Below are 277,014 nucleotides of genomic sequence, written 5' to 3' on the forward strand. Positions count from 1 at the left end.
AAAAAAAAAACCTAACATATTTATAGACCTTCATGCAGATCTTTTCATAACCCAAAAAACTGAAATAGAGGAACTTATTTAAATATCTTAATAGGTAATGTTGATATAAAAACAATATAGAAAAATATGGAAATCTTTGTATTACTAAAGCTTTGAATATAATCATTTCAGTTTTAAAATACTATTTTACTTAAGTTTACTTATTATAACTATTGCCATTACAGATGCTAGAAAATGATGCTCAGAAAAAGTTAATATTTTGGTCAAGGGTACCCAGCTACATAATATTAAAGCCGGGTTTAAAATATGCCTCTTTCCTCTGACTATAGGTCTGAAAAAAATTCTTCCATTTAAAAACGTAGCAATAGATAATTGTAGATGGTTGAAACATAAGAAATTAGTGTTTAGCATTACACATTATAATTTAATTATGTTCAGCCTTTATTTTCTTAGTAATTACGTCTTCTTAACTTTTGGACTTGTAATAAAAATTCAGAGTTATTACAATGAAAGAAATAGATTTTTGAGGAGAAAGCTGTCCAGGCAGAGGAAATAGCAAGTGCAAAGTCCTTGAACTGAGAGTGTGCTTAGGCAGGTTGGAAAGGACCCAGACATCAGGGAGGTTCCGGCAGAGTGAGGGAGGAGGAGGGTAGATCAGGTGAATGACACAGCAGGGCCAAGGCAGGAAGGACCTCACGAACCACTGCAAGGATTTGACTTTTATTCTAACTGATACGAAGCAGAAAAATATTAGGGGGGAGAACCTAGACAGTTCCATTTACTGGGATGGGAGAAGCAGGTTGGCAGGTTCAGGAGGTGAAGGGTGAGCAGACACCAGTAGTTCTGCTTTGAACATATTAAGGTTAAAAAAAAAAAGTGTATTAAACACACAAGTGGAAATATCTAGAAGACAATTGGATATACAGATCTGTTTGAATTTAGTGGAGGGGAGGAGGGGTTGAGTTTACTGATGTAAATTTGGACCCTCAGCACATAGATATGCAAAGGCATGGTCTTGGGTGAGATTATTAGAGGATGTCCCAGTAGGAGAAGTGGAACCTCTAGAGGAGATATATATATATATATATATATATATATATATATATATATCCATATATATATATATGGATTTGTTATAGGAATTTAATCTGATGCATTTGTGGAAGCTGTTCATAAGTCTCTTTAAAGTGGTTGCCCTTGTGTCTGATGCTGGGCTTTGAAGTACGCAGGGCAGGCAGTGAGAAGAGAAGAGGATGCAGACTGGGAGAGGAATTACAGGCTGGAACCCAGAAGAATGAACTGGACCCCAGTAAGGAAAGACTGAAACCCCAGCCAGCAGTTGTTGCCTCTGACCTTGATGCCATGGGCATCCAGCTTAGTCACGGAGTTAAATGCAGGCACCAGGAGATAGGCAAGCTGAAGGAGTTTCCTGGGAAAGTGGAAGAGTTGCAGATACAAATATAGGAAAATATGTATGTTACACAATGACTGCTCTTCCCTTCCACCCTCCAGGTCTCCCAAGAGTTTCCCATTTGGCTCAGCCTAAATGGAAATAGGCAAGGGAGGGAATTCTGGGAAAGGCAGCTCAGCTTGGCCAAGTTGACATATTGCAGATCCACCAGTGGGGGTGGGTATAGGTAGAGAAGAGATGAGGTTGTAGGTTTGAATACTGTGACACTCAAAACGTTAGAGTTCAGGAATCTGAAGGTTTCTAGGAAGTATCCTTAAATGCAGAGGGCATGTCCCTCTTCACTATTCTGAATTATTTTTGGCTACAAAGAGGATGTGATGCCTGGAACTTGGATTGTGAGATAGAGGCCACCTGTTAAGGATAAATAAGCGTCAAGATAGAAAATGCTCATGTTAGTTATTCGTTATTTGGTTTCTTGTTCTGCCATACCAGCCCTGGACCTACCCCTGGACTGTGTTTACAAGAGGGAGAAGTAAAATTTGTCGCATTTAAACCACTGTTGTTTTGTGTTTTCCACCACCTGCAACCAAACCTAATTCAAACTGATACAGTGCATTCAAGAGAAAATGAGAGGCCAACACATGAAGACAGACTATAGACAAGATTTTGGAGGAATTTAACCATAAATTGGATCTTAAAAATGGGTCTCTAGTTGGAGGATTAGTGAGGGTGGGGGAGAGTTTTTCTTCCACCAGGGAAAGATTTTTTTTTTTAAATATGGGAAGAGTTACTCTATTTTCTGTACGATTTGGGATTATCTAATAAAGAGATATTATTTATCCTATAGAAAAGGATTAAATTGGTGCAAGGAACTGTGAACTGAAAAATAGGAACAACAGAAAATTCTAGGGGAAACATTTAAGTTGTCTGCTCATTCAGAGTTGGGGAAATTATATTTGAATTATTCTCTTACCATATAGAGGTTAATATTGTTATAGTTAAAAACTATAGGAAATAGCATTCTGGGAGTTCAAGCAAATTAGCATAATTTTTAATCAGGCAATCAAGAAAAAATGGGTGATATGCCATGTTTTTAGCACTGTAAAGCTTACTTGATTGAAAATAATTGGTAAAGTAGTCTTTTTATTTTAAAACGTACATCGGTCAGGAAATCTTTCATTTGATTTTCACCTTTATTTGCAACACACATTGTTGTTTCTTGTATTTTAGTCCTGGAAAAAGCTTATCAACCTTATTGTAAGAATATGATGTACCAATTAGCTTTTCATGCTTAGCTATTAAATTTCAATCAAAGTGTACAATTTTTATTGAAATTCAACTTCTATACCTTTCTTACAATAATAAGTGATCCATCTTCAGATCATTAAGCAATTTATTAAATGTCTTCTGCAATTAATTTCAGAACTCTATGCACACACACCAGTTTATCCTTGAAAACACGCTAATTTCTTAGTCTTGTCTAATACAAAGTGAAATTCTAGCTTGAAATATTCTTTTTGTTTAGATCTCTGGGGAAAAGACATGGTTTTATTTGGTTATATTGTTTTGGCAAGCAAATAGAGTGAGACTGGGATTTAGCTGCTGTCCATATTTTTGTATTATTTATTACCTATTATAAACATAGGATTATATAAAGATATATTTCCATGCAATGATATCATTGTCCCATTGTGATAGTAATATTAGAGATGCTTTAGGTATTAGAAACAATAGTCATAAAATCAGGGATAATTACATTAAGAGTTTTCCGAACTATTACATTTTCAGCTGAGTTTGCTGAATTTTAATCAGCATGTTTTCACAAGAGATATTTTCCTGTTTATTGCCTTTGTTTCTGTCACAAGTGTGGTCATCTTTTCAAAATTCTAAGCCTCTTGTTAAGAAATAGTTTCTAAACAGAAGTCTTAGTGTTTTTAAATTAAATGTTTTATCAAGGACATTTAAATTATTTTTCCTGACCTCTCAAGACCCATTGTATCAGTCATTAAAAATGGCTATGTTCAGAATATAAAGTGTCACATGATCATTGGATAAAGCACGTTCTTTATTTTGTGTTAGGAAACAAAGCGTGAGCATGAATAGGCTTGAAATGTGGTTTCGTTTACAATTCAAAGCATGTAGTACCAGTCTTGGCCTCCAAATGGTGCTAGTGTTATGTACAGGGACAGAACAAGCCAGAACTACCTGGTAATGCAAAATAACCACTCGTACTGCCCATCAAAAACCATCCCAATAATGAAACAACAGATTCAAATAAAAAGGCACTGTACCTGAAACCCTGCCTTATTTAAAATCTGGCTCATTCAAAGTAATAATTTTGCCAAATCACTTGTGGAAATTATAGTAAAGCTAAAGAAAAGATGACCTGAAATAATGAGTTTAGATTTCTTGTTTCATCTTTGGGATCTCACCAGTGGGTTCAGCATCACGTTCTTTTTTCTATGTATTGTTTTCTCTCTTCTATAGATGGTTATGTGGAATGCTGTTAAGGAAAGGAAGTCCTTCGGGGAAAAGAGGCTTCATAGGACTCCTGCCAGGTTTTTCTTTAGTCATTGTGATTCCTTTGAAGTCTAAAATTCACTATCATAGCCAAAATGTGATTTATTTTAAATATTCTGATTTTTTCTGTCAGATCCTTCACAACTTTAAAGTTGGTGTTTGTTTCCATTTATTGTAATGTAAAACAGGTACATTCATTGAGTTGATGGCAGCTTTATGTGATATATAAAGTTTTATATCCATCTGCCAACTGTATGACAGTGGACGATACTATAAAATATTACGAAGCACTTGGCCTTTTTGCTTAGTTTCTTGCCAGCTGACTAATGGAGAGTTGCACTGGCTTTATCTAAATCCTTCTTTTTTATTCTTTCATAATGGGATACAATTGTTTTCTTCATCTTATGCTTAGATATTGGCCATTCATCCTCTGTAGAGTCAAAGTGAACAATTGAAAAAAGGATCCAAATAATTAACAGGAAGAAACTACTTTTCTCTTTCTACGTCGCTTAAGCCATATGGGTGCCTTCCACATATCACAAGCTCAGATACTTATTGAGTAACTTACTCCATGTCACCTGGTTTGGGTCTGGCTTGAGCAGCGGTAGTTAAACAACAAGGGAGATCATAGAGAAGATCAAAGAGGACTCAAGACTTGACATCAAGAAAAGTTGAAAAAATATTACATTGAAGTATCACTTTCCTTCCTTCCTTTCTTCCTTCCTTCCTTCCTTCAGTCCTTCCTTCCTTCCTTTGTCTTTAAAGTCAGTAATCCAGAAACAGATCTTGAAAAAATTAGATCACTTCTTGCCAGGAAGACAGAAAATATAGGTAGTCTTAAATTCTAGAAGGAGGTTCAAGAAGCCAGTGGATGGATAACTTCTTTACTGCCATTTATGGCACTTATTATTGGTCTCATCCTGAGTCCATTTCTTAAGTGGACTGAATATAAAATGTTTTCTTTTGTTTAGGTGCATTAGTGGTAACATTTGAAAATATTTGAATCTTTTGGACAAAATAATATAAACATCAGTAACTATTTGTAAGTGATTTATTACCCTTCAATCCTTTCTTGGCAACTTATTCTCCAGCAGCCGTAACTAGAAGTACGTGTGTTTGTGCGTGTGTGTGCGTGCGCATATGTATGCATGTATATATATTTCCGCAAATAACTATTATTACCTGACAGTTTTTCTTAAAATATCTATTTCTTATATAAGTACTGCACTTTGCAATATAGAATAAAGATTATTCATAGAAAAAAACTGTTTGCCTCAATTCCCTTAGACTTTGGCTCCTAAGTAATTTTGCCTACTGTGTTTAGCTCCAGTGTCATGCCTAATTACCAAGCTAAGAAGATCCTAACCACACCTAACAGCTCACAAAGGCCAGTATCTGGTCAACTAAACAAATACTAGACTCCGTGCAGCTGGACACTCTAACCTGAGACGGAATGAACAGGGCGTGCACTGCCACCTGACCCAGCCTCGGACGGAGGGTTTTATCTGGTGAGTTTGATCTCCACCGTAGGGGCTGGTTGTCAGCTGAAGCACCAACTGCCTTGAAAGGTTTTTTATTTTAAAACTATATATGCTTCCTTATTAACGTTTATTAAAGATAGGTTCCTGTTACTGTGATAATTGGAAGAGTCATTATGAAGCCATAGCTAAATAATATTCTCCAAGGTGACAGGTGTGATGGCTGGAACACAATGTCTGGGCCTTGGTGTAAGATGGCAGTTCCATGGCTTAGCAGTATTTCACCTCAGGCAAGTTTCTGAACATCTGTGTCCCAGACTCTTCTTACGTGTAAACAGCAATAAATGGGGTTTCTATTGCATGGGGCTGTTGTCTGGGTTGAACTGGATTGTGTGTGAATGTGCCTTGCACAGTGCCTAGTATATAGAAAACAACAAATTAACATTTTTATTATTACTATTATAGTAATCATTATTTTGACTCTAATTGGAATTGATTTGAAGTACAGTGCTAGGTGTTAAGGATTCTAATCTCATAACATGATTGTTACCATCAGTTCTACCAATAAGTCATAAATACATGTTAAAACAGGCATATAAATCAATAAATTACAATGCATTAGGGAAGTTTCTGTTACATTTTTCTGAGACAACTAGTTGGATCTCTACCTTTTAAAGGAATTCTCTGTAACCCATAAGAAGGGTATTTAGGGAAACCTCTCAGGACCTACAAATTAAAGGATTTCTAGAGTTAATGACACACATAATAATTTCATTTTGCCATTTAAAGAGCATAAGAAATAACACTGCTCTTGGATGAAAATCAATTAAAGCTGATACCTGCTTCAGAATGCTTCTGCTTTTCTTTATTATCAAGGACCCAAATGAAAATTAGGAAAAACCTAGTGTAAGACACTAATAACTCAAAATTCTATAAAATGTACATTTTGCTCAAATTCTGTCTTTTTTTTTTAATAATAGCTGGTCAAAATGGAAAAATGAAAGGCCAGTTTATTGAATTATTAGCTATCTAAATTATGACATCAGAATGGCATCAGCCAAACTGCTTTCAGGCCGGTGACTGGACTGGATCCTGGCCGGTACCAACTGCTGGGGTGCCATTCTCTGAACTACTCTCCAACACATACAGATGAGGAATAATGTAGTTGTTTCTTTTCCCTCATCCTCTTGATCACTGACTATGGGAAATAGTGAATCCAGACTTGCTTCCTCACAGATCTGTGTGTCATCTGAATGGCCTGATGACTGGTAAACACATCCACAGTCTTGGTCGTAAAACCCATCAGAAGTGGTGGCAGCAGCAGCAGCAATAGCTGGTCCTGTTGGGGGGGCATTTGAGATGCTGCAGATGGCAGGGCTGGCAGGAGCGGAAGAAGGGTTGGTGAGCCTGAGATGCATGCTTGCTGTAAACAAAATCTATCTTTAGTTCTAGAAGAGGATCATCATCATCATTGCTGTTGTGATACGCTGGTTATCAGTGGTTTTAATCCTAGTGTTCTTGAGATGCCATGCTATTTGCTCACCTATAAACACTGTTTATGACATCGGTTTTGTGTGCAGTGTTCAACTGGGAAAGCTGAGGGCATATCCCATCTCATTCTAAAAGTGACATAGGGAATCTCACTACCTTTTACTTATCCCTCAACTATGCACTTCTCTCTGTGTCTGTATTAGTAACTTCTGCGGAAATAAGCTTCAGAGGCAGGTAGGAAGGAATACAATGTCAGTGACTTACTGATGCTGTATGATTTCCCCAAGAGCCCGTTTCCCAAAGCACAGTAAGTGAAGTGTGTGCATTTAGTTAGTAGAGACCATGTCTGCTGTGGTAACAAACAAACCAAATGGCTTAACATAACATGTTTAGTTCCTGCTTACATAAAGTTCACCGTGGGTCTAGGTAACCTTCCAGGGCCACTGTCCTCAGTGAGGCCATTCAGTAATCCAAGACGCTTCAATCTCATACGCTTCGCCATTTCAGTTTTGTTGCAGAAAGGACTTGAGAGAGAATTGCTGAGGATGCACATCTCTTCTGCTCACATCTGTTTGGTCATAAATTGTCGAATGGCCTAACATAACTGCCAAGGGGCTGGGAAGTACAGGCCCCCATATTTATCTCCCATCTTCCTGGGTAGGAAGGAAAGAAAGGATGGAAATTCCCAAGGGCATTAGTAAGCACTGTGTGCCGTAGTATGTGAGATAATTTTAAGTGGTACGAAGAGAAACTTTTACAATTTTTGCTTGTCTTCAACATGTATTTGAAAAACACAAGTAGCACATTGTCCCCATGAGGTTTGGCTTCATTTTATATAAATCTAAACTTTAATTGTAGATACTACGCTATTATGATAAAAATGGTGAAAGTGACAAAGATGTCTAATGTTTTAATAACACTGACCTAAAAGAACTCCTATAAAACTCAAACTTTGGTACTTACAACTGTAGGCACACTGGGAGTACAAGCTGGGGGCACTAGAATTTGCTCTATTCAGCAGAGACCCTGGATAATTGAGGATCAGATCGCCGTGGACCACGTGCTGGGAAGGATTGTTTCAGAGGCCAGTTGCTCTTCTGCTGTTAAAACTGGGGAGCCAGGCACAGAACCCACCATGGGGCAGCCCGGAACGCCTGATGAGTACTCAGTTCCCCATGTTTTTCTCACTGCCATGTTGTGACCCTAACTACAAAGGGTGAGTGTTTTGGAATAAGACATTTAAGCTGCCAGGCAGTACCTCCAGAAAGAACTGCCATCTACCTTCTCACTGGCTTTCCATGTTGTTCAAACTGGTAGTCTCACTCCTCTCAGATAAAATATAGTAATAGCAACAGTTACTATTGCTAGACTCAAAGCTCTTCCATTTACTAAAGCTCTTCATTCACTGTTGGTGGTAAAGTCAGTTTTGTTATTTAAAAAAATTTTCCATTTCCATGTTTTCCAAGGGTGCCTAGAAATCTCTCCCAAGGAGGGTGACTTTGCAGTCTTGATTTGTCTATATTTGTCTATAATATTTTCGCTTTGTATGTGATTATTAATAGAAGACTCTTTTACTTTTAAAAATGTCTTGTTTGGATGATAAATTATGTGGTGATTCTGCTCTTGAGAATTCTTCTTCGTTCTATTTTATGATGTGAATGACTGATTTGGTCCCAAAGACTTTTCATTCCGTTGCTAGTGGCTAGGGCCACACGGGGGTAGCTGAGACTACGATTCGTTCCGAATGTTTAGTATTTTTAATAGTCATTTTGGGGGGCCATCATCTCTATGTTCTGTACAGAGTAGAGAGACAGGTAGAAGACGTATGGAGGCGTCAGAGGGAATAAGCAGTGACGTTGATGGCTGAGGGATAAACCAAAGCACATGCTTGAGGAACCCAAAGGAGCTCATTATTCTAGCATGTTCTTCAAAATGCCCTAACCGAATCTGAAGGATGGCATGTGAAACTGAAGATGAAATTTGATATGTAGCTGTATGTGTATAACTAGCATTCATAACATCTGTTACCCCATCAACGTTTAACGGTGTGAATTCCGTATCATAATGAAATGGTTGTAATGTCTTACATTGCCTCAGTTCCGTAATAGGGTTAGGACAGACACTGTACAGTCTTCAGTGGAATTTCAGTTGCATGAGTGTCACCATGTATTTGCAGTAAAAGTTATATGCATCACATTGACTTGTCCTGGAATCCTACCCTTAGATAACACATTTAAAAGCTGCTATTTGCTTTCTAGTTATTTCTATTCTGGGAGAAAGTAAAAGAGGATTCCAAAGGTACATTATAGCACACTGAGAACAACTTTTTTGTCTGTAGCTCATCAGAATGGCTTTTAAAATATGCAAGCACCTTCAGAGACCACCCCAGGTTAAAAGTATCTAAACATTTCGTGTTGCTTTACTGTTAAATAATGTTTGGAGTTTGTTATCTTTTGTAGACCATGAAAATCTAATTATTTATAATATCCAGTGGCATTTACATTTTGCTAAATATACTCTGCTTGCAATAGAAAATATCATGCTTAGGAAAACAGGGAGAGAATGCCTGGCTCTATATTTGCTTACGTGTAATGCAAAATATCAGGGTAAACTGTGTTATCTTTTTGTTATAACTACATGATTTTAAAAACATAATTCTCAAGAAGTGTCCTTAATCATTACCATGTAAAATGCAGAATGAGAAAAAGTTATAGTTGAAATCCTTTGTTTACTATTTAATTTTGAACTAGCAAATCAAATACCCATTCAAGTTTATTGGTATCTTAAAATAATACCATTCATTTACACGCCAACAGCTACAGAGTGTTTGGTTTCGTTTTTTTGAGATTGATTGAAAGTAGATTGTAAAGTTGACCTATTGTGTTAAGCTTACTTACACAAACACGGTGTCTCGGAAAATAAACTCGGAAAGTGCAGAGCAGTTGAATCCCAAGGTGTTTTACATCCTGAGCTTTCTAATATCCGCTTTACTGGGAGCTGTCCCGGAGAGAATCTCAACTTTACCGTAGTTAACCTTATGGAGGAGAAAATCACCTCAAAAGTTAATTATTCCCAAATTTGAGGTGGAATTTATGACTTACTTATAAAAAAAAGAATTTGCTTGTAACTGATTTGAAGAATTTGCCTTCACAAAACAATTTGTTAGTTTTACATTTTTTCAAGCTCCAGAAACACTTTCCTTACAGAAGTTGAAAATGGCATTTCCACGATGTAATCAATAGAAAAAGCCATAAATGTGAGAAAAAATACAGCTTCAGTGGAAACCCTGAAAAAAATCAATTTGGGTACCTGATGGTGACACACAGATTGTTTAAAGTGAACCTGTATTTATTCAAGGGTTAATCTTGATGAGTGAGCATTTAAAAGCCCTTCCTGACACTCCATCCTCTTCTGCTATATATTCTTAAGTAATCAACCTATTGTATATCATGCTCCCTCCTGCTTCCCCCCTTTCCCATCAAAACTCGGACTTTTCTCCTGTCGCTGAGTGACACGGGGCCAGGAATACTGGGAGGGCGGGCGGGTGGGACCAGGGCACGTGGACCAGCAACACTTCCTAGAAACAGCAAGTACGCTCAACCCTGTCTGAACTTTCGCTGTAAACACAGCTCGGCTCGCTGACAGAGCGGCATCCCTGCTGGGTGGCTCCTGCAACTCCTGGAGGGAATGGCACTTCTTGTTTTTAATTAGCAAGGTGAAAGGTGAATTAAAACTAGCTATTCGGCAAGTCAGTACAAGAGGCTGACTTCTGAGGGGCTTCCGCGAGCCAGGAGAGAAGAGCTGTACGGGTGGAAGGCAGTGCGTGTGCTCGGGTTTTGGGTGTTTGGTTTTTTGTTTTTTTTTTCTTCCCCTGAATGAACCGCTTGCAGAAGTGACTACAAAAATACAGGTTCTTCCTGAATCTACCGGCATAGTTACTGAAGAGAGCTCTAGACAGGACATGGCTCAGAAGACTCACTCCTTGGAATGTCCCCTTGCTCCCGGCTTATAAACAACTGTCCTGGGGAAAAGCAGGTTTTACAGATCCAGATACAGCCTGACAAATGGCACTTTGGAACTGTGCTTTCTGATGACAGCGCCTTCGATTTCTGACAAAGCCTCTCGCATGCTGCCCCTGGAGGGGAGTCCGAAGTAAAACTCACCCCGCCTGGACGTGAGGATCGCAGTGCAGCATGGCATCGGCGGGGCACCTTGTCACCTGGCTCCTGTGGGGCTGCGTACTGGAGCTCTGGACAGGGGGTCACACAGCCGAGACCCCGCACCCCCGGTTACGCCTGTCACATAAAGGTAGGTCACCTTTTCAGATCCTTTTGTTAAAAAAAAATGAGAAAAGAATGAAAGTCCTTTAACCTAGATCTTTAGTCTTTACAGACCCTTAAAACGTACCTGAAAAAAAATTATTGCAACACTAACCTGAGGTTCTAAGTACCTCTAGTGGATAGGTCATACTTAGCACAGCTGAAAATAGTGTAAAATCACAGGCCAACTTAGAGATGTTATTTTTGTCTTGTAAATATTAGGTTTTGTTAATGAGAAGTTCACTCACTAGCAGACACCACAGAAGGGGGTAGGAAGCAGGTTGTAAAGAGCCTTAAAGGGCTGAATCCGCCAACTTAGCAGCGGTTATTTAAATTCCAATTTATGCACTACAAGAAGCAAGGATGTTGGGGAAGGGCTGGAGAAATAGAGGTGCAACTGGTTTTTTGTTTTGTGTTGTCCACAATGGAGAGGGGAGGGGGAGAAAAAAATTCCTGAGAAGCAAAATGATTGCTTACCCATGATAACAAAGTCATCACCGTGTAATTAAAATGACTAACACCTGATATAAATTAGCTTTCTACTTAAATTGATAATTACAGATGTGTGATATGTGTGGCAAAAACATATTCAGAGTTGATTAGCACTCCTTGTGAACTGATTTAGATTGATTAAAGTATTAGACATTATTCACCAGCATCTATTCTTTTTAATGTAAATGCATATTGCTTAACTGAAGATCATGTCTATCAAGAGATTGCTGAAATATTTTATTCTGCAACTGTGTCTTGTAAAGCAGCATTTAGTCATAAATAAATGATCAAAAGATGGCTTTTGCATCAGGACCAGTGAAAGCTGGTCAGAAATAGGTTTGATGACTCTTCCTGTAAACAGACAAACAACAAACAAAATCCACACTCTGAGAAAGTGACTTTGCTGACTTAAAAGTAATTTGGAATAAATTTTCAGGAAAGAAGTATTTAGTATCACTAACCATTGAGGCAGATGACAGATGCAATAATGAGAATTACGTAAGAACTATTTTTCAATTGTGTAAGTGTGTCAATCATCCCCCGCTAATAGAAGTCTGTATTTTTACAATATGGGTATAATATTGACCAGAATGAGAAACTAAAAAGGAGACCTCAATTTTATATGACACAATTTTTTTGTCTTTTTATTGGACAGTCATCAGCTGATTTGACTATAGAAATGTCTCATTTTTAGAACAGCTAACATTTATGGATATTTTCATAGTTTAAATAGATTTCATATAATAATCCCCAGTCAACAACATACATTTAAAAAACACATTCATATAAAAAACACATTGACACTTAATTTTTAAAGTATTTAAAATATAGTACCTAGCATTAGCCCAAGTCCTTTGACTTGGGAAGATGTACCCTGGTATGCTTCAGAATGCATATTTCTAAGAAATTAAGATCAAATACATCAAAATGTAAACATTTGATGTGATGGAATATGGGCATATAAGGATGTCAGGAAAAAAAAACATGATGATGGACTGTTTTCCTTATGCAGATGAGTGGATAAGCTGACACGTTGACAAGCTACCATTCTGCCTGGTATCAACATTTTATACCTCATTATTAGGGTAATTGCTTTTTGATAGCTCAATATTGGTATGTTTCCAAAGATGCCTTATTTTAATATGTCATTAGAGTGCTTATAATTTGGTCAGAGCAGACCAGAACTCTCATGCATAATATTGTCATCAGCCTAATCTTCACCACATTGCTCTTAATCAAAGGAATAACTGTAACTGATTTTATGAGTTGTGTTAGATGGTGTGGGAGGACCACTGCTAGTATCTATGTGTATACTATATACTAGACTGAAAAATTCCACAAGATTTCCCTTTGGCTTTTCTTAACCTTTTGATTTAATAGTACTTGCTGAAAATGTACAATAGTATGCTTTGATACAAAGGCAGTGTAACACATGAACAGAAAGAGACTCACAGACATAGAAAACAAACTTATGGTTACCAGGGCTGGGGGAAGGGGGTGAGAAGAGATAAATCGGGAGCCCGAGATGTGTAGATACTACTATATATAAAATAGATAAACAACAAGGTCCTACTGTATAGCACAGGAAACTATATTCAGTATCTTGTAGTAATTTATAATGAAAAAGAATATGAAAAGGAATATATGTATGTATATGGATAACTGTAACATTATGCTGTACACCAGAAATTGACACATTGTTAACTGACTATACTTCAATTAAAAAAAAAGTCAAAGACGTTGTACAGTTACCTGAAAATAGAATGTCCCCACTTGTGCAGTTTAGTTAGCAGAGTCAGCTGAGATGCAACCTGAAGCAGCAAAGGCTTCCTGCACCGCAGGTGGCTCAGTGAGCGGGAAGCACAGGACTGTCAGAGCAGGAGTATTCAGCCCCATCAACACAATATGAACAGCACATTTACCTCTCCACACTGGGGAATCCGTGGACATTTCAGTGGTGTCCAAAAACTGGGGGTAGGATATTTGAGAGTATAATCTGTTGCTATCTTAAATGATATCTCAAATGGAGCAATTTTAGTAATGGGTGGATTAGGTGATTAATATTATAAATCAGTACATGGTCCTTAAAAATAAGAGACATGAGATATAAATAAGCTAGCACCTCTGCACTGCTGCCTGACCCCCTGGCATAGAAATCCTGTAGAATCCCTGGAGGTGGCCAACTGGATTAATCCAAGGATTCATTTCATAGCAGTGGTCTATGCCATATGGGAGGATAAGCATTTTTCTTACATTTTCCATTATCAAGATGGCGCTGGAGACCACAAGCCTCGGGTCTCTTCCTGAAGAGGAGGAGAAAGTTTCAGTGTCATGTATAAAAATTGAGTTGAATTATATAAAAATACGTCCAGAAAAAAAAAAATGCCCAAGTGTTGCCCTTTTTCTCTCTCCTCCACCCTTCTCCATCTCTGGAAGCAGTGTGTTCTTAAACAGAGCTTGAGAGGAGGAGACCATTGGGACCAGGAGGGAGAAAAGGCCAAGAGGGAGAGAGACAAGGTGGAAAGCTGGTTTCAGATGAGGAGTGTCTTCTCGCCTATCCCACCATGGAATAGTACTGAATTCTTCCTTCTTACTGAATATCCACTCCACTCCAGTATTGGACAGATATGCTAACTTAAGGCAAGCCTAGTAGATACAAAGATTAAATATTTACTCTTGTTGAGGCAATGCATTAATCTTTTAATGTATTTTATAGGTACAAGATAAACTAGGTTAACAAATCAAAATATACACAGAGAAAACATGGCAAGATTCTGTCCTGCACCATAAGAATTTTCAGTCAAGACTTGAGTAGAGATTAACTGTATCAGGCAAGAATTTAAAAGTTTATGAATCATTAAGAATATATAGCCAACTTTATAGCCAATACCCTAAAGAAGGCAATTTTGGTATAATTAACACAAATTTATAATATTCTACCCCAAAGATTTCTTTGCAAAATAGCTAGGATCCTCATGACAGAAATGAAGGAAAGAGAGAACGGGGGGAGAGGGGCTGTGGTGGATTCAGCCACCTCCCTCTGTTGATATCTGTTACGTCCTCATCTTTCACCATCCTGCATTCATGAGGTTACAGGGAAGGCAAAAATTAGCCTTCTTGATAATGGGCCTCGAAAAAACAAATGAGTAGAGCCCATGTCAAAGAAGAAATCCCAATGCACGTGGAAAGCCCCAGAAATTCAACGAAGGGAGCTTGGCAGGTAGGGTAGGTGTTCAAAGACCCAGTGAGGAGCTTCCGAATTGCAGAAGCCAAGGAGAAGGGCTGCTTCTAAGCAGAAGATGTTGTCCCAGGATGTTTGGTGAAGAGAGAGAGCTAAATAAATGCACGAATATGGCGGAAGGTCATTGCTAAAATATGTCGACATTGTAAATATAGATTTGAGCACTGAATACTTATCCATACATACAGAACATGGGCTAGAGAGTGTTAATTAGTCTGTCTGTATTTGAATATTATAAGCAATTAAATGCAGATTTGTCATAGTTCAGAGAGCTCAGAATTTGAAGTCAGAGGTCTCTGCTCCAGCTCTAGTCCTTCCGCACATCCATATGGTAATTATCTGTGCCTCAGTTTCCTTAATTTGAAAATAAGGATAATGATGGTGCTCTCCCTGTGTATCTCACTGGGTTTTTGAGAGAATCAAATGAAACAATAATACTGTGAAAGCGCTTTATAACCTAAAAATATTACTAGTAATGTTTCCTGAAGACTGACGGGAAATAAGGAGGTTGGAAGGAAACATGTCCTAAAGAGAAGAAACTCTTGGAAACTGCTTGAGTTTGGGTATCAGTAAGTGCTAGGATAATGCTAGTATAGACGACGGAAAAGCTTGGTCTTGATTAGCATAAAATACATGGTTTATCCTGACTGCATTCGCTCTAAATCCCGTCTTTCATACCTTTGACCTCTGGGTATAATAATTTAGAAGATGATTACATCACCTATGCGTTTTCCAAAATTCATGGCCAGTATTTTTCGCTAAAAACATGTGCATGCCTCCGTGTACTACATATATGCACTTCACACAGCACAGTTCAGAATAGAGTTCTGGAAGAGCACAGTGAGAAGTAAGAGTTTTGAATAATTAGCTCAGAGGCTGCGGTATTTACTTTATATCCAGAGCAAATTTTGAAAAGGCGGGGACTGAGCCAGTTTTTCCTGACGCAGCTCCTAGCTGTGGTTCCTCAGCAAGTAACGAGGTATTATCAACAGTGACGTTAGTCACACATCCCTGTTTGTTAATAAATAAAAACTGGTCATAAGGCATGATTCATAAAACAAGTAGTTCAGTAGGACCTGGGAGTAACCTGTGATGCCCACATCTCCATGAGGGGGAGTCAGTGAGAATGAAGTGGTGGATTTATTAAGAAACCATCGGTATTTAAAAAAAAAAAAAAAAAAAAAAAGAAAGCCACTGGGTAAGATAAAAGGAATTACAATATGTTTTGTTGAGTTTGGTTTACACAGAATATACTTCCTGTAGAGGAAGTCTGTGTAAGGATTTTCAATAGCACTGTTAGTATTTTTATATCTGTTACATACAAATACTGCCTGTTCATCACAGAAATGTGTCTGGATGCACTAAACCCCTGAATCGTTCTGTGAATTATTCAGTTCTTACCTGGATGTTGGGTGTAAGTGAGAAAACAGTTATCTTTAGTATAGAAATAGGGTGAGGGAAGGTCAGAGTGAGGAAAGGCAGTAAACGAACTGGACCAATTTTGGACCAAAATATAATTTAGTCATGTAAAATCATTTTTATAAAGTGGTGTGAGGACTGCATTCTATCCATAGCATAGAACCCATCCCTATTCTTGACTGAAGAAATATGTGCAGCAGTCATGTTGTCACAGTGGAATATCCTTTCAAAAATGCATGTTGCTGTATTATCAGTTTGCTGTCCATGTCAGATCTGTTATTTAGCTTGAGACTGTTTCACAGAGGGGTCCTCTCTTTATGTCTGGGGTGAGATCGCTTGGTGACCTCAGTTCTATAACCACATAATTAAAAGCACAAAACATCAAATTGGTCGTTGCTGGTGACTGTTGTTAATAACCTGCTGAGACCGTGTTCTTCCATCTAGGATATCTGCTGGCATCACCCTTGGGAGTTTTTAGTGGGAGAGTGTGCCACGATTGGCTCCTTTATCTTTGTGTGTGAGACTCTTCTGTGGTTTAGTAGAGGAAGTTAGTCTGCAGGAATCCAGGGTTGGTGCTTTGCATGCGTGCGTGCACCTTCATCCACAGCCACTGCAGTGTTAAGTGGTCTTGTAAGTTCGGCCTCAGAGAATTTAAAACGAAACAAAACTGAAATTACACCACTGACAACATTTCCCAAAAGTTGCAGAGTGAAGATGTTAGTTATTTTCTTGGTTTCAGTAGACAGGGCCAAATGTTGCTAGTAGTCTTCAGCACAGCATCTGATATTTTGGAATATTATACAAATTGTACAAAGGATGATGATTATTTTAATAAAGAATCTTTCACAGTATGGTTTTAAATAACATTTGAAGCGCAAGAGAAACTATTGATGCCAGCAGTTATTTCGTGGACTTAAGCAAGCATTATTCTTTGTAGTCATGACAAGGATGATAATGATAAGGCTGGATACTTTATAGGCTGGATTTTCTGGACTATGAATGAAAAGGGTATGTTAATACCACGTTTGAACCATGGGTTATAGTCTCTGATATTGAGAAAACATTTTCTGTCAAAGAATGTGGAGGTTTCCAAGAATAGAAACGTTTCTGTAATTGATAACTTGACTTCACATGGCCCTGGTGGTGGCCAAGGCCATTGATGACTCAAGAACTTTCCAACCTGCCTTAGGTCTAATGCTTAGTTCAGGACAGTCCCAGCATAAGGCCTGATGGCCCTGGTAATCTTGACCCTACAACGAGTGTGGAAAAGGAAACAAGAAATTCATGACTGTTTGATTTCTGGGGCTTAGAAACGTATTTCTGCTTCTATCCCTGGTAACTAAGCCTTCTGCTCAAGGACTTAGCTCATAGTCCTGGCACAGGACACACAGAAGAGAAGTTTGGGCCCAGCTATTACAAAACATTCTCATGTTCTAATGGCATTGGCCTGAAAACTCTAGATTTGAGGTGAGGCATATCTAATTTGAATCTTGCTCCTGTATGATATGAACAAATTACTTGTCTTTTCTGTATGAATTTTCTCATCTTTAAAATGGGGGTAGTAGGTAACTTGCAGCACCCTGAAAGAATTACATGAGGTAATGTGAATGAGTGTGGCAAATGCTTTACCTTTAGGAAGCTTTTCAATAATTACTCAGTGAGTCAGAAGAGTTTGAGGGAGAATCAGCCTACTGTGGTTCCCTTTTTTATTCTAAAAGCAATCATGAGTTAATGATTCACAATATAAGACAAGGGAAGATCTTTAATCATCAGTTTTTGTTTTTTTAACTAGAAAGCAAATATTTTTTAAGATGAAATCCAGCTCTTACTGGAGTAGATGACCTGAAGGAACAAGGGATATTAGTGTCTCTCGTGTTTGTAAGTTACCATTTTGTTGCTGATTTCAGGAGAGTTGGAACTTTATCTCATGGCACCTTGGAGACAACAGACCAAAGCTACAAAATAAGCAAAAGTGACTAACAAAAAAGTGTACACCCAGCTTTGTAAGGCACAATAGAACACATATAACTAACACCAGATCACACTGTCGAAAGTTAAACCAAACAGCGTCCTATAAGCAGCTGTCAGCCCCATGTGCATTGTTGGCTTTGAAAGTGGAAGAAAGCTTATCATTCTACCTTCCCCTGAGCAAACAGGTAAGAGGTCTGCTGCAGGGCAGGGTTCTTCACACATGGTAGGTGTTCGGTAAATGCTCACTGAGTGGCTGAATGAGGAAAACAAGATGATTTAGCGCGGTGTGTTTTTGAAAGAAGTGTCTGATGCAGGGATGGGGTGAGGAGTACCAAGGAAACTGAGGAATCCTGAACAACTGTTTATGGCTCCTTTGGTAAAACATATAGGAGGAGAAAGGGTGAGGGCTTTCTCTGCCTGTTCCCCTTCCTCGTCTCAGCACCTCATTCTAGCCAGGCATCTGGGCCTCCACGCACCCTCCCAGTGCATCAGCCATATTCTCTCATCTATCAACAGGGTTCTTTTTTTTTTTTTTTTAGATCGATTCTGAAAGTTTATTTCTAGATCCCATAGAAAATTAATGGCATTTGCAGAGTTTTGTTTGGTTTTGTTTTTGAGACATAACAGAAAATCCATTCCTGGAGGACTTTTGGTTTTTTAACTGCTTTTTGATGCTCTGGTCATTCCTGGATGATCATCACAACCCCTTCCTTTTCTTCCCGCATCACTTCAGGCTTTGACTTCTCCTCTGTGTTGTTGTCATCAACCCCCATGCCTCCCTCTCCCCCCCATTTCTTTTCCAGATAGTTATTTTGATTTTTCCCTACCTTCAGCCAGAAGTGGAATGAAAACATTTTTGGTGAGTGATATCTATTTATTGATCCTCAGTGGACCTGAATATTTATTTTGTTGACTAATTCCATGAATAGAAAACATGAGTTTTGAATTGAAAAAGAAAAGTGTAATTAGCTCATCAGGCACTCAAAATGTGTTAAAATTTGTGACTTAGGAAAGAATGAAGTATTAAGTAAGGAGCTAGTCACCTGGACAACGTGTACTCTTTGTCTAGCCTGTTTTTCCAGTGAGAAGCTGGTGTTCATGGCGCCATGGGACCATGGCACTTGGAAGGGAGAGTCAGGGTCCTGAGCAGGGCAGGACAGTGCCTGCCAACTTGTCCATCCTGTGGCCAAAGTTGAGTTAAGTGCAAGAATATTATTCATGGAAACCTGTCTATTTCTATGTAGTTTTGGCTCATTTTCTCTGAGTTTTGGGTTTTAACTCACTGAAACCAGAATTAAAAGTGGGTTTTATTTACAGGAGAGAACAGAGGAGTGGCATTTCTAAGGGTAAGCCTCAGTGGTAATCTTAGGTTCCTGGACTAATTCCAGTACCAGAAAAGAACAGCAGCAACGAAAATGAGAATTAAAAAGGGAGAAATAGAGGTCAGCTGGGGACACTGCACCTTCTCTCCTGACCAGTTCCCTCCCAAGCAGTGAGGGGCCCTGAGGAGGGCCTGAAATTCAGAGCTCAGGACACACTGTGGAGCCATAGCTGAAGAGGAGGTGTGCTAACAGCTCTGCACATAGCTGTTCTCTCCTGATTGCTTTTTTCCTAACCCCGAGTTGAAAAGTTTATTGTGGACCCTGCGATTTCTGAGATCCTTTCCAATTCTGGAAATGTAGGACTCTTTTCTTCTCCTTACCAGACCTCCCAGTGCGTCTAGCTCCTCCAAAACACTTTGAACACCTTATGAGGAGGCAGCATGTTCTAGTGGAAAGGTATGTATGGATTCACAATTTTAAACGCCTGGAGTTGAATCTACAGCTTATCCTATTTGAAGTTGTATTATTCTTGCCAAAGCATTGAACTTCTGAGGCTTACTTTCCTCATAAGTAAACAGGGACTCATTTCCATCTCATGTGATTGCTGTAGAAAATTGAAATGTGGGATTTTTTCTTTTTTTTTTCTTTTTTTTTTTTTTTTTTTTGGTGAGACCCTTGTAGACAGAATAAAATGACTTAATCAGATCATTCCTAAAGCCTGTAATTAAAGGCTAGGTGTCTAGTATCTCCTGAATAAAAACAAAACAAAACTTTTTGTTCTCGGCTTCTGTGTTACGGTCCAAATGACAAAAGGATAAAGGCTTATTTTTTTAAGAAGTAGAGCTGCCGCTAAATAATTAACCTGCAGGAGGCTTAGTTGAATTTCATTGCAGAAGAGATGATGTTTCTTATGATTTTTTTTCTACTCTTCTTCCAAAGTGGGGGCAGAAAAGAGACAGAAGTTGGGATTAAACCAGTGGCGTACTAAGTGTCTGGGACTGACAACACCAGCATCCCCTGTGGGCTGCTGAATCAGGCTTACTGAGTCCGTATTTCTGGGGCTCAGGAATCTCTTAACAAGCCCTCCAGGTGATTCTTAATGTGCACTTGAGCATGAAGAACACTGGGCCAAGTGTGTGGGATGATGCTACAAAAAGCCTCACTTTCCTATGATCTTTTTCATTTTTCCCCCTTCAGGTTCATCACTCAGGTTAAGGGTGTAATTTATTCAGATTTCCAAATGACAGCCTTGGGCTTGATTCATATACTTAAATTCATAAATACCTAACAAGTATACCATTCTCCTCCTATTGTTTTTTCTATTAGGAAAGATATATATGTATAATATATATAGTTATTGATAATAATTGAACATACACGGTAAATCTGTTTTTATGATTGTTCATGGCATAAGTTGTGACACATGGTGCTGTCTTTGAGTTCAGATAAGAACACATCAAACATTGGTCGACTGTGGAAAAGTATTTTGTAAGATTCCAACCATCCTTTATCTCTCAATGGAAAGTTTTCTCGGACTTATGAACTTAGGTGCACTCATTCCTGATTTTCCCTTTAGGGACTCAGAAGCTTCTGTGTCATTTTAAGTAATATTTATTCATCCAGTCATTCACTTGCTCCATGACTATCTGTTGAGCTTCAGTGTGTTAGATATGGAGCATCATGCTAGGGATTTTAGAATAAAAAACACTTCCCTAAATGGAATAGGTGATATCCTGGGTGGCTTCCTGAAACAGAGAAGAATATTAGGTAAAAATAAGGAAATCTGAATAAAGCATGAGTTTTAGTTAACAATAATGTATCAATATTGGTTCATTAACTTGGACAAATGTACCATACTAAGGTAAACTGTTAATAATCGGGGAAACTGGGAACTCTCTATGCTAGCTTCACAACTTTTCCATAAATCTAAAACTATTCCAAAATAAGAAGTTTATTAAAATACACACACACACACACACACACACACACACACACAGTGCCTCTACCCAAACTCTTTCTCCAAGAAGCTTAAGGTCTTGTAAAAAGAGACAGGTCATGATAAAGCAGGATATTTTTTACATACTGAAGGTTAATACAAAGTGCTAAGGAAGCATGGAGTTGGGGATGAAAAGCCGAGCTCAGCCTTGGAGGTGAATAGGAGGGGAGCCTGGGTGAGAAGTGATCAGGAAATTGTCTTTGTGCCTTAGGCTGTCTTGCCATCATTCTGGCCATCCTCCCACCACCATCCCCACTGCATGTCACGCACTGCATCCTCCCAGCAGCAGTTCCCCTTGGATATCTAATTAACTGACTTCCTCTGTGTTCATAGCTTTACTGCCGGTAATATCACAAATGCTCTTTACTCGTGTTAAGTTAAATTGCCCTCATTTCCATAGGACTTTAAGAAATTCTTATTTTCTTTATATGACTTATAGTGAATACACATTCAGAGGTAGATTTTGAAAGTTTTGAAGGCAAGTATATTGCATTTTGTTATTTGAATCCTTAGAATCTAATAAACTTAAGGTATTTAATAAATGTATTTTACCTACTGCATCTGATGGGTAGAATTTAGTTATGTCTATTTACATCAGTAAAACCAACCTTACTTTGTCTGATGCCACATATAAGTGGATTCCTAAAAAAGATAGCAGATTGTGAAATGTTGGAGTTTGGGGAGGTATTTGCAAGTCAGGAAAAAGTTGAAAATACTTCTCTTCTGTCCTTGCTCCAAAATGTTAGGCCCTAGTTTGGCTTCAGGTCTTCTGTTACAAAAGCTCTGGAGAGATCCAGAACAGCTTCAGAATTATTGAGAAAGTATCTATATTTTATTGAAAGGTAGTGTGAGGCTTTGGCAGAGGGTGGTTTGAGTTCATTTGGACCATTACATGATCGGTGTCACATTTCCATCACATTTTCTTCTTTTTGTGCCAGTCGTGATCTTCCGGTGTCCACCGTAGCATCTCATTATCTCTAGAGTGGTGAATGATGAAAAAGGAGATGACGAACACGTAAATTCGGAGACAAAGCAGAAAGCAAAGGCAGGACTCTGAATGCATAATAACTTATCCTGCACCTTTTGTTTTTAAGGAATGCCCTAAATGACCAAAAGCAAGATTCTTTTTTTATATCAGTTTAACCCTGTGCCAGGGTTATTTTATGAATAATTTGAGTATGGTGCTTTTGTTTTGTGGATTTATTATTTTAAAATCATAGCTGTAGGTAATAATATAGCAAGAAGAGTAATCAGTGGTTCCACTTTTATAATTACAGCTAGTTTACGCAAGATATTTTCAATTTATTTTCCAACCCATGTTAATTGAGAAGGAACCAGTGAAAAATGTGTATCTTGCTGAGATTGTATTATATATAATCCTTATACAAACTGACAGTATATTTTGAAGTGTAACCTTAAGTTATTTTTCTTTTTAGCACCATACCAGTTAGTCAAATTTAATACACCTAATATGAAAGAGGAAATTAAAGAGTAAAGTTAATTCAAGAGAAGGCACACATTTGTCACTGCCCCTTCCTACTCTAAGGAGTAAATAAAAATGAAAATTGGAAGTGCTTGATTATTTAACTTTTAGAAACTAAAGTCAAGGTGTCTTAAAAAATGTATAAAAAATAGGATCATTTCAGTCATTCTGAGAAAGGCAAAAATAATGTATTTTTTAAAGAAAATATTGGGGAAGGTAATGGAAAATAAAAATTGAAATAGCTCAATCATTACCGATGAAATGGATATAGCTTATTTTTCTTCATCAGAAGCAAAAAAGAAAAGGAAAGGAAACAAGAAAGAAATTTCAAGTTTGACAATATCACAGTGCAAACAATGTTACACATTTTTCTGGTCCGATGAATGATATCTGACAGATAATTTATGATTGCTTAGAATGGATACTAGAATACTGAGCTTGCTGGCAGTTTAAGGGTCTGCATAAACTGGAGTTAACCATATGGTGCATTCTTAGAATAGTACTACCACCCGTGTTTAAAATTTAACTAAAAAAGAAAAAATATTTTTTCACAGTCAAATGTTACCATTTTAGTTGTTAGTGTACTCAGTTATCCATATAATTACACCTTGTCATTAATAAAGGAGCACAAAGTAGTTCCTTTTTATTTGTCCAGAATGGAAGAAAGGAAAAGTGGTTATAAGACTGTGAAATACTGGAATGAATATTATAGGCCACCCAAAAATATCAGTTTTATTACTCAGTTGTCACAGTTATGAGAAGTTAATACGTTTAAACTTCAGCACATTAATATGTTTTGGCTTCCTAGTAATTCCCTAAAGCAAAATTCTCTTGTAATAATATTTAGATAACCATAAGCAGAAGAAAAATACTAGAGTTAAGTCAATTATACTTATAATTAAAAGACTACATTTGTATCTTTGTCGTTATAATTCTCAGAAATAAGACAAAAATTATGTACTGGGCACTGCTTTTGACAGATTTTTTTGCCAAATGTTTTTTACTTTCTCCAAAATGTGTATGCCCAAACTGAAGCCTGATGTATTTTAGGACTGTAGAAGAATTTTTCGTATTTGGAGAAAAAAAGGAAAGTCTCTAAGACATAAAATGAATAAAATTGGACGAGAATAAAAATGAAACATAAAATTAGGAAATTGATACCAATGAGAAAGTCTACACACAAGTCAAGCAGCAATCGCTCAGAAACACATTAGCTGCCTTTTATAATATGGATCTCGGAGATGTAAATAAACAGAATACTAGGATTTCATTCTATGCAGTGATGTTTTGGAATTTATGATTATGTTTACTAGGCATTTACATTTCTTGATGAATGAATTATATGACAGCAAGTTTTTTCAGACTGGAAATGCCATTGGCCGTTTTTAGTCTGCTAATTTAGACCCACTACGTTGTTAGAACAAACCCCTTGATATTGCACATCCAGAATACTGGTAATATGAGAAAATGCATACCAAATTTGTCATTGGATAATTTTGCTTTTGGTGGAATAAAACTCTGGCCAGCAAAGACACTCCTGTAGGGAGCGCTGTCCCAGTGAGTGGTTGGCGGGAGAATGCAGTTCGGTTGCTGCCAGAACTGCTGCGTTTCACTTTGGAGGTTCCCCCAGCCAGGCTCCTGGGGTCCCTTCAGACCCCTAGCCACTGAAGTTTCCCTTTGTCTTCACTGACTATTTTTTTCCTCTGAACAAATAGGCCCAGCTGCTCCTGCAGCCGGTTGCCTGCACTCCCCCATCCGCTCTCACTGAGGATGGCAGCCAGAGTAAAGAATAACAGCTGGGATTGGCTTACTTTGGCATCTAAATTTTGGGGTGGGTCCGTTCCTCACTTGATTATTTCATTTCATTTCCTAATCTTTCCTTCTGCTGAACTTTTCAAAAAATCGGTGAATGATGTTTTTCCAAAATGTTTTCCTCATCTGGCTCTGACTCCTTCCTACCTGGCCGCTCAAAATAGTTCATTTTGCACATGTCCCATACCCCACCTCCCCCAGCTTTTCAGCACTGTTTGGAAAACAAATGCAGCATAAACACATTGATGAATGTGATCTTGGACAGGTTACTTAACCTTTCTCTGACTTAAAGAGGCGGATGATAAATAGCCCCTATGTTGTTGATTGTCATGGATAAGGATTAAATGAATGAATATTTGAATACATTTGTAATAGTGCTTGGGACATAGTAAATGATGAGTGATAGAAAGTCAAAGTGGGGGTGGGAGGAGAGCAGAGGAGAACACGTGAAAGCAAGAGGAAGGGGAGAGAGAAAATGAAGGAAGGAGAGAAGAAAAGGAGGAGGGAGGGAGGGAAGGGTGGGAGGAATCACTGCTGGAATGTGGCAAAACCAATAACTGCACTTACGCAGTTAAGACCAGTGTTACGCACTTAGCGTTTTATATATCTTATTCCACCACCCCCACTCCCACAAAATCAGTACTTAGAGAAAGACTGGAGTTTGGGAAAGCTTCTGGAATTTTACCCAAAGCACAGAATTTTATTGAAGGTGAGAACTGTAGTGACCTAATCATGTCCATGGTATCTACCCAGGTGGTCAGACACATTTTTAATTTTGATTTTGTACAGTTCTCATGGAAAGAGAAATCACTACCTGCCAAGGAGGTCCATTCCATTTTTTAATGTTCCGATTAGGAGAAAGGGTTTGTAAACATAATCTTGAATCTGACTTACTCTGTCTTTCTCTCTTTAGTCTTCGTTCTTTCCCCTAATGCCATAAGGTCATAAGTCACAACAGACTTCCAAATGTTTAAAGATACTTATCATGCTTTTTTGTGATGGGTGAATAGTCCTCATGCCATGGTTATCCTGACTGAGATCAGTTTCTGATTAGGCTCCTCTTTGCTAAGCTCCCCCCTTAATATGGAGCACCACCATCAGTACTCAGGAGATGCCTGCCTTGTTGCACAGAGTAGTGGCACTGCTAACTGGTCACTTTTATTTATTAAAGCCACCTGAGTTGACAGCAGCTTATTTGGCAAATATGCCAACCTATTGGTTTATGTTGAGATTGCTGTCAGTTTTTCTAAAGATTTTCCATATTGACTCTAAGTCAGCACTCTCCTTTATTTCACATGTGTGGTTTATTTGCTGAAGTTAAGGAAAACCCTCTCCTACTCTCTCTAGTGTAGAATGTGGATCCTAAGCAAAGTAAGAGCATGTGGTGCCCTGAAAAAGGACGTGAGATATTCCTAAATTCAAAGACTATTTCTGCTCTTTGTGTTCTTGCTTAATTTTCTAACGGCAGTTCCACATTTATTGTCTTTCGGAAACTAGCTAGTTAGGAGTGATAAAACTTGCATTCGTTGTGGAAGTTCTTTTAAAGTATTTTGAAATTTTAAAATTTACATTTGATGGGCTCTTTCTAAAATGTCAGTGTTTGGAACCACTGTGACACACATTTAAGACAATTTTTCAATTAGAATATTTAAAATACATGTTTTTGGCTTTTGGGGAAGATGTAGACCGATAAATGTCATTGCTGATTTTTTTTATAAATGTCATAAAATAATTTATATAATTATAGTAAATGCAAGGTTCATTTGACTTTCTTTAATATGAAAAAATAAAACACAGTCTTTCTTCGTAGCTAAAATAAATAGGAGAGCTTTAAATGTCTTCACAATTTTTATTTAAAAAGAATCTGGAATGGTCACCACAACAGAACGGCAGAATTAAAATACCATCATAGCTGTGATTGCTTAATTTTGTAACTTTAATTTGCTGTCATTTTGTAGATTTGCCAGTCTCTCTGGGTATTTGTAGAAAGTCCTGGGATTTAAAAAACAAGACATACGATTTTTCAGAATAATTTTTTATTAACTCCTTCTAAGTCAAATAGTAAGTGCTAGAAAAATAATTCTGCAGAAGACTTTGTGTTAAAAAATATGTATCATTAAAATTAAATTTTGAAAAACCTTTTTTTTGGCCAAACTATTGTAGCTCTGTTCTGTTCTTGTTATTGGATTAACTTTATCAAATGCTCTTTTCTGTCATTATTTTATTAGTGCATTATCTACTTACACTTTTTGGAACTTTGAATGAGAGGAAGAGTGACTCTAAGAATTGTGTTGAGTCAGGTGGTCATCAAGCCCAAAGAACACTGCATATTCATTGTTTATTAAATCAGTTTATGTCTGTCTGATCCCCCTAATGTCTTTATGGTCCATCTGCTTTATTGCACTAGCCTCCTGGCTGGTATCTTTCTGTCAATCCAATCCACTCTTCATACTACAAGCAGAGTGATCATTAAAAATGCAAACCTTACTCATTTCAATTCCCCCAAATAAATTTTTCATGGAAGAATAGGCATGGCTTTTTAGAGAAAATGCACACCTCTTGGCATGGTGCACTAGGCTTTTCATGGTATCAACCCTGTCTACTTTTCCCCCATTTGTTATGCATCTTTTTTGAGTTCTATTCTCCCGTGATACTGAGCTCCATGACATTCTGGACACCTGTCAAGCTTTTTCTTGCCTCTGAACCTTTGCTCACTGCTTCTTCTTCCTAGATTGCCTTTTCCCTTTGTCTCCACCCTCCCTTCCTATGCTGCTTACTGTTGATGTCTGCTCATTATTATGCTCAATTTAGACATGATATCCCTTTGCCAGTCTTCCCTTAACCTCCACAGCACTCCATGTATATTGCAATTGCCTATTTATCTATTAAATTCACTCGGATAAATTCATTAAGAATAGAGACAGTATTTTAATCATGACTATATCACAAACACATATTACAATATCTAGTAAAGAGTAAGGACTTAGTACATAGACGAATGTATTGTGTTATGGTCAACTTGTCTTTTTTGCGTGCCCATTGTATACACAAAACATGGGAAAGCTATACTTCAATGGCACAAAAGAATCGTTTTCTACCATAGGAGAGCCATAAATAGCCTGTTCACAGATAACTCCAAATTTATTCACAAACATGGTATCCATAAACGTACCATCTTTAGGTTGATGTATTTTTTTGTCATTGTGGAAGAGTCCTTTGTAAGCGCTTCTCTACTATGTATAAATTCCGGGTCAGCATCTTTCTTTGGTAAGATCTAGTGCATGAAGCAACCTTTTAAAAAGCCCATCAAACAGTGATTTACAATTTCCTCTTTCATAAAGTCTCTTAGTTACCAATCTATCCAAATTATGAATTCTAGTAAAGGAAATGGAAGCTCTGTAGACTCTGTGACATGGTTCTGGAAAAACATTTGGTGGGGTTAGTCTCCTCCCTTTAATCTCCACAGGGCATTTATTAGCTCTCACATGGGAAATGAAAACTGGTCATTCTCAAAGGAGGATTAGATGTAAATACCACTGCAAGATGAGGATTATATAGGAACATAAAAATATAAAAACATTTCAGTGATTAAAAAGGAATTTGTTGGCTACAAAAATATTTTAAAATATGCTGAAATAAATTATGCTCTGTATTTTCTATTTAAAATGATTGTTCTTGACATATACTTTAGAATTTTAACCAAACTAATTTTTAAAATGAAGACTGTAAAGAGTATGAATTGGAATTTTTGAAGAACGTTTCTTGACAGAGGTGAGATCACAGATCTCATCTGGGCTTTGAAGGACAGGTAGGACTTCAGTAAAGAAAGAACAAGGGGAAGGGCCTTTCAGGCTAGTGTAAAGGCAAGGATGATGTGGAAGTTGCAGTGGATTTTTAGGAGAAAGCTGAACTTTTGAAAAGGAGCAGGGAATACCATTGAATGAGAAGACAGGGCCAGTTTACTAGATACGTTCTTTCTCTTAGAAAATATTGAAGTGTGACAAATTGTGATTTTTATAAAATAAAAATTCAAACATAGTTTCTTTTCCTATTCTGGCAAAATGTAGCATTTCACAACTAGTTATATGCAACACGAGATGTGTGGTATTTCCATTTGATCTAGAATATACTTCTACAAAAAATTAGGTAATGCAAAAAACAGATTTTTTCTTATGTAAGAGAGGTCATAACATGAATGACAATTGCCCTAGCAACTTACATCCAGTTGTGTAATAATTCAGATACTTCTATAATGTTCATCACTGTTACTGCCATAGTTTGAAATGTTTTTGCAGTATGTATACTCCAACTTGCCAAAAGTTTAAGAAAATAGACTCACACATAATTAACCAGAGTTTTTTTCCCCAACTGAACATAATAACTGAATGAAACCACAGAAAACATAGATTTGGAAAGGACCCCACCAGGCTATTTAGTTCATGGTTCAATTTTTTTCAAGGGCATACATTTAACCTACTGCAACACAAGTACTTACTGAGGACTTTTTTCCCCCTTTTCTTAATCAGTTAATCCATTTTACTAACTTCAGGCAGGATTGTTTAAAACCTTTCCTGATGAAAAAAATTCCATTTAATAAATAAAGCCCTCTGGAGAGAAAGAGATTCCACAGCAAGTTCTTAGTACTGAGAAAGGCTCAGCGTTAGAAAGCTCACTGAAAACACATTCTTTATTCTATCCAAGGTTAACTCCTCCGTGCTTCTGCCATTTACGACCATTTTCGCTAGTGTTGTGTAGTTCACTTACAGTAGAATTGTTTTATAATTTCTCTACTCTGCCTTTCTTTAGGTGGGAGGGTGTGGGGATATGTGTACAAACCTCTCTCCCCAAGTGATAAAAACAATGATGGAGATAGATAAAGTGTGATGTTTTTAAGTTCTTCTTTTTTATGACCTTAGAAGTTTCATGTCATTTTTACCTGTAAATCACCTTTCCTTAAAAACAAGAAATATCCCTGCCAGCTTGTAGGGGCCCCACGTTCCCTTGTGCCTGACCACATCATTGTAAAGCCCAGCTGAGACTTTTTTTTTCTCTGAGCCATAGTTCAGTCTCTTTTATTTACCCTGAAATTTTCTTGTTGTCACTGTTTTATTCTGTCTCCAGATCCCTCAGTGCCGTACTATCTGCTAAGTAGGGGCGGGGGGTCTAAAAACAACCTTATAGGAATTAACATGCTTTCCATAATGTAAACTTTATGAACAGTATAGCCACATTTTAGAACTGTTTGGTCACATCATATCTCAAGGGGAGCGACAGTAGTAATTTCAGCTTGCTTGTGGAGATTTATATAAGGTCTATGGGTGTCACAGAAACCCTTAGAACCCTGCCGGACACAGAGGAAGTGCTCACTTGATATTAGCTACTGTTATTAGCTATGATGAAGATGGTGATGGTGGTGATATTGTCTAAATGGGTCAGAGCAGGAGTTGTATTTTATTCATTTTTCACCTTATGCAGGAAATAGAGTGCTTTATTCTATTTACAAATATATTCAATACATATATTTGTACATGTATACGCTAAGTATACATTGGTTAAGCCAAATAAAATCCTCTACTTAAGAATAATAGGAAGTTACTTAAACATTTAAGTTGTCGTGAAGAATCATTTGAACTGTATTAATCTTTCAGCTCTTTATTTTGCATATGATTGGCTTGCACATCCCTACCTTCCCTTGGAAGTTAGCGTGGGTTTCTGACTTGCTTTGGCCAATTAAATGAAGTCAGAACTGCCAAATGCCACTTCTGTGGAAAAACTGTCAGAAACCAAGACCAAGAGTGTGATTTGTCACATTTCCCTTTCTGGCCTCAACAGCCTCAGATGCACTTGCCAAAATGGAGTCCCTGTTCCCCTGGATCCCAGCGTTATTTGCTAAGTGGGGTCCCACTTGAAGACTTGCCTCGGATACGTAACCTGAGCTAGAAATAAACGTCTGTTGTTTGAAGCCACTGAGATTTCTGGGGTTGTTTTTTCATTGCAGCATAACCTGTCCTCTCTTGACTGACAATTGGCAACACGTTTATTTGGGAAGAAAACAATTTTGCTCCTAGACATGACTAAGCAAACTGTTTTCTCCACACACAAATAAATTATGTTCAGGTGTCACTCCACGTAATTGACTGTGCTACGCCAGCTTTCTCTACACTACATGTAGTAGAGATTCTTCCCTTACAAGGAAGAAACGCAGCATCTGTTGTATCTGAACAGGAAAACAGCTCCTGGCTGGCTGTCCACAGTGCTGAATCGGGAATAAAATCTGGCTGGCTGTTTACCTCCTGGATTTGAGCACTTTGGAGGAATGTGAGGAGCTAGACTAACCTATATTATTGTATCTTATAGTCCTTTTTCTGTCATCGAATGCATTAGAGAGTATAGAGTGAAGTGACAACTTGTGACAGATATGATTGTTAAATAATCACTTGGGACTTCCCAGGGCAAACACAGCAACTCCTCTGCAAGAAAGACTGATGGGTGGGGAAAATAACCCTCACTTCCGTCCTTCTACCCCGTAGACTTAGTAATTTTCTGAGAAATTCAACCATATTTCTGGAATTCCTTTTTCCCAGCTTTTGCATGAGTATTGTTTTATAATTTAAGTGCTTTAAAAAATACTACATCCTTAGAAGTCTTTTTTGTTGCATTTTTTCAGTAAATGATTACAAAGAAAGTTGCATTTCATATCCTTTAATGGGAATGAGTAGGAAACTAAGATGAAATATGTAGTTTTAGACAACTGAGAGAGATATATGAAATAATATTATTTTTCATTTGTTTACACCGTCCTCAAGAGTACTGGTTTTGAGTTTATTCTTAATTTTTTACACTAGTTTTACTAGCTTGGTGTTAACGAAAAATTATGAAAAAAGTTGACATATGAATTGTAGAATACAGAAGACTATTAAATGCAGAAAAATACAAATAATCTTCATTCAAAAGGTTTGTTAATCATATTAATTTGGATTATTTTTAGGCCTGAATTCTTGTTCTCATATTAGAGTAAGTCTGTTTCTCTATGTAGATGGTAAATAGAGCTCCTTGTTAGTTCAATTTTAGATGCAATGAGTAAAGAAAGAGTACTTTCTGAAAACAGTAGTCATTTCATATTGTTTTGTGGCTTACAGTTCTCCATTAAAAATAGCATGATATTGTTAGGTCTATTTTAAGCACTCATACAGTCTGATTCACAAAGGAGAACTGACAGTTCCTTCCCATGTTTTATTTCTGTCCTTGCTGGACTGTATTCTGCATGTCATTTTCATTGATGGGAGGATGGTGAGAAGGGCAGGATGGGTTAACTGGATTCTCTGGGAGACACTGAAGCCCACAAGTTTCTATTGGTTTCAGGTTTTAGAATAGTTATGAAGTTAGGATGCTGCTTCCAATAGAAATACAAATAACTATTTTTAAGTATTTACTGTGTCTTCAATAACTTAGATGCATCATCTCAAATCCTCCAAATACCTTTATATCATTATTCATATTTTATGAATATGCTAAAAGACGCTCAATTATTTAAATATTTTGCCCAAGTGAAGCCATGTAGGTAGCAAATTACAGAACTCGATTCAAATCCAGTGTCTGTCTGTACTTTTTGAATAAAACAAGCTGAATTATGAGCATGGGTTCTGGAAGATTATTTCCGCTTAGTGTATCAGTCTTTTCCAATGGTATGTAGATTAGTCGTCAGTATATTTTTCTACATGAAATACTAGCTTTTATAATTCTTAAGTTTTAAGGATGGAGAGATCTTGTTTGGGAGTTACTAAAGAATTTGTTCCCCAGAGTAAGAGTATACCTGTCCCAGAAATAGACGTTTGTGTGTTTTACCTCATCCCTAATGACACTGGACACTCTGTTCTTTAAAAACCCAGGGTTAAAATTAGGCAAGGAAGGCTTAAACTGGACAAACATACAATTATCAAAATATACTCTTAGAATTAGGAAAGCAGTGGGGGTTGGGCAGGTATTTTGTTTTCTTAGTTTTCTCATCAAATTAAAAAAAAAGTCAGATGGTGGCCATGTGACATTGGGTGTTTTGCTACCTAAATCTCAGTCCTTCATCTGTAAAATGTACTCACCTCCTCCATAGGATTGCTCTTTGGGTTAATTTGAATATTATATTTAAAGCTTAAATCACAATGCCTGTCATAGTAAGACCTTAAAATTGTATTTACTGAGAACATGAGAACATACAGTTAAAAGGAACTGTATTATTGTGCTTTAGCTCTGAAAAAAAAATATATATATCATTTTTGAAAATATGTTTCATTTATTTTTTCACAAATTAAGTCGGAGGCTAAAGACAGGACCGAGGCCAGGTGTGTGGCACCAAGACACCTGTTGAAGAAGGTACTTCTCAGATACCTTGTCTTCCAACCCAGCCCTCTGACATATCCGATTTTTTTTTATCAAGTGCAATCATTTCAACAACATGGCCACTCAGAGCCACTTCATTTATTCAAAAACTCTTCCTCGAGGATCTGTGCTTGACTGCTTCAAGGGTCTCCCTGCGGGTCATGGCTGTTCTGAGGTTACAGAAGGACAGTCTAACTGCCTCCAGGCTAACCCGTTCCAGCTGCCAATTCTTCAAAAAGCCCAGTGCCTCCAGGACCCAGGAGCACTCATGAAGTCTGGGTGGGTTTGCTCTAGGATTTTTTCCCATGAAACTAAAATAGAGCTCCTTCTTCTTCCTCCTCTTTTTCCCAAGGGCTGAACTGGCCCATTCATACTTCTCTTTGTCTAGGATATAAATTATATTCTCCTTCTTAGGAAACTGTAGTCCACGAAGCAAATGAAATACACATGGAAGGCTTAATCCATGTACTTCCAGCTCAGAGTACTGGCCTGAGCTAGACGTATAATAATACTTCCACGTAAAAAGTTGAATGATGTTCTGCATAAAAACCAGTAAAGCAGGTTAAGGAGGATAGAGTGTGTTAGGGGTTCTGTTTCTATAGAAAACAGTGATCAAGAGTATCTCTGATGAGGTGATATTTCAGTAGAGAACTAAAACATCTATGGGAACCTGGGAGGAAAACATTGTGGACAGAGACTGCCAAGTGCCAAGGCATTGGAGTGTCCTTTGTCCATTCTGACAGTGAACTGAATGGGGAGAAGGAGTGAGAGATGAAATCAGTGAGGTGGATGGGGAGCTGATATGTGGGTCTTGTCTGCCATGCTGACAGGTTGGATGTGGGCTGTGTGGATAGGAAACCATTAGAGAGTTTTGAGTTACAGATGACTTGCTCTGACTTTCAGATTGAAGAGATCACTGACTGCTAGATAAGCAGATGATAGACGGTACAGGCAAGGTGTGAAACAGGGAAACCAATCTGGGGGCTGTTGTAGTAGTTCAGGTAGGAGGATTTGGTAGCTTGGAGGTGAGTGGTATTGATGGAGGCAGAGAGAAAGATATTATGGATATTAACAGTAGATCTAACAGATTTTGCTGATGGATTCTTACGGAAGTAAGAGGAAGAGAGGAGCCAAAAATGATTCCTGGGGTTTTGTTCTGAGCAACTGGAATCGTGGAGTTGCTACTTCCTCATGGAGAAGGTTGCTGGAGGAGCAAGTGTGGGTGTGCAGAGGAGTTGTGTGGTAGCTGGATGGGGACCTGAGGTCACGGACAGTGATGGTTAAAGGTGGGTGATACACAGTACGCTTGCTGGGTGATGGAATGATCTGGTGAGAGGGAACAACTGATGATGCAAAAGAAGGAATGAAGTGCTTGAACAGGTGAGAGATGGGATGTATTAAAGCAGAGCAGAGGCCAGACTGTGATAGGAACGCAGAGGGACAGCGTGAATGAACAGGAGTCCTGATGCAGGTGCTTAGTAGGGTTGATGGTGGTGGGAGAACTTGGGATTTCTCTTCTTACGACTTCTAGTTTCTCAATATATATACAACAAGGTCCGCCACTGTGAGAGAGGAAGGAGGAAAGAGGTCTGTGTTACTTTGCTGGGGCTGCCATAACAAAATATCGCAGACTGGGTGGCTAAAACAAATGAAATTCTTTTTCTCACAATCCTGGAGACTAGAATTCCAGGATCACGGTGTCAGCAGGTAAGGCTTCTTCTAAAGCTTCTCTCCTTGGCTTGTAGATAATCATCTTTGCCCTGTGTCTTTACATGGTCTTCTTTCTGTGTCAGTCTGTGCCCTAACCTCCTCTTCTTTTAAGGACACCAGTCATATTAATTTAGGGCCCATCCTAATTACTTCATTTTAACTTTATTACCTCTTTAAAGACTCTGTCTCCAAATTCACTCATATTCTAAGTTTCTGGGGATTAGAATTGTAACATATAAATTTGGAGGACACGATTTAGCCTATAAAAAAGATGTTTGAAGTTTGAGGTAAGTATGATATAATTCTCGAGAACAGGCTAGGGACATTTAGGATTTGTATGGCCGCATATCAGTTAATACTGTAAACCTGTTCAGTTAAAACTACATCGTTTGTAATATCCATAAGATTAAAACAATCAAGGAATAATTTAAGTTGAAAGTTTTAATAACTCGATTCATGCCAATGAATTTAATAAATATTTTCTGTACATATACTCTGTGTTTAGCCATATAGAAGGTAAAATAGCAAATAATAGTAGCTCTAGATTTCTTCACTATGCATAGTCATGTTTTGGTATTTTTGTCAAGTGATTTACATTTATTATTTCATGAAATATGCCCACAATGGGTTAAGATTATAAACCTAGAAAAGAGGGATAGATTGATAGAGTGAGCTCTCTACATTTTCCATCCTGTTACCTTCAGAATAAAATCCAGCCTCTGCTAGTGTCTAACACAGTCTTACATTTGCTATGAGGAGTCTGTGTGTGTTCTTTGCTTTAGGTATTTAATAACTTAATATATATATTTTTCAAAATTTATAGTTTGTTTTTAAATCAAAATTTAATATTTTCCATAATATCTTGATTTTATTTTACCGTGCAATCTAGCATTTTTAAAATTATTTATACCAATAGAGGGAAGTCTCCTTGTCTTTTTAAAAAACCTATTGTCCATAATCGCTCAATATGTGATACTTAATTTTCTCATGGTAATGTTTAAAATACAACAGAAAATAAAGAAAACATATAGCACATTACTTAAGTAGGAGACTAACATACATGGTTTCAGCATACTTTTTTGTATTATTGGTGGAGCATTTTCTGAACTTCATGGTTATGCTATGTGATCAAATATACAGGAGTGGTTAAATATTATTCAAACTGCTTTTCTTTAAGAGAGGTAAAATGTATGCATAGGAATAAAAGATATACAGCACAATGTTTAAATTATCTCTCTCAGTACATAGTCATTTGTCAGACATTTCTCTATACTTCTCAATACTTAGAAATGTGTCAGGTGGCTTTACTTTCACTTCTTGGCAGTTGCCCCTTGAATCCTTAAAGTGAATAAAATTTTAGGCTGCAAGTTGTACCACAGTGTACTTTTCTTTCACTTTGCTCTCTCAAACAATGAGACTTGGGATTTTACCAACTCTAAATGCTTATATATGCTCATAACCATTTGGACTGCATCCCATTTGAAAACCAGATGAATACTATGAATTCCGTAGTAAAATTAAAAACTACACGTACATTCAAAACGTTGCATCCACATTCAAGCAGTTCATGGATTCCCATAAGACAGCCCATGAATATCCATGCACTTCAGATTATGGTACTACTAGACCAACAATAATAGCCTGCTTACACCAATTAGGGCTTCTCTTGATGGAATATAATATATAACAGGAGCAGGGTGAGTATTTAGGATAAACTAAAGCATGACAAAAGCAAAACACAAAATTATACATGTACTGTGATTACAATGATATAAAATAGAACTGCTCTGGACAAAAATTTTAAAACTTCATATGAAACAAAAGTCAGTTTTGTAAAGGTTGTAGGATTTGAAGTAGTTTTTTTCATCTTTTTAAAAATTCCTTTGAAAGCTAAATTGTTTTATATTAAACATAATATTGTAACATGAGAAACCCAGGAAAGAGAAAACTTATCATCTAGACAAATGCTAAATCCCTTACATGCTCATTGCACATCATTCTTGCTCTCGTCCTTTTTCTTCTCTTGACTGAAGCTAACATATTCTGTAAAAAAAATTCAGTCTGGTTATACTACTTCTCCAATTAAAACTCCCCAGTGGCTTCTGACTGAGGTCGCCAAGTCTCCTTTTCACAAGATGGCCTGTGCCCATTTCCCCACCGTATTTCCACCGTGACCTCAGGAGCCTTTCCCAGAAAAGCCTACTCCCCCTTGCCTCTCACCTCTACACGTGACTTTGCACATTCATCCTCCGGTCCTCCTGCTCTCCTCTCCTAAATCTTACTCATCCTTTAGATTTCAGCTCTAACTTTACTGCTTCAGGAAAGGTCCCATTGATCCTCCAGCCTGAGAACAGTAAGTACTGTGTTATTCACACACTCAGCGTTCTGATTTTTATTTCACGGATTTTTTGGTGTGAAATGAATGGCTAATAAACCCAGAAGCCAGTTCATATTTTTATAAAATATTAAAAATATTAGAGTTTTTTTAAAATACAGATAATACTGAGAGTGAAGCACTGCCATTGTCTGACTAATTTAATCAGCACAGGCAGCCCGCTCCCTTCAGCTTAACATGTGAAAGGCAAGGCCTCTCCAAGACAGTAAGGTAATGAAATGCCGAAGGGAGAAAATGAGCTCAAAGGAGGGGAGAGGATATTTTATAACACTTATGTAGCTTATTTCTCTTGAGATCTAGGCTAATAACGTGACCCCCCAAACAGCCAGCAGTTTCCGTACAGAGAAAAAGAAAGTCAATTAGGTTAAGAAACATTTGAGTTAAACACATCATTTGTTGTCATGTGGACCCAACAACTAACTGATTGAATCTGTACATTTTTCAAGTTCTGTTCGAGGTTCGAGAGGAAAGACCACTTAGCTCAGTGAGAACAAATCTCACCATCATCTCTGTGGTTGGAATAGCATTTAGAGGTTCCAGCTTCCTGAACTACTTCCAGTTGGACCAACCAGAAGTTGTTGGTACAGTGTGACATAGCATCATTCCTCTGGACTTAACATTTAAGAAACGGGGGCGAGGAGCAGGTTATAGCTCAGTGGGAGAGCGCGTGCTTGCATGCGTGAGGTCCTGGGTTCAATCCCCAGTATCTCTATTAAAATAAATTAATTAATAAACCTAATTACTTACCCACCTGACCCCGCCAAAAAAAAAAAAAAGGTAATGTATATCACATCCTGCATTACGCTTCAAATAGCCTGAATACAACACAGAAATTGTGAAATTCTACTATTAGCTTTAGCTTCAAATATTTCTTAGAAGTTTTACTTTAGTAGATCCTATTCTGTTATCTAATATTGGTCACAATCAAATATGCAAATGGGAAGATGTATATATTTATTTAAAACAATAATATCTAGTCTGACATTGATAATCTCATGTGATTACCCAGAAAATGGTTGAGCTGCTAAAATATTAAGGCTAACAAATCATCAATTCAGTCAGTGGCTTTTTGTAGATCACCCTGACAGGAGGAACCATTAAACATTCTGTTCTCTTCATTTTGTAAATCAAGACTTTCAAAGGTGTTGCAGGTTGAGATGAGTCCAAGGCAGTGATCTGAAGTTTCCATTTTCTTACCAGGTAGAGTTACCTGAAGCTGCTGATTCTTGACTGGATATATCTAATGATTGCTGTTCACCAAAGGGCAATTAGGATCTGGGTCTCAAAGTGTTTAAGAGCATATTTGAGATGTCAACACTTTTATTATTTGTTTCAGTTGTTCTTAATTTTAAAATGTTTTCTTTTTACATATTTAAGAGTTTGTATAATGAAAGACTTCTATGCATATCTAAATAGTAAGAAAAAAAAATAACTTAGGTTTAAAACTCCAAAATTGCCTTACTTCTACTTGGATTCCATCTAAAAGCCCTAACAGCCAGGTACTTTTTCACAAATTGTAGGCAGCCTGATCCAGATTCTACTCATAGGACTTAACTGGAGCAAAATAATCTGAAGAGAGATTTCCCTTCCTTTCTATACATTTATTGCTTATTAAGCAAATTTTGCTTCACCTTCAAGGGCAAGGGATGAAATTCTTCTGTTCTCCTTTAACCTATTTGTTTTGCAAATGCAGAGGTACACTCTGTTCTAACAGGTAAAGAAGCAGCGCTGTATCAGAAGTTAGAACAGATTCGCTTTCCAGAAATGTGATTATATTCAGGTTCCTTAGGTGAACCATGCAGTTAGGGATACAAATCTTCCCTCTTTGATACCTGAAGAAATTTCTAACAGTGGATGATTTGGTGAGATAATACCTATTAACTTCCTATTTAGTTTCTTAGCCCCTAAATTTTCTTACAGCTTTTAAAAAACACATATGCAAGAGGAGGAGCCAAATCCAAAGGAAAAAAGAAAATGCAAGTGTTTATATAAATACTTGCTATAAGCAGTGTTGTGTTGTAGTAGACAGCTCCAAAGATTAAAGGGCTAGGTTTTTAGACAATATTTTAGATGAATGCAAAGTTCTACAGCAAACAAAAAAATAATGTGGCTTAAAGCATTAAAATACATTTACTTTTGTGAGAAAATCATTGAACTTTTGGTCTTTTTCTTTACACTTTAAAATAAAACTGTACCCATCTCAGTGCTGGTGTTAGAATTAATTTGTTAGACAACTAAACTTAAACTAACACAAGGGGCAGAGTATCCTCTGATGTTCTCAATAAAACGTCTAGAGCAGCATCTAGTTTTATTCTGGAAAGGTGTGCCATTTTTTCTGAGTAGTTATAAGTTGTTTAAAAATTATTAGATTTTTTTGTCATAAGAATATGAAACTTTCTCTTCTCACTTCCTCTACCTGGTAGTAACTTGAAAATGTTCCTGTTCACAGTATAAAGTAAAAAAGGATCTGTCACAAAGTTTTTTTTCTTTTTCACTCTTTTTTTCTCTTTTATGTTTCACTTGCCTTGTACAGCCAGCAAGAACTGAAAATAACCCCAAACTCAGAATAACATATAAACTTCAGGGACTTTGAGGGGAATGAGAGCTAATGATGTACACATTCATGCTTTGCTTGTAAATGCTTTATTATCCCCAGAAGTAGGGAACTTTGCCCATTGGGTTAGTATATTTCATGGAGAACTATAGCGTTGGGTTGGAAGCTTATTCAAGAGATATTATACAACTGAACTATTTTTTTGAACAAGTACCTATGAAGAAAACTATGAAATGACGCACTTTTGGTGGGCTAAATGTCAATGTCATTTAACAAATATTTATTGAGGACCTGCTGTATGCAACTTATGTTACTCAGATGAGTCAAGTGTACTTTTATCCATTAAGAGAACTATAATATAGGGAATAATAAGATGTGGACAAAACGTACCACAGGGACATTAGAAACCAAAGGTTGGGGAGAGTCGTAAAAGGAAAAAATGAAACTACTATTTCAGAGTGCTCACATGGAGTCTTCTTTGATTCTAGTGTTTTAGTTGGCTCCTGGATTTTATGCATCTCCCAAAAAAGATATTATTAGTGGTGGCATATTTCAAATTATGTTATGAGATTAGACTCTATATTAAACTTAAGCTCTCATCTAGGGGAAAATAGTGTTCTAAGTGTCAGATGCTTTAGACCCCTAAAGGTGAGACAAGGGTATTTTGGGGGCGAGTGGAGCCATGGAGAAGGGCACACTCATTTAAAATTTTTTGAACTCCTACTACATGAAAATAATTTTTAGATATAGCATCAAGTAAGATTTTAGGAGGGCAATGGTTGTTCATAGGTGGATAGTGAATTTGTGATATGTGACCACCTCAAAACTACACAGAATATGGGCTTGTTTTTTCGTATTTTTTACTTTATCACATTGGTATTATTGATTTTATTGTGTCTCCCCATGATTAGGCAGGGATAGAAACAAAAAGTACATTGCTCCTACCTTGAAACAGAATTAGAGACAAAATTCCCGTCCACTCCATTCCCAGCATCACCCAGAGCATACGGCAGTCCTCTCCACTATTCAGAGTTAAAAAAAATATTTTCTTCCCTCCTCCTCCTTTCCTCAGCCCTGCTCCTCTTCCGCCTCACAGTAGTGCTAGTAATACTACTAATATACCAATAAGCATAGCTGTCATTTATTGAACTCTTACTGTATAGCAAGAATTTTGCTTAAACAGTAATTACATTATCATTTATCTTCACAACTCTGCTTTGAGGTATGTTTTATGTCAGGTTTTTTTTTTTTCCCAAGTCAAAGAAAATAACTTATACTAAACAGACAGAGCAGATTTATTATAAGAGATGGTTCATGAACCAAAGCACCACAATGTAACCAAAATTCAAGAAAGAAAAAGAGATCAGGACCTGACAATGTTAGCAACTCAGGAAGGAGATCTCTCAGACTCTTATATTTGCTTTTATCAGTATATTTTTGGCTTGGTTTTCTCTGCTTCTAAGTGCACATGACAAGAGAAAGGTGGTCACTCCACAGCTTCAGCAGACTAGACACCATTAAAGGCTGTCTCTCAAGCCCAAGTGCAAATTGTCAGGAAAGGAAATTCGACTAATGAGAGGCTGGGTCAGGTATCCAAGACTGATCCAGAGAAATTTAGCTGGAGAGCCGAGTACACTGAGAATATACACGGGGGAAGAGTGCTCAGAAAGGGGTCTTGTGTGCATTTTCCAGTGTAAGGAGGGATCAAAGAGGGTGAAGTATTTAACCCACATTCATGCAGTAAATAAATGGCAAAATGGGACTTCAAAACACAAATTTTGTTTGAGTTAAAGCCCAAGTGGCATTTATTGAATTGCATTGACTTTTGTATTAGTTTCCTATTGTTACTGTAACAAATGATTATAAACTTAGTGTCTTTAAACAACACAAATTTATTATCTTACAGTTCTGGAGGTCAGGGGTCTTCATTGAGTCAGAAGGGCTACATTCCTTCTCCAGGCCCTAGGAAGAGTCCATTTTCTTGCCTTTTATAGCTTCTAGAGGCCACCTACATTCCTTGCCCTGTGGCCTCTTCCTTGAATCATTCCAACCTCTGCTTTCATCACCACACCTCTTTCTCTCGCTCTGATCCTCCTGCTTCCTTGTCTAAGGACCCTTGCAATTGCATTGGATCCACCTGGATAATCCAGGTTTATCTCCCATCTCAAAAACCTTAACTTCCTATAACCCTGAAGTCCCCTTTGCCGCATAAGGTAACATTGTCACAAATTCCAGGGATTAGGGTGTGAGCATCTTTGGAAGACCGTCATTCAGCCTACTACAACTCTCTAGAGTCTGGTTCATTCCTACTTAGAACTGCTGTTGGAATTTATCTTTTAATCTTTTTACAACCTCCCTTTCCACCTATTTCTAGTTATCCCTATTTCTCTAAGAGTATGACTCCGCTTAATTAAAATAGAAAAGAAAAGAAAAAAATACTATTTTTCTTTGTTTCACCTTCATATGGCTTGAGATTCTGCCACAGTTCTGATAATGAATATTTCTCGGTCTTGGTAATTCCTAGACTAATGTAATTTCTGATGTAATCTGTCTATTTCTTGAGAAGCACTTTGAAGAAAAGTTTTAATTTTGACAGGCAGACATGGAAGCAAAAGGAACTTTTGATGGAAGGATGAGAGAGGGAAAGTGAATTGGGAGCCATATTCTGAAAGCCTTCAAATTAATCAGTAGTGTACTTATGCAATATGATGCAAAAAAGGATTATTATCTCAAAGTGAAGTTTTCTACAAATACATTACTTTTAATATGTGTTTATTGTGTGGGAAAATATCCATTTTTTAAAAGCTTACTATTCTTTACATACCCTGACCTTTAAAATTCCAAGAAGGTCTTTCAGAAACAATTGTACTATTTATTATTTAGAAACATACACACGTGCGTGCGCACACACACACAGCCACCAACACGTTAGCAGGAACTCGTGCAATGCTGGCTGTAAAACAGGATTGGAACCCTGTCGACATACACCTTTGAACAAGGGTTTGTTTATTCTGCTTGTCTCATTATGTAGTTCTAATCATTTTTTAATAAATGAAAGGTTTTCTGAGCATCTGAACATGGAAATTGCTCTGTACATGAACTGTTAGGTAGTAAGTACCCAATGGGCCATATATACACTCACTTCTATTGTACATCTTGGGTGGAACTATTCATATTTATGTAACAAAAATCAACTTAATTTTACAGTCATTAAAGAACAACTATGAAAGTATTTAAAAGCTATAAATCAACCTTGGAGCAAAAGTGGTTGCTTTAAATTTAAGCTCAAAGTATAAATGAACTATTTTGGCACTCATTAGATTAAAATGACTAAATTGCTTCTCTCTTGCGTCTCATAGTCACATAGGAAGTTTTGTACTTTTCCTTAACCACAAAATACTTTACCCTCTAGAAGGAAAAAAATCATAATCCCATAGCTTTTTAATGAAAGGGACATTGTATTATGTGTAACTTAATGTTTCCTCTAGATTTACTATTTTAGAAAGGGCTAGAAGTGGAAAATATTAGACGCTAGCAACTTACAATGACATCATTCTGTATTTAATTAAAATGTGTCTTAATACTTCACTCAGGCTTTTAGAACCATAGAGCGTTATCTAATTTTATTTTTTGCTCTTAAAAACTGGAGTTCTTAGAATTTCCATATTTGACATTATTCTCTGAAGTATGATGAAAAATGAATCCAAATATTTAAGCAAATTTATCTCAGAACTGTTTTGCCTACAAAAATTTTCCTGGTGACTGTGTTATAAAGAAAAACTTTCATAATATTTACTGCTCATTCATTTATCTAACTCATGTTAAGTGCCACATATTTAGAGATACAGTCTTATAGAAACATGAAGCCTTAAAGAGAGAAAACTACGCAACATATAGATTTTGTTCTAAGTGTTAAGTGTGTGGCATTTCATGGGATAAATGCTGGTAAGTGTAGAGATGCTATTGAAGGAAGGAGGGCTGTCATGACAGGTTTCCTGGAGGTAAATTTTGTTGTCCTTAAGCCTTAGGAGCCTTGTTGATTCTGAGTATTTGGTTTTTTTAAGAGCAGGTTGGAATTCTCCCAGCTTAAGCTCTGCAAATGCCCAGAGCAGCAAACTGCAGGCATTATTAATGCAGCATATTTCCAAAGGGAGGACTCCAGTCTGTGTAATAGCATCAATGCACCATTGATTTTTATATACAGACACTGACTTAGTTATCTATATGGCAAGCCAAGGCGGGGTGAATAAAACCCAAGATCAATTTATAAAATCCACTAGTATTCAATACTTTGTATTATTTGGTTATTTCAATGCTTTCCCTCACTAACTCATTTACTGAAGTTGACCAACAGAATAAAATGGCATAATTTATCATGATGTCATTCTTATAGTCTTTTAAAGGATCTCCAAAACAATTACATTTTGATATTTTGAAAACTTGAAGTATACAGAAAGGTACTGGAGAAATGCTACATCCAGGATCTCACTGCATTTAAGTTTGTTTTGGCACAGTCCTTGTGCCATCTGGACAGTCCACCCTACACCTGCCAGTACAGGTGGATTTAGCTCACCTCTGCTCTAGCATTCTCGGTTTCATGGGAACCAACTACTGTAAATCTCCATAGTTGAGAGAGAATATAGTACATCCTTTTGGAAACCATAATTGATATATTTATATGAGGCTTTATAATAACAGTGCAGAGATAGTTGCAATATCTTTCAAATATTTCTTTCTCTCAATTTCCAGAAATAACACCACTGGAAGAAGCTGGCCATTCTGTTAATCTGAATTATTTCTAATTCCTTATCTCTTATATCTATTCTTTTGTACCTGTATGTATATTTTTCCCATTAGGATAATTAAGTTTTTCTTTATATCAAAGTGTTAAATATTAGTTTTATAGGAACAGCAAGGGATAGTTGTGAGGTATTTGAATTGAGTTTGATGTTAGATGTCAACAGCTTGATACTATACTCTCTGCAGAGTGAATCTTCCATAAATTCATATTATGTTGCCACAACAATAACCAAGAAAGTATAGTTGTGCTGTGTTGTCTTATGTATGTTTAACCTACGTTTGGACAAAGTTGAATATAGTCCATGAAAATGCAGCATCAGTTACTGATTGGAAATGGGCAAGAGACTTAGAAAGCTTGCTAAACTAAAACAATGTGTATGAAAGTCTTCATAGGACACTTTCTAATAGGTAGGACAGCCCACGGAACCCACAACTGAGTGAAAACTGGTAATAAAAGAACTTGTGTTGAGCAAAACACAGTTAAGATAGTAAACTGAGTGGATATAAAGAACTGAGTGCTAAGACAACGTATTGATCTAAAATATTCTTACCAGAGAGTCCATAGAGATGGAGGATTACGGAGTGAATATCACTGAAGGTTCTTCTCGGCACTAACACATTTCTCTTAACAAAAATAACTACCATAAAGCGGTGTCAAGTTTTTTGACATGAGGCCTGAGTCCTCCAATGACCAGAGACTTTCACGATCAAGGCTTTGGCTGGGCTTAGCGCGTGATTTCAGGTGTTTTATTTTGGTTCTTGCCTAGTCTGGCACACTGGCATAAGGCTTTGTAAATCACAGTGTTGCGTCAGAAGAGATACTTACGCAGATGTGTCCCTTGCCAGGACTGTAAAGTATATGGGTGCCATCCATAAAGTAGATGGTTGTGCTGATGGTTCTATCAGCTGAGTATTAATGTTTTCCTAGAAGTGTCAGGCAATCATCTGTCCAGTTGGTGTAGATTAATCAACTCATAGATTTATTGAGAATAGTGTGGCTGTGGTGTTGAGGGCTAAATGGGCAAGCTGGGATTGGGGTTAACCACCGACAGAACTGTCAGGGAAGGAGGTCTCTAAAGTCCTGCCTTAGGAAGTTACTGTTTTCAATTAGATCACTTGTCCCCACTGATACTTTTTCTCTGTGCGTAGGAAAATTTTAGGGAGCAGTCAAAAGATTCACATAAGTTCATATAAATATAGGAAGGCCCAAGATCCAAGATGCCATTGTGAGATCAGAGGGCATAAGGAGGGCATAGGAAAGAGACTGGGACACCATAAGAAGAGGTCCCATGTTGGGTCAGATCATGAATGAGAATGGGAGTCTGGGCACCTAGAGGCTGGTGAACAACATCTCCTGCTCAGGGATTGGAAAAGCAAGTGAAGGAAGCAGGCTGGAAAGTAAAGATTAATTTTATTTTCATGAATTTTTTAGATAGGTAAATAGATATAGAAGTAAATTATTTTATGTTTAGTTATGTACTTATTTTATAATCTACAACAGTGTGTATGAATGTTAATATACATACGTATATCTCCCATCTTTATCCACTGAAAGAACCTAGAAACAATGACACTCAGCAGCAACGATCATTTCCAGTATAGAGCATTCTCCATTAAAAGGAGCCAGAGTTCTTTGGAGAAGTGGTTGGACTGGAGCACAGAAAATCCAAGATGAGCCTGGAGCATGAATGCACTATAAAAAATTAAAAAAAGAAAGAAAGAAAGAGAAGAGAAGAGATGAGAAGAGGAAACAAAAGGGAGGGGGAGGGAGGGAGAGAGGGACAGATGGAGAGAGAGAGAGAGGAAGGAAGGAAAGAAGGAAGGAAGGAAGGAAGAAAGGGTGAGAGATAAAGGGGAAAAAAAGGAAGGAAAGGTGTCTAAAGGGTACAGGAACCAACCTGGGGGAGCTCACTATGGCCACGGCTGGAACAATTTGAGCAACAGATGAATTATAACAGTACTGGATTATAACCAAGAGAGTAAAATACTTACCTGTGAGTTCACACTAACATAAATCGATAACTAAATAAAAATTGAATGGGAGAAGGGACAACTCTTTCTTATAGAAGAATTCCAATTAAAAGTGTAGAAGAATTCCAATTAAAAGTGTAGAAGAAATGAGGGAAGCAGAAAATCACCATTAGAACACCATAGTAATCATGGCTGCAGGTAGGACCAATAATGGATGCTAAAATTAGTGGACAAAAGCTTAAGGAGAAACAAGATATTTGTATACTCACAAACTATCCCTTCCACAAATCTAACAATTACAAAAAATATATATATAGTAACTTTACAGTGGAGAAACCTGACAGATGTCACCTAAACCAAATGATTAGGGTTAACATCACCAGACTTACCAGATCATGACCTTCTGTTGTGCTGCACTGAGATGCGATGCTTCTCTGTGCGATTCTTCCTAACAATGCATAACCTTAATCTGGTTTTGAGAAAATACCAGACAAAACCAAACTGAGTGATGTTGTGCAAAATAACTGACTAGTACGCATTAAGTGTGTCAAGGTCATGAAAGACAAGGGAAAAATGAACCTATGCAGCAGAATAGAAGAGACCTAAGAAGACAGAACAAGTAAATGCAATCTGAGATCCTGGATTGGATGCTGAGGCAGAATAATGACATTAGTGGAAAAGACTGACGAAATCTGAATAAATTCTGTAGTTAATAGCATTGTTCCAATGTTAATTTCTTAGTTTTGATCATTGTATCACAGTCAGATATTGCACAAGGGAAAATCAAGTGAAAGGTGTATGAGAACTCTCTGTGCTGTTTTTGCAACTTTTCTGTAAATCCAAAATTATCTCAAAATCAAGTAAAAAGAGATAGAAGACTCTTCAGGAAAATAGGAATCATTTTATATGTCACAGAAATGAGAAAAACTGCTGTTGAAGCACATTGCTATTAGGATACTTTTGGTTGCAAGCAACAGAGAAACCAACCTAATTGTCTTAAATCATTGCTTATTTAACTGAAGAAATCTTTCAAGTAGGGGGCACGCAATCAAAATTGTGTTCCATCAAGACTGTGGCATCTTTTACCTTGGATGCCCTTTAGCTTCGCTTTGCTTCCCATGCCACTCTCTCCTCACCCCATCCGTGAGATAGTCGCAGGAGTTGTAGTATTATCACTAGTGGCCAGAATGAGAGGTCTGCCAGTTGAAGTGACTGTCTTTAAAAGAGCAGGGGACTGTCTTTCCAAGATGGTCCTGGGAAACTTCATTCCCCAAAGATCTAACTGGAATAAATTGGGTTAGATGCTCATTCGTAAGCCAATTGAAAGTGCAAAGGGAATCATTTAGACTGTCATAGGCCTGGTTTCTAAAAGCAATCGCTGGCCAGGGGATTTCAACTACAATGCCCACCCTGGAGCTGAGGACGCTGAGCGTGGAGCTGTTTTAAGTAGATGGACTAAAATCAGGTTCTTAGGAAGAGGAAGTGATTGGGAAGGACTGAAACAGTCCAATGTAACATTTTTTCAAACTAAAAATTGTACACATGATCTGATACTAATAAATAAATATTCTAATATGGAGACAAAAGAAAGAACATCTGAAATTCACACCCTTCTAGAAAAATTGGGAAGGTTTGCACTCATCCTGTCTACAGCAGTGCTATAATTATTTCAGCAATCTGTTGAGACCCAGTAGGTTAACTTATTAGTCCTTTAAATTCCATCACTGATTAGTCTGATCCGTTTCCACTTGTTTCAATCAGCATCCTTGGAAATGGTTCCTTTGTTTACATACATTTGGTGCATTTCCCATCCCTAATTTGATCACCTGCACCTGGAAAAACTGATCATTTCATTTGAAGATTCAGGTGCCCTCATCAAGGGACAAAGAATTGTGTAAGCTTCCTGGTGGCTGAACAAATTTAAATGGTTCTCACGTAAGCGCCTCACCTCATATACACAATGTCACATGGAAAGCAAAACAAAAGAGTGCCTTTTGACAGAGAGGGTAAAAATATTCCATGCTCTCTAGGGAGAAACAATTTTTAATTGGAATAAGCTGGCAGACTTCTCTGTATTGGCACCAATCACTTTATGGAAAAATCTCAGCTGCTAATGGTAGTAGTGAATGTATTGTATAGACAGGACACAACTCACTTGTGTACCTCCAAACACAGACATAACAAATGTGAAATAAAATATCTTTCACTTACATTTTTGCATTCAAATGTAGTTTTAAAAATTATTATCTACAAGTAATTGAAGTATAGTTTTGCATATGCCATCAATGGAAACTAACTTCCTTTTATGCACTACATGTTTTGTTATATATTGCTATGGTGCATTTAAAAAGATTTGAAAATAGATGGATAAATCGCTCTTGTGCTGAGGATCAATTAGATCCACATCTGTAGACCTGAAATCTTCTTTGTCAATAGACCCAAGTGTCTTACTGCTTTCGGGCTTTCTCAACGTGGATACACCTCGATGGCTCAAACTCAGTATGTTCAAAACGGAATTCATTGTAATACAGCCTGAGCCTGTTCTTGTCCCTGCAGCTCTGCTTTCACTATCCTGGTAGTGACCTCAGTCTGTGACTCCCACTGTCATCTCTGACTCCTCCTAGCTGCTTTTCAGCCTCCCCATTGCAGCTAATAAGTGCTCTTGATTTTATATCTAAGTGTTCTTTTCATCTGTGCTTTCCTTTCCATTCCCACAAGGACCATCTTGTTACAAAAGACTACATATTTTCTATCTGGTCCAAAATTCTCTCCCTGTCCTGGCAGCCCCCTCCCCCAACACACACACACACACACACACACACACACACACACTCTCACAACTTTCAGAGATAACTGCTACTACACAGATTTGATTTTATGATCTTGTCAGTTCCTGCTTCAAAATATTTGATGGCTAGCTAGTAACTAAAATTTAATACAAAGCTCTCCATAATCTGGCCAATAACTACCTTAGCAGTCTACTTATGTGAATACATTTTAGGTCTCAGCTTAATTGACTATATCCATGTCCTCCTCTTTAAAAACCCTTGCTTCTCTCATCCTCCAAGACACTGTTCTTTCCTCTTTCTCTTCACTCCCTGTCTTAGGGCTGCTCTATCAGAGTGCCGTAGACAAGGTGGCTTATAAACAGCAGCACAACTATTTTCAACAGTTCTGGAGGCTGGAAGTCCAAGATCAGGGTGCTAGCATGGTGGGGTTCTCGTGAGGTCCTCTTCAGTGTTGCAGACTGCCAAATTCTCTTGTATCCTCACGTGGCTTCAAGAGGGCAAGAGAGTTCTCTGGGGTCTGTATTGTAAAGGCGCTAATACCATTCAAGAGGGCTCCACCCTCATGACCTAACTACCTCCCAAAGGCCCACCTCCTAATACCACTACATTGGGCGTTAGGATTTCGACATTCAAATTTAGAAGGGACACACACATTCAGTCCATTGCACTCCCTAATCAGGCTTTTTTTTTTTTTTTTTTTTTTTGGCTGTTTCATACACTTCCTTTATTTTAGCTAGCACCTCTATGGCAATTATTCCCCAGTTTAGTACCTTCAGCTGAGATACTTCCCTGAATCCCAAACTTACATATCAACTGTCTACTACTTAATATAGCCTCCGGGACACCAAACTGAATCTAGCACTTCCCTGTCCCCATTCCCCGTGTCTGTCTGTGTTCGATCATCAATTATTGATCATTCCACTTAAGTATCACAGTGATAGAACAGTTACAGGCCTTTTCACTTAATATGGATAATGGCCATCAGTCAGGGTGAGACAGGAAAAAATAATGTAAATTTGGATCTGTTATTTTTAAATGATATGAACCAGAGAAAATGCTAAAAATATAGAATAGACTCAAAAGTACTTTAAAACCTACAAATAATTAATGCTTTGTAAATAGCAAGCAAAGTATTACCCCCAACATACCCATTAGCCTAACCCTGAGTATATATTCATTCATTTTAATCTAGCTTCTATCCACATTTAGCACAAAGCATAAATTTGATATTGTATAGTAATCCTCATTTACAGCAACTCAATAATTTAAAGTCCTAATTTCATCCCTTTACATGTAAATGATACTGTAAAAATAAAAGTGTTACCGTATGTAGTATTACTGAAGTTTATGGCAAAGTCAGTTTTCACCATTGTCTCTATAAAGTCTTGTTAAAAATATGCATTAACATATTAACACCAGGCTCTGTGAATATACAGATACCTATAAATATTTTTATTCTCACAATTAGAACAAAACAGTTATTATAGTAATAAGGCAGAGTTGTGGTCATATTTTTTGTTTGTTTTAGCAAATGGATTTAGTGTTACAACTGGATCAAAAATATTTGACTTAGAATTACACAGAATTAATTAGTGGGCATCAACAAAAAATAAAATTATTACCTGATCCTGTCCCATGCTATGTGACAGTTGTCTTATCAAGGAGGACTCTACTTCTGGTTTCTTAGGTAAATGATATAAATGTTCTGAACTCATAGGATCACTGTGAAAAGAAAATAAAAAAAACTTTAAAATTCAAAACAATAACACATTTTGTAATTTCTGAAAAAGTTTTAAATGTTTATTTTAGTTCAAATCATATGAAATTGCCAACATCTCACCATTTTGCCTACAAAAATGGTGGTTTTGTAAAAAGGTTGATTTGTATGGTTTGTTCCCATCCCATTAAATCTATTCAGACTACTTAACTTCTATGTTTAAAAACTGTACATTAAATGGAAATGTTGAAAGGATATTTGAATTCAACTTTACCAAATAGGAGCTTAAATTATTTTTGTTAAAATTGTATTGTATATGATGAATCTAATACATATTTTTATATTTTACTTTTTCTTCAAACTCAGTGTTCAGAACACCAGGCACACTCCTAAGCAATGTGCAGACTATAATAATTTAATAGGAAGAAAATCACCACATTATAAAAATAAGCAATTATAACTTGCTACTGACAGCAGGTCCCATGATATCCTGTAATCCAATAAAGATTTGCACACATACAAAAACATTTTAAAATAAACAGTTCTGGTGGTGTGTTTACATTTTGCTTATCTAAATTATGTCAATATTATTTCTACTGGCAGTAAAACTAAACATTTGTTTATCTTGTCTTTTGAGAATTACTCTTTTTTTTTGCAAATAACTCTAAGATGAAGTTATAACATGTAGATGACATATGGGAATAAATTGACAGAAAATTAATTACTGCCTCAGCAAGAACTGGTGGCTTAAATTCTCATTTCACTAACCAAAATGATTCCTATTTCATTTTGACTAATGCCTGTAAAACATATTTTTCTTGATGTTTGCACCAATTAAGATGCTTTAAATTTCAAGTAACAGAGAAACACAACGAACTTTATGTTACCAATAAGAAGGCAATTATTTCACAATGCTAGGAAGATAGCCGTTCTGTGAGGATATCAAAAATCCTGTCCATCATTTCATGTGCTGATTTTGCTGTGTTAACTTCTGTCCTTAGACCATGTCCTTTCAGAGCCCCAGCATGTCATGGAAGCATCATGGTAGACAGCAGAATCCAGAAAAAAAAGATAACTGTCCCTTTCTATGCAGCATTTTTATGAGCAAGAAAAACCCTTCCTTGTCCCTAGTTTTCAGTGGACAAAAGTACATCAAACGCCTCTGACAAAATCAGTCATTGGCTAGGAAAAGAGAATTACCTAATCGGTTTAGACTAATTAATATCCCACTTTTTAGCTCTTCTCTGCACACATGGCAATGGTGACTGTGAACACTCAGACAAAATAGGAGCTCTGCCAGCAAGAAAGAGTACAGTACTAGGGGGAGGGTGTAGCTCAGTGGTAGAGTGTGTGCTTAGCATGCACCAAGTCCTGAGTTTAATCCCCAGTACCTCCATTAAAAATAAATAAACTAATTACTCCCCATAATAAAACAAATTAAAAAAATTTTTAAGAGTACAGTACCTTTGGTTAGTCAATCTAATGTTTCTAGTAGTCATCAAACATGTTTATGCAGTAGACCTTGCTATGAATCTACTCATCCTTATTTAGGAGAAGAAAACTTATGTAAAATGTTGTAAACAAATCTGGGTATTTAGTCCCTCTGTCTAAACATCTCTTTGATCCAGGAAAATATCTAGAATGAGTCTGTATAGTCAATACCTCTTTCTAAACATCTATTTGATGTAGAAAATTGTCCAGAATAATACACAGCAAACCTTGAGTAACTCTAGGGACCTGAATAAATAATCATCTTAGGTGGGAAATAAACTCACTCTAAAGAAACAAGAGAAGGATGTAAATCAAATACGAAATTTGTTAAAAGTCTGAGGAAAGGAATAGTGTTAACAGTAACAGAAAAGCCTGTCAATTAGATTACCTCCTGGACTAGCTATAACACTAATGGAGTAAAATTACAATTAACTTCAGAGAATGATAGCTGGTGGAGTCAGTGACGTTCCCTGAGAGCTGAGGATGCACTTGATTCTGACCTGAGGATGGAACTGAACATGGGAGCGAAGAGGATTGCCACCCTTTTTCCCAACTCCTGCACTTCCGTTGAGTGAACTGCATAAGATGAGAAGTGAGGGAGGTATCATGTTTGCAAGGTCCCAAGGATGTCACCACAGAGACGGGAGCTTGTCAGCCTCTGCGGGAGCATCTGAGGAGCAGGATGCTATAGTTGTAAGATCCCCCAGGAGCTTCAGGAAGTAGCCGTGGGGATCTGGGGATGGGATTTCCAGAGATTACACTAGTGGGGTTGTGGCTAAGATTTCATGTTTCTTTGCTTTTTATCATCATGACCTCTGTTCTCTTTTCATGCTAATATGATCGAAGGCAAATGTGGACTATAATTTAGAACATTCAGAAACAAGATTAAGTCATTTAAGACCATTAAGACAGACGAAAAGGGATCTCATACCTTTAAACACTAAGCTATTAGCAAATGCATCTGTAATATTGTGTGACTTTTGTCATTTCCTTCACTAGCTTGGAATACTAAGAGGTAACATTGAATTAATATTCATATTAATTACTAGAGACTCTTCACATTAGGTGAGCATCCCCATTGCTCTCAGCATCGCCGCCCGGAGACAGAAATACCTGCCTGCTTTTAAACAGAAATTTTTTAATGTCCCATCTGCCCAGGCATTTCACTACAGAAGAGGTTTTCACAATTCTTATTTTTTTTTAATATACAGCTTTTCAGCTTCTTTAAGTATACGAGAATGAATTATTATATCCAGCATAAAAACTGAGAGACTTTTAATATTAAAATTAAGCTAGGAAAGGGCAACTAGTATAAATATTGTCAGTTTTACACCGATCAAATGTAATCAACTTATATATATATATATGAAAATCAAATTAATCTAGTAACAACAGAAGTATAAAAGGTTATGAAAATATAGAAGTTACTGCTTAGAGCAGCACTTAAATATTTTAATTACATAAATAATTCTCAAATACCTGTTTGGGTTAAAAAAATCATACAGCACAGAAGCATATTTTGCAACCCGTTTTATCTCCACTCCTTTTATATTATCAGTATCTTCAAAAATTTGGGGGTGTATTCTCAAACATTTTTCTACATAATCTCATGTATTTACAATATGCTATTTATGATCATGTATATATACATATATATTTACGAGACATACATGCATTAGTGTGTGTATATATATATATATATATGTTTTTTAGCTGTTTCCTATATAAATGGGCTCATATCATACACTAATGGAATACTTGGAAACTTGATTTTTAATTGACAGTATATCTGAGATTCTTCCCATATCAGCACATCTAGAGCTACCTTATTCTTTGAAAGGGCTGCTGTACATTTTGAATGGGATTGCTTCTTACCATTAAAAAAAAAAACACTTTATTGGTAAACGTGTTATGATTTTTCAAATATGAAATTTAAGTGATTGAAGAATAATTTGAAAAAATAGATATAATTTGACAAAAAGTATTTAACATGCTGTATAAGAATGAATAAAATTGAATGAAACAACTTGAATAAACAAAAAAGAAAGAATAGAGATAGAAGGTCTTGGAGAGAGAAATGCAAATATATTCTATGATGGTTCAAGAAGCCTTAAAATAAATAGCAGGATGAGTTGTGTCAGTTGGAAGTAATGATTTCTTAAAATATTTCAACATGAAAGAAAGAAGGCACATGATGAAAACTAAACTGTAGGGAAGTGACTCTCTGAGAGAGTGCAGGATAGATGTAACTGGAGAGAAATGGAAACTTGATGAAAATATACCAATGTGGAACAGGTATGATTAATTAACAAAGGGTTAATTGTTTCCCAAAGACTATTAAATACCAACACTTTACCCCAATAGATAACAAGCACATAGCTAAATTTCTGACCTAACCCAGATTTATTCCTATGAGAAATATTAAATGGAAGGTGGAATTCAAAATATTATTTGGAAAATGGAACTAATAGTATATCCGATGTATTTTTAGATCAGATGCCCCAAATATCTGATTACAATATATTACAAAGACATCGCAAGATATTACAAACATCTGATTGCAAATATCTACAAGAATGAGTAATCAACATGATTCATAATATATTATGTCTATATTTCCTGTAAACCTCAATGCCATGATATTGGTATATAAAATAACCTTTGAAACTTAGACTCAGCAAGGTATGCATTGATAAAAAATGTTTTCACAATACTCTAAGTAAGATTAGAGCTAACACTGGACACTTACTATATTTCATGAATTTAGTAAATTCAAAGTAAGATGCAGTATTAACTCATTTAATCCTCAAACAACTCTGACTTAGTTACTGTTACCTGCATTTTAGAGAAAACTGAGATGTGAAAGTTAAGTAACTTACTAAAGACACCCAACTTCTTAGTGGTGGAGACAACATTTGAATCCAGGAAATCTGGTGCTAGGGCTTATAAACGTAACCTCTGCTTACCATTGCCTCACACAGCAGTTAATCCAAGCTATTTTTAACAACCACAGCAAAGTTCACTTTTAATGGAAAGCAGTCACTCTTCAAAGGCACAACTTTAAAAACTGATTTGATGACTTTCAAGTGGAATACTTTCATCCATGTAACTATTTCTGTGCTTTTCAAATACTAAACAGGCAATTACGGTCCATATGCCATATAAAAGGAGCCGCTGTGCCAGATCCACCACACCCTGTTCTAACCTAATAATTTGTTTGTATCCCCCATACTATTCATATATATACATAGTGGATAAACTGAAAATAAAGCTTGCTTTAATTTTCAAGAAGCACTGCCTGATACTCCACAATGTATTTCTTACAAGCCCCACTTAAATTCTGTTAACTTTACAGAGGTGGGAAACATACATAATTTCTTTACAAGAAATTGCTTGACATACAATTTACTATATGTTTGTACTGTTGACATTTGCTTCATGTGATGGTATTCTGTAGAAAGTTCGTCAGTTTCTGTTGGGTAAACTTTAGAAAAGATTTAAAGAGAAACAGTGAATTTTAAGAACCTCATAACATCCAGTCTTTCTCAGATGCATATTTATTCTCACCTTTCTTTGATAGCCTTCAATGTACAAACAAACATGGCTGTTCTGATAAGGATGACCTGGAAGTCTCCTTTGCTGAAAGAAATAAGGGAACTGTATTTTCATTTGCTTTCTTTTCTCTGTCTTCATGCTCACTCTGACCCTTTAACTTGAATATAGCAATTTCAGAGCTCAAGGAAACCTGGAGTCTGTATTTATACTGTTGACTGTAGAGATTATTTCCTTTGCTGGAGGATGGTGGGTAATGACAGACTGCACAGAAGAAAACGGAAACCTGTAGATTTTTATTATAATGTTTGGAGGAAGATAAGTTTACTTAAAACAACTTCTATTATAGTCTCTTTGGCTTGCTCTTGGTCTTCAAAGATAGGATCTTACTGATTAAAATAGCATGCCAAATCTCCTTGGCTGCTTTAAAGTCATATAAACCTGAAACATTATATCAATATAGCAACTAGAAAGGACCTTCAAGATTCTCCAAATCTGAGATTATTTCTCTTTTGGTGGTCCCAAACCCATTTGAGATCTGATGAAACCTATGCCTGTTCTCCTTAGAAAAAGTTCCACTGGACTGTAACTGTAACATCTGCTTGATATGCAGGGATCCAGGACTCTGCAGGTGCCCCACAAGGCCCCAGATTCACAATTTTTAATCTGGTCCAATGCCGTTGTTTGCTACTTAGATAATAAAAATGATTTGACAAGATTAAGATGATGACACGGGGTATGTGTTCAACTGAGTGTGCTTTTCTGTTTGCATATGTGTGTACAATAGTGTATTTTCTTTTTGTAATATATGTTGAGTTGAGTTTAAGTAATCCAATCTGTCCTTTCATTTTCACATGACCTTCTCTTCTCTTCATGAGTCATTTGTAAGAGGACACTTGTCATTGGTCTTAAGGTCTGTCAGAATGATCTTATATGATTTGGGGAGCACCACTCAACCCAGTATCATTATCATTATTGATCATGCATTAGGTAAGTGGTGTTGTATGTGTATTTCTTTTGATCTTACCAAAATTCTGTGAAATAGGTAGAAGGGTACTTATTACAAATGAGACCCACAGAAGTTAAGTAACATTCCAGATTTCATACAGCTTAGTCCGTTAGCAGGAGAGTCCTTGCTTGGACTGTATTCTCACTGCTTAAGGCTTCATAAGGAGGGCTCAGTTAGTTACCTAGAGAAAATTAAAACAAACAAGAGTTCTTAAAGTCCTCCTGGACGTTGTGATTTAATGAAATAGAAAATATACAAACACAAATAGCTGACACACAAAATAGAGGTACATAGAGTGAAGAGAAATATATCTAAATTGTTATGGGTATTTGGAGAGAGCTGATTACCCAACCATTTATCAATTTGTGGTGTCTTAATATCCTAATATGATAAGGATGATTATAAACGTCTCATGTGGCATTCTGTCTCATTACTTTAGTACTCATATACCCAAATCTGCACTGTCTCACCTAATGGGCATCCTGTCATTCACCTATTCAACACTTATGGAGTGCCAGAAAGTTGTTATACACTTAAGATGTAATGGTTAAAAAAAAAAAAAATGTTGTCCCAGTCCCAGTGTACACGTAAGTGGCAAAGAGAGAGCAATACAAAGGCACATATATAAACTGAGTGCCCATTCTCGTGAGTGCAATGAAAGCACTGGGAGGGTCTGTTAGAGAACACTGGAGGGGATCCTGGTTCAGGTGAGATGGTCAGGGAAGACCTCTCTGTGAATGAGGCACTATCGTGGAGGTATAAGTATAGGGGAGGACTCACCTATGAGAAAAGCAAAGTAAGAGCATTGCAGACTGAATGAACAGCATATTCAAATCACCTAAACCAGAGAATGTTTCACACCTTCAAAGAACTGAAAACAGTGATTAGTCTGGGACTGTGATGTACTTTGAAATAGGCAGGGGTCAGGAGTGCAGACTTGCACTTTACCTTGTGCAGGGTAAAAAGTGAGGATTTTTCCCAGGTGTATTGGGAAAACATTGCAGGGCTTAAGCAGGGAAATGATGTAACTGAGCTCCTTTCTGGAAGATTGCTTTTGCTGTTCTATGGAGCGTGAATTAGACAGTGGCCAAGAGTGGAGGAGGAAAGACCAGTGAAGAGGCTTTGAGAACTTAAAAATTGTCTCTCAGTATTTAAAATTCTTTTAAAAGATGGCCTGTCTCTGATATTATGAAGAGCATATTGTACTTTTTTGAAAAGTTTATATGCATAGTCAACAGTGTGTATATATATACACATATACACACATGCATACATATGTAATTATCTGGTACCAATTATCCTGTACTCTGAATATTTTGTGTGTGTGTGTGTGTATATATATGGTAGCCATATTTGTTTCCTTATTACATAAAAGAGAAAATTTATCTAAAATTTTTCTTGAAGGACAGACTAGACTGCAATTCTGTCTCTCCAGCATCTGGTTATCCAAACAGAAATTAATTTATCATTGATAAATAGTGGTCCTTATTTACCTGGCCTGTACTGCTGAGTACCGTGGCTCTCACCAGCCATTAGTCCCGGAGATTTTATTTCTTTAACATGAACACGTGATAGAGGTTGACATTGTACAGAGCAGTATGCTTGCTGGTTGTCAGAACTTCATCCAACAATGGAAAAGGGAAGTATATGATCCTGTTGTCCAGATCTTCGTGTCTTTGGTTGTGAACAGTCTGAAAGTAGAGTTGCCATTTGTGTCTCAGGAGAACTCTAATGCAGTTAGTTTCCAACTCCATTTTCCTTTTGAATACAGAGCTCTGTGATTTTATTTTGTTGACTTGGGATAATAAAATTCTTTCTTCTTTATATATATGAGAAAAAATACTCGCACCTGTGATTGCAACAGAAAGCACTGTTCTCTCCATGACTCGGAAGTGAAGGATTGGTGTAGAGTCATGACGCTTCATTAGACCTGCCTTAAACACTTTGGTATTCTTAAGATGTAGAACTCTGTTTCTTCTCACAGCACATGAAGAGGAATAATGTTGGTATTTTACAGTAAATTCAATTACTTCCCACTAGTGAAAATAGTCTCAAGATTTCCTATTGCTGAGAAATTCCCCGAACCATTACCCTTGGCTGGCCTTGTAGACAAAACTTCTTGTGAATGAAATAAAAACACTCCCAATTCATCTCTACCCATACACTCTGACAGATTGCTTTAATGGCGTTGTAGTTTAATTTCTAATCCTCTGACTTCAGTAGCAGTTTAATGAGGAACTGGTCAGCTAATAGCTTTCATCAAATTCCAAATTTTAATTATCACTTACAGTGATTTAAGTTAGGTCATTTAATGTCATATTTATTTTTAGATTTAATCTATGGATGTTTGCAAAATTTCTTTTCCATGGTGCGAAACTCAATTTATTAAATTGAAAACATTAAAAAAATAGTAGTTTGAAGATTTTAGTTTTAAAAACATTCTAAAGGTTAAACAAATAAACATACCGTAAAAACCAAAATAAAACAGTATTTGTAGTTTAAAACCCAGTGGTACGATTATTCATTAAAAAAGCTCCTTCAAACAGAAAACTGATAGAATTCATTTCTCTCTTTTTGCAACATGGAAGTTTAAGTTACAAGAAAAATAATTCAAGGTATTACTATGAGCAGCACAGCAATCTGCTGCGATAGACTGTGTGCAGAACCTTTTAAAAAAACATTTGGAATCTTTAATGGTGGAATTATACACAATGGTAGGGACTTAGAAAATATGTATTGATTTTTATTTTTAAAGGCATTTGAGGAGTCAAGGACCTCAGCCGTGATGTGGCTCTTTGAAAGATGCTGAATCTTGTGAAGTTCTAAGTTTTAATTTCAGTTACCACATAAAATGACTTTAGCATTCTGGTATTACTTTTGAAAGTCTAGGCTGGTAAATCAATTTCAGGGTAGACATGTAGAAGGCTTAATTTTTGAACCTTTAAACTACTTTAAATTAATTTAACTTTGTTCTTAAAATCCAAATTCATCATCTAGGGAATCTAATAAACTATACAATAATAAAGATCCAATATTTTTATTTTTGACTTGAAATTCAACACATGCACAGGTTTAAGGATCAAGAATTAAAAAACAAATCTTGGCAACTGTATTCATTGAACAAACATTCATAGCATTTAGTGCCTCATATTTACTTGGAACAGGGATTAAAAACTAAAATATTATATAGGCTTTGCCTTCAAGGTGAAGAGGAGAGAGTTAAATAAATTGACAGTTATAGTTCAATGGCATAAATACTAGAATACAGAGGATGAAGGAAGTATAAAAAAGAAACTTACCAAATTGAAATGTTAAAGAAGGCCTCCCTCAGATAATTCATGAACTGGCTTTGATGAAAGAGTTAGAGGTGGTTATCTGAATGAGAGTTGGTAAAGTGCATTACAGACAGGTGGAAAATCAGTCAGTAAGATACAACCACAGAATGATCAAAGTCTAAATGGAGGAAGGACGAGTGAAGGTAAAGAGGAAGGAATGGACATGATCAGGTGGTAAATGAATAGAACAGGATATGATGAGAAAATGAAAATGAGGGGACTATTGAAAGGAAGGCATCTGGAATGGTTCAACTTGAGTATGATGTTAGCTAAAACGAAAGTGGTGGTACGTGTGAATTCACCTTTGACCACATTACTTATTTTGCAGTAGAAGTGATCAGTATAAAGAGGATAAATTTGAGAACAATCAAGAAATTGTGGAATTTCTTGAACAGTCAAGAAATTTGCTATTTTACAAATAGGAAATATCTTAGAATATTCTGCTTATTTGTAATTATTCCTGTTACATTTTAGGAAAAATTTTGGATAAAGGACTTAAGATGTCATCATAGTCATCCTTTTACCTAAGTCAAGATTTTTGTTGTGCTTGATTTATTTATTTATTTATTTATTTATTTATTTATTTATTTATTTATTTATTTATTTTTATGGAATTGACTCAGAACTAAATTGGTTGTTTAGGTACAGAATAGAGTGTGTGTTGGTTAAGTAAAATGGACAAAAGCAAGAATCTTTGTTATATTCCTAAGCATGACTCACTCTTTCAGTGAGTTCATTCATTGTTGTTCTTCCAAAGACAAACGTAACAAGCTGGATTTATAGACTAGTGCTAGGTACTTTTCTAGTTAGACAGTCTTAAATTGGCTGTGCTAAATGTGAATTAAGAAAATTTTTAAAAAATAGTTGTGGAGTTGAAACTTGTTCCAAGAGTTTTTACTCAAATCTACTTTATATCTATTATAAAATTAAAAATTATAGAAAATATTTTGCATTGACTCACAATTTTTATTAACCATGTTTTCTTTTTCCATATTTCTTAACATATACCAATGGTATACAAGTGATTTGTAGAAATATATGCCAGTGTAGTGGGCCAGTTATTCATAACTTGATTTACACTAATCTATGTCAAAATAAATTCCAAAGTTGTGCAACTCTAAATTCTATTTATTTGTCTATATTACAAATGATAGACTGATGCCTTTAAAGGAAATTCTTCTAAGAATGTTTTTAATTTCAAATTTAAATTTGAATTTGAAAATTGGTTGTAATTTTTAAAAAGAATATTCAAGATTGTTCTGCTAATCCAAACTGTAATTATCATACTAAAGCAATTGAAACATATGAGTAGACTATATTTACATAATTTATTATATAATACATAATTTGTACATAGCAAATAACCAATAGCTTTTAGGTTTTTCAAAAAAAAACTCTGTCCCGTAAGATTTACATATGATTAAATAACATGTCATTCAACAATGAAAAGTAAAATCTAACAGTACTTCTATACAATTCAATATATCTGCAAACAGTTAAATTATGTAATAGGATAAGTTGTATTAGCTCTTTTAGATTCTATTTGTCTTAATACAACATAGCCAAAGCTAGCTTTTCACTTATCAAATACTACAATATGAGTAGCTATTAATTGAATTTCTGAACATTTCTTATTAATTCAAATAATGGTACTGATTCCATACCTTCTGTGACTTATGATTCAAGGACTTAACAAAGCTCCCAAGTCTTAAGAGCTGATATTTGAATAAGCTGTCTTTGGTTATGTCTACATTTAATCAAATTTAGGCATAATATATTTTTATTCTGACATCATCTGCTTTTTATTATAGTGAGTCCTTCATTTCTAGATTTTTCTCTTCTTAGTTGTAACTGATTCTCCTATGAGAGGAAGTTTGTTTTGGAATAGTTATGGAAGAAAATAAATAGTCTGTAACTTCATTTTAATAATTAATGTTTCATTTGTTTTATAAATTGTAGTGAATATTTAAAGCATCGTTCTGTATTGAATCGTGCCTTTTAAGGGTCCAAACTATGGATTATATCTTTCAATAACTACAACAGTAAAAATGATAATTGGCATAGCAGTGTTAAACAATATAGCCATTAAACCATATTTAATAATAACTTAAGAAAACTTTTTGGGGGATATGTGAAACATTTTTATTATTTTATTGTAGTATTTTCTTATGAGAAAGCTGTTCTAGTCATAAAGGATACAAACACTGTTCTTTCACAAAAACTTAGAAAGGTAGAAATTATAAGGTAATATCCTTTGTCTTACATTGCCAACGTTATGAGTTAGTACGTAGATATTTTTCAAATTCTGGCAGCTATATAGATTACGCATATTCCTCAGAAACAATGTATTTTAGGTTTCTTTATTTAAAAATAAAAAAGTCTTATCAAAATTGTGGTAAAATTTTATATGGAGACATTTTTCTATTTCCTTATGGCTTGTTAAAATAGAAATGCTATAAGAGTATTCATACTTATGATACATATGAGAGAATAACAAAATATTACATTATTTTCAAACCCCTGAATTGAGATAAGCTTCTTCTAACTTTTTTATAATTAAAAAAACACTTTATACATTCTCTCACCTAGAGAAAATTTTCCTCTATTCTTGTTTTAGACTATCATCGATCACATGCTTCACCTAGAATTAAAATGGATGGATCATCTGCCAACACTTTATTCTTTGTTTCAATTTCATCCAGTTTGTGTATGTTACAGTATTATTAGGATTTAACTCACTAGGCAAAGCACTGCATAGCTATATCGCATATTCTGGTGACTTGCCCTACCTGTGAAACAAATGCACTGCTCATCAAGGGGCTCCTTGCAAGACATTAGTGACTTCCATTACTACTAGGATATGTTTCGAACACTGCATTATCCCCTAGTATTTTTTCAGCAACATCTTAAGTCTTGGCAAGTTACTGACATCCTATTGTTCAAATTCCAACTTAAAAGTAGTAGTGAGTATGGAGAATACAAACTAAAAAACAAAGGGTTATTATGCAACATAAAGTTTTTGAAACTTTCCTCAAGTTTTGGTCCCACTGGACAAAAGGAATGGTATATTCTTCAAATGTCTATTTTATTTTTTAATCTTCTTTTTTTTTTGAGTTTTATATAAAATATATTTCAACTCGCTTGTTAGAGACTAAAGGCAGAGTAATGCCCTCCTATCTATCTTTCTGTCTATCTGTCCATTTATCTAATCTGTTGTCCCTGTATGTCTATCATGTATTGATATACATGTTCATCTATAAATTGTAATATAATCATTTTAAAATTTAGATCTCTTTGATGGTTTGAATAGTGATTAGGTGTCTAATATATGTAAGTGAGGTGAATATAAAACATTGCATAAGTGAGAAAATGTTAAATCCAATTTGTAGATTTTAAAATGATCTAAAATGAACAGAGCTATCATGAAAATTATTTGGAGTTATAGCTAATGATGATGACTATTAAATATAGATAAGTCATGTTCTTTCAGCATCGTGCATTTGACATATTCACCTGGGATATTAAAAAACACACGTTTATATGGCAAGTTTACTTACAGAAAAAGGCCACTGATTAGAGACTCCTTGATAAGCTTTACCATTTCACAGTTATCTATCCTGTAACATTCTTCTCTTCTTTTTTTTAGTAACAGAACCATAATTTTTAGCTGGGCTTAATGCTGCCTATTTTAAAGCCTGTATGTACCACTTTCCTTATAATTTATATACTATTTACTCAACTTTTGCATCTGTCTGAAATTTTCCAAAAGAAGTTTGAAAATATTAACCATTAAAACTTGGTAGATAGGCTTCTAAACAGTATGCAGGTGAATTAAAGAAAAAATGACCGAGGCACCTAGCAAATAAAAATTTTTAGTTATTATTAGGATGCTGGCTATGAGAAACAAACTTTCGTTGATTATTATTTGTATAATTCACAATGAAATTTATTTTTTTACATACCCTCCACTAGATATTCCAGTTCATATTTTTTGATAATAATGTGATACCATTCACTTGAAGTTACCTTTTCTTTGTAAACTAATATAACAGCACATTACGTGAAGGCTTGAAGCTCTGCAATTGAATATCCTTACCACTCATGCACTTCACTACACAAATAAAGCTTTCTTCATAGTGCTGTACTTAAGTTGAGTTTATCTAGTTGTTTATGGGTTTGATGAAGTTATACTCTGCAGTTCATAGCATGTGTCCTTGTCCTTCCATTAAGGATTTGTAAGTTGGTATCTTCCCCTACAAATAGCAGGGAAAATGTTAAACTATCTCTCCTTTTTCAGTTATTCAGAAGGTAGAAAAAGGAGATGGTATATATCTTCGGTGTTCAGAAAGAAAGTGACCCACAGCTTATAATAACATTTAATTATCACTCAGAGCAGACTATGGCAGCTGTTCCAGATAATTATGAGCCCAAGGGCTGACATAAAAATAAAGCAAATCAAATAGTTTTATATGACATTTTTTTTTATTTTAAAACTCGAAAAGAGTAGAACGTAGGAAGATGAATAAAATATCAAGCACACTGAAAATGACTTTTGTTAAATACTTCTTAAGTTTATAGTGAAACCTAATGAAACTTGTATCCAATAGTATATGTAAGTTAAATTAGTCAATAATACTTATATTAGTAAATATTAATTAAAATGTTCTATTTTTATTTTGTTTCTAAATGATACATTATGCTTTAGATATAACCAGTCCATGAAATACAATGCTAGATCTGATCTTTGGTTTGATTCTCTCTTGTAAGCGAGTAATAATACTTCTAGCAACAACAACAAAAAGTTAAGGCACTCCATCCCTCTTGCCACTCTCCTCCAACTGGGAATGGAAAAGTAGTAGTGTACTGTGATTTTTAGTTTTTTCAGGAGGGCTATCTTTTCAGGTAAAAACAAACCTGTGATGAGTCAGACTTACTAAACAAACGCACATTTCAAAAAGAAGTGAAATAGGAAGCTGTTCTGAAGTCAACAACTGAAATGAACTACCAAGTGAAAAAATAAATAAGTTTGTCTTGTGTCTTATTTCTCAGCAAAAGCTACTGTCCCCTGTTTCTGTTTATTTTTCCACAGAACAGATAGCTTTTGCTGTGGAACAAACCACTCCAAAACTTAGTGACTTAAAACTAAGTTTTAAGTCCTGTGGTTGGAACGGGCAGTACTTCTGGTTTGTGATAGCTTGGCTGATCGCTGCTGGGCTCCCTCCAGGTTGGCTGGTCGCTGGATGATCTAGAACGGCCTCACACACATCTGGCTGTTGGCAGCTGGTCGGCCAGCAGGTTAGCGCAGACTTGTTCACCTGGTAGTTTAAGGTTTATAAGCACAGCAACAGAGAGGAAGTCTCGGGAGGCAAACGCTGTTGAAGTCTCTGCTTGTAGAGTGTTTGCTCTTGTCCCGTTGGCCGTGGAGAATCACATGGCTCAGCATAGGTTTCTGAGAGTGAGGATTGCCTAGTGCTGCAGACTGGGAAGGGAGTTACTGGGGCCATTTTGCTAGCATTCTCCCTCACTGTCTCTCTCTCTCTTTTGTAGCATTCTCCCTCACTGTCTCTCTCTCTCTTTTGAACCTCTATTTTTTTTTTTTTTTTTTTGAATTTTCAGAGTATGGCCTCTCTTTCTCATTGTGTGTGTTATGGTCTTAGGAGACTCTTTCATTTCTCCCCCATGGGCCTATCTTTTCCATTTTCTTTATTCTTTTTCTATTTTCCTAAGGGGGTGGGGATTAAATTAAGTCATATTTTATTTTCCCACTTCTGTTAAGTAAAGGTTTTTTGACTAGAAAAACCAGAATTATTTCCCATTCTGTAGCTTTGTTCTTAGACTGTAAACAGTAATGGGAACGAACTTGAGATGTCCTTGAGGCAGAACAAGGTCTGAGTGATGACAGTTCTGCACTAAGTGATGCAAGTCCCTGAGGATTTGGTTTGTGTTTCTATTTAGTAAAAACCTGGGAAGAGACATCAAGGTTAATATTTGAAGATCAAGCTGCAGTCTTAGTATTTACATATTAAAACATAGAGCATTGATCGAAGGAAAGAGAACTTGTAGCTCTAAAATTTACAATCTTATCCCATTTTTAAAGCCTTACTTAAAACTTTAAAATAGCCTTTTTTTTTTTTTTTTTTACTGGCTTTCAGGAGACAGTAATGAAGCTGATTAAAGCTATTTCTTGAATTATTTTATTACATAAAATGCTAAAGGAAACAGTATTACAAAAGATTAAAATATTTTCTGATAAAAATAAGAACTCAGGGAGAGTACAGTATCTGACATGTAATGAAGCAGTTATTTTTATCACTTCCAAAGTTTAAAAGGGTAACATTAGTGTATACATTATTTTATTTAAGATGAACTAGTTACTTCAGAAAGGTAAGGGAAGGAAGCCAAAACAATAGATGCTAAATAAGTGGAACTCCCTAATTTTGAAGATTATATTTAATTGCAAAAGTCAAAGAAAACCACAAACATGTGCTCATTATTTATGCTTAAGTCAGAATGTCTTCATCTTCTTGTTATTTTTATAACTGATCAATTTCAAAATAGTGATAGCAGCAAGCTAGATTTCCTCTCTTCATTCCCAGAATGTCAGTTTTTGCCAGAAAATCGATTTCTCCTATGACAAAATTTATTTCAAGACAAGTTAAACATTTGTGTATATGTCCATACACTGATACATGTGGTATGAATGTTAGTTATATTAAACAGGGTAGCCTATAAAAGTATGCATTTGACTAATAAGAGGATAGTTAAAAAAATGTGCTTGGATACTGAATAAAAATTGGTAGTGACATTCTTCCTCAATGTGTGTTACAGAAATCAATTCTGAACAGTCCCTACAATTTTTAAAATAATTCCAAAAATAAAATAGCTAACATTTATTGAATGCCTGTTTCATACTCAGGATGTATCCTCCCTAGTTTTCACGATATTGCCGGTATTCCTCCACAAAGGAGGGTGGCGAGAGCAAGAAGTCAACTTACCTAGTATCCAATAACTATAAAGTGCTGGAAACAAAATTAGAGTCCAAAGTTACTATGCCAAAATTTTTCTCTATCTGATAGTTTATTTCTTGATGGAGATTAGGATTGTCATAAACAAATTTTCAGGCAAGGATTTTATTTATGAAGTTGTGCTGGAAAACTAAAATAATATATAAATTTTTAGAAATGAAAGAATGAAAGAAAAAAATGAAAGAAATGAAAAAAAAGGAAAATGAATGAATGAAAGAAAAAAAAAAGATTCTTCAAAACATGCTAGAATTTTGAAAAGCTGAATACATTGGAACAAATGATCAATACTAACAACCTAGACTGGGGGATGATCATTAAGCTCTGAGGCCAGGAGATTGTCTAGGACCTGCTGGCTAAAAACAAACTCTCTACTTTTGAAGGGAGAAAAAGCCAATACCACAGTAGATCATATTAGAACTTGTGTAAGGTGATGGGTCCAAAAGTTAATATGTGTGAAGTACACTGAAACAAAAATTTTTATATTAAAAGAGTCCCAAATGTTTATTTTTTTAAATGTTAACATTTGGAGGAAAAAAACACTGCAATCATCATCAGCTTATTTCCTGAAAATTCAGGTGAGGTAACCTCTGCAAGGCATAGCTCCACATTTGCACACAATTCTGACTCTGTTTTTGGCTGGGCTGTGGTCAACAGAATCTGAAGATGTATCTCCATATGAAATAGAATGTTTAAAACATGAGAAAGGCCAAAGAAGAACCAGTCATTGATTATAAGGTTGTAAATACAGCATATGAGAAAAGGTTAGAAGAAAAGAGTAAAAACATTGGGTAAGTAAGTGTGTGTATAAATCGTGTACAACTGGAAGATGTGCTCGAAAAACTGGATGATGGTGAGATTTAAAGTGCTCAGAAAAAGGCGTTTTAAAAGAAATAATGTAGAGAAGCTATATTGCAGGGGGCAAAGTGGCAAAAGGAGTAAGTTCTTTACTGTCACTATGATAAAATGCAAGAAGAATTCCAAAGAAGTCGTAAAATTTCCACCCCTGGAAACTGAGAAAAACAGTGACAGCTGTTTGTTCTGTTTCCATATCCTGTAGCCTTTAGGCAAGGAAGCTGGAGCAGACATCCTCAGAGTCTCCTCCACAAAACCAGTATTAAAGTTTGGCTCTCAAATAATGTATTTTGGACATGATACCCAAATTGGTAAGGAATCACACAGCACATAGAATCTTCATGCATTTGCTATCTATTCCCAGGAAATATTTTGAGTTCAATAATAATCTCTAAACCTATCATTCTTTTCTTTTCTTTTTTTAATTGAAGTACCGTCCGTTGCAATGTATCAATTTCTGGTGTACAGTACAGTGTCCCAGTCATGCATATACATACATGTATTCGTTTTCATATTTTTTCACTAAAGGTTATTACATTATTTTCTTTTTTAAACATTATTTTTATTCTTTTTCACCAGGCACATAATTTTCATCTTTCTACTGCAGCATTCCTGCAGACATATATTGAATGCCATATATGAGCCAGGGACTGAGTCAGGTGCTAAAGGTACAGTAGTTAAAAAGACAATGTCCCAATTTCATGGAGCTGATGGTTAGTTGGAAGAAGGAAGATTGCATAAATGATTAATTTAACAATTGTTAAACAGCAGTAATGACTAAGGAACAAAAACATTTACTAAAAATATTTTAGTAAAAATGGGAGTGATATATTGATGGAAACAATATATGCTAACATAAGTACAATGTAGAGAACACTGACCCAGAAAGACTTGGATGTGACATTCCAGGAATGCAATTTTATGAATATATTTTTTTCTGTAATACTTGAGGCTTTTTGTTTTAAACTCCTGACAATATAATTTTCCTCCAGAATACATGTTCATCTTTAAAAATAGCTTTATTTGCAAAATATATTTTGAGAGGCTATAGAGAGCAGTGGCTTTTTAGAGAAAGTGAGAATTTCATTGCCCACTGAAAGATTTTAATTTTGTATATTTAATTTTTCCAAAATTGTCCTCTGTATAGAATCCTAGGAAGTGTGACAGCTCTCATTGGCACTGTTTTCATACATGATAGATTGAACTGGTTGAAAAATGAAGGGGGAAATGATCAATCTAGTTGAATTGTTGTCATCTTAAGTTTAAAATTGATTGATTGTACTTCTTTTTTGGTGAGTTGAATTTTAGGCACAATTCCAGACAGATACCAAATAGGAATTAACAACCTTGACCCCTGTGGGCAAGAAGAATAATGTGAAAAGTTTTATGGAGCTTAGAGACAGGAAGGCTAAGTGGGGGTGAGAGTATCATTTTAAACAGTTCTGTGTTTATATTTTTATATGACTCAAGTATTGAGGAACAATTGAACAAAGAATCCATTGAAGTTCCTAGGAAGCAGGTAGAATAAAGGTTGATGCATTTGAACTGAAAGCATAGAGCAGCGGTCCTTAGCTTTAGTTTCTGACTAAGTAGGTCTGGGTTAAGACTCTAACTTTGGCATTTCTAATAAATTCCCCGGTACTTCCACTGCCTGTGGTCTGGGCACCACACTGTGAGACCCACAGGCAGAGTCTGGTTAAGAGTAAGTAGCCTTTAGGTAAAAAGTCATCAATAACAAAAACAAAAGTAGTAACAGTAGTGGCAGAGGCAGAACAGTGGCAAAAGAAAAAGCTGGGGACAGAGCTAGGGATTTGTGTTTCATTGTCTGCTTTGTCTGCAGCTCCTTTACAGGAAAGTTATCCTTCCCACAGTCCTGCCGCCTTTAAATAATCATGTCCTATTAGAAGTGATCATCCTGACACTGTAAGCTCCATGAGGTGAAGGACTTTGCCTGTCTTGTTCATCACTGTGTGGTTTACACTGTCCCTGACTGCACATTTACTCAACCCACAGGCTGCCTAAGGACCAGATTCTGACTCTCCGGAATTGAACTGAGACACAGAGGATGCCCGTCCACAGTGGACACTGGAGCTAAGAGGGGAACTGATTCCACCCAAATCACAAAAAAGTGGAAACCATGATTAAACAGGGAAGCCAGTAGGTAGAAAGGAGAAGAGAGCTGAGAAGATACAGCCCCATCCTTGACAGCAGCTGGTCTGCTTCAGATGACTTTCCTGTGCCACTGAAATTCGTTCTATTTTGTTTCCTCTTGTTAGATTCTTAGAAAAATTTCTTATATCTATAGACTAACTCTCCCCTCTCTCCCCTTTTTTGGAAAAAGATTGGATATGTTTTTGCTTCATGCTACCAAAAAGCTCATTCTAGGACCTAAGGTGTATTTCCCTGGCATCAGCTGCAAATAATAGCCACCTTTAGGTTGCAGAAGGCAGTTTTATCAGCTGAAACCAAATTCCCTTTGCTACAGACGAATGGCTTTATCTAAGGAAGATCCTGCTTTAACTGTCACTGTCTGACAATCTCAAGGGACATTTGGGGCAGAATATGCCTTTCTAAGATAGTGTTCATGCTACAGTGGTCATTTTAAATATTCAGCTGAAAAAGAAGATTCTAGAAAGCCCACTACCTGTAGTTGTGGATGTGTATTGGGTTTCTGAACAGGTTTCTGGCAGGAGTCAGAGCCAGGTAGGAAAATATGCTGACACCCCCCTGCTCTCAACTGCATTGAGGAAATGGAGTTTATAGGCAGTGTTCGGAAATATCAGTTCCTTTTCAGTTGAAAACTCTCAGCCAAAACAGAAAAATCACAAAAACTGAAACCAAATCTAATCAAAAATCATCCTCTAAGATTTTAACTTTAACTTTTTTAATCATCCTCTAAGTTTTTAACTTTCAGTTAAGGTTAAAAAAAATTTGTGGTTTTAGGTTTTTTTTTTTAAACGTGCATTTCAAATAATTTCTTTTGAAAGAGTTTCACTTCAAGTATGCACATTCAATAACTGTCTAACATGCTGAATGTCAGACTGATGAATTATGAATACTATGCTCGGTATCCTTTGGCCTTGCATTTTTCAGACTGTGTACATAGCTGTCTGATATAAGCCATGGATGACCTACCTCCTTCCCCACCCAGGCTCCAAGTCAATAGTCAGCTTAGTGGGGATTTTGTGTGTGCTTTTCTTTCAAGAGGAGTTCTGTGACTCAAGTCTGTTTGAAAACTCAAGGCTTAGATACTAATTAGTATGCTTCCCCACTTATATAAGCTAAAATGTCCAATATTTTTAATTTATTAACTATAGAATCAGTGATGCTAATATACACCAGCAATAAGGTATCTGAAAATATCACTTTTGTTAGCATGGTGATGAAATACTTACCCCAAAGGAATAGATTATCTTCGAAAATCAGTTTGTTATTATTCAGCTACGGGTAAGATTGGCATTCAATTTCTAGAGTGAATTGAAAATGCTATCAGCTAGTTACTGTGAGAGCTCATATGGTTAAAAAAAAAAAAAAGTATCTTAATTCAGAGCATCAAGTGATTCTTTGAGGGATAGAGTGTTAAGAACAAAGCTGCCTGCCAGAGGAAAGAATATCACCAGGGAATAAGAGGCAGGGAAAATTGAAAAACAAGAAAGAGAAAATTGAAGTGTTTGCAGAAACCTGAAAACTCTACCATGAAATTATTTTAGAAACTCAACAGGGAGGTAGGCAGTCAAAATTTTAAAGGAATCAGAGGAGAACCTCGTAGGAAATACTTTATTATAAATGAAGGATAGAGGAATTATTTTTTTTTCCTTTGGCTAAACTCCTAGTTTATTTTGTGGAAGATTAAAACTCACTTAAAATGAATTGTTATTTTGGAGATCAAGGTGAGCTCTTACATCTGTCACGTTGAACAAGTATGGCTAACTCTCAGTTTATCCTCTATTTTCACACTGGCAACCTTGTACATTGTTTGGTAAATATAAATTCCTTGTTCTGTTAGTGCTTTGAGAACAGCTATATTTTCTTAGCACAATTAATGGATGCAATAAAAGGACACTAAAATTACCTTACTGTATAATATAATTTCTTTAGGATTTCTAGATTAGGAAATTATAGTAAATTAAGTCATAGCTTATTGTGTGTCTTTATTCTACTTTTTTTTTTTTTAAGTTGTGCTTTGGAAAGCAGCACTATGTAATTGACAAGATTAGTTTTCCCCAAGTCTGTATGTTTAAACCTCTGTTATACATGTCAAAAAAAATTATTTAGTGTGAAAGTTAAAAAGGTGTATTAAGAACAAAAATAATATGCTCAAAGTAATCTTCTGAAAAGTTCTTTTCTAATGTACAAATTCCACTGGTATATAGATAATACAATTTATTTAAAATATAGGGTAGTATTAAAGAATAATTTTTTAAATGTTAAAATCTCGACTCAAAAATATTAAATGAACATGTGTCAAAGATTAATTTAACTCATTATTAAAGAGGGAACTAGTAAGATGTTATAATCAGTTCAAAGGAGAGCCTAAGGATCTCACATGTATAGAAAATAAGGAATTTTGAAATGAATTTATAAATAAATGCAGACCATTTCTATCCACGAGACAATAATCAAATGCATACCATCACACACAGTACATTTGCATTTCTATGGACAAGAATCATTTGGATTATTACCAGTTTTCTACATGAAAGGCAATTAGGTGAGATAGACAGGACACCACAATTTTCTCCCTGTTTTTAAAGTATTATTTTCTGATGGTAAAAATACTTAGAATATCAAAACAAATATAGATGTAACTAAACCATTGAGACTGAGTTTCTATTAATGATTGCTTTTTATCTTGGCACAATGCTCTATCTGTCTATCTATTTATCTGTATATATTCTTATTTTATATATATGTGTATGTATAAATATATATACACATATTTTTATGTGTGTATATATGTGTGTGTGTATGTATGCATACACACACACACACACGTATATATTCTTCCAATTCTGTCAAATACTTTTAGGGAAAGGTATAATTTTACAAAGAAGGGAACTAATGCTCAAGAAGATACTCTCTTGGAAGTACCACAGCTAACAATCGTCACTATGATAATTTGGACTTTTTCTCTTGCTCTGAGTCCAAAACTGTTTTTACTCTATCAAAATTGATACAATCAAAGGTAAGCAATAACTATTGGTGCTAACTTAGGATGACTCAACACCAAAATGGGCTTTATTTATCAACTAAGCATATATCAGATTAAATTTATACTTTATTCAAAACCTGGGAGGTGAAATATTCTTAAGAATAATTATCACTTTTAACTGGTGACCTAACTGGAGTTAACAGTTCAAGAGAAGCAAAAAAGAGAGCTGAATTTGTAAGCTTATATTTAATTTCTGTTGTATTTTTCATTAAAGAAATACTGTGTATTTGTTGAAATTTTGGTTTTTGTAATGATATGACACATTATTAGTCATTCCAAATACACTGTAGATAAGAATTTTAATCTTCCATCTTTAGGGTGCTAAAATAGAAGAGTTATTATCTTATTCTATTGTGGTTTGTGATTGTATCATTGAGTCTCAACCATATTTTTATTAAAATGTATTATAATATTTAGTTAGTGCTGAAATATAACCATAATTTAAGAAACCCATCTGGAATGCATCTCTGCTAATATTAGTGGCTCTATTATTTTTTCCTACTTCATAATTTGACAACTGCACTTTTTGAAAAGTGGATAAACGTATATTTTTATAACTTTCCCTCCTCAAATGCCACATTTTACATTTTAAAGGGAAATTACCAAAGAAATGCTCTTTAAACAATCCTATATTTGTCTTGTGAAACCAAATACCAGTAGCATAGAAGACCACAAAAATTATTCAGTAAAATCTTGGTACCAGTCCCTATAAATTAAAATAATATGGAAAATGTGTTATTTGGAAACATCAAGGCTGGTATGTTTTCAGATACATTACAGTTGATCCTTGAACAACACAGTTTTGAACTGCACAGGTCCACTTATACCCGAATTTTTTTTATCTTTTTCCTGCCCAGTGAAAAATTAGGTAAGGTTCATTTTAATTTAAATGCACCTAATTGAAGAAAATATTTAAGTATAATTATAAGTTTAGTAATAAAAGCAAATTCACTTTCAAATAAAATATATTAACATAAGCTATTGATCTTTAATATATTATAATCCTTACATTTATTCAGCAATTTTTAAGCTTAGTAAACTAATTCATAAATCGAAGGTATTTTGATATGCACAGATGGTGTTCTGTGTCATTACTGTGTGCCTGCCATTGTACCTACCTAGAAATGCCTCCATTGTATGTACTGTATTAAACAAAATAGAACTGTTAAAATTGAAAATTTTTTCCATATACCCTAAATTTCTAGGTCTTTTTTTAAACATGGCTTTCTTATAAAAGGTAAGATCTATGGGAGCAGGAATCTCTGCTTATTTTGTTCATTGATGTATCATGACTCTAAAAAGTGTGCCTGGCATTTAATAAGGAGCTCAGTAAATAACACTTAAGATAGCCACTTGACCTTGATAAGATAGGTGGAATGAGGGTATCCATGACAAGTCCTTGGCAATTGGAAAAGCTCATTTCTCTCTAGATATACACCACATTATTATCAATAGTTACTTGAGGAAGAGAGAGAATATGCAGAAAGGACAAGGGGAGGGGGAAACTTTTTTTCTCTTCTTAGTTTCTGTATGTGTGGTTTTTTTAGTTTGTTTTTGTTTTTTGTTTTTTTTTTTGTTTGTTTGTTTTTAACAAGTTCACCTTACCTATATGGCTATTTCCTATCACGCCAGAAAGAGAGGAGACCAAAGTACATTTGGAGTTGCCTTTCTCATCTATTAGAAGTTAGATTGAGGACCATCACAGGTTGCGGAACAGAGGTAATGGAGTCTGTAGTTTAGAAAAAGGGATGTCAGAAAATGGTGGATGCATGGCCTCGTCCCTCTCGGGTGGGAGTTCCTTGGCAGGGTCTCCTCATTGCGGTTTTAATGTGTCCATGGATGACCAGTTTATCATGAGTGATCCATGCTACCAAACATGGTGTGAAACAAGGAAAAGCCAATTGGATTTTCTAAAGCACGGTAGGAGAAATGAGGAGATACAGGGAAAAAATGAGAAGCATCATGAGGGTACAGAAAGGAGGTACAGGTTTCTCATGTGTAACATGAGTGTGCCAGAGTGCTCTAGTATCTTTTTTAAAAAGTCTAATTTTTTACTGAAGTGTAGTCAGTTTACAATGTTAGTTTCAGGTGTACAGCAAAGCGATTCAGTTATGCATATACATATTTTTTTTCAGATTCTTTTCCATCACAGCTCACTACAAGAAATTGAATATAGAGCCCTGTGCTATACACTAGGTCCTTGTTTATCTATTTTATACATAGTAATGTATATCAATTAATCCCAAACTCCTAATCTAATATCTTTTTACATCTGTAAAAATTACATGAGTTGATTCATTCACTGATGTGCGCTGAGACATGAGCAAATCATGATGACACTGCACCTCACTTCCTTAGGTCTCATTTTACAGTGGGAAACACATTTGCCTCTAGCAGAGAAAGGAGTAGGTGAATAGTTACAGAAGTAGGTAACAGAAGTAGCCCAGAATATAGATAATTTTAGCTAATAAAACACATATTTTTATCTCTATTGGTTGGGAAAAAAAAACAGCTGTAATTTCCACCATGTACTTTGTCCTTTCAAACCCATTTAAGTGGGGGCTTGAAAAAGGAAAAAGTGACAGACTCATCCACAAACTTTTTGATGCAAAAAGTGAACTAGTATTAGATCAACTTATTCCTGTACTTTATGTCAGGACAAAGTTGTGTTTTTTTTGTTTTGTTTTTTTTTTTTTTTTGGTGAAAAGAATTTTGTGTCTACCATAAATAACAATAGGAAAAGTAGTGTTTGTGTAACGGAATTCAAGGTTGCATCTAGTCTGTAGAAAGAATGATTATTCCACTTATATTTAAATGTTGTCTCTTGCATTGGATTGTTTCTATGAGAAATCTAAGTCTCTAAAGTGTTCGTATGCTCTTTATAAAATGAGTGTTCCAAAATTATGCATTAAGAATAATACATGAAATATTTTCCTTTCTTTTACTGTAAGTGGCAGATAAATGCTCTTACTTTACTAGATTAGGATGTACTAAGTTTTGTAAACTGGATTTGTTTTAAAGTACCTGATAATTTTTTTTTCCTCTTTGGTTTTCTCAAATGTATCTACATTTCCAGAATGGTCAGCAAAATTGGCTCAGCCCTCACATATTTTAGAAGTATAAGTGAATGCACATATTTCTACTCGAGTTCTGGAGAGGTGAGGGTGTTGCCTCGTGTCAAGCAATTTGATTTCAGCTTTTCTCAGTGGATTTATCTTTCCATGTCTTGTTGATTTGACAACCTTGATTTAAGATTACCATTGAAATCTTGAAAGATATTACAACCTTTAATACCTGTGTTTACACAGAGATCAATAATCATTATTTTGTTCATAAAACATGAAAAGATCACACTATGCGTAAACATACAAGTCTGAGTTAAAGTTGTGCTATGACAAAGATTTAATTAATATCATTTCTTAATTTTTGTTAAAAATGTGATTATGAGAATGAAGTCCTGACACATTCAAGTATTTTAGAGTTGCATACTTAAGTGTGCAGGAGTGAAATATTTCTGATGTATGGAATTTTGATTCAGCAAAGAAATAATAAAAAATCAAAGAGGATAGAGAAAGCAATCCGGGCCAAATCTGGATAATCATTAGATTTAAGTGATGTGTGTGGGGATTCATAATATTACTCTCTCAGCTCATGTATGTTTGAAAATTTGCGCAATAAAAATATAAAAATCTTGACCTAAAAGATACATTCCATAGTTCTTCAAAGATGAGTCAGCAAGAGATTTCGTATTTAATTTATGGATTAGGATTGTGTAGGGGAGGAAAAAATATCTCTTTTCCTTCTACCCTTCTAGGTTCTCAGCTGGGGCTTTGTAACAAAGCACACATTCACAAGAGAAAAGCATAAAAATGTATTTAATATAAGTTTCATGTGACACGGGAGCCTTCACAAGGAAATGAAGACCCAAGGGTGTAGTTAAACCCGAGCATTTTAATGCCAGGCTTGAGAAAGAGTAGAAAGTCATGGGAAAACATGATGGGGAAAAGGGTCCTTACTGAGCATAGGAAACTTAGCAAGGCCTATTTGAATTCCTCTCAGCGTCTCTCCATCTTCAGAGACAAGGATGCTCCAATCTTATTTCGTGTGAATCTCACATAAATTATCCCTGTAAGACAGTAGGTCTCAAGTGGGGATGATTTTGCTCCCAGAGTGTATTTGGCAACCTCTAAAGGCATTTTTGATTGTTACAACTGGGAGCTTGCTGCTAGCATCTGGTGAGTAGAGACCATGGATGCTGCCAAACATTCTATGATGCAAAGACAGCCCCACACCACAAAACAATGATCTGGTCCAAAATGTCAATAGTGCCAAGCTTGGAAACCCTTCACTGGGATTACTATTGGTCATGTTTTATAAAAAATACAAAGGAAAAGAGTGCTGAGTTCTCTGGTATTCATTCATGCATGTAAATAATTTAAAATGAGTAAATTATATTATAAATGATAAACATGTGACCCTATTACTGAGTTTAAGATCTAGAACCTCCCCTGGTCTATGTCATCTGTCTGTGTACGATTTCCCTAACTCACCCTCTTGATTTCTTCTAAGACGTAATTATTATCCTGAACTTTATATTTCATTCTTATTCTTTTTAAAAACTTTATCCTTAAATAATAGTTTAATTTCACTTGGTTTCATACTTTATAAAAGCAGCATTGTGACCCATGTGGTGTTCTGTTATGTTTTTTCAAATTTCACTCGGTATTATATATTTAAGAATTTTTACTATTATTGAAAGTAGCCAAGTTCCATTCATGCTCACTGCTGCATCTTAGCATATGGTGAGTACATGCTAAATTTATATAGCCAGTCTTCTTTCGATGGGTATTTGGGCTATTTTTAGTGCGTTTTGGTGTTATGAATGGGATGTTATAAACATTATTGTATGTTTCCTGTTGGATATATACAGCAATTTTTTTAGGGTATATACTTTGAAGTAGAACTGGTAGCTTATAGGGCATGTGACTGTTTAGATAATGGCACACTTTCCCAAAGGTTATACTAATTTACAGTCCTGCCAGCATGAGTGTCTGTGTATTCTTTTTGGTTCACATATTCATTGACACTTAGTGTTATCTCATTTCTTAATTTTTTTCAACCTGATGGGTCTAAAATGATATTGAGGTCTTAATTCTTAATAAAATAAGATGTTTTTATTACTAATGATTACATATATGTATTGACTTTTGTATTTCCTCTTTGGTTAAGGCTAATCATACTTCATGCCAATTTTTCTTTGGGGATGTTTGCATTTTTCTTGTTGATTTGTAAGTTTTGTATATATTTTCCAATTCTCTTGTGCACTGTCAAGGATTAATGATCCCAGGAAATGACTGGAGTTATACTAGTCAATTCATGGGAAATGCAAGATTAAAAAAATGAACCCCCTCATGGGTAGACGATAAAAGAATGTTAAGAAAAGAAGTCCCATTTTGAGATATTTTATTTCTACCATTTAAAATAGTTTATCTTTAATCTGTCACACTGTAGTAATGGAGAGTGAGACACTGAAACTGATGACTATGCTATAATATAAAAAATGAAAAAAATCCATTAAAAGGTCATATGTTTCTTGATAAATGAATGGAATGTCAGGCAGTAACTTCTTGCTCATACTTAGAATGTATTTTTGTGTTTACTTTTTGAAGAAGATATGGCACAACTTTTAAAGAATCAACAAAAAGTAAGAGGCAAGAGCAACAATTCCATTTTCCCCTATTTGGAAAGGATAAATATAAAATGCTGAAATGAAGTATTACCTGACCATGCCTATGTATGTTTATATGCACAAGCATTCCACTGATATCATTGGGTACCACACATATGCACCCGAATTCAGAAGTTAGCCTATGGGAATTGAGTAGAATAACCATTTTAAGATAATAAAGATTTGATCAGTCTTTCAAAGCAGGAATTTCAGATAACACAAAGTATCATCTGTCTCATGCAATTGTGAATGTAGGTGTTACCACTTCTCCAAATGATTGGTGACCTCCATGTTCAATACCATATGTGTTTAATATTGAAGGGGGATTAGATAAATGAAGACAGTTGATTTTCTTGGCTCTGGATATTTCTTTAACATATTTTCTGTGATTGACTTGTGTAACCTCATGAAGTGTAAACAAAACTGTGGCCTTTACTTTGCAAAAACAATGGACTAGAGTGAATTTTCTGCAGAATAAGGGGAAGGAGTTCTGATATTCCAGTGTTAACAGTGTGGATGATCTAGCTTGTTTGGAGTAAACTAGAAAAACAGCTTGATTTTGAATATGAAAACTCCTAAATATGATTATATATCATTCATTGCTGAGGAGAAATCAGTCATGCGAGGAATGCAGAGAACAAAGTGGGGTAAGAGAATTGAATTTGACCTCACAGAGTTCATATTCTGGGGAAATTAGAAAATATTCATATTGCTGACACTGAAAGGAAAACTTAGAACTTACAAGCCTTTGTCTGGGATCTAGCAGAAGATGGAAAAAAGCGCATAAACTCCTTTTAAAATGTCATTTCGTCTTTAATGGTGATATTGGTGAAAATGTCCTATGGATACAGAATTAAAGAAAGGTGAGTTAGACAGCTGTACATACGGAGACAATAATGATTCAAAGGGAATTGATAAAATATTTAAATAAGAGCAGAACTTCTATTAATTTAATAATGGAGATGGGATAAAAATGAAACAGACACAAATGTAAAATATATCATTAAAGAACCTGTGTTAGACTGTGTGTCAAGGAAAATAGTGATAAGTGTTAAAAAGAAAATAGGAGAAGAACCATTGGATTTGATTATCAGTTAATAAGTGGTAGAAATCAGAATTCTACCCAGGTTCATCTGATAAGCTATTCCATTTACACTTATCTGTATCAGTTAGAGTATGTAACCTAGTGCTTGAATATATAGAGATAAAAAGAGTAATACTGGTTTGTTGAGGGATTAAATAAGATAACATGTTGTAATCCTTTGTAAATTAAAGAGACGTACAAATATAAACTAATACAGGATATTGATAAAAATGTTTCCATGTAACTCAAAGATTGAGTCTTCAGTAAGTGGTAGAATGTAAATTTTAATTAAAAATTTCCATCTGGTGGGGAACAAAATATATTTTAAAATGAGATATTAGTTTCTGTTTTGTTCTATTTTCACGCTTCCAAATTCCCAGAAGATAGGGAGTTCTTTTGTCCCAGGGGGCAAAGTGATGTTAGGCTGAAAGAAGAGTTTACCAGACAAAGGTTAAGCCCTCTTCCTGGCTTTTGTTTTCCCAAACCTCAAATGTTTGAGGGTTTATCCTCAGAGATAGGACCTGGTGGTGAGAAGAATCCTTAGCTTAGAAGGGGCCAGAGAGTTGGGCATCCTGGGAGTAGTGAGGACTCCTACTCTCTTCATCTTCCTGCTCCAGGGAGGTGGTCCTGCATGAGAGGAAAATGTGTGGTTTATTTCGGGAGAATGCCCTTAGAGCTCTCGGCACTAGGATTCTCAGCCTCAGTAAGAATCTTGATGCCCGACTTTGGGGAACACCAGAGGGATGACAACGTATCAAAGGACTCTGCAGCGTGGGACCACAGGCTATTTAAAGGTGATGAGTATGAATCCAAACTAGAGGATTTGCCCACTAAGTATTCTGTCTGGGTATGAGAGAGCCTACGGATCTTCTCAGGATTCTTAGGGAGGAAGGATGTCTCAGTAATGCATTAAATTGAAACTCCTCCTTCCTGTATAGTGGAGTTTCAGAGTAATGCATAATTGTATTTAGATAAATAATGAGAGTTCTTTGGGTACCTAGCTAGAGTACTGTAATATTCATAACTTCTATAAAAAGATAAAGTCTGGGGAAGGAGCAAATCATAGACCTTTATAAACTCATTTCTCACAAGCAATAAAGACATGAAGTAGAGCTCTAAGGTGGAGCAAACTTAAAGTCATTAAATGTTTTTAATTACCTGCAACATAATTACAGCATCAGTGTGGGTGTGAGAAGTGATCAAGCACATCCCAGTTCTCTGTTTCTCTAAAAGCTCTTAAACATAGGTGTGCAATGGAAAAAGGGAGGGCCTAGGGATAGACTCAGGGCATTGAAAGAAAAGTAGAGAAAGATTAACCCTGGAACAAAGGCAGGAAACGAAGGAAACTGAAGCTCTGGTTTGTGAGCCTACCTTAGACTCACTAGAGCCAGATATGGAAAGAGCTATTCCACCCAAGGTAGCAAAGTTCATCCATCCGGGTCTGGCAGCCTCTTCCAGACGGGGAAGCGCTATCAATTCCTCATTCTTGAGATTTTATTTTCTGTTGAAAGATTGACGATTACTCCAGCATCAGAGATAGTGAACTTTTTCACGTATCTGCCTCTAGTAAGCCAACTGGAGTCTGGCGGCTTGCCTTACCTGGCAGCAAAAAGGCAGTATCTACCCTCTGAAACTCTGTGGGTGGAAGAGAATTTGCCTTGGCCTGGTGTTTGCGTTAGACAAACCTACTAACCACCATTTCTAGCAGCAGCCGAGAGGTTTGGGCAAGCAGCCAGTTTTCTAAGGTTGAACATAAATCTTTAAAGGTGATTTGATAAGAACAGAATAATACCATGCTTTCTTCATTTGGACGGTGTTTATAGCAATGTGTGTCTGACCACAGCAGACCAGGCAAACCGAACTTCCAGGGGTTGCTTTCCTTAGTGAGGCTGTGAAAATGGCAGAATGAGGGATTCCATTGTGAAGAGAAAGTACACCATTCAGAGAATTGTAGTTGATGGTATTTTTGCAGAAAGTCTATGCTTTCTGCTAAAATTTTACGGACAATTTTATAAACTGGAGGAAAAATAAAGGAAGGTTATTGACCAGTGATTCTTCGTGGCACATGGGTGAACTGGTCTCGAAATGCTACACCTTGTAGGGTTCTTATGGGAGAAGACTGTTTAGTTCCATAGACTATGATTTCTGACTCTGCCTAAATGCTCATTAGTAACCTGAAATGTAACTTATTAAAGTTTGTTTGAAAGTAAATTTTATAAATCATTCATAAATAGTATTCACAAATAAAATCTGTAAGTGTCAATTTATTCATAATAATATTATAATTGTTATAAAAATAATTTATCCATAAATACAGTTGTAACATTTATTAGAGTATACTTAGGACTCTACTTCAGTATTCTAAGAAGAAAATTTGGCTCCAATTAACATTTGGTAGTTGTTCAAAACTCTTAATGTATACTCACATAGGCAGGTGATTGAAATTTTAGGAAGGACATTTTATTAGTTTATCCTCAGCCTTGTTTCGAGTTGCTTATAGTTTTCCATTGTTGCTATTCTTCTTTCATATTAAGCATTATGCTTGCTTAATTTTATTTTCAATTTATTTTGTTATGTACTTTTTAATTAAACAACTTTGAGTAAGATAAATGACCTCCATCAATAGAATTTTGACCTAGGATTTGGTCACATTTACTTCAACTAGTTTGCTTTGTATTTTCAACACGTATCTTTCGATTTTTTTTTTTTTTTGCCAAGAAACATATACACACATAATTCCAGTGTGCGTGGTATCATCACTGATGTATTCTTCATTGGCATGTTAGACTTGGTAGGATAATGAACATGAAATCTTTTCCGAGCCTTGGCGAGCAGCACTGAAAAGTTTGAGAGACACTCATGAAAAGCAATTTCTCAGTACATAATAGGATATTGATAGAAATATATTCTTGACCCTAAAGTGAAATCCAAATGAGCTCATGGAGAAAAAAGAAATGCAGCTAAGACTTTTTGTGAGTAAATTGTAACATAGGGAATGTTGGTCTTTTTGGTCTTGGTCTCTGTAGTCCTTGCCAGTTATCACCTGCTCCTGGAAACTGGAGCCTATCCCTTTGGAAGACACCTTCTACCATTGCCCACCACCACTAGCCCTCCACCTGTCCTGTGTGCACTACATCCCCCCTCCCTCACCCAAGACACACACACACACACACACACACACACACAACAATGCAGCTTTCACATAGTCCATCAAGTGCCCAGTATGCAACTAGCTAACTCATCAAATAATCCAGTAAACCTATCGTTGTTCAGGTTATAGATGCTTATAAATCTTGGTGCTTTAATGAAGCACTGTAAGTTACTGATACAGTTAATTCTATAGTTAAACATGAAGCTTTTTTCGAAAATGAAAAAATAAATTTATAAAATAGAAGTGTGCAGTTCTGCCTCACTCAGTATCCAATGTGGATACCTTATAACACTGCTGATCTTAGAAATATATTCTTAGAAATATGTGTGTGTATGTGTGTATATATATATATATATATATATATCTCCATTCTACTACTGAAAAGTGGTGTTAACATACAGTTTTCTCCTAGCATATTTGCAGTAAATGGAAGAGAGCCCGATCACACGTCCTTAACAGCTGGGAGTTCGCACTGTCCGGAACTTGCCTCAGTTTGACTCTTGCTGGCCAGTCTGTTTATTTTTCCATGTGGTCTCACTTTCTGCTATTTTTTTTTTATTTCTCTTGAACTCTTTTGACCCAGAATAATTGGAAACAAATTTTGCCAAAGCAGAATATCACTGGATATAAAACTATAAGTTTAAGAGAGTCTTGAAAGCTTTCAAGAAAAATCAGTAGGCATTTGAAGATTAGGAGAAAACTATTGTCCTAGTAAAGGGTGTGATAACATCAGTGCAGCCTGGGAGAACTAACACAACATGGGGAGGACTAGGAGCTGGGTAAAGTCATGGCCCCAGGAGTTTATCATGGCTTCAGAGGTTTTGAAGAAAAAGGAAGAAATTTGGCATCTTAGCAGACAGATAAAGTTCCAAATGGATCCTGCCCCTTACAGAGCTTATTCAGGTATGTCTCTCGTTTCTGAACATTTCTAGCACTAAATGGGGTATGCAACGTACAATCGAATCACATCTCCAAACATTCATTTCAGGAGCAACATACAACAACTAAGTTCTTTGATTTAGCGAGGTCAGCAGATCCTGAGTTTCCTTTTAATGTATTTATGATGGTAGTTCATTCATTTTTTTCAACTGAAAGCATTTATTAGCTGGTACCAAAGGTTTAAGTTTGAGATTGCTTTTATCCAGTAGCCTTATTTTTCATGTGAATTAGAAAAAAATGAAATTTTATGGGTAAACATCTTTTGTCCAGATCAGGAAACCATTCAATTGTGGTTTTTAAAACACATAACTAATCCAAGGAGCTATAAAGGAATGAGATGAAGGGTCCCACATAGATGAGATATAAATGTTATGAAATTACAGCATGAGACCCCTAATGGCTTAGTGATTAAATAAGCCATCTTCAAGGCTTAGATTCAGAGGTACTTGGAATGCCAGCTCTACCTGTGTATAGGCAGTATGTCCTTGGGGAAACTTACTAAACCCTAAGTCTGAGTTTTCCCATGAATAAAATGAAAAAAATAATTAGTATCTACCATATTGAATTTTTGTGATGGTTAAATAAAGTAATAATGCATGTAAAGCTCTTAGGACAAAGCACACAGGTAGGCACTTCGCATCTGGCACTCGTTATGTTAACTGGGACTTCTGAACACAGTGAAGCAGAAGACGTTCTCTCATCAGCGAGCCTTGCGTGAAGTTCTGCAGTCTCCTACAGATCATACCGGTGAAGAGTCATCAACTCGGGGATTAAAAATTACTATTATTTATTTTATTTTTTTAGTTCATTTTATTGTTCAGTAATTCAAATGCATACAGATCCGAAGAAAGAGGCATAGGAAAAGAACTAGAGTCCTGGGTTCAAATCTCAGCTGACCACTTACCACCCTCGTCATCTAGAATGAGATTACACCTTTAAACATAAATTTCCTCATCTGTGGAAAAAAAGGATATTACTCTCCATTATTTTATTTTTGGGATTGTTTTTAGATTTCTTTTTTTTAGTTTTTAATTTTTTATTGAGGTATAGTCAGTTTACAATGTTGTGTCAATTTCTGGTGTACAGCATAATATTCCAGTCACACGTGTACATACATATTTCTTTCCATATTCTTTTTTATTATAGCTTACTACAAGGTATTGAATATAGTTCCCTATACTATACAGAAGAAACTTGTTGTTTATCTATTTTATATGTAGTAGTTAGTATCTGCAAATCTCAAACTCCCAATTTATTCCTTCCAACCCCCTTTTCCCCCTGGTAACCATAAGTTTGTTTTCCATGTCTGTGAGTCTCTGTTTTGTAAATAATTAGTTCATTTATGTCAAGAAATAATTATTATTTATATGTGTTGCTGCTCAAATGAAGAACTAACACCACTTTCTAAACAGCGTTATTATTAGTGTGTTATACACTGGATTTATTCAAGCACTATAGTTTTCAAGTATCTGTAATTAGAGTTTTAAGTAAGAGTTGAGTAAAGAAGGAAACAATATAAAGGATTTATGGAGTCCACTTAAACATATTTTAACCAGCCTGCTAGTAAAGGTCCTTGCCTTTATCTTGTTTGTATCTTCTACCAGGCAATTGTGCAAATGCCTCTTTCCAAGATGTCTATGAGGTCTTATGAAATAATTTAATCAGTACTTAATAGAATTTTTTGTTTGTTTGTTAATGTCTATATTCAAAAAGGAACCTGCTCTCCAAAAGAGGAAAGAGAAAGCAACAATTTAAAGATGATTTTTAGGAGGAAAGTTGACATGGAAAACATAATGATTAGAAAATTGACTTAACTAAAATGTAAAGATTAAAGTAAACTGTTCCAGAAGTTTGAGACTAGAGTGGTATAAACAGCACCCTGATGCTGAGGATTTTACCTTGTGTTTCCTCTTTTCCCTGAAGCTTAGCAAAATGGGAGTGTCTACAGTTCTGAAGTCAAGGTTGTTTAGTGCATCATTTTATAGGTATGCAGGGCAAGTCCAGGGAAATAAGTGATTCATCTGCTTAGAAAAAGAGCCATGTTTAACCAATTTCCCCACTCTATCCATTGATGTCATCTTCTTGCGCCAGGAGGAATTCATTTGACTATTTTAGTTTAGATACAATAGAGCTGTCTTAGCTTGTTAATTCCCCACAAGCATTTTTACATGCATATATCACCTTCAGTTTCTACAGCCATTACATCACAGACTTCCCATTACAAAGGAGCTTGTTAAGAGGATGATATCAGTTGGAACTTTACCATACTGAGTAACCAAAAACACAAACTTGAGTTTGTATGAGTCTAGACTCATGCAGGCTCTCTCGAATCACAGAAGAAGTATTTTAGCACTTACAACCCCTGACGAATTTGCCTTTTTATCTTGCCTCAGAAACAAAAAGAAATCTATTTAGTTTTATATTATCATTGCTAACACACTTAGTATTTCAGAGAATCCATGGAAGTTAATGGCAGTATCTAAGACTGAGGATTGTGCGGGTTTTTTTTTGAGGGGGGGCTGACTTGTCCAAATCACTTTAAATTGATTTGTCTCACTTCTCCAAACTCAAAATCAGTCCATCCAAGTGCTTTATCAGTGCAAGACTATCAATTATATTAACTGCCACTTATTGAACACAGACTATGTGGAAGAAATTTATATGGTGTCTCTTATACCAGTCCTACAAGTAGGTATAATTGGGAAAAACTGAGGCCTATATTAACATAGGAAGCAAGCTCCTGAAGGTCTTAGGGCTAGTTAACTTTTTTTTTAATCATCTGTACATATATAAAGCATCTCTCATATTTGGACTTACAAGCCACAAAATGGCTACTCTTTAAAATTCTCTGTTATTTATCCAATTATAATATGAATTTATACTTTAATAACTTGATAAAAAGTTTCTGCACATTTATTGTCTACCAGTTACAGTGGCATAGAAACAGATAACTTACCACCTAAACCATGCCCTACAGGATTTGACAGTCTAGTGAGAGGGACAGGCATTTAAGTTGTTTATAAGACCAAGTAACTATAATGAAAAGGTAAGGACAAAATCTGTATCAGGAACAAAAATCCTGTGTCTTTGTCTGCTTTCCAGGGTGAATTATTATATGTTATTTCAAGTTATGCTTTCAAAAATGTCAAATTTTTCTCTAAGGATTTTATTTTGTTCATTCAACTATTCAAACATTGCAAAGTTCTATCAACTATTCTATTACATTCTATAATATATATGACTAGTTCTATTACATACAAAACAAAATGCATTATAGACATTTAATATATGTATACATATATTGGATTATATGTGTATATATTATACCAAATACATGTATATTTAAATGCATTATATACATATGTATATATATAATCTATTATATATATAACAAGATCATATAACTATAATATATACATATATATAATTAGTTTTTTATATAAAAAACAGAATGAAATTGTTTGGTGTTAAAATATTTTCAATTTAAGTTTTAAGACTTTTTAAGTATAAAACAAGAGTTAACCACAAAATATTTGATTACTCTGAATACTAAGTCAAAAATCCTCAGAGTTCTCTCTTGGTCTGTTTAATTCTGGGCAGTAAGAATTTGGCCTCACGCACGCCTGTCACTAAGTCACTGCGCAGCAGGAATTGTCTAAAGCTAAGTCCTGCTAGGATAACACTGTTTCCTTTAATATAGTACTTTTGTGGCCTCTTTCAGAGTATATTTTCCCATGCACTCCCCTTCTGAGAGCAGTCCTTGGAAGCATAAGGGGTTATGTATTCCTTCTGACTTACAGAAAGTCACCCATCATCCTGTGCAGCTTTGACCCCATTGCTGGAGATCTCACTGTGAAGGCTTATCCAGAGTCCGAGTCTTTCGATCTCTGATGTGTAGGCTTCATGACTGCTCTGAGTTTTCCTGAATTGCCTGGCAATACTGCATTGGCGGTCCAGAGTTCCCCTATCTGCTTGAAGAGGTCAAAGTTCACCCAAAATCACTCCCTTCAATTATCTCCCACTGTTTATCCTGTTGCTGTTTCGTTGCCGTCTGAGAGTGGTTCTCAGATGAGCTAACAGGGACCTCTGTTTTTGCGTCTCTTGAGCAGAGGAAAGGGATTGATAGGAAAGAATTAGGTTCACAGTGCTGACTTGGTTGAATCCAGTAGCATTTACCCTACGGAACAATATTCTCAGCATTGTAGCCTCTCACAGTCAAGCGTCAGTATCTGTTCATTAATTGAATCCATGTTTACTGATCCCTACTGTGTGTGGTGGGCACCATGCTGGATGCTGAAGGCAAAACAAGGAATGTGATAGAAATGATCCCCGCCTTCATGGTGGACAGAAACTTTAATTAAAACCTTTACATAACTTCAAAGAATTTTTGAAGAGGTGACAGGTAAGTCCTACCCCGTCCTCCTGTCAAGAAAGACAGTGTGATGTGCAAATCCACATTCTTAGGCTCTCATATTCTTCCTCCCAAAACTAATGAAGTGAAGCAAATGCCAGCAACCTCCATTCCCCAAGTAGATTGATGGGTGTCATCACCGAAGCCCTTTCCTAAGTATCTGAGCATCTGAAAACACTCAGTCATCCCTTTACTGAGATCTGGGCAGCTCATCTCCTTCCTTGAACTGTTTTCTCAAGATATAACATGAAAATGACCTCTGAGGCGTTTGGATACACATTTGTCAAATCTTTTCTTACAGAAAACAGTTAAACACCCCCCACCCCCTCCCCATGTTTTACACCATTTGGGATGTAAAAAACAAACTCATTAAGGCCTGGAGATAAAGTTAGTTTTACAACCTCCTTAAACACATTCTTTTTGTTTCAGTATAATTCTAAAGTTTTATTGTGCTTCAGATTTACCTAGGAAGGTAAAGGAAAATGAACACTCTACCCTCAGGCATCCACACACAATAGTTCTTGGCTGAGGCTAAGGAATTAACATCTTTTTAAAAATCTGTTTACATGTTACTGTAAATAGTCTGTGGATCATCTTTGAGAAATACCACTTTATGTAATATATACCGTCATTGCAGAGGTAGAGTATCTGGTAAGACATTAATGTTTATATCTACGTGTTAAAGTATTACATATTTAGAATGACATATTTAGAATGGATATATGCATTCTAGGGACATAAGGCAAAGTCTAAGGAAGAAATATTAAATATGTATTAAATATTAAATATATATTAAATATTATTAAATATATTTTGGCCACTTATGTGCTTAGAAAAGTATCTTTATAACATATATTGGGTTATTTCCAATTCAAAGACCAGCAGTACTGTTTGACATCCCCATTGATATAACACTCAAAATTAATATGGTCCACTAGATTAATGTTTAGATAAAAATTAGACTTAGTGGGCAATTTCAGATCTAAAATGATACCCATGTCCCTTTATGCAAAAAGGTGTAAGAATAATTGAACTTGTTCTGCAACATCTTTTAAGACTAAAATTAACTTTAAAAATGGAAAGAAGGTTTTTCTTGTTAAATATGACAGACTGAACATGCACATTAGCTTTCACATTTTCTCTAACAACTCATTAAATGTGGATAAAGCCAATGGAAAATTTGGTAGCTATGACAATAAGGAAAGAGTGGGGTGGGGAACATGGCAGCAATGACTTTAAGAAAACAGAATGGGAGAGGGCTTAGCTGCAATAACATTTGGAAGGCTGAAAACCACAGAGGTAAATGGTAACTGATTTAGCACACCAAGAAGGCTGGATGTTAAAGTGGAGTAAAGAAGACTGAGAGTAAAGTTAATCTGCCAGGAGCACCCCACAAGTTTGAGAATTGGCAGCACCAAAGTCTCCGAAATTCAGCTAAGGTGGAGCTGGCTAACATAGGAAGATTACTTGGAAGTGTGTTTAAGAATTTTTTTAAAAAAGAAATAATTTGATAGATAAATAACAAGGTCCTACTGTAACTATATTCATACCTTGTAATAATCTATAATGGAAAAGAATCTGAAAAAGAATACATCTGTATGTATATGTGTGTGTGTATATATATTTTTTATACATTAATATATATATAAATGAATCACTTTGCTGTACACCAGAAACTAACACAACACTGTAAATCATCTATACTTCAATTAAAAAAAAGGAGCAATTAGAACATCAGACTCTCCTTCCCTTCTCTACAACCAGATGCCTGCCACTTTGTATATCATCAAAAGAGTTAAGGTTTATTACCTGTAGAGGATAAAGCAGAGACTTTGTGACTAGGGGATACCAGGCACAGTTGAGAGGGAGGATAAATCTTCTAAAAAATCTGGTGATAAAGAGAACTTTTACTAGAGCATGTTGAAATTCTAGCTCTCTTTCCCCCGGGGCTCTCAGAACCTGGCACTAAGCTATACCTAACATAAAATGATTGAAAGAATCTTTTGTGATGAATGAGCCCAGCCTGCAGGTAAGATCCTCCACTTCCTTAGAAAGTTGCCAAACAAAACCCCCTGTGGGTCTATGGTTGAAAAAATGCCACCTACCTAGTTGGAGCTTCTAAACAACTTCTTAGAGACCCATACTTATAATAATGTGAGCAGACAGCCATGAGTCACATCAGGTAGTTGAGGAAAGGCTTTAATAAAGAAACCAAGTTAAAGAATCCGAATTACTGTTAAAAAAAAAAAAAAAAAAAAAAAAAGCAAGTTAGAGAAAACAGAGGTTATGCAGAAGCAATAAAACTAAACAAACAAAAAAAAAGAAACTGATGTCCCCAGAGATGAGAGGACTTTGTGGCAGTTACCAAACAACAAAAGTATACAATTTTTTTAATTAGAGGAGAAAAAGAGCTTTTCATGCTAACCATGTGATAGTTTTTAAAAAAATCAATAGATGAGGTAGACATAGGATTAAGGAAATCTCAGTGAAGGGAAAACATAAAGGTCAATGGAGATAAGTAGAAAACAAGAGGCGATAATGAATAAACCAATAAATATTTTCTAAAGTTGATATAGTGTAAAAGATGAAAAGACTCAAACTAAAGCACATTATCATTAAATTTCAAAGTACTGGGACCAAAAGAAGATCCCCAAAACTTGGCAGAGAAAAAGACAGTCCCATACAAAGAACAGGCGGCAGAATGGCATTGGACTTCTCATTAGTGGTACTAAACTAGAAGACAGGAAGCCAATTTTTTTCCAAGTTCCGAGGCAAAATTATTTCCAACTCTGAGTTCTGTGCCTAGCCAAATGATCACTTCAATAAAAGGGTGGAATGAAGTAATGCCTCACAAATTTTGCTTCCCTTGGACAGTCTCTCAGGAAGCTACTGAGAATGTGTTCTACCAAGTCAAGAGAGTAAACCAAGAAAGTGAAAGTCTTGGGATCCAGGAAACCAGTAATCAGCATAAGAGAGAGGGAAGGGAATTCCTAGGTAATTGTGAAGAGAGATCCCCAAATGATATTTGTGTAGCTGACCTAGAGCAGATCAAATGGCTCCAGGTGAGATGGACAGATTTATTCAAGAGGATAAAATTGATTTCAGTGTATTGAGAGGAGACTGATAACAATTGAGAAAGAGACGGCAGTGAGAAGTATGTAAAAGAAAACAAGAAGAAGATACTTAGTGCAGAAAATTATAAAATCATAATATACTATACGGTTCAGCTGTCAAAAGTATTTATATAGTTATGATAATATAATATAATAAGCAAATACTGATTTAACAAAAGTACCGTTTCAATTATTGGAAGAAAGAGAATACGATGTATGCATGTGTGTGACGTGGGTTGCTATGGGAGGATAAGAAACATGCTAATAGACATTTCTCCAAGGAAGATACACAGATGTCCAATGAGCACATGAAAAGATGCTTGACATCATCAGTCATCAGGGAAATGCAAATTAGAAGTACAATGAGATAATACCTCAAACCCACTGAGATGGCTAGAATCAAAAAGTCAGAAAACAAGTGTGGGCAAGGATGTAGGGAAATCAGAACTCTCATACACTGCTGGTGGGAATGTACAATGGTGCAGCTGCTTTGGAAAACAGCTGCCATTACCTCAAATGATTAAACATAGAGTTACCATATGACCTAGCAGTTGTACTAGGTATATGCTTGAGAGAAACTTGTACACAAATGTTTATAGTAGCATTATTCATAAGAACCAAATGGTGGAAACATCCCAGAAGTCCACCAACAGTATGTGGTTCTGGTATATCCATATAGTGGAACAAAGTACTGATACACACTACTACTTGGATGAACCTTGAAAACATGCTTAGTGAAAAAAGCCAGTCACAAAAATCGCAATATTGTGTGATTCCATTCATAAGTAAGTTCAGAATAGGGAAATTCACACAGACAAAATAGATTAGTGGTTGCTTAGGGCTGGTGGGGTGGAGTCGGGGGGCAACAAAGGACGGAGCAGGGGTAGAGAGGTGATAGCTAAAGGTTATGGGGTTTATCTTTGAGGTGATGAAAGTGTTCTGAACTTGACTGGTGATGGTTGTATTTATCTGTAGGTAGACTAAAACCCATTTGATTATACACTTTAAATGGGCGAATTTATGGCATGTGAATTATACCTCAACAAAACTTTTTAAAAGAAAAATTAAGAAGCAGGAAATTGACCCTATTATTTAGAGATTTGAAGATAAACATTAAAAAGTTACAGCATAAAAGTGATTGCCTCTACGGCAGAGTTCCTTAACCTGGGCATGACTGACATTTGGGGCCAGATTATTCTTTGTTGTGCAGAGCTGTCCTGTGCACCATGTAATGTTTAAAAGCATCACTGTCCTCGACCTGCGTGATGTCAATAACAACCCTGTCTCCCTTCCCTCATTTGTAATAACCAAAAATGTCTCTAGAAGTTGCCAAATGCCAAATGGGATGCGAGTGGGGGCTTGTTTTTCCCTAGTTACAACCCCCTGCTCTGAGGGAATGGAGTAAGGGAGAGCTGTAATGTGGAGGTACAGCTATTTTTCATAACCAATTTTGAGCAACTATTTGATTATTTAACCTGTGAACATTTATGTCTTAGTCAGTTGGCACTGCTATAAAAAGATACCACAGGCAGGAGAGATTATGCAATAGAAATGTATTCCTTTTTCACAGTTCGGGAGGCTGAGAAGTCCAAGATCAAGATTTGGTTTCTGGTGAGCATTTTCTTTCTGGCTTTCAGTTGGTTGCCTTCTCTGTGTGTCCTCTCACATGGTGAGAGGAAGGAGAGAGGTTTTCTCTCTTTCTCTTCTGTTATAAGGCCACCAATTCTACTGGGGTAAGGCCCACTCTTATTACCTCCCCAAAGCTCTATTTTCAAGTACAGTCACATCAGGAGTTAGGGTTTCAACATATAAACTTTGGGATGGACAAAATTCAATCTAAAGCAATGTATAAATCTGCATAAAATAGAAATTAAATACTGGATATTTTCACAGAAAATCTATAGTAAAATTAGCCATAAAATTTATTCCTTTACTAGGTTGCCAAGGAGGTTGCTGTCACTGGGGCTGTTATTAACAATACTTGGAATACTGTTTTGTTGCTGTTGTTGTTTTGTTTTTGGATATTTATATTCATTTGGTAATAATCTTCCCAAATTGTATTTGTGGTAGTTTTTTAAACTATCTTAGTACATCTGGTTATTAAATAACCCAGCTGGGCTGTTTTATAGGCAAGATGTTTTTAATTACTTGATTTACTTGTTTTGCTTTCCTTTAAGTAGTCTTGGACACAAATCCTTACCATATTTTTCAAGTGATTCAGAAAAGAGGATACCATATAAATTAAACATTAACATAATCGTTCCTAAAGCACTTTCGTATCAGACCTGAAATATATAGGTAATTACATTATTTTTATCAATTGTTATTCAAAGCCCTAAATAGGATATTGGTAACAGATATTAGTTTAAATTTATCTAAGATGTTATCCTAGCAAACTAAAATCATTCGATGTGATCACTTCTCTGTACGTTCAATCTTTTGAACAGAGATTCAGTTTAAAGATTTTATTTATTCAATTCGTTAAAAAAAAAATCAAATCATCTTAGTCAAAGTGATCAAAGCTTTATTTAGATTTTTAACAAATAATATTAATCTTAGTTTTACTATGTACATTCATCAACATATAAAAAAAAAAGACTAGGTACTTTTGAAAGAATTACCCCATTTATCAAGATGACATTTTGGCTGCTTCACAAAAAAAGCAGACACATCACCAGTGTATATAGAGGCAAATTCAAATCAAATCATTTCTTCCACTTGGGGATGTTTGATTAATGAGATCCTGCTTGGTTTTATTACTCTTTCTGCATTCTTCACACCTCACTTTTGACACAATCATTCTCTTTGGAAACCACTTTTATTTTCTTTATAATGCAGATTTAATCATAATTTAGGTTTGGAATTTTTTTTTCTTTTATGAGTCTTTTCATAAACCTTCTAGGGCCTTTATTTCTAAGCTATATATATTTACCCACTATACTACATGTTGTGAAGATCTCTCTATTTTTCTAACCTATGTTAATAAAACCCACCTGGCAAATAAAATAAAACATTAAAATAACTAATTGAGACCTTTTGGCTCAAGCATATTTTTCTTACCGTTCCTTTTAGAATATGAAAAGATATTTTTTAAAAAGCGGCTTTAAATTATAACATCAGAACAGTACAGCTTTAGTAATCATTTTCAAGGTCAACGACAGGTTTTTCAGGGCTGTCTTTGAAGCAAGCGTGAAAAGAATCTAAGCTGCCATTAAGAACTCTGTGGTTGCTATGATTACTTAAAGTAAAACATATTTGATAGATAGATGAATAGTGTAAATGTTTACTGTGTCAGTTTGATGAATGAATTAAGCATTACCTGCTTGGGGAAAAAAAGTAGCTTGCTTTACTGGTTTCTTGACCACCTTTAATTTAATGGGCTTGCTGCTTATTTTACGTACTGTTAGAACCACAGCAGCTTTAGGCAGGGAGTATGGTTGATCCCCAATGCCTCCTCTCCTTAGAGAACAGAGGAAAGGCACCTTTAGGTGGAGCCAGAATGCTGCCTGAATACAGTACAGAGTTACAAAATTCCCCATGAGACTCAGGCAGGAGTCTTTAATCTAAAAATAAGAAGGTTATAAATTCTAGCAGTTTCATAGTCATAGAGAAGCAAAGGCTAAGTGCACATTTAGTGGATTCACAGGGAACATCAACGACTGGAGCCTAGAAATACACCAGGAACATGACATAATTTCATCCTTGCCTAACGTGCTCTATTTTCAGAGTTTCAGAACCCAGCTGGAGACTTGATCAGAGAAGAGCATCACTCCTACACGGAAATAGTTCATTGTTGGCCCTGGGATAAAATCCAGTCCCTAGCTTAACAAGACTATTCAAGACTTGGATCCTGATTCTTTTCTAACCTCTTTGCTTCTTACCCCAGTTCTACCCCTCCTAAAGTAAAATACTGATTTTTAACAAGGGAGATAGGCAAACTTTCTGTAAATAGATAAGAAATAGCCAAGACTTTGTTAGTCACACTATCACAATGACTCAACTCTGCACTGTTGCAGGAAAGCAGCTATAGATAGTACATTAAAAAGTGGCTGCTGTATCATATGGATAGTACATGTATTGTATGGGGAACTCTATTCTGAATATCTTAAAATAACCTATAATGAAAAAGAATATGAAAAGGAATATACGTATGTATATGTATGACTGAAACATTATGCTGTACACCAGAAATTGGCACAATATTGTAAACTGACTATACTTCAACTAAAAGATAGATAGATAGATAGATAGATAGATAGATAGATAGATAGATAGATAGGGAAGTGCAGTTGCTGGCCAGTACAACTTTATTTACCGAAACAGGTGGCAGACCAGATTTGGTCCATGGGCCGTGGTTTGCCGACATTTGCTCTACATCATTTGGTTTACAGACAGTGAGTTTTACAGAGTATGAAATTAATTTTATAGGTCACAGCCAGTTCTTTATTTTTTAAAGCTTAACTCCCACAACCCTTTTTTTTTTTTTTTAATGGTTAACCCTGATCTTGATGAAGGGCTTATGGGTAGGATTTCTGAGAGCTAGCACCGACACCCGTACCCTGAACTTTACGGGTTAGCAGCGACAGGGATCAGCCATCAGCAGAGTCTGGTCACACTGGACGAGGAAGCCTCTTTCGTGAACCACTTCGGAGCCTGCGGGGCGGGCTGCTAGGTCTGCGAGGCAAGACCCCTCCTCCGCACGTGGGCACGCACGAGCACGCCGCGAAGCGCGCCGCGAAGCACGCCGGGAAGCGCGCCTTGCGCAGAAGCAGAACGGTGCCCGGAGCTCGCGTCGCCGCGACTTCGCCGCTCTGTCTGCGGCCGCTTGTTCCCCTGCGTGAGGTGTTTGCCGGATTAGCAGCGTGCCGCCGCTGCTGTGGCCGGTGTTTTTGTGTGTCCAAAGACCTGCACACACTGCAGAAGGACAGCTTGGCTGCAAGTGTAGACAGGAAATCCTCACCACCCGGCGCCACAACCAGAAAAGGCCAGGTTTGTTGTCATGTAATAGATGCTTGTTTTTATTACTATTTAGCATTGTTTGAAAAATTCTGGGTAATACAATAAAGCAAGAAACAAAAGAAATATAGTGATTGTAAATGAAAAGGTAGAACTGTCATTTACAATTAAGACCATGTTCCTCAGAAATCCTAGAGGATCACCTGAAAACCCTTTAGAACAGTGTTTCTCCAAATTGCCTACACATGGGAGTCACCTGGGAGATGCCAAAAACAAAAAAAAAACCAACAACGAGCTTGTAGGCTGAGCCTTACCTCGAAGAGATTTTGATTTTTTTGGTCCAGTCAGCGTTGTGGTTTTTTTAAATATAGGATAAAATAAATCAGAATATATCAGTGCATATTTCATATAGTAAGTATTGTTTTTTGAAACCTTGTTTTCAAATGTATATTTGACTTGAATGTGTTTAATGGCTAAGAAGGGAAGTCTATTTTTTACCTGTTGGCGTGGTTTAGAAAGTTTGACAGTTGCTATAAATTACTTAGAATTTGTGGAGGTTTAAAATGGGAGCTGCGTTGTCTTCCTATGGTATATGTTACAGAGAACAGTAGTTGAGTTGTTAATAGCACTTGGAATAAAGAGGAGAACTCCAGGGGCAAGAATCCCTTCCAGAAATGTCCTCATGCGTATCTATCAAGATGCCAGGAGAGTGAGCTCCTCTTTACAACAGTGGCATCAGGCAAGGACCGTATCCTGCTGCAGTGCGTCTACAGTTCGTTTAATTCACCACGTTTCCTCTTCCTCTTCCTTTTTAATTATTCAAATCTCAGTTAAGCTGTAGTAACAAAAGGGAAGGAGGTTTCAGATGGAGGTAACGTCCCCATAGGGTGAATTAAGCCCACCTGAGGCACAGCAGAGACCTGAAATCTCTCATTTGGAGAACTTGTCTCTGGTGAAGGATCCATATAACATTTAATTGTTCCTCGTCTCTTGCCTCACGACCTTTCTTGTTTTCTTTCCACTTGTGACTGAAACATAAAGTGAGAAAGGGAAGGTTCCCTTTTAGGTTGTAAATCCTGGGACCCTGCATGATGCCCTAAGGAAATTCAGGTAGTGGCAGAAGGTGGAGGGCAGGAAGCAGAGGAAAAGATACGGAAGGAAGTGGCTGTAGACTAGCTTGTTGATATAGTGAAGATATCTCTGTTTGAAGGATCAAGAAATCCTGGAAATTTGTAGCGGGGTGAGTGAAAAAAACATGTAAAACTAATCAATTTGTGTTCAGGATTTAGTGTTCATCTTTGTTGTTGTTGAATTATAGTTGGTTTACAATGTCTTAATTTCTGGTGTACAGCATAGTGATTCAGTTATAAATATATATATTCCTTTTCATATTCTTTTCCATTATAGGTGATTACAAGTTATTGAATATAATTCCCTGTGCTATACAGTAGGACCTTCCTATTTTATCTGTTTTATGTATAGTAGTTAGTATCTGCAAAAATCTTAAACTCCCAATTTGTCCCTCCACCCCTCCCACTCATTAAGGTTATGAAACAGAAGTTGTGCTGAGAGTTCCTTATATACAGATCACATGATACTTCATTAACAGATAAATGTAAATAGACAAAGCAGGACTGAGCCTCATATTTGTTTTATTTTATTTTTCAAACAGATAGTGATTTCACCCAAATTTTATCCAAAAACTGAAAAGGACTTCAAAGTTATATATAATCATCTGTCTCCCTTTAATTTATTTTCTTATTAAACGGAAGTATGAGAGTTAAGTCAGAAGAAGTGCAGAGAAGATACTGTTCCCAGGTTTCAAGATTCCTGGTTAGATTGTTTCCATCAAAGGAAGCTTCTTTTTCTTCATAAAGAAAAGGTTACACCTTACTATATGTTATTACGCAATTCATTCATACATTTATTCATCATTCCAGAAACTAATTACAGAATTTGTATTGTGTGCCAGTCACACTACTGAGTGCTTCTCTCTACAAGTAAAATGAGACAGGCTTGGTGTCTGCCCTCATAAAGTTCATGCTCTAGTTGGGGAGAGAATCATTCAATCACTTTGAGAATATTCAAGTTCTGGAGAGGAAAGGCGATTAAATACAGGTTTCCTAGATTCTTACATCTGTTGATGTTCATTAAATTCTAACCACCAGAATCTGAGAATAGCTTCCTAGCTCCAACTGATGCCCACAAAATAAAAAAAAAAGTCAAAGAACATAACAAGAAAAATAAAGATGTGATGAAATGCAGAAACCTCAGGTTCTAAAAAGATCCCTGATTTATTTTCTTAAATGTTGTCTTAAATTTTCACATTAAAATACGTCCTTCAGATTTCCTTAATTTGTACATGCTTTTACCCACAAGAAATAACAATAAGGAACACACAGGCTAATTTTAAAAAGTCACAGTCTATCGTGTGTTGGTTTGAGAGCCAAAAGCCAAATGTCTCATCTCCTGAGGATGCCCATCTGGAAGAGTGGAATGCAAATATTTATATTAAGTTATTTTCATAGGTACCAACCTTATGTCTTACGGTAGGTTCAGATTAATCAAAGAGAAAATAAATAATTCTTTCCCCAATAATTTTTTATGATAAAAAAGAAGAAAAGTATTTGTGAAGTAAAATATTTTGTTACTTTAAAATGTATGCATTTTCATGCTGAGTATATGTTCTACAATTGGAAAGTACATTTTAAATAAGTAAATGTCATATGAACATGAAACAAAAATACAGATTTTGAAGACATCTATATTAAGAATATTCCAATCAAGAAGCATACACATACAAAGTGACTTGTTACTTAAAATAAAGTAAGGTTTAATAATTTTCTCAAGTTGTTTGATACTGGAATAAACAAAATGATAACCTTAGACTCTTAACAGTAAGAGTTTGTGTTGTCAGGGTTTATTGTAATACCGCCTCTTAACCAGTAAATAATGTATTTTATTTTAAATCAAAAGTATCTTGTACCATGTTAATTTCTCCCACTATGATATCATGGTCATTTTTATTTAGTGCTGTTTTGAAAATTAGAAAAATAAAAGCGGTAAGAAGCATTTTAATCTCTTTGAAAGACAGAAATACCCTTTGAATAATGCCCTTTCTGTGGAAGCTGTAACCCAAACAGCTATCATTAAATTATTATATTTCTAAATATAGGATTTAGTAAATATTAAAAATATCCAAAATAAAATTTTAAAGTATTTCATAAGTCAACATGAGCATTTTCACTTACAGTGATGCAAATTGATATGTATAATTGGTGTGCTTGCATCTCTTAGATCATCTCTTGAGAATAATTAAAAGAAAACAAAATTTAGGGAGGACAACTCCTATGCCAAACACTGTACTGTAGAGTAGAGGGACCACAATGATTTAGATGTGAAAGTCAGGACCATAAAAATTAAAGTAACTAGAATAATTAGGATTAATTTTACCAGAAAATTGTACGATTGTAGTACTGCAGTGAAATACGGGGGAGCACTTTGTAAAATAAAAAGCATGAACACAAAGTGACCCTTTGCTTCTGTATATCTTTGCATAGAGTTGCATCCTGTTTATGCTTCATAAATAAATACAGGCCAATAAGTAAAGCTTATTTATATTGTGTTTCTCCATGACACTGATCCATACATTTTATTGTCATCTGTAGGGTTTCTGTCCAAATGGATATTTAACACATGGGAACTAATACTGTGGAGTATTGCAGGTTGGGTTCCCCAAGAGAGGTTAGGGAGTTTATTAGAAAGTGCTCTTTGGAGGAACCCATGTGGAAGGGAAGGGGTGAAGCCAAGAGTGGGCAGTGAGAAGGTTAAATGGAGATGCAGTCTCAGTCATAGCCTCAGCCTGAGATAGGGAGAGCCCTGAAACTGGGACGATCCTGCAGTGTTGACCCGCAGAAGTGACCACATACATCAAGCATAGGATACAGGCCACCCTGGGAAGCGGCTGGCCCTTGGGCAAGGTGACTCTCTTCCTCTCTTCAGCTGAGACATTCCCTGGAAGGGTTGATGGCTGAACTCTGTTGGTGGTACTCTCAACACTGAACAGCTGTGGAAATAAATTCCTTTCTTCCTAAAGAAGTGTGTCCCCACTGCACATCACAGTGCCCATCATCACAGCTGAAGCAGAAGGGAGGAGTGAGGTCATTTATCAGGGCATGGAGCTGAGATGCGTAAAGGAGACATCAGGCAGGAGAGGTGAGACAGTAGAGACTGAAATTCTACAGGGTGACAGATACTTGTGAAGGAATAAGTCCCATCCTTTTTTTATGAGCAGGTCATTGACTAGTGTCAGGAGCCTTGTAGTAAACAATTCACAACATTAACTCTGTATCTATGTCTATTGAAATGTAAGTTCTTTGAATAGAGACTTTCCTTTGATAATTGCATTATTCCAGGGTCTAGAAAAGTTGGCAGCACGTAGTTAGTATAGGTGAATAAAACCTGAATTCAGATCTGATTATGTGTTTATACATATTGAAAAATACCTATATTTAAGAATTTTAAGTAATCATCTTTAGGATGTAAATAAGTATATTGATCTTATTTTGAAAAATACATGAGTTTCAAGGTAACATCTTTGTCTTTTACAATTTGCTTAAAGTTTTAAAATAATGAAGCAGGATACTAAAAATACCAAAAATGGCAGTTCTTTCCAGTTATGCTATCTAATTTGAATTAATTTCTTTCTATATTTTTGTTTAAATATGTAATATGAAGAGATTGAAGATGATATATAACATTGTCTCTATAACATCTGAATAATGTTTTTCTTGATGAAATCTGGTTTCCTGTTTTGGTTTTCATTCATTTTTTAAGATGGTGAACTGATAACCAATTTAAAATGACCTCTCTTTCTTTACCTCTTGGAGTCTTCTACCTAGAATAGAACATCTGATGACTTACTGTATTTGGCAGGTATCATGTGGGCACCCCTCCTTACTGTGATACTATGGGAGACACATGTGAATGCTTATTCTGTCTGTTCAAGGAACCCATGACTAACTTAGCAGGTGACAGACACTTAAGCAGTCCAATGAATGAAGGGTCGAGGGCGGGATGTGGTCAGAGAGAAGTACCAGGTATGGTCTAGTCATAGATTAGTCAACAGGACCTGACAAGTGGGGCTAAGGTGTAGGGCATCTTTTTTTTTAACATGTTAAAAAACGTTCAGTTTTATTAACATATGTTAAGTTCACAGATAGTCTAAATAAAGCCTTTCACAGTGCACTGTATGATCCTAGATCAAAATGCAGATTATGAAAATCCAGAAGCATTCTTGCTTTTCTGATACAGTGATCTCAGAATTGTGATTTCTATGGTTTACAAATCAGAGGCTAATTATTTAGTAAACATGGATGTAGAGCATCTTTGAAAGTCCCATCCTGGCAGAAGCACATCTGATATTAAAAGTTTCTATTCTAATCCGCAGTGGTGGGAAAGCAGCCCATCTTTCTTAAGACTTTCTAAGCAATCCTTCCTTGAGTGGCTCTCAGAATAGCACCTTCAAATCACCAACCAGAAGGCGTGTCAGTTCCTAGTATTTTAAAGAAAGGGTTGGACATCAAGATAATCTCAAATTAGCAATTTTTCTCTTTTGCCCATCCAGCAGGCTGCAGTGTGGTGGTAGTGGTCCCTTTTCAGCTCAGGGTAACTCTTTTTTCTTTACAGAGCTACTCCTGAATCCATATAGTTATAGAGAGGCTGACAGTCAAGATATCTAACAGTCACTCTACTGTTCTTGATATATTGGTCCATCTCTGTACATGATACCCGTAAATACAAATTAGATTCAGAGGGTGGGCTTGAGATGCATGTCAGGATAATCAGAGTTATAACCTTTAATTCTCTGAGATGGTGGTGGAAGGGTAGTTTTCCTTGGGTTGCAAAGGATCTATGCAGTTACAGTCCATGGAACTGTTCTCTGTCATACTGAGTGGGCCTGACTCCAGGTGGAGAGAGGACAAGTGTGTGGGGGGAGAAGGGGAAAAGGAGATAGAGAATACTAATATAGAGTTCTGATTTCAATCCCTGAAGCTCTCATTCCTTTGACTTTGGGAAATACCCCAGTATCAGTCACATGAATCCTGTTTTAAAATGTGTGCTGTAATTGTGTCTCCATCACTGAGAGACTACTAATACTTCTGCTTCTGTATCTCTGCCTAACATATCTATTCCATGGATCCCAGGCACCTTGGTGGGTCTTTGTCACGTTTTGTAGCTTTTTCCTGACCCCTTTCCACTTAACAGTAAATCCTAGACCCACTAGCTAGAGTTCAGTAGTGAATGGTCTGATCATACGGAACACCTAAGCACGGTCTATTCTAGGACTAAAAACCCTTTGTGTACATAGATTACCTGCCTTCACAAAATGCACATTTTTTTGAAAGCAGGGTCTGGTTTCTTCATGAGAAATTGAATCTCTTTACCATATATGCATATATTATTTTATAAAACATATTTGCTAGTTTTCGACAGAGGCTCAGTTTCCCACCAATTATCTAGAGCATAGAAAGAAGATATTAACCCTTATATACCTTGGTTAATTGTTTTCTGAACCAGTCACCTTCAGCAGGAAAGTAAAGTCATGGGCACCCAGAAACAAATATATTGATGAAATCATCTAGAGTACAGTTCTTTATGGATAGCCGTGGCATCATCTGGAAAGAACATGCTAGGTTCTGCTGCTCTTTGTTAAAGGAGAAATAGCCTTTCTTCCCTTTGATCACAAATATGATTTTCTAGTTATTTGAAGAACTGCCTCTACTGGCAGTTATAAAATTCTTTAGTTACTATTTGAGACAGTTACATTAACATTCCAATGACCACTATGTGAATGATTTGAAATACTTCACCAAAAAGATGACCCTTAATGAGAGTAGACTAGGCACCTTGAATAGTCTTCTAATCTCAGACCTTGTCTGGAAGATTTTTGTAAGGATATAACACTGATTATCTAGAAAGTATTTACTTCCACACTTGAGTATACTTTTACATATTTAAATCCTTTATGGTTCACTAGAAAAAAATCTAAAAGACTCTGAACATAGAAAAGACTCACAAATCACTGCAATTTCATTTGAATTGTATTGTATCTTTTTATTATAATACTCTGCAAATGTGTTTGTTTAAAGATTTTTTAAAATAACTTAGTCATGTTAAATAATATTTATTTTATACTTTGCAAATGGAGTAAGTTAAAGTGTTAAAACAATTAAAGTTTTGGGTAGGAGTAGCTTTTAAAATGAGATCTTGGATTTTACTTACACAGTCTTTTTTTTCCTTAATAAATTATTGATTATTTAATATGAAAACAAATAGTGAATTGAAGTGATTATGAAGGAAGTTTAGCAATAATATTTACCTGCTCCAAACTTTCTGCCTTGATGATAATACCTTATAGTTTGTAGTTAGTGGTTTATTACTTCACCCATTTTCAAGGCTTAACCTGTGGTACGTTCCAACTAGTCTTAAACCATGTCATCAGTTCCAATAAAGCTCCTGTTCGATCCCTGATAATCTTGTAGTGCAATTCTGACTTCAGTGAAAGAGACTTATATTTAGTTTTTTCATCGTTCAAGATTCACTTTAATTTTTCAGTTCCCTGAGTTAGAAATACTAGGAGCTCCTTTGCTAAAGATTAGTTTTTGCAATGATTATTGTGTAAAGACTACTTATACTTTATTTATACTCCATAACTTCATTATGCTAACATAGATGAGAATTTTGTCTTATCAAAAAGAATATTAAGGTACATTGATGTCAAAAACTATATTTAATCATGTAATTACATAAGTTCAGTAATTAAATATAAATTAGAGGCTCATTTTCATCATATGCATAGGCAGGGGTTATAAGTTGTTTTTGCTTTAAAGGTCTCTGCCTCATCACAGCTTACTCTTTTTCTTCCTTTCTTTTTTTAACCACTCACATCTATATTTACTCAATTCCTTTAGCAGAAAACTTAGGTTCTAGACATAATTACTGTGTAAATGTTTTTACAACAGTTGCCACAAATGATACTGTTTGTACTCTGCCATCACTAATGACCAAAAGTGAAAAATAAACTCATTGAAAAGGCTGTGTAAATATTCATAAGATATCTGGTTCTGAGAAGAAAATTGTAATAAAAATGCTGTCTTAGCTCAAGAAATCATTGAAATTGTTGATCTTTGCTGCCAACTAAGATTGAAGTTCTTAAATTTCAAGGGTGAAATATTTAAACCAAAGTGCTACTATTATGTTTCTGCCACCTGTAGCTTTTCAGGTTTTAAGCACAAGTAGATTTGAACATATATTTCTGAGGCCCTTGCGCTAGGATTTAGTTACAACATTGATTCTTGGACACCTGAGGTAACTGGGCAGATGTAGGCAGAAGAAAGGACCTAAACATCGTACCCTCATGGGACCAGGGCTTAATGATGGGAGGGTTATATGAGTGCTGATTGTCTAGCTTCCTCTTCCCTAAGCCCACCTCACTCCAAGGAAAGAGCAAAGCCCGATCCTTGGAAGCAGATCATTGGAGGTTGTGTTAATTTTCTAGAGTGGCCTTAACAAAGTGAGTGGCTTTAAACAACAGAAATTACTCTCTCAGTTCTTAAGGCTAGAAATCCAAAGTCAGGGTGTTGGCAGAGCCATGCTCCCTCTGAAGGATCCAAGGAAGCATCCTTCCTTGCCCCTTCCTAGCATCTGGTGTTTGCTGGCAGTCCTTGGCCTTCCTCTGCTTGTAGCTACATCACCCCGTTCTTTGTCTCCACTGTCACATGACCTTCTTCCTTGTGTCTGTATGTCCAAATTTCTCTCCTCTTACAAGGATACTGGTCATTGCATAAGAGCCGATCCTAATCCATTTTGACCTAATCTTATCTTGATTACATCTGCAAACCCCATTTCCACATAAGGTCATATTGGAGGCTACTAGAGGTTAGGGCTTGAACATAACTTTTCGGATGTCGTAATTAATTCACAGCGGAGGTAGCCAGAGCTGATCCCCAGATAGCCATAACATGAGGCAACACAGGACTCTGCCATACTTTAACTTTGAATAGTTAATTTAAAAAATAGTTGGATAAAGATAGATAACAACATATGTGCCTATATTTTCATCTGCTCCCCAATTCTCCTAAAACCACCGTAAAAGGATTTTAAAGGCACAAGCACTGCACCAAAAAAAGGGGACAGAAAACAACAACTTCGTTTTGGAAAATGAATAGCACGTGGGTGGGTGTAATTGACTTGGCATACCGAAGAGAACCAGATCCTAAACCCACAGAAACACCAATGGAGAAATAACCTGATTTATTGCATGGAATCCCGCAAAGATTTGGGAATTGGAAACATCAAATGCCTATGAAAGTGACGGTAAGAGTGAATTCAGAACTTTGGAAATCTCTTTAATAGACATCACACCCCAAGATATCCTATCTCATTTAGCATAACCTTGCCACTTTCTCTCCTATATCTTTGTAGAGATTGACATTTTTTTCTTTGAAGTGGCTGAAACAGAGCATCTCTGCTCTGAAGCACTGGACTGAAAACAGTGGAACCAGGTAAAAGACTAAATATTAAATATTAAGACCAGCAGTGTGCTGGTATATGTTCAACAACCAGCTCTGATTTGTAGCATTTACTGATTTCCCTGGTGTAAATAACACCACCATGCCCAATTTCAGGCTATCAGCTTGATGTCCCTAGGTGTAAAGTTGGGAAGATATGCACATAGTCAGTCCTTATGATTGAGTTCTTACCAGCACCAGCCCACTACTGATTGAAAACTGCCTATCCTTCTTCTCCTAAGGCTTTAGATTGCTGGCAGCCCTCCAAGGACACAGTTAGAATGTTCGTAGAGGAATAGGACCAGTCTAAGAAACATACGCATGTTTGGCTTCCCCAGAGAAACAATCTGCCAACCCCCTCTCTGGCAAAGGTCTAGATTGGCAAGGTCTACTATGTTTTAAAGCCTCCATTCTTAAGCCCCCTCTTAAACATAAGCATACAACTCAAGACCACTGGACAGCTGAGAAGAGCTTGTAAAATAAAAAATAGAGATTAGAAAAAAAAATAAAGGAACTTGGAGGGAACAGAACCTATGTCAAGAGAAAGAAAAGATCTCTCTGATGATCAGAGAAGATACTGCGTCCATGGAACTTGATCAAGTGCTATTTTTAAAAGGGGAAGAAAATAAAACAGCTCCCTGAATTTAAAATCTGGGAAGAAGAATAAGAATCAAAAAATAAATTTTGAAAGTTGAGGAAATATCCTAGAAGTAGAGAGAAAGAAAGAGAATATGGTGGGAAAACTAAGTGAGAAACCATACAATTTGGGGCCAGCACAGAAGCTCAAAAAATAAGCATTGAGGAAAGGGAAAGAAGGAACATGCAAGAAAAGTTATCAGTAAAGTCACTGAGGAAAATTTCTTAGTACGAAAAGAAATTATTTTTGGATTGAGAGGGCGCAGTACAGTGGATGGAAACAAATTTGTACCAAAGCAGGTTGTCACAACATTTTAGAACACTGGGAGAAAGCAGAAGGCTCTTTGAGGTTCTGGAGAAAATGGATTAGATGCTTTTTCAGAGATTAGAATTGCTTTGTTCGTCATAGTTTCAACCCTAAAATCCAGGAGGCAGCAGAAAACTGCATTCACATTTCAGAGGAAAATGGTTTCCAATGTAGAATTCTGTACCTACCCAAATTTCAATTAACTTAGAAGAGTGAATACATTTTAGACATGCAAGTTCTCAAAGAGTTAACCTTGATGCACCATTTCTGAAGAAACTGAAGGTGTGCTCACCGAAACAGGAGAGTGAACCAACAAGGGTTAGATCTAGGGAGGAGATTGAAGTCAGGAAGGAGTGAAAGAAATCCCCAGCCTAAGGGAGATGGGCCATGTCACAATGAGAGTGTGCCCCAAGAGAGGACAGCCCATCCCTGAGGCTTCTGACAGAGGGTCCAAGAGAGATTTCTTCAGGGCAGTGAATGTGATGAACAACCAGATGCATCTAAAAGCATTGAAAGAGGACTTAGACAAATGGTGAAGAGTTGGGCTTTGGAGTAGTGATATGCATATAGAAAATTAAGCAGATAAAGAAATCAAAGACAGTATTAAAACCAATGATTAAAAGAAAATCAGGAAGAAAGAAATACATTCCTATTACAAATAACTTTGTCCAAAGACAAGCTGTAAAAGTCACAGTTCTGTGCTATGTACAATGACTGGATGAATTCATAAGACACACCACCTGCTTCTAGGAATGTGGCATGGCCACTGCACAGATTGTGTTCCCTGCATTCCTAGACGTGCTAACTTGGTGAGTAATGAAACAACTTAGGATTTTTTTTTTCCTTTGACTGAAGTGCTCAGAGATATCAGAAAATTTTCCACTTATGAAACTTTAGGTCCAGATTTCCTAGAGATAGTTTTGGCACTTATATTTCATTCTGCTCTGGAAGATTTGAGAATATCCTCTCCTCTAATTTACCTCAGGTGGATTCACAGAAGATTAATACATTAGAGATTTTGAAACTTTCTCTACTGATAAGACTTCTCTATTAAGGGGGAAGGAAAGCTATTCTTGCAAGTTATATAAGTCAGACCTAGCTGAGTATGAATCAGAAATGTAATTTTTCCCAAAGCTGTGTTCTTGTACAAAGGCAATTTGGTTGGTTTATATAGTTTATGAAATGTTAGATAACACTATTTTAGTTAACACCAAACATAAAATGTTTTCATAGTTCACGCATGTTTAAGTAAATATAATGTTCCTTATTTATGGGATTTTTAAATGATAGTTTAAAGAATTTTCCCCAAAAAAGAGTGTATGAATTATTTTTGACTGTTTGACTATGTTATTTATTCATTCAAAAATCAGTGACTAGTAACCTTCTAGGTCTCAGGCATGGAAATGCAAAGGCAAGCAATGTGTTTGCCCTAATAATGAAATTTTTAGTCTTCAAAGAGAAATATACATCAATATTATTCCTTGTAATTTGATAAAATGCTTTTGAAATAATAGATTTCATGTAGGGTCAGCAAAGGGAAGTAAGATGAGATGATACCATTGATGATACCATTGTTTATGGGAACACTGAAGAAGAAAAATCCAAGGAGACAGACGGATTGATCAGAGAGGGTAAAGAACATCCAAGGAAGCACCGGGGAAACCTATGTAGACAGAGTTTAAAATGGCAGAATGGCTCACTGGGACCAATCTCAAGGAGGGGTAAAAAGGATAATGAAGGAAATGCTGGCAGTAAATTTGACAAGACAGAGTTGTTTGAGTACCTTCTGGAATGGAATTTCCATGATTTGGTCAGGTTGCAACACGTTGTGATGAACTTGTCTATTCGTAGGGGGTTTGTTCCATTTTATTTTATTTTTTTTTAATTGAAGTATAGTTGATTTACAATGTTGTGTTTGGTGTATAGCCTAGTAATTAAGTTATACATTTTTTTCATACTCTTTTCCATTACAGTTTATTACAAGATATTGAATATAGTTCCCTGTGCTAAGTAGTAGGACCTTGTTGTTTATTTTATATATAATAGTGTGTCTCTGCTAATCCCAAACTTATAATTCATCCCTCCCCACTTTTCCCACCTTGGTAACCATAAGTTTGTTTTGTATGTCTGTGAGTCTGTTTCTGTTTTGTAAATAAATTCATTTGTGTCATTTTTTCAAGATTTCACATATGAGTCATATCATGTGAAACCTGTCTTTGTCTGACTTACTTCACTTAGTATGATGAATTTCCAGGTCCATCCATGTTGCTATAAATGGCATTATTTTATTCTTTTTTGTGGCTGAGTAGTATACCGTTGTGTATGTATATATACCACAACTTCTGTATTCAGTTATCTGTTGATAGGCATTTAGCTTATTTCCATGTAAAGCAATGTAAATGATTTTGCTATGAATATTGGGGTACAGTATCTTTTCAAATTCAAGTGTTCTCTGGATATATGCCCAAGAGTGGGATTAGTGGACCATACAGTAAGTCTATTTTTAGTTTTTTAAGGAATCTCCATACTGTTTGGATTTTGTTACATTTTTAAAAGTACCACCCTTCTGATTCTCCCCCACTCCCATTCACTGACCTCTTTCCTTCATTCTCTCTCCTTAACTAAAAGACAGTTCTCTCTCAGGATCATTCTTCTCTGTGAAAAGCACAAGCAGGAACTGTTCATTCACCAACTCACCAAAAGTGGAGGTAGGGAGATGGTGGTTAGGGTGCTTAGTCCTTAATACCCCTTAATAAAGGAGAGGCAGAGCCACCCTGAGCACACAGTGTGCGCACTGAACAGGAACCATGGATGCTCGTTTCCTCCGCACACTCCCTCTAGCTCTTTTTGCTGCTGTCATCAGCCAGCCTCCTCTCTGTTTCCTTGGATTCATTACTTCTTTATGCTGGGGTTGCAGTTACCCTGTGCCATTCAAGTAGTCATTTAGTAGTCTATCAAACCCTGTAGCCTGAGACTTCCCCACCATCCCAACTGAATTTCCATCAATCCTGAGAACTGTGCTTTGGAGTTCACGAAGAGTAACAGGAGTGTTAAAAAAATGTGGGAAATGAAGTGAGACTAAATGTCTCAGACAGGCTGAACAAAGTGTAAGGGAGGAAAAAATGTCCTGGGTAAGACAGTGAACCAAAGAATGAGAGATTAAGTTTAAATTGATAAAAATCACCTAGAGGGATGTCAGTATAAAAGATGGTAACATTGAACATATCCTGTTTATCCCCATTGTATCTTCTTGACAGTGTCATAGATGTTATCTCAAGTGCTATCTCAGGTAGCATTCCCCTGATGACTCTAAGATGAGTATTGGTGTGCAAGTGATGTACTAAGGAAGTACTCCCAAGGGAGACTGGTAAGGTTGGGAGATCTGGAGAAGAAAGTAGGGGAGACTATGAAGGGTAGCTTCAGCCTGATCCCACAGGGAAAATTTAAGTTATAAATTAACCCATAGAGGTCCCTGAATGAAGCAGGGGACCTAGGCATTTATATCCTTGCATCTGTCACATATTGATCAATGGCTGACTGAAGAAATCAATTCCCAGTCACTTCTGGTTCTCTGTGTTTTGGTGAAATAGCTCTAGTAGCTGAGGGCGGTGGTCTGAAGACAGTCACAAATGCCAGATGCTGGAAATAAAAGCCCACCGAGTTAGAACACACAAAAACAATAAATGGAAAAAAATGGTTAGAGGGGATCTAGGCAGAGCACTGACAAGTAATTTTGGCCAAAATCATTACTTAAGGTAGGATTGAAATTTAGGAGAAACCTGATGTATCATTTCTAAAGAATCAACCATGATGTACCTTTCTGATGTATTTGTATGATGCTTCTGAGTAGTGCATCTTTATAATGCTTCTTTAGAAACATATTTATAATACTTTGACAGAATACTTCTAATTTTTGTCTCCTTTGTGAGTGTCCTCACAGCATTACTGACTAGATAATGTGTGTTAATTTTTTTTGTAAATGTACCTCCTGTAGACTGAATTGTGTCCCCTTGTTCTGCCCCTACATCCAGAATCATACGTTGAAGCCCTAACCCCCCAATGTGACTGTATTTGGAGTAAGGAAGGAATTAAAGTTAAATGAGATCATAAGAGTGGGGCTGTCACTGTGGAAAACAGTATGGAGATTCCTCAAAAGACTAGGAATAGACTTACCATATGACCCAGGAATCCCGCTCCTGGGCATATATCCAGAAGGACCCCTACTTCAGGATGACACCTGCACCCCAATGTTCATAGCAGCACTATTTACAATAGCCAAGACATGGAAACAGCCTAAATGTCCATCAACAGATGACTGAATAAAGAAGATCTGGTAATATTTATACAATGGGATACTATTCAGCCATAAAACTGACAACATAACGCCGTTTGCAGCAACATGGATGCTCCTAGAGAATGTCATTCTAAGTGAAGTAAGCCAGAAAGAGAAAGAAAAATACCATATGAGATCACTCATACGTGGAATCTAAAAAAAAAAAAAAAAAAAAGCATAAATACAAAACAGAAATAGACTCACAGACATAGAATATAAACCTGTGGTTGCCAAGGTGGCAGGGGGTGGGAAGAGATAGACTGGGATTTCAAAATTGTAGAATAGATAGACAAGATTATACTGTATAGCACAGGGAAATATATACAAGATCTTATGGTAGCTCACAGAGAAAAAAATGTGACAATGAATATATACATGTTCATGTATAACTGAAAAATTGTGCTCTACACTGGAATTTGACACAACATTGTAAAATGATTATAAATCAATAAAAAATGTTAAAAAAAAAAAAAAAAAAGAGTGGGGCTGTGATTTGATTAGCGTCCTCATACAGAGAAACACTAGAGAGCTCACTTGCTCACTCTCTGCTATGGGTGGACCTGTTGGGAAGGTGGCTGTCTGAAAGCCAGGAAGAGGGCCCTCACCAGGAATAAGACAGCCAGCACCTTAATCTTGTACTTCTCAGCCTCTGAAACTGTGAGAAATAGACATTTGTTGTTTAAGCCACCAAATCTTTGGTATTTTGTTATAGCAGCTAGAGCAGACTAATGCAATACCAAATGTCTGTGCTCATCTTTAAACATGTTTTATTTTCTTCAGGGAAAAATAAAACAAAATTCAAGAAATGTTTCTCATTTTAACACCATCTTCTCCCTAGCTCATGAACAATAACGTAATTTCTTAGTCATGTGTAGGTAATTTTTATATATTCATTGTTATAAGCTGTGCATGATTAGATAGAATTGTGTCTAAATTTGTTCTCGACCGTTTCAGGTTGGACCTAAATATTGCCTGTATGTCTTGGTAAAAGTGTTCTTGCTGTGTTTAGAAAGTCAGAACCTGCACCTGGCAGAGACTGGTTTCCAAGACACTGCAGGAAGGACTGATTTTTTAAAAAAGTTCCTTGGCAAGAACCACTCTGTAGGTCTCTATAAAGCTTCCACTGCCATTTTGTGCTTCTATCTACAGAACCTCAAAAACCTTAAAAGATCCAGGTGCTTCCCAGAATAGGAGCAAAGTATCTATTAAACATTCTTTTTATAGGCATGTTGCAGAGGAGGGAGTGAGCCACAGCTGACATCACATTCACCCCACCACGAATGCCCCGTCTTCCTAGAGTACCCCAGAGCAGGGCAAGGCAGGTTGCTGTTGGGGACCAGCCAGCAAAACCTAGCAACACTCCAGCTTATTCTCTGGAGAGGATGTCTGTAACTGGCCAGTTGCAAGGAATTTGAACTAGCCAATTTGCTGTGATCTACAAGGCTAAGTTTGGTGTCAAGTTGTCTTTGATTGGCTATGTCTTTAAATGGACTCTGCAATAACTACTGTCCTGTCTGTCCCCTAAACCATATTTGAATTGGAAATGAGCAATTTGTGTCTTTTTCTTAAATGAAATAGAGGTTAGCAATCTAATACTGGGGAGAGAGGTGATTTTGTTCCCACAGGAGCTTTCTACCCCTTCCTACTAAGGGGCCTTGAACTTGTTCTTATATCCCTTAGACTTTGCTCAGCGTCCCTCTGAGCTGGCACCTCTCACTTCATGTCACTTAACCACTGGTGGAGTGGCAGCAATGGGAGATGTCGGAGACATTGGGTGAACTTTTGTGCTGGTGGATAAAGAGAAGGAAGTATGAGGGGAGAAATCTAGCATTGATTCTGTGGCCAGACATTTCTCTGGAAGGTCCTTTCACTGATGAAGGGGCTTGGTCCCTGAGATGGGAGCAGCTGTCTGTCTGGGCCTGTTCCTGAGATTCCCCCATCTCCTGATGAATGTAATTTTCTACTGTACTCTCTCAGGCATAACAGGAAAGAAGAGTTGTTAAGTGGCACTTGATAAATATTCAAATGAATGCAAGCTTTCTGGTGCAGAATGGTTTTGGAGCTTTTTCTGCACAGAGAGATCAGGAAATTGCCTGAACGAAGATCACAGCCTAGTAGTGCTAATGCCAGATGAATCTCAGGGCCGATTTTCTGTAAGCCTTCCTCAACTCTAGCTTGTGTGTTTATTTATCTTTTACAGATTTATGGAATGCCTACTATTCAACAGCTTTGGAGTTGATTGGCTAGTGTAGTTTTTAGGAGAGTTGGATGCTCCGACAGCTCGGCTCATGGCCCAGTTCTAAACCCTGAAAGTTTGACCTTGGGCAGATAACATCACCTCTCTGTGCTTTGGTTTCCTCTTCTATAAAATGACAATGATAAGAAAGATACATATCCTGTCGGGTGGCCGTGTGGATTAATTGTGTCTGACACATGGGAGTAGGCCTTTGGTGTAATAGCTGTTAGCATGTGTATGCCGGGTTCTATCCGTATAGAAATCAGTAAGATGATGCTTCCAAGATTCTTGGATTCCAAGATGCCAAGTTTGGTGGAGTCTAAAGAAAACTTAATGATTAAAACTCAATGTAATAAGTCTTATAACAGAAGACGTCTTCCAGAGCTCCGGCACTCCTGGGGGAGTTACTCGTCAGAGGAAGAATGGATGATGTTAGGGTTTGGAATGAGTCTTGAAGGACCATCAAGGAGACAAGAGGAGTGAGGACTGCAGCACCAACACAGAGGCATGAGAAAACGTGGTGCCTTCTAGGAATGTCACATAATTTAGCATATCTACTACTAGAGAAGGCGTGGGAAGCATGTTAGAGAATGAAGTTGAAGTAATAGAAAGGGATCAGGCCATGCTACAGAATGTCCATTTTTGTTGCAGGATATTTGTCAAGTCGGAATCTAGAAAGTTTGCTCCAGGTCTAGTGAGAAAGATACATTTGAGTTGACAGTCCTGAAGGCCATGGCAAGGTAGAAATTTATGAGAAAAAGGAACTACAGTGAGGGTTTCATTATGCTGTAAAGCAGGGAAATAGGCCCCAGTGGAAACAGTGGTTAAATCCAAGGGCTGTGAAGTAATAGGAGAAGTAGGGAGCGTGCCTGAGAAGGAGGCCTGTGCTAGTGTCTGGACTGATAGGATATCCAGGCATCACCGAGGAAAGGAAGAAATGGAGGAGGACAGGGAAGCATTGCCACTGCCATTGACTGAGATCTCCTGTTGTACCTTCATCTTCTCTTTTTATTAATGATCATAGTATTCTGCTCTTTTGCTGTTTTACATAGTCATTTAATTTTATCCTTATGATAACTCACAAGATCAGGGAGGTGCTATTATCTTCATTGTATAAGCAAGTGGCACACAATGAAGGGAAGTGATCTGCCTAAGATCAAGCAACTAGGATTAACTTAGACTTGAACTCAGGTCAGACTGAAACCAAAGGCAATTTCTATGTGGCCTTTCCAGTCTGTGAGCCTCTTTTCTGTTTATATCCTCTGACTTTTTCCCAGTCTCCAGTTTCAGCTGCTGGTAATACTTTCACTGTGGATTTCCTCGTACTTTTTCTTTTCCTCACCTATGATTTATACGTGCTCACTCATCTGCTGTCTCTTTCTGGGCTAGTGAACATATTTGACAAAACTGTAATAGTTTATTCATGTTCTCCAACTTGAGCTGAGTCCTTGTAGACAGTTATCTATATGCATCATCTCCATTCTGGGACCTGTTTCCCATCAAAAGCCCTTCAAATTGAGGTTATATTCCTCATGTACTAATTGCAAGTCCATCCTCAACTCTGAAATGACGTACTTTTCTCCTTTCATGAAGAAAATCAAGGCCATCTTGTACACCTGTTCAAACTTTAATTCCTTTTGTAAATTATCTCTGTGTCCTCTTCATAATCCCCTATGCTTTTACGTGCCCCTAATTAAAACCAGAGCTTTGAAATTTCTAAGTTCCTAGAACGTGTGATTAACTCTAGTCATTACTTTTTTCACCCAGAATCCCCAAACCCTTTTCTTCCACTGTGGTCTTCATTTACTACTACTGTATAAACACGTTCTCATTTACCTCAGATACCCCTAAAAATTTACCTGTGTCCTTTATCTTCCAAATTGCTTTTGCCTCACCTCTCCTAGTGGTTAAAAGCTGGAAAAAAAATCTCATTTTCCATTGCATAAGGGTATTTGGGGCATGTTGCTGCCCCTGAAGTTGGATTTCCAAAGGTATTTTTGTTTATATGTTGATTCTCTTTTCCTCATCCTCTACTTCCCTCTTTCCTCCCTTCTGTTTATGATAATTTTGCTACTCTAAGCTTCTATCCTTCTCCCCAACCCCTACTCCATTCTTCATGGAATAAGGCAAAGGACTATAGCTAGTCAGGAAAAATACTCTATCTCCTTAGAAGGGGGTGGAGTGATACTGATGAAGTTGGTGTATTTCACCAATAATGGTTTAGCCTTGTTACAGGTTGGAGAGGGTATAACAAAAATAGTGTTTCCTGGAGTATAGTTAACAATTAAAGCCCAAAATATGAACAGTTTTTCTTTTTGTAAGCTTTGGCGTAAATAAAGCTTGCACATTTGTCGATGTTTTAAAACAGGCTCTGGAAGTGACAGTTCTTCCTCCCTTGCTCTTCCTCTGCCTCTACAAAGCCACCTTGTTTTTTGGAGAACAGAGTGTGCAAAGGCCATGGAGCAAAGTCTTTCATGCTCTGTCTAGCATAAGGCAGCTGCAAAAACACATGATTTGGAGCATCAAGGCCATGGCTGAAGTCTTTCCTTGTCAATGCAGATGTTCAACTTAAATGCACATGCTTTTGTAGACCCTGAAAGGAGTAGGCTCGATCTGCTGGAGGAACACTGAAAACATGTGGTGTTTTTTTCATTTCAGTAGTCAGAAGAGCACACTGAGTTTAAAGTCATATTCCAGGAAATGAAACATTCTGTGGATGGGATGCAGTATTCTGACAGTAACAAATTCCCTTTATGTATACCCTATGCTATATATATATATATGTGTGTGTGTGTGTGTGTGTGTATATATGTATACACATATATATACTCAAGACATGCACATATGATATCTGTGATTGTGTATCCTCGCTTTTATTGCTAAAATTTACTATTTTAGTTTCACTGGGAAGTACTGTTAAGAATCAAACTCTCTCAAGCATGTCTGACTTGTGTGATCCAGGTAAAAACTATGTGACATTTAATTCCTTCCTATTGCTTAAACACACTATTTTGTGTCTACTGATGTGCAATATTAAAATTAGGTACTGAAAATATCAGAGTACTTTGGTTTTAATAGCTATAATAAATGTGTTTTGTCTGTTCCAAGGATTATATAATTCATAATTATTGAGTCTATGTAATACTGACTTACCATCTTTAATTAATTAAGTAAATATCTCAGCCATGTCAGAATCAAATGATAGGAAATCATCTTCATATTAAGATTTGCTAAGTATTGTTTGAATTCTAAAAGATTTCAAATTTGCATTATCTTTATTTGTAAAGTATTTTTTTCACTAAGTAATTTAGTCTTCCTATGATTTTTTTCCCCAAGTAAAATCAATGTTGAAAAAGTAGACCAAAATATCTTTAACATTTTTTGTATTTCTGTCAAACAACAGTTAAAAGTTACTATAATGGTCTAAATGCCTGTTTAGGAAGAAAATACTTTCCATTTGAAGGAGAAAATATGTTTTGTTCAGCAAAAAGAAGCTCTGTGAAGCTGAGGCCCATGACACTTTTATATATCAGTATACCCAGAAATTAGTACTATATACAAAAATACTTATGAAATTAATGAGTGAAACTAAGTTTACATGAAAGAGAATTAATTTATGGTTGATTGCAATATGTTATAAAATGTCAGTTTAATGACCTGAGAGAGTCACTAATAACTAGTGGTTTTATATAAAGACTCAGTATTTGGAAAAAGTATATCAAATCTAATTTAAAAAAAAAATGTCTGGGGGCCTTACCATTGCTGAGGGTAGCAGTCTTCTCAAGATAAGAACTATTTCTGGTAATAATTATTTCTGTAGTGAACTCTAAGGACTGAGCAGATGCATTAACAACCATGGTACAGGCAAATCGACTTCCAGAAGTATTTTGTGATGGGAGGTTGATGTCCATTAGGAATACCTCAAACTCTCCCCTCTTCTCTTCCAAGCAGTAGAGGAAGGCTGGCTGAGGAGGTTAAAGAGATCAGTATCATTTTCTGCTAGTTTCCTTGATCATTTGTACTAATATTTCAGATCATCTTTAATACAGAAGAACAGTTCCTGCCTGAGGCCCCAAGTACTTTGTAACAACATTTGCTTGGAATTCAGGACATTTCTTCTTTTCAGAAGAAAAGCCCTTTATTGAGTTTACAAAGTACTACACAAAGTAAAACACCTGCAGGGCAGGAGGTTGCCTGAGAGGCCTCTGCCCCGCTGCCCAGGGCAGTGAGAAGGAAAAGATGATGGGGGAGGAGGTCCTGGGTGGGGGTTGGCTAGTACAGATGCATTGTTCCTTACTCTCCCGTTTGACCGAAGCTGTTGCTTAGTTTAATTTAATCTCTTATTTGTCCTGGCCAGGACAAAGCACATTTCAATTAGTCAGGCTTCTGCTGGCAACAGTTGTTGCTGTTTCAAAGGGGAGGGGAGAATATTATGTGGGAAAAATAATTTTTCATTTTTACTTACCACGTGTATGCATCCATAAGAAAAAAATTACATGCCTTTAGGCAGGTGAAGTATCTAAATAAATATGACATTAAATCATTACCCAAAATCAGATTCAGTTTTTCCCTTTTCCTTTTCCTGACTTTCCAGATTATCTGAAACAGTCTTGACAATTGCTGGTGAAGGCTGTGTATTTCCATTTAATTATTCACAATTTGTTACAGAATGTCTAGTTAATAAGGACCATGTAAATCTAACTTTATTTACTTCATTAATCTTTTTTCATCTTAAGAATTAGGATAGGAATGTTTTTCCCCTGTTGCAGCTGGGTAGTTTCCAGTTAAAGAGGGAAATAGAACTGAGATTGTGCATTGATCATAATATCAGATCAGCCAGTAACATGCATGCTTTAAATATTTAAAGTCAAGTTTGGTGTGCAGTTACATTGCACAATAGATAAAAGTTTTTGTTATTTTTCTTCATCTTTAAGAAAACAAATTATAAAGGTAAATAGCAGAAATTTGTTAAAGCCTGAATTTGAATTGAACTCTTGATACATTTATACCAAAAATCTTAAAGAGATTTTGACAGCTTGATCAAATAGTACGACATTCATTTGAAGCATACATACTTGGTTAATGATACTTGAAAACCAATTTTATAAGTTCTAAAAACACAGTGTAATTATTGGTTTCCTGATAATTGGCTTGCATTTTTTAAAGAAGACCCAGTGATAGCTTTGCTGTTAATGTGAAAAGATAACTTAAACATGGTCTCATAGACTTTTAATTCTGTGGCAAGTTCACCTTCACTATAAATGAGGGAATTAAATTTTTAAGATTTTAAAATGTGTTTGTGCCATCAACATTGGACAGTCATTGTATTAATTAATTGGTTCTGAGAAATACTTTTTTTTTTTTGCTTCGTACTTAAAACATTCATGGCATCTCTGTGCTTATTCTCCTGGGAACTCTGTGCAGGGCATTTGGAAATGTTGTGGGAAGGAGTAATTATGCTGTCCAGGGAATTCGTCAAGGAACGAAGTTGTGGGAGATTAAAGGAGATGTGATGGTTGCAGGGGTCACAGCCTTGATTTTGAGCCAAGACTCACTATCACTTTTTTAATTGAGTCTGAAAACTAGAAAGCTGTGATGTGGTAGCCACCTATTACTGGAGAGGACACATCTAACTAATTGGAAATGAGTGAGCAGGGGGCTTAACTCCAAACACAAAGAACCAGAACAACCAAATATGAATAGCAGTTCATTAAAACAAATAGTCTGATAAATAGAGACTTGCGTATTATAATTGACGTGTACCCTCCCTTTGATATTTTTTAAAAAATATGAGCTCTTCACTATCCCTATTTCAGAGCCTGTAAATAGTTTAGCCTCTATTCTCACTTGAGTCTTTAAAAATACTGAGTAAAACGTTTTCCATTAGTGCTGAAGCTTTCAATTCAGACCATTTTTGTTTTTATGTATTAAATGAAGTTTAAAAAATATATTGATAGTATTAGTGCATCGTATTTATTTCTACATTACACCAAAATTAAAAAGCAGGCACAATTTGCATCATATTACCATATTCCAAGTACAGAAATAGCTTGTGTTAGGATATTTAAAACACCTTATTTACAGTTGCCTTTGTTATGGCTCCAATTCCTTTTCAGCACATTCCCTTGTATATTCAAACCTTAGATGACAAATTACTGATTTCAAATACTGTTTAAAATAAGACTAAGTTTTATCATTGCAAAGTAATTTGCAGTTATAAAGACATTTGACATATATTTTATTCCTTTTTAAGCTCAAATTTAATATTAAATACAAATAGCTTTAAAATATAATTATCTGATTTTTTTTTTTCTGGTTTCCTTTCTTTAGAACGTAGAGTATCAGAACAAACTGTAATGTCCTTTTGAATATAATGCCCATCCCTTTGCCTCATCTTACCCAGTCCTCTGTGCACACAGTAAAATGAATGCAGCTAATCCATAGCCTCTATTTCAAGAGTTCTCTAGTTTGTGAGTCCTTATAAATGGAGACTAAGATCAAAAGCTTCAGCTGTAAGTAATTTAAAAGTGTACATACAGCTTCTTCGGGGTTGCCAGCTGAGAGATCTGCTAATTATATATCCCTGTCCAAAGACTTTTTCTGTTTCTGTCCAGGAAATACTTGCTTCCTCCAAGTACACAATTTCAAGGGCACAGTGTAAGTGTGGATTTGGGAGGGCAAAAGAAATCAGCCACTTGAATGATCACTTCAGTTAAATTAACCCTGGGAATCAAAAAGGTGAAAATGTTAGTCCTAGATTTTTGGACATATTTACCATTATGCGCCCTAAGCAGTTTCTGTCATTCACCTTCCAATTATATATATCATATACATACAATTTTTTTTTTTATTTTTGGGGGGTAAACAAATTAGCAAGTTGTAACCCTTATCTCCTATGCTGGTAATACTGACATGGTATGCTTCTTTCTCAGAAAATACTCACATATTGCAACAACTAGAATCTGCAGAGTTTTTTGTTTTAATAATGCTGTTAGAGAAGAGACAGGGACCTTCCCCTTGACCCTAACCTCAGTAAATGAATGGAAGTCTCATTGGTCTAGACCCTTAGCCCTTAGAAGCATTCAGTTGCTGGTGGACAGAGACTAGGTCCTCCTAGATCTTTTTTTTTTTTTTTTTTCCAGTTTTATTAGGTAGAATTGTTACAACTTGACTGCACATATATAATATAGTGCATGTAAATACATAGATACAATATACTGCACTTTTTTTTAGTTTACATGTTTGTACTTATCATTGTTTCTAAGAATAGTTTAGAGCTTTAGCTTTTTTTTTTTAATAGACTTTATTTTTTAGAGCAGTTTCAGGTTTACAGCAGAATTGAACAGAAAATACAGAGTTCCCACATAGCCCTCCCACCCACACATATATACTCCCCTACCCTCAACATCCCTCATCAGTGTGGCATATTTAGTACAGTCAATGAACGAACATGGGCACATTATTATCAACCAGATTCCATAATTTACGTTAGGGTTTATTCTTGATGTACATTCTGTGGGTTTTGACAAATGCATAATGACATGTAGCCACCACTATAGTATCATACAGAATAATTTCATTGCCCTAAAAATCCCTTCTGCTTCATCTACTCATTCCTCCCTCCCTCCATCCCTCTCCCCAAACCCCTGGAAACCACGATCTTTTTATTGTTTCTGTAGCTGTGCCTTTTCTAGAATGTCATTTGGTTGGACTCATACAGTTTGTAGTGTAGCCTTTTCAGGCTGGCTTCTTTCATTCAGTAATAAGTCTTTTAAGTTTCTTCAGTGTCTTTCATGGCTTGATAGATCTTTTTTTACTGCACATATATTATAAAATTTACATATATGTACTGTTCATTGTTTCTAAGAACGTTTAGAGCTTTAGCTTTTTCAACTTACATAGTTATCAAAGGAATAAAGCCAACCACAAAATAAGAATCAACAGAATGCGGTAATCCAGTCATAAAGGACAGTCAGATGTGCTTACACATATTTAAGGAATCAGTCATCTTAGTTGTAAATAATAAATAGTTCATTTGTGTCCTTTTTTTTTTTTTTTAAGATTCCACGTAAAAGTGATATCATATGGCATTTTTTTGTTTCTCTTTCTGGCCCACTTCACTTAGTATGACAATCTCCAGGCCCATCAATATTGCTGCAAATGACATTGTTTTCTTCTTTTTTATGGCTGAGTAGTATTCCTGTGTGTGTGTGTGTGTGTGTGTGTGTGTGTGTGTGTGTGTGTATCCTAGATCTTTTAAAAATGCTCATCTGCTGAGGAGAGAACTGCAGTTGTTGGGAGTAACCATGTATGTTGTTTCGTACTCTTTCCAATAGAGAATATGACATTTAAGCCTGACCCAAAGAAAGAGTTCACCTGTAATATTGACAGTACTTCATAAAACATCCCACCACATTTTTGCAGTATATCAGTTACTCAGGCTCTGAAGTCTTTGATTTAGCTAGATTTCTTACCTCAGTGCCTTACAAACTTTACAAATGACAGGAGACACAAATAGTTTATTAAGAAGTCAAGGAGTTGGAAGCTGCTCAAAATCAAACTTGTAGAACTCAACACAGATGTTTATTTTTGAGTTCATTTCCCTTTAAGTTGTCGTAAATCTGAGTGGTGAAGCACCCTCTTTTAATGCTTTCTTACAGCTCAAATGTTCGGGGATAGACATTATTCACAGTATGCATTATATAAAACTGTTTGAACATTATACAAAATAGATTCATCACTTGAGAGGTGTGTTGCGGGGCAGATGGAGGGCATACTACTAAATTTCAATTAATTACACCATGGAATATGGACAGACACACTGGGAACAGCCACATTTGCTTCTGGTATTAATACATTGATGTATTATTCAAGGAAGATATTTTTCTCATCCCTTCTTGGTCTCATCTATGTCAAGCAATGATTAGTTTTATTTTCCTTCCATTATTGACTCAGGATTGAATAATGACTGGAACAGTTTGGCAAATTTGGTATCCTGGCAGTTCTTTGTAACTGACCACAAGATTGTGAAACCTGTGATTATGTTCTTATAATATTTGCATCTTGTCTGATAGCTGAGCTTCTGCAGAATCATTGTACTGCGGAGAGTCTCAGTTTTTGACTTATGTTAAAATTACCTGGGGAGGTTTTTTAAACATGCCAGTGCCAGACCGAATCCACAACACTCCCTTGGTGAGGGGCCATTGGCCTTTTGTTAGGACTTCCAAGGGATTCCAGTGGGCAAGTGAGGTAAAGAATCGCTGTCCTTGAAGAAACAGAGAAAGACTCGAAATCAGCATAAAGAAAATCCCCCACACTGAGCCCTGAATTTACCATAAAAATAATGCTTTTCCATCAGATTGATGGCCGCCAAAGTAAACTTTTGACCAAATTACTTAGACTTCTGTGACACTGTTCAGACACACCCCCCATGTGTCATGGAGTGTGTCTGATTGCCTCCAGAAAACTAGGCCAAAAGTGAACAGTTTAGTTAGCTCTGGTCTCCTTATGTTCGCAACCCAGCAGAGCTGCGTGCCAGGACCGAGAGACCTGGCCAGTTGGGGCAATGCTATTAACCTTGTATGGGTGTCAGCCTCCACACACCCACTGCCCCCATGCACCCTAACCTAATAGCATCCTTTTTTTCCCACATGGAAACACCCCTACTCTAGGTTCCTCTCGTGGCGTATTTATGCTAGACCCAGTTCAAGTGTTCAAAGTTGTTAGTTGATAAAGGTTTGAGGTCTAATCCCTCCCAGAGGTTCCAAAATTTTAATAAGGTCTCCTGAAAGCCAGAAATACCAAAGTTGTAAAACTTTAATGACAGTAGTAACTGGGAGAGGATTAAATAATTGGACTCAAAGGGCCCTCTTTATTATTCCTTTTCAAATTATACCACATAGGCAGTTCTGCTTATTAGATCAACCCCTCCCGAAAACATTAAGCTTCTGTTCTTAGTAGGTTCTGGGAACTCAGTGTTACCTGTTCAAAAAGAATTTTCTTTTGTCCTTTTGTTTCCAAATATGATGTCTCCTTGGTCCTCTTAAGTAGGGTAGTCAATTACATTATAAATTAATTATTATTTTGCCCAAGGTAATTTGCCACTGAAGCACTAAAAAACTTTATTGACTAAGGAAACTGTGCTAATTGATTGCCTTCAAAAATATAATTTAATCTAGATGATTTATTACCATAAAATAACTTACAAGATATTTTATGTACTATGCCGTATCAGTGAATATTAAAGACATGAATGAGGTAACTGCAGAATTTTCACTATTGCAATTAACATTATAGGAGTGATAGCCCCTGTTAATCTTGCCTTTGCCAAAGAAAAGTTATGTTACATGTTAATCCCTTAGTTAATCTTGTTCTGTTTTTTAGTGTTTTCTCTATAACCATTTTAGCCATTTGAAAGCATTTAATAATTTAGACATAGTATATATGTTTTTATTTCTTATGTGGAAAATCAGACTCTGAGGGCTAAGAAGTTCTATGAAAACAGGCTGAGACTTGATAGCTTTAAACACTTCTGTATCATGTCTATTAATTTGTTATTTTTAGCAATGTGAACTGCAGCCACAAATGAGCCTCTCTTGATATTATTTCCATCTGTTTTAATTACCATTTTTCTTGTTCTCTTTCCCCTTTTGCAAAGTGAGAGGAAATGTTGAAGTGAAAAATTTTACACCTCCCCTGCTTGCCTCTGCTTGCTACTCCCCCTGCAGTCCGATTCTTTAATTGTCCTCTCTCTCTGTCTCTCTATCTCTGTCTCTCCTTCCCTCTCTCTCTCTCTCTCTGTCTCTCGCTCTGTCTCTGTCTCTCTCTGTCTACATCTCTCTCTCCCCCCGCTACTCAGAGCTCTGTTTCAGGGTGATAAATCCTAGCAGTCACTAGCCTCAAGCATTCTACAAAATGCCATTATCACTTTGAAGGGTATCTGCCAATAAGGGAGGTTAATGCATTTGCTTCCATCCAGTGATAGAGGCTATCTATGGCTGGTCATGGCAGGAAAAGAAAATTGACCTCCTGTTCCCAATTTTATGTGGAATTTTTTTCCCCAGATCAGAGCGATGACCTTGCCAGAAGGATCCAAGTACATGTAAAATCATATTTGACTTGATGATGGATGGCCAGTTACCTAGGTACGAGCATCTGTTCTGATAAAGCTGGAGGCGGGGTATAGGGCAGCTATATGTTCATGCATTTTACTCTAGCCTCCAGCTGGCACGAGTGATGTTTTCAGAAAAACACTTGATTCTCTGAGGAGATGATTGTCAGTCCTATCATAAAATACAGAAAAAGGACCTCAACTTGAGTTTTATGGCAGAACTTAGGTTTCATTCTTTCTGACTTGCTCTACTTAATGTATTGCTTGTCTAGAGCTAATTTTATACTTTGAAGTTTCTCCAGTGAGTTCTACAAAAGACGTTTAATTTATCCCATAAAAATGTCATCCAAGTTTTCCATGCTTTTTCTTATTTATCATCCATTCTCTGTTCTCAGCATGTGGAAAGGTGTTCACATTTGCCAGGTTACTTGTTTCCTGAGTAATAGGTTTTGGCTTAGGTGATTGCATTATGATTTATAAAAGTCTTGTCAAATCTTGTAGTTTTTCTAATTTTAGCATGACCTAAATTCACATTTTCTCATCTTAATAAGTATGTTGTACCAGTATGAAGCTAGAATATATTTGATTTATTACTTCCCCTTTATATTTGAAGCCAATCAAAAATTACAGGAAACAGATCAATAGCAATACATTTGTTTTGTTTTGTTTTTTTAATACCCATAATTACATGCTTTTTTGACACAAGAAATCAGCAGATGTAAAATTGTATCTTCAGGATTAACTCATCTTTCCATACAGCTAGAGTTAATCCTGCAGTTCAAATGATTTGCAAAAACTAACAAATTAAAAAATTCTACAGAGCGTCCTTTGGACACTTCTAGTGATGATCCCATCCACTCCTGTCATCCTACACACAGGTCACTTAATCTCCTGTAAATAGTATATTCAGTGGTAAAGTTGGGAACAAAACACAGATATCTTGACATACTTTTTAAAAAAACTTTTAATTTTTGAAAACATTATCTCCTCTAACTGATTTGAAGTTGAGGTGTAAGTTTTTGTTTTATTTCATTTGTTTCTGACCTCCGTGTTTTCTGAGCTTCTCTCTGGGACCCACTTTTTCTGTTTCTTGTGATGGGATTATGCAGTGTAAACATGGCTGCCTTGAAAGAGCCTTTAGGGTGTGTGAGGCAAATTATGAGAAAAGGCTGAGGTTCAGATTGAAAAACTGCCAACCTCCAAAGTTGTCTGTGGCCGTTTATTATGGGTAAATGTTATTTGATAAATGCATGAAATATGGGAAGCACCTGTAACATACTCCTTAGGGATTTACCTCTCAGACAACCTATGGGTAATCATGAAGAAGCTATGAAATTATACAAACTCTCCTGTTATGGTCAAATATACCAAGTAAGCCAAATAATGTACTAGATCCAGGGATACTGACATTCAAATGATGTGTGACCTTAGGATGTTTTCTGTTTGCTAATCTGTGAGATAGGGAGCATTAGGTGTCCACTGTTGGAGGGATGTGGAGGGCAGACGCAGTTGTGTCAAGTGGGCATTTCACCCAGGTCCTCCCACACAGGAGCCTTTCTGTGTATTTGAGTTTCCCTTCCTTCCTAGTTTGCAGGGAGAACACGGGTGGTCTTTTGAAGCACTATTTGCCTTGTGGCAGGTTGCAAACAGCAGGGTTTTCTGGGAAGTGAATCTGTGCTTCTTGAGGGTGGCCAGAAAAGGAAAACAAGAAAAATTTGTTAGCAGCTTAGTCACTAAGGCAACTTTTTGTGAAAGAAAGTCATCAGTGAATTGTACACATACCCTGGGCTTGTCTTCTCTCTTCACTTTCCTCTTAGTTAGCCACATCTGAAGAGAACCCACCTACCCGGGGGGCCTGTTACCTATTAAGAGACTTCCAGTTCACGTGGCAGCAGCTCCAGTAATTGAGGCATGTCATTTAAGAGCAAATAGGCTCTTAGTGGTTGTTTAGCATTTGCAGATCTATCAAATGATGGCAAATAGCACACAGCCTCATTTCTATATCAGATACACATCTACCCAGCTGTATTATTTTCTTTGTCATTATAATGTGGATGAGTCGATTCAGTAGCCATTTAATTAGCAGGGTAATCAAAAGATGATAAAGTTGCCCTTCATTCAGCCTGGATTTGAAATTCAGTTATTTGATCAGTACTGAAGCTGCGAGGCAGATGTGATATTAATAGAGAAAGTATCCAAATTACACAGTAGTCATTACTTTATGGTAATATGTCAGTCTGGAAACTACGTATTTTTAAAGGTGCAAATGTTCCGTGTGTCAGAGTGTCAGATTGCACACTCCTAGCACATCTGGAAGTCATTTTTTTCTTAGAAGGAATGTTTTATAGGATTAAATTATATGGGTTGCGAGAAGGCTTTATTTTTATAAAGATGAGGCTAAAGATCTTTATGAGAGGTCAAAAGAGGAGAAGGTAGGGGTGTTTAACTCTGATGTTTTAATACCACGTCAAACCACGCACTTGTCTAGAAGTTGACAACTATGTTCTTACAAAATGACTACTAAATTAAATAATGAAAAACTCATATAAATCCAAGGTTTAATAGTAGTAGGAAAAAGGTTGAAACAATTTTTTTTTCCTGCTATTCTGCTAGTTAGAGTTTAAATTTCAGGGGTGGCGAGGAGGTAGTTTTGTATAATATATTTTAGACTGAGCTTATAAATTAGTGGATGATAAAGAAACAAAGCATATTTTCCAAGGAAATAAAGACAACAAATGTTGTCTTGCATGAAGAGATGGATGCAGCTTGAATAAAGGACTACAAAATTATTCCAGACTACTGTTGGTAGGAAAGCAAGGTTTTGACTTAAAATACAGACTAGCTGTTTACACTGATCATAGTAATCATGTACTTGCAAAATTTCCTATTTCACTTTAAGCTTATGTAAGAGCAGCTATGTCCACTTGACAGAATGTAATTAAGAAAGGCTTATTTCTCCAGGAGCAGTTTTCATTCAGTGCTCCTCACCAGTAATTTATCACCATCAAAGGAGGAGAAAGAAATGCATACATATTGGCTGTCCGTTAGGTACTGAGTCATTTGGTTCTTAATAGCAATGCTTCTTATTTGTTATTATTCCCATTTCACACTTGAGGAAGTCGAGACTGACAGAAGTTCATTCATTTCACACACTTTATTGAGTGCCTACCACACAGGCAGTGAGCACTGGCTTGGGCTCTGGGACTGTCGCAGTGACCAAGCTGGAAAAAGTCACTCCTCTCGTGGAGCTTGTTTCCTGTCAGAGGAAGAGGAAAATCATAAGTTAAGAAAAACACAGACAAACCACAACCAAGTAGCATTCATGTAATATTAAAATATTAAAAAGAATGATGCAACTGGGGAGTGTCTAGGTGTGAACTTTAGATTCCTTCATCTGGGAAGACTTAACAGAGACAAGGTCAAAATGGCAGGAGGGGCCGGCAGTGTGAAGGCCAGAAGGAGGCACAGAGCAGGCAGAAGGAAGAGTTTCTATTACGATTCTTTTTCTGTACCCAAAGTTGGAAAGGTATTAAAGATCTACAACCCTTATTTGTTGTATCTGCACAAGGAACTCTGGAAGAATACCGAAGAAATAGACGGGATTCTACCGCTGAGGACAAAGGACTGAGAACTGTCGGGGAAGAGCAAGTCCAAATCTGGGGGACTGAGGGGAGCCTATTTTTGTAAACCTTTATATTCTTTCTGGTTTTGAACCATAAAGTTTTTTCTTTAAAAGAAAAAAAGTGAACGGGCCTGATTTTAGCCAGTATATAAGTTTGAAAAACCTTACCTTTAAAATTAATTTACAGAAGTGAAATGAAGAATGCCAAAATCGGATGTGTTGCTTTTACATGCTTACATTGATTTTTACTATTTCTGAAACGCCAGATAGAGCATCCAGTGCAGAGCGAGAGCATGTCAATATATAGTGAATGTTTCACCAAATTGAATTATAATCTATTATCCCAATCCTAAACAACTTGAATTAAAAAAAAATTTAACCTTATTGTGTAAAATTTGATGCCTTGCTTTCTTTCATTTAATCTTTCAGGTCTCTAGCTCCACAGTGCACCTTGCTTTGCTACTATCTTCTCTTCACCTGCTTATCTAAAAAAAAAAAAAAGTCTCCAAACCTGCTTTTATTCAACTTTTGCCCCCTGATGGCTATTATGCACATCAAAACCAATTGGTATTTTAAAAATAAATCCAGTCATGTGATTGCTCTTAAAACCTTGGAAGGCCTTTCCATAGCATTTAGAATAACATGTCCTAGTTTACTAGGCCCCAAAGGGATGGTGAATGACGGGCACCCTGTGGTCCCAGTGCAGGGTCCCTCTGGCTTGCAGGCTCGGCTTAGGAGGCTGTTCACATAGGACTTGCTCCTTTGGCCTCCAATGAAATAAAACGTAATTAAATATTTATGAGGCAATCAAAAATAAATCATTAAATCATTGAATTTTAGGGAATAGCAATCTATATTCTATGATTTTAAGTTCAGTGACTTATAAATGTGCACTTAAACACAAACATGTATAGCACACAGATAGACAATGGTATGGTATATCCCTGTCCCATGGTAACCTTGGGTTTGGAGGAGTTCAGAGACCTGTAAGCCAGAACATCATGTGTAACACTGAATAATAATTTTTATAAAATATGAACACAAGGGATCCTTAAAATTCTGACACCATTTTGTTTTTCTTAACCAAGGAAATAAAAGACTGTTTAGTGCCTAGGTTATTCACATGTACATTTGAACTTTTTTCTGCTTTTGTTGGAAGTGGTTTCTGTTTAAAACTGGGAACATCATGGTGCCTGTTGTGAACCGTTGACTTGTAAGAAAGATAGAAATCTTAAAGTTCAGAGGGTGCTTGACAGGCCAGCCACAGTCCATTGCTGGAAAGACCAATTAGTCAACCCTGTTAATATTTTAAAAAGTTAATTGCTTGTTTCTTTACCATTCTGCTCCAACATTATTACAAGCCATTAGTGAGCATTGATCAGATCTGTCAAAACCACCAAAGCATGTTGTAAGAAACCTTTTCCTTTTGAACTGTTAAGAAGTGGAAGAGAATTTATAACCGTTACCTCTGTATTTTCGTTTTCATTAACAATACTTACTATATGTGTGATTCAGTATTTTATTGTTGAATTAACTTTAAGACATCGAATACAAGAATTGATTTGGAAAATAATGAAGGATTTAAAGTCCTGGCTCTCAAGAAGTCACTCCTTTGCAGAAGACAGTGGAACAAGTGTGCATTCAAAAAGAAACCACCCCTCCCTTGGAAATCTACTTTTGTTTAAGAACTGAAAAATAGGTCCTCTCTCCTCCCCCATCTTACACACGGACGTGTGGGATTTAAATATATTTTGACAAAGTGAAGAGAACTGTCTCTGACATATATTGATGTCAGTGAGTTTTAAAACTATTTTCCTTGCAGTTTAAAAAGAAAGGCTGCAAGAGGAAATGACTAAATCCTCTGCATATATCTTCATTGACAGCCGATAATTAGCATGCAGCTTAGCAATAATAATTAGTTCCCTCTCGAGAAAATTTCCGGACGAACTCTGAGTTGGTGCATCTCAGTTTAGTCTTGTTTCTTTGTCCACTCCCTCCCCCAAGTAATTCGTGTTATTTTTAGAATAGGAAGAACTCAAGGTGACCTCTTTCCTTTTAACCGAGTCAGCACTGTCCATTATTTGCACTGTGTTTTCTGGAGATTACCTGAGATTAGAGTTTCTTTTGTCCTCCTCTTCCTGTATATTTTCTGATTCTTTCATCTAAGCAGCTTGAAGCAGTGCAAAGGGATAAAGAAGTAGCCATTGTCTGGTAAATATGCCAAGTCCACGAACTATAATTTGGAGCCAAGACCACTATTATGACTTAAAATACTGGCTCTAAAACTAAAAAGAGGGAATATTCTTAAGGAAGGAGGATCGCTTTTCACTTGAGGTTTTTTGTTTTGTTTTCTTTTTTTCTTTAGTATATAGCAAAGAACTTTCAAATCGTTTTGAAACTCCCTGGCAAATTAAGTACAAGCATTTTAATTTTCTCAAAGAAAGATGTATGAATCTGAAAATGTCACCAGTTGATGAAGCAAAGCAACATGAAAAAGTCTAGTTATTTGAAACAGTTTTTAAAATACAAGTTAAAGGTAATTAAAATTAAACTTGATATTAATCTGAATTTTATTTTTTTAATCTAAATTTATTATTTATTGGTGTTGAATTATTTTGAATTATATCAGTCCCAACCATTGAATATTGGGAAAGCTTTCCACTTTATTTTATGATTAATATCAGACTCTGCAAAAATGTATTCAAGTTCAGACGCATTATCATCCCTTCATAGACTAGACTTTTCTTAGTTGCTTCTGTAAGAATTTTTTTATATAATAGGTTTTGGAGTCATTGTTTATGAGGAAGAAGCTTTTAACAAGTCAGACAGTCTTTTTGCTCTTTGTCTCTGGGGACCATAACTGGGCATGACCAACCTGTGTGAGTTCACAGTGGTGATAGACACTCCATCTCACATGCACTGTTAATAGCATAGCTCTCTGGTCAACTTATCTTCAAATTTTGGCACCAACAACGACTGAATAACCTTAGCTGTGTGCTGCATCTCTTAAAAACTCTTTTTACATCTAGAAAACAGAAATATTTATAGGTCCTACCTCATGGAAGTGCCACGTGATTAAATGAGATGATAAATGTCAAGGCTTTAGATAGTATGTGATACATAATGACTCAGTAGGTATTAATTGTTATCACTTTTGAGAGTCAGGACTGGGAGGAACAATATAAGGACATGAAGAAGTTTGGTTGCATAAAACAAGGAAGCTTTCCCTACCCCTCCCTTTTTTATTTATAAGACATAATTTTGTTTCCAATAAAGTAATACATTTTCACTGGTAAAAATTTCAATAATGTAGAAATGTCACATTGGCCTTTTGGAAACTCCTGATAGCAATATCGTGAACCTCATTTGTACTGGTTATGGTTATTTTTTATAAATAGCATTTTAAATGGTATCTCCAAATTCATTTCTTTGTATATTTAATGAAATTGAATTCTTTTTATATGAATTAGTTTTTGTCTTCTATGACATGTTCATTTACTGAACAAAGGTAATAATTTTCCTTCCTTCTTTAATGTTTTTCCAGCATATTGAAAGAGCAATAATTTGTTTCCAAAGCTATGCTGTAAATATATACTTTTTTCATTTTTTCTTTAATATTTATTTCTGCATTTTTAAACTTTGCAATTCCATGATTTATCAAACTTTTTTTATCTTGTTAATCACTTTTATGTTTACCATGCTCTTTTTACAAATAAAGCATACATCATTTCCTAGAAATTGCATATGGCTGAGATAGATGAATGCATCTCCACCCCAAAAGAGAAAAGAAATGGAAGTATTCATCTCTATGCAGACAGTAAGGCTTATTCTCCAGTTGTATGAGTGACATTAACAATTCAGTGATCAGAAAGGTTGACTTAAGTTCAACTAATGAAAAACTCAGATTTTCGTTTTTGGCAAATACTCTTCAACACATAATAAGATAATATTGAACATCTATAAAACAGGTCAACTGGTTTAGTCTATTGGAAATAAATATTATAATGAATTTATGTTGCTGTAAATTTGTTCATGAGTAGAGACAGACAGGGATTGATACATATGCTTCATGGTGGCAGCTCTGAGCCCCCTATAATTAAAGGGTCCACAATGTTTACCACATGGCTTCCACATTTAACCATAGATGGATAATTGATCCCAAAGCAGCCAATCTAGAGGAAGCCACCAATCTATGAATTCTGAACTGTGACTAAGCCAATTAGATTCTGTCTCTTGAGAATTTGAAGGATGCAAGAACTTATTGTCATACAGTGGGAGCTGGGAGGTCTTACAATTGGGTACTAATGCAGACATATTTGTCCATAAGGAAATTCATAAATAAACCCTGTAGAATTAGTACAGTGAAGCAGTGGTATTATGAGAAGCAAGAAGCAAACATGTCATCTCTTAAGAGATAAATTAACTTTGTGCTTCTGTTGATTTTCCAGTTACCAAGAGGCCTGGTTTTCTGTACTCGGATTTGCATTACCATGACTTAATTAATCTCTCTTCATTGTAATCATTGATGTCTTGACAACCATAGCCACCCATGACCATAAAGTCACTTTTGGTAGATTGTGCTTCAATATGACTTCAGTCTGTATTGAGGGACATAGTTATGAACAGAGATATGGCACTTGATACCTTAGTTTTTAGTGATGTTTGATGTCCATTGTAGTATTTTTCATCATTCCTATTAAGAGGACCTCAGAAGAAATTCCTTTTAGTCCTTAATGCCAGTACCCTGTGTTAGGGTCTTCCAGAGAAACAGAACCAACAGAACAAATAGAGGATATAAAATGAGGAATTGGCTCATGCAGTTATGGACAAGTCCCACAGTCTGCCCTCTGCAAGGTCGAGAGTGAGGAAAGCTGGTGATTTAGTTCCGTCTGAGTCCAAACACCTGAGAACCAGGGAAACTGATGATGTAAGCCTTAGTCTGAAGGCAGGAGAAGGCTGATGTTCCAACTCAGTCAGGCAGAAAAAAGGGGTGAATTCTTCCTCCCTCCACCGTATGTTCTACTCAGACCCCCAGTACTTTGAGTGATGCCCACCCACATTGGGGAGGACAGTCTGCGTTAGTGATTTTACCAATTCAAATGTGAGTCTCATTCAGAAATAATGTTTAGCTAAATATCTAGGCAACCCTGATACAGTCAAGTTGACACCTAAAATTAATGATCACATCAGGCAATGCTCTTAAGCAACTAATACAGTTTTTCTCTTGTGTTATAGTGATTCTTACTTTGAATTTTAATAAGCCTGGGGTCAATTTGATACTCACTTTAACAATTGAGAGAATGACTTCTCTTAATAAAATTTATTCTAGGCTTCTCATCATATTTTCTTTGTTTTCCTTCATTTTAACACCCCAGCAACATACTTGTTTGACTGAGTGTATTTGTATAAGTCATTACAGATCCTTTTTAGAAAAGGATCCTTTTAAAATAATCAAGTAAGTGAAAGTAGAAAATTCGAGTTAAATATTAAAGCATAAATATGCACCACCTTTAAAAAAGCTTTTTCTGTTACAGAATGCCTCTTTGTCCATTATTTCAGATATAAGTCTGAAGCATAAATATTTACCCATAGTGGATACTTTTAACCTTTCCTGACTTAAAGTCGAATATGCTGAGGAATCACAGACAGTTAGGAAGAGCAGTTTGGGTCTTAGAGAAAATTAAGGATGACAATCAGGATTTATCTTTGTGGAAATGTACAAGAAAAATACAAACCATTGCATTGATATGCTTTGGTTAGTACCTTTGATTCTGAAATTTCTAGTGACAAGCCTGAACTTCTTAGGAGTCACTCATTGGCACTACTCTGCTGGGTGGTGATGGTCAAAGTGGAGAGGTACAGAAGCAGTCAGTGCACGTCTTTCATATTGGGAACATGTTTAAAGAAAACTGCAGTCTATTTATTGGGTCTTTTTAAAATGAAATTCTTTAAAAAAAAATTGGGGGGGAGGTAATTAGGTTTGTTTGTTTATTTTAATGGAGGTACTGGGGATTGAATCCAGGACTTCATGCATGCTAAGCTTGCACTCTATTTCTGACCTATACCCTCCCCGCCTTGGGTCTTATATTAAAAAAAAAACAAAAACAAAAACCTTAGGGATTATTCTAGAAAGTGTCTTCATAAGTGAAATGAAATTTCTTAACTTATTGCCTAAGGCATGTACGTGATATTCAGTTTTATGTATCCAAATGTATTTTGGCAGCAATTTCCCCTGAGGCAATATGAATGAGTCAAAATAGATTAGTTCCAAAATGCCTGAAAACCTAAAAGTGTTCTCTGATCCGATACTTATTTAAATATATGACAAGTCATAAATGAATATTTAACTACTTCTCTTTAGGCAAGCCTAAATATGAACCATGGGATATTCAGACTTGTTCATTGATCACTCCCTCCATTTATTAAGCTTCCAAAAATATGGATATGGCATCATACTTTGATAGACTCTGTAAAATATGTGTGGTTGAGTTTGTTTATTTGTTGACAGTGTCTTATCACCTCCATTTTAGAAATGCAGTTTAGTCAAAGAATTAAGGATTTTGAAGGTAGAAGGTGATTAATATGAGAGGAAACTAATCTAAGAGGTTATTCAGGGTTACTCAGGTAGTTAAATGGCAAAGCCAAGACAAGAACCTGGTTCCCCAGAGTCTCAGTCTGCAGGACTTTCATAATGACATATATATATCTGTGTACTTTGATTATCTTTTTTTTTTTTGGTAATTTGAGTGATTTTTCATTGTAATAGTGTATATCTGTAGGATAGTCTTCTATTTTCTGGGCACCTGACTTTCTTCATAAGTAAAATAAAGGGCAGTGCTAATTCATAATTCACTGTGATGGGAAAAAAATTGATAAATGTGAAGGTGATAAGAAATGAACATTTTAAAATCTTGCCATTTGTTGAATGTTTTCCCTTTGCATTTTCCATGCTACATCTCCATAGAAATATGAGTTCATCTTTATGATCTCATGGCATAGACTTGGCCATAGAGATAGGAATATGGGTCAAAATAAAAGGTGATATATTGGAATAAAATAAGTTTTATGAGTCAGTGATTAGTCTCTGTTGTTACTGACAAAACAAATAGGAACTACCACCTTTAGACTACAAAAATTATAGTAAGCATAGTAAGTATTGCAGAAGTTGGCGAGTCATGAAAACAGTAGAAGTTGATGTCTAGCGCTCTAGGGTATACAGAAGTAATGAGGTCCTAATGACCTCACTGGGAGAAAGCAAGGTCATCTCTAGGTGGAATTCATTCATGGAATGCCTCCTTTACTAGTTGAGCTGCCCCTGATTCCAATTCATACCTTTTAAGATGGGCACAAAATACTCCACTGTGGCAGCACTTCAGGGTAGGGCCTTCGTATTTGATTCCTTTTATGACCTCCTCTTATTTTCCAACCATCGTAGCCTCCTAAGCTCTCTGTACCTTATTGTGTCTGGTAAATCTGTAGTTGAGAGACCTGTTAATTCTAGCTAATATATAACCATTCTTTGATCTATTGAATCTTTTCAGATAATGATTTCATTGTATGTAACATTTGGGGAATTTTAGCAACCAATTGGAATAATTGGGCACTCTTTTCTGGAAAATAGTCTACTTAGCAGCCCTGATGTAAAACTGTAAGTGATTACATATAAAGACCAAGGTGTAATGGCAGTAGACAGCTTTGATCTATATTTTTGTTATGGTATTGAATGCCTAAAATATGTATCTCTTGCTGTTTGTGAATGCCTAGTAAGAAAAGAACACAATATGATTCTATCTTGACAGAATTGCTAAGCAGAAAAAATTTGTCTTCCAGGATTCAAGGACCTCAAATCTCTCAAAGTCCTATTTTCATCCTCCCTAAATAAAGAACATTATTATTATTCCCAGCTCTGCCTCAAAACTTTTTAAAAATATCTTTATTTAGGTGAATAGTCAAGTGATTCAATATCACAAGTTTTACCTTTATAAATTAGACTTTGATTTTAGCAAGATTGATCATTTTAAACTAAAAGTTTAACCCTGCTTCACAGAACTTTGGGAATCAACAGTTTCAGAGTAGAAAAATAGAATTTAATACATTCACAATAGAGGAGAGAAGATACTTCATTTCTCTTTTCTGAGAAACAGATATTGTAAGAGTGGGCAAAATGCTATATAGATTTGTCATATTTCATGTTGCTGTCTGGATTTGAGTGTTCTGGGTACCAGTATTTCACATTCTCTGTTAGATGCATTAGGAATTGACCTTTGGAAGATGATGCTATCTTATGACTTGTCCGTATTTCCCAGGGAGCCTCTTCAGAAACTCTTCAGTGTGCAGGGTTTCATAATGGGGCGAATATTCTCTCTCATCATCAAAGGCTCTCACATGTCATTTACCAGCCATTAATACTGAACTTCCATATGCAATTAAATACTTTCAGCGAACAAACATACACATAGGAGAGGTTTGCCAGATTCTGACTTTCTAAAATTAAATGTATATTAGCTAAAACAAATAATTTGTAATTCCTGAAGTAGGGATGAATGCATAACACCAGCCAAGATCACAATGATAGAAAGTAGATCCCCAGCAGTTTTATCAGTCATTCCCACTGTCCTGAATGCTACGACGTGTTACCCCATTATATTAACACTGCTGATAGTTTCCAGACTTGGGCAATTTGATTTTGGATGTGACTTTCAAGACCAGTTCCAAGTGGAAACATTCTTTCTGAGGTGGTGTTTAATCTGGAGTTAAATGGACTTGCTTTGAGAATATTTATTGTAGACTTGGGATTTGTTTATACATGAGAAGTAGATATAAAAGTCATAATAAAATGAAATTTTCGTTTAGCACTTTACAGTTTGTGAAAAATAATTCTTTCTGTATTTAAAAACATTAGGAATATTTACCTTACATATTAAGTTGAATTGACATTTTTAGACTCGTAAACTTATAAAAGATTTTAATTTGTGCACATTAAAACTTATTTCTAGTTACACTATTTTTTACATAGCGAATAAATATTTAAATAAATTTTTGCAGTTTTATTGAGTTATAATTGATATATAACATTGTATTAGTTTAAGGTTGCAGCTTATTGATTTGATATGTGTACATATCAAGAAATGACTACCACAGTTTAGTTAATACCTGTCACCTCACATAGAATATTTTTATTTTGATGAGAACTTTAAGATCTCTCTTAGCAGCTTTCAAATACACATCTAAGTATTGCTGTTGTGCTGTGTATTTATAATCTTTTTAAGTAATTTTAAAGGCTTTATATTTTTGATAAAATGAATTTTAATTACACAGTATGAATAGATACGAAAATAGAGCCATGAGAAACGTGCTATAAAGGTATTTGTATTTTCTTTTGGTTGAGTGTACATTTTGTTTTGAATTTCAGAACTCTTGGATCTAAACAGAACATCAGTATTTCATAGCCCTTTTGGATTTCTTGATCTCCATTCCATGTTGCTGGATGAATATCAGGAGAGACTCTTCGTGGGAGGCAAGGATCTTGTGTATTCCCTCAGCTTGGAAAACATCAGCAGTGGCTATAGAGAGGTATGGAAACAGCACACTAGATTCCAGGAGAGAAAGAAAAGGAGTAAAGGGACCGTCTTCTTGCATGTGTGTTATTTGGGTTAGTCTTTTCATTGTCTTGGTCACTTTAACATTCTAAGTGATAATTTTATTGAAAGAAATAAAATACTCCTTAAAAATAGAATCATTTTGAGGAAAGCTTATAAACCATTGAGAATGAACTCTTCTGGTGCACCGCTGATCTCTGTGTCCCCAGAGGACTTCTGATTGGTGCACTGTGTATTCCTCTTGTGTGGTGTCCTCAGGACACCACACCCGCTGTTCTGAGGCCTGAGCTTGGCACATGCTGATTTACCAGTAGTCCTTTTAGGCTTTGTTACTCCAGAAATCCCAACCTGCAGAAATATGGATATGTCATCTCAGTATAGGGAACTCATGTATTTCTATTGGTAAGATCGCTGATTCCGGAGGATGTGCCTTAAACCTGAAGGATTAAAGTATCTTAAAATAAGCAAACACCCAACATTTTTGAGGAAAGGTTAACTATGATAAGAAAAGTGATTCTTAAAATCTGTGCTTATACAAAATTGAGTTAAGCTGATGTATTTTCAGGCCTCTATCAGCCCTACATGAAACATGCAGAAATATTTAGACCGTAGTATATTTGCCATAAATGTATATATTACCTACTGCTTTTTCTTTATAATTCATTTTTATGTTTGTCAAAATGAGCAATGTCTGTATTTTTTAAAGTCATTTTAAAAAAAACTTAACAATGAGAAGCAGCACCACCTCTTCCCTGCCAGTTCCTAATTCCTAGAGGAAATCATTTAAAACTCTTATTTCTTCGGATTCCTACCTACAAATGTCAAACAATTCTTAAAAAGAAGATTTAAAGAAACTTTTCCTGTGACTTTAAAATACTTTAATAATATGTGATAACCTTTCAAAATGGTGAATAATGATAATATTAATTAGTAAACCAAAACTAGTCATAAAAACAAAAATCCCTCTGGATTGTTGTGCAAAGTAGTTTTTTCTTTTAGCACCTAAGAATTACTGAAAAAATATTTGTACAATTTACCATATTCCACTAGAAAAATGTATTTCTTTGTTCATATTTATTAGACTTATTTGTATTACCATAAAGAAGCAGTAACCCTGGTACCTTTATTTGTGTTTCTTTATTGGTTGAAAGCTTGTCCTCATTCTTTTCTGATCAGTATTTCATTTCTGGAATGAAATAGCTGATCAACAGTTACTTTTTTTTTTTTTTTTGGAAACTTGACAAAACAAGACAATGTATAACTTTATATTTTGTCTTATTTCAACTTAAGTCACAGATATGAGACCTTTTGAAAAGTAGCAGAATGTAATAGCAAAGAACACATCTTATAGCCAGATTGCCTGTATCTGGATCACCCCTTGTGAGATGAGTGACCCTAGTCAGCTTATCCCATATTCTCTGTTTCTCAGTTTTCTCATCTGTAAAAGAGATAATCATAGAGCTTATCTCACAGCTTTTATAAGATGATTAACTGAATTATTAATTGCCTAGAACAGTGCCTGAAATGTAAATATCATCCAAAAGTTTGCTCTCATGGTTGTTATCTTAACTAGACGTAGACTCAGCATGAGATTCCTAGGTACTGCCATTTCTTACTGAGGTACAGGAGTACTGCATATTTTTAGAAACTGTTCAGCTAAGTTCTAGAAACATTCATGGAAATATGAAGCATGCAGAAATTAATAAAATAGTCTCAACCCTAAAATAGTTCTAATGTAAAGGGGAAGATAGAGACGTGCACATCTGTCATTGGTAGCACAGTCTGAATAGAACCATAATAAAAGCCCCAATACAATGCTTAGACAGTGCACACAAGCTGGGAGTTGGGGTTTCTGGAGGAGATATAATTCAGAATTGGACTTTAAATAATAGTGGGAATTTTGGTTCACATACTTGTTGGTAGAGGAACATGGCGAATATGGGGAAGAAGGTCAGAAATTTTTAGAGCAGCTGGAAACTGACTTGGCTGAAGTAGATAGGTGAGATGGGGCAGGTGGGTGGGAAGAGGGTAGAGTGAGAGTTAAGGGTGGAAATGTGGCTTAGACCAGATCCTGAAGAATACTGACTACTATGCTGTTTAAACTAATCTAGGCAGCGCAGGAGCCAGTGGGAAATTCTGAATACGTGCATAACATGATTAAAATTGTAGTTCAGTATGGTTGCTTGAGGAGCAGCATGTTGGGTGAATGGAAGGAAAAGGAGAACAGGGCCATGAGGCCAGTAAGTAACAGTTACAATATGAAACCGGGCCCATCTGTCTTAGAAGCCTGTGGTCTTTCCACAGTGTCACGGCGTTGAGAACCAGGCTACTGCTTTGGTGTGAACTTCAGGTCTCCCAAATTGGTCTTCAGTGTACCTACTGTTAGTTTTGCTTTTTGTTATGAGGTATTTCTTTCCTCTTAGTTTTTTCCTTCTTTTATTTTTTTAATTCAAGTTTAGTTGATTTATAGTGTCGTGTTAATTTCTGGTGTACAGCATAGTGATTCAGTTATACATATGTATATATATTATTTTTCATATTTTTTCCATTATAAGTTATTACAAGCTATTGAATATAGGTCCCTGTGCTATACAGTGGGATCTTGTTGTTTGTCTGTGTTGTATATAGTAGTGTGTGTCTGCTAATCCCAAGCTCCTAATTTATCCCTCCCCCATTCCCCCTTTGGTAACCACAGGTTTGTTTCCTCTTGGTTCTTACTCCCTTTGCATAACTACAGTTTACCTGAGTAATGGTTAAGAAACTAGTGCAACAGTTAGTTGTTGGTGACAGTAGTGGGGAAAAACCAGTGACTAGTACAAGAAGAAACTGTCTCTCCCTTGTTTACTATGCAGAAGTTAAGAGCCCCAGGAGACCCCAGTATTCAGCCACAGACGAGAGATGAGTAAGCCACTGCCTTGCCCTCTGTTAACTCATAGTCTCATAATAGTGATCTGGTGTTAACTATGCAGAATACTTGTCTATATTCTGTCTAGATAGCCCCTTGCAATGTGTGTACATTTGAGATTTAATAAGACTTCCTAAAAAACAGAACAGAATTATTCTCTGGAAGATAACAATAGGAGTTTGGATATAAAATCTTCTTTTCTTTTCTCATTTCATGAAGAAGTCAAAAATAGAAATGTTTGTTTATTTAAGCTATATTTTATAGGACTTCATAGACTATTCCATAGTTAGTAATACATTTTCAGTTTAACAAACTTTCACTCATAGTTTTTCTCCAAATTTCTAAATTTTAGCTTTTTTTCTAAAATTATTCTCACCACTGTTATTTTAAGCTAAAATTACACTACTTAATTTGGATATCTATAAATATAGCTCATTCACTTCTGCTTGTAACAAAATTTAGACTTTTCTCACTTACTCTACTCTATAGAATCCAAGGTAAAAATATTCTTGTATTTTAGAATTTAATTTTTTATTTAGTGGGAGAAAGGCTTAAAAATGTAATTTGCATATAAATAGCAAGTGGTTTTTTACATTAATGATAGCAATTTAGTAAATTTCATCCATTAAAAAGGGCATGCACCAGGCCAAAAATGTGCTGTTAAAAATACCGTTACAGTTCAAATGCTTTGGGGTATAAACATTTCAAGTACAAATCTTTTCTATAGTCCAAAAGATTATAATTTTGGTATACAAAGTGCTTGAATAATGACAGCCATTATAATTAAGTATAAAAGCTTAAACAGTAAGGAGGATAATGTGTGTCAGGTTAAAACTACTGTTTATAAACCATTAGGGCTCTTAATGTGTTAATTCAAAATATATTTTCTTGATTCTAATGACATTTATAGGACACGTTGTTAAAGTATATGTTGATGGACACTGGTACTGTACGTAGATGTAATAGAAAAGAAAAACTAAAACATAAACATTTTTATTAGAATACTAGAATTAGGAAGAGAATAATGGATGAAGTTATAGAAGTGTCTTAGTCACATTCCATGAAGAGAGACTTACATTAACTGGATTATTTTATTTAATAATTTTTAATAAAAAAGGAAGTAATGTTTTTTAGACAGCTACATTATTCCTTCTTTATTCATTTGTTTCTGTTCTCCACAATCTCCGAGTATCCTAACATCTTGTAACAATAGAATTGTTAAGTCTTTAATCCTGGTATAATTATGAGACTCGGTAGGGAGTCCAGAAAAAAAATTACTTTGTAATGTAATTTTTATTTTCTTTTACTTTTCTCCTTTGAGATATGCAGGAGTAGTAAATGCATTGGGACAATTAAATTACATTGTAGGAGTATTGTGATGAAATGATGTGTATTTAACCTCTTGCTTTTTGTACCTTTTTTGGTGCAAAGAATTTGGAAATATCGTTACACCCTGTTGTTTAACTGCCTTTAAAAATGTTTTATGCAGAACAAATAGCTAAATTTTATGGGTTTTTGTTGATGCCCTACTCTGGAGCAGAACTAAAAGGCATCGTGACTGCCAAAACAAATGAAGAAAATCATTTCCCTTACTGTCTTGGCAGAACATTTGTACATGATGGCTTTAAAATAACTTGATTTCCAGTGAGATCATTCTCTTATCTTTTCTCTCCTGAGTGGACATTTGAATGCAGTCCTGAGCCTGGTGAATTTTGTTAAAAACAAACAAACAAACAAACAAAACAAACTCAAGTAAAAACGACAACGAAAACAAAACTTGAGTGAATCTATGATGATATTGTTCCTTTGGAGAGCTCCCATGTGTTGGGCTTCACAGTGGTGAGTGCTCATAATGGAATCTCTTACCTCTATCCCTTCCATCCACCCAGAGTACTCTGGTTAAGACGCTTTCCTCTGCTCTCAGAAATCCTGCCAGTCTTTCAAACTTGCTGAAATCTTACAGGATTTCCTCCCTGATTCAACTGGAAATTACCTGTCTCAATTACTTGACACTGATGGCAGTACGTTCATGTCAGCAAATCTCCTCCAGTAAATTGACTGTGCCAAAAATGTGATAAAGATACAGTGATTGATCCAAGTCTGTCAATAGGCAAGGAGTCAACAGTGACTGCACTGAAGGCCTTGTGCCAGGTAGGCATTTTAGGGATATAGAAATAAGTCACTGCCTTGCCCTCTGTTGACTCGTAGTCTAATAATCAAGAGAGCTGGGTGGAGTTAAGTATGCAAATCTTTACAGTCATAGGTAGAAAAAGTAAGAAAGGCAATTTCAAGAATCAAAAGAAAGAGAGATACTGTCTATTAAAAAAGTTATCAGGGAACATCTTGTAAGAGGTGCCTGAAATAATGACTTCATTAGTCTTAGAGCAATTGCCACTGAGAGGTTTGCTTCTAGAAACAGCACACGTTCTGACAGTCCTAGAAAAGCCATGTATTGTCTCCACCAGCACATAAGGCATTTTCTTTTGTTTGTGTTGACAACTGTAAAGAGTCTGAAATTGTACCTGGCTTTTAAGACAAGTTAGCCTGTCATAGTTTCCTGGCTGCTGGCAGAAGACAGATTTCTGAGCCAGAGACAGAGGACTCACTCACAGCACAGCAGGCGGCATGAGCCTCCTGTTTGCATCACTTGCCTTTTTCCCCTCGAGTCCCACAGCGGGTGGGCACAGCAGCCTAAAGAGACATACACACAGTGAATGTGTGTTGTACCCACTTAACCTGAAGCTCAGAAAACTCCCAGTCTTATAAGAGGTCTGCTAGCAAACCTGTCCAACCTTTGCCCAGAGGGAGAATTTGTCTTTATTATCCAGGTCAGGAAACACATCTTCCATTTGCCCTGGAGGAAGATTCAATCTTTGTCTTCCAAGGCTGTTTGCAAAGAATGTGGAACACAAACTGTCAATAAAGTGTAGAAATGGTCAAGAGAATTGCCCCCCAACAACAACGTGTTCAAATGGTCCTGGAAATAATGGTTATGAAGCAGTGATGGAGGGGAATGTGAGATAAGATGTTGAGGCTGGTTTATTGGCTGGATGCTGTTTCATCATTGAAAAGCTGGACTTTGGTATATTTTTCCAAAGAATTGATTAAGTTATCTAATACTTTGAAATTGTAGAAACACAGCTTAAAGGTCATTATTTTACATAATGAAAAATGAGTAAAAAGGGATGCTAATATTCTAAGAAGAAAACCCCTACATCTCATAAATTAAGAGTGTTAAGAATATAAAGCATTATTCTGAATTACAGATGAGGTATTCTCTAATTTAGTCATATCAATAAGCAAATAAGCCATGAAAATCTTAACAATGATAGATGACCCTAAAATAAATTTGTGTTTTGTGTTACACACACACACGCACACTTTAGCATATCCTTTTGCATAATTCATGCACCCAGAGTAAAACTGTAATTCTGAAACCAAATTAAATCTCAAATTAAAGTGGATTTTTGGAATCATCTGAGAAATCCTGTCACTCAGCGCCTGAATTTTTTCCAAAATAAAGGAGAAGTAAAGTTTATAAGTTCTATGGTTTCCCTCCTAGGATCCTTATTCTATAGTGATGTCAGTGACTTCTTAGGACGATGCAAGACTGCAGTGGAACTTGACCTTATTTTTATGTGATATCTTTCCTATTAAAGGTTATGAAACCTACATGATCCACTGATAGATTTACTGCTATAATGAAGAACATTGATTGTAGGATTTTCTGTGCATGCTTTTGGCTTTTTAGTTTTCTTTATAAACCTGTTCTTCTTTCTTGTCTTCTTTTCTACATCACAACATAAAAAATGTGTTTTATATGTGTTTTTATTTAAAATGTATATACTACTCTAGAAAGCAAAAGAACACTCGGTGCAGAATATTGTTATTAAGAAACTTTTGGGGACTCATTACACTAATAAGAACATCAAAGTAATATCATATATGCCTGTAGTTGAAACCATAGAGTGCTTACTCCTATAATAATAAATACAGTTCTAAAAGGATCATCATAATAAAATGTTTTTATCACCACTTTTATAAATCCGCAGTATTTTTCATGTATTGGGGCTTAGATCTGGCTATATAATGTATGAGTTAAAGGCTTAAATTTTGACCATATTTGGGATTCAAACATGTATATCAGATTTCAAAGACTAAAATGCCTACAGGGGCCAGTCAGGTAAAAGAAAAGTCAGAAGCATAGCAGAGGGAGCCTGTCCCACTGCAAGAAGATGTCAGAAATTTTTGAATGTTGAGTAGTAATTGAAAGATAAATAAACTGTGTCCTCACTAAGTAAAAAATACCTTCAGTCAGCAACATCTATAACCAGTTCAATAACCAGAATGTTCTTCTATGCTGGCAGAAGACAGGATAGGATGATGGTAGGCAGAGGGGTGGGAGATACCAGGGAGAGATGATAGGAACTTTCGGGAGCAAACACATTGCCATCGATAGGAAGAGAGTCTGGCTTACTGGCCAGATATACATAGAGTTTCACAACATAAACATTGACACTGGGTAGTAGGAAGCTGTACCTCAATCTAGATCCTAAGGCTCTTACGCATCTTGAGGAGCAAGACTATTTTTAGAAATACTATTAATATCTTAAGAGGTCCAGTCTATTCTCCTGGGAAATTTCTGCTCCTTTGCCAAAAATATTAACTTGAGAATGGAAGATGATTGCCTACAAAAATCCAAAGAAGTGTTGTTGCATGGCTCAGAGCAGCCGTAGAGGTAGGAGAGGAATAGAGAGCTTCTTAGGAGTCCTGTACACCAGTACATGTGGATCCAAGGTGCAGGTCTTTGGAAACAATGAAGAAAAAACGATGGGTGTTCTGGTGAGAGCCAGCATCGCTCAACTTAGAATCCATCACCACTGACCAGCAGAACCCGTGAAGATGCTGCGTCACCATGAGAAGGTGATCCTGTGGAATTCTGAGAGACACACAAGAAGGGGGGTTGACTCAGCCTTTTCAGTTGGGCAGGGAGAATGATTGATCCAGCAATTGTGGGGATAAACTGTTAACTAGAAGGCTCAAGGTCTTGAGGCACAGGAAACATTGGAGAACATACCAGTTGCTACAGTTACTTAAGTGGACCGTATTCCTTGATTATTAGCCATAGATCTGCATTGTGGTGTTGGACAGAGAAGTGGGCATTTTTTTTAAAAAAAGCTTCCACACAATACTACTGCTTTGGTAAAGTTCTGGTAAGAATGAAATGCAATGTTGAATCCGAAGTGCTCAGTACAAAAATTAGAAAGCTGAGAATGCCAAGTGTCAGTGAGGACTGCTGGTGGAGTATAAACATGTCACCACTCTGGAGAGCAATCTGGTGCTACATTAACAGAGTAAATATATGCTTTCGCTTAGACCCAGTAATTCTGCTCCTAGTTATACATACCAGTGGTGTTCTGATACAGATCCCAGATGGACATGTACAAAGATGTACCATTGTTGGATGTGGTGGAGATTTGTAGGTAACTGGGGTGTCCATCACTGGCAAAGGAGATAAGGGAACATGGGGGAGCCACACAAATACTACAATATTACAAAGCAGTTAGAAACAACAGACTGTATGTGTATATAGGGCTATATATGGGGATCTTAAAAAACCTAGTTCTTAGTGAAAAAGATGAGAAAAACTTTACATAAATTAAAAAATACCATTTACATAAATTAAAGAGACACAAAAAGCAATATACACTTTATAAGAAAATATGCAAATCACACACACAAAAAATTGTTACTGTTCCCAGTGACAGTTGACAGTGATTACCCCCTGGAGGGATGCAAATAGAAGAAGGAAGGGAGGAAGCCTAGGAAGTAAATAGGTAATTAAAATATGAGAGGGACCTTTTAAAACCAAAAATAATAGTGAGTCATGAGTTGAATAGTGTAACAAACTCAAACCTCCACAAGTGAGTTTATAAAGTAAAAGAAAGAAAAACTAGAACAATTTCATGCCGCGCCATCTGAAACCTATGCCAGACGTATGATTAATCCTATAGTTTAAGCAAAAAGGGGAACAGAAGCAGTTGGAGAAAAGAAAAGGATAGAGGAAACAATTTCTTTCATTGGGGGGAAGAAAAACACTTCACGGTCAAAAATTGTTGGAATTGGGTAAAAAGTGCCTACTGATTTCTGCCTGTGGCCCCAGCAAAGTGCTAGGCACTATTGGAGGTAAAAACACGGTATTTGATATATTCTCTCACTTCAAGGAAGAAACCAGGAAATTTGAAATATAGCAAAGATTTTCTGAAATCCGGTGGGAGACTGGTAGAGTTAAACTGTGTTTTTAAAAAATAATCAAAGATGTTTGTGGTATATTATGAAGTGAGCCATTACAAAGAGTCATCCTTTTATTCTTTTATGCAGCAAACGCTACAGAGAGTCCATAACACCAGGTTCTCTGCTGAACGGTAAAAATGGAAAGGGAACTCAAGGAGGTGCCTGATGTGGAGGGGCAGACAAGTTCAGGAGAAAGACTGGACAGCGGAGGTTATGGCAGGTTAAGTGCAGAGCAGTGCTGGTTGATGTGTGGGCGGCCTCTAAAGGCCTGAGACTTGAGATGAGCCTTCAAAGAGATTAGAAAATAATAGCGTAAAATAAAAGCTCAAAGATATGTGTCTTAATTTTGCAAATGATACTGTAAAGAAGATAAAGTCTTGCTTGATACTCTCGAAGAAGAAAATAGAACCAACAAAAATAGAACAAAGTAAAATGTATTGAATTACAGAAAAAAATGAATTGGCTTTTTAGTGTGGTTTATTTTTATATGCAGTTTCATAATAGTCCATTATCTTTTCTTTCAGATACACTGGCCTAGTACAGCACTGAAAACAGAAGAATGCATAATGAAAGGAAAAGATGCTGTAAGTATTATTCATTGTAAATTAAACAAATCAGTTATATTCCTGATCGGTCACAAAGGACTGAATCTCTAAACTTTTATTTGCTTCTAAAAAGCACATGGGCAATTCGTTTCAGGAAGAAAAGAAAATATGCCTGTACATAAATGATATATGCATATGTATTTTCTATATATATAATTACTTAAAAATTAATTTCAATGTAGAGTTAAATGAAACTGAGGTACCATCTAGATCTTGGTTTTTATTTTGTCTTAATATATTGTAATCAACTCAGATTTATAAATTCCTTGTAGTAATGCTTATTTGCTATGTATTTGGGAGAAAAATAATTTCAGGCAGTTTCTTAATTTAAGGAAAAGCTAAGCACATTCTTTGTGAGATTTCATTGCACTGTGTTTAATAAATTAGAAACAAACTAAAGGAGAAGAAAGAAAAACTTTAAAAGACGACGGCAAAGGCAGTAAACAGACTTTACCTATTGCACATGTCGGAGGATGTCTCCTACTGAAAGAGTCATAATCCGTTTCTCCATAACATCCCTGCAGCGTGGGAGAGGGAAGAGGTGGTACAGCAGCAGCAGCCCTGCCAAGGGTGCTGGCACATGAGTGCAGGGACTTGACAGATGCTGGGAGTAGCTGGCTGACGACACAAGTCACGACTGTGGAGGAAGACATCCACATCTCCTTTGGAAAATTAACTCAATTTTCTTTTCAGTAAGAAAAAGAAAAAAAATTACCATGTAAAAAAGTAACACACATCACACCAACTCCTCATTCTCTCTAGCAACTGGGTAACAGCCAAGGAATGAGTCAAGACATTCTTGCTGCCCTTAGTCTACAGCATGATGCTGACTAATTGAACACATTCAGAGGCTGTGTCAGTCTAAGTGCAGCTGAACCCAGATGTGGTTTAATTGGCTCAGTCAAGATGTGATGGTTTCAGGAGATGAAAAGCATGTGCTTATAGCAATATGCAAATAGAATATTTTTCTCATCTGATTGATTAGATTTTCCCAATTGTATGCATCATCAACAGAATAAGATGCTACCTGATTGGGAAATTGAAGAGATCTGTGTGCACCAGATAATTAGTTCAGCAGTGCCTTCCTTGTTCTTATATATCTTATATAATCTGAATCACTTATGATGAGATGGTTTTGCTGGCTTTTTCATCCTAATACTGTTATATGAGAGACTTTAAAAATTAGAATCTGTCCTTATAAAACATTACATTTACTATTGTATGTATTGGCACCAAAGTAACATTTAGCAGTAAAAGGGCTTAGTATTTTTCTCATTTTTTGTAAATGAATTAGCAATACCTAATTTGCCAACAAGGAGTTTGCTAGAATTAATTTAGTCAAGTTGGTTTGAAGCATTTTTAAATTTGTTGTCATTCAACAGACTCATCTAGTGACTTATGTATTAAAACTTTGTTAAACATGGAGTATGTCTTAGGTACTGTGTTTGATTAACTGCAGAATACAGAGATGTGTAAAATCAAGACTCTGTTCTCAATAAGCTTATAGTTGAATCCCAGCATAGGCAGACTAGAGCTCTGGGACCATGTGTGACCTACCATGAATGAAGTTTGATTGGAACACAACCACATACATTCCTTTTTGTATCGCCATTGGCTGCTTGCATACTGTTGCTGCAGAAGTAAGTAGTTACAACAGAGAGTGGATGGCCCATCAAACTAAATATACTTACTCTCTGGTCCTTTATAGAAAAAGTTTGCAGATCCCTGGACTGTAATCTTAAGAGTAATAAATGTAAAAGGTTATTTTTTATCAGTTTTTTGTTTACTTGAAAATTCTCCCTGAATGTGCTTTATGTGACTGTATGAGTTTGAAAATACGACTTATTTTCCCAAACATCAAAGCTCTGTAGCACCCTAAAGTCTGCATATGCTTCCTTAAGGGTAATGAAGCTTTTTCTGATTATTCATTGTCTGATGTTATGCTGATTCATTGTTTATATGTAATTTAAAAAAAAAACAGCATTGGGAATAATTTAATCACTTGGTAGAACATATTGCCATGAAAATCTTTACACCTGAATACATTTCTGAACGGTGCTTTTTTTATCCCTCAGTTGTGTACTAGAGTACATGAAAATGGTATGCCCCCATTATTAACTGTGATTCATACATCACTGCTGACTAAAATGTGCATCAGTCCTCCAGTCTCTTCTGCTGGTCCTTGTCCTCTTTTCCTTGAGCCCTGTTGTCTCCTCTCGCCAAAAGAGGCTTATACATGAGATTTCTACAGTTAGGAAAAACAAAAACAAAGATCAAAAAACAGCTAAATGTTTTTATTACACTAGCCAATTTCTCCCTTTTTTCCCCTGCTTTAGAGTGAATGTGCAAACTATGTTCGGGTTTTGCACCACTATAACAGGACACACCTTCTGACCTGTGGTACCGGAGCTTTTGACCCGCTTTGTGCCTTCATCAGAGTGGGACACCATTTGGAGGTATGATGATTTCATTCGTTGCAGTCAGTGAATTATCAAAAGTAATGCTGAAGAGAACTTTGTTTTAAAAAGAAAGGTTGTGACATTTCTTTGGATGAAAGAGGAAGAGCATTTGTGATCTTCTGATTCACCTTGCTTGAGTCAAAGAAATGATCTCTCTGGGCCTTAAAATCTTTGTCAGCTATAAAATCTGTGAGCCAATTAACTCTTTATGTATTCTTCACTGAACGATTTCCTTTGCTTAATTTGTCCACTTAAAGTATTTCTTAATATCAAAATGCTCTCTCTTGTGTTTTTATATAAATTTTTATTCCTGAAAGCACCAAATTAGAATGAGTATACGTATGAATATATATACACATATGTATTTATGAATACATTTATACAAATAAAATTACTACATATAGTACTTTTAAAAAGACACGCAAAGACCTGTTGATCCTGTAATAACTCCTTTTCTCAGCCTGGGGAGGTGGGGTTGGGATGGGGAGAGATTGTAAACTGACTTAAGCTAAACATTAGTGGGTGAGAACTATACGTGTCTTCCTGGACCCCGCCATTAGGTGATATGGTATCATTGAAAGCAAATCCCAGCTGAATTCTGCCGCACACACATGCGCGCGCGCGCGCGCGCACACACACACACACACACACACACACACACCACACACACACACAAAATACTTACTAACGAACAGCCTTGAAGAGCAATCATATAAACTGTTTCAACCTTGGTGAGTTCTCCACTCTTGTTTATTTAGGTACATTTTCAAGCACCTTATGTCATAGTTTCACTGTGAGGCATACTAAACAATATACTGGTGTCAGGGCCTGCTACCTTTTATTGAGCTTAGAAGGCAGAATCCTCAGTTAAGACAGGACACAGACAAAACAGAGCTACAGCAGTTAGTTTCTCCTGATTCTTACACCCCGTTTATGAAAGGGTAGCAGTGACTATAAAATATTTTCAGCCACTGCACATGAAGAACAACATTCATTTCACTAGTGAAAAATTATTTCTGATATTCTTGATTCTAGTTAATATTCAGGTGCACACAAAATTAGTAGTATCTGAAGTGTTTACTCTTACTGCCTCTGCAGAGTGCCCTGATTGAGGTATTTCAGCTGTGAAGTGTCTTTATAGGCAGGATTTTTGATTTGCATATTTTCAATGCTAACTAACCACCCCTAGTTGTAGATTAATGTTAAGTAGCATACACAAACACATCATAGTGTATTTACTAAATTATTTTACGGAAACAGTGCAGGCCATATAGTGGGAAAGACTTCAGACAAAGATGTCGAAAGCAAATAAATCCAGTGCAAAGTCAGAATGTTTACATATATACAGATATACAGAGTATACATATGTGTACACATGTTTATACAAACACACAGATATTCATGCAAACTTAGAATATATACAACTTTTGGTGCAGATCTGTTGGCAACAATCCTCTTAGTTTTCATTTATCTGAAAATACCTTTATTTCATCCTTTTTTTGGAAGGATATTTTCCCTGGAGGTAGAATTCCGGTTAACAATTTTTTTTTTTCTTTAAACATCTCAGAAATTCTTTATTATCTTATAACCTCTTTCTGTTGTAAATTCAGGTTTCATTCATAATGATATTACTCTGTTTGTAATTGCTTTATCTTTCAAAATTTTCTCTTTCTCTTTGTTTTTCAGTAGTTTTTCTATAGTGTGCCTATGTGTGTGGTTGGAATGGTAGTTGGGAGATTGGTATTTATATTTCTTGGGACACTAAGATTTTTAGATACAGAGTTTACATTTTGTGCCAAACTTATGGCCTTTTTTTTTAAAATTAAATCTCTGCCTCATTCCCTCAATCCTCTCATTCAGAGAGAGAGAGAAAGAGAGAGAAATAGACAGACAAACAGACAGGCAGACAAATTGACTTTTGGGCATTGTCCCACAGATCACTGAGATTCTGTTCATTTTTATTCAATCTCTTGTCTGTTTTTCCAATTGAATAAATATTATTCACTTATTTTCAAGCTTATTAACCCCTTCTTCTGACATCTTTAATATGCTGTTAAGCCCACTCCACTAATGGTACGTATAAATACTGTACTTTTTAGTTCTAGAACTTTCATTTTGTATATTTTCCATTTCTATACTGAGCTTTCCCCCATATTTTTACTCATTGTAACTATATTTTCCTTTAAGCCTTTGAACATATGTTAACAGCTATTTTAAAATCCCTATGTGCTAACTTAAACACCTGGGTCAGCATAAGGTAATTTTGCATTGACTACTTTTTCTCTTGCTGTGGATCATATTTTCTTGTATCTTTGCATGTCTAGTAATTTTTATTTTGTACTGGACATTATAGATTATATGTTTTTATTTTGTGTTCTGAATTCTATTATCTTTTGAATAGGGTCAGTTTTTATTCTAGTAGGGCGTTTACCTGTCAAGACTCCCACTCCAAGCTCCCTTGCAGCAGGCAGCAGCCACAAATCCCTGTCATCTTTGTAGCCACTGCTTTTCATGGTCTGCTTGCACCTGTAGTTCAGCTGTCAGCTAAAGATTTGGGAGAGAGTATGTGCATATATCTCAGGGTGCCTCCTTCAGTTTCTGGGTACGTTGTCTCACTTTTCATCTGATCTGGTACCTTAGATATCTGTTCTGTGGCTTTCCAGGCTAGTAAGTCTCTAGCTTTCTGCTTGAGTTGTAGCCATTCCTCACCACATGAATTAGGTTTCCTTGAGTGAAAAACTCTCCAGTCTCTGTCTGCTTTTACCTCATCTCCAGTGCCTTCAAATAATTGTTTTTTATATTTTTTTACTTAGTTAATCATCATTATCTGTGGGAGTTAGTTCAATACAAGCTGCATTGTCACTATTAGAAGTGAAACGCCATGTAATTCACCTTCACATTCATGACGTTGAATATTTTTCTCATGTAAGTGTCTAAGTATTAGGTATGATTAAAACATATTTTGAAAACAAAATTCTCTGTGTCATAAAAGGAATTTGTGGTCATATGGTAATAAGGGCAGTGAAAGATTTATTCCCAGAACTCTACTTAGAGGCTTGATAATTTCATATGAGGGAATGAAAAATTGTAAATTATTATACGTAAGGAAAATGCTTTGAAAAACACAGAGAGAGACACATATGGAGTAGGTTCACAGACATTAGTCTAGTTGGTTGGGAAATAGCAGGAGTTAAACTGGGGCAAATTGGTGGAGGATTTTAATGCCAGACAGTGGCATTCTATAGTTATAGCTAGAAAATAGCATAGAGACCATGAAGGACTTGGAGCAGAGTGTTTGATTGACATGCCATGGGTAATATTTAGGACTTGATCCAAGCAGAGAAGGATGAAAGGCAGAGAGAAGTTAGAGGAGGCTATTGTAAGAATCTTTGTGAGAGATGATGAGGATATTTAAGAGTGTTGTCACAAGCAGAGGAAAGGAGATGTGGGACTGATGTGAGAAGCCACTCAGCAGGAATTTATATAATTTAACGTTTTATTGGATGTTGCTGGTGAGCTGGCATTTAAAAACAATTTGATTTTATTTCTTGATGCTTGGGAAGAAAAAGTCTGTAACAGCAAGAGGAAGCTGTGGAGGCAGAGTATGTATGTTTTTGTGAGAACATAAAAAGTGCTCCATGTTTCTCAATTATAACTTTCCCCCATACACAGCTATTTGAAAAAATTGATCCTGGAGCTAGGATAGGATATTATCAGAATAGTTTGATTTATTGAACCCTAGGGAGTTAATAGTCCCTGAAGGAGTCTCTCCTTTTCTCTTTTTCTCTCTCTCCCTCGTTCTCTCTTATTTTTTCCTCACTTTCCTTCTCCACCTTACACTTTACCAAAGTAACTTGGAAAATGCCATTATTTAGGTGACAGTAGAATGTCTAGGGAATACCAGTGTAAACAGACTGAGCAAACAGAGTAGTATAAGGCAAAGTAGAATCACACTTGGAAAAAGAAAAAAATTAATGATTATTAGACAATATCATCAATGCTACAGGGAGAGCCGTTTTGGTAAAGAGATGAGTGATTAAGATGTAGGAAGTTAGGAAGTGACTAAATAGTGATAAAATAAATGCAGTAATATTGTCTGTTTAATCCAGAAATAGAATTGTTAAGGAAAACATATATAAGGAAGGATATAAAAGTGTAGGAGTGTTGAAAGAAGTTTTTCCTTAGGATAGTCAATCAAGAAACTTAAATTATTTATTTAATAAGAGGATGTAATCACCTGCCTTCTTAGAGACTAGGTAGGGAGCAAGTTTGCCAGAGAGGAGGGCTGTCAGATAGTCAGTGGAGAGAGCTCATTAGCAGTTGGATATAAAGGGCTGTTTTTCAGGAGATAAATCTGAACTAGAAATATTGATTTGAGAATTAACAGCATATATATGTGTGTGAAAGCTGAGATCTTTAGGTATGATATCATTGCTTGGGAAGAGAATGTGAGTAAAAATAGCTGCATATGGAGCCCAGAAACACCAATATTTGAAAAGTTAGTGGAGGAAGAAAAAGCCCATAAAGGAGACTACTAAGGAGTTACTAGAAAAGTTAGGAGGAAAATAAGAGAGTGAGATAGAACAGAAATGAGGGAGTGATCACCAGTGTTAGAAGTCTCCAAGAGTCACTGTCGTTGCACCTAGAAAGTCCTTTGGAGGCATTTATGAGAGGAGTTTCAATAAAATGAGGATGCAAACCATGGTCTTCTGGCATTAAAGGATTGAAAGCCAGCTTTGTCTTGAATCACTTTTACCTCTTTATTTTATTATTTATAACTTTTTACTGAAGTATAATGTAAATACAGGAAGTACACAGCATGTGAATGAGTTGCTAGACCATTTCTACAAATTGAATTCCCTGTGTAACAGATATCTGGATCAGATCATTTCTTTTCTTTTAATTTTTTTGCTTTTGTTTTCATCATTTATTTTTCCTCAGAGGATGTAAACTCGGGTTTATTTTGTTTGTTTTTTTCTCTTACTCCCCTTCTAGTTTAGTCTTCATTTTCAAAGTGATTTTTTCTTTTGATTTCAGAATCCTTCCTGAATTCTATCACTTCATTTTTGAGTTTTTCTAATTTTGATGTATGCTTTTCTTGTATTTCTCCTATCATTTTCTTAATTTATTTTAGCTTCTGTTGAAATACTAATAAGTTGTGTTTGATTCTCATCTATTTTGTGAAATGTCTCTTTGACAGACTTTCATGGTCTATGGTAATGTTAATTCTGTTTCTTATTCTTTTATCCAAAAATAACATTGTACTGGATTCAGATGGGATCTTTTTCTGTTGCTCATTTTTATATAAAATTAGTTTTCCAGAGCTTTTAGAAAGAAAGTGTAGATCAGAATAATTGTATATCTAGCTTCATATTTTAGAACTCACCATTCTGTTTTGTGAAGTGTTCAAAAACATGGAGATATAAACGGATAAATATAAATGTAGATAAAGATTTGCATAAAGACATAGATATAGATATTCTTTAGGCTATGATCTCCTCTTTTGTCTGGATATTGCTTTCCTTTGACCTTCTTTTTTCCTTTCTTAGACAAGTTATATTCAACTCACAGGAGTTTCTTCTTGGTAGGGAAGTTGGCTGGTTAATTTTGAGGGTTCATAGGGCTCTATCCTTCCCACAGGCCACTTCCTATCACAGTCCTATCAGATTGAATCAGCATGAATTTCTCCAAAGTTCAGCCGTCATTCTGAAGTGATGCTGTACACTCAGTGAGCACTTACTGGAAGTTTGAGAGTTCTTTACTCCCCACAGTTGACAAAACCTGGTTGCTTTTCTCTGCTTCCTTCTGCAAGATATTAATACTCTATGTGGCTTATAGCTTGCAGTGGTTCCTCCACACCTGCTGGTACTTGGGGACCCACGGAGATGTCTTAACAGGCCAGTTTGCTGTAGGTGTTGTCTGTGAACTTTTGATTTGGCATTTCTAGTTGATCCATCTGTTTTTCTGGTAGAGCTTATGGAGAACAGAATATATGCCTCTGCTGCTGTCCTCTCAGAAGTCTAATATTATGGAGTCCAGGCTCATATTGCTTGCCATACAATTGAAGCCAGCAATGAGAGATGAGTTGTGGGGCAAAGAATAGCAACTTTATTTGCAAAGCCAGCAAACCAAGAAGATAGTGGACTAGTGTCCCCAAAGTACCATCTTACCTGAGTTAGAATTCAGGTATCTTTTATACTAAAAGGGGTGGAGGTGTGTCTGGTTGTTGCAGACTTCTTGGTGCAAGAATCCTTTGTTCTTGGAACTGGTCATGTAAGTCTGGTCACAATGTTCCTATAAACCTCTAACAAAAATGTTAGTCTGTGTCCTCTAACTTTTTATCTCCAAATGAATGGAAGTGTTATACCTTTAAGGATCAGAGTCTTGAGAATGGGTTGTCATGTATATTTCAGACTATAGGCAATGTTCTTTTACAAAAAGTGCAGAGCCAGCATGACTGCGCACAGGCAACAGAACACAAAGCTTAGAACTAGAGGAATAGATCCAATATGGAGTCAAGTTTGTTCTTCTTTGTTACTTTGTTTGTTCTTAGGTACTTTGTCAGAGTACCTTTTAAATAATAAAATGCTATACAAATATGAAGTACCACGTAAAATACTACAAGTTTATGTCTCCCTGTAATTTTACTCACCTTACCAAAAAATGGGAATTTTCTGTTACTATAGAGATTCAGACAGAAAAAAATCCCAGAAGTTCACACATAAAATAAATTTCTAGAGAATTGGCAAAGGCCTTGAATGGCTGCAAAATGAAAATTGATTTTTGTTACACTTAGCAACCTAAGTTTCTCTTAGAATACAATGATTTTAACACAATGATATTAGTGTGCTACTATTTGTGTTCATTTTCTGTGTTGCGAAACAAATTACCAAAAGTTTGGCAGCTTAAAACAACATACATTAATTACCTCATAGGTTCTGTGGGACAGGAGGAAGCCAAGCACTGCTTAGCTGACTCTGCTTTTCCAGGTCTCTCAATACTGAAATCAAGATATTATCTGGGCAAGCCATCTTTTTAGACCTCAGGGTCGTGTTCCAAGTTCTTGTGGTTGTTGGCAGAATTCAGTTCCTCGCAGCTGTCGGACTCAAGTGCTCATTTTCTTGATGGCTGTCACCCAGGGGCTGCTCCCAGCACCTAAGGGTCACCAGACATTCCTTGCCATGTGGTCCTATCACAGCAATGACAGCTTGTTTGAAGCCAGCAGCAAAATCTACCTGTCCAGTTTGCTAAGAGGGAGTCATATAATATAACCTAATTAAGAGAATTACTGTACCGTCACCATGTAAAATTCTATCATCTAGAGAGGAGTTTCCCACCGTGCTTCTAGGTCTTGCCCACACCCAAGGGGTGGAGATTATACTGGACATCTGTAAGAGGGGGTGGGAATTTTGGGGGCCGTTAATATTCTGCCCACCATACTTTCCTTTACTTATTTTCATGTGAAAGGAAGACTGCATTAGTACAAGTGTTTTAAATGGGTGTTTCTGTGGGAAGCAAGGCCAAGGCACAGTGAGGGATGAGAAGTAAAGTCATTTTTTAAACTTTGTTCACAGCTCTCCTCTTAAAAGTAACTTGCGTTCCTCCTTGTAAGGATGGAACTAAAGGATGAATATGTGGGCCCCCTCCCAAATTTTGCCTGACCCAACTTGGGGAAGTTTGATTGTCCTTGAGGGCATATGCATTTTAATATAGATTGCTGTAGTATTTCACTAGTGTAGGGTAAATTTTCTCAGTGTATTTTTATTTAAAGCCTGTTTATATCCATTGTTAAGTATGCAGACTAACTTAGTCATGCAAATGTGATCGGCTCCAAAGATAACCAGTAATGCACCTTTTGATTTTCATTATATGATTTTGACATGATTTTCATCTAGTGCAGAATGTATAGCTACTCAGCTATTGAAGTTGGGATAGTGCCAGCTTTAAAATCAAAAGGGTTGTACATATACCTCAATTCATTGTAAGTCTCTTTGAAAATATGCTAGAAACTGTCCCCAAATAATGTTTTTCCCAAGTTAGTCCACATTTGTACTTCATAGACTGGAAATTATGCACTTTTCTGGTTGTTTGTATTCTCCAGTTAAATAGGTTATGATGAGCCGATGAGAGATTACTCTCCAGATATAACAGGTTCTTGTTTTTAGAGTCATGTGTTTGACCTCACGGGTCCTTTAGAGCTTTAGACCAAGTGCAGCATCCAGTTTGTGGCCTGGTGCCCCGCTGGCTTCAAAGTTGGCGTTAATTTCCAGCCTCCCATGGTGTACCTGTGGAGACCTGGCCAAAGTAGTGAATCCTTTATTTTCAGTGAATATTGAAGATACCTTTTCAGGTGACAATACTTAAGTATCCAAAATAGATTGAAACATACATGTTATGAGCACATGGATTTTTTCAGGTATCTTTTTTAAAAGGTACTTAATATTTATTTCTTAGCAGATGAAATTTTAGTTTCTGCATGTAGTATAGAGTCAGATTTCTATTGGGAGAGCCAACAAAACTAGTAAGTTTCTAGAGGTTTAAAAAGTTACCCATTACAGTTATGTAACTGACACTAGTAATTTGTTTTACACAACTGATAACAGTATAGCCATGCATTTAATATTCTTTGTGTTTTTCGCAAAGAAATATGCACATTTTCATCTCACAAATTATTTTGTCTAGTATTAACTCTTGCCACACCCAGCTTTTAAACACACAAAATTTCAAAGATTGTCAGATTTGTTCTCTTAAAGGGTTTCTGTTAGGTCCCTATTTATTTCTATTTGGTTACCTGCAATTAACAGTAGGTAAAAAAATGTTAAAGGTAATAATTCTAAAATAATTTTGTAAAAATCTTAAAGGATATTAGTCATATGAATAGCATAAATATATGAAAATTTGCATTGAGTATTTAGCAATATTTATATTTTTAGATAATTTTAAAATATTGTTGGGCATTGGTTAAAAGAAATGTCCAGATTAAAATTTGCATTGGAAGAGTTTTATAAATCTTATTAGTCACATGTTTTGAAGGGCAATGCTGGTCTGAAACTTCCTGATCCATTTATGTGAAAGTAATATCTAGAAATTTTTTATTGATTTAAAAATTATGGCAGTTTATCATATACTCATTTCAAATAAGTGATTAAAAGGTCATATGTATTACCCTATGAAGTCAGGTTTATATTTTGTTTTCTGTCTCTGAAGTTTTCTTTCTGGAGACCATGTGGTATATATGTATTTTTGACTAGAAGTGTAATGGAAATTATAAGCAATGAACCTAGAGATTACCTAACAAAAATACTTTTTTTGAAGTAGGGAGAATGGAAATATTTTGTCATTGGAATGGGTATTAAAAGTTAATGTTAAAAAGGAAATTATTTACACTATCATTACAGCTATCAAGTAAAAACACAGCAATAATTTTTTTGAAAGAAGACATCCTAAGAGTTCTCATCACAAGGAAAAATTATTTTCCTTCTTTTATTTTGGATCTTAAAAAAAGACAAAAATTTTCTGAATAGGTAAAGAAGATCATTTCAAATTTCTTATCACATTAGATTGTGATTTGTTATTTAGAAATTAGCATGAGAAGACTTAAATAGTAGCTGATTTTTGAAAGAAATTTTATATCTTGTCCATCAGGTCCTCAGTCATTTTCTGCATTATTTCTCTGCTATCTTTACTGCAAATCAAAAGATATTTTTCAGTGCAGATGATAGAAAAGGCAATGTTACAATTTCTGGGGCATAAAAAGGTGAGCATGACATTTTCTCCAGAAGCTTGCAGTCTATTATTTTTGTGATTTTTAGCATCCCTAAGGTTATTTAAAAATGTCTCAGGATAGAGGAGTTGTTCCTTCAAGGCCTGTCTCTCCTGTCAATCTTAATTGTGAAAGCTGGTTGTAGGATCTTCTGGTAGGAAGGGGAACAGGATTCCTTGGGGTAGTTTTTTTGTCAGAATGATTATATGAAAGCTTTTGGAAAGTCAGACTGCTTGACAAACTTCCCTTTCAGCTCACTCTTTTGCATGCTCTGTGTGTGAAGCAGTTGGTAAGAAACTCCATTCTCCAGCACCAAGTGCCTGGGAGCAAAGAGAAGGTACAGAGCAAAGCCGGTGATGCTGTGGTGCTGAGCCGCTTTCCTATTGGCCCCTGGGGACGAGGGACCAGGAGAGGCTTAGGCTGTGCCAGAACTCTAATTAACGAAGAGGCAGGCCAGATCCTCAGGGAGCAGTGAGCTCTGCTATGAGGGCTTTTTTCCCTCCACTTAATACGTAGAATACAGGGGAAAAGTCAGTAAAATAAAAAGTGAAAGTACCCCAGGGCCAACTTTTGTCCATTTCTTCTGTGCCACCCCCTGTTAATACCTTGTTTGATTTTCCAAATGTGTGTGTATTGCATGTATGATAACAAAAGATGTTAATATTCTACTTGGACTTATGATTTTGTTGATTTTTTACTCAAAACTATTTCAAAGACATTACTCTTTGTATATTTGGACATAATCTCATTCATTCAAATGGCTACGTAGTATTTCATAGTTAGAGTGGACCATAATGTAATTAAGTGATTCATTTTTAAACTATTGATCCTAAGGCTACAGCGAAGCAGAGAATGAGCGTGGTACTCGAGTGGTTGGGCACCCAAAGGGCAAATGAGCTGCTAGTGGCTGTGTCCCAGGAAGCATTCATGTCTCTTCTGTTGGATCAGACATTATAAACTGGTGGCCATATGTCCAGTTCAGCTCACAGATGTGCTTTGTTTGTCACAGTGTTTCTTGTTGGTTTTCTTTTTAAGAGCCTACATTTGAAAACCGGTTGGTTGCACAGAGTAAATTGTGATTTCCATTGGAATGACATGAAAAGAATCAGTGGGTGCCTAGTAGTTGCCGCCCTGTTCCTCGCATAGGGCATGTGCTTCGATTCCACAGTCCCCGTCACACACACAGTCCATGCTTCCACCCGGCTACTGTGGGTCCACCTGGTCCTGATGGGCATTTGCATTTGTTATTCAGGCACTAGAAGGATTATGAACTTCCTCAAAACCATTTCGTGGTTAGAATCTAGTGGTCGATAACCATGGGAAGAAGGAATGAGCAAGCCAATGAATTAATGAACGACTGGGTTTTGTTATATTCATACTTTGATGTAAAACTCTAACAGAATTCTAACAGTCCAAATTAAGAAATTTCTGGACTTTATTTTGATATATGAAAGTTTCAGTTAAACTTGGTGAATTTTTGCTTTTTTTCTGACTTTATAACTTTATAATGTTTTGCTTTTTAAAATAATTTTATTTGGTTCAATTGGTGTAAGTATTTATAAGGTAGACTTTATCTTATCCATTCTATAATAAGTTCCCTCTGTACTCACACTTTTTACTTTTAATTATGTGGATTCTGCTAACTTTTGAAAAGGTTTGGTGATAATAGATATTTATTTGTTTTTACTCTTCTGGTCTTTAGAACATAAAGAAGCATAGCACAGAGAGCAGAGACATTCTTTTTTTTTTTAAGACATTCTTGAAGTATAGTTTTTTGTTAACTTTAAAGAAAAGTGTACAGATGAAAAAAAAATGTACCTATGATTAGTTTTTACAAGTTGAACACATCTGTGTAACCAGCGGCCAGATCAAGAAATAAAACATCGAAGTGGGGAGGGTATAGCTCAGTGGCTAGAGCACATACTTAGTATGCACCAGGTCCTGAGTTCAATCCCCAGTACTTCCATTAAAAAGAAATAAAACATTCCAGTACCCCAGAATCCCTGCTGTGGTTCTTTCACTAAGTATCCATCCCCCACCCCAGCCAAATTAACCACTATTCTGATTTCTATCACCATAGATTAGTTTTGCCTCTTTTAGAATTAGTAGAGTCCTGGAGCACATTTTTTGTGTGTCTAGCTTCTTTGCTTGAGAATATGGTGGGATCAGTGTGTGTTGTATACAGTTGTAGTTCATGTGTTCTCATTGCTCTGCAGTGTTTCTTTGTATGGGTACAGTTCAGTGTATTTACCCCATTGTCCTTTTGCTGAGCCTTTGGGTTGTTTACAGTTGCTGTGCTGTTATCATGCTGCCAGGAACATTCTTGTGCATGTCTTTTGGCAAACGTGCACGTGTATTTGCTTTGTATATTCTAGGAGTGGAATTACTGGGTCATGGAAGATGTGTATGCCCAGCTGTAGTAAATACTGCCAAACTGTTTTGCAGTCCATGTACCAGTTCCATGCCCTCTAGCAATACATGCACGTGCTAGTTACTCCACAGTCCCTAGACAATACTTAGTACTGTCTGTCTTTTTTCTAACTGTTTTGATGAAAATGTGTTGGTGTCACATTATGGTTTTAATTTTCATTTTCTTGATGACTAACGAAGTTGAGCACTTTTCACATATTTATCAAGGCTTAGGATTTTTTGAGTCATTCTTGAATTCTCTTTGCCATATAAGAGCTACTTGATGTTGGCCAAATAAGTTTGTTGGGAGATTTTATGAGGGACCAAGTGGAAAATACCAGTTCAGTGTTGGACAGAAAGAAAATAGTCAGTTAAAGATAATTGCTACCATGACCCTTTTCTTTTGTCCTTTGAAAGTGATAAAAAAAATTTAAAACAAGGATCGAAAAATACAACTGGGGGAAAAATGGTGGAAGAGAAAAGCTGAATTAAGTATAGAAAAGTGCTGGAAAAGAGGACCAGGTAAGGAGAAACCAGTATTTCTTGATTGTTATACTGACTTTCTTGTCAGTCAGTAAATCCAGGAAAAAAGATGTGTTATATAGTTCACTTTAGAAGGAAGAGTGGAGAAATTAGTATCAGAAGCTTTGGATTCAGGAACACCAAGAACTTTGATGTATATAATTGAATATAAAATACTTTAAATAAAAAATACGGTAAAAAAACATATATATATATAAAAGTTTAGCCCAATAGTGAGCTGGTATCACAATAAAAATTAGCTATTTTTATTAACTTTTCCAACTTTGAGCTTTGAGATATAATTATAAATCTTTTTATAAGATATATTTTTTTAAAAAGGAAAAAAGAGGACACTAATGAAGCTAATCTACAAAACAGAAACAGACTTGCAGACATATTAAGCAATCTTACGGCTACCAGGGAAAAGGGAATGGGAAGGGATAAATTTGGGAGTTTGAGATTTGCAAATGTTAACCACTATATATAAAAAATAAATAAACAACAGATTTCTTCTGTATAACACGGGGAACTATATTTAGTATCTTGTAATAACCTTTAATAAAAAAGCAGACTTCAGACAATACTGTGGAGCTACAGTCATCAAGACAGCATGGTATTTCAAAATTGTAGAATAGACTACGCTGTATAGCACAGGGAAATATACACAAAATGTTATGATAACTCACAGAGAAAAAAATGTGACAATGAGTGTGTATATGTCCATGAATAACTGAAAAATTGTGCTGAACACTGGAATTTGACACAACATTGTAAAATGATTATAAATCAATAAAAAATGTTAAAAAAAAAAAAAAAAAAGACAGCATGGTATTGGTGCAAAAACAGACATATAGACCAATGGAACAGAATAGAGAGCCCAGAAATGAACCCACAAACTTTTGGTCAACTAATCTTCGACAAAGGAGGCAAGAATATACAATGGAATAAAGACAGTCTCTTCAGCAAATGGTGTTGGGAAAACTGGACAGCAGCATGTAAAACAATGAAGCTAGAACACTCCCTTACACCATATACAAAAATCAGCTCAAAATGGATCAAAGACTTAAAACAAAATACAATAAACCTCCTAGAGGAAAACATAGGCAAAACATTATCTGACATACATGTCAAAAATTTTCTCCTAGTAGGAATAAAAGCAAGAATAAACAAATGGGACCTAATGAAACTTACAAGCTTCTGCACAGCAAAGGAAGCCATAAGTAGAACAAAAAGACAACCTACGGAATGGGAAAAAATTTCTGCAAATGAAACCGACAAAGGCAGCTCATACGACTCAATAAGAAAAAAATAAACAACCCAATCCAAAAATGGGCAGAAGACCTAAACAAGCAATTCTCCAAGGAAGACATATAAATGATCAAAAGGCACATGGAAAAAATGCTCCATATCAATAATTATTAGAAATGCAAATCAAAACTACAATGAGGTATCACCTCACACCAGTCAGAATGGCCGTCATTCAAAAATCCACAAATGACAAATGCTGGAGAGGCTGTGGAGAAAGGGGAACCCTCCTACACTGCTGGTGGGAATGCAGTTTGGTGCAGCTGCTATGGAAAATAGTGTGGAGATTCCTCAAAAGACTAGGAATCGACTTACCGTATGACCCAGGAATCCCACTCCTGGGCTTATATCCAGAAGGAACCCTACTTAAGGATGGCATCTGCACCCCAATGTTCATAGCAGCACTATTTACAATAGCCAAGACATGGAAACAGCCTAAATGTCCATCAACAGGTGACTGGATAAAGAAGATGTGGTATATTTATACAATGGTATACTACTCAGCCATAAAAACCGACAGCATAACACCATTTGCAGCAACATGGATGCTCCTGGAGAATGTCATTCTAAGTGAAGTAAGCCAGAAGGAGAAAGAAAAATACCATATGAGATCGCTCATATGTGGAATCTAAAAAACAAAAACAAACAAACAAACAAAAAACCAAAGCATAAATACAAGACAGAAATAGACTCACAGACATAGAATACAGACTTGTGGTTGCCAGAGGGGCGGAGGGTGGGGATAGACTGGGATTTCAAAATTGTAGAATAGATAAACAAGATTATACTGTATAGCACAGGGAATCACAGAGGAAAAAATGTGATAATGAGTGTGTATATGTCCATGTATGACTGAAAAACTGTGCTGAACACTAGAATTTGACACAACATTGTAAAATGATTATAAATCAATAAAAAATGTTTAAAAAAATAAATAAAAAGCATATGAAAACATATATATGTATATGCATGACTGGGCATTGTGCTGTACGCCAGAAATCAACACATTGTAACTGATTATACTTCAATTAAAAAAAAAGGTACGAACAGTATAGTGGACAGTATCCATAATATAATCCATTGCATAGAAAAAGCACAGACTTTCTACTTATGGTCTTTTGTACCTCATGCCAAAAACTTAAAGTTGTCATAGTGTATTGCTTTTTACATTTATAATTCTGTGGCAACCAGATGATTTCTTTTCCTTATTCAGTGGCTATTGGATATTGGTGGATGTTTTGTAGTAGCTGCATTAGCCTGCTTTACGTTGGAAATGATGTCTGATAGATTTACTTTTTAATACTGCTCTCTTGAAAATATATGGAGAAATTTTGAAAAAATATACCTGAAGATGTTCAGGTCTCCAACTCTAAAGATACATGTGACATTCATTGAAACAATGACCCTAAAGATAAAACATGGTAACTTGAGATGTTCTTGTTTGCAGGGATATTTTCGCTAAGACATTTGAGCAGCATTAGATGATGAAGTAATAAATACATCAGCCTCTTACAGCTAACTTGAATTTTATTAGTGTGGTCAAGTTAAACTAGTTATAAATTCAGTCACACTCCTATACTGCTAATTCATGGACATGATACGGAGCAGATATACACAGAGTTAAATTTGATAGCCTAATCAAAATATCAGCTTAATTAAAATGACTTGCTTATTTCAGTCTGACAAATTGAACTTTGTCAGGTTTTACTTTCTAAAGGGACATTGCAACATATTTTAAGTAAGTAAACTCTAATTTTTCTCATTTATTGTGTTAACTTTCAAGGTCTACATTGTTGTGGTATATTTCTGAAAACTTTATTTCCAGCCTTTGTGTAGGTGAGACAGCTAGGCAGAGAAAGGTCAGAAAGAGAAATGAAGAGGTTTGACAGGAATTCAGGATTCTCAATGTGCTGCTCCTCACCATTAGTTTCCTGCAAGAAAATGAAGAAAAAAGTACTTAAAGAGACTCAACCAGAATGGAGTCCTTTTATTGTCCTGATGTCGGATAAAATATCCTTTGGCCACTGTGCCTTCTTTTCACTGATTTTTCTGTCTTCAGCAATTCCTATGCTAACTACAGTTTGTGTGCCCCTGGAGAGCAGAGATGCCCCAGTTTTTCTCTCTTCCCCAGTAACTTCTCTTTTCAGCATTTGGAGTAAATAAGCTTCTGTGTACACGTTTCCCCTTTTCTCCAATAACAGTCTTACTTCTCCTCAGATTAGAACTGTTATATCTGATTTTATGTGTCTGTCCATATTCTCATCACTGACTTTGGTAGTCGATCTTGGTTGAGTAACCAATATACAGATTCAGTTTTATTTCTGGGACAAAATTCTGAGCAATATTAACAAGCTGTAGTCTCATCCTATTTCAGTCTCCTCAGGCAAGTTTGTTTTTCTCTCTAATTCCCCCATTTTTTCATTTGTAAAATGAGAAAAGAGGGCATCTTTTGAATCTGAAGTTACAGCGTCAGTGAAGTAATCTTGTCTACCTCACAGTCTAATTGTATGAATCAGATTATCTCCAAAAGAATCTTAGAAAATATAAGTCCCACATACTAAGTTCATACCACGTGCCAGATGTTTTTGTTCATTTGCTTTGATGCTTATAACTTCCCACCAGGGAGGAATTATTGCTCTCATATAACAGTGTGGAAAGTGAAAAGAAGTTAGGTTGCTTCTTAACGCTGCACACTAAGTGCCACATTTGGGCTGTATGGTCCAAGGCCAGGTTTTGTCCATTACGCTATGCTGCTCTCCTCAATGACCAGCTGTGTTAGGGCATTTTGTAAACTAGGAAGTGCCATATCCTGAGTTTAATGATGATGGTAATAATTGTGTCTGCGTAGGCATTTTCTGCATGAATCTCTGCCTGCCACTGCTTTTCCACACTGGTTCTCGACTTGATCTTCATCATCAGCTGTCAGTGGACATCTTCCTATTTTCTCAGTCCTTTAATCCCTCCAGATTTTACTCTCTTCTTGACACAGTGGAGTCCTCACTGCAGTGATAGTCACAAAACACAGCAGACTGCTTTGTTCTTTGTGTATCCACCTTTGTGATTTATGAACCCTGCTCCCAAACTGCTGAATAGCACTAGAGACAATTAGAGAACATTGGTTGTCACCAGCATCATTCAGATGAACCCACAGTCACGTGGTCCATCATTGTTAGTCCTCAATTAACGATCCTAACATTGTCCAAGTCATTATTGTTCTGGAAGTGAGATGAGGCAAATAATGCAGTTTATTCAACTTGTTTTAAGAATTTTGACACATGTTTGGATTTTGGTAACTGCCACCACTAACAAGATTTGCAGTCAAGCTTTCTGATCCCTTCCCCAGACCTTGGCAACCACTGACCTGTTAATCTGTCTCAATAATTTTGTAGTTTTGAGAATGCCACTTAAATGGAATCAGTAGGCAAACTTTGAGATTGGCTTCTGTGACTTAGCATAAAGCATTTGAGATGCACTGAGTGGTGCATATATCAATGATTTGTTCCCTTTCATTGCTGAGGAGTATTCCATAGCATGGCTATATCACAGTTTGCTTATCCCTTGACATATTGAGGGGCATTTGGATTATTCACATAAATAACGCAGGTGGTACTGGGCAGATCCATGCCCTATTAATCCCCTTACCTTGAGAAGGGTAGGACCTGTACCTTGCCTCTCCCCAAGGGAATATGACAAAAGTGACGTGCTACCACTCCTCTGATTCGGTTATGTTTTGTGACAAAGGGGCATTGCATTCGAGGATGTATTAATTAGTCCCTAATCAGTTGCCTTTAAGTTGGCAGTTGCTAAACTTTGTCAGTAGATGACAGACATTTTGGAAGGAAGAGACATCTTTGGTCCCTTGGCTCAGGTATGGCTCATTCACCAGGCTTCCGGAGAGTGCAGTTTTTTTCCACTGCCCAGCCACTGTGGTTATCTTCAGTGTGAGATGCCCGCCAGATACGGCTTTCTCTAGCAGCTGGCTGCGGCTCTCAGTTCAGACAGAGGCAGCACGAGAGAGCGCACGTGGGGCCGCACCCCAGCCAGTGCACACACCCTTTCCTGCCCCACAGTGCAGGCTGTGGGCCCATGGGGCTGGCCATCCAGTGAGCCACCCCGACCCACGCCCTGCCAGCATGCTAGGTTCTGAGGGGGGAGGTCTCTCCAACCCCAAGATCCCCCTGATGCCCTATGCACGGGTGATTTTCTCTGTGTGCCTGAGGGTTGCTCTGCTTGCCTGGGGGCTGTGAACCATCTCTGACCTGGCCACATGGTGAGTTGGCATGCATCCACACATTCTTCATTATGGTCTAAACCCTCCTTCCCAGTTTGCCCTTCCTCATCCCTCGATTCATCTTTGCACCTAATCTCCTATCATCATTTAATATTTGTTGATACTAAATGTCCCCTGTTTAAACTTTGGGTTTTTTTGGCTCTTGATTGAATCCAGACTGATGCAGGTAATAATCTACTCCCTCTACTTCTGAAGAACCACTTCTGATTTACTTGCTGGTTTTCTATTGAAATTACTATAAGGATTTCATCAAAGGGGAAAGCATGCATCAGTCTGTGCTACTGAGGAAAAGAGAGCTACCATATGCTAGAAAGTCCACAGACGTTTTATTAGCTGTGATGCAAAACCAGATTGGAGGAAGTCACTTAGGGTCAAATAGTACTACCTGACAGAGCAGTGCCTTCTCAGGGGAAGCAGAGAAGTTTCTGGCAAACTCTCAGGACTTTGCAGCATCTAGAAAGGAGCTCGGTGACAACACATTACTTACATGCTGTAGAGATTGGCCTCACATTAAAAGTGTATGCAAAAAGGCTATAAAACAGAACAAAAATGTGCAAACTGCGAAAACATGTGAAAAATCTGATTCCCAGGTAACAGCTTTAGCAAACACAGGAAGGAAGAAAACAGGGAATGCCACCCTGTGCAGGTGGTGTTTTCCTCTCAGGACTTTCTGTAGGGCTGGCATCCCCTTCCCCTGAGGTGGCTGCATCACTGAGATGATATAAAATTTATAGCAGCTGAGTGTTTGAGAGGGCAAAAGTGACAGGAGCCCAGGGGACCCTGAGGTTGGTAAACGGACACTTGCTTCCCTTGTTTCAGGACAAAACCAGACCGGTATACATCTCTTCACTCCAGTGATACCCAAATAAAAATCAGTGAACATCAGGGCTAAAGAAAAGTTTCTGCAATGGAGACTGAGAAGTATTTATTAACAAAATAGAGGTGGAATGCCATATCATTTGTTTGACATTCCAGTAAAAGTCAGTACACCACGAGCTCTCAGAAGTAAGATACCAAAGGAGCTGTAAAGCCTGGAAGGGACTATACCATCTTCAACATTGGCTCTCTTTAAATAGTAAGATTATGAAAAATCATTATTTTCAGCCTTTTTATATTTATATTCTACATTTTCCTCCGGAATGATATATTGACTTAATATGTAAGTAATGATATTGTTTCAGTCCTTCATAGTCATACAAGTCTCTGCCTTCTCTATGATGAGAAATTCAGAGAACAGAGACAGATTCAAAGTATTCCTTCAACATTTCCCCATTCTCAGTCTCTCCACCAGATTATATCACCACCACCACTTTGGGCTGTGTCTTTCAGACCTCTCTTACTCGCTGGAAGGACACCAGCCAAACCAACAATAGTGGTTCCAGTGGTAATGTTAATTACATGTGTTGAATAATCCCATACCTCTAGGCTTAGTCCCAGTCTTCTACTGACTGTGTAGTCATTTAGGGCAAGTCACTCATCTTCTCCAGGCCTCCGTGCCCTCTTCCATAAAATGGAGCTTATAATACCTCATGTTTAGGGTTGTTATGAGGATTGGATTAATATAAGTAAAGCACCTAAATTGTGCTTGACAGATAATAAATATTATGTAATTGTCACTAGCAGCAGCAGCAGCTTTGTCAATCTCATTCCTTTAATTTCTCGTATATCAACTAGTCACAAATCTGAGTCCCTAGTCCTGACCCGTCTTTTTATATCCTGTGTCAAGTTTTGATTATTTCCTGTCATCATTTAAAAAGTATCCACATCAATAAATCACATTCCTACTATGAAACTTTCAGTGTTCCCTAGAAACCTATTGTTTCGTTTCTTTTTCCTGGGCTCCTTATCACAGTTAAAAGATATTACTCTTTTTTTTTTTTCACTCATGCTTTAAACTTCAACCTTGTATTGTCAGCGCAGCTTTCCTGCAAGTTAAATCAACAGCTGAATCCTTTCAGCTGCATCTTGTAACTGTATTTCCAATCCATTGCTCTTTCTGTTCCTTCTGCCAGCACCCTTGTCACCCCTGACTGCCTCCAGTCGCTTTCCTCCAGTTTTCACTTGCTCTTCATCCAGCTGTATCTCAATCTGTTGTCAAATAAACTTTGCTTAATGCCTTTTCAAAATACCCATGATTTTCCCTATGGCAAGTCGAAGGAAGGAAGTCCAAACGCCTTATTTCAGTGTCTTTCACATACATGTTCTAGTGAACTTTCTCAGCCCTTTTCTCCTTCCTGCTTATTAAACTTCTCCAGTATAAGTTTGACTGCAGTCAGTCAGGGTGACTTGCTCCCTTCCTACCTACTCCTTCATCATGAGTTTTTTTTCCCCTCCTAGAATGCCTGCTTTTAGGACGATGCTTAAGAGGCTTTGGAGTTAGATCATCCTATTAACTAACTGTGTGAATTTGGATACTTTCTGAAAAAACACACATTTTTTGCCTTTTTTTTTTTTTTTTTTGAGAGGAGTGATAATTAGGTTTATTTATTTATTTTTATTTATTTATTTACTTACTTACTTAATAGAGGTACTGGGAATTGAACCCAGGACCTCGTGCATGCTAAGCATACACTCTGTCGCTGAGCTACACTCTCCCTACCCAGATACGTTTTTTAATAGCTTTGATCCTCAGAAATTTTATTTGCCAAATGAAGGTAAAATTACCTGTCTCTTAAGGTTATTATAACAATGAAATAAATAAGCAGTGTTCTTAGCACAATATCTGAGACATGGAGAGTGTTCCTAGTATAAATCTTAATCAACTGGGGTTTTTTGTTCCCTTAAGAAAAACATCCCCAAATGTTACCATTCTCTCCCTCAACCTGGACCACTCTGCCCACAGGACTAGAATTCGGTTTCAATTTCCTGTTTCATAACACCTCATTATAGGACTTCTCACATTGAGACACTCGTTATACTAATTATATTTCCCTGTCTAGATCCCAGAAGACACAGTTCCTTCCTGTTGTGTTCTTTGGAGAACCACTGTATTTAACAGAGATTAAGTATCTATCTTAAAGATTTGTGATGAGCAATAAAGGAGAACACACAGATGCAAGTGTTTTGTATCTTCTTAAGTGCTCCGAATAAATAATTTGTTGTCCCTTTCGCAGCACCTAGTACAGTGCCCTGCACAGGGTAGTGACGTGCTTGTTGAATTCAAGTGCACAGTGATGCCCTCTGAGGTGCGTGTTAAGGCACTTTGTTTATTCTGCATTGTGTTATCACTGATCATGTGGCCCTAGTGAAACATGCCGTTGTCTCTTTTAATTGTATTGTGTTTCTGTTCTATTATGTATCTACAGGTATGAGCCTCCAGAAGAATCATACTAAAAAAAACCTGTTAAAGATATGCTCACATGCCTTTCATTTCTGTGTCATAAGCTAATTTTTGTAGTTTGATAAAGGGAAGAATGAGATACAAGAAAAGAGAAGGAACATGTGCTTTCATACTCAAAACTGGGTCGTGGAACAGGTTTTCCATTTCAAGCATTCAGCAAATTAGACTGTGTCCTGGGAATCATAAAATCAGAAAGGGTTTAATTATTACAGGCTTTGAAAATAATTTTGGAATACTCTAACTGTAAGACTACTACAGTGCAGATACATTCCCTCAAATTTCCTCTTTCCCTGAGAAAAATCCAGGAGTCCCTTAACCTAGACTCCTCTGATAACCAAGAAAGACACCCCATTAACTGTATTTTCCAAAATTTCCTTTGTTGACACTTTTAACTCCAAGAGCTGTATGCTTCCAGCCTGAGCTGAATGAACATCAGCTGTTTACAGAAAGTGTCCCTTCTCTTGCAGCTGTCCAGTTCTTACTGTGCAGATGGTGGGTTTCTTTTTCCTTTTACCAGCAATTCTTTTCTTTCTTCGCCACACTGGACTGTGATCCTTTGTGATCCTGTATGAGTGAGTCAGTCAGCAGTAGGAACACTCATAGGATTGAGGACTTTTCAGATGTGTCCAAGTGAAAGGGAGCAGGGATTCAGAAGTGAGGAATGGCTCTGAAGGCTGGCTGCGTACTAAAAAGGGGCCAAGACTTCCTCCCTGTGAAAAGTAGATATTCATAGTTTTATAAAAAGCATCTTTGTCCTCAAAAAAGAATTTTGATTCTTGCTTCATTGTGTGCGGTCAGAATAACAAGAGTAGTCAGACCCAGAGAAGGTGGGTAGGAAAAGCAGTTCAGAAGAGAAATCCAGATCTTTAAGCTAACTTGAGTCAAGATGGTTTGTTTGTCTCTTGCCGTGCGTAAGTGCCTAGATAGTTACCTCCATCCTTCAGCTAAAATCTTTCAAGTATACATAAATGTTTATTCCTGATTATTTCTAATATTCTTACATTTATTATTTTAGTATTAGTAATAAATTAATAGAAAAGAATATTTAATGTTAACATTCCCTATTTAATATTTTACATATTAAAATATACAGTGCTTATATATGTTGTATATGTAGATTATGCTATATACATAAATAATTATATAGATACCATAGTTTTAACTAAGAAGCACACACAGGTTAATCCAGTTGCTTAATGGATATGCTATGCCGATTATTTTATCAGACAATGTATAGAGAATATCGAAAGTTAAACATCTGTTTACACTGAACAAATATTTACTACCACTGTTTTTTCCTACAAAATTCACCCTAAAATACCTATGCAGGGTAGCATGTCCATAACTGTTCGAAAACTAGTCATGATGACATTCACTAAAGTTCTTGGCATTTTATTAGGCAGCAGCTAGATTTCGTAGTCTAGACCCTGATGTCAATTACTGCAAAACTTTATTTTCATCAGCCTTTTTAGATATAGACTTGCCTGCTTTAAATATTGTGTAATTTGTTTAAGTAAAGAGATTCCAAGTAAGCTGTTTGAGTAATTTGTTATGGAAGGCTGTTTCAGTGATGAGTTCAGAGTCAATTCAATATGTGAATTCAATATGAGCTCAGTATGTAAATTTGAAGTCAGAGTAAATGGATAGTCGAGGCAGAGCTTTGAGTGGGCACATGGGATGTGATGGATTTTTCTATCACATTAAGTTTGACTTTTTTCAAAATCAAACACAGATGATCATAAGGTAAATGAATAAAATCAGAACCCAGAATATAATTATAAGAAGACTGGTTGTGCTCATTTTTCAAATAATTATAATACCAAATTTCTTTTCTTGATCTTAGAACTGCGTGTTTAATTATAATATGACACTAATGTGGCCTTACAGGATATTTCCAGCCAATATTGCCAGTATTCAGCATTTTATGTTCTTAGGCTGTTTAGGCTTATTTCATTCTATTTTAATTATTATTCTTAATGATGAACAAATTGTCCCATTTTTGTCCAGTGATTGCTCCTCTGAGTTGACACGTAGGTCTTTGTGATTTAACCCTAATAGTCCTGATAGCTTTCCTTGTTTTCTAGAATGAAGAGGTATTCTAAGCCCCCCTTGTACCTCTGTGGCCCCAGGCCATTTAAAAAATTGATTTTGTGATATTTTATTGACCTGTGTAAGTTTATTTTATATTAAAGGGGGAAAAAAAGCCCTTGCTTTTTACTTGAGTGAATATAATTTTATTCTTTTCCATGTGGGAGTTTTAAAAAAATAATTTTAGGTTGTATTACTTATCAGTCTTTCTTTTAAGTCTTCTTTTAAAAGGCATTTTCCCACATCCAAAGTTACATACAAAATTTTGATGTCTTTTTCTAGTCCCTGTATAATTGTATTTCTTACGTTTAGATTGTTGATCAATCTGGAATTTGGCTACAGGGTTATAGGACATGAGGTAGTAATCACACTTTATTTTTTTCCAGATGGCAGTCCAGTTGTCCAAACACCATTTATTAAATAATCCATCACTTATCCACAGTGCTTTGAAATACTACCCATATCAATGTGCATTCTTATACCACACTGGCTTCTTAGAATATAGAACAAGATTTTAAAGTTTACTGTACAACAGCAGAAACAAAATGCTGAATGACATCAGCACAATGCACCATTGGGTTTGATATGAAATATTTAGTTACAAACTGTTAGATTTGTAAAAGATGAGTTTTCTTTTCATATATGATTATGTCACATATTCCAAGGCTCTAGTTCTTGTAGTTTCTCAGTGGCCTTTTATATTCATTCCTTCCTCTGATTGTCACAGCAGTCATAGGAGATAGCAGCATAGAAATGTTATTACTTTTTTTTTTTCCAGGTAATGAAATTGAGGTTGAAAGAGGTTATGGAGCTTGAGCAGGATCAAATCAGAACCCTTCTTATCTCCACTTTGGATTAACTCTCTTTGTAAAAACATCTTGACTCTCACTCTAATTTCTATTCCTATTCCTAGTCTCCTTCTCATTCTTCCTTTTTCTTTTCACTAGTTTATGTGAAGAAAATATCAGATATCTTATTTTATTTCTGCCATTGAAACGAGGTATTTGTCTCATATGATTCAACAGTTAAAATGCACTTAATAGTTATTGGAGTATAAGTATAGTTACTATATTAATAAAAAGATTTTAGCCAATTTTGTATGACTTGCAGTCACCTATTCATTTTGATTTGCTATTTATTAAATTGATGGTTATTATTTTAAATTTCTAGATTTAGCTTTTTTAAACAAACAAACAAACAAAACCCAACTTCTGTTTCTGGCAAGGAGCAGTTCTCTGTATCCATGAGCTTTTTTTTCTTTTTTTAATTTTTTTTTTTTTTTTTGATTCCACATACAAGATCATCTGGTATTTGTCTTTCTCTGTCTGACTTGTTTCACTGAGCATTAGGTCTATCTATGTTGTTGCAAATGGCAAGATTACATTCTTTTCATGACTGAATAATATTTTATTGTATATACCACAATTTCTTTATCCATTCTTCCATGGATGGACAGTTAGGTTGTTGCCATATCTTGGCTGTTGTTAATAATGTTGCAGTGAACATGGGGTGCATATATCTTTTTGATTTAGTGTTTTCATTTTCTTTGGAGAAATACCCAGAAGTGGAATTGCTGTACATATGGTAGTTACAGTTTTAATTTTTTGAGGAACCTCCATACTGTTTTCTGTTGTGGATGCATCAGTTGACATTGCCACCAACAATGCATTAAGGGTCCCCTTTGTTCCACATCCTCGCCAAAACTTGTTATTTTAGTGTTTTTGATAATAGCCATTCTAACAGGTATGAGATGATATCTCATTGTGTTTTTTACTTTCATTTCCCTAATAACTAATGATGTAAAGTGTATTTTCATGTACATGTTAGCCATCATATATCTTCTTTAGAAGAATGTCTATTCAGATTTTCTACCCATTTTTAAATCATTTGGGTTTTTTGCTATTGAGTTGTATGGATTCTTTATGTATTTGGATATATTTTGTTAAATACTTTCTCATAATCTATTTAAATGATCCTGTGATTTTTATTCCTCAATTTGTTAACGTGGTACATTACATTGACTGATCTGTGAATGTAGGGCCATGCTCGCATCCCTGGAATAAATGCTACTTGGTCCTTTTAACATATTGTTGAATTCGGTTTGCTCATGTTTTGTTGAGGATCTTTGCATCTAAGTTTACCAGGCATACTGGTCTGTAATTTTCTTTTCTTGTGGCATATTTGTCTGGTTTTGGTGTCAGGGTCCTTCTGGCCTCTAAAAATGAGTTTCAAAGAGTTTCCACCTCTTCTGTGTTTTGGAATAGTTTGATAAGGGTTAGTATTAATTCTTGTACTTCTTTGTTATTTCCTTCCTTTTACTAACTTTGGGTTTCATTTGTCCTTCTTTTTCTAGTAGATTTGGTTGTTTATTTGAGACTTTTCTTATTTCCTGAGGTAGGCATTTGTCAGTAGGAACTTCAGTCTTCCCTGACAGGCCACTTTGCTTTATTTTGTGGGGTTTTAAAGGAGTAGCATGCATCCTGCTTCCTAAATTCAATTTTGACTGAATGCTTGGAACATAGTAGGTTTCTTAAATGTTTGTTGAAAGACCTAGATGTACCTAATCACAGTGCCACGGAAATAATGCTGCGGGAGATAACATCGTATAGTCCATGGGAGCAGCTTTGCTCGGAGGGGTCTTGGAAGATGGCAGTGAGGTCGTTTTCCAACATCATTTTCTCATTAGTAGGAGTTAGTATTGTAGAGAAAAGGAAAATGGAATTCTCTTTTCTCAAAGGGAATGTGCAGTCAAAGCTATGAATGTTATGATACAAAGAACCTTGAAAGAAAGTCAGCCAGCTTATGCTGCTGAGTGGATAGTGGAAATCATGAGGGTCAAGCTAGAAGAGGCCTGAACTCCCATTCTGGAGGTTAGACTTTATTCAGTAATAAAGAGGAAGCACCAAAGGTTTTTTTCAGAGGGAGAGTGTCACGACCATTTTTGAGAAGGTGATGAGGAAGAGGTAGGAAGCAAGGATGCTGCCATTTTCTAGTAAAAGCAGGCTTCAGGACAGCATTGTATATTAGACTCTGAAGAGTGTTTGCTGCCAGTTCTTTGAGTACATCTGGCATACGTATCCAGTAGGCAGAGCTGTCTGCATGGAATTTAGGAGGGTGCTGGCGTGCGATGAGGGCACTTAGGGTGAGGAGGAGAATGGAATCCTGAAATAGTAATTAAAAGATACACAACAGAAGGGGTCAGATTATTTTGCCTTCAACTGAAGGTTAGAGTAAATATTTATTTAAAAATTCAGCCCAAGACAGTTGAGTTACAATTTTAATTAGATGTATTATAGGCTTGTAAAAATTTTCAGTAGCATCTGCAAGCTATCCCAATAATAGTTAAGGAAGTAAAACACTGGAATATATAACTTAATAAATAACAAAATAATGAACTTTTCTTCTTTTAAAAAACCTTAATGTACAGTTTTGACCCTTGATTATACATTAAATGCCTTAAAAGACACTTAACCATGCCTAGCAACACAAATATATATACACCTACTTGCACAGTGGTAGGTTAATAATGTAAAATACTATGGAGACAGAAGACACTCTTTGAGACTCCCAAAGCCTCACAGTGTCTGTGGTTCCTCACCTATAAAAAGAAAGTAATATTTGTGAACAGTATTATTGGTCCTGTTTTACTTCATAGACTTATTTTGAGGATGCAGCAAGATAATATATGTAAGGATACTTCCTAAATTTTAAAGCATTATACAAATAAAATGTATCCTTTTTAAGGAAAAAATGTAAAACTAAGAAAAAAGCATTAAAATGCAAACCTGTTAGCTTTACAATCAAAACATTTACTTACCACTTTACTCTTTTTGTCTTTTTTTCCACTTGGTTTATTCAGTCTTTGGGAAATGTTTCAAATATCCTTTAATAAATGATTTTATTGCTTGGCAGAAGAAAGGGAAAAATAAATGATACAGTCAATCACATTCAAAATAAATTTGTGATACAGATAATTAAATAGCTATTTTTGTGAAGAATTAAAGTGCACATTATGGTTATTTATTCTAGGCATTTTTGTACCCAAGCTGCACCTTTCTTCATTTTTCATTTTTGATAGATACTTGTGTATGAGCCTGTGTATTTTACTTTTTTTTTTTCAAGCTATTAGGAATAGGTAATAAAATAGGTGACTGTCTTATCTTGTATATGTTCTACTTTTGCCATCTTTCAGGCTGTGTTAATGACACTGAGGGCAAGACTAGTATTAGTTCACAAGGCTGATTTATTCATGGGAAACTCTCATTTTATTTATTGGCATTATATGTAACACCTGATATGCAATAACTCACATCTATCGACGTGGCTTACAGGAGGCTTGCTGGCTTTTTTAGGGCTCTCCTCAAGACCTAAATGAGAAAATTTTCTTGGGAAGATGCAGCATTTATTCTTCACAAACATTTTTCTGAAGAGCACATGCATCTGCCCACATTTGTAAGCTGGATGTCCTGCTTTTTCTCAGGCACACAAGGATCTATTGAAAAACTCCGTGTCACACCAAAACAAAAAGTGCAGCCCACACTGTTAATACTAGCGATGTCTTATAAATTTAAGCCACATTACTCAGGCAGAAATTCCAGCTGTTAAAACATAGATAATGGAAAGCCAGTGTAAGTAGTGACCAGCATTCTCAATAGGGTTAAACACCAGCATTACACATTACTTGAACCATAAACTCGATTGCTTTGGGGTCATTGACAATGTCATCATGACTCAAGTTCTCTGGTTGGTTTGGTTGCAGAATTCCACTTCATGGAAGAAAACTATTACTTGCTTTTAGTATTTTATTGGATTGGGCACTAAATTAAACACTGCATTTAAGACCACAGTGAACTCTCAGATCATGTGAGAAACTGTATTCTTGAATTGTAGATAATTTTGAAGTCAGCTTGACCTATACAGAACAAAGCAATAAAAGTTTGGACTTGGCTACTTTGTATCATAATGTCAGTACTATTCACTCTATGGTGAATTTTCTTCCTTTTTAAAATTTCTACATCTCAGCCATATAAAGTTGCAAAAATAATGTGTTGAGTCCTAAAGAATTAAGATGAATTGGATCAGTAGTTTTGTTTTGTTTTGTTTTTTGGTCATATATAGCTTAACAAGATAAAGAAAGCCTTTGCTCTAAAATCATGGAGCAGTAGATAATTTATTAAAATTACTGTCAAGTTATTGTTTGATAAAAATTAAGAACTCAGTCTTTATTGCCAATTCAGTATTGAAGTTTCATGACCATGCACCACAGTATCAAGAGAATTACTTTTTCCTCATTACAAAAAAAAAAAAAAAAAAAATCATATGGGAAAGAGAAGCCTTAACTAACAAATTATTGTACCTCCAGGTCACACCTTCATATTACTTCAAATTACATACTGTCATTAATAAGATCTTTGGGGATAAAATAATTCTTCATAATTCTTCAATATCTGATTTTATTTTTAATAACTGCCATGTAATATCAAATTATATTGTTTTTATCCTAATATATTAACTTTGGCAGGAGTCCATTATAAATTGTCAGAGTATATATGAAAATATAATATCTTCATTAAATAGCCAAGGAAATTAAAAACACATTTATTTTGCCTTTAGTTGTTTGAACAATGTCATCAGTTTTACTAACGCTAATGGCAATCAAAATACAGAAAAAATAGATCCCTGGTGTTGCTGTATTGACAGCCGCAGGAAAACATGGACAGCATAGCATAGCATCATAATTTGTACATATTGTCTAGTTTTAAATCAACAACTATCCACAGCTATGTTTTATGAGTTTAGATCTGCAATAGTCCAGGACCACACAAGAAAGGAAATGAAACTATTTAAACAACATAAACAGTTGTGCACTTATGCGTCAGATATTTTATTTGATACAGAGGATAAAAGATAAATGTCATATAGCTGATTTCCTCAAGGAAACCTTACAAACCGGTAGGGAAGAGAGTCAAATAGACAATTATAATACAGAGAAGTAAATGTTACGAAAGAGGGATTTATATGATGCAGTCAGGAGGGCTCAAAAAAGGCTAGGCAGGCAGAGGGGTCAGATCAGGATTCCTGGGGTGATAAGGTCTGCGCTGAATGTTTAGTGTTACATGGGCATTATTATCCTAAACACATTAATGAGCCCAAATCAAATTTAAAAACGTACAAGCCATTCAGAATGGTGTGTCCTCAGACTGTAAGAGCAGCATTTTAGAGATGAAGTACTTATGGATAAAGTCACTTATGTAAAAACCCTAAGGACTTCAGACTGGTCATAATTTGTACATATTGTCTAGTTTTAAATCAACAGAACTATCCACAGCTATGTTTTATGAGTTTAGATCTATAAGAAAATAGTCCAGGACCACACAACAAAGGAGATAAAACTATTTAAACAACATAAACAGTTTTTTTTTCCCAACATAAATTTTATTCTAGGGTAACATCCCTTGACTTCTTTTTTATTCTACTAAAATAGTGCCAGACTACACAAGATTTTAAAGCCCTAACAAAATTTAGTCTATTTTTACCAGCTCCTATGTCCAAATTCACTCAGCTTTTAAAACTCAGTCCAGGCATCTTTTCACCTGTCCTTGCCCCACAGCCACTTGTTCTCCCCTAGCCCCACCACACAGGGCTAAGAAGTAATATTTAAGTATTTAATAAGTGTTCCCAAATTTAAGAACTGGTGAATACTAGAACCAGAATCCATTCAGGCAAAACACGTATTTTGTTCTTGCTAACAACAGACATTGTCTTTTCCCACAAAAACCATCTAAAACTCTTTTAGAGAAATGAATAATTAAATAAAGAATTGCAATGAAATGTGATAAGTACTATGATGAGAAAAGTATCCGGTACCTTTAAATTATATAAAAAGGGGCCCTAGCCTGATCTAGAGAAATGAGACTAAAGGACAAAGACAAGTAAATCAGAAAAAGGAATGAGAGTGTTCAGACTGATCAGTTGTGGTGAAGCTATTATTTGGATCAGTAAACCAGGCTGAGATGAAAATCATAGTAAAGTTGTGTGTGATCGTAGCCATATTTAGGCTCCCAGGCTACTCATGTGAAAAATGTCAATCTTTTGCTAGCTTTTATTATCAAATGTTATTTTAGTTGTAACATCGTAATGGCCTTTGTTTAAAAAAAAAAAAAACTGGGTAACATATTTTTGTTACAGCTTCATTTAACTTAGTAATTCAAAAATAAAATGTAAAGGATACAATATTACTGCTTTAAGGCATATAATGATTTTAAATAAGGAATATTGGCAGTGCCTATAGTATACTTCTGCAGAAGGGTATGTTCTGATTAATAAAAATCTGTATAGGGATTTCTGCACTATGTAATGACATGTAATTTATTAATTAAAATGTTTAACAACCAGCCATGTTTGGGAACAGAGTCAAAGAAGACTATGCAAAGTGATAAGGTAGGAGTTACAGAACTTTCAAGTGTTCAAAGCACCTCTTCATTATTTTGTTACAAATACTGTAGTCTTGAAACACCCATTTACAGTAGTCTTTGATTTTAAGTGTACGTATCACAGTCTACAATTCAGTGTAACCTTGTCATCCATTTTTGTATTATCTGACTCCTGGAGTATTATTAACTAAGGGTTATGTATGGATGAAATGACTGTATCTTCTACAGATTTGGACCTTTCTTCTTTTTTGTAAAGATGATGGTGCTTATCTAAAGCAGGAATCATCCAATAGTTTTATCTTTTTATTCTAACTTTAGTGGGCTGAAAACCTAGAATTGCAGGATACATGCATTTTTTTTTTAGCTTTATTGCAATATAATTGGCAAATAAAATTGTGAGGTATTTAAAGTATACATCATGATTTGATACACATGTACACTAAAAACATAAAGCACTGTACAAATCAAAATGGTAGCAATATCTGTCCTTTAAGCTCTTCAAAAATATGGATTTTAAGTAGTGATATAGAAAACAGGCAAAAGATTTAATTTAATTTATTTGTTATTTCAAATGACTATTGCTGAGGTAGTTCTAGTCATTAATCAAGTTAATGAGAGATATTTGGGGTCTTCTGGGGAAAGATGGGAAGGATTTAGTCAAAGTACATCTGAGTTTGGACCTAAGGCATAGATCTCTGAGCATATGTGAATATTTATTATTCAATATTCAATAGTCATGTATTCTCATTGTCAAATTTGAAGTTTTATAAAAGAGTACATCCTTTTGCAGACTCCAATAGATTTATATCCTGCACGGATTTGTGCTTCATACATTCTGGGTTCCACTTAATTGTTTTCAGAATGTTAGAGTTACAGGCTTGTGTGAATTTATTTTCTAGTTGATTCAGTTTATTTCTCTTGAAAGTTGAAGACACTGCTATGTTAGATACTTGATATCTCAGAAACATGCTGAAGTTTGCAGATCAAAAATAGCCTCAGGAACCTAGATGATGATTGATATTTATGAAAGCCTGTGACTTTTCTAAGAAATTGTGACTTCATTTCCTTCATTTAACTCTGTAATTCTTCAAAAATCCAAGATTCTCTTTATCTTAGTGTTCTTACAGTTTGCATTTGCTGCTTCCCCTACTTGACAGTTTAACTTTAAATGAATGTATTATACTTTCTTGAATAAATAATGCATTTGTTTTCCTCTTGCAGTTTCAATTTTAGACTTTAAGGTTTCTGATTATACCCATTAGATAAAACAACTTCGCCAGTCATTAAAGGCAAAACAACTGAGGATCACGGAATGTTGAAGCTATAGAAAGTCTTGATTTAAGAAAAGCAGTTCAGTATATTTCTTCAGCTGCTTTCTGTGACCAAACATTTGGACATCTGACTATATTTGAACAAGGATAGTATGTATGCCCCTACTTTTTTTTTTAACTAAATGTTCTATAAAATGGGCATGACTAAAGGGGTTGAACAAGGATTGCATTCATATACTTGATTACTTACTCCCCCATATGATGTTATGGATCTGTTTTGCAAATTTAAATGAAACCTTCTCAACTTAAGTGTTAGCTGGGCAGACCAATAATTCTAGATCATTTCAACAAACATTTTCTTTTTATGTCACCACACATCTGTCATCTGTGGGAAATGAACACAAAAAATGTCTCAAATTACTGGCATACTTGCTCTCTACTGATTTGTGTTTGTGTGAAATATCTAAATAGGTAAGCTTTTCTTTCCTGTTTTTTTCCTTAAAATATCAGTTTAGCCACACCTCTGGAACCTCTGGGTTCGGAAGCCACATTTGTTCCATAGGCTGTGGTTCAATTTCAAGGACAAGACTGGAGTTTTATAGGGGTCAAGTGAACTCTGCACTTAACAGAAAGATCTTGAAATGGCAGGATCAAAATAGTGATTTTAGGATATCAGAGAGACAAAGCAGAAAATTAGGTATGAATGACAAGAAAAGGACAGGATAGATAATATGGAGTAAATGGAATGGCTAGGAAAGTCACAATCAAGTTCCAGAAGAGTGCATGCAACTCCCAGATGCTCCTCAGGACTTTGGACTGTTTATAAGTTCTTGCTTCACAGGTGTGCAAGACGTAGATGACACAGTGGGCGGTACGAGCAATATTATGTTGCAAAGCAATTTTTTTCCTTACAAAATTTTCTATATTGACTTTTATTGTCACTTTTCCAAACTGCTTTTTTTAACCTAAACCATTTGTAGCACACTTAATGGAGATTAATTATAAAAATATCCATTAATGAGAATTTTGAAATCTGAGAACATTTGGAGAAGAGTCGTGTGGTTATGTGATTGCAGTAGGAACCAGTAAAGTAGTAATTTTTCATGGAAATATTTATTTCCAGTATCTCATTTGTGTGAAACCAGACTGAAATATTGCTCATAATATGGCATCAGTTTACACATATATGTCCCAGTAACTAATGATGCAGTAATCATTCTCTAAATTATTAAATGTTAGATATCTGTAAGAGGAATATGTGATGATGAATAAGTGATTGGGAATAATCATTCCAAATTATTGATATAAAATTTTGTCATTTTCTTTTACAGGCTATTCAAAAAATCAGTAATGGTCTTCATTAAAACAAAATAGCTCATTTCCGTGTTTATCATTGAGTCTCTTTTTTACTAACTTTTTTTTTTAGGATGTTTCCATTCATTTGGAATATTTAACTGACACAACTCAGAATAACTAATACTGTCTGATCAAGTGATTAAAAACTGTGAATTTCTTTCATTTCAGCACCTGCATCATTTTTGAGAGGAGTGAGAAAAACCAGATTGGCCTGAAAACCCTTGTATTTATTTATAAAATCCCGTTTCTTCCTAAGTACCTTATGTTTCTCACAGGGTGCCCTATTTAAGATACCTGCCTTATAAATAATCAAGGTTTAATTTTTCTGAAAAATTAAATTCTTATTAAAGTTGGCAAAATATATAACGGCTTTTCTGGTTTTCTTTCCAGGATCCCCTTTTTCGCCTGGAATTACACAGATCTGAGCGAGGACGAGGCAGATGCCCTTTTGACCCCAGCTCCTCCTTCATCTCCACCTTAATTGGTAATTATCACGGCCGCAGACATCAGATGGTGGTCACAGTAATTTTGAAACTTCCATTAGGTTCTTTGGTATTTCTTCATATCCATACATTGCTCTGTCATATCTGTTCACTGATGCTGGGAGCAAGGATATTAAATTTCAAGCCATGCTAACTTGGGCCAGTCTTACTCTAAAATAAGCTCAGCTGCTATGAAGGATGGGCATCTCATCCAGAAAACAGACTGTCAATTAATACAATACCCAATATAAGATATTTTGTACTGTGCCATTTATTGTTCACAAAATGCAATTATATAAATACTCTATAAAAATGTAGCTAGAGACACTAAACTATTTGAACATATGTTAATTCGTTATGTTTTAATTACTCTGTGACTTTAGGGGAACTTCTAATATTCTCTTCTTGGTGCTTTTCTCTGTCTCAGTAGAATTCAGCAGAAAAGTGTCTCAATTTAAAATTTCAAAGTCATTTATCTGAATTCTTGTTTAATTTAAAATGTGAACTGTAGTGGTTGACTTGCTCAAACTACCACTGTATGTCCACATTGGAATAATGGAAGAAGCTGGCCATGTCTGATCTAGATTTCCATTGGATTACAATCTAATTAGGTGAGATAACTGAGAATCTCACTTAAGACCCAGCAAATACTTTTTCTTTCTCTTTTAGCCAATTTGGGATTGCAAATGGCACACCCTTGTCAAAGTACTCCAGGACTGTACAGATAGATGGGGGTGTTCCCAAGTATAAACTTGAAGAGAGCGATACCTGACACCTAACATAGGTGCTGTTAGGAGCCATGCTGTTCTCTCAGTGTTGAGAGGTTCTGGTATAGGTGTGGTACGGATGTATAAGCTTTGCTAATTACATTTGCAACACTTAGCATTCTGTGCTAATATTAGGTCATCCTGTTTGCAAAAAATGAGAACATGTAAAATATCATGGAGTCACTTCCTCTCCTAAATAAGTGGTTAAAACTTAAAACTCCCCACTGATGATTAACCACAATACCTTATGCTTGATTTAGAGCTGACACAAATGTTCCTGTGTATCCTAGAGGCTACACGTTCCCTGAGCTGCTTCAAGACAGTTGACTTTGATGGGCTTTGTAGCCCACTCCTCACCACCCCCATCCTAGTCATGGTACTCAGGTCCAAATAAGTAGAGCTTTTATATGTATGTGTGTGTGTGTGTGTGTGTGTGTGTATATACAACAAAATCTTACGTTAGCTCTAATAAGTAGGGAAAGTTCGATTTACTTCGGCTTCATAATTTGGAAGAGCCATAAAATGAGAATTCCACATTGTGACTAAGTTCTACAGGAGCTTGAATAAAGAGATTATTTTTCAAGAATGTAACATTTTAAAGAAAATATTAAGATATCTTGAGTTCCTCTACTAAGCTGTGTGTTTTCATGTGTATAAAGACAGTATGAAGAGGGGAGATTTTAAACTTGGACACACAATTCCTTAAGTCAGTTCGGACTTAGTAAGAATTAGATCCTTAGGAATACCACTTTTGGTGAATGCCAAATCTATAAATGTTAGAAATTCCTACTAGATTGGCAGCATATGAATTAAAAAGCATGCTTTTGATACTCATAGTTTTTTTTTTCCTAATGTTCTTAGTGATTTTTGTAACTTTGTAGATTTCCAATTTGAATATGTCTGGAAAAAAGAGACTGTCTTGTCTTTTCGTTTACCATACAGTATCTTGCACAGAAAAGGCCTCCTATAAATATCAACAGAATGGAATACTCACTGGGGTTCCTGAACAAACAAACCAAAAATAAATTTGGGAATAGTATTCACAAGAATTTTATCAGAGGTATTGAAAGTCAAAAATTACACAGTAAACACTACTTCTATAGTAAAATCCTAAAACGATTAGAGGAAAACACCATATATTTTTAACATTTCTTTTTAAGTGGTTATAAGTAATTTTTTTTTTGTAGTCACCCTGCCACTCAGCCTCCTTGGAGCTTTTTTATTCATGAAACCAGGAATTTAAAACTGAATTTTTTAAGAGGGGAATTATTACTGGAGGGACATTTCCAAGTGAGTTTCACTGAACTTCCAAATCGAATTACACTATGCTAAAATGTGAATGCTTGCCATCTGGGTGGCTGTTTCGCTTATTCAGAAGAGAAATCAAATCATAAGAGCCCTCCAAGCTAAACACAAAAGTTATAGAATAATCCCTCCAAAGAGAAGAAATAAAAATATAATTCTTCTCATTTATCCACTAGCTTTCATCCCAAAGTACCTTTGAGAGCTCATTCGCTGAATGTGGATATGTGGCAGCCGCTGGGATGGAAATCTGATAACCTATGTGAGCCAGCAACTCTTTAAAAGATAGGAAGTAGGAATAATTCACCCAATTGAAAAAGCAGCAGGAATTTGGGCTGGAAAAAAAAATGGAGCTACCTGAGTTGGAATTTGGCAAGCTCGGTGCAGCTTACTCCAACAGGGAAAGAATGCAGTTTATGTGGTGCTTTATGACCATGCGTGTTCTCTGCTGATGAGTTAGGGCAGGACTCCACCTAAAAGATGACCATCGTTAGACCATTTCTGCTTTTTTTGCTTTTTGTTCCTGATGGGTCACACTTAATTTTTAAAGCCTGTTCACATTAAGATGCACTTTCATAATAAAACTCAAGTTTGTCACAGTGCTCATAAAACTAACAAGGCCCCCAAAGATAAAAACATGCCTGCAAATCAGAATTTCTTGTAATTTCTTGACTTTAGGTACAATTTTTATTTCATTTAACTTCAGTTCAGTTGACTTAAGATCACATGGAGTAAAAGCTTACTGAAAAACTGAACAAAGAGTAAAGATTGTTTATTTGCTAGATGAAAGACAAGTAAACGAACACATTTTTATTAAATTTGTAATCTAATTTAGAAATGAAATGTTAGTAACTGGCAATGATTCTGTGTGAAACAAGATTTAAGGAGTAAAACAAGGTCCTTATTGAACTATGTTCTGTGTGTTCAGAAGCCAATCAAAATGAAATCATGCGTTAATTAGGGTTGCTCTTTAAATGCCACTTTGTATTAACATAATTTACCTTGGTGGCATATAAGTTCATATCACAAGTGCAATATTTCTATATGTTTCGCCACATTTTCCCCCTACTGTGATTACTAGTATCACATTTAAAGTGGTCTTAAATAATTGAAGAAGGCAAGGCATTACAATCTGATTTTCAAAACAATATGCAGAAACAGTGAAGCACTGAGTAAAATGAATTGCTTCATTACTTACTTGCCTGTACCTTTCAAGTCACCAGAGATATTTAGCACTTATCTTGCCACTAAATTATTAGGTTTGGTGGCCAGCCAAATGAAAATTCAGGAAATTTTTATGTCCTATGTCATTTTGGCTAGGAAGGACAAATAATAACTGACTCTTTTGCGTCAGTTACGTTTGCTGTAATATTGCAGTATTTTCCTTATTAAGTTGGTATTCTTTTTTTTGATACTTTGTCCTCTCAGTTCTATTGCCATTTTTCTAAATGTTTCATTTTCTGAGATTTGTATTCCCAGTTCCAGAGATAATTTAATACATACCATACCTGAAGTATGGAAGGCATGCTAATGAACATGTTACTAGTGTATGGGGGAAAACCACTCTGATTCGTCATGTACCTTTTCACACTTCGCTTTGAAAGTGTTAGCTTTGTTGTTAAAATTTTTTAGGATACTTTCAAGTTAAAGACTTACTGAATTTTATATCAACAAATAACCACGAACGAGATATTTCACAGTCGCTGAAATTCTCTTTCTGTGCTATATTTGTCCTGTGTTACTTTTTCAGCAAATAAAACTACAAAAGTTTACAGCTACTCAGATTTTCTTCCTACACTTTTATTCATAACGAGACCTTTGTGAATTTGCCTCCTTATTACAAATTCTGTGGACTAAAGGTCAATGTTGATTGAATGAAAGGCCAGGAAAAATTTAAGTGATTATTTCAAGGTCTTGATAACATTAAAACTTTTTAAATAAGTAAATTTTTTTTATTAACTGTATATTCAGGGCAGAGTTACGAATGACTAGCTCTAGCATAAAATAGGACTTCATAATATTAGAAAAATAAATAAAATTATCTAAACAAAGGCAAAATATATGCCTTTGTAATTACAGTCTCTATAAACATAAGAAGTGAATGTTCTGGCTCGTTTCTGGAATTCATCCCAACTATGTGGAAGTTTAAAGTTATTCCCTTACCATGTTTCTATCCCAAAAGAATATCTATAATTTCTTATCCAAGACTATTGAGCACTCTCATTTGGCAGAATGCCCATTATCCACATGCTGACTGTTGCTTCTGGCCATAACCGCTAGTTTCTAAGGAATACTTGCTTATGGTCTTCTCAAAACAAAACAAAATATCAAAAAAAGAAGAAAAAAAATCCTCTTCAGTTTCCCATTGACACTGTCCCCTTGGGAATCTGGCTTTGCCCATGCCGATATCAGTGTCACCAGTTGGCCACCAAGGAAACATACGGTACTGTCACGGGTGCCACCAAATGCACATGAACAGATTCAAGATGTATTTTGTTTTTCTTTTTCCTTCATCCGTCAGAAGCCATCTTCTTGATGTTGCTAGCTAATACTAGCTTTGTTCCAAAGCAGAAACAAAAAGTCCAAACAACAACTACAGGTAAACTAATAAAAGGACCTGCTCTTCCTGGCTGCTTTCAGCATCCTAAGCAGACTGAGTGTGACCTGGGATGTTGGAACCTGTGTATCATTCTTATCCATCCTTATCCTCCCAAGTGGATTTTGTTTCTGTTTGCACTTACCTGTGTCATAGTTACTCTGTGAAATAGTGCATCTAAACTAGAATGATCTTCTAACAAAATGACACAGTTCAGTTTAAAATGCAACAGTTTAATCAGTTTTGAGCTATGTCTTTTTTTTTGAGGCAAACATATTTCACATTATTCAGATTTGTAGACATTTACAAAATAAATAGGAGAAATGCTTGAGTGAAACTTAAGATGAGAGGACATGGAAAATGTGAATTTTTCTCACCAATTAAAATCTGTATTTACAACATGATGAATAAGAACTCCAATTGATTAATATACCATCCATGAACTAAGCGCTTGATAATTTCTATAAAATATTAAGGCAGTGCACTATGTTTAACTAAATCTGCAATTAGAGTTTGTGTTGTAAAAAGAAGGAGTTGTGTAGAAACGTATTTTAATTATGCATTTTAACTTAGAATTATTTGCAATGGGTTTAGGTTTGTATTTGTATCTCCAAGGTCGGGTGGTTGTCTTATTTTCTCTCCTGCAAGCAGGTTAGTGTAGACATAGTCTTTGGGGGCTCAAACTCCTGGGGACAAATACTAGAAGGAAATAAGAGTCCCTGTGTTCACGACTTAAAAGTTATTAGTTAAAAAAATTTTTTTTTGTTTTTTTTGGGGGGGAAGGAGGAAGGGGAGGTAATTAGGTTTACTTATTTTTACTTATTTATGTATTTATTTTAATGAAGGTACTGGGGATTGAACCCAGGACCTTGTGCATGCTAAGCATGCACTGTACCACTGAGTATACCCTCCCTTATGAATCCATATTACTACATAATATAGGCTTCTTGAGGAACAAAAACAACAAAAAAAATCAAAGAGTTCTGTTATTCATATAAACACTGAATGTTTTTTCTTTCTTTTGATATTTTCTCCCTGAAGCATTTTTGAAAAATCAGAATCTTACCCTGTTTTTCTTACTGCATTTCATAGCCTTTATTTAAATACTGAAAGTTTTTTATATATTCACTTGTTAAATTCATTATGCTGTTCTTTGATTCAACAAATGTTTATTGAGTTTTCTTGTATTCCAGATGCTGTGCAAGATATTGATTACAAAAGAATATAATAAGACATATTAAGAAATCTACATTCTAGTGAGGAATAATGACAAACACATAAGGAGACAATTAAAATGTAGTAGGATGAGAAACATGCTAGAAAAGGGGCTATGGTTGTGCTAGGAACTGTTAAATAACAGTTTGGTCCTGACTGTATAAAATTCATGATCTGCATGATTTGAAAGTCAATTTCAGTTTATAATAGCATTGAGTCATTTTCACACTTAAAAATTTATTGTAAAATTTAATAGAATATATACTGTGTCCAGTTTTAAATAAATGTGAACTCATGTAAATTTTAAAAATCTGATTCCTTTCCTGAATTGAACCACTAATAAAATGATATACATCTGTACAAAAAAAAAAAAAAAAGGGAAGCCCTCATGGAGAAAAAAGCAGGCCATGGCCAGGTAAGTGGGAAGTGAAATGGGACGCAGGGAGGTGCAGAATTCCAGGCAGGAAAACAGCAGGGGAGAGGGCAGCAGAGAGAATACAAAAGCTTGGCAGCCTCAAGAAATCACTTGCTCATCTCTCTGATTCTCCAGATAACTGAGACAGTGAGATTCAACAGTTTTGCTACAAACAGCAGACTTGGGGCAGGGGCTTAGCTTGCCAGGTTTCCAATGCAGAACTGTTTCCACTGTTCTTGTATCTGTACAGAGAACCTGTTGTTGAGCCTGACAATGATAAGTTACATTCACCTGTCAAAATACCCTGCAGATGTGCTTTAGTTTTTAATTATAACCACACTTGACCAACTAAAATGAACCTAACATCAGTTACCATCAGAATCAGTGCTATCACAAAGAAAAATAATATATGGCCTAAAAATCAAGTTGGTTATACTCAAGATGTCGAAATAGACTAGGTACCAGTTAAATTTATGGCCAAACTGGTACATTTATTGAATATCCTGTCTCCATAGACAAAGAAAACTAAAAAATTGAGTAGTTTTGTTCTTGTCACTGAAACTCTAAAACCTATTTTACTATTTATATGAAACTTTTTTTAATGCATGAAAATATAATTTATCCAGATATTATTTTAGAGAAAATTCACAAATTTTCTCTATACCAAATGGTTGTAATTTTAAAGTAAAATTTTTAATTAGAAACTATGTATTTGCTATAAATAGTGTCAGTTGTTATATAATGATGCTAAATATTTTTGCTCATTTAATTACTAGTAGTTAACATTTATGCTGAAGCTTTATTCTCGTTTATTATTTTTCATTAAAGTGTTTATTTTCTTAGCAAAGTGTTCTACCAAACATCATTATTATCTATTACTATGAATTTGTTTTGTTCTTCACACTAATAATAAAATACAAAAGGAGAATCTCTTCCCTTCTGAGGAAAATATAATGTTTCCAACAGAAACACATTTTGTTCAGTTTATATAGCATATAGCTTTTAGCACCTGTCTAGCTTCTTTGAAGTTTAAGTCATACAGTTCATATTGTATTATTTGAATTTTTCACAAACTATTTTCTCTTATCTGGATACAAAAGGGAAATTGGGTAAAATTGATACTATATCATCTTTTCCTTTGTGCAGATAACCTGGCCTGGGTAATGTTATTTGGTATCATAGGGCTCCATCTAGTGGCTCCAAGAGGGAATTTATTTGTTAAATTTCTAGAATTGATTAAAAAGTTGAACTTTGAAACTGTTCAAATTGGGTAAGTGCAGTAAAATTGATGTGAACTAACATAAAGATTACTTTCCCATAATAATATTTTCAGATATTAAAGTTCTGTAAGTATTTTAGGGAATTAAATTACATCAAATATTAAAAACTTAGGAAATAGAAAACTGTCATGATTTTTAAGAAATCTAGTTTTTGTACCCATTATGCATTAAACATTCAGCCTCGTCCATTATTAGACAAGTAAGTTCTGTTTAGGGCAGTTTTACAAAATGACCTTTATATTTTAAATGGAAACTATAACCAAGTACAATAATTAAAAATGAAAATGTTCCAGAAAAAACCTTGCTCTCGTGTTTCAGCAGTCAGTTAACTCTTATAGGTCAACTTATTCATTTATGCCCTAGAGTTGACGATCCCCAAGGCCTTTTACTGAATTCATCATGACTGTCTTTTATCCATGTTCAAGTCCTACAGACTGAACCCCACCTGTGGTTCATATCCCTAACCGCTGAATGGACTTTATCTCAAAATACTCTTTTTCACATATATTTATGAAACTTCTGATAAAGACAGCACCGATTAAATTTGATTCAAATTATGTTGCTCTTTTCCCCTTCTATTACTAAAGAACATTTTAAAATAAAAGTTCTAATTAACTTTTCTACCAAATTATATTTTAAGTCTGGTTATGAAGCATCTTTTTTTCTTTGTTGTTTTCCTTATCTAATCTCTCATTTAGCATACATTGAATGTATGGGATGAACTCAACAAATGCAGCTCATTTTTAACTTGTCTTAAAATTTTTCAAATCCGAAGGAAAACTGAAGGAGACAAAATTTACACCTGTATACCATTTACCTTGGCTCACCAACTGTTAATATTGTACCACAATTTCTTCTGTCTCTCCTGTCTGTCTTTCTAGTTTTTGTTAAAAATGGATTCCTTTGTGGGAAACCCTGGATTTTATTTATTTGTATCCAGTATAGTTTTTAAGTATCTGTAGTGGGTTTTGTGAAAAACAACAACAAAAAAATTTACAGTTACTTGTCTTTTTGTAAATGAAAACTACTTTAGTATAATAACCTTTTTAAAAAAATTTATTTTTAAATTCAGTTTATATCTCTTTCTCTTTCTAAGTCAAATTTAACAAAAGCAGTCATCTTTGCTTTTTGAAAATTGTTGGTTAACTCAAGGTAAAATTAAACTTCCTTACAAAGTGTCCTCTTTACAACTCAGTTGATTACTTTCTCAGATTTTAAAACATACAAATATATTTAATCTATTGAAGTTTTTCAAAGTTTTAAAGGCCTTATTTAGAGAAAACCCTTCATAGATAATGAAAACAATCTTTATATCAAAATAGTAAGATTTATAAATAGGACACCCACGTTCTCTTAAATTCTGTTTAGATACTTGGTCAAATTTGATACCTGTAACTTTAATAATTCTAATTTAAAATTTGAGTATGCAACTAAATTTATTAAATTGGAAATACAATTAATTTGAATTATCTGAAACTTAAAAGCATTTTAAATACCATGTGGACACATATGTACATGTTCCAAATCTAACAGAAAAGCATTGATACTCTGCTTTAGTGTACTTAACATCTCTATATTTTAAAACCTGACCAGAGTTATATGGCACTCCCTGAGAAAATAATTTTACCGCCCTGAATTGAGGTTGCTATTTCCAGTGATCTATTGCTATCATCTGCTTCTTGGCCAGAGATTTTTACCTAGGACTGGATCCGAGCTGCATGTGCCCAGGACAGCCCTTGTAGCCTCACTGATGGACACACCAGTTACCTTTGTTGTTACCTTTTGATGAAAGAGGACTCCCAAGTCCCTGTGCTTGAGAGGTTTTGGTCTTTCTGGAGAGCCAGTTATATCTTTATGTTACTTCTCTATTTAAATGTTTTTTTTTTCCCCTCTTCTCATGAGCTATTTTAACGTCTTCCTTTGTGGCTGGCTCCAAAGACATGTCATTTCCTGACACCCTGCCTACAATTGTGTACTCCTTGGTCTCACTTTAAGTCTGTGACCTTTACCACACGTTGCAGCTAACTTCATTCATTCTGTTGACTACCTGATTAAATTATGGACTTTCTATTATTTCTAAATAAACCATAGGTTAACAAATTAAATGTCAACTAATTGGATTATATACAGCTTTGTCAGATTTTGTGGTTCCTGCACTAAAATCATGTTAATGGAAGCAATTTCTTACTACAAGAAGGATTTGGGTTAGCTAACTCGCATGTAATACTGATACTAATTCTGATTCTGATACTAATACTAACATCCTGATGATATGAAACGTAAAAGAAGTTTATTAAAATACCATAAAGCCAGGTTACTTATCAAATACTCAATAGGTCTTATATGCTAACTACTCTTCTTAATGTTTTACTCTTAACAACACTTTTGGGTGCTATTCTTATTTGTAAGTGAGGAAACAGGCACAGAGAGGTTAAGCAACTTGCCCAAGTTCATACATCTAGTATGTGGCAAAGGCAGACATCAAACCCTGGCTGTCTGTACGATCCACGCTCTTAACAATAAGTGTCAATTTCATAAGGTCTTATATACAGAAAAACCATATATGTTTATTGCTCTGGTTTTATACATTGTTTTCAGATCCAGAAGGAAATACTGACTTTTTTTTTTATTGAAGTATAGTTTGTTTACAGTGTTATGTCCATTTATGGTGTACAGTATAGTGATTCAGACTTATGTGTATATACATAAATTCCTTTTCAGAGTCTTTTTCATTATAGGTTACGACAAGATGTTGAATAAAATACTGACTTATTTTTGACTGATATGTTCATGCAGGTAGTGAGTTGTTTGCTGGACTCTACAGTGACTACTGGGGCAGAGACGCTGCCGTCTTCAGGACCATGGGGCGGCTGGCGCACATCCGCACCGAGCATGACGACGAGCGCCTGTTGAAAGGTGGGATTGAGGGGAAAAGGGAGTTTTCTGCAGTTTGTAGCTTTTACATATTTCAGGGGGTTTCCCTTCATATTCCTGAATTAAAATACATGATATGTGCATATCATTTTATCTCAAAAGGGGTCAGCTTTTATTATAAAACCAAAATGCCCTCACAGCAATACTTAGAAATCAGGATTCAAATGAACAAAACAAAACAAATAGATGAAAAGTGAAAAACCATTTCATCCAATGAGTTGTTTTGTTTTCTCTTGTCAGTTGGTGTAATCGGGGCTGAATTGGTTGCTGTGCTTTGCTTGTTGTAGTAGGATCACACTGCACTTTAGAAACAGGTGAACTCTAGGAAAATCACTAGACATTCATTTACATAGAATCCTTTGTGAGGAATCTTGGTTATATTGGGCACATTGGTATATCTAAGGACTAAAACATCATTTTATGGTGAGTGTTTTCATTATTTTCAGCCTTTTTATTAAGCTTTAGAGTACATAGTCATTATTGACAGCATGTTGTCATTAAAGTATTTGACATTCTTTATCAATCAAAGGTCATTCACTCAGATCATTTAGGTTACAAATACAAAAACTTAAATTTTCACCTTACAATTAAGATGGTCTCCCATGAGTTGGACTGGTAGGTAATTTATGAATTAAAAAATAGTACTCACTTCAACAGCACATACACTAAAATTGGAACAACACAGAGATCAGCGTGTCCCCTGCACAAGGATGACATGCAAATTCATGAAGCGTTCCCCGTTTTTTATACCTAATAACCTATAATGAAAGAGAATATGAAAAGGACTCTGTGTGTACACATACGACTACAACGTTATGCTGTACATCAGACATTGACACAATTTTGTAAACTGACTATATTTCAATTTAAAAAAAGACTTCTTTACTAAAATATTTTACATCTGTTTATGTTGACTTTATATGATGTACATATGTATGTGTGTGGGAGGACATTTATGGGGGTTATCATGATGGTGTTCCTGATCTATTCTTCTTTGAATTTATTTCAAGCTATAATGTATGATTTTTGAAATTGTCTTTTTTCCCTCCCTGATTTAGTTACATTTTAGATCCTCTATTATTTTTTAAAAATTGTTGATTTGCAAAGAACATGAAGATACCTACATGATTTTAATGTTTAGTACAAAATTCCAAGGAAAATATAACAATTTATCATTTTGTTGTAATAGCTGTTTCATTTTCTTCTGTTTTTCACTCCTCTAGAGCCAAAATTTGTAGGTTCTTATATGATCCCTGACAATGAAGACCGAGATGACAACAAAGTGTATTTCTTTTTTACTGAGAAGGCCCTGGAGGCAGAAAACAATGCCCATACGATTTACAGCAGAGTGGGGAGACTCTGCGTGGTGAGAACTGTCTTTCTCTCTCCCTGAGCTTGCTTGTCTCGCAGTTTGTAGTCAGGCCTTTGTTCATTTCATAGTAGGTTTCTACTTTAAAATAATCTTCTTGTATTCTGTAGACTGCCTAAAATTAGTATTTACTTTCTAGTCCTTAGATTTCATATCGAGTGGAAGTTTTATCTAAAAAGAGCTTTCCATTTTGTATGATCTTACCCATTTTCAAAGCCCTACAAAGAAGAAATGGTCTATCATCAGGCTGTACTTCCCACACAGAAGTTTGAGCTCCATTTTTAAAAAATTAATTTCACCAAAATCCTTTTAGCTTCTTTAATCCACATTCTAAGTACTTTACATAAGTATGTTTCAACAATTCAGATGGTTGTTTCTATAGGAAAAAGCACCTGTAGTTTGTTGGGTATTCAGATAGGTTGTTTGGTAAAAATACGAAACAACTGAATTAGCAATATACATTGAGCGAATGCTAGTAGTATTATAAATGTATAGTTAGTTTGATATTTAGGATACTTAAGAATAAGCTCAAGAAGAGGTTTATGCATATGTTTATGTATGTGTGTATATATACACACACGTTTGTACTGTGTATGTGTGCAAATACATGTACCTGTTATGTGTAGTGTGCATACATGTGTGTATTTCAAGTCCTTTTTCTCTGAAAGAAGAAGAAATGGATGCTTCCATATTTCTGAGATAAGCAGATTATTTATCAATAAAATAATAATAAAGTTTACTATACCCTAGAAGTTACTACTTTATTTAGGAGAGACTACTCTACTAACATTGTTTAATACCTAGAAACTGTATTTAATGGGCCAGAGTGAAAGTACACTGACTAGGTAGAATGTGCAAACCTTAAATAAATTTGGGGGGAATTGCATCTATATTATTTGAGGGTTATGCTAAAATTTCCCCACTAAATTAAAGAACTGTAACTGTTAGCATCTGCGTGTTTAATGATACAAAATCTGTTGCTGGTAGAAGTACTCTAGGTACCCACTTACCTGCTTTTTGTTTTTTTGTAGAATGACGTTGGAGGACAGAGAATCCTGGTGAATAAGTGGAGCACCTTCCTAAAAGCTAGACTGGTTTGCTCAGTACCAGGAATGAATGGAATTGATACCTATTTTGATGAATTAGGTAAATATTATTGGGAGAGTTGAATTTCACTCTTTGATATGCATGCTTCTTTGTATAATCCTCACTGTTTCTAGCACATATGGAAAGCTTGCTTTCTGCACTATTTGACTTCTGTCTAACCTAGAGCGAATTTCTGTTCTTTTCATCTTGGCCTGGTCCTGGAGTCGGGGCAGAGGAGTTGCAGGAACAAAAAGACCCCTCTCATTAGTTTAAAATCAGGGCCTCTTGTTCCTTCCATGAGGCCCAGCTCAGAGCCACCTTGGACAGCCAGATGTTTCACTCTGTTGTGATTTGGTCATGGTTGCTTGACTGTATTTGGAAATTTAGAACCTAAAATCTATTATAGGTTCTGAACTATTTTGTGTCAATTTATTTCCTTCACATGCAGCGAGGGCTAAACATATTAAGTAATGAATGGTCTTTAATTTTTCAGAGGATGTTTTTCTGCTGCATACCAGAGATCATAAGAACCCGGTGATATTCGGCCTCTTTAACACTACCAGGTGAGAAATGTGTACGGTCAGTAAAATTGGTATGAAAGGAAAGATGCCTCACGCCTTCACCGTGTATGTAATTGAGCATTCTCTTGCCCAATTTATTGTCCTCATTTTCTATACTTTATCACCAGTGTCTTCATTCTCCTAAGCTTGCAATTGTACCTTGATTTTTAAAGCCATGATCTCAGTCTATCTAGATCCTGCTTTGTTTTCATTTGAAGCTCCAGCATCCTCCTGTGCTCAGGATCCTAAGCCCTTCCCTCTCTGATTTACCACAGAATTTTTTTTTTCTCAAGGAGTTTTTAAGATATTAGTTCCGTGCAATAGAGTCTCAGATAATTCTTTGGATCATTACATAGAATTTTCCAAGTCAGGCTTTCAAGGCTCTCTCTCAGCTGTTACGCACTTGGCTTTAGAAGTCTGTCCTCTGAGCCCCCTCGTGCTTGCTCTGCTTTTGACAGCACCTCGACAGATGTCCGGTATCTCCTTTCCCCATCACTGTGATTTTATTTATCCACTTCTCTTGCTTGAAATTACTTTTTCTTCCAACACTGATTTGTATCACTTTTTCCAGTACTTGTCAATTGCTGTCTTCATGAAACATGCCTTGATTTCTTAATCACAGAACACTTGGCTCCCTCCTCGACTCTGGCCATCCTGCTCCTGTGTTGATTCTCAGAGAACATACCTTCCGTGTTTTATTTAAAGCAGTTTCTCAAGTCTAGTATTTCTCTGTTTATGTTTTTGTACTTTGTATCCATTGAAGAGTGCTGGAAAAATGAATCAAGTATCATTGCATGTGTGTTGACACATGAATGAAAAAATGGTATTAGAATCTGTTTTGGTTGAAAGTTTATATATATAATTTCCTTTTTAAAAAAATGTTTTAAGGTTCCTACTTTTTTTTTTTTTTTTTTTAATGAAAGTGCTGGGGGTTGAACCCAGGACTTCATGCTTGCTAAGCATGTGCTCTACCACTGAGCTATACCTCCCCCCGCCCTGTAATTTCCTGAGTGTCTGTCCAGATAAGGCAGAGTGGAGATGAGATGACTAGAATGAGAAATAAAGAGTATTCTTCAGTTCTCTTGACAAGGATTGAATGACATCACTCGATTCTCATTTGCATTGAATTGGCCTTAACTATACAGAATCCCGTACAGCTTGTTTGCTTAGGATCTCTCCACAAATCTTTTGTTTAGTTTTGTAACACGTAATTTCTTATGCTCACTTTGAAAAAAAAATTCAGAAAGCTCTTTGGACAAGCATCCTGCTATTGTAAGGAGACATTTTCTTCAACACAGAAACAGTTTTGCTATCAATTACTCCTTCGTGCAGGGAGAAGGGGTTAATGTAGATTGACAGCTATCACAGTCCATGGAAAACCCTCACTGTTTTTACACTTCATCTTCTCCCTTATGCCCATGAAGAATTTATACATTGCATGATAATTCCACGGTTTTACATGATGAATACAAGCTATGGGATAATCAGTGTGGTTTTTCTGTGGGTTCATGCAGTCAGTTTATAAGCTGCTTTTGTGAATGATAGCATAACAGATCTGTCTGAGATTTCAAAGACAGGACATTATTTTCTTCTGTGATTTCAATTTTGACTGTTCAATTTATATATAATCCTGAAAAAAGGCTCCCCAGCTGTTACCTGACGTAACAGTTGATATCCTATCACGGTGATCAAAGGTTTACTGCCACTTTAGTTGGAAGACTATCTCTGGTTTTCTCACTGTTGCAGGCATTTCCAATTGCTTCAAGGTGTGTTATAAAATGTGTAAATTGATGTCCTAAGCCAGTAACATAACTGCTGTTGTACAGGTGTGCCAGAATGTAGGAAATTTTATGTTTATAAAGAACTTTGCATTTTACAAAGCACTTTCACAACTAATTTTTTTCTGCCTTTCTTGGGCAAGCCAGAATGGTTCTTTTAAATTATTGAAGTATAATTGATTTACAGTATTGTGTTAGTTTCAGGTGTACTGCAAAGTGATTCAGCTATATATATGTCTATATTCTTTTTTTCTGTTCTTTTCCATTACATACAAACTAATTATTTTAATTCTCACAACGAGGAGGCTAGGGAAGTGTTTGAATTTATCCAGATTATCCCAAATTAAGAAATGTGGCCAGATCTTTAAAACAAATCACTTTAAAATGTCCTTTGCACAATCTTACTGTAAATGCCCCCAATACAACTTGCTGTTGTTAGTCAACTACTGTCTTTATCCTTGACAGGTAGAAATTTTTATCAAGGAAGTAATTTCAATTGCTACTAGTTCTGGAGGTAACGAATCCAAGTTTTTTTTATAATTTAAATCTTTTTCTCAAAATTAATCAGATGCAGCCCCGTCATCTTTCCACTGTGACAGTTTTCAGAGACATAGAGGAAGGAATACACAGCAAGCCTGTTAATGTGTGTATGACCCCAAGCTAATGAATGGAACAAAGCCCGACGTTTTCTCTGGACTTTAAAGTTATTCTTCCAATTATATACATTAAAAATCTAATAAAATTTGAATAGAATTTATAGCAGTATTAACAACAGGGCGATTAGGAAAACACTGTCTATTCTGAAGAGAGGACAACATATAAGGAGATGAAAACCTCAAAATGAATAATTCACCTTGGGAATGGATCTTTTTAAATATTAAGGCCAAATCTTTAATAAAAAGATATTAAAATGCCATATAAGGTATAACATTAAAAAGCACAGTGACACAGCTGCTTTTGTGATTCTAACAATGTCATTTTCAATTTATCATAATAAATAGGCAAGGAAGAGGTAAGTTTTGGAGTTTCAGTACTTGAAATATTACAACAGTTAATATTTCTAGAGATTGAAACTCTTATGCCCAAATGATTTCATCCTTACCTACATAGTCTGGGGGGTTTGACTTACCTGACTCCCTAGTCTGTTCCAGAATAGTAATTATCTTTTTTTTTCTTTGTTTCAGTAACATATTTAGAGGGCATGCTATATGTGTCTATCACATGTCTAGCATCCGGGCAGCCTTTAATGGACCATATGCACATAAAGAAGGACCTGAATACCACTGGTCACTCTATGAAGGAAAAGTCCCTTATCCAAGGCCTGGTTCTGTAAGTTTAGGCATTTAACCAAGTATACTTACTTTTTTAAAGGCTCTTTCAGTCATGTTTTGTTCATTGTTCCAGATGCTTTACAAAATTTGCCTGAAACACTTAAGAAGTTCCGTACCTAAAAATATGCTTGAGTACTTGAATGGTAAAGAAATATTGCTTCTTACATCGCTATGTATGCTTGTTACTTAATGAAAAGAATATAATCTAAGATGGGTAAATCTTCACATTATAGTTCTTGTTGATATTTTGGCTGTCTGCGTAGTTCTGACTAAAGTTTTATCTTGAAGGGTACTGGTGAATACAGAAACATCCAGTAAAATGAGCATCGTATTCCTGCTGCCCTCTTCAGAAGAGTCAGTACCACATGTGGTTTCCAAGCAAGGAAGTGTTACTGAATTTTTATATTCTAGTTTTTGAGTCAGCCTTTGCATTCCCTAGGCCAGACTTTCTCCCTGCTTCTACCTCGAGCATATCGAGAGGAAGCTTTTTCTCTGCCTCTTCAGATTACTGAGCGCCTCATTTAACATCCTCGCTGCCTTCCAAAAGAAAAGTGACAATACAAGAGGTTCCACAACTTGCCTCTGAACCGGAGCTACTAAGGTTCTCTCTAACTAGCCACTCAAACTTTTGTGCTTTTAATTGCACATGGAAAGATGATGATGATGGTGATGATTTTGTACCATGTGTCCTGTACGCAACGAGGTTGGGAAAATGTAGCGTCATTGTATCTGCCACGTGCACCATGGCCAGCAAACGTTGAACTTGTCATGCAAGTCACAGTCTCCACTATTATCAGCAGCTGGTGAAAACCCATCACCATGCTGATTGCACGAGTACTTGAAAGTCAAGTAGAAACCGTTTTTACGGAGCCAAAATCCAAAGTGGAAACAAACCTTACCTCCGTTAACAAGTGTAAGACTTTACCATTTCAATCACTCTCGCTCACTAGCTTAAAATTATTACTTCCAGTAAGACATAAAGTATATTTTATTTCACTCTATTGATTGAAATTACAATTTAAATGGAGAAAACCCACTCCTGTGGCTTTGCTGGAAATGCTTCTTGAAACCACATGATATTAAAGGAGATTTGGAGGAAGTGACTTGTTACTGAACTGCTTCCAGGCTGGTCCAAAATGTTTCCAATTACATATCATGAAAGTACACTCAAGTGAAAAAATTCATGCCAAATTACAAAATATGGCCTGAATTTTTTTAAACAAACCATTAAAAATGCCCTCTTTGTAGAATCTGATTACTGAACTACTGTATTTATACTCTAAAGTGGAAAGTTTTGATCAAGATAATCATTGCAATTGCTGCTGGTTCTGGAGGAAAATATGTGAAATGAGGGAGCACTTAATAACAAGCACAAATCAACAGCTAACGGTATTCTAAGAAGTAAATTGGGTGCTGTTGAATGTTTATTTTTAGAGTCAATATTTAAGAATTGAATCATGTTATAGCAAATATTTCTGGTTTTCTCAATTTTTTGTCTCTAATTCCTACAGAAATAATATAAATTCACACAGCTTATAGTAGAACAGAGAGGGATTTTTTTCCCCTTAATTAATAATGGTGGAATTCGACTAGGTTTCTGTGTTACAGCACTAAAATTCTTCATTTCTTCTCTTGGAACCATCACCAATCATATTATCACAGGGTCAATAATGGGAAAGCTGTGTTGTGCAGTTGTGATCCTTAATTTGGAGGGAAGGTTTAGCCCAATTAAGAGGCTCTTTGCTTTGCTATGAACAATACATTGTTTACTTTTAAAGTTTAATTTACAATGTGAAAAATAAATTTTAGAAACAGGGAAAAGGAAGACAATATTTATAATGTTACTCATGTGTATTGCCTTCAAACTATACCAGTATTAAATACCCGTCACTTTTTCGGGATTTTACTGCTTATCTGTATATTTCTGACGCTGCATGTTTGGAATAATTCAGTCTCTCCATGCAATTTTTAATGCAGATTTTGTTTCTATAATGAAGAATATATGGTTACTAAATACTACTCAAAGCACAGTTGATCAATTGAACAGACCACATTTTTCTAATTCTTTTCATGATTGAATATGAATGTTCTTTAGGTTTAAGGCAAAAAAAAAAAAAAATTCTCTCATCCACTTGTATTTCAGTGTGCCAGCAAAGTGAATGGAGGGAGGTACGGAACCACCAAAGACTATCCCGATGATGCCATCCGATTTGCAAGAGGCCATCCACTTATGTACCAGCCCATAAAACCTGCCCATAAAAAACCCATACTGGTAAAAACAGATGGAAAATACAACCTGAAACAAATAGCAGTGGATCGAGTGGAAGCTGAGGATGGTCAATATGATGTCTTGTTTATTGGGACAGGTAAAGAGATTAGACAGTACTCATAGACATTTAAATTGAACCTTACAATCAATAGCATTATTACCTTAAAAAAAAACTGCCTACCAACAGAACTCCTGTTGGTCCATTGGCTCATTTATGTTCTGCATGTCCACTGCAGTGGTAGAGAGCATTGGGGGCAGTTACAGCACGTAATTCCTGATACGTCGTCAATACTTAATACGTTTAACAAATGAGTATGTGAAGGAGCGAATAACTGATGTTAATAAGCAATGAACAAACAGTGTTGGTTCCAAACAGAACGTACAGAGGAAGGATGGAGTCATAGCAAGGACTGTTCTCGGTTAATTCCCCCCAGGTCCATTGCCACCTTTGGCTGCTCAGTAAGGTCTCAAGATTTTTCAGTCTTCATGTGAAGTTTACATATTTTTACCTAAATCTCTAATCACAACTGTACTTATCTGGCCCCATCAGAAATCACCCATCTGTACCAAACAGGCCAAGTGGAGATTACCCAAAATGGAGATAAACTTTTAGATCAAAGCTGTGATATCCTGCATTAATAAAACAAAGTGTAATAAATATGCTAAAAGTAAAATTTTTGGTAAATCTGTAATTTCAGTTAGTGCCATACATTAGATCTAGCTTGTAGAAGAGAACTTGGAATTTTTTAAGCATCCAGGGTAATGTGTATCACATTCTGTCAAGTACTTTAAAATTATATAGTCATTTAAAAAGTCTTTGAAATGGTCGTTTTTTTCATATGCGTCATAGTAATTGCTATAGCAGTTACTGTTTAGAAGAGTAAGCATTCCACCATACATAACTTTAATCATAGACCTGAAATTCTAGAGACATTGCATTTGCCCAAATCAGGAGTTAGGGTATAGTGTTAATATTGGTGCTTGAGCTTTTCCAGTCATACTTTTGGAAAAAGCACAGATTTAAGCAAGGAAATATTCATCTGATTTCTAGAAATTGATCTCTGGTGCAGGCTATATTTTATTCATTTATCTTAGGAGGTTAGTAATATGCACTGCACTTTGGGTTCAAGATTAACAAAGTGTCACATTTCTTTAGCAAAGCTAAAATTACCTGGCCATGAGTTCACTTACAGTGACATCCAACAGAGTTTTTTTTTTTTTTAAAGTATTCCATAAGCAAGAGTAATATTTTATAAAATTACTCATAGAAAAAAGTATGTTAGTTTTAAATGCCCTGGAAGGTACAAGTCATATATAAACATCCAAGAATGTTTTCAGAAATACTTTTTTTGTTAGATTGACCATAACTACTTGAGAGAATTCCAGAAATATCAGGTATATACTTAGGCTCTTGTGTAACCTATGTTTAGCTTAAAGATATCATCATACTGAACCACAACTTTTCAGTGTAAAAGAACGTATTTGATGCATGTGTGATGAGTACAACTTCGGAAAACCCCACAAACGATTGTTATTTTTCCCCAAATTTACCACATACTTTAGAACCATATGTAATAGCCCTTATTGCAAAATCACTAGTTGGAAATTGATAATTTGAGTTTCAGCTTTGCTTTTTACTTGATATAATAATTGTGGGATATTTATAATGTGTGCTTGGTATAATAATTTTTATTCCTTTTAGTGTATGATACAGGTAATTGTTATTAATCACATTTTATTAACCCAACCACAAGGTTTCATAATTTTTAAACAAATTGTTTAAATACCATAGAAACTCTTGGGTGAGAACCTCCAAAGTGCTTTTTTTTCCCTTAAGTTATTTCTAGCACTGTACCAAATTATCCTTACAGGCAGATTAAGTGTCTTACTAAATTTTCATTGGAAAGAACAAGGTCAGAATATCAGGAATAATAAAAATGAGGTGGAATTTTAAAACGTGAATATGAATTTATAAAATTATTGATAATTATGGAAGCTTAATGATTAGTATAGGAGGATTTACATTACTAGTCCCTCAATAGTGTATACTAGAAATTTTGATTAAAAGTGTATATATATCCAGATATGTGTATTACAAGTGTGTTTAACCAGATTTGTGGTTACTGGAGGTGAGAGACGGGAGAATTGGATGAAGGTTTTGTTAAAGGTACACACATCCAGGTATGAGATAAATAGGGACTAAGGATGTAATGTACACCACAATGTAATTAGCAGTGCTGTATGTTACATATTAAACTTTTTAAGGGAGTGAATCCTAAGGGTTCTCATCACAAGGGGAAAAAATTTTCTTTTTATTTTATATGTATATGAGATGACGAATGTTCAATAAACTTACTGTGGTAATCATTTCATGATGTAAATCAACTCATCATGCTGCACACTTTAAACTTACAGAGTGCTGTATGTAAAATATTTCATTAAAACTGGAAGGCAAAAATAATACAGATATATTCTTTTTTTCTATCTTTCTGTCTATCTGCCTATCTGTATTTATGTATATAAAGATTTAAATAGAGTTTGTTTGAAAGATTCCCTAAGATTAAAGGTATAGTTTCTTGCAAGGAAGGTAGCTTTAGGTAAAAAATTTTCTTTCATCATACATCACAGAAGAAGCTAGAATTATTTGGTATCTGTATTATATTTCATTAATTCCTAAAGGCATTTTGATATCTGAACCTTTAGCTGGATTTTTTAATCAAATTATTGAAAAATAATTGTATATTATTTTGTCTTATTTTTTTGCCAGGCATATAATTTTTTTGCTACTTGAAAATATGAATGTATAAGGAGTCATACTATTTTAACTAGTAATGATTAAATGTTTTGTATATCTAGATTTCAAATCTTATTTGAATTCATAGTCTATGATTTTTAATTGTTTGAAAACCAGATTGTGAGAAAGTTTCTGATTTATCTCTTTCTTTGTTTTGTTATAGATAATGGAATTGTGCTGAAAGTAATCACTATTTACAACCAAGAAACAGAATCAATGGAAGAAGTAATTCTGGAAGAACTTCAGATATTCAAGGTAGTTTTAGTCAAAAAAAAAAAAAAAAAAAAAAAGGGCCGACATTTATGTGTTACAGACAATTGCAAGTGAGTAATAAATAGGAAAAACATGTCAGTTTTTTTTTCTAACAGATATGTTGTGAATTCAGAGTGAATTGAAGAAAGATTTAAAATTCCATTCTATGCATCTAGTTGACTGAATTGTAGACTATTCAAATGAAAAGGCCAGTATTTACTTAGCATGACAAGAATTTCAAACTATGAACTGTGCCTTAAAGAAATAACACTTAAACCACGTAGAGATTCCAGAATCATTACTGCAATGTCTCATCTTGAAAAAATGAACTATCTATTTAGACAATGAGAAAGTAGCAGTAGTTTCGTATTGTGGACATTGTGGTGTGATAAGTATACTGCTCTTTTTGTTTATAGCATTCAGTTTTTTCAGAGAATTTACCAAAAAGAGAAAAATTCAGAAGGATAATGGAAAGATTAAACATGACGAAAACAATTGTATGTACACACTCGCACGCATGAAGTCTGAGTATCTATGGCAGTTATGGTCTTTAACGTCACCGTGAACACTGAATTAGTAATGATTGCTCCTAGAGGAATTACAGGGTTAGGTTCCTGCGAGTCTCTAGTTGCAACATTTTTGTCAACTGATCAATACATAACCTTGTTTTATGTGTGTTTCTGTTTAAAGACATCTTATTTAGTATATATATAGTTGATTAACATTGAACTATAACTCGTGCCTGAACGAAGCTTATTCATCACTTGTATTTTCTTCATAAGGCACAGTGCAGCCTTTTGGAGCTTAGGGACACCGGCTGGCACGTCAGCACTAGGCTCGAGGACCATTTTAAACAGCAAAATCCCTAATAATACAAAAATGTGGCACTGAATAGACCATGAAAAAGGATGCTTATTTATAACATGAGAGCAGAAGCAAGAAGGCAGAGTATCACCTTGACCGACCTTAGCTGGGAACATGCACATTGGGCATCTCAGATTTTCTGCCACCCTGAGTATGCACATGTCTATGAGTGACTGCAGAACACACCATAAGTATTGGTATCGGGGTTGCAAAAAAGTGTAGCAAGTAACCAAATTTGCAAAAACACAATCTGCAGAAATGAAGATTTATCATATATGTAGGTAATGAATATATATGAACGTATTTTTATTGACGAGAAATAGTTCATTTCACCTTGACTCTGTGGAGATTAGATTCCTCATAGCTGCACCCAAAGTTAATCACGTTCCTGTCTCAACCAGAGCAGCTGTGTTTTTGTTTATTTTGCATATTGGAGCTCTGTAAGATTTCATTTCGCTTTAGGGATCATAGCTCTCATATTAACAGCATTCATCAGTGTCTTGTTCACATGAACCCTTAAGAAACAATGTTGCCTGAGCGAATAAATGAAGGAATGCATGCAATAAAGTGTTCTGTAGTTTAAAATATTTTTTAAAAAATTAACACAGAGGAGCAAATTTTCTCTTTCAAAAAAATAATTCTTTGAAGGGTAGTTATCCAGAGTAGACTCACCAGCCCATTGCTTCTCCCTACTTGCAGAACTGAGCGCCTGGTGCTCCTTAGAGACACTCCAGTCTTAATCACCCTCCCTGGAATTGCACACAGGCTCTCAAAACTGTGCTGTAGAGAGACCTGCCTCTGGTGCAGTTCCATGACAGTGAGGTTATGCATCTCATTCAAAGCATTCTGGGTTCATCATGATTGACCATGCTAACGCCAACAGAAAAGTATTTTGTTTGGGCCTGGGTTAAAACAATTAAAGATCACATGGCTTATTAGCAATAACACCTATTCAAGGACATAACTGTTTTACTTCTAATGGTTCAGCTTTCTTATAAGAAAGAACACTCTGACCGTATTATTTTATTTAAAGATATTTGAATTTCCAAAGCATAAGTAATACTCAAATGCAAATACAGAAACCGCATTTCAGAGACAAACTGTATGCTGCTTAGATTATCCATTATATTTCTCATCTACATTTTGTCCTATTCTATTAGAAAATATTTTTTAAAAGAAAGCTATATTTAAATTTAACTATATTGTCCTATTGATTTACTAAAATGAAAGCTATAGGCTGCCTGGTAGAGAACCACTCACATACCTAATATGACTTCAGGTGATTTACAACCATACTAAGATATGTTTCTATATTTCAATTCTTAAAAAGGAAACTTATCTTTTTTATTTTTCAGGATCCAGTTCCTATTATTTCTATGGAGATTTCATCAAAGAGAGTAAGTTGTGTGTGTGTGTGTGTGTGTTTTCTATATATCAGTTAAGGTCAAAGGATAAAAAGTTTGTGTGCTTACATGTTAACAAGTTACTATTTTATTCTGACAAATATATATAGCAATCTACATGTAGTAGATTTTTTCATTTTTTTATTTTTAAAAATGTAGACAGGAGTAGATTTACTTCTATGACTATGATAAAACATTATTCTGTGATTTTTTTTTGCTAATATTCTTGCAAAAATAATGGTAATAATGGTAATACAAAAGAGTGTGCAGTGAAACAGATCTCCCTTCCACTTTACTGGAGCCAGTTTCTGGTGTACATTTCTCCAGAAGTGGCTGTTACACATGTTGCCTAACATTTATTTATATATAACATTTTACATTTGGGCAAATGGAAACATGCAGTGTTCATTGTTCTGCTATTTCTACTTTTTACTTAACATATCTTACAGTTTATTTCACATCATTCTGTGTATATATGTACATCACTTTTCTAAATGTTAAATGTCAGTGTGCACTGCTGGTGGGAATGTAAATCGATGCAGCCATTATAGTAAACAGAATGGAGATTCCTCAAAAAGTTAAAAACAGAACTGCCATATGATCCAGCAATTCCACTTCTGAGTATTTATCCGACGGAAACAAAAACGCTGATTCAAAAATATATCTGCACCCCATGTTCATTGAAGGATTATTTATGATAGCCAAAACATGGAAACAAACTAAAGCATTCATCTATGGATGACTGGATAAATATATTGTTTTATATATATCTCTCTCTATATATATATGTACATATGTATACACGTGCATACACACACACAATGGAATGTTTCTCAGCTGCAAAAGAGAAGGAAATCCTGCCATTTGCAACAACATGGGTGGATCTTGAGGGCATTAAGCTAAATGAAATAAGTCAGAGAAAGACAAATACCGTATGATTGTACTTACGCATAAGTAATAAAAACAGCAAAAACAAGCTCATAGATACAAAGAACAGATTGGTGGTTGCCAGAGACAGAAGGTGGGCAAAGTGGGTGAAGGTTCTCAAAAAGTACAAACTTGCAGTTATAAAATAGATAAGTCATGGCAATGTAATGTACAGCATGGTGGTTATAGTTTACATCACAAGAAAAAATTTTATAATGTGATGAGGGCTGTTAACTAGATTTACTGTGATCATGTCACAGTATACACAAATACTAAATAATTTTGATGTATGGTCAGAACTAATGTAATGTTATATATCAATTATATCTCAATTAAAATGCAAAAAATACCATTTACTTATCCTGTCTTCTATTGGACATTCCCATAGATCTTTTTAAAAATGTTAGATGACAAAAGAGTCTTTCTGCTTAGATAACAAATAAAATAATTGTCAAATTCTTGTGGTTTTTGCCAGCTGCACTCTACCAGTTCTGTTACTCATGTATCTGCATCTATAAAAGTATTTCACATCTTGGAGAAATGAAGTATTAATGTTCCGTTGTCTGTCCTGAGTAATCTTAGTCATTTAAGTGAGTTTTCACACAGGTGATTGTGTGTGAATGTGCGTACGAATCTAGGTGTAAGAGCCCAGTGAGAATTCTGTCCATTTCTGCTAGCGGCCTCTCTCTGCTTTGATGTCCACAGCAACAGCTGTACATTGGATCTGCCCCTGCCGTGGCCCAAGTCAGGTTCCATCAGTGCGACATGTATGGAAGTGCTTGTGCTGACTGCTGCCTGGCTCGAGACCCTTACTGTGCCTGGGATGGCATATCCTGTTCCCGGTATTACCCCACAGGCATCCATGCAAAAAGGTGAGACAGAATCTTCAGTGGAATCTACCTTATTTAGAAAAATCCTAACACTTTTTTTTTTTTTGGTCTCTTTCTTTCTGTAGCCATTCTGTGAAAATAGCCATTTTATTTTTATTTAAATAAATCATCCTACTGCTATTTTGTTCATAGTAGGAGCTTTGGAAACTCAACTTTTTCCTGAAAATAACCCCTATCAATTATTTTGTAGAGATCAGAGCTGCCCACACTGCTGGAGATGTATTTTTCCTCCTGAGTTTGCATCAACTCTTCCCCGTTCTGAAACTTGTGCTGTAAAAAGTGAAACCAGTTTAGAGAAACTTAAAATGTGGAAATGGCAAGCCACCCCACACATGAGGAATTCAAAGACTTTAAAGGGAAAATAAATAAATAAGTTCTAAAGTACATCCTGCAGTTGCCCCATGTCCTCCTGACCAGCTGGTCTTCATTTATTTCATTTTGAAAGTGAATATTTTAACTCCTAGGCAAATGAATGACCTATTGTATAATTAATGAAATGTGTGATTTAATTCAACACAAATGAAAGGTACTTAAAGATCTCCAAACTCTAGTATCTACAATTCAGCGAGGTCATTGCCACTTATTAGAGATGGTAAATCCCAGGATTCTTTGAACAGGAGATCTTAAGGTACAGAAAGTATTTTGAAGAATAAGGGTCTTTCCTCACTAAAGTCATAAGAAATTGTGCACTCTTTGGGTAAAAGATAAGGGGAAATTTTTTTTTATTACGGAGTAAGCAGTTACTATTTTCTCTTGTGAAAATGACCAAAAATAACATAAAGCAAAAACATAGAACCATATATAGTTTCCCTACTGAAAAGCAATTTTTATTAATTGTATTTACTCTGGCTTTTTTGACTTTTGGCTACTTTCCACATTTTCAAAATCTAATTTAACCCAGTTTGAAAGAGTTGTTATTTTTCTAAGTTCACATGCATAGTACAGTCTCATTTAAAAAATACTTAATCACTAATTCAGAACTTTTGTTAATTTGACTTTAGCTAAATTAATATCCCAATGAGTGTTTAAAGAAAGGATATAATAAGCAGATAGTAAAAAGAGGCTTTGAGAGGACATTTATAAACTAATTTACCAACTGTATTCAAGAATTGAGTGAGTTAATTGACTTTGTACAAATGCTTATTGATGTTTGAAAGCAGTTCTTGGAGAATGTAGCCACGTTATTAATTGAAACTATAGTTTAATGGTTTATTCACTCATTGAACCAGTTACTGTACTATGTTCAGGGGGTTTGAAGAGATAGTCACAGTCCCCTGTCTGTAGGAAATCAGAACCTTAAGTGGAGAATGGAATTGTAAATAAGGATGGTGATAGCTTACCACTGTGTATGACATCCTGGACTAACTGCAATACACGTAATTCATTATTTAGTTCTCAGAGTAACCTTTGAGCTCAGTCTTGAAGGTACAGATACAAGGAGTTTCTAGTTAAATAGAATTAATTGTACAAAGGGATAGGTTTTCCGGGAAAACCATGTAGTTCCATAGGTTAGGAGTGAAGTAACAAGATCTAAGGGCGGAAAGGTAATTTTATCAACAGATAATAAAATTAAAATTAATTATCCTCTTGTCATTAGCAACAATAAAGAGGTTTACAAACCTTGCATTAAATATTTAGAAATAATGAAATTTTGTATAAGGCTTGTAATAACGATGATGAATTTTAACTGAGCAACTGTTTCCATAGCTAAATATTTCTTGGTCTATGGTACATCTTGTAAGACTGTACATCCACAAGTTTATAATACAGTATTTAAAAGGGTGGACAAAATATTACTTAGAAAAAGTTAAATGAATGGGCAAAATTGTAGACAGGAAGAAGTGAGATGCTGGAGTCAGGAGCCATACTCCTAAATGAATTAGTCCAGTTCACTGACATGTAATGGAGATCTTTCAGTGGTGTCAGATTCTTTTGAACTATCACCCACCCCTGGAGGAGAACTTTTTGGATAAGTTCCAGCACATAAAGGGAACATAGTTTGCTTTTATAGCAGATCATTTTTGCTTCAGACCTGACTAGCAGCAGAAATTAAAAACTGGTCATTAAAATAAATACTTTTCTGTCCACAGAGTGAAAATGAGACAACAGAAGAAAAACATTAATTCACAAACCAAACCACTTGTTTAAAATAGTCTTCCAAAATACACTATAATTTATAGAGCTAGATCCTTTTCTTTCCCTTGCTCTTGTATTTTGTCTGTTTCCAGCATTCTCTTAAAAAGTTTCCAAGAGGCAAGAGATACAAGAAAAATATGTGACTTTGAGAATAAAAGACAACTTTGCTTAACCTTTCTAAAACTCTTGATGTTACTACACTTTTTTGAATTCTGAAAGAAAGAAGAACTATATTAGGATAGTATAAAATGAACTGAAGCCTTGTTGGAAAATGTGGTATCTTTCTTGTTAAATGCATGTTTCCAGTGATTTTCAACAAAGTGTTTGCACTCTTATCCATAATGCTTATCTACCGTTATCTGATTGCAGTTCCTTTATTCTCACATCACCTGTGGAATAAACAAGATACATCACTTCTGCACAGTGGGAACTATTTCCTTGTTACATTGATTTACTCCTGCTCCATTATTCATGATTGCTCAATGGACGTGGGGTTCCCAGTACCAAAGCAGTACTCAGTGAAGTGAAGAATTAACAACAGCAGTTTAATTCCCATCTAGAGCTGCTATCGATTATATAATAGATGTACATGCTAGTATAAAATAATAAATAACCATAAAACATTTTACTTTTTCTCCTTACTTTGTCAATTTCTATTTTCTGTTTAGCTCAGTAGAATGATCTGTGTGGCAGTTTTAGTCTTAACTTTGTAAAATCTCAGGTCTCTAGGTAAGGTTTTCTAATCAAATATTTATTTTTAAAAAACATGTTTTTGCATACAATCCTAAAAATTGACTAGAAATGTTCATCCCCTCTTGCTTTCAATATAAGGAAATACTTTTAACAGTTGTTTAAGTATTGCATTCCTAACTCAGATCTGAACCCATATGTGAGAAAGCCCTCCACCTCTTGAAATGACATTCCAGTATCATTTGGAGGCAGTGAGGAAAACCTAGAATTAAAAAAAAAAAATGAGACTGGACTAGGTTTTAGAGCTCAATTAGCTCAACTTTGCTTCATGAAAGAGGACACAAAAGACCAGGAGAGAGAGCTACGTATCAGGTCATGAAGCACGTGAGGGGTGGCACTGGGGTTTCAGTGTGGTTTCCTTTTCCATATTTGATCATTGCATGTGGTTAAAGCATCTCTTTGTCCCTTGGGAAGCCTCGCCACCCACCTCTGGGGTAAAACTTCTGCTTTGCCTTCTGTTTTTCCCTCAGTCTTGAGGCAATGCCATGATTTAGAGAAGCAAGTGATATTTTCTGCCTTTATGTAATACTTCTATTTTTATCCCTAATCTTAATTAATATGCTGAAGATCTTCATTTTAGCATTTCAGTACTAATAGTGACAATTTCCATTGTTTAATTCCTGAAAAAGATGCTTACAAATTTAAAACATATTTTACATTCTGGAATTCTTTTTCCATGGATAAAGAATATTGTCATTTTTCAGTTATATGCTTAAGTACACTATAAAACATGAAAATATACTACAAGTGATCCTAATAGGTAAATTAAGGGAAAGTGCAGGATTTCTTGGCTTTCACTATATGCAGGACATCCTGTTTAATATGTATAATACACTGTCACATTCAGTCAGTAGAGGAATATGATTTCTAAATGTTACAACCGAATAAAAGTAAATTCAGCATATAATATATTTTATTTGCAATCATATTGAGCACAGTGGTTATAGATCAAAATATTTGAATCCAAATATCTTTACTTATATACACTTTAATACATATAGGAATTTTATGCATTTTTTACTGAAATAGTCTGCCTCAAACCCGACTGTTTTTCTTTGCACACATCCCTTACCACCCAAGACACTCATTTCAAGCTAGAAGACTTCTTGTTGAATTAAAATCTGAACAAAATGTAAAGAAAACTTTCTTCAATTGTTGTTTCAGGATACATTACTCAAACTCCTGTGCCTATTTAAAGAACAGTTTTATATAGATCTTATCCATTGAATAGCATTCAATGGAAATACAGAAAACTATGAAACTTGAATTTTATCCTTGTTTTGTAGGACTGATCCGTTTTTTCAGTAGCAGAATACTACTTGAAACTTTCATGCAGTTGGCTATGTTTTAAAGTCTGGAAAATTGAAGTCTAAACAACTCCTAATGCATTTACTTTCTTTCAGGCGGTTCCGCAGACAAGATGTTCGGCACGGAAATGCAGCTCAGCAGTGCTTTGGACAGCAGTTTGTCGGTAATCCATAGAAAATCGATTGCCATGGGTTACTTGGAGTGTGCATTGAAGATAAACTGCAAACTTCTTAAAAGGGCCCTTGTTTTCTTTGTGATTGATATATGTGAGAACAACATTGCTGAAAGTATTCTCTCTTTTTCCATATAGTTAACATTTTGTGGATTTGGCATGTAATTTTTCTTCATTAGGAAAGTGTTTTATGTACCCACCAAGCTTTATTGTTAGACCTCAAAAAGGGAAATCCTAGAACAAGAATGCTACCTACTTTAGCTGGCAATGCCACTGTGATTTGCAGGATTTTTCTCATCGGCTCAACCCTGGGAATAACTTCACCACGTTTTATAACTTACAGTGATTTTTATCAAGAGTGATCTAATTTATATCAAGTCAAGCTTTGGATAGAATAATGTGAAAAAGTTTTTTTTTTTTTTTGACTCTTTTACTGGAATAGAGTCAGCCTAGAGCTGGGCTTAGTGGTACCAACGTGGGTTTCTGAGGAAAGGTGGTAGGTGGTCTCACGGGTAAAGGATGAGAGAAAATTTCAGCTTTAGGCAAAGGTACAGAAGACAAGACAAAAAACACTGTCCTGACTCTTCGCACCATGACAGTGGGTTGCGCACAGGCTGTTGGTTTTACCAAGAAGTAACAGGGTAAAGGGGGTACCATGCTTGGGGGAACAGAGATGCTTAGACTCAAATCCAGACATTGTGGTCCAGCATCAGTTTGCTATACCTCAGGCTGGTCCAGGATGTGGTGCAGGATATAAGGCTCTGAGAACGTTGACTAGAGAAAGGCAGGACATAATCTTAGGGAACCTTGGAGGTCCATTTTGAAGGCAAGGAGGGCGCAGGGATAGGAAAACAATCCTGGGATCTAGTTACTGAATTTTATCTTTGTTAAAACAACAAAAAATAAATCCTTCTGCTTTTATTCCCTGCTGCAGTTAGGTGTACTTGCCTGTATGCAAATTTGAGTTCAAGTCCAGTGAGAAACTTTCTGGGCCAAGATACAGATTATAATCAAGAAGCTCTGGTTTGTGCAGTCCTCACTTCAGTCTCTAGCCTTTGCTTACTGCAGGAGCCCAATATCTGGCTAAGTGCCGTCCACTGTTGAGATCTCTCTCATGCTCGCGTTAATGTGATGCCACGTCACCTTGGTTTCTGCTCTCTGCTTTTGTTTGCAGCCATGGGTTTAGTCCAATGCCTGGCTTTCTTGTTTGGTGCCCACCTCCTCTGGCTCCTTTATGAATGGATATTGCCACTGATTTCCCATGAACTTAACACCGATGCACATTCTTAACCGTTCTGACTGTCCCATCCTGTGGAACCAGAGTCCCAGTTACGTCTTTCTGTCTTACCCCATAGCCTGCTGTGCCTTTTTAATGCCTAGATTTTAGTATACCACTTTCTCTCAAGAACTCAAATAAATGACCTTTTATAGAAATCAGCCATAAGTCATCAAAGTTGTTCACTTTGCTGTAGGGATCTGAATAAAGACTCTCTTTAAAAATAGGATTTGCTGGTAAAATCAGAGTCTCAAGGCTGCTGTTAACATTTATGTTATAGGGGATGCTTTGGATAAGACTGAAGAGCGATTGGCCTATGGCATAGAGAACAACAGTACTTTGCTGGAATGTACCCCGCGGTCTTTACAAGCAAAAGTTATCTGGTTTGTGCAGAAAGGACGCGACACAAGGAAAGAAGAGGTAATCCCCTAGCTGCACGTTCACACCACGGTTTCTTGCATATAGCATGTGATTAGTCAATAGTTGGGTGATTTATTTGGGTACTTAAAAATTAAACAGTCTGTTCTGCACATGTCATTTTAAAAGTGGGTGTATTTATGTGTGATTTATACACATACAAAGATTTTTAAATAGATTTTTTAAATAGATCTTTTTATATATATCTGTAGTTATTTACATATGTAAATAAATTATAAATATATATATATAATTTGGATCCTAGAAATGAGATTTTTACTTAAGAGATATTCATTGTGCCATGTTAGTGTCATGTTGTCAAAATGATAGTCTTAAATTGTATTGCCCAAGACATGTTTTAGAAAAATAGCAGACTTAACCAGCAGTAACACATATCTTAGACAGATAGATAGTAGTATTAAAACAACCACAGCAACAACATTCAGCCAGTTGTTGATAAGGCTTTTGTATTAACACGTGTATGAGGCATCAGAGGCTCCGCTGTTGTCCACTGGGAACAGAAGAAAGGCATCGGCTCTTTCATCCTTCTAAGCGGGTTTGGTGGTGGAGATTGTATTTCTGTAGTTATCTAAATAGTGAGAGAGGATCAAGTCGGGCTGCTTTTACCAATGGAAGGATAGGCAGCATTTAAAGCACACGTGTGGAATAGTCTGGAGGCCATGACCAGATGGGTGAATGCAGGTCTAGGGAGCTGGTCGTATGCAGGGAGAGTTCAAGGGTGTGAAGCAGGCGGGGGAGCAGGAAAGCATTGTCGATGTTGATGTGTGCTTTTAACTCAATTTTTACAAAAATAGAAAGTAGAAGAAAATTTGGTTATATTAAAGGGAGATAGATCTTGGAGAATATTGGGGAAATGGTCCTTAGTAAAGAGAAGAGTACAAGTAAAGAGAATAAGGATAAGAAATTTTAGGGACATGTTTTAGGACACAGAGGAGAGCTCGTAGGTACGCATCAGATTGTAAGTCACGGAAGTCTCCACCCCTTGGCACTGGAGACCAAACGTGTGTCATTGGAAGTCTGAATGATTGGTTCCAAATGTAGAGCACAATGACATTTTCTGCCTTTTTTTCCTTGGCCTAATGTGAAACTAAAAATCCAACCTGTTTTTGGTCCAAATCATACAAGTACGTTCTGGGAGGTGACTCTATTTGTAAATCCCAGGTACCTAGGATAGCCATTAGAGAGGAAGGGACCTCAACTTAAAAAAGGCTAGTAGAGTTAGTATTAGAGGTAATATAGAAAGGCAATCAGGAAAGGAAAATTCTCCTAAATTTTCATGACATCATCAGAATAAACACGTGTCCAAAACTGTTACAGCATATTGCACTAAAATAAATTGTTGATTTAGTACTAAAGTATTTTCCATTCCATAAATCCAAGGTAATTCACTTGGCAGGAGATGACCTGGGAATATTCTGTTACTCCTCCAGTTGAGTGGCTTCAGAAGACAGAGAAGTAATTCTTTCAACAGTAGTTTCCTTCACTCAGTCTGTTCTGTTTCTAATTTGGAACTCAATGTAATCTGTAGCATTTGGAAATCTTTACCAAATCACTTTAGCATGCTGCATCCATCAATGTTCAGCTTTAAGTTTCTTCTTCATATTTTTAATATAATCTACTTCTTCTTCCCCACATTTTAGGCCCATTTTCATCTACATTCAGATTTCCCTGACTGATGTTTTTACTGATATTTGAAATTTGAATATACTCTCTGCATATATATAAGTTTTATATGTCATAATTAAATAGTGCTTGGTTTCTATAGATATAACTTTGTATGTGTACATATGTATTTTATATATATGGGTTTAACTATACATGTACATATATAAATATACACGTAGATTTATTAAAATCTAAACCAAAAGGCAAAATTACTGACTTCATCAAAAGCTAAACATGCATGCTGTGTGCACGAAGCAGAATGACTTTACCTGTATGTTCTTTCAGAGTTTTATAGAGTCTGTTTTGAGTCTTTTTTTGACTCATTTTTGCATTTATTGTAGTCACTGTAAGACATATAAGATAATTTTATTATTAAATCTTGACCATTGTAAAGGATGTTTTAGTACCTGGTCCAATTCTTACCTTGTGTGGGAATGTTTTTTAGAATATCCTTGAGTGTGTCCATCAAGACTCATCATGGACACTACAAGCCACAGTCAGACCAGAGTCTTTGGAAAAAATTTAATCATCATATCCTTTTATTAAACTAAAATTTTTGAGTCTGGAGCCTCTTAGAAATTCACAGTCAACTTTATCAAGTTATCCAGAAACCACATGTTCAGGCGGATAACATTTTTGCTCAAATAAACCTTAAGAAATGCTCCCTGACTAAATTTCTAGAAAGCAGCTAGCAATACTGGATCACTGCGGTTCTCTCAAATGTGTACTTTATAGTCTGCTTCCTTACATAACACGTATGAAATGTAATCTCTATACATTTTATTAATTCCATGAATGTTATGGGAAGCCTAATTAATGAGCACTTCTTACGGAAGCATTTTACCTTGGCTTGAAGACCTGGTTCCTTATGATGTGGGTCAGTTATTATGATGTCCTGAGGGAAAAGACTTAATAGAAGAGAGTTGGTAGATAAGGCTGTCCTTTAACGTGCATCTCCTGCACACAAGACCTGTGGTAGGTGCCTTGCCTTCTTCTTGGGTCTCACAACTGCATCTTAGGCATAATAATCTTCATCATACAAATGCGCAAACTCAAACTCAGAGAGGTATAGCTTTTAAACAAAGTCAGCGACAGGCCCAAGGTTTGAACTCAGGTCTTCCTGACTCCAAAACTGAGTTGCTTCATGTTTATTCATCATCCAAGTAACTAGGAATTTGCCCTGTGCAGTTTATAAAATGTACCGTTTTATTCTAAAAATGTATTCATGGATGAAATAATTGAAGCACAGAATGTTTAATTGCTTTCTTGGTTACTCACAGCTAGTTAAATAGATTCTAATCCACGTCTCTTAGCTCTTTCTACTACATCACACAATCTTCTGAAATCAGAATCCTGGGTACAGTTTCATGTGCTCTGAGACAGAGCATGAAGCAAATGCAAAACAGTTCACTACAGAAGTTCTGGAATTTGATTTCTGGAGAATGCTCCTGATATTGTGTGTGTGTGTGTGTGTGTGTGTGTGTGTGTGTTTCCATCAGAGTTTAGTGATATCGTGTGTGTGTGTGTGTGTTTCCATGAGAGTTTGGCAGAGCTTGCCACTGCAGCTTTTGTGGCAGAGGCACTGCTTCTCATGTTTAGATGTCTGAGAACCTGCCAATAATTTGTTAAACACGTCCCACTGATACCAGGAATCATTATTACACAGTGCATATATCAGTGCATTTCCATTGTCAGATTGCCCTTTCAGCCTTCTGCTCTGTCCATTGGTAGCAGAAGGGTTCTGCATGGAAATAAGTGTGCTTTCTTAGTTGAGCCTATGTAGATATCAACCTCAGAGTACTCTACCTCATTTTTTAACTAAAATAATGCTTTGTTCATTTATTTGCTATTTAATGAGCATCTACTATGTCCTGCTTGCATAGAACTTGTACTCTGGAGAACAGAGAAAGACATAATAATAATATGACTACATAAGAACATTAATATATTAAAGATGATAAGGAGAGTACAAGAGAGATTACTTGCAGAGAAAGATTGCAATTTTACATAGATGGTCTCACTAAGAAGTTCGCCAACAACTGACATTTGGAAATGACTTGAAAGGTCACTCAGAGCCTACTTTAATAGGTGATGAACAAATCACAGCCTTAGCCCTTTTGAAGCCTACAGTCTTTTTATTTTAAGTATTTCTTTTCTTTTTTTTGTATATTTATTTATTTATTGAAGTATAGTCAGTTTACATTGTTGTGTCAATTTCTGGTGTACAGCATAAAGTTTCAGTCATATATGAACATAGATACATTCTTTTTCATATTCTTTTCATCATAAAGTACTATAAGATACTGAATATAGTTTCTTGTGCTATACAGTATGAACTTGTTTATCTATTTTGTGTATATTAGTATTTGCAAATGTTGAACTCTCAATTTATCCTTTCCTACCCACTTCCGCACCTGATAACCATAAGTTTGTTTTTCTGTGTCTGCGAATCTGTTTCTTTTTCGTAAATGAGTTCATTTTGTCTTTTTTTTAAGATTCCACATAGAAGTGATATGATATGGTATTTTTCTTTCTCTTTCTGGCTAACTTCACTTAGAATGACATTCTTCAGGTCCATCCATGTTGCTGCAAATGGCATTATTTTATTATTTTTATGGCTGAGTAGTATTCCATTGTATAAATATACCACAGCTTCTTTATCCAGTCATAAGTTGATGGACATTTAGGTTGTTTCCATGTCTTGGTTATTGTAAATATTGCTGCTGTGAACATTAGGGTGCATGTATCTTTTTGAATTAAGGCTCCTTCTGGGTATATGCCTAGGAATGGGATTGCTGGATCATATGCTAAGTCTATTTTTAGTCTTTTGAGGACTCTCCATACTGTTTTCCATAATGGCTGCACCAAACTACATTCCCACCAGCAGCGTATGAGGGTTCCCTTTCTCCACAGCCTCTCCAGCACTTATTGTTTGTGAACTTTTGGATGATGGTCATTCTGACTGGTGTGAGGTGATACCTCATTGTAGTTTTGATTTGCATTTCTCTGATAATTAGCAATACTGAGCATTTTTTCATGTGCCTATTGGCCATTTGTATGTCTTCACTGGAGAATTGCTTGTTTAGGTCTTCTGCCCATTTTTGGATTGGGTTGTTTGTTTTTTTCTTATTAAGTTGTATGAGCTGCTTATATATTCTGGAGATCAAGCCTTTGTCGGTTTCATTTGCAAAAATTTTTTCCCATTCCGTAAGTTGTCTTTTTGTTTTACTTATGGTTTCCTTTGCTGTGCAGAGGCTTGTAATTTTCATTAGGTACCATTTGTTTATTCTTGCTTTTATTTCTATTCCTTGAGTAGACTGTTTTAGGAGAACATTTTTGAGATGTATGTCAGATAATGTTTTGCCTATATTTTCTTCTAGGAAGTTTGTTGTATCTTGTCTTATGTTTAAGTCTTTGATCCAAAAAATAGAACAGTTTTTGAACCTTGAGAATGATATAAAGTAAGTTGACAGACTACAACCTGAAGGTCAAATCTGGCCCTCAGCCTCTTTTGTAAATAAAACTTTATTTGAAAATTGTGACACCCATTTGTTAACCTAGTGTGTATGGCTGTTTTCAGGCTACAGCTGCAGAGTATAACAGAGACCACATGACATTCAAAGTCCAAAATCTTTACAGCTCTCTACAGGAAGTTTTTATAAGGACCCCAATGAACACACATATATAAGTGAAGCCTTATTAAATATCTCTATTTTGGATGACATATCTTTTCATGAGTAGCTAAACCCTCACACAGGGCTGAGCACTGTAATTTCATTGGAATGAGTTTTCAACATAACCGAATGGAATATTTTCTTGGAATACGTTCTTTTGGACTTTATTCTTTACTCCTTGACTGACCAAACCGATGCGTATCCCAGAGACACTAATCAAGGTTGTGTTCTAGAAGGAGTTCATAAATCCCCAGTGGGGAAATTTGGGAAGCAATCCCCAGATACCTAAAATACTCTTCACAGCATGCCCAAGTGGTTTAAGGCAGGCCAGTAAGCTCCTGGTCCGTAAGATGGCCATCATAATTTACCCCTCGGTAGGCATGGAAGTTTTACTTTCTCCTGCGTTCTCGCTGATCTTCCCATTGGGGATTCTCTCTTTATGGGAAACTATTTTTGTGTGTTTGTGTGTCTTAATATTAAAATATCAACTGTTTGCCTTGTATAGACTGCTTACACAATGCATAAATGTGCATATTTATTATAGAAAACCCAAGAGGATGTAAGTTGACATCAAAACTCCAAAATTTCCATTTGACTTTAATCTCTTACTTCTTTATTTATTTTTTTTTACTTTATGCCCCAAATAATCACTTTTCAACTTTGTCTTGAGACTGCCTACTGAGTAGAATAAATTCTTCAAAGTCACTTAAATACTGTTGAGAGATATAAGAGGCCTGGTTAACTTATCAATCAGCAGTTCCTTCCAGATAACTTAGAGTTCATTGCATCCATGCTAAATTTGTACAGTCTCAATGAAAGCATAATTTTATTGATAATTCAGTGCATTGTGGAGACAGCATCTCTTGTAAAAACAGAAGAAGGAAAAATGAAGTGCCCAAATTACATTCTTTAATGTTGAAGTTGCATTGTGTCATCAAAATTAGGAGACTTCTGAAGTGAAATCTTATCTTTATTCTACCATCTTATTTTCTAGATGAGTCCTGTTTTCTTGCCCTTCATCGGTGCTAGCTAATCCAAGACAGAGATCAGTGACAGCCCTGTTTACATTTTTGTCTTTATTCCATGTTCTCAAAGCATCAGACTTGTTCCACTCGAATTTCATTTCTTTGGTTTTCTTGTTGTCATAATATTAAAGTGCGTGAACTCTTTGCCTCATTTGAAACATCTGTTTAGTAGTTTTGATGTTTCTACCTCAGTCTGTTAAAAAATGTGCTTATCCTTCCTAAATGAACAACTCTTCACAGGTAAATACTCAGAATTTGCATTTTTCGGTCTTGACAAGCATTTATTTATAATGTCATATGCCCCATATTTTATATTTGGAGTAATTAGCAGTATCACTTATGAATTTCATTTTTTTTTCCTTGCAGTGGCAAAGACACAGTTTCTATTGTTTAAATGGCAAATATAAAGCAACTTTATGGTTGTAAGAATAGAAATGGATTGAGAGTTTTAGGTAGAACTCTCTTAATTTTCTGAGAGATCGCTGAACATCTTTGAAAATTAACCATATCTTTCTAGATCTGTGGACTCAGAGACGGACCTCTGTTTTACCCCACTGAGACCAGTCTGACTCTGGACATCTGATTGAATGAAGTAACGAAGTAACAGGGTCATGCAGCAACCCCCTTGTCAGACACAGAGTAGATCAAATCAAATCAAAACCACTGATTCCCTCACTTCCCAGTTCCTCTGGCTCTAGTGTAAATTATAGGTTTTATGATCTTCTGGAAAATAGAAATTGTACCTCTGCATGAAGATACACCGGCTTAGAACTGGATACCTGGACCCCCTTGCTTTAGCCTCAGAGAAAGCTTGTATTGAGCTGTACTTGGACATCTTGTCCTCAACAGGCACTGAGACGTTACTTTAAGGAAAGGTATTTATTGTTGTGCTGCTGAGTGGACGCCTGCCTCTCTTTCTATGAAAACACAGATGAGATTTTTCTCAGGCTTCAGTGCCAGGAAAAGATGTACTTGTCAGAGGGAGTAATTTTTAAAATACACTTGAGAGACATGTGGATCCCTGAACTTACCATACTTTCCTCTTTCCTCTGGTCACTAGGAAATTTAGTGTTGAATTTATACTACTGTTAGAGTAGCTGTTCAATGCCTTGTGGTGTGCAGTTTTGTGTTCAAGCATTATCTGTACTCTCGTCCTCTGTCCTCTTCCTCCCTTCATCCTCATCACCCTGATACTCCTTTTTTCCTAGGAGTCTTTGTATTTCCCTCCTGTTTACCCTCTTCCCAAAAGCAGACTCAAGTGTGTCACAGCCAGGTCTAGGCAGGCCTGATACTCTTGTCTTTGGAAATTTTCAGTAAAATACTGTCCTTAAACTGCTGTTTGCTTAATTTTTGAGCAGTACTTCTAAAATTATATGATTATAGTATACTAGAGCGTGAACCGATCTCACAAACAGCTTAGTTTATTGTTTGCCAAACCGAGATAATCACTGCAGACAACTGGAGTTTTTGTTTGTTTTGCTTGTTGGTTCTTGTTTTTGACTTCAGACATATAGTTTAGTTCATCATATGGCACATTGTCATGATCAGGTAGTCCACATAAATTTCCCCTCTTGTTTGATTTTATTTTTCCTGGACCACTTTCTCCACTTTGATCCCTACTTCCGTATATGCATCCATTGTAATGAGTGGAGTAAGTCCAATGCTCCATCTGTATGTGGAACAAGTATTCCTAGTATACAGGAGCTGTGAAAATAAATATATTGTGTTACGGGTATTATTCCGCTCTGCTTTTTAAAACTCAGCACTGTGTTTGTATGGTTTATCACCTATTGCTTTGTGTGTCTCTGTTTCATTGTTTCTGTAACTTATTCCGTAGCCTACAGTTGTTGCTCTTGATTGATCACTTCCCCTAAGAGGGAACCAAGAGTGTCGCTAATCCCCACTACCACATCTTTAATCATCATCTCTGTAAGTTACCCCCTGTAGCTCTGAGTGCAAATTTCTACATTATTATCTGTCAGCATTCTTCATTTCTAGAACTACTCTCAGCTTGCTTTCCAGAATTTCTTCACCACCTTCACTCTCAGAGCAGTTCTTGTGGGTCTCCCTTTCCACATATCTTCACCTGTATTTGGTAATTTCCTAATTTTTGCCTTTCTTCTGGGTACAAGGCGGTGTCTTGGTCAAATTTGCATTTCTAAAATAACTAGTAAAGTTGAACATGAACTTGCACACTTATTAAGCATTTGAGTTTCTCCTCCTCTGAATTGCTTTTTTATATGATTTTTCCATTTCTCTCTTTTATATTTTTGTTGACTTTCAAGAGGTCTTTGCATCTTCTCTGTACAGTAATCCATTCTTGAGAATAAATGTTCCAAACTTCTTCTTTGATAAAGTTGATACATTGAATACAACATTTTTTCATGGAATAGTTTTGAGTTCTTATTTATGATAACTTTCTTCTCGGCATCTTCTTGTATTAGATAGAACTTTTCCATGTTTAGATCTTAAATTAATCTGAAGTATAAGTACAACTTTATTTGTTCTCCAGATAGTGTGATAGGTTTCCCCAAATGAGCAATTAAGTTAATTCATTGTGCCTCTATTGAGTAATCCTCTCTCATATAGCAGGTTTACACTGGAAAGTGTCTTTAATAAAAGAAAAATTTTATTTTAATACTGTCATATATGACATTTTTTGTAAGTCAGTTTTTTTTTTTTTGTATTGAAGGTAGGCCAGATAAACAAATAAATATATACATTGTTGGTCTTTATTTCTCGACTAAAACTGATTTCATTGTTGAATATATTTAGAGCTAAACCAATTCAAGGCCCTTGTCTGTCCGTGTCTTATAAAATGTGTGGAACATATGGTTGATACACATGGAAATCACTGCTTCTTCCTGACCAGCTACCAGATGTGCAGGGTTCTTTGCTTAATTATGTTTTTTTATTTAACATTATGAAACATACTGAATCAATCTTTATTGCTAAGAATATTAAAACCATTTTCAGTAAGAAATTTTGTATTTTTGTAGATTGCCTATAAGAATATTTGATAAAATGATATATTATGTCCCATCTCCTTGACTAAGGAAATCTGGTCTGCAGACAGCGCAGCTGGATGAAAGCAATTCTGTAATCAAGATTTGATGTCAAGGTACCCATGTTAACTAAAGTTTGGGAAGATTAAATCATGGAAGGACTTCAAATACAAATTTCTAAGTCATTTTTTATTTTTAGACTTCATAGACCATGGAAGATGTATTTAAGTTTCAAAGTAGTTTAACCTACATAATGTACAGCTGTCTAGACTTGAGAGTTGAAACATCTTTTATGCCTGAACTTCTGATTCACTGTAACCGGGAGAGGAGACCAAGATTCTGAGACAGGCACTGGCGATAACATGCAAATAAACGATGTAGGACAATTCCATTATAATCGTCGTGCTTCCATATTTTTTAACCTGTCTGGACTTTATACGCAGTGCATTGTTTCTCAGACTTGGATTTCTGATTATGAAAGAAATACCTGCTTTTTATACCAGACTTGAAAATTCTTTAAAAAAACAAAAAAGTACTTTTCATCCAGTGTTCAAGGATTTGTACTTATTTCTATTTCTGCTCTTTGTTTTATTTTGAAAACACTTTCATAAACTGCTTGCTATATGCCTGAAAGGTAGACTGGATGACTTCCATACTGTTTCATGTGTTATTCACTCTCACGGGAGATGCAGTAGGGAGAGAACAAAGGATTGTATTCTTGGTGATGTTTGTATGCAGATTCTTTTCAGGGAAAGGCATGTCCTGGAGCTGCTTTTCCTGTGTATCTGTGAGGCCCAGCCTTCTCTTCTCGGTCACTAACGGCTCCTGAAATCGTACCTGCTTCCTCTCTATCCAAATCACTATTGAACTTACATAGAAAAAGTGAATAACTTTGGGATATATCTTTGCTGGTATGCGTCACTGCTTTGCATGTTTGTACGCTATGAACTAACTAATAGGTTCTCATGTTTTCACTGTGTTCTGAGCCGTTGACTCATTGTGGAATATTGAGCATGATTAGGAGAGACTTTTGCCATTATGAAACTTCAGATATGGTTAAAGAGATAAAACTTGCATGGAAAAATAATTTGAAGAGGAATAGAAGTACTAGCTTGTGTGCTACAGATGTGAATGCTACTGAGTTACAAAAAGAATCAAAAGATCTTCATGGACTGTAAAGAAAGTACTCATTTAAGTAGTGAAATTTTACAGCTTGTAGGAAATTTTTAAAAAATGGTTGGATAGAAAGTAAAGAGGAGTTCATTAAAGGTAAGGAAAGACAGACTAAGGCCATGGAAGCAGGGAATAAGGTGGCCGTACAGGGGCCAAGAGCAGCAGGAGCTGGGAAGACAGATTTGATTCTAGTGTCGTCTAGGTTGCGTTCACCACCTGCCCTTAAAAGTAAGACATTTTCTTGGGCTGCTGTCATGACTTACAATGTTTATTAAATATTCACAGGAATGAAACAGGCCATGCATTCTTTATGCTTGTTGCTTTTATTCAAATATAGAGTGAAAATAAATTTACAAATAAAATATAAAATGCAGACATCATTTAAATGTTTATTTAACATGATGGTTTTTGTTCGCTGAAATAAGATCTCTCCATGAACGTTCTGTGTGATGCAGACTACCACATAGGTGTGCATTTGTGTGTGTGTGAAATCTCTCTCCACAGCACCGTGTGTCATGTGATGATTCAACACCCCCACACTTTATTCAAGTGACTTTAAAATTTTTATGTACATTACTACGTAGGAATGTTGTTTGGTTTTCATTTGGCTGGAATGTATCATTAACATGTTAAATCCATCTTTGTTCTTAGCTAAAAATGGTTAAAACTTTCAAAGTGGTTCAGAATCCATGATAAATACGAACACTAACAATGAGGTTGGTTTTCCACAGAATCCCACGTAGATCTGATTAATTTATTATCGATCATCATGAAAGTAAACACACTGATTTAAGAAATCCTTCTAGAAAACTCATTTATCTCCAGAAATGCACCAGTTCCACCAACCCTAGTAAGAAGCACCACATTCAGCTCGTTCTGGGACAGAGATCAAAAGGCAGGATCTGGTTAATTGAGCAATTTTCACCTGCTCAGACAAGCAATAGCATCAATAAGTACTCAGGCAGGAACATAGCAAAAGAAAGTGAACTTTCAAGAGTGAAATAAAATCCATATGTTGAAATGAAGGGGAAAGGTGCCAGTCAAAAGAAAATTTATTAAAGGATTGTTACATATTTGCAGGTAATGTTGCAGGCTCAGGTGTATAAAGGTGAACAGGTGACATGGTGTTAATGGAAGGAGGACACTTTTACAGGCGGGTGAAGGTGGCCTGTTTGAAGAGATGATACTTAGTTCAGCCTTTCAGGATGAGAAGCAGCCAGCCACGGAGACCCTCCAGGCGCCGACAAGAGCGTAGTTCCTGAAACAGAATCGACCTGGGCATGAAAGCAGGAGCAGAAGAGAGCAGTATAAATAGGAAGCACGCATACTCCTGAGGGTCTGAACAGTTTTCCTTACCTGATGTGGAATGGAAAATTCAGGATTTACCAGCCTTCCTTCCGTCACCTATACTTTACAGTGACCTGCACTTGGGACTGAAAGGGGAAAAAAAAAGATTCACTGTTGCTAACGAAAAATTTAAAATAAGAATTAGAAACTGGACAAGCTGAAGGTAAAGATATACAATAGCTACAATAAAGATAAATATTTAATAATCAGAAAAGAAAGATATGCAGGAGACTGCAGTGAGATAAGGCCAGAAAATCAGTTATGAAGCATGAGAGTCTAACATGCAGCAAAAATAGTGAAATGGGATGGATGTTTCTGTCCATCACCACTGAAGAAATGTTGGTGGGAGTTTGATGCATTGGATCTGTGGACAGAACAATGATAAATGTAAATGACCAGCAGTTGAGGAGGGGGGACTAGGGATAATGTAATTGTCAGATACAAGGAAGTCAATGAATGGGAGGGGAGTGCAGTTTGAGTGGAAAGACACTGAATTGTAGTTAATGAAGAATCATGTGGAGAAGTCTTGGTCAGTGTTTTATAATTAATAAGAAACACAAAACAGTGGATTGTCTATGTGTGAGATGCACCATCCTCAGGAAGCCGACTGAAACGAGAAAATGGAAGAGTTATCAGTAGATGCAAATAAAACATGAAATCAAGGAAGGGCAGAGGATTGTGCCTTAGAAGGAATGAAAGATCTACATAAAAGATCAAGAAAGAACCAAGAAGCGAATCAGGATGGTATAATGGCATGGACGACACAGAAAAAAAATGACGTGGAAGGTGGCGGGTCCATCTACATCCAGTGCATCCACAAGTTTAAAAATACGTGGAAGATGTGCTTCAGTCAGTGTTGTCTGGGGCCTGGTAAGGTCACAGCCGGGTTGCAGTAGGTGGTGAATTTGTGGAAGAAGCTAGTAGGAAAGAGAAGGCTGCCAAGAGGCCTGGAGGAAATGAGCAAAAGCGGCACCGAGTCCTTTGAGAGTTATTTGCTGTGGCAGGTGTCAAGGACGCATTCTCAGCAAAACTGACCACCAGGTAACAGACTGTTTCTATGTAATGAAGATGGTTTGGTTTGAGGCCTCCTCCTGCTTCATCACTGCAGAACTTCCTTCGGGTTCTGTCCATCAGGACATCGTTCTGCCAAGTCAAGTAAGCCTCTGTGAAGGACTTGTGTAGCCCTTTTGATCAGCCAACTGTGTCACTCTGACGCTGCTGAATAAATTCCCTTACACGGCTGGAACGGACCCCTGCTGGGAGCCTCGTAATTTATCATTAACGTCTCTTTTTGGCATTCAGTCTCTGCTACACCTCAAATGCCATTTCACACATTATTCACAGATTATATAAATGATCACGCGTGAGCAGTCACACATAAGTAATCACATTGCAGCATCGGACGTGCCCAAGCCAGTTGTGGCTTGGAGTAGCTGAGCCCAGCAGGCCTTGCAAAAACCTGCCACTGGGACAGAAACAACCTGGTGGTAATGGCCTTTCCTGCCAGAGTGGTTGTGGTTGTTGCCTCATCACGTGCTTCTTTCAGTATTGACAGAGGTGAATAGTGCTCTTGTTGTGTGTTCTCGGGGGAGGTCAACCAGTGTAGTGCGCATCACGTTTACCCCATCATGATACGGTCCTGGGCCATCTGAACACATGCCAGTTTGTTTTTAGCTAAAGGAATGGAGAGGCATACTTCATTCTATTGCTGTTTGCTGTATTACTATTCGCAGATGCCATGTTGTTTACAGTTTGAAGATTTGTGGCAATCCTCCGTTAAACAAGTCTCTTGGCGCCATTTTCCCAACAGCGTTTGCTCACTTCGTGTCTCTAGGTCACATTTTAATATTCTCAAAATATTTCAAACTTTTTCATTTTTATTATATTTGTTAAGCTAATCTGTGATCAGTGATCTTTGATGTTACTATTGCAAAAAGATTACAACTTGTTAAAGGCTCAAATAATGGCTAGCATTTTTGAGCAATAAGGATTTTTAATTAAGGTATATACATGATTTTTTAGACATAATGCTGTTGTGCACTTAATAAATCACAGTATAGTGTAATCATAATTCCTGGATGCACTGGGAAACCAAAAATCTGACTCCTTTTATCACAATATTCACTTTATTGCAGTGGTCTGGAACCAAACCCACAAAATCTCTGAGTTATGACTGTATGTAGGAAAGGTAGAGGTAAATATTAATAGCACTGCACAAATTATTCTCTCCTGTGTTGCATAAACTTGACAGCAATCCTTCGATTTACATTAGGATTATTACCTCCATTTTCACAAAGAAAACTAAGGTAGAAAATCCACATAAATGCTCTAGATCACACAACTCAGTAGACAGTGGTGCCAGTATTTGAATCTAGTTTTGTCTAATATCGAATCTACACTCACCAGTACAACTATTGGTGACAAAACACGAGCTATTTTTGGAGGCCTTGTTGTTCCCTTCTTACCCTGAATTGTAATTATTTATTTATAAAAGTAATGGGCATAATTTATTATGTCCTAAAAAGGAAATATTTGAGCACTAAAGTATATGCGGACTTAATTTTTACTAGACTGTGAGGTCATCCAGAGCAGAATTTGGATTTTACTTGTTTATTTTTTAATCTCTGCTTAAATGGACAGCCCTGTAGAAATGTAAGAAATGCTCACTGAATTAATTAATGAATGGATTTTTTTTTTTTTCCCGGTAAGAAGAGTGTTGGTACCCCAGCTCCCTAAACAGGTCCTTGCAGATACATTGATCAGTATGATCTGGGAAAATAAGGACCTGTGAACTAATAATGTGAGAAGTGACATTTGTTTTTGGCCATTAAAAAGGAAATTAAATTTGACAAATCTTTGTTTCACTATGAGTGCTATACTGACCTGGATCTATTTCTAATGATTAATTGAAATTATTAGGGAGAAAGTTCTCTCACTTTGCTCTTCAGAATACCGATAGAAATTGATCTCAAAGTCGCTGATATGAAGTGATCTCAATATAAGTAAGTGCAGGACTCATACGTACACCTGATTTAATTACTTAGCCTCTTTTTCTCATATATTTATGTTATATCATAATATATTGATATAATGTATAAATATGTTGCATTATAAAATATAAAAAGAACTACATAATACTAAAATATAAATGTATAAATAGTAACATTTAATATATAATACATATGATATAGTTAATATATTCATTGTATAATATGTATATAATATAGAGAGATATAGAGATCTATGACTTTCAGGATTTCATCATATGATAACAAAAATGAAAAAACTCAAGATAGACAGTGGGAAGGGTTATAGCTGGTGTTCTTTTCTCCTGGATAATACTTTAGTGCCATTGATTTTCTTGTTCTTGCAGGTGAAGACTGATGACAGCAGTGGTTAAGATGGACCTTGGCTTACTCTTCCTAAAGGTACGCAAACTGGATGCTGGGACGTACTTTTGCCAGACAGTAGAGCATAGTTATGTCCACACCATCCGTAAAATCACGCTGGAGGTAGTGGAAGAGGAGAGAGTGGAGGAAATGTTTAACAAAGACTATGAAGAGGACGGTCCTCGCAAGATGCCTTGTCCTGCTCAGAGCAGCGTCCTGCATGGAACCAAACCCTGGTACAAGGAGTTCTTGCAGCTGATTGGTTACAGCAACTTCCAGAGAGTGGAAGAATACTGCGAAAAGGTATGGTGCACGGATAAGAGGCGAAAAAAGCTTAAAATGTCCCCTTCCAAGTGGAAGTATGCCAACCCACAGGAAAAGAAGCTCCGTCCCAAAGCCGAGCACTACCGCCTGCCCAGGCACACGCCGGGCTCCTGATGGGGCCACACCGTCTCCCAGCTTCCGAAGAGTTTATGTTTAGGAACTAAAACAGAAAAGGAGAGAGGAACATGCAGCCATTCTCTGCAGTACTTCAAAGAGATTTCTGTAATACAGAAAGGACTAGGAAGGTGTTATGATAAGTTATTCTACATACTTACTGGACTGCTTAAACCTCACGTTAACTAATTTTTTTTTTCAAGAAACAAGTGTATTGCTTGATGATTTCACATTATATTTGTCCAAAAGTGACCACAGCTGTACTTTTAAGTACTTGGCTGCTTTTCCATGACAATTATTATTTTACCTTTGAGAGACTTAAGATTATTGCAATATTGATGAAAAATTAGAGATTTTCATCATCACGGAAGAAATGTTTTAATCTTTCTGAATTTTGCCTTTCCACCATGATGTAAAATGTGTAGAATATCAGATACTCTAACATTCTCACGTGAACCATCTTTTTAAGAATTATATTAGTGTTGTTTAAGCCCTGAGTTCTATGAAGCAGGTGTAATTATTGTAAACCATGGAAGAAAAACTATGGTCATCTTGAGGCATGTGCCCTTCATGAAACATTTATCAAACCACATTGACAATAGTTATGTTTCATGATTAAAACACATTCTTTCAATTTCACTCCAGTGCAGGAAGAATGAAGTTAAGGTAACGTCTCAGAAAAATAGCGAAGAATGTCAGAACAGATGGAGTGACAGAACTCTAACTGAAAATATTTTTGCTGCCCTCTTGTGGTAGAAAAGGTATAGTCTTATATCCTTTTAAATTCTACAGATTGTTTAGTTAAGGTTTGCAAGCAGTTTTCCAGTACATATGTCTAGTCCATTTTCAGAAAAAACTAACAACTAAAAATGTGTTAATGCCTGTGTCATGTTTTAAGATGGAGATATGTTTATAAATAATTTATTACCTCACAAACCAAAAATGAAGATACTACAGCACTCTATTAGAACTTAAATTTTATGCCATCTAAATAATCCTATTAAAACTTAAATTGTATGCCTTCTAAATAATCTTCCTTGAAATCTATAAGATTCCAGAAATATAGTTTATTATTTTAAAAAATTAAAGCATTTTGCTCTCAGATATCAAAATTTCCTTTCTATTTTACATTACCAAATAAGATTGTCTTATGAGGTTCACTGAACTACCAAGATGTTCAGAGTAGCATTACTTTTATAAATATTATCAGAAGTTTTTGTTTTTGAGAATGCTTGTTTCCTGAAGTCTCCTTTTCCTATTTTATTTAGCCATTAACTTTCCAAAGTATGAAATTCTGAGTTTTCATTAAATAAAAACTAAAAACAAGTGAATTACACATGAAAGCAATTATATTTATTTAAATGTTTATTTTGAATAATATTCATTTCAGTTTTCAAAATTAGCTCATAGGCTATATAATTAAGAAAGTTGACTTGTGATGGTTTGCAAATTTTGTTCAAAAATTAACAAATTTAAGAAAGTTTGGAAAGTTCATTTGGGAAGCCTCCAAGCTCCAAAAGTTCTAAAGGATACAAATATATGGGAAATTAACACTCTGGAAAATGCAGTTGTTGTTCCCCTAAAAATCCACCAGAGGTCATTGCTGCCCACCAATATTAACTGAAGATAGCGTGTATTTCAGTAAAAACCTGCCCAATGTGGAGCAGTAGAAGCATAACCACAGATCAGAGGGTCCTTAGCAAAGTTTATGTCTGAAATACTTAAAGTGAACAGATAAGGCAATGCACAATTGATTGAATATAGTCTTCTGTTAATATGAGAAGGGAAAGCAGGGTTTTCTCCTGTATTCAGTTGTTTTTTTTTTTAAATAAGGCAGATGTGGTATAAGTAGTTATTTTAATCTCAGTAGCACACAAGCAGTTTATAATAATGATAGCAACGATGTCAATTGTGGAATAAAATATTTGTTAACTGAAGAGTTAAGACTGAGGATAAAAGCTTTCTATGACATGTCTTAGGAATTAAACAATCCTACAAACTATTCAATTCAATGAGATGACAATTTTAACCAGTAAAAAAAAGCTTTTAAAAATGCTGACTTGAAAGAAGCCAGGTAAGAAAATTTTGAGGACTCAAGTCCACAATTTAGGGAGAGCACTAAATTTCATATACACTATTTTTCCTTTTTCTCAGTGTTCGGCTCTGCCTCTGTCTCGGTCTCTGTCTCTCTCCTCTGTCCTTCCTTCCTTATACCCTTTCTTTTGTCCCCCATACGTGAGTGCAGGTACGTACACACACACACACACCCATGACATACTTCAAGGTAAATCGCCATTGCCCTCTCAAAAGACAAACCAGTAACCTGTGTTGCCCTGTCGTTGAGAATCTGCAGCATATCACAAAAACATATTTTCTGTCTATTGTTCTGTCTGGCATTAGATTTCAAATTTAGAATCTCGTTTGAGAAGTGCCCACGCTTGGAAAATCATAAATGAATTGATCCCCTTTATCCCCTTTTCCTTGACCTCAGGAAGGGCACATGCCTAGTCACCTGCAAGGCTTGGGGGAATCTAGAGTCTGCCTTGACCCCAGCACATTTTCCCAAGACACTGTGCCCTCTGGGAACACGCAGATGGGAAAGAATCATGACCGCTCATTCTAGTTTCCAAGGAGCAGCTCCAGTCAGGGTCAGCCCTGCTTCTTCAGACCTCCTCCTTGATACTTACTGTTGAGGGGCAGGGTCTCTGAAGAGACTGAGCTGTAACAAAAAAAAACAAAGTACCCCTCTTCTTTCAGTACCGTGTTACCCATTGAGCTAGACAGATGCCCGTTAGTGAGGAGGATTTCAACTTAAGTGGATCTTAGTTTATGATTTGTGAGGTCTCTTCCACATCTAACATTCTACATAGCTAACTTCTTCTTTTGTATTTATTACTGAATATTTCAGTGCAAAGCTATCAACTTGGAGAAACAGGGATTAAAAATATAAACACTAATCAGAGTTCTAGAGAAAAGGGAACAGAAAGTCTTTGTCTGCTTGGTAAGTGGCAATGCCAAATATCTTACAGAATTTTTTTCTTTCCTAAAATTAGTTAAGTACTTAGAATCTTTTTATCAAGTGTTCAATGTTTGCTCTAGGGTGTCAGGTTTTGTAAATCTTCATAGTGATTATGAACATTTGTAAAATTTGTAAAATACAGTAAATTGTTTTGAGTGTTGGTGTTAAGCATGAAACAAACACAGCAGCTGTTGTCCTTAAAATGAACTGTCTTCGGCCTGGCAGATATATTAAAAATATTAATTAGCATTGTGTAGCTCTTTAAGATCCCAGGAGAAAGTGCCACAGTCACGGTGACAATGAGCTGATGTCCTTTTTCCTCCATCAGAGTACCACACTGAGTGACTTCTTCAACAACTGTTGCATTTGAATCAGATATGAATGATAGATTTTTCCACGAACATTTTTGATGGTAGTGTGTTATTTAAGCTGGTCTATTTTATTTTTCTTGGGAAGATAGCATTATAATTTGGCTTGCATTAAAAATTGAATGTGTTCTGTTTATGTTTAAATGGCTTAGTTATAAGCTAGAGGACTACATGGGGGTATTTTTGTCTTTATGGCTTTCTTTTACTTGCTTGCCTGCATTCATGACAGCATGTGCTGTATTATTTCTTCTCACTGACTGTAAGCCATGAGACTTATTACCATCTGGTGGCAAGCTGCAAAGACCACTGACAACACATCTCTTTGACTATCATGTGGATTTGCCACTATGCGCTGCATCATGTGTCTGTATGGTTACGTATAATTTCTGTTTCGTTCAACTTAGACGATAAAGAAATAAATATTGGCTAAACCCTTAAGTGCTGTCCGAGGAGTGTTTTCTAAGTTTTTGCCAGTTGAACTTGTTTCATACTGTCAAGCTTAAACATAAACACACAGTACTAGACTTAGCTCTGTTTTTTAAGAAGTTAGAAAAGAATTCAATTCCCTTTCCTTTGAAATGTGTATGTCAACTTTCTCAGGGAGGAAGGAGTTTGTTCATCTCATTATTTTGCAGCAGTTGGGTTTATTTATGCCACATCGTGTTTCTAGGACCAGCAGCCAAAAATCCCTTTCAAAGCTGCATCATCCAGATAAGAGATACAGAGAATGAATGCTTTTAAAATGGTAACTAGTAGGATGTTGATGATTTTCCGCAAGCCTCAACTTCTCCCCTAATGCATCTAAATTGCTGTGTTCTCTATTTTTATAAGAACTTGGGGAGGTAATTTAAGTGAGATTGAGTGTTAAATGGCTCCCTCTTTGAGGAGTTTTGTTTTCAAGGCGAATTTTATTGTATGGTAAGTAATTAGTTGTGATGTTTTAAAGGAAGCATTGGGCAGCAGCCTGACATAGTGTTTCTGGCAGCTTTATGATATGACAGTGCCATTAATGGTAACCATTTATACACGTTTCAAACTTGCGTTTATTTATCCTGCAGGGCCTAATTGAGTGCAGTATTTGATGAACCTGTTGAAACTGCTTTTTAGATACGTATTCAGTCATTAGTCAATGGAAAGTAGAGAAACAGTTACAGTGACTAGAAATTTCTTACCTATTATTCAAAGGGAACAAAAGTATGTACTCATCTTTTTATTTATTTAAAAAAAATTTTATTGAAGTATAGTCAGTTACAATGTGTCAATTTCTGGTGAATAACACAATGTCCCAGTCATGCATATGCATACATATATTCATTTTCATATTCTTTTTCATTAAAGGTTATAATAAGATACTGACTATCTTATCTGTGTTATACAGAAGAAACTTGTTTGTGTTTTTTTAATCTATTTTTGTATATAGTGACTAACATTTGTACCCATCTTTTTATTCAAAAACTGTATACCAGCCACTGGATAATTGCCTAATAATGCCATTAAGCTACATAGATACATAAAAATTGAATTAAATTTGTTATGAGAATATGTTTACAATTTTCATTGGAAAAGTTCCAAATCATCATTTTATTTCATGCAGTATAACACACAATAAGAATGTAGCTTTTAAATTTTTTTTCAAGTGTTTGAAATGTGAAAACTATTTCTCATTATGAATCTTGAGACTTAGGTCGCAATGGTATTGGAAAGCCTAGCTTTGATTCAGGGAAGCTGCGGTGATGTAGCAATGATAGATGGTACAGAAAAAGAAAAAAATTATAGAAAAGAAAGACACAAACAAGACACAGCAAGAAGGCAGCCTTGTGCAAGACAGGAAAAGGGCTCTCACCAGGAGCAAATCAGCCAGTCTCTTGATCTTGGACTTCCCAGCCCCCAGCACAGTGAGAAATAATTGTCTGCCATGTAAGCCACTCCGTCTGTGGTATTTTCTTATAGCAGACTGAGCAGACTAAGCACATGAAGGAAAGCATGGACAGAGGCAGCAAGATTAAGGAATAAACAGAAACACACATAATGGGCCTATAAACAAGTACTCCACAACGTCTGAAAGTATCTGAAGGTAAGTGAATATGTGGAAAAAGTGATGAGAAGTGGCCTCTCGGCCCTGATGGTTGGCTTATACCAATTAACTTAGGATAATCAGAGTTTCCACATTTTAGAAGATTTCTTCTTTGTGGATCAGAGTAAGTTTGGAGGGAAGAGGGAAACAAAATCATAAACTCAATTATTAAGCAAAAAGAAAAAAAAATAGAGCTAGTGACAAGCGGGATGATCCCTTGGAGATCGTTCCGTAAATTTAACCTGTTTTGAAAGAAAGTTTGAAGAGGTTCTCAACTTTACATGTTTTTTTTTTCTTTTCAAAGCAGCTTAAAACAGTTCAAATTTATTATCTCATGATTTCCACAAATCAGAAGTCCAGGCACAATGCATCTCAGCTGGATTCTCTGCTTAGGATCTCAAAAGACCAAATCAGTGCATCAGCTACCAGGGCTCTGGGAAAGAATCCACGTTCAAGTTCATTCAGGTAATCCGGAGAATTCTGTTCCTTGTGGTTCCAAGACTAAGATCCCTGCCCTGCTTCATACTCAACACCAGCAATGGACTGTTGAGTCCCTCTCAGGCTTAGAATTTCTCTGACTTCCTCTTAGGCTGCATTTTTCTACCTCCAGCTGGAGAAATGTCTCTGCTTTTAAGGATTTGTGTAATTAGACTGAGCCCACCCAGATAATCCAGGCTAATCTTACTTTAAAGTTTGTAACCTTAGTTACATTTCCAAAGTCCCTTTTGCCATATAACAACTTATTTTCAGATTCTGAGGATTAGGGGGTAAGCATATTTCAAGGATCCTGTAAATACTCTGGCCCCTAAAGATTCACATTCCTCCCAAATGCAATATACATTTATGCCATCTCTAGGCGTTATCTTATTACAGCTTGAGCTCAGAAGTCTCAAATCTTATCACCTGTTTCTAGTTCAGGTATGAATAAGGCTCTTGGTATATCATCAAATACCTTTCTAGGGCACAGTTCCTATCCATCTGCAGCCCTGTAACACTAAAGGAACAAGTTATCTGCTTCCACCCAACAGTGATAGGTCAGGCATAGGGTAAAAGTTTATAGATATTCTGGCTCAAAGAAGGAGAAAATGATAGATAAAATGGAGTCACCAACCAAAAGCAAGTTCAGAATTCAGCTGGGTCACCTCCATTAGGTTTCAAGAGCTGGAAATATTCTTCTGTGGCTCTGCCCTCTGAATTTCCATCTTACCCTGTGGACTCTCTGTCTCATTCTCTGGACTTCTTTTCAGAATGCCAAAATCAAAGACATGACTTTACCTGGAAAAAAATAATATGAAGTAAACAGATAATTATCTCAACTTCCAATTTTATAAAATCATTTTTTTCCTGTTAATGGCAGGATGATGTGAAATTGACAGATGATGTTGAATGAATTGTGCTGACCACAGCATTCTACCAGTTTAGTAAATGAAAATGCTAAGTTCACAGTTGTATTTCCTAAAAGTGTGGAAAACTGAAGTCAAGGCAGAATTTGGGAGGAAATAATCATATCAAGTATTTTTTATTCATAAGTACCAATTACATTAAGTAGTAAATATTTTCTAAGTATTCTGTCATTTAACACTAAAACACAAAAACAAAATCTCTTTGAGGTAGGTATCTTTATTTGCAGTTGAGGAAACAGGAATAATTTGTAGATTTTTACATACAAGGAAAGAAATTAAATTCTATTTACGTAAAAGCCAAAGGGGAGAACCTCTGGGACCACCTGGTGATGTGGGAGGACTTCTTTGTGTGGTGATTATGTAAACATGTCTTCACCTTTCTAATTTGCTTTTAGTCCAGGCCTCCATTTTTCCTCTCCTGAATTTTTTATCACAGTCCTCCTCATTGGTCTCGCTGCCTTCACTTTTGCCTCCTCCTCATCCATTCTTCACCCAGCAGTCAGAATCATCTTTCTCAAGCACAGATTGGATCCTGTCCCACTTCTTCTTCTTAAAAGCATTCAGTGGCTCTGTGTGGTTGATATAAAGCTCCAATCCCTGAAGTTGGCTTTGCAACTTCTTGAGTTAACTCTGTCCAATATCCATGCCCCACTTTATCCTCCAGAAGACTTCCACACCAGGCTTGGGTCAACACCCACGCCAGGGAATCTGGAAAGGTAACTTCTAACCCTATAGTCAGAGACAAGTACACCTTTAAGGAAGAAAGAGAGTGCCAGAGATAGCTTTTGAGCAGGTGAATAGCAGAACCTGCTACAGACATCATGCGTCAAGGCAACAAAAAGTAACTTGAGAAATCAAGTTTAAGTTAATAATACTGCAGTAGAACAGACAAGAAGCTCATCCATCCTCCTGAACTAATAATCTAGAGCATTAACTCCCTACGTAAGAATCCAAATTTTGGCAGAACATTATACTCAGGCAGTATAAAAAAAAATCAATTATTTTACTAGTAAATGCCACACGTTTGAAATTTTGCTACAATAGATTATGAGAAAGTAATATTTGGGCAAGCTTTCTGAAAATAGGTTAATAATGAATAAAGATTTATTACACATAATTGAAGCAAAAGGGGAAAACATTGACACCAAAAAGAGTATTCAGAATTTACATGTCATAAGACATAAAGGGCAGCACATTTTTTTCTTGCCAGGCAATTCTTGAAGAACAGATGGTGGAAGTGGAGACATTTTTGGAGCACTCTTAGAGTGTTTGCTCCTAGTCAGTTCTGCCACTGTTTGTCTCGGGAAATCTCATCTTACAGACTGTAAAGCAACAGCTCCAAAAGTATAGGAGAGGCAGCCTGGCCTACACCAGCACATCAGGGTGCTGGCGCTCATTCTGATAAGTAACTTAGAAACACCACTGTTTCTCTGCTTCCAAATGTGTGAGATGTGTTTCAGCTTCTAAATATGGAAGATAAGGTGGCTGAACCAGATGATTTTGGAATACTTAGCATTTATAGCATTGGTCCTATAAAAGGGAATTTCAATGGAAAGACCACAATCAAATATCTTCTGGAGAAAAACCGACTCTTTAGTATGGAAGCCAAATGACTCCTCTTTAAACTGTTTTTTTCTAAGCTTTATTGACATATAGTTATGTAAAATAAATGGTACATATTTAAAGTGTGCAATTCGGTGAATTTCCGCACATGTATATACATCTGTGAAACCACCACCACCCAAAAATTTCCTGATGCTCCTTTTCCTATCTCCCTCCCCTGCCCAGGCAACCTCTCATGTTTTCTAACACTACAGAAGAATTTGCATTTTCTAGAACTGTACATAAGTGGAAACATGTAGTATGTGCTCTGTCTGTCTAGCTTCTTTGACCCAGCATAATTATATTCAGACTCTTCCAAGTTGGTGAGTGTATCAATAATCTGTTCTTTATTGCTGAGTAGTATTCCACTGTAATAGTTATTTTAAAAATTGGACATTTTAGTTGTTTCAGTTTTTTGTCTATTCCAAACAAAACTTGTCTAAGTTTTTGTGTGGACATAAGCATTTATTTCTTGTGGGAAACTATCTAGGAGTGGAATTTCTAGATTGTATAGTTGGTGTATGTTTACCTTTTAAAGAAACTGCCAAATTATTTTTCCAAGTGATTGTACAATTTTACATTCCTACAAGGAGTGTATGAGAGTTCCATTTATCTTCATATCCTCACCAACACTTGAAATGTTCAGTCTTCTTAATTAAAGTCATTCTGTTAGATATGTAGTGGTATCTCATTGTGGCTTTTAATTTGTATTTCCTCAGTGGCTAATGGTGTTGAACATCTTTTTATATGCTTGTTTGATACCCCTGTATCTTCTTTGGGGACATGACTGTTCAAATAATTTGCCCATTTTTTTTTGAGTTGTTTGTCTTATTAAGTTTTAAGAGTACATATTTTAAATATGTAGTCTTTGTCAAATATAAATTTTGTATAAATTTCTCTCAGTCTTTGGGCATTTTCATTCATTTTGGTAAAAAGATCTTATGAGCAGCAAATGGTTTTTATTAAGTCCAATTTATTGACATTTCAATTTTTTTGCATTAAATTTAAGAAATTTTTGCTAAACACAAGGTTATTAAGATTTTTTCCAAAATTTCCTTCCAAAAATCTTATGGCTTTAGCTCTAACATTTAGATCTATAATCCATATGACATTAATTTGTGTGTGCTGTGAAGTATGTGTCAAGATTTATTTCTTTGCATATGGTTGTTCAGCTATTCCAGTACCATTTGTTGAAAAAATGATTCTCCCATTAAATGTCTTTGCACCTTTTCTGTTGAAATGTGGTTGATTTACAGTATTCTGTTAGTTTCAGGTGTAACATGTAGTGATTCAGTATTTTTGCAGATTATATTCTATTGTAGATTACTGTGAGTTAGTGAGATAATGTATATAATTCTCTGTTTTATACAGTAAATCCTTGTTGCTTATCTATTTTGTATATAGTAGTTTGTATCTGTTAATCCCATATCCCTAATTTGTCCCTCCCCCTTCTCTCTTCCCTTTGGTAACCGTAAGTTTGATTTCTATGTCTGCAAGTCTGTTTCTGTTTTGTATATACATTCATTTGTATTATTTTTAGATTCCACATGAAAGTGATATCATACGATATTTTTCTCTGTCTGACTTATTTCACTAAGCTTAATATTATCTAGATCCATCCATGTTGTTGCAAATGGTAGTATTTCATTCTTTTTATGGCTGAGTAATATTCCACTGTGTATATACCACATCTTCTTAATCCAGTCATCTGTTGATGGGCACTTGGGTTGCTTCCATGTCTTGGTTATTGCAGATAGTACTGCTATGAACAATGGGGTGCATGTATCTTTTCCAAATAGTTTTTTTGTTTTTTCCAGATATATACCCAGGAGTGGAATTGCTGGGTCATATGATGAGTCTATTTTTAGTTTTTTAAGGAACCTCCATACTGTTCTCCATAGTAGCTGCACCAATTTACATTCCCACCAACAGGGTACAAGGGTTCCCATTTCTCCACGTCCTTGCCAACATTTGTTATTTGTAGACTTTATGTTGATAGCCATTCTGACAAGTGTGAGGTGATGCCTCAATGAGGTTTTGATTTTCATTTCCCTGATAATTAGCAATGTTGACATCTTTTCATGATCTTTGCATCTTTTGATGAAGGTAATCAGCTATAAAAATTTTTGTCTGGCTGAACCAGGCTAACCTACCAGTCTTAATGGTATAGCCCTGTCCTAAAATGTGGGACATTGCGTATATATGAAAGTCCTTTTTCTCTAAGTCTTAAAAATTCTGCCAAATAAAGATGTGTTTGATTTACTAAGCAACCATCTTTTAGAATGCCGGTAACTCTTGTAGAACTGAGTAGACTAGAGTTCACATGAGCAGTATCAATTAGCTCAACCAGCTAACAGCCATCTAGAGTCACCTGAACTGTTAAAATGACTTCTGTGATGGAGTGGGGTTGGGATAGGATGTAAAAGGAGGAAAAGAAGGAGCTATTTGGCTTTTTAGAGTGGGATATGTTAAGGAACGGTTCAGGCCTTGGTTGAGAGACTTAGAGTAATAAAAGGTGAAGGTGCCCTGAGGGGTAAGAAAAATGAAAATGGGAGATAAAATGACTTTTTATACAATTTTCCCTAAATTTGTTTTGTTCTTTAATCAGGAAAAGGTATAAACTTTAAAAATGCTTTCTACAACCGCCTTTCAGATTGTTGTCCTCCCTCTTTGCGCCCTATGTGGCCTTAACTCTCAGAAAGCAGAACTCAGGTTAGTTAATAACTCAGATGAAGTCTTTCAGGGACATATCAGTTAGAAAGATTCTTGTGGCTTTCAAAGTAATTCAATAGCTGTTTACAATATTATTTCTTTAGGGATGGCATATTTTTGAGTTACCAAACCAGTCTGCAAAAAGATGCAGCCTGTACCTTTGGGCAGGGTTTTCTATGTTACATATCACCTCAGTCCTCAAAGATATAGTCATATGCAGAATAACTTAAAATTAGTATACTTTATTGCAGCATCATCTCCTAAAATCTTAAATGCATGTTTGGTTATCATGTTCTTTATTAACTAGACTATTATAATATGTAGAATAGTATGTCTAATATAAACTAGTTCCTAAAATGTATGCACAAATGGACATTTACTGTATCACTTTTCCTCTGTCTGGAGTGATATTGCAGATATATTCTTGGTAGCAATCTGAAAATTAGCTTGGAGATTATTTTTAAATGTGAGAATGTCTCATTTCTGCAAGTAATTAATTCCGTTTAGTGAGGACACACATTGAAACACTGTGAAGTTATGTCTCTGTGTAGCCTGGCAGTCAAGGCACTTCTAAATAGAAGCTTTTAAAATTGTGTTCATTTTTACCACGTTTTATGATACAGTTCAACATAGCAGAAAAATACTACGCAATGCTTTCAGAGAATTCATAAAGGACTGGGGCACTTTACTGGGGAGATCACTGTTTTACATGCTACATTTATCTGTTCATCATCGACTATGTTTGAGGTCTGTGGTAGATATTGTATTTGGTACAGTACAAATCTCCCTCTGTATTATGTTAAAAATTATCTCCGCACCGAGGGACTGCCCCAGTTCAGGCATTTAATTCCAATCTCCTGACTCATTCTCCTTTCAATCTTTGAGAGAGAGAGAGAGAGGTTTATAAATGTATAGATACATTTTATAATTGAACCTTTCCAAAGAGTATCCAAAGAGTAATTCTTTTATTCCTATCCTAAAAACCCCCTCCAAGGATTCTATTCTTTGTATAGAATGAAGCCAGAACTCCTTAGCATGACATTGGAGGCAACTGCATTATCTCTTGCGTGTCCTATGCTGCATATACCAACTGATAAAACTTACCAAATATATGTAGCCTTTTGAAAATTTTTTACCTTGCGCCCCTCATCTCCTGGTGTGTTAATAAAATCGAGCTGCTCTCCACTTATGTTACATCTTGGATATGCAGAAAAATTGTGGTTTCTTTGCTGTCTTTATTCAGCCCAGGTCTTTTTCACAAGCTCAGAGAATCTAGCAATCAGGAAAAAAAAAAAACAAAAAAAAACCACTTGAGCACTTTGTATTACAATTTAGTCTGACAAAATAACTTTGACAGTCCTTTTAGGTAGGTCACAGTCCTTTTTGTTTTTGTTTTTTATTGAAGTATAGTCAGTTACATGTCAATTTCTGGTGCACAGCATAATGTTTCAGTTATACATATACATACATATTTTCCTCTTCATATTCTTTTTCATTATAGATTACTACAAGATATGAATATAGTTCCCTGTGCTATATAGAAGAGATTTTTAATCTATTTTATAATATAGTAGTTAATATTTGCGTATCTCCAACTCCCAGTTTATCCTTTCCAACCGCCTTGGACACTGATTCTCTCAGCTGGCCAAGTGCTGTCTTCCACCCCATGGCTCTCGGGAGGAAGATGTAGGGAGGCATGTAGGAAGGCAGGCTCCTGTGATCTCGTGTCACTGTAAATGTCTGTCTTCATCCAAGCCATGCCTTCAAGTGCCTTTGGGCTCCTAGAATCTTCAAAAGGATTATGATTCTATTAAAACATTTCATTTTCTCTCGAAGCCTTGATGATTCACTTCACCTTCAAAATCCCTGGTGTGAAGCTACCCTGGGATCTGGCTCTGCCCCTCACGAAATGCTGAGCCCAGCTCGTCCACCTCTAGAACCACTTCGCCTCTTCTGGTAAGTTAACTGGCTGACACTCTTGACTGGCTTTCACTTCTTCCCACAAGGAGCACAAGAACTTCCGTTAATTTTATTCAACTCAGTTTGTTCAGTAGAGACCCCCGGGAACTTTGTGAGCTCACGTCCAGGCCTCTGTTTTCCAAGTCTCTTGCTATCACGTCATTTATAAGGTGGCCGCCTCTGACTCTTCCTGGTGGCTTGTGGGTTATTTACCCACAGGGACCTCTTCTTGTTATCATCCATTTCTCCTGGATAAATGCTTTGGGGCCTTAAAGCAACTGAGAGGGAGAAGGTCTCAAGGCCTGAGATTTTACCTGACTTACAAGTTAACAAAGTATCTCTTACTTTTTCATAAATGCTGGCAGCAGACACAAGATCCCTAGATCTGAGACAAAGAATTCTCTTACTCATAACACAGCAAGTAGCACGTGTATGATGTTGGCCCTGGTTCCTCCTGCCCACGAGTTCCATGGAGATGACAAAAATGGCCCTCAGGTGAAAACATACATCCTGGGTTCGTATCACAGCTGAAGATCATCGTTCTGGGGCGCTCTGCTGCTTTTTATGTTAAGCCGTGTCTTTATTCTGGAGGGATACGTGGCATCATCACTTAAGGCTGCTTGCTGCCAGTACAGCCCTGAGAAATGACTCAGGTAAGTGAAGTCAGGGCTTTGAGTTCTTGCCACGCTCAGCAAGAACACGCAGGGGCTCTTAGGTCCCACGGCAAAGTGCCTCTCCCAACACGAGTTTCATACGCATCCCTTACACGTGGCCTCTCCTACGTCTCACTCCTGCCCACACTCTTCCAGGCCAGGAGGGATGAGCTTTTCTTTTTCTTACCGTACACAGCGTCCTTTGTCTCTCTCATCAGTGCCTAATGTGTAGGCATCGTAGTGGATGGAGGTAGCTCTCCTCCACTGTGGAGGGAGTTCTCAGGTGCCCCTTCGTATCTAGCACTTGAAACATCAATAGGAGCTAAGTCTGTTCAGATCCTCTGGGAAACAGACACCAGGATGGAATTAGAAGTGCAAGAGACTCTTGAGAGGTAATGCTGGTGAGAAATAAAGGTGCAAGAGAGAAGGAATAGCCAGATAAATACCTTAAGAGTATGACACAGGGCTGACACCTATGAGAGCTGAGGCGGGAAGGAAGGAATATCTGGGATGAAGAATCTCAATGTGATGTACCTCTGAGAAAGGTCAGGCAGCCTCATGGGGAGCGCAGCACTGGGAAGGAGTGACCAGATCCGAGTGTCCCTGTCACACTCAATTACCAGGTTGCCTGGGAGAGGGTTTCGGCCAGAGGCCATCAGCTGACTGCACTATTTGCAGCTGGTTCTCTCTTACAGGAAGTTCTGAGCAGTGTAATTTCTTGGCTGCCGCAGGAACCAAAGGAATTACACATCTTATCTCCTCATAATGAACTGAAGAGCTCAACTATCCTCCTTGTCTGCATTGGAGTCATAATTGACTGTACAGGGAGGAGGAAGATTGCAGCGGGGGAAATTAGAACATATCCGTTAATTTGTGAAAAAGATTCCCACCCATTACAGCTACTCTTTTATGTCTCAGGATGTTGAAACTTATCTTTTTCAAAGTTCTTTTTGAGGTATATATACTCCATAAAGCTCTCCCAGAGTTAATCTCTAACTAGTAAATCTACATTAACATTAGGGTATGAATAATCGACATGAATGTTTAATAGTGTGCCTAAAACCCACTCATTTCTGTTCCATTTTCAAGTCTTCCCTAGCCTCCTGAAGGAAGCTCTAGTGAAGTCAGCCACCTGCAGGTCCAGACCTGCCTCCGTCTATGAACAGATCCTAACAGAAGTAGGAGTTTTGTTAGCACCTTCTGCCCCACTTTCTTAAAATTGGGTCGCTCCCCACAAAATGGGGTCTGTGGCCCAGATGCAGCCTGTGCACCATGTTTTTTTGTTGTTGTTCTTTATATATATGTATATTATATCTGTATATATATGCATATATATGTATGTATACATAAAGTACATATATATAAGTTCCTATGTATAACTCATATGTATAATCTACCAAAATTATACAATTCATATTTCATAGCTCCTACATACATATGTATTTTGTTCTTAGCAGAACAGTGGGAACACTGCCCAAAAAACTCATCTGTTTTTTCAAATGAATCAAAACAATGTTTAAGTATATATATATACACACACACACACACACACAAACACACACATATATATAAACATACATGCATGTAATATATAAAGTCAAAACTTTAATGTGATTCAGAATTTCAGTTTTAAATCAAATGCATATTTTTACCTTTTGTACTTCTTCACTGATTTCTTCCACTTCCCACCCCTTGCCTCTGGCAAACACCAATCTATTCTCTGTATCTATGAGCTTGAGTGTTTTATTTTGTTTTGTTTTTAGATTCCACATTGAAGAGATCATACAGTATTTTTCTCCGACTTATTTCACTTAGCATAATGCCGTCAGGGTCCATCTAGGTAGTCATAATGGTAATACTTTATTCTTTTTTATGGCCAAATAATATTCCATTGCATATATATATGTGTGTGTGTGTACCACAATTTTGTCGTCTATTCATCCCTTGAAGGACACTTACATTATTTCCATATCTTGGCGATTATAAAAAATGCTGCAGTGAACATGAGGGTGCATATATATTTTTAAGTTAACATTATAGCTTCTTTTGGGTAAATGCCCGAAAGTGGAATTGCTGGCTCTTATGGCAGTTCTATTTTTAATTTGTTGAGGAACATCCATACTGTTTTCTGTAGTTGCTGCACCAATTTACATTCCCACCAACAATGCACAAGTGTTCCCTTTTCTCCACTTCCTTACCAACACTTGTTATGTCTTATCTTTTTGATAATAGCTATTCAGACAGATGTCAGGTCTGTATCTCTTGTGGTTTTGATTTGCATTTCCCTGATGATTAGTGATGTTAAGCATATTTTCATGAACTTGTTAGCCATTTTTTTCTTCTTTGGAAAAATGTCTGATCTGTGTCTTTTGATTGTAGAATATGGCTCACTTACATTTAAAGTATTGATAAATAAGTACTTACTGCCATTTTGGTAATTGTTTTCTGGTTATCTTTGTAGTTTCTCTCTGTTCCTTTCTTTTTTTCTTGCTCTCTTCCTTTGTGGTGTGATGACTTGCTTTTGTGGTATGCTTAATACTTCTTTCTCTTCATCTTTTGGGTATTTACTGTAGGTTTTTGGTTTGTGGTTATCATGAGGCTTACATGTAATATACTTGTATATTACTTGTATATATAACAGTCTATTTTAAGTTAATAACAACTTAAATTTGATCCCATTCTGTATCTTAACATCTTTACTCCACTCTGCCACATTTTATGTTTTGACGTCACATTTTTACTTGTGTCCCTTAACTAATTATTATAATCATAGTTATTTTACTACTTCTATCTTTTAACCTTCATACTAGATTTATGCATGCTCAATCCACTAAGTTTACTATATATTTACCTTTCCAGTAAGATTTATTCTTTCATGTGTTTTCTAGTTACCGATCAGTGCCCTTTCTTTTCAACTTAAAGAAGTCCTTTTAACATTTCTTATAAGGCAGGTTTAGTGGTGATGAACTCCTTTAGTTTTTGCTTTTCTGGAGAACCCTTACCCCTCCTTCAATTCTGAATGATGAATTTGCTGGGCAGAGTATTCTTGGTTGGAATTTTTTTTTTATCACTTTAATATATCATACTGCTCTCTTCTGGCCTGCAAAATTCCTGCTGAAAAATCTACTGAGTCTTATGGGGGTTCCCTTGTACATAACAAGTTTCTCTCTCTCTCTCTCACTGTTTGCTCCTCTGAATCTCTTTTACTTCCAGTCACACCAGAAATCCTCTGAGTTAGGGTTAAGGGCCAGTTATCTATATAATCAGTGTGGGACTATCATTCAGAACACTACGGCATAAGTTTTATTTGAAAATGCTGAGTATAAAAAGGCTCAGAGGAATGTTCTGTCTTAGGGGGAAAAAAAGTGTCAATTTGCAGTCTTTACCAGAAGGGGTCAGCCTAAATCAGCTCCTTTCGAGAATAGTTGGGCAAAAATGTTTCTCAAAAATGGTTCTCCTCTAAAAAGGGGGAAGTGATTGCTTTTGTGAAATAATAGCCACTGAAATGGAGATGAATGTCTAGGTGATAAGATCGTGGGTAAAAGAAGGTAAGAGAATCAGCTCTGGAGTCCAAGACCATAAGAGGGACTCAAAAAATTCTCAGTCCTTCTGGTCCGTTACACCCTGAAGTTTGTCTTTTCTCTCCAGTTCCCCATGTGTACACACATCCCAGATCCCTGGGCTTCTGATTCACTTCCTGTATCCTAATTTCTGCTTGCTTATGCCTCATGCTTCAGCCAGTTACTGGAACTGCCTTACCTGTTGTAGGTACCTGATATTCTTTGTATACAGTGCTAGACCTTTTACTCTTTGCCCCTAATAGTCTATCAGAGCTCAACATTTAAGGACAGATCTTATGATGCTACCAAACACACTGCGTTATTTTTCAGTTGGACAACAGCCACAACGTTGCACTCTCCTATAGCTGTGTCCTGCTAGTACAGATGCTCCTAGGCCTTATGTAACCAGCGGGAAGCCCTCATGGTGGCAAAGGCTTTGCTCTAGTAAGCAAGTCTTCATTTGGTTTGCTTCTCTTCCCTACTGTTTCCATTATGCCAAGGTCATGGGTTGTTTCCCAGCTACGTAATCATTCCCAAGTCTTAAAAGAACAATAGATGGGATTTTGAGAGATAAATAAGATAGAGGAAAAGGAAATACCAACAGCAAAATTGCAGAGGGCAAAAAAGATATCAAGAAATTGCTAATAGCTCATGGTAACCATTGCAGCTAGAATGGTTTATGGAGGGTTTATTTAACAAAGCAGGATGCAGTAGAAACTAAAGAATTGCCTTTGACCAGGAGCTGGTGCTGGAGATTGCTGATCATCCTTAATTATCATCCTCTCTTCCTTATTATAACAGAATCCTTTCAGTTACAACTAGATACCTAGCCACCCACCTAACGCCCTTGCGGCTAGATGGAGACATGTGACTACTCTTACACCAAATGAGTTACGTCTGCGTTGTGGGGAACATCCCTTACAAAGGAAGTTTTTTGTCCTTTTTCTTTTCATTTTATGCTGGCAGAAAATAGTGAACATGGAATCTGCTGCGTATGAATTCATGTCTCAGAGAGCGAGGGCACCCCATCATTCCTGGATCTTTGAGCTTTGATATAAGAAAGCAATAACCTTTTACTATATCTAGGCCTCTGTTTTGAGGCTTTATTTTATACCTAGATATGTCCTTACAAATAAAGAGCTTTTGAAGACTTTGGAGTAAATCGTGAGTAAAAACACTCATGGTTGCTCTGCCATAAATAATAACACCAATCAAGTGAAGGTTATCATGAAACACGGTCAAGCCCCAGCTTACACTGACACCAAGATGAGTCACATCCTTTCTTTGGTCCAGTGCTTTTTCTGGCCGATACCATATTAGCATAAATACCTCCAGCAGAGACATCTCTTCCTCTTTCTCACTGAGCCTGATTGATGGTATCTTTTAGAAAACTAATTGGCTTTGGGATGGTAACATTGCCTTTCAATGTCAGTGTTCAGCAACAGGGCAAGCAGACCACCATATTTTTGAAATGATAATCGGCCTGATGCGAAACACCACTCCTATATTCCCACCAGCGTACTTGAGCTCTCCTTCTAAGCATTTTAATTAAAGTACTGCTAATGTTCACATGATCCCTAGAAGAGAGAGAAGACAAGAGTCTTCTAATATTTTAACTCTTTGTCCAGGTAAATTGTTTCTTCAGGAGTCGTCACTTAGAACACGTCAGAAAAGGAGGCAATGTAATTCAGTTTTCCTGGGAACTTTAGTAGATGGGAGCCTTCTTCCCAGCAAAGGAGGTTGTGTAAAGAGGGCTGTCAGAAGCTCTTTGCTGGTGATGAGCACTTAACAATGGGCAAAATCCTGCACGAGCATCATCTCCTCTAGTGTTTCTGGCAATCCCAAGAGAAAGGACTCTTCACTACCCATTTTACGGATGAGGACCCTGGTTTATCCAGGTTCAGGGACTTGCCCAAGGTCGTAGGAAATGGCAGAGCTGTGCAGACCCAGGGAGACTGACTTCAGAGCCCTGGATTTAACCTGCACACTACCACTGTGCTGCTTCAGTATTTCATGGCTCACGCGAGGAGCTATGTACACTAATCCTCACCTCTCAGCGTGGCATGGAATCAGCCTTCAAGCCACTGGGTATTAATCCACCATCTGTGAGCAGTTGACCTGGTATGACACAGAAGTAATGCAGCTTCAGTGGGAATGCTACTATTCCTGACCCCGGGAAGGCAATGATGAAAAGAAAATACATGCATAGTGTAATCTAAGCTTGATAGATGTTTCTAAGATGAAAGCTATGTGCAGTTTGTTAAATAACTGAGTCTAACCTTTTATTTCTTTAGTTATAAACCAGGTTGATGTCTCTTAATACAAATCATTGCAAATCCAGTTTTAGGATCATTTTCCTTTCCTTTGAAAATTTGCTCTTTTCAAGCTTTCAATTAGAAATTTTGTACACCTCTTCTAAATATATTATACCACTTTTCCCCCCTCCATTTAGAGATCATTTCAATTTGAAATATAAAGAAAACCCGGAGTGACCCAAGCACAGGAACAAGAGGAGCCCTCATTTCGCTGTGATTTAATCAGTGGGTCTGGCTGTGAATTTTTTGAGTGAGTAGGCTCTGTAATGAGCTGCTTATTTTCCCAGTTATCATAATAGAAAGGGCACGAACCAGAAACCAGTTCCAGAGGAGTGCCTCGTGACTGCCAGATAAGAGGAGGAGTTGCTTTGCAGAATGTGCCTGTGACTCAGCTCTGTGAAATTCACCAGCCTCCTTCTCCCAGATAAAGTGGCAGAATGAGAAATCTGTTAGTCTCAGTGGAGAAGGAAGGTGCTCAGTGCAGAACTTCCTCCTTCTACTGATCAGATGCTGATTGCTGATCTAGATAAGCATGGCTTGAAGTCCTCTGGTTTTTTATGAAATGGAGATTAGGACAATTTCTGGTCTTGTAGATTTCTGTGAGATAAAAATCTACGGCTTCCCATGTGGCTCGTATCACGTGATTTCTCTCACCTCCAACCTGTAGGAATTTGTGCTTTCTTCATGAGACTAACCATACTGAGCCATAATAAGCCTCCCGATATAGTTATTTTGTGTCAATAATTTTCACATCCTCTATTAATTTCTCAAAGCTTTCTGTATCATATTTACATTTGTAGCTCCTTGAGATTAATGTTTTGCACATAGATGTAAATATACTTATTAAATAACAAGGGAGAATGATTCCCCTCTTAGGTATGCTGAAGAATTTTACCTTTAGCTGTTGAGTTCTGTTCTGTTGCTCCCTGGTCACAGACAGTTTAATGAAATTAATGGAGTGTTTGCATTTGATCAAGTGTGACCTATAAAAGCAACAATATCTATAGTTCAACCTAAATTTTCCAGAAATCAGAACACTCATAAACTATTAAATGAAAGTTACATTAATAAACTTAACATTATGTGAACTGGATATTACATTAAAACCCCATATTTGAATTTCTGTGATTTGAGCTTCAGAACATAGGTCCCTGGATATAGGTCTCAGTATTTTCGAGTCTAAACACATAAACTCACTTTTTCCATTAGAAACCATTTTTAAGTCTAGATTTGTGTTCCACCGTCTAAGAAGGTACTAGTTGCCACCTAGACTTATTTATATGTTATTCTGGGAAGTTTATAAACACAGATCTAGTTTTAATGCAAATTATATTGGTAAGAATTATTTTACTTTTGGTCAGTAGATCACACAAATATTAAAAGCATAACCCTATTGCATTATAAAATATGAACTATTTACTCTTTCACTTAACAAGCATTTCCTAAATGCCCAGCATCGGATGGGAGAGGGGAGAGCAGAGGGCACTGAGTGTGAGGCTACAGACTTGAATGAGATGCTCTCTGTCCTCTCAGGGAATTTATAAAAAGATGAACATTGTTCCTATATTTCTGTACCTTATGTTATTACATAATGCATCATCCTTTAATGATTTAAGCTCTAGTTTGTTGGGTTAAAGAATGTCTTTCATCTGTTACAGTAACTTACCTTTTAACTAATTGTGACATAAATTGTGTGCATTACTCTCAGAATTAGGTTGCATCATTAGGTTCAAAGCTTTCATTTCTAAGCCTAAATGAGGGGTTTCCCTTCAGGAATCAAATACTACTTTTACTTGAGGGTGCCTTTAAGAGATCAAACATATAAGGCAAAGTTCACAGAGAAATACTAATTAGTGCTAACTACTGCCTCCTGTTCAAAGCTGTTTAAAAGAGCTATCAAATAACTCTGGGAGCATCCCCAGCTGTAAGTCATAGGGGTGGAGGGCTCTCTGCAACAGGCCTGATATATTTGCATGGCTGGCAAGTGAGCCTTTTCCTAAGCAGGAGGGACTTCAGTATCTTTCTGGGGTAGTGTGGTAGGCTGCTTTTAAAATGGCTCCCAATGCAGTGGTCCCTGCCTCCTGGAATTGACAAGCGCAGTCCTCTCTTTTCATGATTTGCTTTTAAAGAAGAGAATACAGCAAACGTGATCTAATTTCTCAGGTTAGGTTGTGGGAAATGGTGGTACTGCTCTCTTGATCACTCATTCGCAAACTCTGATGAATCCAGCTGCTGGAGACCTGGAAATGCCCAGGTAGGAAGGAACTGAGGGCAGCATCGAGACTACAGTCCGTGCACCATCTTATGAGGAACCGAATCCTGCCAGCAACCATGTGTGTGTGAGCTTGAGGATGGATCCCGTCCCAGTTGAACCTTGAGATGACTGTAACCTCGGACAACACCATGACAGCAGCCTGAGAGAGACCCTGAGTCAGAGGAGTCGGCAAAGCTGCACTGGACCCCTCACCCAGCCAAACGTGAGTTAATAAGTGTGAGTTATTTTAAACTACTGCATTTCAGGGTGATTTCTTACACAGCAAGAGGTAACTCATATTCCTGTTTCCTAGGGTTATAAAAGCAAAGGTTTTAGCAATGAAGTAAGACGGTGGAGAGAAGTAGGAAAGACAAAAAAAATTAGGGTAGCTAAGTCAAAGGAGGGCAGATTAGACTCGTAACCCTAGGTGTCTTTTTTTTCTTAACCAAGATTTTAAGAGTCAAGCAAAAGGACATAGGGCTTTATAACAGTTGAATCAGAACAACTCCAGAGACATAGTTAATCACAGCAGGAAATCCTTACTATTGTGCATGAACATAACAGGTGTGAACATGATCAATTCCAATGGCAATTATAATTAACTTTTAATATTCAGACTAATCAAATTATAAACGTACAGATACATAAACATGTGTTATCTTGGTTACTTACTAGGTAGGTGAACTTTGGAAAATTATTTTACTACCCTAACCTCTGTTTCTGTATGTTTAATAGGTGGTGTACTATATTACTCCCCATTTAGGATTGCAGAAATCAGAAAATAGACACAAATCACCCAGTGTGGTTCCTGGCACAAGGGAGCTGTCTCCTCCCCGTATGGTCTAATTTTCCTCTTTCATCATAGAGATGGAGTGAAAGGGTCCCATTCAGTGATTATAGCCACTCAGTATTTAACTTGAATAATGCATGCCCAAGTCCTCACAGGAGTTTTGAGGGAGGCTGGTCAGTCTGAGCACTGAGACTTTTACCCTAATGCATTCTGTGGAGAGATGCGATGTGATTTTCCAATCACAGTCAGAAGATTTCTAATTTGCCTCCAAGCATGGAATTTGGAGTTCATACTCCTGAAAGGAAATCCATCTTAACACCCACTCTTCAGCACATACATAGATCTGAGTCTGTGACATGTGGTCTCAGTTGAAGTCTGCTGAATTTCCTCTGGGGCTGCCTGGAACAGGATTATTATTTCCAAATAATCGTGGAGGCTCTTTCTCTCCCTCTTCTCTCTTTTTAGGGTTAGTGTCTGAAGTCTCATTTAATAAATATTCTGCATTTTTTTCCACATTGATCTTTCATCTGGCATCATAGTTTGACCTAGATTATTAATCTTTCAAAATGGTCATGTGGTGTTTTGAAGTATCCGATGCCAGGAATCCAAGTAAGGGAGGACAAAGTTATTAGTAAATGAAAAACACTTCTTCCTGAAAAATGGCAGTCCTAGGATTACTAATTATTCTCTCTGTATGATGTGGAACATTTGGAAAGCAACAAAACCCAACTCCGTGTAATTTAAGTAGAAAGGGAATGTATTAGAAGGATATGAAGACACTCATGACCGAAGGGAGAGGTGGAAACCTGGGCTTGAAAGTAAAGGAACTTTGCACCTAGAGAAGTTCTCCAGAGCAAGAAGATAGCCTGGATAGCCTTACCTGAGTAAACAGATGAACAGAGGAGGGGTTTTGGTTTTTGTTTTCTCTCCCATTTGTGACATTTTACTTAAATTTCCAAGTCCTTAGAGAGAATTTGATTGAAGGAGCATAGGTCAGCTGGTCATGCCTCTGTCTGTTCCAGTGAAGCAAAACGAATGATCATGAAAGAGACTCCAGATACCCCTTAAGCTTCTGAAGGGGAGGGCGGAACGTCCCCACTCTAACTCACTTTCCTTCCAAGGCTGCACGTGCTGTGAAAGACATAACTTCTCAAGAGACTCTCAGGTTGCTAGTGGGAAGTAGAAATACTGGATGGCTTAAAAATGACCAATATTGACCACATATTTTTTTAAATGTTCATTTAACAGAAAGCAACTCACTTGAACTATCTGTAAGATCCAGGCTTGAAGTGCTGTGCTATCATCCTCAGGTCAGGGGAAAAGCAGGATTTCCTGGTGGCTTAGAACACAGGTTCCATGGCTAGACTGAAGGGATTCAAAGCCCAGCTCTACTGTAGCTTCCTTAACTATCAAACTTTGGCAGATTGTCTGTCCTTTTGGTACCTTGGTTTCCTTACCTGTGAAAGGAAATAGTAGCAGTACCTCCGAAATAGGGCTGGCATAATGGTTCCCTGTGTTGTTATTCGCTCAGCTCTTAGTAAACTTTCAAGTAGTGTTCCTATTAAAACGGAAGCACGTAGGGTTAAAACATTTGGAGATGTGAGCTCCAGGATTAAGCTCTATTAGGCTTGGTGGGTGGTCATCAACTAGGTTGTTATTCAGTGGGCTGAACTCACACGTAATCAAACTGCAGGAGATCAAGGCAGTAATGAAATTCAGGTAACAGGACCAGGGTCTGCTATGAGAGTGACACCCGGTGAGCAGGCACATGAAAATCAGGGCACAAAGTGAAGGACAAGGCAAAACATGGGACCAGGAGGCACTGTCAGTAGGAACCAAGAAGTTCACAGGAGCACTGGGGGAGGCAAAGCAGACAAAATAGATGTGTGGATTCAGCCTCAAGGAAAACTCTTCTGAGTAATTCTCCTATGTCTTTCAAAAGCTTCTCGTAATTTCACTATAGATGCTGACAAAACTTAGGTTTTAGGGAAGAGGTAGTGGGCTGAGCCATCTGCAGAAAGGGGGACATAATTAAACCTAGAACTAGGGGTTGTGAAGATTAGACTAGAGCCCTTGAGTGACATGTTAGCATCATGGTATCTGTGTCCATCAATTAAAAATAATAATGATGCCAATACCACTAGTAATAATAGTAATAATGATATATAACTTTTACTTAGCATTTGCTAGGTGCCTGGCACTGTGCTGTGTGCTTTATATCCACTATATCACCTAACTCTCATAACCAGTCTTTGATACTAGAAAATAAAGTCCCAAAGGGCACAGAATTGGTCCAGCTCCTTTACTGGTCTCTCCACAACACAGACTAGAACCTGGAAATAATTGTAGCTCTCTTCATAATCTACCAGACACAGTTTGAGTTTACAGTACTTAATGTTGAAGTTAGTGGCCAGGTCTCATTTTAATAAGTCTTTGAGAAGACAATTTTCGCATTTGGAATAGCATTTGCAAAGTCTTTTCTGTAATTTTTTAACTTGAAAGAGAGTAGCCATAGGACAGAAGAAAACTTACGTTAGTGCAGGATCAATCAGAAAAAAAAGCAAGAATCTAGATGTTCTGAAGAAATGGCTGTCAGATAGTTGTCTCTTTAATTTGTTAGAATGTTGAAAACTACCCATAGTCAACTGATTTGTCACACTTTATTAGTTGACTAGACTTACCAGGTTATTTAAATTTCTAAGACATTTCTTACTTAATTGCTCAGCCAACGAGACAGTCTTTTTTGTTCCTTCCAACTCTTTGAAAGGTATAACTGATATACAAAAATTGCATATAATTAACATACATAATTGAATGAATTTGGGCATACATATACATTCATATTACTATATCACCACAACCCAGGTAATTAACATCTATCACCTCCAAAAGTTTCCTTGAATCCCTTTGTTTTTTGTTTTTGTTTTTGTAGTATAAGAACCCTTTGTGAGATCTAATCTCTTAACGAACTTTGAAGTACACAATACCTTATTGTTAACTACAGGCACTGTGATGTACAGCAGATCTTTGGAACTTACTCCTCTTGTGTACCTATAACTTTACACCACTGCACAACATCTCCCCGTACTCCCTCCCCCTCATCACTTGGTGACCATCATTCTATTGTCAGCTTCTATACTTTTCCCTATTTTATGTTCTTTAAAGTTTAAGTATCTGTAAGCCCAGAGTTAGATACTTGAAATTTGAGGAAAATAAGGTATTTAATAAAATTGGTTGATCTTGGATTTAGTCAAATTTCTTTTTTTTTCCTTTCTTTTCCTTTCAAAAGTCGTAGGAGAATTAATTGCTTTTTTGTATCTCTATCTGAAAAATGGGTAAATATAGATTTTCATGTTTGAATGTCTATTTTTGTTTGAGATGTAGACAGTAGAGGCCTTGCTATATGTATCACAGAATCCGTGCTGTTGTTTGTGTGGTTGATGCTCAAAGCTTTTCATTTCTTTGCTTTTTCATTGCCATTGAACAGAACTAATAGATCCATTCGTATTCTTGAAGGGTATAATTAAGAGAAATATCTAGCAAAAGTTACATCCATTAAATTGTTTGATTTCTTTATGGTAGAGCTATTTCTAGTTTGTATAGTCTGCAATTATCATTTTTTCTCAAATATGGAAGGAATAATAACACAAATATGGAGTATTAAAAAAACTAGTATATTTTTCTCTTTTATCCAAGTAGCATCTTAGTATTTAATGAAAAGAAGATCAACTTACAGATTTTTAAAAATAGGATTAAATTTAAATATCTAATCTAAGGGACAAGAAAAAGTAGGTTATGACCTGTAAGTAGATATTAAAACCTGAAAGCCCAGTTGTCTATGACAGTAGCTACCCCTTGTCCCTCGTTCACGTGCTCTTTTTCACTGGTTTTCTGATATTCTCACCAGAACTGGATGCACATATGATCAGGCTATGTATTTGTCTTGTTGGTTATAATTTTAGTATAAATGGAATCTTCTGAAAAAAATTGGTTGGTCTTGGATTTAGTCAAATTTCTTTTTTTTTCTGCTTTCTTTTTTTAATTGAAGTAGTTGTGATGTATCAAGTTCAGGTGTACAGCACAATGTCCTAGTCATGCTTATACATGCATATATTCATTTTCATATTCTTTTTCATGAAATTCCTTTTACAGATGATAAATTGGGACCAATCAAGAAAGTTGTTGGTAATCACAAAGGAGATAAAGATGAATGGAGTGTCATTAATAAGTTAGATTTTCTTTGCCTCTTTGGGTCCTTGGAATGCTTGCTAGTAGGCAAGTCCCTGGATTTTTAAATTTTGTGCCTAAAAAGAATAGGATTTCTCAATATGAAAATACAATCTGCCAATTGGTATATCAGAATCTCTCTTCTTCTAAACTTTATTTCCATCTCAAATCTGTCTGGTTGCTTCCTACTTTCTTAAAGTCTTTCATAAAGGTGTTACTGCAATCTTTGTCATCATTATCATTTACAAATGTTGAAGACCCTCAACTGGGAAAGCTAATTAGAAAAATGAGTGTAGAGAGACAGAGGCCTGTCTCTAAAAGAGTGATGATTCACAAAACAACTGCTTTATTGTGGCAGATGTTACAAGAACTAAAAATAAGGTGATCATTCATGTCTGATTTCTGATTGAAATTCACCAGAGTGGGTCTTAAATTTAGATTAAGTCCCTTAATTGTCACTAGATTGTATCAGCTAACATTAACAGACTGTTAAACTGCATGCATTGACACTTAAATGGCAATACAGATTAGCTATGATTCAGGTACTTGCTAAAGAAAATGGTCTTAAAAATGTAAGTTCATCAGAAAAGACAATCTTCGTGAATAAGCGCCTGGAGAACCTGAAGCCTCTCTCTGGATGGCTAAAGTCTGCTCCCACGTTAACGTAAAGCAGGAAGAGTCACACATTTGACGTTTATCTACTCACCACTGTGTAGAGCTGCAGTGACTGAGTTATGTTTGCCGTCGGGGCTTTGACTTGTGCTGAGTTCCTGTAGGAGGATTTATACTAGGAAGCACCTTTATGAAACTTGTCTCTAAATTTAGTGTAAGGATATTAGTGAGAACACATTTTGTTAAACAGGATCCTCCTTCTGAGGATTGTCAGAAGAAAGTACTGTTTTATTTTTAGTATCAGAAATTGCTTAACTTTTCCTGAATCATGGATTTATCTTATGCTTTCTGTAAACTATGTAGCTCAGTAAATTCCAAACTAAGATAATAATCACCAAGGAAAACTTTCAAAGTGGAGAATCTCAGTCTTTTTCCCAGATATGTTGAATCACAATATGAAGGCTACAGATTCTAAGAATATGTGATTTTCATGAAGCTTTCCAGGTGGTTGTCTATGATCCGATATTGAAAATCACTGATGTAAATAATCAAGTTTCCCATTTCTCACTGCCAATCAGAAAATTTGAGGCAAAATTGTAGTCTATCCATCATGAGCCCATGTGATTTCATGTTAAATGTGTATTTTTCACTTACCTATTTGAAGAGGTATCCTACCTCAGTTTCTCTTTGCCTTAACTTTAGCATTATTTTCACTGCTTATTCTATCTCATGTTTCACAAATTGTTGCTTACCACTTTCTAATCCTTTCTTTTAAATGAGGAAAAATTAAAACCCCACAATATATACAGATTTTAAGTATCCTGTTTAAAAAAATATTGATAAATTACACATAGTGTAACAACCATTTAAATTAATTTCTCCTTCATCTACCCTCTCATATATTAATGAATGATCCAAGTCACTGTAGTTAATCTGACCTGGTCTAGAACTTCGAATAAATGGAATTATATGGTATGTACTCTTTTTTATCTGAAAAAATTGTTAAGATCCATCCATGTTGCTATTCAGTTGACCCTGGGACGACTTGGGGTGGAAGCGCCAACCCAGACACAGTGGAAGAGCCAAGTATAACTTTACTGTTGGTCCTCCTATCCCTAGCTCTGCTTTCTCAGATTCAACCAACCTGGGATGGTGATAAATATAGTTGACACTTGAACAGCATGGCTTTGAAATGTGTGGTCCACTGGCACACGAATTTTTCTTCAGTGCAAACAGTACTACAGAATCTGCAGTTTGTTGGACTGGCAGATGGGGAGCTGGAGATCCAGAGGGTCCTCTCTGGAACTTGAGTATCCCAGGATTTTGGTATTGATGACAGGTCTTAGAGCCCATTCCCTGAGGATACTGAGGGACAACACTAGTTCATTCCTGTTTATAGCCTAATAATAATAATACATTTTCAAGAATATACCAGAACTTAATTATTCATTTTTCTGCTGCTGATGGACGTTTGAGTTCTTTCCAGTTTGGACTACCATGAGGCAACATTCTGGTACAAGTCTTTTTTCAAGTGTTGTGATTTCTCTTGGGGAAAATCCTAGGAGCGGAATTTGTTGGGTCACAGAGTAGCTCTATGTTTAATGTTTTAGAAACTACCCTTCCAAAGTGGTAGTATCGTTTTACACTCTGACCAGCAACGTATGAAATTCAGCCTGCTTAACAGCCTTACCAACAATTGAATATTGTCGGTCTTTTATAAATTAGAATATATAATAATATCTCATGATTTGAATTTGCATTTCCTTCATTTTAAAGGATACTGAGAACATTTTCATGCACTTGGCCATTTGTATATACTCCTCAGTAAAATATTTTCAAATTTTTGTCTATGTTTATTAGTTTTTATTTTATTGAGTCATGGGAGGCTTTTTTTTTAATTTAACATATTCTGGATATAAGTCTTTTTACTGATATGTGTCTTGTAAATTATTTCTTCCAGTCTGTACTTGACTTTTGATTTTTTAGTGATGTCATTTGAAGAGAATTTATTAATTTTGATGAAGACAAATTTATTATTTTTTTCTTAGTGTTTTTGTGTCCTGTCAGAAATTTTTATGTACTCCATATCTGAAAATACATTCCCCTATATTGCATTCTAGAAAATTTCTGATTGTAATTTTTACACTTAGGTCTGTAATCTACCTGTAGTTAATTTTTGCATAGGTATGAGATAGCAGTAAAATTTCACTTTGATCTCTACAAATAACCAGTTGTTTTCAACACCATTTCTGAAAAGATGATCTCTTTCTCATTGTTACCTTGGCACTTTTGTTGAACACAATTCAGTATATATATATTTGGATCTAGTCATGGTCCCTCTGTCTTCTGTTCCATTGTCTTATATCTCTATGTTCTTATGACAATTGCACACCAACTTGATAACTGTAGCAGTAGAGTGAGGATTAAAATCAAAGAGAATAAGTGAAGTCAGCCAGTGTCAGCGTAGTAATCTTTTCAAGATGATTTTTCTAAATCTTTGGCATTTCCACATAAATTTAGAATTAGCCCATCAAATCCTCCACATAAATGGAATTCATAGGCCAAATTGGGGAGAACTGACATCTTAATAATATTGACTCTTTAAATCCACGAACATGGCATATTTCTCCATTTATTTGGGTCCAGTGTTCTTCATCTATTGAGTTGGTCATATGGATTTTTCTCTTTAATTTGTTAATATGGTAAATTATCATAACTGATTTTAAAACGTTGGACCAAATTTGCTTTTTTTCCCTTTTTATTGAGGTTTAATTGACACATAACATTAGTTTCAGGTGTACAACATAATGATGTGATATTTGCATATATTGCAAGATGATCACCATGATCAACCTGCATTCTTGAGGTAAATCCCACTTTCCGATGATGTATTATCATTTGGTATGTTCTGGACTTGGCTTTGTTAACATTTTGTTGCAGATTTTCACCATGTTCATGAGTGGTATTTGAGATCGTCCAGTCTTTCTGATGTTCTTTCAGGTTTTGCTATGAGCTTTATACTCTATTTTACATTACTATACAGCTACCTCTTCTATACTCAGAGGAGATAAAAAACGGTGATCATCTCCTGTTCTGTCTTGGCAGGATGTATAAATTCCTAGGCTGATATAAAAAAAAGTTCCACAGGTTTGAATTTGGTAGCTTAAAAGAGCAGATATTTATTCTGTCACAGGTCTCCAGGCCGGAAGTCTAAGTCAAAATATCAACAGGCTACACACTCCGTCCAGAGGTTCCAGGGGAGAATCCTTCTTTGCCTCTTCCAGCTCGTGGTAGATCCAGGTGTTCCTTGACTTCTGGCTACAGGACCCCAGTCTCTGCCTCTGTCTTCACATGGCCTTTGCTTCTGTGTCTCTGCCCTGTCTTCTATCTCTTATAAGGAATTACATTTAAGGCCCAACCAAATAATCAAGTGTGATCTCATTTTGAGATCCTTAATGTAACTACATCTGAAAAAAACTTCTTCTAAAATAAGGCCACACACAGTCACAGGTTCTGGGATTTAGGGTGTGAACATATCTTTTTTGGGAAACCACCATGGATTCCCCCCATATGGGGCTTGAATCATGGTTGTGTTTTTAAAAAACTCTTTATGTGTGTTCAGTTTTAAGCCCAAAGATTAGAGAATGTATGTATTTTTTTGTACTGGAAGAAATGTAGTTAATCCAAAAGATCTCAGTTGGGCAGAGATAAAGTGCATTATTTCAGGTCCTTTGAGAAGAAGAAATCAAGGGAGAATTAGATGTAGAGATTTATTGCGAAAACACCTCCAAAGGTAAAGGGGAGAGAGAAGAGGTGAGGAGATGCTGACCCCTGTGAAGAAGGGAGCTGAGGAAGGAGGTTTAGGTAGACAGGGTCTCAGATGGCAAGTAGTTCTAAGAAAGTTTCATCGAGGTTGATTGGGGGGACTTTGAGCCAAAATTTCTCATCGAAATAATCCTACATCGTAGAGGAATGGGTCTTTCTTAGCCCGTGGCTGAGAGCAGCCTACTGCTTCTCTGCAGCAGATTTGAGTGGAGCGTGTTTATGGCTGCCAGGCTTAGTACGTGTGAAGTTAAACTTTACTTGTCTTTGGGATCCTAATGAAGGAAATTATTTCTAAATAACGATTGTCCTTCCACTCCTAAACGCTCTCCCTGTGCTGTGATAGTCTTAAGGGATTTGTATTTTGTGCATAGAATGCATTTTTTTTTTCCCAGAAAAGAGGATGACTCCTTACAAGACTAATTAATTTAGACCATTAATTTATAATCTGATTTAATCTAATTATAATTTATAATTTTTCTGTAAACTCTGTCAAGCAGTTTTTCTTTTTAAATATGTGATTTGATCTAGCATTAATCAGATTTTTTAATTAAAATTAAATTTTTTTGATATTTTCTATGCAGATTTAGGCATTTAAACATGGAGGGTTAGACTATTATAACATGGCATTTTGGGGGGTCCTCTTTACAGCCTTTTGCAAACCAGAATCAAGAGATTTATTGTGTTAGGAAACCTCGTGAGCCCATATGACTTTCTGTAGCTGTGAATGTTGCTGCTGTTTCCACCCACACACTTGAACTACATCCCCACACTCTGAACTGCTGCCTTAACCTTGGCTGGGAGGTCATGTCCTGCAGAAGTCTGGGGAGGGCAGTGAAATGAGTCAGGATGACCTTTAACTTCAGGTGGGGTGAATATTTACTTTATTCTTTAACCACAATGACCATTTTGTAGCAGACAAACCAAATTCCGTAGATCTCACTCCAAGTTTACAGAGTCCGGTCAAAATATTCCTTTTCCACCATGCTATGAAATTTTACAACGAGATCCTTCTAACACCTCTTTACGGTAGAATGTGTGTGGTGGGGAAGGTGGGTTGAGCTTCAAAAGATTGTCACAAAAGTGTATTGCTTTTCTTTCTCCTCCTAGTTACCATGAAAATCCATCTCTTACTGCCCCTCTTTCTATATCTTGTCAGTGCAGGATTGGATGGAAATTTTTAAGAATGAAGCATATCAGCATCTGAAGTTTTCTGAAGCTAAACATAGTAGTTACGGTTTTTGGGCTTCAGACACCTGTTCCTCAAGTGTGAGTTAGCTTTCCCTTCTAAGACTTTCTAATCCAGCATTAGTGATCTGGATAATGCATATTAATAACCATTTATTAATGGATTAAAAATACAGATGTGTATATTTAGCTAAACAATCTAGCAGAATTGGAGAAAGATCTATTTATAAACATATTTGTAGCGAGCATGTGATAAGCACCAGGCACTTTGGAAAGTATTTTGTAAAATAAATATGATAAGAGTCGTTGCTCCTGGATGCAAGTCTAGCCTGGAGATAGACAGTAACCATAGTGGCAGCGTGCACAGTCTGTGCACAGATGGACGTATACATCATGTACACATATAGTGCATACATTACATGCCATTGCTGTGGACTCTTTCTGGAAAAACTGTGGTGGTGACATCTGAATAGTAACTTGATGAGTTATTTTGTTTTGTTTGTTCATTTTTTTTTAAGACTCCACTTATGAGTGAAATCATTTGGTATTTATCTTTCTCCTTCTGACTTATTTCACTTAATGTAATACCTCCTAGGTCCATCCATGTTGCAAATGGCAAGGTTTTTTTTTTTTTAATGTTTTGTTTATGGAAAGATTTTTTTAATCAAACAAATATATAACAAATTCTTTATCCCTTCATCCATTGATGGACAGTTTGGTGGTTTCCATGTCTTGGCGACTGTAAATAATGGTATAGTGATCACAGGGATGCATGTAACTTTTTAAATCAGTGTTTACTAAAGGAAAAGGGCCGAGGGGTCGGTGAATGGAGTGAAGGAAATCTATCGTATGGTGATTAATGTTAACTAGATTTCTGGTGATCTCTTTGTAAGGTATACAGATGTTGAATTATAATGTTGTACATCTGAAATGTATATAATGTTACTAAATAAAGTGTTACCTAAATGTTACATAAATTTTACCTAAATAAAGATAGGAATACCCTACCAAAACAAACAAACAAAAAGCACTTGATAATCAGTGTAAGTTACCAGGAAATCTGAGGGCAAGTTATGAAGAAGTAAAGAATAAAAGACAGAAATTTATATTTTATTCAAATTTCTTTAATAATTTGGTGTGTTTGGAATAGAACATGCATGTATGTAAAAACTAGAGTTGAGCTGGAAAAAATCATCTGGGGCCAGGTGGCAAAAGACACTATTCTGTAGAGTGTGGGTGCTGCTAGAGGTTTTAAAACATAGGCAGATCCTTAGGATAGGGGAGAATCTGCAAAATTAAAATTCTAAGAATTTTGATGATGTTTCCTGAGGCAACTATTAAGAAAGGAACAAGATCATACAACCAGCAACTGGGGCTCGATAACAACCTCACAATTAGGGAAAAGCCCATCCAAGATGGTTCCGGTGAGATAGGTGAGATCGTCCCCAGCAGGTGTCTAGGTGGAGTGAGATGTTAGTGGATAGCCAGATGGGACTACAGGGAAGGAGGTACCCTGCAGAAAATTCCACTGCATGATGGGGAGAGAGAGGGGAGATGGGATATTCATAACAAGTTGTAATTTTTCAAAAGTCTGCTTGCAATTCATTTAAAGATTCAAATGGCTCAATGGTCTTTCATCTGTAGTAAATTTAGACCCCTTACGATGTACACATTAGTTAGAAGTCACTCCTTAGATTCTTTTCTAAGGCCCCCTTAACTGTCAACAGTGGCTTCCCAGCATTTTCTTAACATGTCCTCGGCCCCGCCCACCTGCTTAGGAACGTTCACTTGTCTTGCAAGCTGTCTGATGGTTATTGTTAGTGCCGTTGTGCACGTGGACAAATGTGCCCACTCTCTCTCCAAGGACCCAACACACTTGGTCCTGACAAATTGTGATCACATGTTATATTTAGAGCAGATCCCTTTTTCTGACGGGTATTTAAAAATAAATTGCACTTCAGTTAAAACTCAGAGTCATACTGACAAATTTGTTCATCCTGAGAAAGTAAAACATCTCTCTCCCTCCACTGACTTACTGATTTAATCTGTGCTCATTACATAGAGAAAGCAAAATGGTGAGGTGGGTGCCTCTTGGGAGAGCTGACAGCAACTTTGATATTGAAAATCTAGTATCATAATAGCTAGGACAGCTTTTTGCTCCCTGGATAACCAGCCCTCCCCAAGGATTTTATGATACTTAGATCCCTTTGTGAATTTATACCTCTGCCTCCTTTTTGCACTCAGAAAGATCATAATTACGGACTGAGGCAGAGAGAAAGGAATTAGAGGCATTGTGCTCTATCAGTAGCAGTCATAGTGAGTGAAATGTGGAAAATCATTCTAGCTTTTTGAACAAGAAAATTTGCATTACTTAGAAATCTGTTACTTGGTAGACTTAAACATGTTGAAACACTTATAGACCTAAAAATGTATTTAGCATTTTCATTCTAAAATCTTTTATCAATCTCATCAACAAATAGATCATAGTAAACCATTTGTTGTCTTCTACCTTCAGCAAGGCAGTCACAGTTTGTAGTACAATCAGTCATGGGATACGTTATCTCTGTTATGTGTGCTATAAGATATTAACTTCTAATTTAAAAATAGTTTTGAGTTCTCAAGGGTTTTTTTTTCTGTTGTAATTATCAGGCTATTTGTATAGTTTACCATATATAAAAATATTGCTGGAAAATGAAAATAATGGTTGAAGGACCCTGCTTATTCTGTGTCTGCAGTTTTGAAGACACTTTTAATGTTCACTGTGGATGTTTAATTTTAGAAAATACTATTTTGCCATGTAATATTTTGAACCTTTACACTTTACATTTCTCATTTAAAGACCAAGAGAAGATTTAAGCTGTGCTTACTTTTCTTGTTCTCTACGGCCAGACATGGAGGCTCCTCTCTCCTGTCTGGATTCCGATTGGGCTCAGACAATGGCAGGCAGCAAGGAAAGGTCACAGGACGGGAGCTGTGAGACTGAGAGCACTTCCTGTGCTTCCTTGTGCCCACCTTGCTGTGAAGCTGGAAGTTCCCCAGCAGACACAGCTCCTGTCACATGGTCCCTCTTCCCCAGCACTGGCTCTCTCCAAGCTCTGATAATTCTACTTGCTCTCTGGATGCTTCAGGAAGTGATAATAGATTCTTGCTTACTGATGGTTTCCTTAACCCTTCGCGCACTTCTCAAAATAGTCCATTAATTGAATTCTCTCCAGGTAAACAGTTTTACATGTACCTGTTATCTTCTAAGTAGGATGCTGCTTAATACAGTATCAGGAGTGACCCCAGGAAACAAGCCCTACACTTGAGAATTTGGTATTGGTTGGATCGTTATTAAATTAACCCATGGAGGGGACACAGGTAATCTCCACTATGGAGTGAGCATCATGACGACTTAATTAATCAAGGAGCAGGGTTTTTCTTTCAGACAGCGGTGCTGCAAGAGCATGAGTTTGTGGCACTTAGGTGCCATGTCAAAAGTGACGACTGCCGAGATAATGTAGTTGGATAACTGCTTCTTACTGCACTGGGAATATTACAAAAAGAACCATATATGATTAGGACCTTGGCTTCCCAATTCAAAGCAGAGGTAAAAAAAAAAAAAATTAGAAGAACTCTATTGTAACCAAGAGTCCTGTTACTTACATGACTCCAGGACAGACAGGTTTGAAAATCCTACCCCCAAACCTGATTGTACGGGTTGCAGAGTGGTAATGTCAGCTAAACACGCAATTCTACCTTGTAGCTTTAAGTGTTCACCACGTACTTGAAGCCTGAACATAGTGGCCACAGTCCATGAAATTGAGATGACGGAACATGCCATCATGTGATGAAGGAGTATAACGCTTCAGGTGACAGAACTGATGAAGTGGACCCATTACCTACCGCTTGCTCAGCCATATCCTAACTATGTCCACGGGGGGGGGGGGTTCAGAGAACCCTTCCTTCACCAAGGCATCTAGAATTTCATATAATGAAAAGAAAGCAAGCATCCAGAGAAGCTCTGTGTCATGTGACCTCTGCAAACTGGAGATGAAGGAGAAGATGTCAGCACACAACTGGTCTCCCTGGCATCAATGAGAATCATGGCCGTCGAGGTAGGGCTGAAGACTGTGCTTGAGCTGGACAGCCAGGGGCGTGCGCCCTCACCACTGGTCATCTGGCTGCCACTACTGCTGATTGCCAACCTTCATTTGAGTAAAGGCTAATGCTAGGTCCCTGATAAGGCATCATTCCCCAGGTGTCCCCACAGCTACCCAGAAGACCACTTCCATCAAAGTGGTCCATCATGCATGTGTATATATGCAATCCTGCATCCTGCATGCAAATTTCCTTTCCCAGACAGATATTTCTGCCAACAGTATTATTTAAGGACTTCTTGAATGCCTCAATCATCACCATGGCATCCTTCACAACTTATCAAGGATCTTGCTTTACATGTAAAGACATGCAGTAATGACATCAGGCTTATGGCATCTCTGGTTTCACTATGTGCTCCATTACCTTAAGACATCTGAGTCAGCAGAACCATGGGATTGCCTACAGAATCTCTGTAATGGCCTCAGCCATGGGATGCTATCCTGTGGATTGCTGACTTACAGGATACAGTTAAACTAGCAGCAAATTTTTATGGTTCCCCATAAAAAGAATACTTAGATCCAGGAACTAATTACTATTACCCTTGATGATTGACTTGCTGAACTTTTCTTTCTTTCGGAGAGACAAGGAAGACACCAGCAAAACAACAGTTAGGAAAGAATGATTTGGGAACGTCACTTCTCCCCTTCCTCTCGCTGCCTCATTGAGGTTTTGGCGCTGACTGTGTTCCTGTATGAGGACAAATCAAATCAAACGGTCCTTGTTCCATAGTTCCAGTTCTCACAGGGCTCTGGCAACGCCATGATTTTTCTTTCCCTTTTCAAAAGTAAGAATGGTGACAGCTCCCCAGTTCCTGCCTGTGAGTCGTCCTTGGTACTCTACCGTCCGCTGTTGGTTTACCATTCCAGAACTCTGCCTTCACCTCTGTTGATAATTCCTGAAATTAATCTTTACATAAAACCTTGAGTGTTCCATCTGTTTGCTCCCCTGGCACTAATTAATAGAATAAGGAACGATTTTAGGCACTGTACGTTTATTATTTGGAATCACATCCATAACCCATCTTGAATAAACTTAAATACAGCAGAAGAAATAAAGAATGGCTTACACATAAAGCTATAATAAAATACTTTAAAGTCATTCTTTAACAGATATTATGAGGATTTAGACAAGGCAGAAAGTATTATATCTTTTAGAACATCAGAAAACTTCAAACATTTGAATAGAACATAGAAATATTGTTCCAATCTACACTTGTGGTGAGTAGGTGTAGGGGTGAGGAGACACCCAGATGGAGAACATGTGCGAGCAAATGCTTGGGGAAGAACTAATGTGATTCTTACTTGAGTTGAGTTATCTAGACCATATCTGGGAGGTTAAAGATGAGTGTGGAACGTACTGGAATATAAATAGCATGGACTTAACATTCATTAGTATGTTAAAAAAAAATTGGATGGACTATCCCAAAATAATGGAAAGAATGGCATTTGGTTTTATTTCATTTTTATCTATACTTCAGGAGAGGAAACTGAGAATGTCTGTCATCATTCAGAGTTCATTTTGTGAAGCACTTTTAGGAAAAATGTGTACAACTTTCACCCAATTTACAAATTTGCAAAGCACGTTAGAACTGATCTTGTCAAATACCATCACTTCGTGTCATCTGTTTTTACTGGCAGAAGTGCTGAGGACAATGGAAATAAGGTTGGTTTATCCATTTGTATAAAGTGAGGAAATATTGTTAATGGATTTTTTGTAATTTTTTTTTATGATATACTGTGGAAGAGATTTAAATTCTCTTGCTCTGTAACTCAAGGCATCATAATATGAAATAGACAATTATTACATAATACATAAGGATAATTTTTTTCCTAAATAGGAAAGAAAAGCCTAAAATAGAGAGTCATTTTGCCCATAACAACCAAATGCTAAAGTACTGTTGCTGGGTAAATCACTGAGAATTTAATGAAGAAAAATGATGAAGAAATTGCCTTGAGCTCTGCTTTTCACTAATTTTATAAATTCCTCAGGCAGTAATAATTAAGTGTTTCCCCCAACTCTCTACTCCCAAGACAGAGCCAGGTCTGTGTTCTTAAGGCTTGAGTATTCTTGAGCTCAGGGAATGGTTTTCGATGCTGCTAGAGCCTGTGTCTGTGTTGGCCACTCACATCCACATCATTCAGCTAGTCAGAAAGCACTGTGATTGTGTTAAAGGCTTGGGGAGCAAATGAGAGCGACCTAAGAATTACACAGGCCTGTGGGACCTGGGGGAGAGGTGTGCAAGAGTCGATACCTCTACTTCAGTCTCATCCAGTGCTCGGGAATTGAGAGGACCACAGAGGCAAGGGCAGGGCTGTAAAAACAAAGACTTCGTGAGCCAGGACCACTGGCTTGAAGGCTGATGGTGGAATAAGGGTGTTGACCTATCTATGTGTCAGCCTCATACAAATTTCACAGTTTCAGATGGTGAATTTTGTATCCCCTTGGCCACAGTGTTTTTATCAGGCCATCCAGAAAAATTTTCAACATAAAATGCGCAGAAACACAGGGAAACCGAAAAGAAAGATACTCCCATGTCTGCATCAGTGGTTATGCACCTCTACTATTTTTTTGAATATTAAAAGATCCCCATCCTAAATCAGGATTATGCTGGTGTAAATTTATTCTGAGGTATAAATAATGCATCAAAAAAATTTTTTTAACTTCAGAAATTAACAAATAATTCAACAGCCTTGTAATAACTTATAAAATAAAGACAGTACCATACTACAGATCTAATTCTATGCATGAAGGCAAGAAGCAAAAAGGCAGTGAACTGTCACAGACTGCATGCATATTACAGTTTCTGAAAGAAGTAAACAAGTCCTGGGGACTATGTGCAACTCAGCAGATGAAGCCACAAACAAAAGATACCTCCCGTACTTGAAGGAAAACGAGCCAAACAACTTCAATATCAAGGTTAAGTGGCAAAAGTTAGAAGTCCATTTTGCAAAATATGGCAAATAAAATCTCTAGAGCAGTGCTTCTCAAACTTCAGTGTAAATGTGAATCATCGGGATTTTTAACATGAGATTCTGACTCCATGTTTCTGAGATGGGGTCTGAGATTCTGCAGTCCTAACACCTCCAGGTGCTGCCAGTGTGATGATCTATGGAGTAACAAAAGTCTAGATTCAATGCTCTGATCGTATGTGACCATCACAGGAGCAAGCTGCAGCCGTAACAGCAGATTTCAACCGTACTGACATTAGCTGGAAGTGTTCTGCTACTGAAAACAAGTCATCTGATAAATTCGTAGTCTGCCGGAAAATTTTTACCCGCAGAAAATGCAGAAAGGAATAATAATAAGAGTTAACTTTTATTAAGCCTTTGTTATACGCCATACATTGATTAGAATGCTTTGCATTTATTAGTTCATTTAATCTTCGTAACAACCCTGAGATAGTTTGGTAACAAGATCCAAAAACTGATTTCCACAGACGAGTAATAAACAAGAGACAGTGGAAGAGGGTTAAAGGAATACTTTCCCATTTACGTAGAAATGCATTTCTGCACGAGTTGAAGCAATCTTACTACCAGAAATTCAGATAAAAAAAGGACACGATCCCAGTAGGAGATCAAATATTTAACATGAGCTAATAACTAAAGTTCATTGTGAAACCAAAGAAGAAGTTATGTGGTATGTGTTATGAGGTGTTAGATAGAGCATACAGCAGGAACAGGAAAAATGCAATGTTTGGATCAAAGGCATAACATTTCCATTGTGCTCTGTTCTGGTTAAAACGTATTTATTATGATTTATTGTTAAATCTGGCAGCCAGAAATTCGAGGCATGAACAAAATGGTGCACATTCAGGAGAGAATAAAACAAGATTTTAAAGTGACTGAAAGACAAACCCTGAATGGCACCCATTCACTCAGCCTTGTGGACCATCATTTGATAACAGATTAAACTGGCTTAAGCGTCCATTCCAGGGAGTGAAGTAAATCCCCCCAATTTCCTGAGATTTTGAGTTTTCCGGAGGGCTTGTTGTTGTTGTTGTTCCCTTGATTAGCTCTTCCTTCAACTTCTTGCCTTTTTTTCCTGACTTGATAAATTCTCATTTCTGGTTTTGTTTTGTGAGGCTCTTACACTATTTCTGTAACACTTTGCCCCATGCCTCGCCAGCCCCCTTTCCCTTAATTCCCCATAGTACCATTAACACAAAACTGCTGTATGGGACAGCCTCTTTTCCTGAGAGATTAAGGAGAATTCGGTGTTCAAAACACAAAACAAATGTATGCTGCTCTCCCCCTCCAGGCATTTTAAAATAGGAGAAAAAAAAAAACAAAATGAATAAATGAAGTCCAACATAGCACCAATTCACTTATATGATCATTTATTTTGATTTTGACTTAAGATCATTTTGGTTTTAAATAGGTAATACAAGTTTAAAGATAAACAGGGATATAACATGAAGAACAGTTCTTCCCACTCCATCTCCCAGACAACTACAGTCCTATTGCCCAGAGGCCCATTCCTATTCTCTTTTTCTTACGTATTTTTTTCCAGAGGTAATCTTACTCGAAAATTTTGAAAAATAACAAGTAGTTAAGTTTTTTTAAAATGATGTTCTTTGAATGCATTCCTTTGCAGATTTCTCTAAGTGTATTCTTAGCCTTTCCATTGGGTAGTAAGACACTGCCTTGAGAACACTTAGAACTCACAGCTGACCTAACTGTTCAAAAGTCGTTTTGCCATTCCGCGAAGAAGAAATGTGTCACCGGCGTCTCTGTCATTCTCCCTGACTCTTCTTTTGGGGGCTCAGCCCTTCCCTTGGGGGCTCTACGCCTGCCAACTCCGTATGAGAATCCCCTTATTGAGAAGAAAAAATACCATGTGATAACTCTCGTGGAATCTGAAAAACAGAAGACACTAATAAACTCATCTGCAAAATACAAACAGACTCAGTAAACAGACATAGTAGTGGTTACAGGGAGGCAGGGATTTCAAGATTTGCAAATATTCACTAGTATATCTACAATAGATAAACAACAAGTTTCTACTGTCTAGCACAGGGAACTATATTCAGTATCTTGTAGTAACTTGTAATGAAAAAGTATATGAAAATGAATATATGTATGTATATGTATGACTGAAACATTATGCTGTGCACCAGAAACTGACACATTGTAAACTGACTACACTTCAATTAAAAAAAAGAAAATCAGTGTTTAACAGAAGAAGAAAAAAGGATCCCCTCTTTTCTATAGAGCCTCCCTTCACTGTGCTGGTTCCCATCAAACCCTTTGTCTCTCAGTCTCCAGTATGGAAATTCCAATTATGTTCTTAAACAGAGCAATTTAACTACTCTCGTCTAATATGTTTCTTCCTGTTGTCTCTCCCCAAGGAGGACTGGCCTTCATAAACAACAACGGAGTTCTCTTCCTAAGAGGATTTTTTTATTGCCTCTTACATAACTCTCACACTGCAGCCTCCTATAAAAAGAACACTCCATCCCCCACCTCCTAGCCACTTGATTGTTTTCTTTCCTGAGCAGAACTTGTTAAGTCATTAGGTCATCTCCAGGGTACACATTCTTTCCCAGAGCGCCAAGGGGGAAGGAGGGAGAAAACATATTAATCAGAGCATAAGGGCACTAACCTTGGACCTAAGGGGTGGGATCTTCCTCATGCAAAAGATGCGCAGTGTTTGTGGGTGTGGCCTGTGCTCAGTGCTGTGAGACTGGAAAAGCAGAGGCTGATGTGGGAACAAATTCCTTCCCCACTGAGGAAAGTCACACCTGAGTTCTCCCACTCAAATCTTTCAGGACAATAATTTAGGAAAAGGAATTCTGAGTCAGAGAAAATATCTGGCAGGGCTCTTGTAGCAGGAATTGGGCAACATTCCTCTCCTCAAAGATAACAGCACAGGTTAGATGTGCCCAGAAAGGGTGAACGGATTCCTCACATTCCTCAGTGCGGTTTCTCTGCCTTTCATCCACCTGCTGCCTAAGTGAGTCGAGAGCAACCTAAATTAGGCTGTCTGCATTCTATGTAAGATACCACTAAATCAAATCCAATGGGCTATAAAAATTAAAATAAGAAAATGGCAAATTGATTTTATCCCAGAATAATTTAAAGATAGTATCTCAATGAATAAGCATTAAAAAATAGGAACTCTATTAATGTAGTTTGCTGCATTAATAGATCAAATGAGAGAAAAAATATATATCATCTTAAAGATGGGTGAATGAGTCAAATTTAGTACTCATTTCTTTTTTAAAAAATATTTGTTTTAAAATAGCAGTAATAAACTCATTAAAGGTTAACAAATTAATGTTTTTATGGAAATGATTGTATTTTCCAAAACAAATAATAGAAGAGTGGCATACCTTTATATTGCTGCAAATCTTTTTAATGCCTGGCTTATAGGAGACAATTAAATTATCATAACTGCTTCAGCATTCATTCAGTTGCAAGCTGTTGCTTTAAATAAAGTATATGGAAAAATTCTGGCCTCATATAGATATACAGTCAGACAAGAGATCATTGTGAGACCCCCGAAAGGGCCTGAGAGACCCTCACATTTCCCCAAACCATCCTTTGAGAATCAATGCCCTAGAGAATCTGTATTCAAATCTCACTAAAGTTGGTTTAGCAACGCTCATTCTGTATTAAATGAACCAAAACTACAGATCAGGAACTGACAAATTATTTTGTAAGAGTTCTGGTAAGTAGTGAACTGTTTTCAACATAAACTCATGACCAAAATGATAAATGAGTACTATAAAACTTTGAGATGACTTTAAATGATTATGTAAATAGATATTAACATAATTTGTGTTAATGAGTGGCAGCTATCCTAGGTCTTTGGAGAATTAAGCACAAACTAAAACCTTCTTTATTGTAGTGTGTGTGTGTGTGTGTGTGTGTGTGTGTGTGTATGTTAGATACCTTTGAGGCTCTCTTAGTGGGGAAATTTCCTCTTAAATGTTAGAAATGTCACTAAGTGGTTTTAATTCAAATGATTTCATAGCTTTTCTATTCAGAACAGTGCACAAAGAAGGTTTAGTGAACAGGATTAAGACTTTCAAACAATATATATTATATATACTATATGTATGTAGGTACACACATATATGCAGTTCAATATAAAGTTGAAAAAGTAGACTGTGATTACTTTCATCTAAACACTTAGAATTTACTATATGTCTTAATTATATGTATATTTTTTCATATATAAATATGTTATCAGAGGTCACTTTTATAATAATTTTGCATAATTTTGTATTAATTCATTTAATAAATTTTTTCCTTTGAGCCTGTCTGTGTACCAGACACTATCATGGGTTCTGGAGATAAAACAATAAGGAAGACAAAGTGCCAGGCTTTATAAAGATTACATTCTAGTGGAAGAAAACAGGTAATAAGTTGTCCAATAATAATATGTCATCAAAATTAAATACCATTTACACTCATTTGGCAAATA

General features: G+C 36.2%; 1 protein-coding gene, 1 long non-coding RNA gene and 1 other non-coding gene across 3 annotated transcripts; all 3 read left to right on the forward strand.

Moving 5' to 3' along the window:
- The first annotated feature begins 10,488 nt into the window (after positions 1-10,488).
- SEMA3E (semaphorin 3E) lies at positions 10,489-236,713 on the forward strand. Its single transcript, XM_032484106.1, is given in 18 exon segments — positions 10,489-11,208; positions 138,351-138,511; positions 148,261-148,320; positions 150,678-150,797; positions 184,969-185,062; positions 195,432-195,551; positions 196,793-196,935; positions 197,970-198,084; positions 198,518-198,587; positions 201,547-201,691; positions 203,837-204,059; positions 206,920-207,011; positions 209,228-209,269; positions 210,908-211,074; positions 215,382-215,449; positions 217,015-217,154; positions 232,435-232,449; positions 232,451-236,713. Coding segments are annotated over 18 exon segments (2,328 nt in total). The 5' UTR covers positions 10,489-11,093; the 3' UTR covers positions 232,889-236,713.
- On the forward strand, positions 22,601-34,290 carry LOC116665009. The gene is made up of 3 exons (XR_004321586.1): positions 22,601-22,611; positions 28,228-28,232; positions 34,198-34,290. It is a non-coding gene; the product is annotated as an uncharacterized LOC116665009 (long non-coding RNA).
- Positions 196,211-196,314, forward strand: LOC116665149. The gene has a single exon (XR_004321711.1). It is a non-coding gene; the product is annotated as a U6 spliceosomal RNA (small nuclear RNA).
- Positions 236,714-277,014: the final 40,301 nt, after the last annotated feature.

Source organism: Camelus ferus, chromosome 7 (genome assembly GCF_009834535.1).
Source record: "Camelus ferus isolate YT-003-E chromosome 7, BCGSAC_Cfer_1.0, whole genome shotgun sequence".
Taxonomy (NCBI): domain Eukaryota; kingdom Metazoa; phylum Chordata; class Mammalia; order Artiodactyla; family Camelidae; genus Camelus; species Camelus ferus.